The 267,850-nt window shown below is 40.5% G+C and overlaps 4 protein-coding genes across 7 annotated transcripts; 1 reads left to right on the forward strand and 3 right to left on the reverse strand.

The window, feature by feature from the left end:
* Positions 1–41,424: 41,424 nt before the first annotated feature.
* On the forward strand, positions 41,425–70,280 carry ccdc68.S (coiled-coil domain containing 68 S homeolog). 2 transcript variants are annotated; one of them, XM_018244579.2, is made up of 11 exons: positions 41,425–41,628; positions 54,191–54,342; positions 55,458–55,541; positions 60,082–60,225; positions 61,204–61,329; positions 63,331–63,459; positions 63,870–63,952; positions 64,948–65,053; positions 66,641–66,724; positions 68,755–68,828; positions 69,046–70,280. In XM_018244579.2, the coding sequence occupies exons 2-11, from the start codon at positions 54,211–54,213 to the stop codon at positions 69,122–69,124; spliced, it is 1,041 nt and encodes a 346-aa protein (XP_018100068.1). In that variant the 5' UTR covers positions 41,425–41,628; positions 54,191–54,210; the 3' UTR covers positions 69,125–70,280. The 2 variants fall into 2 exon arrangements, with proteins under 2 accessions (XP_018100068.1, XP_018100067.1); XM_018244578.2 differs by having other exon boundaries at positions 54,196–54,342.
* Positions 70,281–78,590: 8,310 nt separating this feature from the next.
* Positions 78,591–205,743, reverse strand: rab27b.S (RAB27B, member RAS oncogene family S homeolog). 3 transcript variants are annotated; one of them, XM_018236384.2, is made up of 8 exons: positions 205,579–205,741; positions 205,382–205,462; positions 150,044–150,120; positions 85,902–86,073; positions 82,290–82,375; positions 80,738–80,841; positions 80,447–80,570; positions 78,591–79,857 (listed from the first exon to the last, which is right to left on the reverse strand). In XM_018236384.2, exons 4-8 carry the CDS (start codon positions 86,052–86,054, stop codon positions 79,668–79,670), a joined length of 657 nt encoding a protein of 218 aa, XP_018091873.1. In that variant the 5' UTR covers positions 86,055–86,073; positions 150,044–150,120; positions 205,382–205,462; positions 205,579–205,741; the 3' UTR covers positions 78,591–79,667.
* Positions 205,744–217,906: 12,163 nt separating this feature from the next.
* On the reverse strand, positions 217,907–239,277 carry XB5953480.S (uncharacterized XB5953480 S homeolog). Its single transcript, NM_001371828.1, has 9 exons — positions 239,031–239,277; positions 237,623–237,844; positions 235,280–235,486; positions 233,534–233,767; positions 231,536–231,689; positions 223,768–223,877; positions 222,631–222,744; positions 221,314–221,460; positions 217,907–218,538 (listed from the first exon to the last, which is right to left on the reverse strand). The coding sequence occupies exons 1-9, from the start codon at positions 239,133–239,135 to the stop codon at positions 218,404–218,406; spliced, it is 1,428 nt and encodes a 475-aa protein (NP_001358757.1). The 5' UTR covers positions 239,136–239,277; the 3' UTR covers positions 217,907–218,403.
* Positions 239,278–250,853: 11,576 nt separating this feature from the next.
* On the reverse strand, positions 250,854–260,915 carry c18orf54.S (chromosome 18 open reading frame 54 S homeolog). Its single transcript, XM_041580625.1, has 7 exons — positions 260,547–260,915; positions 257,813–258,514; positions 256,828–256,975; positions 255,022–255,139; positions 253,075–253,206; positions 251,267–251,340; positions 250,854–251,144 (listed from the first exon to the last, which is right to left on the reverse strand). The coding sequence occupies exons 1-7, from the start codon at positions 260,806–260,808 to the stop codon at positions 251,060–251,062; spliced, it is 1,521 nt and encodes a 506-aa protein (XP_041436559.1). The 5' UTR covers positions 260,809–260,915; the 3' UTR covers positions 250,854–251,059.
* Between the last annotated feature and the right edge of the window lie 6,935 nt (positions 260,916–267,850).

Here is a 267,850-nt window from a genome sequence, read left to right on the forward strand (position 1 = left end):
GGGAGTAGTGATGTGCGGTTTGACCCCCAGTTGGGTGGGTTGGGGTTTGTCAGGGACTTGCGGCTTATAGGAAAATTGAACCCTTAACTAAAAAAAACCTACATGCCCCTACCCTATGTAAACCCCCCTTCCTCCTCCCCCCAGCAAAGCTGCCACCCCTGGGGAAATGCCCCTAACTTTTTACTTACCCCTCGGTGCAGATTCAGGGATCCCAGTTCACGTCAGCCATTTTCCGGGTCTTCGTGTCTTCTACCGCTTCGCTGGTCTCAGTCTCAGATGACGAAACACCCGGAAGATTGATACCGATCCCTTAATCTGCACCGAGGGGAAAGTAAAAATTTAGGGGCATTTCCCCAGATTAGCAGCTCACCTGGGGGGGGGGTCGCCATGAGGTAGGGTTTTTTTTAGTTAAAGGTTGAATTCTCCTTTAAGGTTTGGAGTCGGGGACAAGGAGATTTGACAACAACTAGTCTGATTTGCTATATCTAACGGATTAAGAAAGTCTGTAGTCATATACAGGCAAAAAATCAGGGCAGGCAGTGGTCAGTTATAATTAGGAGACAAAGCAGAAAAGTCAGATCAAATCAAAGAATCAGAATTATATCACACCCAGGAACATTCAGAAGTAGAATCTATACTCAGGCATTGAACCAAAGTCCTCAACACATGTATATTTTGAATTTTCACGCCAGGCATCACTCACTGGTGACCTGCATGAGGGCCATGGGCAGCGCTATATTTGATACGGTGCCAAAGAAGAGAGGAGCGCCATTGGAGGGTTGAAATTTGGCCAATCATTGCAGGTTAGAGTTGAGTGCGGGTCGGACTGGGCAAGTATTCTCCTCCACTGCTCCAGTGTATATTCTACATCTTGGAACCAGAGGCTCACACACACACAGAAGTATTGACAGAGTGAGAAGATGCAGTTATGGTGCAGATCCTACAATGGTAACATTTTTCAGGTTAAGGTTTTGTTGGTTGAGGTCGGAGGCGGGTTGAGTTTTTCCTGACCTGCACATCAGTATAGGGGGAAGACAGACTGATGACCAGTTGGGCTAACATTTGGGGGTAAACTTTTATTTTTCCTGTCTTATTCGTGGAAACCAATTCTGAAATCTGATTATGTTGCTAAACCTTTATAAAGGGCCAACCGAATGTTAGGTCCACAAAGGGGATCAAACCGTTGAACACGGCACAGGGTTGCTCTACTCGTCTACAGTAAAAGGGTCCCCACGCATTCAAAGCCATAACCTGAAACCCTGTATCCTCTAAAATTCTTATTTGGTTTTTATATGCCTCCATCATTGTCCTGTTCAGCCCCCATGTAACTACATACAGCAGAGCCAAAAAGCAAATATGGTGCTCCTTGTTTTCAGTGAATCAGCCATGATAAAAAAGGTATAGAGACATGGATTTAGACTGGCATGGCTGATAGGAATACAATAAGACCTGTGCATTAGGAATGTCAGACCATCACCCCTCCAGCTGTTGATAAACTACAATTCCCAGCATGCCACCAACCCTGTATAATTCCCCAGGCTTTCTGCCTTTACTGGGGTCCCTCTACACTATTTGCCACTTTCTTATATATGAACAATAAATCACTCCTGGTGACTGAAAAAAAAGTGTCTTATATAATCTTGGTAGGAAATGTCATTAGAACGGCAGAAATAAATTAATAAATCTTACAAATGATCACGTCCTCTTATTAAATTGATTGGCCCTTATGATTATGCTGCAGCTGCCGTGCCTTCTGGATATTTGCTCCCTTCTGCCAGAGAGATGTCATTCTGCCATTTGTGACATGCAGTCTTTTTTAGTTTTATATCTGATGTTTTATTTTAAAGAAAATGAAATGCAATTTCAAGACACGGTGCCACGTGTGAAATAACATGTCTCATAGTTAAATGACATTCAGATTTTAGAGGCCCTGGAGAACAGACTAAAAGGCAAGTTACAATTATTCTTAGAGGAGTGAATAGAATATTTAATGGTCTGACTGCACCACAACTATACAAAGCCCATGAGTAATGTACCCTCCCAACCCCAGAGTAAGTACAAGTGATAAACATACAGAATGAGTGAGCTCAGGCATAACCTGCTCAGACAAAGGACAAGGTAAGAGGTTCTCACACAATGACTATCCACAGATGTACAATACCCAGACATAGAGAAAGGTGAGTGCTACATATAGAGTGAGTGAGTTGGAGAGAGAGCAAGGTGAGTGTTACATATAGAGTGAGTGAACTAGAGAGAGGACAAGGTGAGTGCTACATATAGAGTGAGTGAGTTGGAGAGAGGGTAAGGTGAGTGTTACATATAGAGTGAGTGAGCTAGAGAGAGGACAAGGTGAGTGCTACATATAGAGTGAGTGAGTTGGAGAGAGGGTAAGGTGAGTGCTACATATAGAGTGAGTGAGCTGAATAAGTAACCACAGATGCGCCCTACCCAGCAACAAAGAACGGTTGTGGTATATATAGAAGGAGTAGTATTATTATTGTTACCAGAGTAGGACAAGGAGAGTGGTCAATACACACATATATACCTGTATGCAAAGGAAAATGGAGACATTTATGTTTTCCCCTAAAAAAACTGAATATTGTGGGTTAGTCTCCTTATAGAAGTTGGAGTCAGAGATACTAGCTGTAGCAAGCAATGCCAGTCAGCAGCATCAAGGGCAAATAAGGTCTTGAGTTGTATTAAAAGGGGCAGAGAGTCACGGGAGGAGGGGATCATTCTTTCACTGTATAGAGCACTGGTAAGGCCCCATCTAGAATATGCCGTACAGTTTTGGCCTCCATCACTCAAACAGGACATTATTGTATTAGAGAGGGTACAGAGAAGGGCAACTAAGCTGGTAAAGAGAAAATCTTAGCTATGAGGAAAGACTGGCCAAATTGGGGATGTTCACACTGGAGAAGAGGCGCTTAAGGGGTGATATGATAACTATGTATAAATATATAAAGGGATCATATAATAATCTCTCTAATGTTTTATTTACCAGTAGGTCTTTCCAGCTGACACAAGGTCACTCATTCCAATTAGAAGAAAAGAGGTTCCAGCTAAATATTGGGAAGGGGTTTGTTACAGTGAGAGCTGTGAAGATGTGGAATTGTCTCCCTGAATCAGTGGTACAGGCTGATACATTAGATAGGTATAAGAAGGGGTTGGATGGTGTTTAGCAAGTGAGGGAATACAGGGATATGGGAGATAGCTCATAGTACAAGTTGATCCAGGGACTGGTCCCGTTGCATCTTGGAGTCAGGAAGGATTTTTTCCCCCCTCTGAGGCTTCAAAAGGAGTTTTTGCCTTCCTCTGGATTAACTGGCAGTTAGGCAGATTATATATAGATTTAAAAGGTTGAACTTGATGGATTTACTATGTTACTGAGCAGCCCAAAGTGGGTTGACTTCTCCAGACAAGCTGAATGATGAGGTTCCAGTTGGACTCATCTCCTGCAGAAAGCATCTCTTTTGCTCAATTCTAGTATTTCCAGGATTATTAACATCACTGAGCAAAAAGGACCCACAGATTAGGGAGCTCTGGTAAACAATGACTTTAGGAAATGATAAGTGAAATAATTAACAAGTAAGCACTGCTGTTTGACAAATGATACACTCAGGCACGGCTGAATACAAAGCTTCCTTTCATTCTGTAATGTGTTTTAATTGAGCAGTCCTATAGAGAACATATGTATGAGCCTTTATAAACATCTGACACCCTTCACGGAGGATGAGGGATATGCTGCCAAATTTATATGTGTACCAATTCTATCCGCATTCACAAGTAAAGTTTGCCAAGAGTAATAATAAATAACATAGATGATCCGCTGAAATAAAATCTATTGTTGATTTGCATTTTTCTTTCGTATTCTGAAAATTTTGGTGGAGTGAATGTTGGGGAGGGAAAAGTAATGTCTATGTACCTGTTTCTGTTTGAACTGTGGGAGGCTCCTCTGGTGGAGCCTCTGTAGGACCTGCATTAAAGGCCTGCATGGGTCCAATTATTTTAAACCCAGACCTTAAAGTGGTTGTTCGCCTTTAAAAACAATTTGCAATTGGTTTTCATTTTTTCTTATTTGTGGTTTTTGAGCTATTTAGCTTTTTATTCAGCAGCTCTCCGGATTCCAGTTTCAGCAGTCTGGTTACTAGGGTCCAAATTACCCAAAGTAATTCTATTTTCTCTGTGATAATAAAACAGTAGATTGTCCTTGATCCCAACTAAGATATAATTAATCCTTATTGGAAGCAAATCCAGCCTATTGGGTGTTTTAATGCCTACACGATTTTCTAGTAGACTTAAAGGGATACTGTTAAATGTTTTCAAAATGAATCAGTTAATAGTGCTGCTCCAGCAGAATTCTGCACTGAAATCCATTTCTCAAAAGAGCAAACAGATTTTTTTATATTCAATTTTGAAATCTGACATGGGGATAGACATATTGTCAATTTCCCAGCTGCCCCAAGTCATGTGACTTGTGCTCTGATAAGCTTCAATCACTCTTTACTGCTGTACTGCAAGTTGGAGTGATATCACCCCTCCCTTTTCCCCCCAGCAGCCAAACAACAGAACAATGGGAAGGTAACCAGATAACAGCTCCCTAACACAAGATAACAGCTGCCTGGTAGATCTAAGAACAACACTCAATAGTAAAAACCCATGTCCCACTGAGACACATTCAGTTACATTGAGAAGGAAAAACAGCAGCCTGCCAGAAAGCATTTCTCTCCTAAAGTGCAGGCACAAGTCACATGACCAGGGGCAGCTGGGAAATTGACAAAATGTCTAGCCCCATGTCAGATTTCAAAATTGAATATAAAAAAATCTGTTTGCTCTTTTGAGAAATGGATTTCAGTGCAGAATTCTGCTGGAGTAGCACTATTAACTGATGTGTTTTGAAAAACACATGTTTTCCTATGACAGGATCCCTTTAAAGAAATATTGACAGCAGAAATTAAACCATTTTTACATCCATCATAATATTGGCTTTGTTTGCTACTTATAATTTTGCCATAAAGTATTTGCTCAAAGCTTTTGCATTACCTGTCTGACTCCCTGTGTTCACCTATGAGGGGGGGCTGCCATATTTGTGCAGCAGAAGTCCGTTAGCACTAGAAACTCTAACTGACGGGCTGAGATGTGACAGTCAGGTTGGCAAAACTGTCAGGTTTAAGAACTTCAACTAACAATTACTTACAAAAACAAACCTCTCAGCAAAAAACAATCAACATGACCTAAAGGTAACTTTTAGGGGGTTATTTACTAAACTCCGATTGCAAAAATCACGAAAAATTCTTTTTTTTTAAATAAAATCTGACTTTTAAAAAATCACAAATATTTTGGAATTTATTAAACCCCAAGGATGGAAAAGTCCAAATCTGAAAACCCAGCATCTCAGACCTGTCGAGGTTGCATATCAGTCAATGGAAGAAGTCCCAATGATTTTTTGATGTGCGCTGGGTTTCGTGCAATACCCCGTAGTTTTCGGGTGAAAATTCAGAGAAAATCGTGAAAATCGAATGGAAAAATCCAGAAAAAAATCGTGAAAATCTTTTTTTTTCCCAAAAAGCAAATTTTCGGGAAAATGTAATAATAGATAAGCATGAAAAACCGAGCAGATTTGATCAGAGTTTGTAGCAGAAAATATTGAGATGAATTCAGACTTTGATAAATAACCCCCTTAATGTACATTCATATTTTTAAAAGTATTTTTTTAGAGTCAGTATCAGTTTAAGGTATAAAGATAAAAATTACAGAAAGATTCATAATCCGGAAAACCCTAGGTCAAGAGCTTTCTGGATAACAGATCCCATACCTGTAATAAGGCAAATCAACTGGACTTGATTCGAACGATTCGAAGGATTTAAATCCAACGATCGAAGGAATATCCTTCGATCAAAAAAACTTAGGCAAGCCTATGGGGACCTTCCCCATAGGCTAACATTGACTTCGGTAGCTTTTAGCTGCCGAACTAGGGGGTCGAAGTTTTTTTTAAAGAGACAGTACTTCGACTATCGAATGGTCGAATAGTCGAACGATTTTTACTTCGAATCCTTCGATAGTCGTAGTCGAAGGTCGAAGTAGCCCATTCGATGGTCGAAGTAGCCCAAAAAAACTTTGAAATTCGAAGCTTTTTACCTTCGAATCCTTCACTCGAAGTTAATGAATCGGCCCCATAATGATTTTATTTGCACACTTAAAGCACATGTAAACCCTATAAACCCTTACCATGTCTTTAGGTTGGGCACATATTTCCACACAAACTGCTTCAGTATTTTTCCCCTCCATAATATTTTTTTCTATTGATATTATTGCTGCAAAAACATCAATATTTCAAAATGTATTTAATCTTAAAACATCATTGTTTCCCCATCCCTAATGGAGATCCAAATTATAGAAAGACCCCTTATCGAGAAAGGCTTTAAATAGCTAAAACAATACAAAAAGTTGTCAAAATGCCATGGCACCATTTTTGTATTGTTTTAGTTATTTGTTAGTGTTTGTTAACACATTTCTAAACTATCCTTGAGAAATTCTTGAAAAAGAATATGTCAGAATCCCATCAGCCCAGTCCAACCCTGTATATACAGCTTGTATAGCCTTTATCTACCCTAAAACATTAAAGGATAAGTAAACCTTTAAAATAAGTGAATGTAAAATTGATGAGGGTGCTATTCTAAGCACTTTTGCAATGTACATTCAGTATTAAATTTTTTTCAATTCTAAGATATTAAGGGATACATGTGCTGTTAATATGAATTTATTTTGTTCCAACAGCGCCACCTGCTGGTCAGTTTCCCACCAGTCTGACCACCAAGTAGTCAAGGAAGTTGTCAGGAGAAAGAAAGAGGCTGATCTGATGTTCTTCTGCTTAGGAAAGTTTTGAGAAAGGTTTTTAATTTATTCCTAAGCAGAAGAACATCAGAGCAGCCTCTTTCTTTCTCCTGACAACTTCCTTGACTACTTGGTGGTCAGACTGGTGGGAAACTGACCAGCAGGTGGCGCTGTTGGAACAAAATTCATTCATATTAACAGCACATGTATCTCTTAATATCTTGGAATTAAAATAAATAAATAATGGTTGTACATTACAAAAGTTCTTAGAATAGCCCCCTCATCAATTTTACATTTAAAATTTGAGGTTTAATATATAGGCTCCTTAATATTCATTCAGAAAGCCAAGGAACAAATGAAATAATTTAAAATGTACCTTGTACACTTGAAACTGTGAGGCTTAGCACTACCATCCCGTGTAACTCTTGGTTCAGAAAATAAAACATTTCAAAGAGATATTTTCTCTCAGAAGCGCTTGGCGTGATTTTTCTTACAATTTGGTGCTCCGATAAAAACCCATAATGAAGTACGTCCTGTGTTGCCCTCCTTTTTTTTTTTTTTTTTACTCGAGTGGGTGGAACCATCTGTTAGATCAAAAAAACCAATTATGTTTTGTCTGAAATATCAGACATTGTCACACTGCCTCTTCAAGAATCCGCGGTGGGTGGAATTTGGAAGAGAAGTTGAAATGTAACGGCACGTAACACTTTGTCCTTTAGCAACTTTCTTCAGTAACACTGATCTGTGTAACCGGAGCAAAGAGAGAATGATTTAGGGTCAGGGCACACGCTCAGATTCAGGGAAATTATTCGCCTGGCAACAAATCTCCTCTTCTTCCTCTCCTTCACTAATCTCCCCGAACTGCCTCCCGCCCGAAGTTTCCTCGTGAGGCGACTTTGAAAACAAAACGCTCCGAGTACCATCCCACAGGTGATTTACTGTCTAGCCTGAAGAAGAGGAGATTGGTTGCCGGGCAAATAATCTCCCTGAATCTAAGTGTGTGTCTCTGACCCTTAAGGGGAACTCAGTGACAACATGATGTTCTTTATATGATTCCATGGGGAGGGGATGTTCTACAATACCTACCACAGTTGGGTCTATTACATGTTTGGGGTACTGATGTCCCCTCTCCTTTAGACCAATGAGCAAACATTTGACCAAGCTGGGATGATTTGAGCACTAATAATTGAATCTAGGGATGCACCGAATTCACTACTTTGGATTTGCCGAAACCCTGAATCCTTTGCCGAATACCAAACTGAATCCGAATCCTAATTAATATGCAAATTAGGGGTGGGAAGGGGAAAATACTTTTTACTTCCTTGTTTTCTGTCAAAAAGTCAAGTGATTTCCCTCCCCACCCCTAATTCGCAGATGCAAATGAGGATTTTAGAATCCTGCTGAAAAAGGCCGAATCTCTAACCGAATCCTGGATTTGGTGCATCCCTAATTGAATCCAGAGCAGAGTGGTCTACCAGAGACCAGAGCAACAGCCCAATGGGGATGTAAATCAGTTTGATCTTCTCAATGGACATTTTCTGCTAAGAGATCACTTTGAACCCAAACACAAGATGATCAGCTGTCAGTTCAGTCAAGAGAGGTCAGGATGGTACCTACATAGTAAGTTAGGATGAAAAAAGACTCACTTTCATTAAGCTCAACCTTATAACTTTTTTTAACCTGCCAGTTGATCCAGAGGAAGGCAAAAAAAAAACATTTAAAGCCTCTCCAATTTGCCTCAGAGGGGGAAAAAATTCCTTCCTGACTCCAAGATGCAATGGGACCAGTCCCTGGATCAACTTGTACTATGAGCTATCTCCCATATCCCTGTATTCCCTCACTTGCTAAACACCATCCAACCCCTTCTTATACCTATCTAATGTATCAGCCTGTACCACTGATTCAGGGAGACAATTCCACATCTTCACAGCTCTCACTGTAACAAACCCCTTCCCAATATTTAGCTGGAACCTCTTTTCTTCTAATCGGAATGGGTGACCTGGTGGCCTATTTATTATAACTCGGATTTCTCTAGTCAAGTTTTAAAGGGGAAAAAACTTGAATTTTTACAGGAAAAAAAAAACCACTCAAATTTTTTTGAGATTTCTTATACAGGTATGGGATCCGTTATCAGGAAACCCATTAACCATAAAGCTCCAAATTATGGAAAGGCCGTCTCCCATAGACTCCATTTTATCCATATAATCTAATTTTTTTAAATGATTTTCTTTTTCTCTGTAATAATAAAGCTTGTACTTGATCCCAACTAAGATATAATTAACCCTTACTTGAAGTAAAACCAGCCTATTGGGTTTATTTAATGCTTACATAATTTTCTAGTAGACATAAGGTAGGAAGATCCAAATTACGGAAAGATCTGTTATCCAGAAAACCCCAGATCCCGAGCATTCTGCATAACAGGACCCATACCTGTACCCCAATGCTGCTAACAATTAGAATCTGAAAATACTCCAGCTAAAACCTGTCAAAATCATGTCAAAGTCAATGGCAGATGGTCTTTTTAACCTTTGGGACATGTTTTTTACCTTCATGGTTCTCAAAAGTTTCAGGCTTTTAGCACTAGTTTATGGGGTATATTTATCAAAGAGTGAAGTTAATAGTGAAGTTCCGCCACTAGAGTGAAATTCCGCCACTCTCCTTTCATTTCTATGGGATTTTTATAGGCGTATTTATCAAAGGGTGAACTTTCACTTTCACCCATTGATAAATACGCCTTTCAAAATCCCATAGAAATTAATTGAGAGCTGCGGAATTTCACTCTAGTGGCGGAACTTCACTCTTTGATAAATTTACCCCTTTGTTTGATAATCCAAATTATTTGAGTTTTTCGGGTGACAATTCAAATAAGTTGTATTTTTTAAGAATCAAATCGAAAAAGTTGCACTATTTGAACCGATTTTGTCGCAATGTTTTCTTCGAGAAAATGCATTGGTAAATTAAGGTTCAAGTTTGGAAGTTGCATTTTTTTTTTAAATAAAGTGAGAAAAAGTTGAGTTTTAGTAAAAAACTACCTAAGTCTACTAAAAAAAATCATGTAGACATTAAATAAACCCAATAGGCTGGTTTTGCCTCCAATAAGGATTAATTATATCTTAGTTGGGATCAAGTACAAGCTACTGTTTTATTATTACACAGAAAAAGGAAATATATTTTACGATTTTAAAATATTGGATTAAAATGCACTCTATGGGAGACGGCCTTCTCGGAGCTTAAATAAACCCAATTATGAATTTTTGCTTTCAATAAGGATTAATTATATATATATTGGGATCAAGTGCAAGTTACTGTTTTATTATTACAGAGAAAAAGGAAATCATGTTTTAAAATTTTGAATTTTAAAATATGGGAGATGAACATTCCACAATTTGGAGCTTTCTGGATAACAGGTTTCCAGATATCGCATCCCATACCTCTAATGAAGAATAAGAATGAAAACCTAGATTGTCGGTACCACTGGATCTTATTAGTGTAAATAAATATTTCTGATTCCACTGAATAATCGTTCCCATGTGTGTGTGTATATATATATATATATATATATATATATATATATATATATATATATATATATATATATATATATATATATACTGTATATCTGGGACCAGATTGTTCAGAAAATCCACCGACCGTAATTCCATCCTACAAGCAAGTAGCAATCATCCCCCGGCCACGATTAGGGGCATTCCCTATTCACAGTTTCTCCGAGTGATAAGAAATAACAGCTCACGAACCACTGCTATAACCCAGTTAAGAGAAACGTTTGAGAGATTCCTACAGAGAGGATACTCAGAGCAGCTACTATGCCAACAACTCGAAAGAGCACTGAAATTCACACAGGCTGACCTTTTGACGGTAAAAGACCGTAAGGAAGAAAAGAATGCACCACTGGTGTTCTCTACTATGTACTCAAAATCTTCCTCAAACTTGAATACAATTATCAACAACCATTGGCCCATGCTTAACATGGACGACTCACTTACGTTCCACCACAGGCCCAAACCCATGGTGGGTTATAGACGGGATAGGAATCTCAGAGACCTATTAGTACGCACCGATTTTTTTCGTGGTCCCCGCAGTGAACCTAACTGGCTTACTGGTCAAAAGAAACTGGGATGCTTTAAATGCCCTAACTGCATAACATGCCGCAGCCTTCTTACTGGCCCTGATTTTCCCCACCCACACACAGGAAAAAGATACAAGATCTTACACCGCCTGAGCTGTTCATCTTCTTTTGTAGTGTATTTAATAACTTGTCCATGTGGTCTATACTACGTAGGAAAAACCAGCACCACTCTGAAAGAACGGATCGCAAATCATAGATCTGCCATCAGCAAAGCCTTGAAGGAAGGAAAAGCACAGCAACCAGTGGCAAAACATTTCTTAATCAAAGGCCACTCGCTACCGATGCTGAGATGCATGGCCATTGACCAACAACCCACCCTGGACCGAGGTGGTGACAGAGACTTAGCACTACTCAGGATGGAAGCAAGATGGATTTTCAAATTAGATACAGTGGCCCCACGCGGACTGAACGAAACACTTCCTCTTGGTTGTTTTATATAAGCTTCTAGTTCCAATTCTCCCATCTCTGGCTTGAATATGTCTTATTAAAGCACTACTGTTATAGCTCACATCTGGGAGCTTGGACTCTATGGACTGGGGTTTAGGGCCCTGGATGTATAGACCTTCTTCTCTGTATTTTGACTCTGTATTATCTGTACCGTACTACCTACTGTCTCTCTTACACAGTACTCTGTCTGCACACACAGACTTTGCTTTTATCCTTTTCTGTCCTCTCCAGCTTTCCCTGTCCTCCATATCGGCCCCCGTATACCTAGAGGGCAGCAGGAGTACCCTGCATGCCAATTGGGTAGTAAGAGTACCCGGCAGTATGTTGATGTTTCGCTGTGCGACCAAATGACCAACTATATGTGATGCGTGACACCCCTGTTCCGCGATGTGAGCCTCCAGTCTAATGGGTAGTGGGACTATTGGTGCGTTTCTTCCCCCTGGGTTGATTTACGCCCCCATGGCGGAACCATCCTACATCGTCGGTGCTTTGCACTGATGGTGTACGGTTGGTTTGCAGCCTTTAGCTATCCTTCTGCAGTTTACTGCAAGTGCGAGCATTGTTGAGGCATGCCCAGCCCTCAGCGCTTTGCGCAGAGGTGCTGGCACTGACTCCGTGCGCTTCCGATCCGGAGCTGTAAGCAGGTCGGGGAACAGCTGGGGTTGCGTAGCAACCAGGACGCATAACCCACGTGATCAGACCGGCGCTGCTGCGCTGATGACTCACCGCAAAAGGAACGAAGGACGGGTGCGCTCTCACTCTCTGGTCACTTTACCCTCCTACTGTGCTACAAGAGGTGCGCTTTCAGGTAAGGGTGATTGCCGGGGGGACAGGGTCTCTTATTTTCTGCATACTCACCTAACCTCTCACTGTTTCCTGTCACTTGGTTGCTAAGGCCCCTTAGCAACGACTATTTGGCGCCATTTTGTGTGTTTAAAATGGCAGTCTGTGTTTGGCACTCTCACCCTGACGAAGATACCTGTGTGGTATCGAAACGTTGGTCCACTTAAATAAACCTTTATGATCGATACCTACTGACCCAAGTGTGATTACTTCTGGAGTGCCGTCATTTGGAGGGATTCTGCATGTGTTTAAAGACTGGCACCCGGCCCTTACAGCATTTATGGTTGTGCGTTCCTGCTCGTGTTGATATATATATATATATATATATATATATATATATATATATATATATATATATATATGAATTCACCATTTTTCTTCTGGTTTCCAAATGAAATGTAACCATTTATAGACAAATTCGTCAATAGAGGCAACATGGGAAAACAAACGAGATCTCAAATATCCTCACCCCCCATATACGAGCCTGTGTTATCGTTTACCATTCCGGTGTCGTCTCATATTGTGGGGAATTTGCATTTCTTTTTCTTGTTTACTTGGTGTTGTGTTAAAATGACTCTGGGGATTGGCTGCGTTTCTGTGATAGCGCATTCAAAACACCCTTATTTACAGAATAAAGCAATTTATATGTCAAATAATTGCTTCACAAGAACCATAACCACTCTATTACTTTTAATTCCCAGCCTCGGGCAACACTTTTCTCCCACAAAGGCAACGGCAAATTATTTTATTGAGCCGCAATATTATTTCTCTCTTGATTTCAACTTTGGTTTGACAACAGCGACAATCACAAATTCCTGCTGTTCCGCTACAAACTCACCACCTACCGTGTTCCTACTCGGGCTTCACAGCTATGCAAATCACAGGGTTTTTTTGGTTTTTTTGGGGGGGGGGAGTAATTAATATAAAAAGGAAAAACATTTGCATCGCCTACAGACTTGCTGTAACTTGCATTTCATCACGTGTTTTCTTTTTTTTTTTCCCAAAGGTTTTTATTTATGCATTTATAACATACAAAAAAAAAGACAACATTAAACAATACAACATTGGTTCCTTGACTTATTGCATTCTCATTCCCAAAATATCTCAGATACATAGATTTGGTTGAAGATTAGCAGTTAACATGTGACGCCATCAGGGATTTGGAGTACCAGGGGGTAGGTACAGTCTCCCTATTTAATCACAGGGGGAGGGGCAACAAGATGTTGTTAGTTTGTAGCTTCCACCCAATCACCCCAAACCTTATCATATTTTTGCGGGAACCCTCTTGCCATGTAAGTTAACTGTATCAGTGGGAGATGCGCTCTCACTAGATTGAGCCAACTGGTGAGTGTTGGAGAAGAGTGGGACATCCACTGTAGAAGGATGGACTTCCAGGCATAGAAAAGCAAGGTTCTACACAGAGTATGTGCTGCCGAGTCTAAACCAATATCATCTATGATACCAAAAAGGCATGTCTTGGGTGCTAGTATTTTTGGCAGGGATGTTCTGGATGAAGTTCAGAATATTTTCCCAAAAGTGATACATTTGTGGGAATAGCCATATTAGATGGAGGTAGTAGTAGCTTCAGAGGTTTTGCATTTAGGGCAGTGGGAAGAGTCCCGAATCTCCATATGATGTAGTCGTAGAGGGGTCAGGTGGAGTCTATGGATAGACCCATGGCCTCCTCCCAGTCCTTGTTGTCTAACTCTAGCAGGTCCTGGTGCCACATAGTGTAAGCTATGGAAAAGGGGGACTGGAGTGTGAAGAGAAGCATAGAATACAGCGTGGTGACAAACTTTTTGGAAGAGGGGTTTCGGAGAGTTATTTCAATGTTGGTGAATGCAAATTATTATTAATACTAGGTTGTCGCTGGGTAAATTAATGTGCACCATGATGTAAAGAAATATTTTGTAAAATAATTTTTTTGTAAAAAAAATCTTTTTAAAAATATTGTTATTATATTTATTCATGTATAACTATGAGAAAACCATAAATTAATATATCTGTATAGTATAAAAAAGAGAGACTAATTCACACGAGTTTTTTTGGCAAATATGCTGAATTTCTGGTGGTTGCTATGAATTGGAACCACGTGGCAACACATAAGGAGCCATAATGGCCACAAGGAGTTAAAAACAATAGAGATGAGTAACCATGACAACCCAGCAACTAGACATGGCAAGAAGAGAAAGGAAGGAGAAAACACGCCATTGGAATTATCGCCCGGATTTAAGACGCATGCGCTAATTACAATTTGAAGCCCTTTGAGATAGTCAAAGGACGAAACGCGTCAAGGCTATTACGCCATCTCTAAGCGCCTGAGGTCTGCACGGGATGGGAAAAGATGCTGGCGACTTTTCGCACATATACCAACAGCTTGGAGACTCTTGGGAATGCGGAAGCGGTGAATGTGAACGTCTGTGAGTACCCCCCTATACAAATTCTCACGGTACAAGGTTTGAGATAGTGGTTAATAAATCACAAAAATACGCTGGAGTGGATACAAGGGACACTTTATTCATTATATAAGATAATCACAAAAGGTGTGTGAACACATTTGGAGAATACTACACCATATCAACAGTTTTTCCTTCATGGTTTTGAGAGTGGGGTCTAGGTTGTCAGGCATTCAGCTGCTTCTGCACTGTGATGCCTAGATATTTAAATGTGGTAACCCATTGTCGAGGTGTGGGGGTGAATGTGGTTGGATCCATGTTTGAATCTATGGGGAAAATGCTCAACTTGTCCTAGTTGATTCTCAGGTCAGAGAAGTTCCAAATTGCTCAACTATACTCAGGACGGCCTGGAGTAAGGCACCAGGAGAATCTAAGTATAACAACACATCATCCGCGTATAGTGATATGCGTTCTTCTATCTCTCCCAGTTTGAGACCAGTCACTGCTGGAGAGTGTCGAATTAGGATGGCAAGGGGCTCTATGGCCAGAGCAAACAGTAAGGGTGATAGCGGGCAGCCCTGACGAGTGCCTCTGGATAGGGAGAATTCTGGTGATAAATGTCCGTTTACATTAACCCTAGCTGTTCGTGATTAGTATAACATTCTCACCCATTTAATGAATTGTTCACTCAGGCCAAAGTTCTCCAAAAATTTCAGGCGGTAGGGCCATTCAACTGAATCGTAGGCCTTGGCTGCGTCGAGTGAGACTACAACACAAGAGCCTTGATTAGTGTGATTGGCATGAATGTTAGTGAATAGTCTGCGTAGGTTAATATTGGTAGAGCGGCTTGGCATAAAGCCTGTTTGGTCTGGTCCAATCAACTCCTCGATTACTAGCTTCCCCGATATCGCTCCAGTTCGGCCAAGAAGTCCAGGTACACAGAGACCTTCCTGCTGCCCATCTTGATATCTGGATTCTGACAGTCTGCCTGCAGAATTGCATCAAGGTCTCTGAAGTTGAGGAGCCGGATTAGAATAGGTCGAGGAGGGCTGCCCAGAGGAGGCATTTGCCTGGTACTCAACCGCCTGGAATGGTGATAATGAGGCCGCTGGAAAGGTGTCTCGAAGCCAGCAAAGGCCACCGGGTCTGTTCCCTCCACTCTCTCCAGGAGACCCACCAGTCGAATGTTGTTGCGCCTCTGCCTGTTTTCATAGTCATCTAATTTATCCAGACAGGTTTTGAGTTTTGTGTCGAGACGGGTCAATGTGGTGGGTAGGGGGTTGCAAGTATCCTCTAGAGTGGATATTCTGTTCTCAGTTTCCCGTACCCGTTCCTTCATGTTTTGCATTGTCTGCCCTCAGCAAAGAGAGGTCTGTTTTTACCTCTTCTAATTTAGTTGAGAGTGATGTCCGGCAGTCTGTGATTGCATCTAACAGTAGTTGGGATGTGGCCTTGGAGGAGGGGAAGAGTTGTTGGGTTCAGGCTGGGTGCCACTCGAAGTGGCGCCATTCTTAGAAGTGTGTTGTATAAATTGTTCCAGTTTGGAAGCTGCATCTGCCTTTGTTTTCTGTGTTTTAGTGCTGTGCATTTTCTGTTACAGGTATATTATACGCTTAGGTAGGTTGAGAGTAAATTGTTGGAGACTTTAGAGTACTGGGCACGCGGATTTTGTTCCAGTTCAAATATTTAGCATGCCAGCCTTGTCTCAGTACCAGGTGTAGAACTTACTTATGGTAATGTGAAAGTTCAAAGCACAGTGTGTCCACCCTGAATCCTGACCTATAGGCAGCAATCCTGCATGTAGCAGAGGCAAGAGGTGGTATGATCGAGCTTCAGGCTACGCCCTGGGAATAGATCACAGGCTTATAAAGGGTTGGTTGCCCAGCTCAGGTTCTGGAGACTCTGTAAATAAAGCCCTTGTGTTGTTACTGTGGCTGCTTTGTAAGTCCTTCCAAGTGAGGGGTTTAATTTGTGGTCTGTCTTCAAGTGCAGGGCTGTTTTCCCTATGGGCGACTAATCTCCCCGAATCTGCCTGTGTGTCTTGACCCTAAGGGTTAAGGTATCCGTCTAAAATGAATAATACACTCTCATGCCGTCCCCGCTGTTGAGGTGGCAGGTGAATGATTATTCATGAATGAATATGAATTTTTTTCTTTTCTAGCGTCTTTGAATGATTTGCAGCCTTCTTCTGACGCTTTCCAACTTTCAAATGGGGGGTCACTGACCTCGTCTTAAAAACAAATGCTCTGCAAGGCTACACAGTTATTGTTATTGCTGCTTTTTATTACTAAGCTTTTTATTCAGGCCTCTCCTAGCCCCCAATCTCCATTCCATGGTTGCCAAGGTAATTTGGACCCGAGCCTGGTCTAGTCCTGCTCTTTCCTATTTCCCATTTTCCCAATTTATTATTTAAAAAAAACAAAAACATAGTTTTATCTGATTTGTTGTTCCAACCCCTTAAACACTCGTTGGATCGTTAAGAGAAATTCATAAGTCTTAAATGTGAGCGCCATTGCGGAGAAAGGTTTCCATTAACATTAAAAGCGTTACTGTTGACGGGTAGGGGTCCAAATTCAAATTCATCTGGAGATGAATCATGGTCAATTAACAGCAACAATTCTAATTAACTGACATCATGAAAAAAACAAATACAGTTAAACACGATTGTTCAGTACAATGGCTTCAGCTTTTAGAGCCGAGCGGAGCATTAAGGCCCCTTTTGCATAGTCGCAGCGTATATTATTTATACTTGGTCGTCATGGTAACGAAACTGACAATTGTGAACTCGTAAATTGTTTCGCTATACGGCTTCAGAAATTATGCCACTGGAAGTAATTGTAATGTCAGTATAATTTCCTTTTAATTATCAGCTAATGAAAATGATGTTCATTTAGGGGAGGACAAAAAAAACCCAAATATTCCGACTCAACTTTTTCGTCACCTGCTCAAGTCTCCGAGTATTCAACGTCGACGTTCCCTAAAGGCCAGGCTAGTTTATTTCTATATTAATGTTTTGCTCAAACTAAAAAATAAACCTTTTCCTGAATGCGCTCGGCTCGTAATGTTTGTCGACCGCAAACTTTTGTTTTTTTCCGAAGGATAATGACTTAATAAATGCCGCCTTTTCCCTTATCTCTCGATTCGCCGCGCATAAATTATTTCTGTTCCATTTTAAAAAAATGATCATCCATTTCCCCGGGAATTCATTTAGATGTTTAAAAAAAAGATCGGAAGTGCAAATACTCCTAAAGTCGAATTAAAAGACTAATTGCCCTAATTATATTAAGAAATGATAGACAAAACTTCCACGGGGCGAGAAAACCCACGCCATCGAATGTGTAATGGACGGGAAAGCTGAAAGCGCAAATGTATTCAACGAGCGCCGACTTTCACTCCCCTCGGAAAATAATTGTCAAATGTAAGTGATTACATTAATCAGCTGCCGGAATAAAATGTAACCAATTACGTGAAAGCAAAGTAGTCGTTTATTCCCACGGAAAGCTCTGGCCGTGATGTATATCGGAAATCTCCGGCGACTGGATTAAAGCTGTTAATTAGGGTAATGTTTATTTGACTGTGAGCTTCAGTTGTTCTGGAGAGCAATCAGTTTCACAAAACGCACTTGTCACTGTAACATCAGGCATTTGAAACAAAAAAAAGGACTTTTTTTTTTCCAATTTTACATTTGCTTAAAATCTCCATTACGATTTTCAGCCCACAGAGGTGACAGTTTCACTGAACATTTTTAGATGGCACTTTAGGGGGGGTTATTTAATAAACTCCGAATCGAAAAATCATGAAAAATCTGTGAATTTTTTTTTATAAAATCGTTGGAAAAGTCTGAATCTGAAAATCCGGCATCTCAGACCTGTCGAGGTTGCATAGAAGTCAATGGGAGAACAGTCCCAATAATTTTTTGATGTGCGCTGGGTTTCTTGCAATACCCTGAATTTTTCAGGTGCAAATTCGGAAAAATCGAATGAAAAAACCCCAAAAAATCGTGACAATCTGATTTTTTCGGGAAAATTTAATAATAAATAAGCGTTAAAAACCCAGAGTGGATTTCATCTGAGTTTTTAGCAGAAAATATTGAGATAAATTCGGACTTTGATAATTTTGTGTATAGATAGAAGACTCTTTATAAATCATCCAGCACACCATATCCACCCATATATATATATATACAGTTAAACGCACTGGAGGCACTCACGGAGATGGTTATAAGTGAATTTATTCCCCCACATCAACGCATTTATATATAAAACTGGGGACAGACCTCCATTCCACTAAGATCATCCATCCAATTACTTCCTTACCCAGCGAAGCCGTGGTTAAAGGAGAACTAAAGCTTAACTAAAGAAGTAGCTAGAAATGTTGTACATGATGTTTTGTACTTCTGAACCAGCCCAAGGCAACCACAGCCCTTTAGCAGTAAAGATCTGTGTCTCCAAAGATGCCCCAGTAGCTCCCCATCTTCTTTTCTGCTGATTCACTGCACATGCTCTGTGCTGCTGTCACTTACTGAGCTTAGGGACCCACTCACAATATACAGTACACATAGAATAGAAATGTCACAATATAAGGCTGATTAGTAATTAATACAGATAATTACTACATGGCAGCACAGAAACCAGTGCAATTAGCATCAGAATTGAATAATCAGCAAACCTGTAGCATCAGCTTATATTACAGCCAGGGAAGCTCATTTTCTGCTGGATAATTAGTGACGAGCCCTAAGCTTAGCTTCTCAACAGCCAATCAGAGCCCACTGAGCATGTGAGTGTCACAGACACTTTCCAAGATGGTGACCCCCTGTGACAAGTTTGAAGTCCTGGATCATTGCTGCTATTGACAAGCTCAAACTTTAGCCTCGTGCAATAAGTTCAGTGTATAAAATATGCCATTTTTAGCCATAACAATTTTTAAAGTTTAGTTCTCCTTTGAGCAAGATAAGGAACACTGGATCATTATAAGGTCCATTTTTTTGCAGCTTATTGGTCCAGCATATACTGGGGAAATCAGCCAGGTATCAGTTGTGAAGCTTTGAAAATCATGTCTGGCAAAGGCAGCATTGGAGCATTATTGTGATCCACATCCGGGGGGCCTCCATGGGCCCCAGTATATATACTGAACTTTGACCCTAGGCTCAATGATCAGATCAGACTGTTCACTCTGCATGTGGATGACCAAATCAGGACTACAGCGCATTTGGCGAGATAACCAAACAAGCAGATCTGGTATTGTATGGGGCACTGATTCCATGAGCTGAGTTGAGAATCTTATCTTAGGTGGCAGCACCAGCGTTGGACTTGGGGGCCCAGGGCCCAACACAGCTACTATCTCAGGGTCCCCCATACATCCACCAGGCCTCCACTCCATCAATTGAGGTCCTCCACAACCCCCAGTATCTATACTTTTTCCTTTGCAGCAGTGATTGGGAAAGCCCAGGGGGAAGCACCATTAATCTCAGCAGAGGAGCAGGTCTGGGTTGGTGGAACCCTCAAGCAGGGCCACCATCCGGAATCATGGTGCCCCCCGTACAAGTTAAAAAACTTTGATGGCCTGGGCCCCCCATACAAGTTGAAAAAAACATTGGTGTCCAGGGCCCCCTACACATTCAAAAAAACATTGAGGGTCAGGTCCCACGAGTTAAAAAACATTGATGGCCAGGGCCTCTTAGAAGTTAAAAAAAACATTGGTGGCCAGGGCCTCTTAGAAGTTATAAAAAACATTGGTGGCCTGGGCCCCTACTAGTTTAAAAAATACAATGGTGGTCGTTCCCCCCCATGTGAAAAAAAACATTGTGGCCAGGGAATACCTACCGTTATTTGGTGGCCAGGTGGTTAAAAAAAAAAAAGATTTCATGTTTTTCGGATTTCTATTAATGTAGGTCTGTAAACATTCTTTGACATCAAGCCGTTCCCAACTAAAATTGTTGCTGGAAGGAACATTTGGATGAAACTCTGGAAGGATTTTAGGTTTGTTAAGATGAAAGGTGGATACTACTCTGGCATAGTCCTCAAGACAACTAGTCGCTACTATTGATGACTGATTTAATGGTACCTAGAGATTCCATCTTGAAGGCTTGCACCATGTGTTTGTTTAGAGTCTCAGATCTAGGTTAGGACGTCATTGCCCTGGACTCTTTGATTTATCAAAAGTCAATATGATTGAATTTTTTTTTTCTACTCTAATAAATTCGAATGTACTCACAACCCGAATGGGAGGTTATTTAAGAAAAAATTGTAATGTCTAAAATTCGATAGAATGGAAACTACACGAAAACTCAATTTATGATCAAATCAAATACGAATGAAACTCAAATTGAATTCAAATAGAGTTTTCTTCCGAAAAAAACTCGAATGACATCTTCAAATGGGTCAACGGACCTCTGCCAATGAATTGTAAATTAACTCGGCAGGTTTTAGTTGGCAAATATTCGAATTAGAACAGTTTCCAGGATCAAGATGTGATAAATCTCACATTCGAATTTACATTCAAGTTGGTGCTTTTAAATTCAAGTTTATGAGTTTGGTAACCAAAAAGAGTGGAGAATAAAACCCATTTTAAATATCTTGGAACATAAATGTCTCCTTCACTAAAAGCTGCTGGACGTATCACTCCATTGCTTGTTGACCGTCTTTAAAACGAGGGACTGCTGTCTGTATGAAGAAATGTTGATGAGGTTTAGTGAAAAATTCTATTCTGTAGCCTCTGTTGACAACATCCAGAATCCATGAATCTCGTGTTATACCTGCACCGGCCTTCCTGAACTGGGAGAATCTTATTCCCATCTTGGGAGTCTGGACAGGCTTCATCTCATGTTCATTGGGACTTTGGAGATCTGGTTCCTGTATTATTGGCTTTGGAATAAACTTGACTGTCCTGATCTTCAACCTTGGTAATGAAAGGAATCCTTTCCCGTCTAGAAGACCTACTTTCCTCTCTATGTCTGCTTAAATACCTTTTAGATTGTTTCCTTGAAACATTTGCTTTGAGGCAAAAAGGAAGATTTCCCACCCAAGGACTCCCACCCGAGGAGGTAATATCATCCAAAGCCTTACTAAACAATCTGCGACCCTGATATTGTAACTTGCACAAGGTTTTGCAGCCCCTGGAGAGAAAACAGCAGCGAGGTTATGATCAGCCAGGGAGCTCTTCAATGTTTGATGTGAGACATGAGAACCTACTGCTTGGTCCATTTCTTTATCCAGATAGGGAGAGCAGTCTTCTTAGATAGGTTCGCAACTGGGGTATCAACAACCGCGAGGCTTTCCCATTTCTTAGCATCCTCCTCAGAAAAGGGATATAACTTTAATGTGCCCTCAATAGGTGCCTTTTTATTTGTTTTCTGTCAATTTGCCTCAATAATAGTTTTGATCACCTCATGCACTGGGAGACACATGAAGAAGTAGAAGGATCTTTAGTATCATGCAAAGATAAAGTCTGTCTGACAGCCTTAATGAGCGCAAAACAAGCTTATAATCAAAGCCAAAAGATTCTTCATCCTCCGAAGATGAAACAGGCTCAAGTTCATCCTTAACAGAGGAAGCAGAACTATAATCACCTGCATCATTAATAGTGGATGCTCTAGGTCTCTTGGACGTAGAAGCCTGTTTTATACTCTCAGCCACTGCCTCTTTAATCCAAAGTAAAACTTTTTTAAATGAAGAATCACCTCTGATGGAGTCGCCTGTTTTAGATACAACAGAGAGAGCAATTATTGGCTACAGCATCCGGGCAGGGTAAATCAGACTTGAGAAATTGTTTAATGGAGTCTCTGCAAAATATTTTATCTTTAATGATAGGCTCAAAGCGAGTGAGGCAGGTTCATAAGGATTAACACCTCCTACTCATTCAGGCTTTTTCTCTCTTTTATTTACCAACAGTGTGGCACAAAATAGAAGGATCTGGGCTCTTTTATGGTACTGGTCCCTGATAACAACTGTGCCCCAGATCCTAGCCAGCCTTTGGAACCCAAACAAGGGGCTAAAAACTCCAGGGCCAAATGACAGGCTAGGGACTGTGTGCTGAGAAACTCGTTTGGAGGCTGAGCTATTAAGTGGGATTCTGATTGCTGACGGAATGATTAGGTGTCATGTGCCCTTTATCAGGTGGTGCGCAGGACTTCCTTCTCTAATAATCACTGCGGGACGTTTAGACGGGGCAGATTTACTAACCGGCGAAAATTCGCCAGCGGCCACTTCGCACCCAGCGCAACACTTCATCGCTCAGACCAAGGACAATTCACTAACATGCGGAGTTTCATACTGGGTGCCGAACCATGGCGACTTTTCGCTAGAGGTACATTGGTAATGCGAGCATTTCAAAGTGAAGATACGCTAGCGTTCATTTCTGCCTAGCGAAAATTGGCTAGAGATCTTGCACTCAGGTTCATTTGCATATGGCGGAGAAGTTGAATGGACGTCTTTATGTTATATGTTGCAGCAAATAGATCATTGTTTATTACACAAGTCCAGGGAAGCTTAATAAAGACAAGAGAGTTAATATAATGCCCTACACATGAGCCCACTGTATAGTTTATGTTCCATATGTTAGAAAATATATGGGGGAACCCGGTTACCAAAAAACTTTTTCGGCCTATCACTCTGAAAAAAGGAAAAGTCGCCAGCGATTTTTGAACTTTGATGCATTTTCCACTCAGAATATAATGTAAGTGACAGAAGATTGAGGAAGATCTATGCACTTCATTGCACTTCTTCTGGTCTGAGCTGGCAAAGGAAAGTCTGGCGAAAGAGATAACGTTCAGTAAAATCCGAATTTTAGTGAATTTGCGGAGTAACGTCCATTCGCCAGAGTGAATTGTCGCCTGGCGATAAAGTGTGAATAACCGCTAGCGTCTGTCTCTCTTGCTAGCGAATTTGTGGCTGTTAGTAAATTTGTGATGTCCCTGTGGGCGGTAACACTAAGAAATTGTCGCTAGCGTTAGCCACTTCGCCCTTTAGTAAATCTGCCAGGAACACCTGCGTATAAGAGTTTTAATAATTCTAATATCCACTAGATGGCAATATATGAGCACCCAATTCATGGTTTCTCACTCCAGAATTATATTCTGTTTCCTTTATAAACAGAAAATGTTTTTGTTTGAGGGAAACTAATCTTTTAATCCAAAATAATCCCACTGGCATGCTTGTAAAATAAAAAATATAGTTTTGTTAAATCATTTTAAAATATCAAAAACTCCCCACATGGAGCCTAACGCGTTTCATGCTTACCTAGCACTCAGTCATAGGCAATCTCTGAGACTAAGACCTAGATAAGCATGAAACGTGTTAGTCTCCATGTGGGGAATTTTTGATACTGTTATCTTTCAAGCATGCACGTGGGATTATTTTGGAAGTAAAAGATTATACCTGGGTTTGGTCACTAGAGGACCTCAGCATGCCATTGTCGGATTACATAGGTCTATTTCCAAGAAATCTAGCTATTGAGGGAAACTAATGCCTACAATTACATTTGTACAGCTATTACACCTATGGCACCTACATATACTGTGTATATATATATATATATATATATATATATATATATATATATATATATATATATATATATATATATATATATATATATATATATATATATATATATATATTGTTACGGTGCCCATTGCAAGCCAGTAAGAGCACTGCTTTCTCATGCACAACTATCTCACAACTGAAACTGGGGCAAAAAAGACTCCTGTAGATTTATAAGATGGGTGAGCAGCCTTCCGAATGTTGCCCCTCACCCCCCACTGTGCTTACTTTTCTGGTTTCTAATGGGACACAGGAAAGCTGCATAACTTGGGCAGAGAGCTGTCGTTCTACCACCCCTGGTAACCAGTCCTACATTGCTCCCCAAGCAGAGTCGGGCATTGCCCAATAGGTGCACACATGTCAAATAGGACACATTCATTGGCTAGAGCAGTGAGAGGGGACTGGCTAAGGGTTTTAGGCAGAGATGGTACGTGCCTGGTGCCCCCCCCAGCTTTGTTCCCTAGGCCATACCTCCCAACTGTCCCGCTTACTGAAATGTACTGGCTTTCTCTTTGATCTCCTGCACTGAACAGCCAGAAACAGATGCAAAGTTTCTAATTTAATTGGCAGAGAGCCCAGAATAGATACTTAGATACTTTTGTAACAATTTAAGATAAGCAGGTCTCTTGGGAAAACTGTGACTTGCAGCTAAAAGGACAATTCACCTTCATCCAACATCAAAACTACAGAAATGTGTTCAAACTTTCATAACCTGCCAAATTTTGTAAAATGGACCTGGTAATTAAGGGGTGTGGCCGCAAAAAAGGGGCGTGGTATCCCTCTTTCCGTTTCCAGACTGTTGGGAGGTTTGGGTGTAACTAGATATTACTGGGCCCCACAGCAAATTCTTTTTCAGGCCCCTAAAATGTTTAAAGGTTTATCCTGTTTTACCAATATTTATTGAAACTGTATATGAATGAGGGCCTCATGGGGCCCCTATACCTCCTGGCCCCCCCTGCAGCCACAGGATCTGCTTCCTCTCTAGTTACTCCTCTGCCTGCCACAATGAGACTTGTAACATTAGCCTGGTTAGAAGAACAACTAGAAGTATAAACCAGAAGAGTTGGGTAGTCCGCTGTAACTTGCCCACTCCCAATACACAACTGACCCAAACTCAAAACGTCAAAATTGCCGCGTTTTAAACACTATTTGGACGCCAATTGACTTTAACACCAGTGTCAAAATTGACGGAAGCAATTTTTTTGGACTCATGCCCAAAATTGGACGCGGGTGTCAATTTTGATTTTCACATTATTTTCGGAAATCTTTCACCGTTTTGCAAATGTGTTTTCGCAGTGTTGCTGTGTTAGTAAGATGTAGAGAGGGATATTCCGAGACAATTTGCAATTGGTTTTCTTTTTTTATTATTTGTGTTTTTTGAGTTATTTAGCTTTTTATTCAGCGGCTCTCCAGTTTGCAGTTTCAATCCAAATTCCCCTAGCAACCATGCGCTGATTTGAATAAGAGACTGGAATATGAATAGGAGAGGCCTGAAGAGAAAGATGAGTAATTAAAAGTAACAATAACAATACATTTGTAGCCTTACAGAGCATTTGTTTTTAGATGGGGTCAGTGACCCCAATTAGAAAGCTAGAAAGAGTCAGAGAAAGTCAATTCAAAAACGATAAAAAAGAATAAAGACCAATTGAAAACTTGCTTAGAATTGATCATTTTATAACATACTAAAAGTAAACCTAAAGGCGAACCACCCTTTAATATAATTTGCATTTGAAGTACAATGTGGGACTGATGAAGTGGAATAAGAGGGTTGTCTTTGGGTCCCATAAGACCTGATTTATATCTAGTTTTCCCCACACCACCTTCACTCTGATTCTCACCTCGAATCATTTCAATTGTACAGTTGAATAAAGTTTTCTTTACTAATATTTTTGTTTTTTATTACCAAGTGGGAACATCCATAGTCAGTAGGAACTTCATATGATTTTTATTTCTTTCCTAGAGCTAGGATAGGCAATATAGAGGGCACTAAATACAGGTATGGGACCTTTTATCCACAATGCTCCGGACCTGGGGTTTTCCGTATAATGGATCTTTCTGTAATTTGGATCTTTATACCTTAAGTCTACTAGAAAATCATGTAAACATTAACTAAACCCAATAGGCTGTTTTAAATCTTAGTTGGGATCAAGTACAAGCTACGGTTTTATTATTACACAGAAAATCATAATAATTTTGAAATTTTGGATTATTTGGATAAAATAGAGTCATTGGGGCAAATTCACTAAGCACCGTAGCGCCGAACGCTAGCGTTACTTCGCTAGCGTTACTTCGCTAGCGTTACTTCGCTAGCGTTACTTCGCTAGCGTTTGGCATTTTCGTTACTGCGCAAATTCACGATGGCGTAGATTCGCTAGTGTTACTTCGCACCCTTACGCCTGGCGAAGTTTCACTAGCAACGTAACTACGCAAATTCACTAACGCGCGCAGTGTACTGAACGCTACCTTTTACGGTAGACTTCCTTCGCCACCTCAGACCAGGCGAAGCGCAATAGAGTAGATAGGGATTGCTTCAAAAAAAGTCAAAATTTTTTCTAAGTCCCAAAAAACGCTGGCGTGTTTTCTACATTATGGGTGATAGGCTGAAAAAGAGGGATAGGCTCCCCTCCTTCCCCCCTACATTTCCTGACTCATGGCAACTTACCTATACAGTGGGCACATGTGTAGGGCAAAATAAAATTTTTATTTGCTGATTTGAAGGTTTTCTAGCCATTTGTAGTGCTGATACGTGTTCCTCCATTGAAATTTGAATTTGGCGCCGTATGTAAATTAGCCTCCGCTAGCGTAACTTCGCTTTACTTAGCGAATCAACGCTAGCTCAACTTCGCAACCTTACGCTACCCCTGAGCGCAACTTCCGATTTTAGTGAATTTGCGAAGCGCTGGCGAAACTACGCCTGGCGAAGTGTGGCAAAGTGTGGCGAAGTGCGGCGAAGTTACGCCTGGCGCAACTACGAATCTTAGTGAATTTGCCCCTATGGGAGATGGCCTTCCTGTAAGTTGGAGCTTTCTGGATAATGGGTCTCCTGATAACAGATCCCATACCGGTATATATATATATATATACATGCCATATCCTATGTAATAAATAACAAGTCACCCCCTTGCACCTCCCAAGTCACAGCCCAGTCCAACAGACTAAGCAATTCAACTATAAAGCAGCAGGGTGAGCAGAAGATTTTTAGAGGGAATCTCCACTGCTCTATTTACATCTATAGGAGTTTTAGAGCTGCGTGGGGAACTGTCTGTTCACCCTCCGATAGATATGACCCCATATGAGCCATTCATTCTTCATGCAACCTACAGCGAACTGGAAAAAGTCTGTTAGTTGTCTTTATGCATTATTACCACTGGGTGGCGCCAATAGCCAGCTGTAGAATTTACCAACTGTCAGAATATTGTGAGCTCATTTTTATGAGAGTGGGTGCAGGGTGACGGGTTTTCTGGTGGGCCCTATTGCACCCACTACATAAATATACTGTAATGCGTGTCACCCGAAAGCTGGAAAGTTCCATGGCCAGAGCAGCTGATCCCTATGACCCTGATGTGAGACCCAATCATAATGTGATTCGTTCCAGCACAGGAAATGAGACTGTATGATTCATTAAAGGACAAGTAAACCTTAAAAAATAAGTGAATGTAAAATTGATGAGGGGGCTATTCTAAGCGCTTTTGTATTTTACATTCATTATTTATTTTGTTTTTATTCCAAGATATTAAGGGATACTGTACTGTCAATAGTAATGAATTTTGTTACAACAGCGCCACCTGCTGGTCAGTTTCCCACCAGTCTGACCACCAAGTAGTCAAGGAAGTTGTCAGGAGAAAGAAAGAGGCTGCTCTGATGTTCTTCTGCTTAGGAAAGATTTGAGAAAGGTTTCTAATTTTATTCTGCAAAATCTCATTTTACTGAGTCAGGAAGCGTCTCTTGATACCCATCTGATTGGCTCTATCAGGAAATATGATATAGGCAATACATTTAGGGGCCCATTCACTAAGTTCGAGTGAAGGAATAGAAGAAAAAATACTTCGAATTTCGAAGTGGTTTTTTGGCTACTTCAACCATCGAATGGGCTACTTCGACCTTCGACTACGACTTCAAATTGAACGATTCGAACTAAAAATCGACCATTCGATAGTCAAAGTACTGTCTCTTTAAGAAAAAACTTCGACCCCCTAGTTCGCCATCTAAAAGCTACCGAAGTCAATGTTAGCCTATGGGGAAGGTCCCCATAGGTTTGGCTATCTTTTTTTGGTCGAAGGACATTCCTTCGATCGATGGATTAAAATCCTTCGAATCGTTCGATCGAACGATTATTCCTTCGATCGTTCGATCGAACGAATTGCGCAAATTGCAATTGCACTTCGATATTCGAAGTTGAAGGATTTTAATTCGCCAGTCGAATATTGAGGGTTAATTAACCCTCGATATTCGACCCTTAATACATCTGCCCCTAATTGACGGGAATCATCTACATTCCTATGTTTGATATTTAATAAATCTACTCCACTTTCCCCATTGTCACTGTTTTGTTATATTTTTCAATTTGAACGCAACGGCCAGATTTTTGTCAGAGAAACCTCAATTTTACACCCCCGGTTCCCCCCCCCTCATTTTACACCATATTTTGTGTTCCCACCAATATATCATGCACTGGCCAATTCTCAGTAACATTTCAATTGGTCTTTATTTTCTAAGTTGTTAATTTGCCTTTGTCTTCTGACTCTTTCCAGTTTTCAAATAGGGGTCACTGACCCCATCTAAAAAACAAATGCTCTGTAAGGCTACAAATGTATTGTTAATGTTACTTTTTATTACTCATCTTTCAGTTCAGGCCTCTCCTATTCATATTCCTGTCTCTTATTCAAATCAATGCATGGTTGCTAGGGGACTTTTGACCCTAGGAACCAGATGGCTGAAATTACAAACTGGAGAACTGCTGAATAAAAAGCTAAATAACTCAAACACCATAAATAATAAAAAATAAAAACCAATTGCAAATTGTCTCAAAATATCGCTCTCTACATCAAACTAATTTAAAGGCGCACAACCCCTTTAATAGCGCTAACTATTAACCTTCTGTCCGTGCATCAGTGAATTATACAGAAGGTCAGCTTCTTCATGGCAAACAAAAACAGTTGTTTCTATAGAAACAGAACAGAGTCTTTACAGAGGCCACAGCATTTAATTTTCTTTTTAACCTTTTGTCGAGTACAAACTGTACAGAACTGCTTGTTCTTAACTAGGGCTGAGTGTAGTTGCCTTACAATGACTTTCACTTATTCACATGGGGCCAGCTACAAGGGCTACAAAAATGTTTGCATTTGTGCCACATAGGTTTCTCCGGGCCAGAAGTCTGTACAGTGGGCAACCTCCCTTCTACATATCAACTTGTAGTCTTGGTAGACTTTCCTGACTCAGCCTGCAGCCTTGTGCCTTTATATGGTCACAGAACAACCCCTCAGTGACTTCTAATATCCTTATCATTTACAATAGGGGGTACATTATCCCTTATAATACATGAGTGATACTCAGAGTTCCCTGTATAACTCAGCCTGCAGCCTTGTGCCTTTATATGGTCACAGAACAACCCCTCAGTGACTTCTAATATCCTTATCATTTACAGTAGGGGGTACATTATCCCTTATAATACATGAGTGATACTCAGAGTTCCCTGTATAACTCAGCCTGCAGCCTTGTGCCTTTATATGGTCACAGAACCCCTCAGTGACTTCTAATATCCTTATCATTTACAATAGGGGGTACATTATCCCTTATAATACATGAGTGATACTCAGAGTTCCCTGTATAACTCAGCCTGCAGCCTTGTGCCTTTATATGGTCACAGAACAACCCCTCAGTGACTTCTAATATCCTTATCATTTACAGAAGGGGGTACATTATCCCTTATAATACATGAGTGATACTCAGAGTTCCCTGTATAACTCAGCCTGCAGCCTTGTGCCTTTATATGGTCACAGAACAACCCCTCAGTGACTTCTAATATCCTTATCATTTACAGTAGGGGGTACATTATCCCTTATAATACATGAGTGATACTCAGAGTTCCCTGTATAACTCAGCCTGCAGCCTTGTGCCTTTATATGGTCACAGAACAACCCCTCAGTGACTTCTAATATCCTTATCATTTACAGTAGGGGGTACATTATCCCTTATAATACATGAGTGATACTCAGAGTTCCCTGTATAACTCAGCCTGCAGCCTTGTGCCTTTATATGGTCACAGAACAACCCCTCAGTGACTTCTAATATCCTTATCATTTACAGTAGGGGGTACATTATCCCTTATAATACATGAGTGATACTCAGAGTTCCCTGTATAACTCAGCCTGCAGCCTTGTGCCTTTATATGGTCACAGAACAACCCCTCAGTGACTTCTAATATCCTTATCATTTACAGTAGGGGGTACATTATCCCTTATAATACATGAGTGATACTCAGAGTTCCCTGTATAACTCAGCCTGCAGCCTTGTGCCTTTATATGGTCACAGAACATCCCCTCAGTGACTTCTAATATCCTTATCATTTACAGTAGGGGGTACATTATCCCTTATAATACATGAGTGATACTCAGAGTTCCCTGTATAACTCAGCCTGCAGCCTTGTGCCTTTATATGGTCACAGAACAACCCCTCAGTGACTTCTAATATCCTTATCATTTACAGTAGGGGGTACATTATCCCTTATAATACATGAGTGATACTCAGAGTTCCCTGTATAACTCAGCCTGCAGCCTTGTGCCTTTATATGGTCACAGAACACCCCTCAGTGACTTCTAATATCCTTATCATTTACAGTAGGGGGTACATTATCCCTTATAATACATGAGTGATACTCAGAGTTCCCTGTATAACTCAGCCTGCAGCCTTGTGCCTTTATATGGTCACAGAACCCCTCAGTGACTTCTAATATCCTTATCATTTACAGTAGGGGGTACATTATCCCTTATAATACATGAGTGATACTCAGAGTTCCCTGTATAACTCAGCCTGCAGCCTTGTGCCTTTATATGGTCACAAAACATCCCCTCAGTGACTTCTAATATCCTTATCATTTACAGTAGGGGTACATTATCCCTTATAATACATGAGTGATACTCAGAGTTCCCTGTATAACTCAGCCTGCAGCCTTGTGCCTTTATATGGTCACAGAACAACCCCTCAGTGACTTCTAATATCCTTATCATTTACAGTAGGGGGTATTATCCCTTATAATACATGAGTGATACTCAGAGTTCCCTGTATAACTCAGCCTGCAGCCTTGTGCCTTTATATGGTCACAGAACCCCTCAGTGACTTCTAATATCCTTATCATTTACAGTAGGGGGTACATTATCCCTTATAATACATGAGTGATACTCAGAGTTCCCTGTATAACTCAGCCTGCAGCCTTGTGCCTTTATATGGTCACAGAACATCCCCTCAGTGACTTCTAATATCCTTATCATTTACAGTAGGGGGTACATTATCCCTTATAATACATGAGTGATACTCAGAGTTCCCTGTATAACTCAGCCTGCAGCCTTGTGCCTTTATATGGTCACAGAACCCCTCAGTGACTTCTAATATCCTTATCATTTACAGTAGGGGGTACATTATCCCTTATAATACATGAGTGATACTCAGAGTTCCCTGTATAACTCAGCCTGCAGCCTTGTGCCTTTATATGGTCACAGAACATCCCCTCAGTGACTTCTAATATCCTTATCATTTACAGTAGGGGGTACATTATCCCTTATAATACATGAGTGATACTCAGAGTTCCCTGTATAACTCAGCCTGCAGCCTTGTGCCTTTATATGGTCACAGAAACCCTCAGTGACTTCTAATATCCTTATCATTTACAGTAGGGGGTACATTATCCTTATAATACATGAGTGATACTCAGAGTTCCCTGTATAACTCAGCCTGCAGCCTTGTGCCTTTATATGGTCACAGAACCCCTCAGTGACTCTAATATCCTTATCATTTACAGTAGGGGGTACATTATCCCTTATAATACATGAGTGATACTCAGAGTTCCCTGTATAACTCAGCCTGCAGCCTTGTGCCTTATATGGTCACAGAACACCCTCAGTGACTTCTAATATCCTTATCATTTACAGTAGGGGGTACATTATCCCTTTAATACATGATGATACTCAGAGTTCCCTGTATAACTCACCTGCAGCCTTGTGCCTTTATATGGTCACAGAACACCCTCAGTGACTTCTAATATCCTTATCATTTACAGTAGGGGGTACATTATCCTTATAATACATGAGTGATACTCAGAGTTCCCTGTAACTCAGCCTGCAGCCTTGTGCCTTTATATGGTCACAGAACCCCTCAGTGACTTCTAATATCCTTATCATTTACGTAGGGGGTACATTATCCCTTATAATACATGAGTGATACTCAGAGTTCCCTGTATAACTCAGCTGCAGCCTGTGCCTTTATATGGTCACAGAACCCCTCAGTGACTTCTAATATCCTTATCATTTACAGTAGGGTACATTATCCCTTATAATACATGAGTGATACTCAGAGTTCCCTGTATAACTCAGCCTGCAGCCTTGTGCTTTATATGGTCACAGAACACCCTCAGTGACTTTAATATCCTTATCATTTACGTAGGGTACATTATCCCTTATAATACATGAGTGATACTCAGAGTTCCTGTATAACTCAGCTGCAGCCTTGTGCTTTATTGGTCACAGAACCCCTCAGTGACTTCTAATATCCTTATCATTTACGTAGGGGGTACATTATCCTTATAATACATGAGTGATACTCAGAGTTCCCTGTATAACTCAGCCTGCAGCCTTGTGCCTTTATATGGTGACAGAACAACCCCTCAGTGACTTCTAATATCCTTATCATTTACAGTAGGGGGTACATTATCCCTTATAATACATGAGTGATACTCAGAGTTCCCTGTATAACTCAGCCTGCAGCCTTGTGCCTTTATATGGTCACAGAACAACCCCTTGGTGAATTTCAATTATGTATATAATGTATTATAAGGCAGAAACATAAAGCTTCTCTGCATGCAAAATCAGTTCTTTAGCAAAGTGAAAGAAGATGTTATTTTAGCACAATTGCAATATACATTGATTTTTAAAAAGTTCAGGCAGTCCCTGGGTTATGTACGAGATAGAGACTGTAGGTTTGTAGTTGAAACATATTCATTTACTTATTAAATGCAACAACACAGATGTTGGCCTTCAGGTAGTAAGTATTTTTTTATTAGAGATGCACTAAATCCAGGATTCGGTTCAGGATTCGGCCTTTTTCAGCAGGATTTTTATTCGGCCGAAAACCGAATCCTAATTTGCATATGCAAATTAGGGAAGGGGAGGCAAATCGCGTGACTGTCACAAAACGAAGTAAAAAAATGTTTTCCCTTTCCCACCCCTAATTTGCATATGCAATTTAGGATTCGGATTCAGTTCGGTATTCGGCCAAATTTTTCGCGATGGATTCGTGGGTTCGGCCGAATCCAAAATAGTGGATTCGGAGCATCCCTACTTTTTATCTTTCTTTTAGGGTATTTTACAGGCCTAGCTGGACCATTATTACAAATTTACCGGCAATGTAGTTTCTGGTAAATTTGTAATACACTTAAAAAAAAGCCCTTGGCCCGTCCCCAATTCGCTTTTACCTTTTTTTCGGCCTTCTCGCCATCTCGTGACGTGGCTCCCTTTTTGCATCACCGAACGCCCTTTTTGTTCCCGCCCCTCCCACCATCCGGTAAAAACTTTGAGAAAAGGAGGCAACTCTATCCGCAGTAGACAACACACACCAGAGGGGATTGAAATGAAAGCAGTTCAACTCATTTTCTGCTCTCTTGTTCCCAGTCCTAGACAATGTAGCAGAAGCCAGCTGATAGTCATGAGCGACTCTGTCCCGTTTCAATTCGCCAAAAAAAAAAAATCGCAATTGGAAAATTGTGGAAAATGTGTGAAATGCATTGAAGTCAACAGATGACAATTTTTTTTAGGTCCATAAAATCCTTTTTACACGCGTAACCTTTTTTCCTTACAAATGCATTAACATCACATGTTTTTTCTTGTGCGACTTTTTTTAGCTCGCTGACTTTTTCGTCTTGGTGATCTTTTTGCCTTAGCAGATTTTTTTCCCACTGCCACTACCTGATGATTTAAAGGGGGAGTAAAGTGTAAAATAGAATAAGGCTAGAAATGCTGTATTTTGTATACTAAACATAAACATGAACTTACTGCACCACAAGCCTAATCAAACAAATGATTTATGTTTTTAAAGTTGGCCACAGGGGGTCACCATCTTGTAACTTTGTTATACATCTTTGCAAGACTAAGACTGTGCACATGCTCAGTGAGGTCTGGGCTGCTTAGGGAACGTCATAAATTATCAAAACAGCACAAGTCAAATAATATCTGCCAGAAGCCGATACAGCAAGACTGATTAATAATCAGAATATACAGACTGCACTGGGTCCTGTGTTGTCATGTAATCTAATGTGGATTTTATCGTTTTTGGATTGTTTAATACAAACTTTCTCCAACTCTGCAGAACCAGTGGCTGCAGCAAAATAATCCTCCAAATATAATCCCAGTTTATCTGTTTAAATCTGGCTCCATGATCTTTGTCCCTGCAGCTGGAGTTGGATCAGTAAAGGGGATGTAAAGGCAAAAATAAAATCCAATACAAATCTCTACACAGTCGCCGACTGCTCTACAGGGAAACAAACAAAACTGCTTGAGTTCTGCATGGCTGGGAAGTAAGGCGGGGGCTCCCCCTGCTGTTCATAAGTATGATTGTTTCCCTGCAGAGCAGTTAGGGACCGTCTGACAATTCCTATCCACAGCAGTAAATGAAGGGAGAATTTCACTGCATACAGTCAGGTTTCTTATAAAAACGGTACACATTTTTTAATTAAAGTATATTGGAGATAGGTTTCTTTTTCATTAAAGAAAATAAAAATGGGATTTTATTTTTTTGCCTTTACATGCCCTTTAAATGGTATTCTATGATAAAAAGTGGTAACCAGTACATTATACATATAACATTAAATGGACTCTCAGTTTAGGAGACCTTCAGCTGTCTGACTCCACTAGTTCTCCTTATCAGCTTTCAATCTATTATTGTATTTCAAGGGGGATCAGGACAACGACATTCTTTAGTGATTTATATTTCATCATCCACAACACCCTACACTGTATGTTTTGCTCAGATCCATAACAGGATCAAATGTGATAAGCTTAACCCTTTCACTTTTATTCTTACTGACATGTGTAACCCTTTAAAGGGGTTGTTCACCTTTAAATTAACTGTTAGTATGATGTAGAGAGTGATATTCTGAGACAATTTGCTATTGGTTTTAATTTTTTATTATTTGTGGTTTTTGAGTTATTTAGCTTTTTATTCAGCCGCTCTCCAGTTTGCAATTTCAGTAGTCTGGTTGCTTGGGTCCAAATTCCAACCATGCACTAATTCAAATAAGAGACTGGAATATGAATAGGAGAGGCCTGCATAGAAAGGTGATTAATAAAAAGTAGCAATAACAATACATTTGTAGCCTTACAGAGCATGTGTTTTTTAGATGGGGTCAGTGACCCCCATTTGAAAGCTCGAAAAAGAGGAATCAGAGGAAGAAGCCAAATATTTCTAAAACTTTCAAAATTACAAAATTTAAAAGTTGCTTAGAATTGGCTATTCTATAACATACTAAAAGTTAACTTAAAGGAGAAGGAAAGCTACAGAGGCAGATTATTGGCAAAAGATTAGCAACAATAGTGCAAGCTATAACACTATATTTATTCTGCAGAATGCTTTACCATACCTGAGTAACCAGCTCTAGAAGCTCTCTCTGTTTGTTTAGGATAGCAGCTGCCATATTAGCTTGGTGTGACATCACTTCCTGCCTGAGTCTCTCCCTGCTCACTCATAGCTCTGGGCTCAGATTACCAGCAGGTAGGGAGGGGGAGAGAGGAGCAAACTGAGCATGCTCAAGCCCTAGCCCTGGAGGTTTAAGCTGAAAACAGGAAGTCTGATACAGAAGCCCATGAGTACACAATAGAAGGAAAGAAATGTGTTTCTTTTGACAGAGGACTCAGAGCAGCATTACTTTGAGGGATTACTGGTGTATTTATATAGACCTTTCTGATAAAGCTTACTTAGTTTTAACCTTTCCATCTACTTTAAAGGTGAACCACCCCTTTTAAGCATCTCTTCTCCAGCGTAACCAACCTCAGCGTCCTTAGTGGAAAGACAAACACTAATTTAATGAATATATATTTATTTATATTAAATAAACATGGTTTTGAACTTGCCTGAGTATGAAACTCCTCTTTTGCTTCCCATGGAAACTCAATAAGGGCAGATACACACACAGCAATTGGGGGAGATTAGTTGCCAGGCGATAAACCTCCTCTTCTTCAGGGCGACTAATCTCCCGAACTGCCTCCCCTGCCTTCCCGCCGGCTAGAATGAAAATCGCCAGCGGGATGGCACTCAGCGTGCTTCGTTTTCCGAACTTGCCTCACGAGGAAACTTCGGGCGACTTCGGAAAATGAAGCAATCCGTGTGCCATCCTGCCGGCGATTTTCACCACAGAAGGTGTGATGCCATAAAGCTTCGAGGGATGAAACACAATTGAAGTCCGGGTAGGACTGGGCTGGCGGGACACTGGGAGAAAAGCTGGTGGGCCCCGCTGGCCCAGACCCGCTTTTAATGCTGCTCCCTGAACTCCCTTCCGGCCTGTGGTTGCCGCCGCATGCAGGAAAAAGAAGGTAAGGAGGGTTGTGGCACGGGGGGCCTGACGTGTCTTTGTCGCTGGGGTGTGGGGCCCCCCAGTCTGACCCTGTTTGTAGGTATAAAAAATAAGAGGCTATTCCTCAGTGTCTGGGAAAGTCACAGAGACAAAATAGAATGGATGATATCTAATGGGCACCAAGAGACAACATTTTTTAATCAAGAGAGAGGGTAGTTGTGAAGGGATGGGACCCCCAAATCAATAACCTGACTTGCCCCCCATTCAGACAAGCTTTGTGCCCTGCTGCACCTTTATGATGTCATCAATCTCTATGTTCTTCTTTCTGACATCTAATTCTTCCCAAACAAGACATTTATGGAGGAAACACCTTTGATCCTTGTGCCTCCTGTTTATGGCTTCCGTCTGTTTTTAGTGGTGGGTACAATTAATCTCAATGGAACGTTTGACTTCAAACCTTTATGACTGTGATTATGAGACGTGATAGAGCTACAGGCAGGATTTGCCGTGGAGGACTAAATATTGAGTTTCCAGGTCCACGCGTATATCGACTCAATCCTACTTAACTCTGCCTATTCCCCTACACTTTCTCCTGTTGCCACCAAATGATCCGCAGCATTGGAATTCTATGGATTAATGTAACCTCGGCCTATCAATTGTTGCAACCGACTGGTTTCTGTTATATTTGTCACTTAGTCAGTAAAAAGGGAGAAACTTCATCAACTATCACAAAACTAAGGGAATGTCTGGGAACTTAAAGGGGATGTTCACCTTCTATACATTTTTTCAGTTGAGTTGTTTCCAGATTGTTCACCATAAACAATGACTTTTTTTGAATTGGCAATTCTATTACAAACTAAAAGTGAATTTAAAGGTGACCCACTCCTTCAACTCTCCAATAGGGTTACCGGGAAAACACACAAACCCCAATCCGCCCCCTTAAGGCCCATATCCAGTAAAAAAATGACCAGTCTCTTACTCTTCATCCTTCCCAAAGACTCTGTCGGACATCTGGTGATGTCACCACCCCTCGCCATTATCACCCCACCCCTTTACATCATCGCTCCACCTCCTGGTGTGTCACCGCCCCCCACTGGCCGGTAAGATTATTTTAAAAAGTGGCAACCTTACCCTCTAAGGCAGGGGTCCCCAACCTTTTTCACCCGTGAGCAACATTCAGATGTAAAAAGTGTTGGGGAGCAACACAAACATGAAACAAGTTCCTGGGTGATGCCAAAAAAGGGTTGTGATTGGCTATTGATAGCCCATATGTGGACTGGCAGCCTACAGGAGGCTCTGTTTGGCAGTACACCTGGTTCTTGTGCAACCAAAACTTGCCTCCAAGTTTGGAATTCAAAAATAAGCACCTACTTTGAGGCCAACATCAAGGGGTTGGAGAGTAACATGTTGCTCACGAGCTACTGGTTGGGGATCACTGCTCTAAGGAATGCAGAATCCATTTGTGCCAAGTAACTGCATAATCAACAAAGGGTCCTATTTATCATGTGTAGTTATGTGAATAATTCCGGTGGTAAAAAAACAAGATAGACGGTCGCCATTTTCCCCCGAGCTTGGCAGTTTTTACAGGACAATGCCTGGTGATTACATATTGGCATGTCTTTTATTTAATCATCGTTTTTAAAAAGTTTTATAAAAAGGCCCCCTAGTGCACTTGTAAGATTGTATTTATCATCCCCTTTGAGATGCCCCAGAACCAGGAGCTCTGCTGTCATGAAAGGGGTCGAGTAGCAAAAGCCCGTCCTGGTAACTTTAAGAGCCAAATTTCCGGAGGTTGCGGCATAGCAGGAGTCGGCTCGGGCAAGAAGAGGCAAAGTATCGCCCCTGCCCTGACCCTCAATTACCAAACTGAGTGGTTTGTCTCCTTCCCTCTGCCGGCCTTTTGTACAGGAGTAGCAAAGTGGATCTGCTTTCAGTCACTCACTCCTTTTGCTCTAATGACGTGGCGTCGGCCTTTGAGGAGCAAATATTGACAGCAAATTGTGAACTTTCACATTTCTGCCCCAATATCTGCTCTGAGCAGCTCCTTACAGACCAACGCTGAACCTGTGAGAGGAGCTACAGGAGTGAAGGGCTGCAAGAAAACAAATGGCTAACAAGTGGATGCACTTTAATGATCACTATATACACACACATGCATATGTACATATATACACACACGTGAGTATTTGGGAGTATCGGTGTGTTTGTGTATAGTCACAGTTTATGGAAGTGACTGGGAAGCACATAATAAATGTTTCCCTTGTCTCCCTTGGTGCCATAGTGCTCCCCTACTCTATATACACAGCTGAGCAAACTGTAGATCTATATTTATATAACCAGTAGGGAATAGAAATGACAGGTCTGGCAGTTGACGTTAATGTATATTTGGATCACGGCACCCAATCAGACTGGGATGCCAGGGGCCCACCATACAACCTTAGGACGTGGGCCCACTATACAACCTTAGACCATGGGTCCACCAGAAAACAAAAACCTTAGACTGTGGGCCCAGCAGAAAACCTTAGACTGAGGGCCCACCAGAAAACCTTAGACCATAGGTCCACCAGAAAACCTTAGACTATGGGCCCACGAGAAAATGAAAACCCTATACAGTGGGCCCACCAGAAAACCTTAGACCATGGGTCCACCAGAAAATGAAAACCTTAGACCGTGGGTCAACCAGAAAATGTCAGACCATAGGTCCACCAGAAAAACTTAGACTGTGGGTCCACCAGAAAATGAAAACCTTAGACCGTGGGCCCACTAGAAAACCTTAGACCATGGACCCAGCAGAAAATGAAAACCTTATACCGTGGGCCCACCAGAAAACCTTAGACCATGGGACCACTTTTCAAACAAATTCTCCTCCTCTTTCTTCACTCAACCTCCTTCTTCTCCTAGTCTTCCAATCTACTTACTATATTCTTCCATTATTAAGCAAGTTAGAAGCAAGAGGCCCACTGACACCTGGGCCCCCCTGGGAGTTTTCCTGGCATGCCTGTGTGCAGTCTGAAGCATTGTTCAGGTGTAAATCATGTTATCCAGAATGCTTGGGACCTGGGGTTTTCTGGATAACATTTTTTTCCATAAGTTTACTCTAGAGTATCACTTTAACATTAAATAAACCCAATAGGCTGGTTTTGCTTCCAATAAGGATTAATTATATCTTAGTTGGGATCAAGTACAAGTTACTGTTTTATTATTACACAGAAAAAGTAAATAATTTTTTAAAAATGTGGATTATTTGGATAAAATAGAGCCTATGGGGATGGCCTTTCCATAATTTGGAGCTTTCTGGATAACAGGTTTCCAGATAACAGATCCAATATGTTGTACAGGTATAGGATCCCTTATCCGGAAACCCGATATCCAGAAAGCTCCGAATTACGGAATGGCTGACTCCCATAGACTCCATTTAATCCAAATTTTTAAAAATGATTTCCTTTTTCTGTGTAATAATAAAACAGTAGCTTGTACTTGATCCCAACTAAGATGTAATTAATCCTTATTGGAAGCAAAACCAGCCTATTGGGTTTAATTAATGTTTAAGTGAATTTCTAGTAGACTTAAGGCATGAAGACCCAAATTACGGAAAGATCTGTTATCCGAGAAAACCCCAGGTCCCGAGCATTCTGGATAACAGGTCCCATACCTGTTCTGTTATCTGTCCTTATGTCCATCCCATCCCCCCATCAAGGGCCCCATGGCATTTTCCTCTGCCGTTACTCTGGCCCTGGTGAAGCTGTGGAAAATACAATATTCCTGTTCAGGTGACCTTTAATGAACTGTTTATGGATTCTATATGGAAACTGTTCTTTATTCCCATAATATCATTTCAGCAGCCCTTAGAGAGATACAGTATCGCCGGCCCCAGAGATTCCCTGCTGTGCCCAAGGCAGAGCTGAACTTTACCCCTGCGAGAAGAAAGGGTGCGGAGCAGAGGTACATGGGGAGGAGAGCAGCCTGTTTGTTCCTTATCTCTGGGCACTGCCTGCTCATATTCCTCTGCTTCTCCCAGAATAGGCAGAAATATAATAATTTGTTTATAATATGCCTGTTGTACGGCTGCGTAGTAGGGAGTCACCTGCACAAATCCCACTGCTGCTTTTCCATGAGATTTGCAAGTGAGCTGACGATTCTTCCCTCCAGCTCCTGCTTACAATTAGCTGCATGATGTTCACTTACACCCCAGGAATATGCATTGATCATCTTCAGATTTAATGCCATTATTTGGTAGTTATTGTGTAAGAGCTCAGCACCTCCTCCCCTTAGGGCATTTGTTTTTCAGTAGAGACAGGGTTAAACTCACCTGCTGCCCTATGTTTGGATATAGACAAATTAACCCTTTCCTTGAAATAGCCGGCAAAGCATTCAGCCAATGAAACAGGAGGAAGGGTGCACTGCAAAGGTTAATTTGTGATTGTGCGCTGCCTGGTACACACACAGGAGAGGTGTCTGACTCACAGGTAGGTGGGGCGAGGGTTCATTATGCAGAACCAACTGTGCAGCAGTGAAACACACACAGGAGGGCAAGGCTGATGGCTGTTCACTTAATCTCTGCAACACGAGTGTGAGATTCCTGCCAGGACTGGGATAAGGATTACTGAGCACCAGGCAATACAAGCCCCTCCAACAAATGCAATTTATAAGGTCAGTTTTAATTTATAAATTGATTCTGTGATAATAGTTTAATATCTATGTCCATGGTCAGGCATTGCAGACAGTGGGATTTTAGAGATCTACAACTCCCTGAAAGCCTTCAGCTTGCGGGGGTGGAAATCTGTAAATCCGTTACTGAATATCTTATATATATATCTATATATATATATATATATATATATATATATATATATATATATATATATATATATATATATATATATATATATATATATATATATATTGATGCTCTCACTTATTATAACATGTAGGCAGCAATGATCCACCTTGTCTATTCCAATCTGTGGATCCAATAAAGTTCTCTATTAATTAAAGGGTTGGGTCACAGGTTAAAAGGTCTGAGGTCACTTTCACTCTCTGTGTTACTTTACCCCCAGGGCAGAACAGAAACGCTCAGCTGCCCCCCATCTTCTTATTGGAGAAACCACTGCTCCCCGGTATCTCTGATCACTAAATCCTATTACTGACTCGCTCATGTCCCAGATCTCTCTCTGTACAAGAGGAAATGCTGAAAAATGATCTGAGACGGGGGGAAAAAAGGGACATTTTGTTCTAAAATTGGAAAAGGGAACTTGTTTTGCAGGTTATTATGGTGAAAATGTTTTGTCTTATGAATTCCATAACTGTATGGGGGCTAATGTACCTCCCAGAATACTCAGAGTTTTAACTATTCGGGTTGGGGCAGATTCGGGGAGATTTAGTCACCTGGCAACTAATCGACTTTTCTGCAGGGCGACAATCTCCCCGAATTGCCTTCCGCCTGATTGAATGAGGAATCGCCTGCGCTAATGCACTCGCGCCACTTTGATTTCCGAAGTTGCCTCACGAGGAAACTTTGGGCAACTTTGGAAATCGAAGCGCCGCGATTTCCGAAGTCGCCCGAAGTTTCCTAGTGAGACAATTTCGGGCGACTTTTGAATCGATGCGCCGCGAGTGCAGTAGCGCAGTCGATTCTTCATTCAAGCAGGCGGAAGGCAGTTTGTGGAGATTGTCGCCCTGCAGAAGAGGCGATTAGTCGTCAGGCGACTAAATCTCCCCGAATCTGCCCGTCTGTCCCAACCCTGAGGAAAAACCCTGCTGCTGAGGGACAGGGGGCTCAATGGGGCACTGACTGATACGCAGTTTGAAGGGGGTTGTTCACCTTTGATATGTATCAGATGTAGAGACTGATATTCTGAGACAATTTCAATTGGTATTCGTTTATTATTATTTGTGGTTTTTGAGTTATTTAGCTTTTTTTTCAGCAGTAGTGATGGGGGAATTTATTCGGCAGGTGCGAATTTACACGTTTTGCTGACGACGAATAAATTAGCAAAATTGCAGCGAAAATTCACCAGCAAATCTTCGGTGGCGTCAAGTTTTTTTTTTTTTGACGCTTGCGACAATTACGACACCGGCGACAATTAAAGGCGCCCATTGACTTTAATGCATGTCAAATTGTTGGCGCAGTTGGAATTGTCGCCGGCGTCAAAACTTGCATTTCAGAATTGTTTTTTTCGTGGGAAATTTGTAATTTCAGTAATCTAGTTGCTAGGGTCCGAATTACCCTAGCAACCATGTATTGATATGAATAAGAGACTTGGAATATGAATAGGAGAGGCCTGAATAGAAAGATGAATAATAAAAAGTAACAATACATTTGTAGCCTCACAACTCCTGGGAAATGATGGGAGCTATAGTTATACAATAGCTGGGGGCAGTACAGTAGAACCCCCTGCTCAGGGAATCTGAAAAAAAAAATGGTTTGTAATACAGGAAAATGTAGGACCTTCCCCCCCCCCCAAAGGGTAGTCCTAAAACACCATTATATGGGAAAAACCACTCATTCTAGAGAACCGTGATCTCAAGTTGAATGGCTCTTCACTAGGGTTAGGCTTAAGGTCCTCACTAGTGGGTAATTGTCCTTAGAACCCCATACAAGGAAAGCAGATCTAGGAGTCTCTAGTAGAGTGATTAGAATAGAGTGATTATTATTAGAATGAACCCCAATGTGTGGTTTTAACTGTGGTTGCAGAGGAGTCTGGGTTGTTTAGGCAAAGCCCAATGGCCAAAAAATGACACTACTGCCTATAAATCAGATCCATGATAACTTGTATCAGCCTCTGTTAGACTGATTTACCTTGGGAAGGTTCTCACCAGGCCGAGTTCTATTCAGATCCTGACATGCACAACTGTAGCATCCTGTAATTACCTGTATTTGTTATTCTGCTTTTTATTAGCACTGGCGCCTGCATAAATAGGCATCGTATAGGATCCAGTAACAGGCAGGACCCAACCTGTAGCTGAGCATATTATCTGGAGTGGGGGAACCAATTCTCTAGGGATGAGACGCACACCCGCATTCACCAACTGCAAGCCCCTTTGTATGGCCTGGTCCCAGCACAGGGGTCTGCACCGAGTTGTCTTTATGGGATTTAAATAAAAAAGTACCTTGGACCTTCCACTTAGAGGGACACGGCTGAGCTGCAGAGGTAGGTCAGAAGAATAGACATAGTATGTAAGTTATAGCACAGCAATATAGGGCATAGTCTTTAGTAGAGCAAGATGTCGTCATCCTGCCACCCTCCATTTGCAACTGTCAGCACCCATAGACAGCCAGAGCCTGGGAAGTTCCATTAGTACAGAAAGCACCGCCTTTGTGCAACTGTCGATGGATCCAAGAAGCTTGACACTAACACAATACAAAAAACGAACACAATACACTCATTTTCCTCCTGCAGTTTCCCACAATTCCAGCACGGCATTAGCCACAAGCCCTGCTAGGAAGTGAGTGCAACGTGTGCGTCCATTTGTAAATGTTGTGCAAGTCAATAATGATCTTCCGGGAAGGGCATTGGGGTCCCCTCCATGTTATTCAGTTGATGTAGTTTTGCAGGTGGAGAAACAGGGGTGGACTCTATGATTAGATCTGTGCCAGGGATGCAGTAAAGCGCTGAGCTGATGCAGTTGTGCCTGTTCCCATTGGCTCCACTAACGGCAGTTACTACATTTCTCATTATTGTGAAGTTTACACTTCTGGTTTCCCCTGTACAAAGCTCACTTGCAGCAACTGATTGTGAGTGGCGTAAGGACATGAGTGCGGAAACAATGAGCCATCAAATCTTTTCATCTCGGGCTGAAAGGCTGCACCTGTTTATCCAGCAATGTCGCAAAGGCTTCCATTCATTCCGCTAGTGAAACTCTAGGAGCCCTTTCTCCAACGTGTGTGATTGTGTATGTTTCGGCAGACTCGCCTTTTTTTTTTTTTTTTTTTTCTTGTGAAAATTTCTCATACTAAAGATTTTTCTATTTGATTTGCTTAAAGTCAGCGCCTTGGGGTTTGTTTACAAGAACACCATTGAAATATGTAATTTATTTGGCTTTGGCTTGAGGCCAACAAAAAACTGTCGGATATAGATTGCTCGTTTGAGGAGCAAGGCTACATTATGTTCAGGTGGTTGCTGACCCTTATGGGAGGATACAAACAGCTGTGACATCACTTCCGGGGTTTGTTTATTGCCCCATAACCAGGGATATTGATAGAGATTCCATTGGGAACCCAACAAACATGTCTAGGGACTGGTGGCTGCTCCTTGCACCAGTCTGCAATATATACAGGCAATGAAAGTTGAGACCCTTGTAACGAGTTGCCTCATCTCACATCCCCATGAAATGCTCTTTTTAGAGACGTTACAGAAGTGAGACATTTATCAGAGATACAAGAGCTCGGACACAGCACTCATTTTGATATTTTAGGAGACCTCTAGGAAGGGTTTGTGGCCACTACCACCAAACGCTATAGAACGCTGTTGAAGTAGCATAAAGACAACTTATGTGCCGTGAATAAGCAGAACTATATGCAGAGACTAATGAAATTCAGCTCTAGCAAGAAGGTGCTATGGGGGCTGGTACGGCTGGAATATCATATGGTGCCTGCGGAACGGGAAACGGCACAAACACCCTTGAATCTGATTTTTTTTCCAGTTTAAGCTTGAATGAGAGGAGCAAAACAAGTGGGGATTTCTTTTTCTACAAAAAAAACTTGTTTTCACTGATCAGAGCCTTTTAAGTTCATTTAATAATACAAAAAAAAGTTCATTCAGCGCTTAAATTGTGAAATCCTCAACTGATGTAAAGAATCTTGATTGAATCCGCCCTTCACTGCTCCACTCTGCTCGACTCTCCAATGCAAAACAAATCTCTGTAGGGAAGCGCAAGAATGGATACAGTACCCTTAAATATGTATATTAAAGTGCCAAGTGCAACACACTGTGATGTTTTAATTACGTGAAACTTGTTTAAAAAGTGCCATGTGCTGTAGACCCTTCAGGTAAGTTAGGCCAAGGATGGTAAATCAGCCCACCTCTGGTGAAATTGCCTACTTACCAGATTTACGCATCAAGCAAACTGGTGGTGACTCCAAGGTGTCCTCGAGTATTCGCGCAATGTTCATAAAAAATAGAAATAAATGATAGTGCAGAAGTATTTATTTAAAATTGTGCCCCAGCAAATCTTATTCAGAAAAAAAAAAAAAAGCGAAGGAGCCTGGCGCTCCACGTGAAATGCATTATGGATGAGGAGCAGTTTTATTTGTACAACGTTCTCAATTTCATGTTATTTTGTTGCTGGGGAACAATTTTAAATAAATTGTTGGTCTAACTTACCTTAAGGGTCTACAGCACATGGCACTTTTTAAACAAGTTTCACATAAGTAACACAGCATGGTGTGTTGCACTTTAAGTTCATTTTATTGTTTTCTTTTACCTTTTTCTTGGATCCCAAGCACTGAAGTTCATGGGTAAAAAGATGTCCTATTGTTTGTGCCAGAGTGACTGTCCTGTATGTTTCCATATGGCTTAATTTATTTGGAATATAAGGTATAACTTCCATTTTCTGCAGTGCAGCACTTCTCCTCCATAACAAAATAACGTAATTCTTTAGATTAGAATTAACATCTGTTTTTGTAAAGGGGACTTTTTCGAAGCCCATTGCAGTGTGCAAAATGCAAAAGTAGGGTGAAGGCCTGTGTTTTGGAGAGCAGATACTTGTGGCTTCCCCCACAATTGCATTACCAATCTATCGGTGGGGGAGGCACAGACACCCTGCCCCCTAACTTGTGTGGCATTCAGACAATGCCTTTAAATGCAGACACCGGGGCCGGCCAATGGATAAACTGACTCTCGGCCTGCATTTATATGACGCACTAGCCTGATTTCTAGCACAGCAGCTTATAGATAAGAGATATCAGTATCTGGGCCTGTTTTTTTCCATGATATTCTGTGTACTGCGATTATTTTATTCCTGACTAAGAAGGGTATTATTCCAATATTTAATGTACAGTATATCTCCTCTAGCCTTTGAATAATAAAACGCAGCCCTCGAAACCATCATTTCTATTGGCTTTCACAGAATAATTGCAGAAGTATCAGCCAAGGCCACAGCTAGGAAAGGCGAGGGCCACATTCAGAATGGAATAAATGAACTAAGTCTTGTCATTCTAGAATATTTACGTTGTTGTTTTTGAACCAAAAAATATTTGTTGGCTTCTTTGTGGGAAAAGAGAATGGGTTCCTGAGAGTTTTGGTGCATTCCATGTCACAAAGCAAAAAGATGAAGCGAGATATTATGATACGAAGGGTCATTGCAAATGGCAGGGCCCATGTTTTTTTAACCAAAAGCACATATTGATGTCATGGAATAGAGGATTTCCTTGAGACGTTTTGTTGCATTTGGCCTTTTCGTGTCTGAACACACAAAGAACACACACCCAAACAAACTTTCTCTATATGATGATATATTATATGTATATATAAATAATGAGCCTGCTGTTACAACTGTTCACCAGTTATAGCCCACAGCTCCCAATATCCTCAGCCATGAACTTGCTTAATCACAACTGAAGAGCTGTCCAACCGTAATAAAGTAATTTGTTATGTTTTGTGCTTGTGTGGCTGCTGTACTGGCCGGGGCACGTTCCCCTGGTGCAAGTGTGGTTAATGGGAACACAAATGCACTGTAGAGAGGAAAGGAAAAGTTGTGAGATTTGTGCTTCAGGCTGTGTATTGGGCAATGTTTTTAGTGTAGAGAATATTGACACTCAACTGATCAAAAAATGCCAAAATCCTCTCATACGGAGAAATCCCATTTGCCAAAGCAGTAACCAATAGAAAGTTCATTAGGTGGCCACGCACAGATATTGAATGAAACTAAGTTTTGTACAACATCTGCTGCGTGTATGGTGGGAAACAAGCCGACCGAGACTGGCAAAAGACTTGGATATCGGTTGGCTCGTCAATCAGTCAAGATTGAAAATTTTGATTGGGCGCATTTGCAGGCACCATGGGCCGGGGATACTGCCGAATTGTCGGATAGAGGTAGAATTCTATTGTTTATACTTTTGTATCTGATGATACAGCTGGTAACATTTATTATGAAAATGAACCAATGTCGACCAATGGTCACCGGAAAGATCGCAATTGTTATGAGAATGGCCCCTTTACTCTTGCACAGGTACAAGTGCTAAAACACTAAGTTATGCAAAAGTGTGCTCCTTGTTAGTCATATACAAAGCACTTGCTGTGCACTGGGCTGTGGTTGCACCGTTACACAAGTCACAGAGTGATGTTGGGCATACGTCAGCCGTATACTCAGTGTATGTCAATGATGAAACCATTGGAAACTCACGCATATTTTTATGTCCTGTAGAAAAGTCTACTATTTAATTTGCCTGAAGATTGTTATTATATGAACATAAGTAGGATTGAAGCAACAATCCGAAATCTCCTAAGGAGGCCTAGATTCTTAGTCCTTGGCCTGGCACCTTGTGTGGTGAGCTCTGCCAACGAAGTGGAATAGGGACCATCTCGCAATACCCCAATCATATGCATCCAAAGGGTATTCCCAAACCCCCACCCACTGGAATTAAGTTTGTGTAAGTTCCAGATACAACTCTCTATTCTGTTGTGCATCAAGCACACAAAAAGCAACGTTTTGCATCTGCAAAAACACAATGACACTTGATGGCAATAAAACGTAATTCTAAATGCACATCGGTACAAACAGGTGGAATAAAATGGAATCCGGTAGCGGATGTGTTTAGGTGCACTCAAACTTACTTCTCAAATGCACCAAAAAATGGCATGTGTGCAAGAGCCCTAAATGTTGTTAATAGAAATTTATATCAAGTGCTGAAATTTTAAACAACATTGCCTGTTATGTTGTTATTCACTTTAGACCAAGGGATGCAGGTGTAAAGAACAATGGATATTTTTGCTGATTTAAGGTCCACGTACAAGGGCCGATATAAACTGCTGACAGATTGTCGGGGCCACTGATGGGCTTCTATGATCGATATCTGTCCGTAAGCAGCAGATGTTGATCAGGCAAGTTTAAGAGACCTGTTGGATCGAGGGCTGCAATGGTTCGTTGATGCGGTCCTCAACCACCCATATTATCGTCTTCATTGTGATCCAATTGTTTTGCCCTAGGGCCCATGATTAAATCAACCCAATATTAGCCACCTCACCAAAGAAGCAGATCACTGTATTTATGATCAGCTTAAGGGGCCCTCTGGCTGTAATGGATATTAAGGTGGAACTGTTGGGTATAGTTGGGTTGATTGCAATGTAATCTTATTTCTTCTGCTTTCTGTCAGTCCCACCTGATTTTACCAGGAATTTACTAATCTCAATGGAGACTGAGAACAGTTAGTAAAGCTCCCTGTGGGTTGAGGAGCACCATTCATTTCTATCCCTTACAGAGGTGTAAACTGTCCTCTTCATGCTTCTTATTATTGTTCTAGAACCTAGATGTCTTCTACCGCTGCTCAGTAAGGAATAAATACATGGCATGGTAACACATCAAGATAATTACTAAACATAACAATTATATGGGGAAACAAAAGAAATGTGGAGCTTCCAAGAAAAAAAAAAGTTTTGAATAGAGAAGTATAGAAAACGTCAAATAAATCGAGTAGCATTTTGAGACAGTAAAGATTCTAAATAGATCGTAAGCTAATGTATTGGGGATGTTTGTATAGGATGATCTATAAAAGTAAAGATGTCCTGATAATATTCTCTACAGTTGCTGCTTCAGTTGGGAAGAAGGGAAACAGAGCTGGGTGATAGAAGTAATAATGGAGGTTTATAAGGATGGGATTAATAAAAGGCTATAAAGAGTAGAAAGTAATAAGATGTGTAGAAAGATATTTGGATGTGGGCAAGTAAAGATAAGAAAGGGAGAACATGTGGTTAGGTGTCACAGAAGAAGAAGACAGTTGGGCCCATCAAAGGATGCAAAGAGGCAAGTGAAGGAGAAGTCATGGGACTAAACACAAAGATATCACTGCACCTGCTACTTGTACAATTTATAGTTTCTCAGTTTTACTCTTTGAACTGGTGGAGGTAAAAGAGGTGGAGCTTGGGGTTGTGGGACTGGGGAGATATAAGAGAAGTTGCAGAAGATGGATCACCCTAAGATATTGATAAGTCCTCTTATCTTGGGTATAGACTAAGGGTGGTGGCACACGGGGAGATTATTTGCCAAGTGATACATTTTCACGTTGCTTTGGTTTTTACGAAGTTGCCTCACAGGGAAATTTTGAACAATTTTGGGAAACAAAGCTATGCCATCCCACCGGCAATTCACATTCTTGCATGTGGGAAGGCATTTCTGGGAGATTAGTCGTCCGCAGTAGAGAAGATTTATCACTTGGCGACTAATGTCCCTGTGTGCCACCACCCTGACTGGTTTTAGTTTAGTTAAAGGACATCTCAAGATTTTTTTTGCAGGAGTTTCGGTATTTTGTGTCTCGGGGCAGGTTGTTGAGTAATGTGACAGGGCGGAGAATGTGCTAGTGATTATTTAATCCAGACGTGAGGAGATATTGTCAGATACAGACTGCTCAGTGTCAATGAGAACCCAACTGGAAGAAAGGAGTTAATGGGTGGGGAGGAATTGGAGATACGTATAGTAAATATTTCTCTTGAGTCGGATAGCAAACAGGGCACACAACTCGAGAAAAGTGAAGACCAAGCCAAAATCCGATTTTTGTGTCATTTAGTTGTCTTTGACAGATTTTTCCCTAATCACAAGTAGGCACTTTCCAGTAGAAGGCTATTTAAAATTAAAAAAAATAATTTTAATTGATTAAATGCAACAAGATATAATGGTTTTTGCCACCACAGGAGTATGTTTTGTGGAAAAAATGAAATAACAATAATAATGGGAAAAATGGGAACACAACTGTTTTTAAGGAGAAAATTTCGCTGCCAATAAGTTTAAGGCAGTACCACCCATGCTTAATTCTTCTGCACTTGTAACGGGTTGGGGGAGAGGGTAAGTGATGTAGAGCGTTTATAGGAAAAGAACTGGAATTAAACTATAACCAGAGATGGCTTTTTGTCAACCCTCCGTTAAACTGAAACAAGGTTCTTACCTGGTCCCATGGAAAAGTGCCTGACAATATATTTCCACCAGTAGGAAGACGTCCATTTTTAAATGACATTTTAGTGGGTTGTTACTGTTGCTTTGTGGGATGTTTGTCTGGTTATGTCTCCAGTAACAGCAAAGCAATGCCTTCTTGCTTCCTAAGCCATGCCCCCCGGCTACATTTAGGGCGAAGGTACAACTTTTTGACCATGAACCCTCACAATCATTTTGTCATTTTTTGTCAGCCCCTGTACCATGCATGAAGGTTACAGATATAGAAAAACATGGCTGCCGCTGTTCCAAGATAGTAAATATCCATTCAGTCTTCAGTTTGGGGGACATTGTTCCAAGGGAAAATGGTGAAAATTCGTCAAAATGCATCTGCATGCATTAATGGAGTGTATGGGCGTCCTTTTTACGGTGAAAAATTTTGCTCATCGCTATTTCCTGGTGGTAGTTCCCCCTATAGAGCATTTTTGGACTCTAGCGAGTGGCTCCAGGCTATGACAACTGATATACTGTTATTTTAAACGGTTGATTAGTAATTGTAGTTCAGCTACACCTGGCTGACTGAAGGCTGCTATAGACTGTGTTCCTTGCTGAGAGGAATGTTGTGCAAATTTGTGTTGTTATGAAACAAGACCAGGGTGTTGCCTATTACTTACTATGTATTTGTGCCAATATCCTGTAATCTTGTACAAGTATGGGACCTGTAATCTAGAATGTATGTTCTTCATACCTTAACTACTAGAAAATCATGGAAACGTTAAATAAACCCAATAGGCTGGTTTTTCTTCCAATAAGGATTAATTATATCTTAGTTGGGATCAAGTAGAAGATATAGGTATGGGACCTGTTATACAGAATGCTCGAGACCTGGGGTTTTCTGGATAAGGGAACTTTCTGTAATTTAGATCTTCATACCTTAAGTCTACTAGAAAATCATATAAACATTAAATAAACCCAATAGGCTGGTTTTGCCTTCAATAAGGATTAATTATATCTTAGTACAAGCTACTGTTTTATTAATACAGAGATAAAGGAAATCATTTTTAAAAATGTGAATTATTTGGATAAAATGGAGTTTATGAATCATTTGGATTCTCAAGTTCACTACCAAATCCACAAAAAATAGTTTTCCACCCCTTAAATCCCTATAGGGATAGGGTTTCCGGTTCATGGGTTTCACCATACCTCCCAACATTTTGGAAGTAAAAAGAGGGACAAAATTTTTTTTTTCCACACGTAGCGCAGCAATTTTTTGACCACACCCCTTTCTGTGGCCACACCCCCTAATTACCATGTTTGTTTTACAAAATTTGGCAGGTTATGAAAGTTTGAAAATATTTCTCCTTATCTAAACTGTGTTTTTGTGTCTCAAAATTGTTACAAAGTATCTTATTTGCACCTGTTAGCTGTTCTGGGCTCTCTGCTAAAAGCCAATTAAGTGAGAAACTTTGTTTCTTTTTCTGGCTGTTCAGTGCAGAGAAAAGAGGGACTTTCCAGTACAAATGAGGGACTGCGGGTTGAGCTGTCAAAATAGGGACTGTCCCTCCGAAAAAGGGACAGTTGGGAGGTATGGTTTCACTGTTATTTGATCTGAGCGGTTGTCATGTCATTTAATTGCCTAATTATGGTTTTAAGTATCAGTATTGTTTGAGTACATTGGGGACACCCGTGCCTGAGGGTTTTAACAAATGTTATTGCTTAGTAGATACAGCCAAGCATTATACTATGTTTGGTTATTTGGACAATATGGGAACTGCTTCTGGGTGTAACAATAGCAATGTGGTCTGTCCCATGTAAGAAAATGCCTCTTATGACTGCTCCTTAGTAGACGTGGGTATTTCTCGAGCACTGCCAGTGTATTTTGTCTAATACCCTCATGTTTTGGATCCCCTGTCCAAATTTGGGGCCTGCTCCACCTTTCTGGATATACCCCCCCTGGAAGGACATTTAATCATACCTCCCAACTGTTCTGTTTTCTGCGGGACAGTCCTGATTTTAACCGCTCAGTCCACATTCACGGGTTTCACCTGCACAGACGCCAGAAAAAGTTATGTTTCTGAAACTTAATTAAATTTTTTTAGGTTTTTTATGGTAGAGAACCCAGAACACTCAGCACCTGCCCTTTGATCCATTTGTAACAATTTAAGATAAGCAAAGAAACAATTGCAAATGGGTCTCTTGGAGGAACTGAGACTCAAAGGGCAATTTCAGCTTCCTCAGCAAAATTGTTATAACACATAATACATGGCCCTAAAACTCCCAGAAACGTGTTCAAACTTTCATAACCTGCCAAATGTATTAAATGGATATCGTAATCAGGGGATGTGGCCATAAAATGGGTGTGGTTGAAAAATGTTGCCGTACATAGGATTGCTAATGTTTTTGTCCCTCTTTACATTTTTCAAATGTTGTTATTTAACTGCCCAAACTGCAGCTTAACACATGGCTGCAAGATAAGGAGATCCTACTGTGGGAAGCACAACAAACAATTTAATGGAGTTATTTAATTAAAGACACTACGGGGGTTATTTATTAAAGTCCAAATGCTAAAAAAATTTGAGGTGTTTTTTTACTATAAAATCAGAAATTTTCATGAAAAAAACCTTGAATTTTTCAAGATTTCATATACCCAGAGGCTAGAAAAAGTCAGAATCCGAAAATCCGGCATTTCAGACCTACCGAGGTTGTTTATAAGGAAATGGGAGAAGTCCCTGCCCTATTTGGAAATTTCTGTGGTCTGCGCTGGAATTAGCCTGAAAATCAAACTATTTGGGGTTTTTCGGGCAACATTCCGTACAATTTGAGATTTTTTAAATAATAAATAAGGTCAAATCGTGAATTCTAGTTTGGTTGGACTTTATTTTATTAAATCAGAAAAATTTGGATTTGGATAAATTACCCCTTAAGTTTGCCCAGGAGTAGTAACCCATAGCAACCAATCGGGCAACCACTACCTTCCGTCTCTTGTTCCATACATGATTTACTGGCCACAAAGCAAACATCTCATTGGTTGTTATGGGTTGCTGCTCCAGGGCAACCTTAGTGCCTTTTATTACATATGGGGGAGAGATCCCATTGGCTACATTTGTAAGTCATTCATTAACCCTTTCTTCAGCGCAGGTTTTGGGGAGCAGGATGACATCGCTGACGGTAGTAGAACACGCCTTTCCCAGAAAACACAATGAGAGCAAAAGGGGAGATGATGTTTTTTATTTATACGGCTCTACATTTACCCACATCAGTGAAGAAACAGAGTATGTTAGAAAGGTAAGTGGCACCCTGCGTCTTTCTTTTGCATTCTCAATTTGTTGCTCATCAGGAACTCAATTTATACAGGGACCTGAGTGCACCTTAAAAGGGGTTGTTGACCTTTAAATTAACTGTTAGTATGATGTAGAGCAGTGATCCCCAACCAGTAGCTCGTGAGTAACATGTTGCTTTCCAACCCCTTGGATGTTGCTCCCAGTGGCCTCAAAGCAGGAGCTTATTTTAGAATTCCAGGCTTGGAGTCAAATTTTGGTTGCATAAAATACAGGTTTACTACCAAACAGCCTTATTTGGCATCCCAAGAACATTTTCATGCTGGTGTTGCTCCCTAACTCCTTTTTCTTCTGAATGTTGCTCACGGGTGAAAAAGGTTGGGGATCCCTGATGTAGAGAGTGATATTCTGAGACAATTTGCAATTGGTTTTAATTTTTTTTAAAATTTGTGCTATAAGAATACATTTTTTACCTTAAAGGAGAACTAAACCCCATGCAGTGTTAAGTCCCCACTGGCCTGCCTCGCCCTGTACAGTCTTAACCCAGAATTCTGACCCCTCCAGAAATAGTGACCGCACATGCAGAGTGAGCGAAGTGGAGCTCACAGGCGCCACAGAAAATGCGGCTGTACGGATGGGGGCGGGGCCCGGCTGCACGTCACGCACCAGGGCCCGCCCCCCTCTAGTTATGCTACTGTGTGTGGGGCTCTCTGATGGGCTTCCCCGATCGATATCTGGCTGAAAGTCGGCCAGATGTCGATGGTCTCGCTTTCCGACTGCCCGTATTGCCTGCATTATGATCCGATCATTGGGCCCTATTTCAATTTCCATAATCGGATCAGCCTGATATCGCCCACCTCAATGTGGCATATCGGAAAGAGATTCGCTCATTTAGCGAAATTGCCAAACGAGTGGATCGCTACATGTATGGCCACCTTCACAGCGCATTTGTTTGTAGATGGGGATCGATAATCCGTATTGGAAAGGGTGAGAAGAAGAAGGCAAGAGAGACCCTAAATAATAATTTCATCATTGAGCCTTTAAGTTTCATTGTAGAAAGCATGAGGCTGTTGATACTGAGCTATTACTCTATTTCCATAATTGTTTCCCCTTTACTTATAGATACGTGGAACTTTGGAAAAAATTAATGGGCAGTTATTTAAGAATGAGAGAAACACTGATTATGCCAATTCCAATGAAGATGAGGTAAATACAATCGATGCAATTAAAGCCATGAATTGTTGAGTAAAGGAGCAGTTCAACACTTGCCATATATTTGTACGTTGGGCTATAACTGGGTTCCCATAAAGGTTTTTTCCAGTTGCCTCATGGAAATGTTAAGATGTTGCACCAGGAACTCCTTTGTTGGGTGTTTGCATTTCCATTTTGAATACATTCATCTGTTTGCAAATCCCAGAAATGTGTATCCGGTAATTTTATGTTTAAAGTGCATCATTTCATATACAATTTGCCTTTGAAATATCCAGTATATTCATACATACATCTTCATAACTGCATCCCAGAGCTGTCCCCCTCCCCCCATGAATGCATTAGGTTGAGAAGAGGATCCACCAGGAGTCCTGCAGTGCGCCGGGTACTGTGTGCATTGTGGGTAGGACTTTTGTGCGCGGGTTGGTGGGTTTTTTTGGTCGTGGGCCTTTGGTTCACAGCAACAGCATTTGCTGTTTCTTGATGGATGACGGGTTGTGGATCTAGTTGTGGATAAGGCAGATGCGGGTTGGGTCGGGTGTGGTTAAAAATGCTGGATGCGGGTCTGGGATGGGTTTCAAATCACAGTAGTGATGTGAAGGCCGCCCGAAGCCCACGTGACCCATGGGTTTACCCGCGAGTCAGGCAAGTTTGAGCTAACTTCCGAAGTACATCCTCGGGTCACAAGTGGGTTTGGGCTGAACTTTAGTCTCCATTCTCCCCAACCGCAGCTGCCTTCTGCCCCACTTCCACCTCTACTTGCGTCTTTTTATATACTAGCACAGGCCCTGCCCCTTTCGTGACATCACAGTGGGGTGGGTGTGTGTATATAAAGAGGGGAGCATGGCAGGTTAGGGTCAGGTGCGGGCTGGGATGCAGTGGGTTAGGGTCGGATGCGGGCTGGGGTGCATTGGGTATGGGTCGGGTGCAGTCTGGGGTGCAGTGGGTTAGGATTGGGTACAGTCTGGGGTGCAGTGATTTAGGGTCGGGTGAAGTCTGGGGTGCAGTGGGTTAGGGTCGGGTGCGGGCTGGGGTGCAGTGGGTTAGGGTCGGGTAGAGTCTGGGGTGCGGTCAGTGGCGGAACTACTGGGGGAGCAGGGGGTGTGAGTGGGCCAGGGCCGCGCCCCCTCAGGGCCCCCCGGCAGTTCACGCGCTGCTAATTCCCGGCCAGTTCCGGTCGTACGGAGGGGGGCGGGGGGTGCAGTAGGTTAGGGTCGGGTATAGTCTTGGGTGCAGTGGGTCGGGTACGGGCTGGGGTGCAGTGGGTTAGGGTCGGGTGAAGTCTAGGGTGCAGTGGGTTAGGGTCGGGTGCAGTGGGTTAGGGTTGGGTGTGGGTAGAGTTTTTCTTGACCCTCACATCACTAGTGCACAGAACTCTAACGTGGAGTTTCTCCTATGAAAAGTAAATGTTATGATTCAAAAATGCGAGATGTTGTATTTGCTTAATATGGTTACCAGGTTAAACCAAACACAGTGATAAGCTGTTGACTCACTGTGTGTGTTTGTGCTCACAGGGTGTATTTATTTAAACTTCCCTCCTTTCACTCTTCAGCTGATATTCACAAAGTGTCATTTTCAGTCAATATGTGTTGTATTTCTATTTTGTCATATATACAATCATGTATAATATTATATATATATATATATATATATATATATATATATATATATATATATATATATATATCTATATCTATATCTATATCTAATACACAAAAGCCATGAATATCTTGTAAATTATATCCTTATAAACGGTGAGTTCTGATGTCATTTCTGTCACATGACTCACTGAAACGTGTGTATTATATTAAATAAAGTACCCTCAGTTGTAAAATATGAGGATATTAGAAGTTACCTCTGAGTTCCATGACCTTCGGCCTCGTGTTTTTATATGGTCATGAAACTCCTCGGTAACTTATAATATCCTTATATTTTACAAGAGGGGGTACTTTATTCACTATATAGACAGAGAGAGTAAACTAACTGATGGAAGGCACATATATCCCTCCCAGAATGCTCTGAGGCAGAGGTGAGTAACAATGCAGGCTCGGCCAGGTGTCTGGGCGTTTAGCCTCACCAGTAATTAAAGTTAGAAATACCTGATCTCTGAGGAAGAACTTTTCAGAGTAAGGTGAGTAAGCGGCCAGTTGTTTGCTTTGGGTTTGAATAAACAAACATATGTCTTTCCGTTGGTAATGAAAAACTGACCTGTTGTTAATAAATCCCTGGTCTAGTCCTATTGAAGTTTAACTGGAGCACCCATCTCTTACCTGCTGCTACCGCTAGCTAATTTGCATACATTTGCATAATGCTAGTCCGATTTGCATGCCGAGTTCATTCTTTCCCAATAAACACAGACCAGTTTGCCATTTTCTGTGCCTGAACTTGGTAAAGCAGAACTGGATGCCTCCCTGTGGGGATAAAGAGTCCAAGCTTTTTCCTGCCTGTGATGTTTAATGCAGTGATATTTCTGGCACAACTCTCCCTATGTTATACACAACTGAAATGTCCATCACTCATACAGGGTTAAATGAAGTCTAGGGTTGGCCATTTGTTTGTACCAATGAGTTGAGGCCCACTGGGGCATTTCTAGTTGTAGTGACTGCAGGAGAATGTGTCTTAACTACTAAATGAAGCAAAAGTAGCAATTATTTTATTTCATAATGCAGGTATGGGATCCGTTATCCGGAAACCCGTTATCCAGAAAGCTCCAAATTACGGAAAGGCTGTCTCCCATAGACTCCATTTTATCCAAATAATCCAAGTTTTTAAAAATGATTTCCTTTTTCTCTGTAATAATAAAACAGTAACTTGTACTTGATCCCAACTAAGATATAATTATTCCTTATTGGAGGCAAAACCAGCCTATTGGGTTTATTTAGTGTTTATATGATTTTCTAGTAGACTTAAGATATGAAGATCCACATTACGGAAAGATTCATTATCCGGAAAACCCCAGGTCTCGAGCATTCTGGATAACAGGTCCCATATCTGTAATTATATACAAAAATGAAAGCCCAACCCAACAAATGTTTTTTTGCACGCTCCCTTGACGAATATCACCTTACATGGGGTTAAAACACTTTCGGGGAGTGTAATATGTTTCGATGAGCGAAAAACCTGCGCAAAGATGCGGGCGAATGTTAGCGACCATGTTTTTGACTGATTCAAGACCTCAACGACTTCATCGCAAAGTTTGCAAACATTGTTTTTGGGAACGTCCACAGGGGATGTAATAAAATTTTTCATTCGCAAAGCGTTTTTTGCAACAAAACATTTAACGAAATTCAAGAGCAAGTGTTAACGCTAAACCTTTGCTTAGCGAAAACGTGCATGTAATATTCGCCAGCGACTGATTTTACATTGCGGCAGCGCTAAACATTCGCAAAGGCGCCATTTTAAATAACACTTGCATCATTTAATTACATTCCCCCTTTAGGGGTTTCATTTGTGTATATCATTATAATACACAAAAGCCTTACAATATCTTGTAAATTATATACGATGAGTGCTGATGTCATCAGTTATACACGGTGAGTAGTGATGTCATTTCTGTCACATGACTCACTGAAACTTGTGTATTCTAATAAATAAAGTACCCCCTGTTGTAAATTATAAGGATAATAGAAGTAACCTCGGAGATCCATGACCTGTATAAAAGCCTTCGGCCTTGTGTTTTTATATGGTCATGGAACTCCACGGTAACTTATAATATCCTTATAATTTATAAGAGGGGGTACTCTATTCACTATATTGTGAAATAAAATAATTGCTACTTTTTCAATGTTGCCATGCCCTGTTCCCTTCACTTTTTTCTGGTTTGAATATTATGGGGTGTAACCGGTAACCTTCATACAGTGAGCATCCAGGCTTTTACTATTTTTTATTTAGTGTGCCATACTAACATTTAACTGTTATTTAATGTTGAGTAACTATGGGTGCAAGTACCTTTGAAGGGTAAGTATATCTTTAAAATAAGTGAATGTAAAACTGATGAGGGAGCGAAAACTTTTGTAAATTACATTCATTATTTACCGTATACAGTGTTTTTATTCCAAGATATTAAGGGATACATGTACTGTTAATATGAATGAATTTTGTTACAACAGCGCCACCTGCTGGTCAGTTTCCCACCAGTCTGACCACCAAGTAGTCAAGGAAGTTGTCAGGAGAAAGAAAGAGACTGCTCTGATGTTCTTCGGCTTAGGAAAGATGTGAGAAAGGTTTCTAATTGTTTTCCTAAGCAGAAGAACATCAGAGCAGTCTCTGTCTTTCTCCTGGGACTGTCCTCTCACTGCATTTTTAATACCATTGCAACTGCAGTTGTGGTTGAGCCTTCACTGGAATATGAGTGGCACGTTCATAGTATTCCATGTGGCTTCACAATTGATGAGGTTCATGATCAGCGGAACTAGAATAAGGGTTGTCCTACACTGGCACAAGTCCAATATTACCCTGGCCAATAGATTGGTGTTCTGGTGATTTACACTTTTTGGCACTTGTTTTCATTTAAATATTTTTTTCTTTATACTATCAGAATGTAGCAAATCTGCAGCAGAATGGCACCGGGAGATACGAAAACTTGTTTGAGAGCAAATACATCCAGATCGTTGACAAGTTGGAAGAAAAAGAACTACGGTTGGTTGAGACTCATAAAGAAAATGCAGATCTTCAGATAAAGGTACTGGGCCTCCTATTTTATTGTACTATCTACCCCTCCTGTCTGTGCTGTAAGATCCCAAAAAATAATTTTGCCACATGTGAAAAAAAAATTGACGCCCATAGACATTTTGCCGGCAGCTCATTTTTGGCGAAACAAAACAGGACAAATTCGCCCAAGCCTATTAAATATATATTTCTTTATTTTATAGATGTAGCACACCCATGGGTGGGACTGAGATGTGTGGAAACAATTTAGGGATGCACCGAATCCACTATTTAGGATTTGGCCAAATCCCGAATCGTTGTGAAATATTCTGCGAACCCAATCCAAATATGTATATGCAAATTGAGGGGCAGGAAAGGAAAAAGTGGAAAATATTTTTTTCTACTTCCTTTTTTTTGTGTCAAAGTCTCATGATTTCCCTCCCCGCCCCTAATTTATATAGGCAAATAAAGATTTCGGTTCTGTCATGCACAAGGATTCAGCCGAATCCTGCTGAAAAAGGCTAAATCCTGACCGAATCCCAAACCAAATCCTGGATTCGGTGCATCCCTAAAACAATGTAACATGCTGTGGGTGTCTCCTGGTGCTCAGATCAATCAGGCTGACCGCAATAAAGAGCTTTTTTATTGAACAAATGTCAGGTTATGGCTAACATCAGTAAAGGCAGTATAGCTCTTCCAGTATAAACCCTCTTTACATTATCTCAATTAGTTCCCTCTCAGAGGTAGTGCAACCTGTCTTGGTGATCCTATCCCCAGCACAGGTAACTCACAGTGGTATCTTGCTCACTGAGTAAAACATACCTGAACCTCAGGGTCTCTACATAGATCTTCAAGCCCCGCAGTGTGTCTCCGCTAGAATATACAGGATATATATTAGAGTATATAATTACAATCTTGGCAGCTGGATAGATTTATGGATTCTTTACTCACACCTTTCCATCTCGTTGTTGATCAATTTGTTGGGTAATGGTATTTCTCAATATTTCACCAGCTAGAAGCCACCCGGGAGGCCGGAGCAGGCGCCCTAAGGAACGCCACGCGGAAACTGTATGAAAACTACAGCAAGAAATCTGAGGAACGGCGGAAAAGTCACGAGGAGGAGAAGCAAAAGCTCCAGGTACTTGTGAATGGAGCCAGTTCTAACATAAAATATTCATCTAAAACATCAAGTGTTGATTCACACAATGTTCAGGCAGGTGGACGGGGCTGATATTTTAATGGCGTATATACCAAATCATCTACTTTAAAATACTAATCGAGCTCCATTTGCTGTCATGGGAAGCCTGCCGGGAAGCTGACTAGGCCACATTATTGCCTACTGTGACTCGAGCTACTCTACTGTTGAGTGCCCATTGCTGACCCTATTTTATTCAGCTCATATGGGTGTACACTTTGCATGGCATTGATTGGATACTGTCCTGTAACAGGGTGGCCACTCAGGATTTTAAACATAGTGGTACTCGAAAAAAGCTACAGGGTTAAGACCTGAGCTGTCTGAGGGACATCATGATGAAGCCACAACAACAACCCAATATTGGGTTGTTGGGACACATAGGCTTTGTAAGTCCCTATGGCTTTAAATCCCTACACTTTCTTATCTCCCTAGTTGCTGGGCAGATGCCCATGTATTTAGTTATTGGTCTACTGACTGGCCTATGACCACTTCCAGACACACTTTAACATAGTGCCTGGTTAGGGGTAAATCTTGTTCTGTTGTAGAGCAGGCACTTCCCAACAGACATGTAAAAATTCTAAATATTTATTGGGTAGATATGGATGTAGCCTTACGCGTTTTGTGTTTCACTATCACTTAATCTGAGGCTAATCTTAAAGGAGAAGGAAAGTCGTTTAGCACTTGGGGGTGCCAAATGTTAGGCACCCAAAGTGAATGTATTGACTTACTGGAAGAGGATCACTCCGTGGTGCTCACTGGTATAACCCCAGGCCGGTGCAGTTTTCTGCTGATAGGAGCAACGGCCTGGGGTTTCAGGTAAATAAATACATTCACTTGGGGGAGCTTAAGTACCCCCAAGTGGTAAATTACTTTCCTTCTCCTTTAAGGTTACATCACAACATTATCACAGGAAAAAACATAGATGAGCAAACTGATTGCAACTTCCAATCATAAATAAGGAGTTGGAGATTGAGTGCCATGAAGATCAAACATGTGCGTCCTAATTTAGTATCCGCTTCCAAAGGAGAGCAAGGGTGCCATATTTGTACTCCTGATGGTGAGGGCAATACACAACAAAGAAAAGTACAATTAAATGAACAAAGGCACACAAACTGAATAGTAAAGCTGGTGGGAAATGGTGGGTCTTACTCTATGGCCTTTGGTTACTGACCCAGCTGCATCTGTTCAATTGAGTCTGAGATCAACACGGCCCAGTAAAGCTGTTCTGCCCTAGAGGGACCAGTACCTCTAGTGATAAATCGGGGAGTAGGGACCCCATGAATGAGGCCAGCCAGGGACTGGTTAACTCTTTCATATCACTCTATAGGAGAATGAGAGGTTAATTTGAACGAGCAGCCTCTGCTCCAACCAGGATTGCAGTAGGGAGTAGCTCTTCTCTAGGCTCTGAGTTGCCTATAGTGAAGGGACCACAGCTGAAGAGGGAACCAGGCTTAGATGTATTCTCCCTGATGATTCCACCGCATCAGATCTGGACCATGAAGGGGCAGTCCAACCTAGAGGTGCACCTTAAATGTCCCTAGCTGCTTCCACATGGTGTCACTGTGTACAGCTTCTGCTCAACTGCCCTGGCATATTTAACATCTGATTATACCTTTCCTCTGTGGATTTGTTCGTATGACCCTGTGGATCATTTGTCTTGGACAAATAAACTTTGTTCTGTTTCGTTGCTTCAATAACCTCCTGGCATCCTTTATTTTATGTACAGTAGCCTGAGTGCGTTGTAGTTAAACCACCTCTTTCCTTCATACCTTACACTTAGCCTTCTGGTCTAATATAGCCCAAAATAGTATTACAGAGGCAAATAGTCAATTTTAACTCCGGAATAATGAATAGAGGAAACTGTATTCTTATAGAATCCATGATAGGGTATATGCTTTATGACAGTTTCTCTAAAAACCAAGTGGCAATTCTTGTTATTGCTAGGCCTCCGCTGCCGACCATGAAAAGGAATTTAAGCAAAGCATTAAGAAATTGCACACTATTGCGGAGAAAATCCAGGACAAGCACGAGCGAATCACAGAGCTGCAGAATCTCATGCAAAGGATGGAAGAGGTAAGTGATATTTTAGGTAAAGGTTCACAGGGATTGCTAGTTAACCAACTCAAGACTAGATACAAGTGTATTACAGAAAAAAACATGGAGAAAATACGTCTTACCTGAAGGGCTTACAATCTAATTGCAGTGGTTATCAGTGAGGAGCAGGATTAGTGCAGGTTAGCAAGTTTCAAGTGTTACCTTGCAGAACTTTTGGGAAAAAATGGAGACTTGGTTTATTTAGTAAATTGGCAACATCCATCCCTATTGAGTCAGATCAAAGCTTTATTGCTAATTAGTTGCTACGGGTCTCCACACAGGTTTTGCACATGTTACTATATATATAGTGCTAAAGGGATAGGCCTGCATTAGTCACTATATATGAATAGTATTGGGATTAAATTTCCTTTTCATCTCTTTATACCAAGGAAAAGTCCATACTACTTGAGAAGAGACGGTTACTAGAGGAGGAGATTTCTAGAAGGATGTCAGACCCTACTAATATAAATGGGTGAGTTTTTATACAACTAGAGGACGATGGAATGGATATGTCAAATTACTACTAATCATATACTGTATGTACAGTTAGTGGCCACGGAGTGGAGAGTAAAGTAAAGAGATTGTGCTATAAACAGTAAAAGCTTTACAATAGGTACTAATATGAGGGTACAATAGATATTGGTATTTATAGTTAATATATATGTGATGAGTGTGTATATAGGTATGGGATCCGTTATATGGAAACCTGTTATCCAGAAAGATCCAAACTACGGAAAGGCCACCTCCTTGGCCTGACAGAGCATTAAAAAGGAGGAAACCAAGAATCTGCTGATGTCCATGAGTTCAAGACTTCAGGCTATCATTGCCAGCAAAGGGTTTTCAACCAAGTATAACAAATGAACATTTTATTTTTAGTTTTTTTAATTTGTTCAATTGCTTTTGAGCCCCTGAAATGAAGTGATTGTGTTAAAAAAAAAGGCTTTAGTTACTCACATTTTTATGCAATCTTTTTGTTCAACCCACTAAATGTTTATATACAATCCTTAAATGTATTGCCAATATAGTCCTTAAAAGGAGCACTCACAGGTCTTAGGAGAAATCAAAAAAAGGATTTAATGTGGGCACAAAACTGACGTTTAGGCTGGAACACCAGCCTTTCTCAAAGTGGAACAGCATTACAAAAGATCAGTTAATATACAGGTATATATATATATGCACTGAAATTGATGATCGCCATATTACTGTAGGGTAGGGGTTGCATTGTCCCTGGTTACAAAGAAATAGAGACTGTTAATGATGGCTTCCAATAAGTCTGGAATGTGTCCATAGGTTTGTGTGTAGGGTAACTGTACATCAAGGATCCCTGCCTTAAAGCAAACTCTCATGCATGGTCCTTTATCAACATATGTGATAAAACTTGATCTGGAGGGTAACACTAGTGTAACCCCCCAGTTTTATGGACAGGAGAATAATCTCTTTTGTTTCTGCACACAATGGACATTCAAGCTGTAGAGATACACGGACAGAGATATCCACTGTAGAAGAGCAGATCCATCACTTGCAGCAGCTCATGATGTCCCAACACCAGTTCCTTCACGCATTGATACAGGAGGTGAGATATAACTTGTGCCATATAAAACTTTATAAAACAGTAACAGAAGGGTAGGTTGCAACATTGATAGAGTTCTGAGAGAAGAAAGATGGAGGCAGATATTGCTGCAAGTAAAAGACGACTGCAATACAAGAATAAAATGGTTTATGGCTTGAGCTGTGGGATTTGGTTGGGTTGATGGAGACAGTAAAGAGGCACAAGAAGGCCAGAGTGATACAGTGGTTCCCAAACTGTGGGGCTGCCCCCTTTGGGGTGGTGTAACTGAAACTATAGCTGGGTGGTCTTTGCCTGAAGACCAGTTATAATGGAATTTAGGGAAAAGTCCTATTTGAGCTTCTAGATATATTTGGGGTATATATTGTAGGAACTATGGATGAATGGCCTAGTTTCCTACATCTGGAACCTTCTTATGACCTATTGTAAGTGTGGCTCTGGCATTGGTTGGACCTGTAAAGCAGTATCTTTATTTTATAATATTTATGTAGGGACCCTGAGATTTGGGTTAAATTACTCGGGCAGTTCCCCTTTAGTATTTGGAAACCTAAGGGTCCTTTAGTTAACTCAGGCAGCTATGTCCCTTGCTGGGTCCACATTAGTTCACGGAGATTGTCCACTAGATGGCACTGTTTGTCAATATAAAGGGGTTTAGCACCATGCGGTCTGGGTCTGTCCTGGGACTTTGCCTCGCTGAGAGGTACTACAGGTCCAGGTCTGCCGGTGAAGTAAGTTAAGTGTGAGATAGTGAATACAGTAATAGTTACTCTAGGAGTGAGAGTCAGCACAGGGTAGTTAGTGAGCAGATGTGGCTCCAACGAGGAGAAATAGTGGAGTTAAGACCCCGTGGTATTTGAACCACTAGAGCAGGGACTACAGTGGGTGAGTTGAGGACCAGATAGGGTCCCAAGACCCCAGGCTGAATACAGTGGGTGAGGTGAGGACCAAGTCTGGTGCCAAGATACAAGACCCCAGGCTGAGAAACCTTTGCCTTAGTGCTTCACCAGAGGGATAGTGCCCAGTGAGAGTTGTAATTATTCCCCAAGTCTATTGTTGCTGTAACTTTGATAAATATTGAGTATTAGCACGTCTGCTGTACCTTGTACCCCCTGGAGGGAATATTGCTGTTTGAAGCTTTTCTATGATTGCTGTGAACATCAAAGTGCTTGTGAACTACTACTTTGCCACTGTTCTCTGTAAATAAACAAGTTATAGTTTACTGCAAAGAAACTGTCTGGCTGAATATCCTGCTGCATTTATCCACACCAGGTACTGGGAGTTGCAGGGAGTTGCACGGGTAGACTGGGGGTCTGGGCACACTACAAGCAGTTTTAGCCTGGTCACACAACGCCTTAATGCACAGCAAAAGCTTCACCCAAGGGTGCGCTACATTTAGATGGGGATAATTGCACTGAACGTATTTCAAACATTGGGGTTTTCAGCTTACTGGATTCTGCATTATCAGTAAACTTTGGCCCAAAGGTCTTTTTTTGTGTTTAATTTATGGTGAGGAGCCAGTATATTGTAAGAATCAAACACATTCGGTGCTATCTTCATGATTGGTTTTGACCTAATTGTCTATGTAATTCACAGAGCGAAGAATTAAAAAATCGACTTAAAGAGCAAGACCTCACAATCGAGGATCTGAAGGATAAAATCAGTTTTCTGGAACATCAGGTAATGAATATTCTAAGTATAAAGTCTGCTATTTACAGTATGTGGTTGGTCAATTGATACAAAGAAGTGATGGCTTAAATGTTTAGACAATAGAAAAGGATCAAAACACATTTGTAATTAAAAGTTAGAGAAGTCATATTTCACTTATTAGGAGTCTTTTCCTCTTGATGCTTTTCAATATGCATTGACCCTAACCAAACCAGAGACTGACCTGGCCGGCTGTACTGTGCTGATGTTTATATCCACACCAGTCCATCTCTAACATCACTGGAGGGGGGTGGGAGTATATAAGTTTGTGATGTCCGTAGTGGAGCTGGGACAGTGCAGAGAAGAGTGGACTCAAAATATCAGATAAGCATGGGAGGTCTCAAAGATTTCAGACTGTACAATCTGGGATATTTATAGATGTATGTAAAATATTTATATATTTATAAATCTATAAAAAAATGGCTGTATTCGAAAAGCTCCTTGTATCCCATACATATGAATTACCGATATAATCCATTAAAATGAGCTATGTGCCAGTAATCCAGTAAAACGAGCTCTATGCCAGATTAGTGTCTAAAATAATGCCATTGATTAAACACCAATCTATAACTAACCTGTTGGTGTCAGGGGCACAAATTCAGAGAGATCAATAATACCTACCGTAAATACTCGAGTATAAGCCGAGTTTTTCAGCATCCAAAATGTGCTAAAAAAGTCTACCTCGGTTTATACTCTAGTCAGTGGGCAGTAGCTGAGATTGCAGTCACTTTTAATCATTCCTATACCAACAGTTCACTTGGGGAGAGACTGCAATATCCCACAATGCCCTCTGTTGGTTATATGAAAGAATAACAGTGCGTCCTCTGTTGGTTATATGAAAGAATAACAGTGACTGCAATATCACACAGCGCCATCTGTTGGTTATACGAAAGAATAACAGTGCGCCCTCTGTTGGTTATATGAAAGATTAACAGTGACTGCAATATCACACAGCACCCTCTGTTGGTTATACAAAAGATTAACAGTGATGGCAATATCACACAGCACCCTCTGCACATGGTAGTGGGACAGTGGGACAATGCAAACAGTAATCCGTTTGGCAATTCTCTGTTACCATCAACTTTGCAAAGAAGTCCGGTTGATCGCTGGGGGGTCGCTTTGGTGGAATGTGCGCAGCTGGGAGACGGGGCTGTAGTTGTGTCTAGGCTTATATTCGAGTCAATAAGTTTTCCCAGTTTTCGTATGTAAAATTAGGTACCTCGGCTTATACGTCGGCTTATACTCGGGTCGGCTTATACTCGAGTATATACGGTGGCAAAAGATTTATGGAGTTTTCTTTGTATGGGGTAGGAAGAGTGATAGAAAGTATAGGAAAAGTAGGGCAAGATGATGCTCCGAGCAAAGATGGACTTCTCAGCTGTGCCAAATATTACAAATCCTCAGCAAACACAAAGTGACTTTAAAGGACTTTCCCCAACTTTATTACGTTGCATAGTAAGAGATTTGCTATATTCGTTTCCGTTTCCATTCATTTGCTGATTTCCTTTCCATTGAATGTTTGAAGTAGGCAGCCTCCAAACAAATAACGTTTCTGCTTTGCCACTTTGCACCATGGCTCTGGCGCCCTTTGGATTGAGTTTTATTGAATCCGGGAAATAATACCCAGTCCAGATATGGGCAGGCAGGTTCTAAATGACTGTACATCAAGTTAATGAAAATTATCTTAATGATACATGTGATTGGCTCAGTAAGGGTGGTAGCACATCGGGATGGCATCGATTCAGTTTTCCAAAGTCGCCCGAAGTAGCCTCACGGGCAACTTTGGAAAACTAAGCAAAATGTATGCCATTACACCAGTGATTAGCATTCTTTCTGGTGGTACGGGATTTGGGGAGATTAGTCATCCGCAGAAGAGAATATTTGGCGCTAATCTTCCCATGTGCCACCACCCTTAGTGCGCGTGTGTTTTGCACTTTCTCAGCTATGGTATTGTACCAATAATCTGAATGCATGCATCTTTAATAACTTTGTTTTATCTACAGAACAGAGAACTGAAGAACAACATAGATCACTGGTCTCCCGATAAGACAAAGGTGTCAAAAGGAACATTAATAAAGTAAGGAATCCATAATATGTTATTTATCTGTATTAATTAAGCTCTCATTGGAAAACTTGGTGTCCTGGGCTGATGAATGGCTTATACAAGAAGCTGAATGGCTTATACACGAAGCTAAGAACATTCATGCACAGATGTGTCACTATATGCATTTAAATTGGAATGGACACCATTTCTAGTTAAATTCAACAAATGCTAAAGTGCTTTTGTCTTGCAGGGAGTCCATGTTCGACATCACGTCCCCTTACTCCAGGCTTTTAAATTTACGAACCAGATATGTCACAGAAAAGAGCTGATCGGTGCTTAGTGGAACCTTCCAGCAGAAACAAAGGTCCATTCAGGATTTATCACAAGAAGAAGTAGAGTGACATCAAACCTTACCCAACAGTGTTGGATTTGACTCAGTAGTGCCTATTTCTCATTCATTTGCCTGCACAAATTTTTATAAAATGAGTTGGATTTTTCCTTTTCCGAAATCAGTGCACATGATTGGAAAATAAATGATCTTTTAGATGTGCCAGAACAGCAACATATTTGAGATAGTGTTGAGGAACATCAGTGTGGAGGTCAAGACCTATAATTGATCATTACTCTACACCGGACAAATATTGCGCTTATTATTGGGGAGATGCGGAAACAGGGGTAAAGTTTCAATAGCCCATAGCCGCCAATCAGAAGCCTGCTTGATTGATTATAGACATGGCCAAACCACCTTTGTTACCATGTAATCTCCTGATATGAATAGTTTAATACTGAGTGGTGAAATAATTCTGTACTTTCCAAATGTCCCATTTTTTTTGCAGACAGACAGTCCTAATACGCATCATACAGTAGCTTGACGAAAATGGGCCATGGTTTGGCTCATTTGTGAATATTGCTGGGTATTATGGGAAATGCCCTGGGTGAAACAGATACATTGCTAAAGAAATGTCTGAGTTTGGGGATGTAGCATTTTGGAATCAGGAAGGATTTTATTTTTTACCTCTGCCGTTAACTTGATGTAGGAAAGGAAGAATCTGATTGGTCTGTAACTGGGCTGGAGGTACCTTGCCTGTGGTATCTACAAGCGGTTGTATTTGTACTTTCCATTTTATGAATTCCTAATTATTAATTGGTCTAATTTTCGCCTCAACAGTCTGTACCCATAGAACATGATCAAAATTGAGTCCCATAAGAGCAAAGACGCACGGTTCTGTACAAAATGCCAGAAAATACAAAGCATAGTCTCTGCTGAAAAACTCAAATCATTTTTTGATCGATCTCACGATTTGAGTGTTTTAGAGGCAATTTCAGAGACAATTTTATAGGGTATTAAGGTGTTATTGCCCTTATGGGTATAGAACATTACACTGTAACCAGAAAGGTTAGGAACATTTATGACTTGTACGAATGCCATGAACTGTTTGTAATTTAAAATGTAAATATAATTATGGCATAAGACATTTCAGAAAAGTCTATGAATATATTTATATACAGTATAAGCGTTAATATGCACCTAACTTATTACATTATGGAAACACATATAAACAATGGGTCTGCTGTGTTTATTTTTCTATTTGGTGTTTATCCGAGCACAATGTGGCACTGACATAGAGTTAAGCTTAGTATACATGTTACTTCCATTTAAATCCAAATTAAACCAACCGATATCAACGTACTATGGATATTAGCTGTGCAGGTTTGAATATATAGTGAATAAAGTACCCCCTCTTGTAAAATATAAAGATATTATAAGTTACCGAGGAGTTTCATGACCATAAAAAACACGAGGCCGAAGGCCGAGTGTTTTTATTCAGGTCATGGAACTCCGAGGTAACTTCTAATATCCTCATATTTTACAACTGGGGGTACTTTATTTATTATAATACACAAATTTCAGTGAGTCATGTGACAGAAATGACATCAGAACTCACCGTTTATAACTGATGACATCAGAACTCACCGTTTATAAGGATATAATTTACAGGATATTCATGGCTTTTGTGTATTATACCTGTATAATCTACAGGTGCACCTGATTGGCTAGTGTATGGATCAAGGTTCGAGGACAGATTAGGAAATTTAGAAGATCCTCAGCTGTAGTTCTGCTCTTGGCAAATTGCATCAATTCAGACCCTGATGTCCAAGCCTAATACTCCTGTGAATCCTATACATGGAGCTATTATTGGTTTGTATTTGCTAAGGCAGCAACAGTAGCACTAAAGTTCTCATTTCAGCTTATTGGTGCCACCAACAAAAAATAAATAATTCTTCTCCTAGAATGCACGTCCAGGAACTTGGCACAAAACCCCGTTTCTTTCATTGTCACTTCACAATTGGCCTAAATTGCCTAAGTGTTAACAAAGCTGCTCGTTAGGATTCATTTATTCCAACAGCTTGCTTGATATACTTCCTTCCACGTTTCCTTTTTTAGGCAATCTAAAATAATCCTTTGCTTAGCATAGTCTATTCCTTGTAGCAGCTACAAACAAAATAAATGCCACTACAGCAATGTTTGTCTACGGGAAGCCTGGGAAAAACTGCCATAACTAAAGAAGCATTTAATTAGAATTAAAGGATTGATTAATGGCTCCATTTACAGTGAAGAGTGCTATGGTTAGACAAGACCATCCTTTCTACAAGGAAAATACAGGACTTCCAACCTATTTTCTTTCCTATTACTAACATTGGTATAAATATATTGTTTCATTAAAACTATGGCCAGGCGCCAAATTTCATACAGATATTTATTTTTGCCCATGATAGAAGCTGGGGGACCAAGATTGATGGACAACTAGAGGATTTTTGGGCAGGATCCCTAATACTCACATAAATTCAATTTGATGGTTGAACTTTGAACAGTGAAATTGACAATATTCTTTATGAATGTAACAATGGCAGCAACCTTGTTATGAACTAAGGGAGGCCTTTCCCAAATTTGAGTAGCTATAATAGAGGAATGGCAAACTAGTTTGGAGTAAAGGAGTAATTTCTTCCTAATCAAGATAGTATGTTTTATAGTATTATTACTGCTTTGTCTAACAGGCAATAGCAAATGCAACAGTTTCATTGGTGCTGTCTTTGAGTCAAGTGATGGACCCTGGACCGATGGCAAGCAGAGGGGGCAGTCACAGGTCCACTGTGTAGAGCAGCACCAGAACCAAATACAGCCCAGCCTCCAACTATTCTATTAAACTCTTTTGGGCAGGGCCCTATTTACCTCTTGTATTGGCTATTGGTAGTTGTATGTTTAATGTTTACAATAAATTATTGTACAGCCCTGCGGACTATGTCAGCATTTTATACAGTTGTGTTCAGAATAATAGCAGTGTGTTTAAAAAAAATAACTTATCTCCATACATGCAAATTGCATTGCATTGGGAACACCACATTCTATTCCAAATCAAAACATGAAGAACAGTGTATCAAATTTGTGTTATTCCTTTACAGAATGGGAAGAAAGGGGAATATTTGGCTGTTCCAAAAAAAATATCAGTGTCTACATTCTTCTTTACAAACTCATTCACTGTATAAACTGAAACATGTTTCAAGCTGTTGCTTTCCTTTGAATTAGGGATGCACCGAATCCAGGATTCAGTTCGGGATTCGGCCAGGATTCGGATACGGCCGAATCCTTCTACCTGGCCGAACAGAATCCTAATTTGCATATGGGGGTGGGGTGGGAAATCACATGACTTTTTGTCACAAAACTAGGAAGTAAAAAATGTTTTCCCCTTCCCACCCCTAATTTGCATGTGCAAATTAGGAATCGGCTTTGGTTTGGTATGCGGCCAAATCTTTAGTGAAGGATTCGGGGGTTGGGCTGTTTACAAAATAGTGGATTCGGTGCATCCCTACTTTGAATGGCTGAACTAATAGAGTAGTATAATTAGTGTTGGTGAGAACTGCTGCACATCTGTGCTGTGTGGAGTCCCCTAACTTCCAACAACCGGTTACATTTCCACAATTCTAATGCATTTCTTGCTTTTGCCTCAGAAACTGCATTTTTGATGTCAACCCACAAGTTTTCTATTGGATTAAGCTCCATTGTCAGGAGAAATGCACTATAACCAACATGCACAACATTTGCTCCTTTCTTCCTTAAATAAGGGCCGGAATTTCACACAATGAATTAGCTCACTAATTGAACTCTGCTATTATTTTGAACGAGCCAATGGCATAACTATGGGCAAATTATTCTTGGAGCCCCCAAAATTGCAACTATTTATTGAAATTGTATATTAATGAGGGCCTCTATACCTCCTGAGCCCCCCGTATTTGCAGGTTTGCTTCCTCAGTAGTGACGCCCCGGTAACAAGTTATTAGGATGTGGAACACTGCTATTATTTGGAATAAGCCTCAACTAATGATTCAGTGACGCAGAATCAGCAGCATGGCATGTCTGTTGGGTTTATATCACTCTACTACACCTACTAGTAAATTATTTGCCATAGCAATTGTAGGGAATTTGTGCAATCTCCTTGCACTTATTCCTGTAAGAGATCAGGCATAGAGCCTGTGTCCGTGTGCTGTAAGCTGTTATTTGGTAACCAGCTGCTCAGTGATCTCAGTGGTACAGGAAGTGACACAGCAGCTAGTGAGCGGCTGGCAGGAAAAGGAAGTCACGGATACTGGCAAAAGAAGAGAGCCTGGCATAGAGAACCGCATGGTGGACAGAGAAAGAGGCCAAAGAGCTGCTGGTGGGCCCAGAGAGCCGAGAGGCCACACCACAAGTATTCATTTGTATCAGACTGGCACAGGGAAGCCACATACTGTGCCTGGAGAGACAGAGAGTGTGAGAGGAATCCAGACTGGAGGAACAACCAGCAGGAGATTCCTATCTGAGCATCCAAAGGGGCTGGTAATCGCACTGTATGACTGACTGTGCTGGACTCGCCTGAAGAGAGATCTAAAGAGGATTTGTGAGTATCCTGTTTAAAGTGACAGTACCCTAAAGAACACTGAAGATAAACAGACTGTTTATTAAAGGACATTAAAGGACTTTGCCTTTTTAGTTAGATAGACAGCTAGCAAGTTAGTTACTGAGGCCCTATTGCCACCGGTTAGGAGTGCTGCATGTACTAGTTGGCCAGTTATTTTATATAAACGGTTATTCAGTTTAACCAACACTGTGTGTGTGTTAATACTGTATTCCTAGTGGGGCCACCCGTATGTGCATTCCTGCATCCCACTAGGTGGAGGCACTGTGTTAGTAAATACCAGGTACCCAGTCTTTCCCCACACCACTGCGGAGTGGCTCAGGTTTGTCCCGTGCCATCAGGTAAGTGCCTCACGTGGAGTGTAACACCGACAAAGGGGTGTCGAAAGGGTTACACAATATAATTTCTACCAATAATAGTGATTGATCAGGTAAGTGATGTCAGACTGCTATTATTCTGAACAAAACTGTAAATATATGTTAATAATAACAACTAAGCCTCACAAAGAGAAATAAATAAAAGCCATTGAATCCATTAACATTGTATCACACTTTTATCATGACAAAATATTAGAAGTTACACAGTTATTCGAAAAGGTCATACAAGGCGTACATTCCATTTATCATTTTTCAAGTCACCTGCTTGCAACAAACCCATTACTGGCAGCATTAATACAAGTATAAGGTTTTTTTCCAGTGCATCACCAACAAGTCATCCATAGAGAACAAAACATGAAGAATTCCATAGGTCAGAGGACTATTTAACAAGAATATGTTAAATAGTCCTCTGACCTATATATAAAGAATAAAAAAACAATTTCTGGATTGTGCAGTGTATAATGCATGTTGTTGAACTAATCTTGGGCTCCAGGACCATGTCCTTAAGGCACACAAATTGATTTGGGAGATTCTTCCTTTCCAGGTTTTTCCCATATCCAAAGTGGCATCAAAACACTCCAAATCAACCCCTGCCCACGCTGTCTAAGGGAATCAAGTGAAACTCCCACTTATTTGCTGCATGATCATTTGATTCACACAAAGTAGGTAGATCGGAGGAGTTTGAGGATTATATAGTGAATAAAGTACCCCCTCTTGTAAATTATAAGGATATTATAAGTTACCGAGGAGTTTCATGACCATATAAAAACACGAGGCCGAAGGCCGAGTGTTTTTATACAGGTCATGGAACTCTGAGGTAACTTCTAATATCCTCATATTTTACAAATTGGGGTACTTTATTTATTATAATATACAAGTTTCAGGGAGTCATGTGACAGAAATGACATCAGAACTTACCGTTTATAACTGATGACATCAGAACTCACCGTTTATAAGGATATAATTTACAGGATATTCATGACTTTTGTGTATTATATTAAGCCTTCTTTGCAAAACCCTCAAATGCAGTTTGAAAATTAAAACAATATAAGAATGTTGAGACACATATCACCAATATGAAGGCCAGTGGCTTGATGGACCCCTCCATTAAATTATCATGTGCCACAAAGCTCTAGGGCACTGGCTCACAAACTGTGCAAATGGCCTTTAACATTGTTTTGCGTTAAGGGGGTACACAGGTTGGAACTCCAGGCGGCTTGAACTAAAAAATACCAACAACCTTTTCTCAAGGACTTCATAGACTGAATAATAGGTAATGTCTCCACCAATCACTTTAGCACTTATCACTATTTAATATAATGCATTCATGGAAATAGCACTGAAATGGAAAGAAACTGAGTAAAAAGATGCACAATTGATTAAGAGGAAACTAAGGTTATGGGGCTTTGAGAGCCAATGAACAAACATGCCCAATGCTATACCTGCAGCAAATATTTCCAAATTTACTATAAAACTCTCTACTCTAAAGAAGGTATCAAGGAAGATACACCATGGTACAAAACAATGCTACAAGATTCGACACGTGTTTGTTTGTTTCTGGCTTCTAGCATTTAGGCTTATATCTCTTGCTTAGCATTAAAGGGAAAATATACATCCTCCTCATGATTAGAGGATAAAGGGGAGGAATGCAATAAGCAATAGAGATGTACACTCATACTGTACTGTAGAAGGCAAACAATATGGCAACTGACACCTCATGCCATCTCAGATCAAAAAAGAAATGAACATTCTGTGCTCATAGTTAGCAATACTTTCATACTGGATTGTGACTTTTTGATGTTTTTTTTGTGGTCAGGGGGAGTTGCTTTTTGGCTGTTTTTGAGGCTTTTCATTTGTAATTCCCTGCTGTCTTACTTGTGTTGGGAAATAAGAAAGAAACTGGTCTCTACATAGAAAGATAGGGCAGTGGCTACCAAGGCAAGGCTAGGAAAGTGGGGAAAGTAAAAAAGCTGTGATTGTTGTACAGGTGAAAAAAAGTTGCTGGAAAGTAAATAAGATAAAAAGCATTTGCAGAGAATGAGAGAATTTTGGTGGCCAGTGAATCCGATGTTGGGGGATACACAGAGGGAATGTCCAACGCTTGGCACAGTGTAATTTTAGCATATCCCAACTTTTACATCAAGAGTTGTCAGGGGCAGACAGAGAGCAGGAGGATAGAGGAGCCAAGAGGATTTAAGTGAAGGCAGGAAAAGAGGTGGGAAAGGAGAATAAATGGGTGGAGGTATGGCTATGGAATGGCAGAGTAGAAGCAAAGATGGCATTGGAGACCCAGAAACAGCCAATAGGTTTGTATTGTTTAAATGAATGAGGAAGAGGAAATACAAAGAATAAAGAAAGAGAGAGGATAAGGAGAATGAGGATAAAAGTAAAAAAGTAAAAGGGAAAGTATGGGAAAGTGTCCACAGAAACAGTAACTAGTCAGGAGACTAGTGAGGATAGATGATTTAAAGGGCATGTACAGTGTAAAATAGAATAAGGCTAGAAATGCTGTATTTTGTATACTAAAGATAAACGTGAACTTACTACACCTCAAGCCTAATCAAACAAATGATTTATGCTTTCAAAGTTGGCCACAGGGGGTCACCATCTTGTAACTTTGTTATACATCTTTGCAAGACTAAGACTGTGCACATGCTCAGTGTGGTCTGGGCTGCTTAGGGATCGTCATAAACAAAGCTGCTTGAGTTCTGCATGGCTGGGAAATAAGGTGGGGGCTCCCCCTGCTGTACATAAGTATGATTGTTTCCCTGCAGAGCAGTTAGGGGCCGTCTGACAATTCCTATCCACAGCAGTAAATGAAGGGAGAATTTCACTGCATACAGTCAGGTTTCTTATAAAAACGATACACATTTTTTAATTAAAGTATATTGGAAATGTTTTTGCCTTTACATGCCCTTTAATAAAGAGCAGAGGAAGAAGAAGAAAGGAAGGTGTTTTGGTTCTATTCAGGAGGAATGTTATTAACATGTACAGTATTTATAAAGCTCCAACATTTTCCTCAGCGCTGTGGAATAAATGTGTTTTTTGTGAAAGGAGAAGGATGTCAAGATTTTGAAGTTAATAAAATAAATAAAATCTAATGCCGTTAGATGTTCCAACAAAACTCAAATGTAAGAACTCCAAATAACTTTCAAAACACAGAGAAATAAGTTTACTAAGGCAAATAAAGCAACTTTTCAGTTTTATAGACTATTTTTAAGGAGATGCAGATGACAGGTTTAAGATCTATTATCCATAAAAAGACTGGCAGAGGGGGCCTCATTCTGGTCTTTTTATTGGGATAAAATTGAGGTTAGGCAGATGGTAGAGGTCTAGTAGTTGGTGGAGGAAGGTCCACAGTTGGTACTTTCTATGTAGCTTTACCTACTTGACATTTTTGGCAAAGGTTCTTTTTTCTAAGTTAATGTTATTTTTAGGCATGTTATGGTAGAATTGTTAGCATTGTATGGTGAAAGGGCAAAACATTTGGGGGTAGTCTTTACAATAAAAAAACCCCCTGAAATTATGCAAAGCTCCCAAGTAACCTCGCTGCAGCAATCTATCTGTGCCAACTACCAGTGGGTGTTTATAGTTGGTAGCAGATGATGGGACAGTGGTTGTCTTCAAGCCTAAGGAGATGGAGTGGATACCCAGTTGTATCAGGGGGTACTCAGGGTCAGCAGACCCATGTTTGGGAGAAATTGGGTCATAATGCTTGGTTCAATTGGGAAAAGAAATTGTATATTGACGAGGTTAAAATTCCAGAAATCATGGAAGCTGACATATGGGGAAAGGAATGGGCTTAAGACCTTTCTGATTCCAATTATTGTATGTGGCTTAAAATGTTTCCTTTGGCAGAATCTTTAAAGTCTATTGCCTATTTTTTACAGTTGTGTTGGGGAAGAAGTCAAAGGGGGAATTATGTTCCTACAGAGAAAAGATGGCCGTTTCAAACTCTGCAGGGATTCCGAGATACATAAATGTTGAAAGGTTACCAGGTACATTGCTTGATAATGTTTGGTTGTCTTAACAAGGGCAATATTTAAGCACATTAATCATGCTGGGTGTTCATGGTCATCTGGTAATGTGGAAAGCCAGTAGACCTCTGTATCATTTATTATAGTCTGTATGACTGATAATGTGGACACTTGACAAAGGGCTCCGCCCGAAACATGTTGTGTAACTTTACCTCCCAATAAAGAGTATTGCAGTCAACTTGCTGCCTTGGGTTTGTTCCACAACCAACTGCATTATTGATAGAGCAAGGCACCATGTATTGGTTTCACAGACATACTTCCTGTGGCCTAGGAGGAGTAAGAAAAATCTTTGGGGAAAAAATTTGAGAGATCCTTTTCATACGATTTAGTGAAATCAATGGAGGCATTGGGAATGAAATTCTTTGGAGAAATGTAGATCTTTCATGGTCAAAATGTCTTTTCTTGCAGGAAATGTAATTAAGTCTTTTATTTTTTTTTTTTATAATGAGTTTAATCATTCAAAGAAAATACCCACCCATATCAATACAAACATATAGACAGCTCTGTGCACACACAATAAACCATGGCCTGACACTATACATACTACTCAAATGGAAAAATAAATGGACGGTTATGTTTTTATAAACAGGTAATATATTTTTCTTTAATAGTTTTAACAGCGGCCGTTAAATTTTAGACAGAAATTAGAATAGAACTTTCAACCTTTTAAATCCCAATATGTAGACCATTTCCCAAAGATGGAGGAAAAGGAAATTCCATAGCGTCCAGCCGGGTCATGTCTATTCTTCCTGCGTGCGCCGACTCCTTGAATTGAAACATTTAAGCACCCGAGAGAGTTGTGGCTATCATTAAACAGCGTATGGTCAACATTCAGATGAGGCTCACCAAGCCCCTGATTGTAACAGCACTTTTGATAATTGTTTTGCCAATAGCAATAAAGAGATGCCAAGCGCTAACATTGAACAGATACCGTAGAATCAGCCACAAACAGTTGAGCAGGATTTTTCTCCACGTATAAGACAGGACTTATTTTACTTTTTTTCCATGTTAACAGCACAAAGTCCATATAATACATGACTCAGTGGTAATAAAACAGAAGCCGGTATTGCCTAATTCAATCACGTGCTTGCAATACGGGAGGAGGCTTGCAGCGAATGGCACAATGAAAATCTGACCTGTAACAACACCAAAATAGAATATTTTTCGTTGCGTTATACAGTAGTAACAGCTTTTTCCTCTTTATATTTCCTTTCAATGTGCATCTCATGGTTGACAATTCCTTCACAAGTGCATTGCCATATAGCAGTGATGAGTAACTAGTGTGAATAGCAACTCTGAGTATTCCTCAAATACCAAACCAACCCGATCACCACCACTGCTACACAGTACCAAGGGAAATCCCAGGGGGAGAGTCTCTTTTGGAATGTTAGGAATAGATTAATGGCAGAAGAGCACAGGTCAGTGGCCCGGTGGGTTCCTGGGAAAGTGGTTTTGCTCAGCCATTTGCCCATTGGTATATCTGATTCTCCCAGTTTGTAGATTATCTTAGCATGCACACTTCCTTCCTTCTGGCTTGGCTTCATCTAGTTTCCCAGGGGTCCCACCATTAACAGCATCTGGTACTTGGGTCTTGTCCACACACTGTTCCATTCGTTTCATTATCAAGTCCAGAAGAATGTCCACTGACTTCTCCACATCTTGCCCAGAAGCGGCGCTTGTCTCAAAATAGGGAATACTAGCAAGCAAAGAAGTCACCATGTTAGATTTCTGTTTATCTAGGAGACCCAAAAACTCATAAATTATTTAAATTGTTGAAAGTGTAGAGATCCCATGATAAAGCCAAACTTTGCGTCTAGTTTTCTCCTGTCTTATGATTTACATTGTCATAATTTGCAGACACGTGGCTAATGTTTAAAGAAAGATTCAGAACGGCCTGTCCAGAGCACGAATAGGTGGGCTCTGGCCAAGGAAAATTTATATTAGCCTTTTCTCCCTTAGCCTTTCTTCTTCATCATAGGTCTATGTGATACCTACTACATTTAGCAGTGTCAACAGCCCTAAATGTGAGGTTCTCTAGAGGGCCCTAAGAGGCCCATTGCATCAATGTTTAAAGCAGATATTCTGAAACGGTGTGGCTAGCTATGTATTTCTGCAATATAACTGCAGAATTAATATGGCAGTAGAGATGTGGAAGCTCTCCCCCATAATAACTGCCTGATATTCCTCATATCTTTGAATTTTTGAATATTTGAAGCAACGTACATTGTTTTCCCCAGATCAGATCTTTCAATTTCAGTTTAGTGGCGCTTTGATTTGCAACTTACCCGTATTTATCTGCAAGTTCCTTTGCTTGCCTTTCATTTACCTCTCTTTGGTCTGACAAGTCGGCCTTGTTGCCAATCAATACCATGTCGGGATTCTCGCAATAAGCGTTTGCTTGAAGTTGGCCTGAAATTAAAATGTAAAATAAAAATAATACAATTTAGGTTTTATTTGCCTCAATACCATAACCATTTGTCTGCCACAAAAATGTGCAACCCTACAATCTACAGTGTATGGCTGTCTTGTCCTTGGATGGCATGGTTCTGCATCGTCCCTTATACCATAATACTTACTCATCCAGTTTCTGACATTCAAGAAGCTCTGTTGGCTAGTGAGATCAAACATCAACAAGAAGCCCATGGCATCTCTGAAAAACGCTGTGGTAAGGCTTCGGAACCTACAAAGTAGAAATCTTTATTCAGAAAAAAATACCTTTGATATCAGTCAATATGACGTTGAAATGAAGAAAGAAGATTACAGGGGAAGTGATGGGACAATCTAGAATATCTGCTGCTTTCATGTTGGTCTTTGGAATAGACTTGGAATTTATGTCAACCCAGGTTCCATTTTTAAGCTAAGAAATATAAATGAACAATTCTTTGTGCATTCATTTTTTTAGCACAAGAAGAGTCTCCAAGAACCACTGGGGATGATAAATTCTCTACTGAACTGAACATTTTTGCAGTTGGCTTCATGTTTTTGTTGGCTTGTTTTTCACAAGAAGCTCCAGGCCAACTTTTTTCATAAAGCGAATTGTTTATTGTCAAGAATGTTTACCCTAATCTATAAAATAAATAATCAGGAGAGAGATGGCCCGGGAGAATCATCTGGCCAGTATATAGCAGGGTTGCAGATAATATGAGTTCCTGGGGAGTTTATAAAAGCCATAAGCTTGGGGCAGTTTTTCAGGGAGAGGATTCCCTAGAAAGATGAAGCACATGTATAAACTTGTCGGCAGTATTATCAGGAAAGCAATAAGTTAGGAATGTGATATATGGAGCATGATTTCCATTGAGAGAAATATGTGGCAGTCCAAATTTTATAAAGACGGGTGAAAACACACCAAGTACCACTTCTGATTCCAATATTCTGCCATTATGTTCCCCCCAAGTTGTAAACTCAAGATACTGCAGTGCACTGTGCCGTCTGGCCATGTAGGTCCCAGAAATATTTAGTGATTAGTCTCATTTATATTATAATACACATGTTTCAGTGGGTCATGTGACAAATTACATAACTAAGCACCAATTAGAACTGATGACATCACTAAGCACTGTTTAAAAGGATATAACGGACAGGATATTCATGGCTTTTGTGTATTGTATTACATATATATATATATATATGTTATGCAGAGTGCTGTTTGGTTGTTGTCAGAGGAGACAGGCCCAACTGCGCTGCAGTAACATAAAAAAAGACTCGGGATACAGGGCTGGACTGTGCTGGCAGGACACAGGGAAAAAAACCTGTGGGCCCTGCTGACCCAAACCCACCTGAAACCATGTGTGCTTCCCCCTAACGTCCCCTCCTGACTGCAATAAAAATACAAGGTATGTGCAGTGGAGGAAGATGAGAGTTAGTGAAGGACCTCATGACTATGGCTGGGAGGCTGAGGTGGAACTGATGCTGGAGGAATAGCAAATATAGGGAAAGATGGCATCAGCATGGCAGATTGGTGAGTATAGGTTGAGAAGTTGACAGTAGGAAAAGATGGTGGAGATAAAGCAAGATGATGATGACAGTGGTATAATAAGGGTGATACCTACAAGTATAGAGGGAAACAGTGTGTGAAGATAGTGATAGTAGGGCAAAGATGCCAATGGTAGCGTAATATGGCAACATTACCGTTCTTGCCCAGCAGTGTCCCAGAGTTGCAAATGCACCTTGAAAGTTTTGCCATGAGTGTTGCCTGGTCCTGCATTGCTGTATACCTGGCCAGTAATGACACAACACAATCCAACATTATTCCTATTTCACAACAGAAGCTCATCAGGATTTTTCTACTATTGCTTTTCATGTACACAAGGAACTCATACATAGAACCCACTTGTCTTTGCTCTGCTTTTTCCATGGAGGCTGTGGGAGGAGAAAAGGGAACAGAGAGAGAGAAAGATGTGGGAAAAGACAAAAGAGAAAGGACAACAAGTAGGAGATGGGAAAGGTTTAGAAAAAAAAGAAAGGGAAAAAAATGTAGAAGAATTATTTCTCCACACAACTGGGGAAAGAGGAGAAATAAAGAGAACCACGGAGGGGTACAGGAGAAGTAGAAGACATAACAAGAGAACAAAATAAACTAGAAGATAACATGATAACAAATGGAAGTAAGAAGGTCAATGCTGTGGGTTGTGATGGTTCAGACCCTAAGTTTCCTGGTGGCCCAGATGGCTCAAAAGTAAACTGTTTTTAGAACTTACAAAAGGAGTTTTTAATCTTACATTATGGGACCGGTTATCCAGAATACTCAGGACCTGAAGTTTTTTGGATAGGGGGCCTTTCTTTAATTTGGATCTTCATACATTTTTGTAGACTTCAAATTATTTAAACTTAAAAAAAAAACCCAATAGGCTGGTTTTGCCTCCGATAAGGATTAATTATATCTTAGTTGGGATCAAGTACAAGCTACTGTTTTATTATTACACAGAAAAAGGAAATTATTCTTAAAATTCTAAACTATTTCATTAAAATGGAGTCTATGGGAGATGGCCTTTCAGATCATCGGTTTACAATTAATGGATCCCATACCTGTGGGTAATGTATAGGGAGAGCTACAAGGGGACGTGGATGAAAGATAACTGCCTTCAAAAATGAGAAAAGGGAAATCATTCTTAAAAATGTGAATAATTTGATTACTATGGTAGATGGCCTTCCTGTTATTCGGAACTTTCTGGATAAGGGGTTTCTGGATAATGGATCCTATGTCTGCATGTTTCATGCGCAGATTACAGATCGTTGCTAGTGAAGGACGAATGTATTCGCCAGGCATGGATTCGCTGCGAATTTCCAGATTTTGCCGACGGCAAATGTATTTTTCAAACTGCCACGAAAATTAGACGTGAGACAATTTGCTGCGACAAAAAAATGGTTGCACGTCAAAATTATTCTGACGTCCATTGACTATAATGCTTTGCACAAAAGAGTCGCGCTTGTAAAAATTGTCGCACGCGTCAAAATTTTCGTGCGTCAAAATTATTTTGACGCCCATTGACTTCAATGCGTTTTGCAAATTTTTCGCTGTTTCACAAATTTTTTCAGAGTTTCGTGAATTTCGCCCGAATCGAAAAGGGACAGATTCGCCCATCACTAGTCGTTGCAATAATGTATGTAATTAAGACCAGGTCTTGCATATATATTAAAAAGACATTTATGATTATATAGATAATACGACTTAGAAACATTCCAGAGTCTGAAGGCTTTCCCTGTACAGAATTGTATTTCTCACAGCAGCAGAAAGGGAAACAGATGACATTTCTAATGACGCCATGTGGCAATCTGGCCCTGCGGATAAGTGTTAATTGTGTTGTCATTAAATAAATGATGGGACGCCTTAAGGAAATTCCCACGAATACACACGGAGATCCAACAAACTTGAATAGTCATGTCTTTGAAATGTGATTAAATAAATATTACTGGATAAGGAAATGTGACAGCCAAAGGGCACTAGTCCTGTGACCAACTGATGAAACATATAAAGGTTGAACCAAAGTTCTACCAACCATAGGGTTTTGGGGACACATTGTACCAGTGGCGTAACTAGATATTACTGGGCCCCACTGCAAATTATTTTTTAGGCCCCCGATATGTCTAGAGGTTGACTTGTTTTACCAATTTTTATTTGCAAAGTGAAGCCTTCTGAGAAGGGATTTACTTGTCTCATACCATACACACAGCACTGCCCAGATACCAAAATAAGTTTTAATTCTCCCATTAGGCATCATGGTTCGGAGACATGCAAATTACTCCTTTATGTCCCTTTGGCCAACTCTGCATCCAGAACCGCTGGTTTTATAGCACAGATATAGCCCAATGGTTCAGAGCCATATATCCAAACTTGCAGACAGCCTGTTTCCATCTTGTTAGATCTCATCAGTGCAAGATATTGGAATATGGTGTCATGATATCACTCCACTTAGCACATGGATATGTGATTGTTGAATGTAGTTCCGGAACAAGGAAGTAGGAGAGTAAAAGAGACTGAACAGATTTGTGTCTCTGTGTGCTGATTGCAATACACATAAAACCAAAAACATTACATATGGCTTCTGAGAGGTAGGACTTGGTGGGCTTTTTGACTCCTTTTAGCCCTAACCAGGTACAGTTTCCCATACCAAAATTTATTGAAACTGTATATTAATTAGGACCTCATGGGGCCCCCTATACCTCCTGGGCCACCCCCCACCCCCCCGCAGCTGCAGGGTCTGCTTACTCTGTAGTTACGGCCCTTCATTGTACATCTCTGTTCAAAGCCTCACAATTGTCTCAGAATATCACTCTCTACATCATACTAAAAGTTAATTAAAAGATGAACAACCCCTTCAATTTTCTGTAAGGGTCACTATGCCGCCATGTTTTTATTCTCTGCTTATGTTTATCTAATGGAAGATGATAAATAAAATGGTATGTCCCTTATGTCCCGGATCCTTATATCCCATAAGCCATTTTATGAGAATTAATGTAGCAATGACGGCAATAATAATAAGATGCAGAAATGAAACAGATCTAAAGGGGATAATATATTCAGTTTCATTAGGAGATGGGCAAGATTAATGGCATGTCAGGCCGTGTCAAGGACTCATCAGTGTGAGGGTGATCAGGTTCCAGCTCAGAGTCGGTAGAAGGAACAGAAGGGAAACTGTAGGTGCCCTCAGCTCCAGTCATTTCTTATGAACTCCTAAAGTCTTGTTAAAAAGCAAGATGAAGTCCCAAATACAGATATTAATTGCACAGCACCACTGCAGTTATTGGAATCCTATCACCCAAGGTTTAATATCTCATAATACAGAGAGATACGTACGTTTATTAAATACAGTAAGTAGCAGCAAGGGTAACGGGAATGAAATACAGGTATGGGACCAGTTATCCAGAATGCTCTGGACCTGGGGTTTTTTGGATAATAGATCTTTCCGTCATTTGGATCTTCATACCTTAAAGGGATGAGAAAAAATTTTTTTTTCAAAATGAATCAGTTAATAGTGCTGCTCCAGCAGAATTCTGCACTGAAATCCATTTCTCAAAAGAGCAAACGGATTTTTTTATATTCAATTTTGAAATCTGACATGGGGCTAGACATTTTGTCAATTTCCCAGCTGCCCCAAGTCACCCTATGAGCAGGGGGAACTAGGGTTGGATCTTACCCTTGAACTGCACACAAACTCATTTGTAGCATCAGGAAATAAAGAGTTTTCCTATTCTATGTGGCCCCTACAGGACACAACATTACTGTTCCACCAACCAACTCACCACTCTCTTTTCCCGAAAGTCTATTCCCACTGTTGTGATGAATTTAGGATTGAACTTGTTGTCTGTGTATCGGTACAGAAATGTCGTTTTCCCGACTCCGGAATCCCCCAGAGCCAGGAGCTTGATCAGATAGTCATAGTCCCCATCAGTCATAGTGCTTCTCGTGATGGACCTGGTGGAGAAGAGAAGACACATTAGTCATTTACAGGGAAGCATGAAGTACAACCTGGCATCTACATAGGGCATTATATGGCAATAGAGGGTAAAGTTTGGGTGTAGGACACCAGTAGAAACCCCATTTTACATCCCCTGATTTTAAATTGTTGTTTTGTGGTCCCACCTATATATAATACATTTCCCTGATTTTACATTTTCATGGATTTTACATAATTTTTTTCTGGTCCCCTGAAAAACTTAAAATGGGGGTTCTACTGGTTCTACTATAGTATGAATTACTGACTATCCGTGTAACGTGTGACTGATTTCTAAGGGAAAGACGTGGTACATACAATATAGGGTTGCCACCTTTCCCTGCTGGGAGCTCTGGGTGGTGGATGGGGTAATGATGTAACAGGGGCGGGATGATGACATTGTGGGTGGGACAGTGATGTTGCATGGGTGGGTTGGTGGGTGGAGCTATGATGTGGCAGTTGGAAATTGGCCAATCCCCACGACAATGTTAGGGAATCCTGCCCGATTTTCAGGAAAACTGGGCAGGCAGTTTTGACCCGGACAGCCCTCCCAAAATGTGGCAACCCTAGGTACATATACAGTTGTGGTCAGAATAATAGCAGTGTGTTTAAAAAAAGTGAATAAAGCTAAAAATCCTTATAATAGATTTTATTTCCATACACACAAATGCATTGGGAACACTGCACGTTCTATTCCAAATCAAAACTTGAAAAATTTGTGTTATGGGAAGAAAATGGGAATATGTGGCTGTTCCAAAAAAATCTCTTCTTCTTTACAAACTCAAACATTCACTGTATAAACTAAAACATGTTTTAAGATTTTGTTTCCTTTGAGTGACTGAACTAATATTGAGTTGTATAATCTTCTTCTTTCTTGCTTTTGCCTCACAAACACCATTTTTCATGTCACCCCACAAGTTTTCTATTGGATTAAACGAGAGCTAAAGCCTAAAAATGAATGTGGCTAAAATTGGCATATTTTATATACTGAACTTATTGCACGAGGCTAAAGTTTGAGCTTGTCAATAGCAGCAATGATCCAGGACTTCAAACTTGTCACAGGGGGTCACCATCTTGGAAAGTGTCTGTGACACTCACATGCTCAGTGGGCTCTGATTGGCTGTTGAGAAGCTAAGCTTAGGGCTCGTCACTAATTATCCAGCAGAAAATGAGCTTCCCTGGCTGTAATATAAGCTGATGCTACAGGTTTGCTGATTATTAAATTCTGATGCTAATTGCACTGGTTTCTGTGCTGCCATGTAGTAATTATGTGTATTAATTACTAATCAGCCTTATATTGTGACATTTCTATTCTATGTGTACTGTATATTGTGAGTGGGTCCCTAAGCTCAGTAAGTGACAGCAGCACAGAGCATGTGCAGTGAATCAGCAGAAAAGAAGATGGGGAGCTACTGGGGCATCTTTGGAGACACAGATCTTTACTGCTAAAGGGCTGTGGTTGCCTTGGGCTGGTACAGAAGCACAAAACATCATGTACAACATTTCTAGCTACTTCATTAGTTAAGCTTTACTTCTCCTTTAAGGTCCAGGGTTTGGGCAACTCTATAACGTCAATCTTGTTGGTGTGGAACCAAGATATTGCTCATTTACTGGTGTGTTTGGGGTCGCTGTCTTGTTGAAACCCCCATTTCATTTCCTCTTGGGCATAAGACAACGTGACCTCTTCAAGTATTTGGATTGAAACTGATCCATGATCCCTGGTATGTGATAAATAGGCCCAACACCACAGTATGAGAAACATCCCCATACCATGATGCTTGTGGCACCAGCTTCACTCTGTTCTGTGACTTGAATTCAATGTTTGCAGGGTGTATGACAAACCTTGTCAACAATCTTGCTTTTATCAGTCCACAAAATGTTGTGCCATTTCTCTTTATGCCAATCTTTTGCAAATTTTAAGCTCTTCAGCAGGTCTTTACATACCTCCCAACATTTTGGAAGTAAAAAGAGGGACAACATTTTTTTTTCCCGCACGTAGCGCAGCAAAATGTTTGACCACGCCCCTTTCTGTTGCCACACCCCCTAATTACCATGTTCATTTTACAAAAATTGGCAGGTTATGAAAGTTTGAAAATATTTCTCCATATCTAAACTGTTTTTTTGTGTCTCAAAATTGTTACAAAGTATCTTATTTGCACCCGTTAGCTGTTCTGTGCTCTCTGCTAAAAGCCAATTAAGTTAGAAACTTTGTTTATTTTTCTGGCTGTTCAGTGCAGAAAAAATAGGGACTTTCCAGTACAAATGAGGGACTGCGGGTTGAGCTGTCAAAAGAGGGACTGTCCCTGGTCTTTATTTCACTATTGGGACTTTGCGGGGGCTTCTTGCCAATAGCTTGACCTCACATAGGCGACTTCTAGTAGTAACAGTATCACATAATAGTAACAGTATCACATAATAGTAACAGTATCACATAATAGTAACAGTGTCACATAATAGTAACAGTATCACATAATAGTAACAGTGTCACATAATAGTAACAGTATCACAGGCAACTTTACTCCTTCTTCCTGGAGCGGATCATTAGCTCACCCACAATACAGCAAAATGTGAACACTGCTTCCCTACAGAGTGCAATTATTAAAGGAGAACGCATGTACAGTACATATCTATATAGAAGGCCAGACAAGTATTAATACGGGGGGATCATTTGGTGTAACTGTATTTCCACATCAGCATCACGTTCATTTAATCTGCATCCCCAGCTATCCAGTATTGTATGAAAGTGAGAGTTGTATTTGCAGGGCGTTGGCTGTCTCTGAGCGAGCAGAACCGGTTTGACATGAAACTTTTGCATAATGCAGCCCCCCTCCAGCGATCAGCAGCCCTCAGCAAACTGACAGTCTGACAGCAGCCATGTCTACAGCTCAGTGTCAGCACAGGCGGCTGCTTGAAAGCCTACTCTCACCCCTGCATTTCATTAATGCTCCTTTTATTAGCGCTCTATTTACCATAAACATAAAAGTGCAGCTTAATGTGCATCGTGTGTATCAAGGACTTGCTTTGTGTTGCAAATTTCCTAGGGCTTATTTACTAACCGAATGCAAAATATAGACGTATGCCTTGTTCTTACCCATGATGCAACATTTCCCCCCAGAACATCTGCTTAAAGGGGTTGTCCACCTTTACATTATCATTTAGTATGATGTAGAGAGTGATATTCTGAGACAATTTGCAATTTGTTTTCATTTATTATTATTTGTGGTTTTGGAGTTATTTATCTTTTTATTCAGCAGCTCTCCAGTTTGCAATTTCAGCAATGTGGGTGCTAGGGTCCTAATTCCCCTAGCAACCATGCATTGATTTGAATAAGAGACTGGAATATGAATAGGAGAAGCCTGAGCAGAAAGACGAGTAATAAAAAGCAGCAATAACAATACATGTGCAGTCTTACAGAGCATTTGTTTTTTAGATGGGGTCAGTGACCCTCCCATTTGAAAGCTGGAAAGAATCAGAAGAATAAGGCAAATAATTCAAAAACTATAAAAAATAAATAATGAAGACCAACTGAAATGGCCTACAATTGGCAACATACTAAAAGTTAATGTAAAGGTGAACCGCCCTTTAATTCATGCAACTTGGATGCCATGGGCCAATACAGGCGCAAATTAGCGCTCACTTTTTGTGACTCGCGAGTAAGTTACACACACAGGGCTGGAATCACATCAGCAACACCAATGTGCCCAGTGCCTGTATTTCCATTGACATCTTATTGGATACAACCTGCTAAACAGAACCATATTGCCCTCCAACACCCATCATTGCTTCCTGTTCATTACTATAGTAGTGCCTAGGGCAGGAATGCTCAGGAATGTCTACAGCTCCCATCATCCTCAGCAGCAAGCTCCATGCCTATTGGATATATATATATATATATATATATATATATATATATATATATATATATATATATATATATATATATATATATATATATATATATATATATATATATATAGGTGTGACCATTGTTGGGTCACTGTAGAGTCCTGTGAAGAAGAGCTTTCATGCCTTTCCAAGAGAGCCCAAGAGTGGCACGGAGGGTGTTTATTTTGGCTGAACATTTGGTGCTAAGAGGATCATTGTACAAGGAACATGTACAGACAGTTCAGCACAGGCAATAAAACCAGAGCCGAAAGACCAAATGAAGGCCAATCCTGCCCCTCTGGAGTTTCTGCATTGGCTGCTGGGGAATGATTCCCTCCATAGAGTTTAAAGGGATACTGTCATGGGAAAAAAACATTTTTTCAAAATGCATCAGTTAATAGTGCTACTCCAGCAGAATTCTGCACTGAAATCCATTTCTCAAAAGAGCAAACAGATTTTTTTTATTTTCAATTTTGAAATCTGACATGGGGCTAGACATATTGTCAATTTCCCAGCTACCCCAAGTCATGTGACTTGTGCTCTGATAAAGTTCAATCACTCTTTACTGCTGTACTGCAAGTTGGAGTGATATCACCCCTCCCTTTCCCCCCCAGCAGCCAAACAAAAGAACAATGGGAAGGTAACCAGATAACAGCTCCCTAACACAAGATAACAGCTGCCTGGTAGATCTAAGAACAACACTCAATAGTAAAAACCCATGTCTCACTGAGACACATTCAGTTACATTGAGAAGGAAAAACAGCAGCCTGCCAGAAAGCATTTCTCTCCTAAAGTGCAGGCACAAGTCACATGACCAAGGGCAGCTGGGAAATTGACAAAATGTCTAGCCCCATGTCAGATTTCAAAATTGAATATAAAAAAATCTGTTTGCTCTTTTGAGAAATGGATTTCGGTGCAGAATTCTGCTGGAGTAGCACTATTAACTGATGTGTTTTGAAAAAAACATGTTTTCCGATGACAGGATCCCTTTAAGTCTTTTCCTATAATGCTGGTGAGGAAGCGACAGATACCAGCGGTGCAGACTCCATGGGTCAAGTCAAGATCAACTCAATGGGAAATGCACGTTGCCCAGTAAACTTCTGTTCTGAAAAGTACCCATGGCTGGCAGGAAAAGGGTTAATTACTATTGGTTTTTTTAGACTTTTAAACTAGAGGACTATCAGAATAACCCATAAGGACCTGAGAGAAGCCGGACAAGGCTCAGATGTTGGTCACTGGCTCCCCAGTCTAATGGTAGAGGATGCTCTGCCTTTTGGCCTTCTCTGTTGTATCGGTTAGATCAGTACCGGTGATTTAGAGTTAGAGAACCCTTTCTACCAACTTGTTTCCCATATATTCTTTGGCTCCGTGATGCTGCACATGCTCTGTGATGTCTGTAGTTGATTACAGAGCATGTTTGGGGGCTGACTCTGTGAAAGCCTGGAGACATCTCATTACCCAGCTATGGAAGGGGCATCACCATGGATCTTCATTGCCAACTCTTCTCTCTACCTCCAGGCTGAACAGGCAGGCACCTACCTATGGTACTCTAAAAGAGAACTAAACCCTAAAAATGAAGTTTCAGCTTGTCAATAGCAGCAATGATCCAGGACTTCAAACTTGTCACAGGGGGCCATGTAGTAATTATCTGTATTAATTACTAATCAGCCTTATATTGGGACATTTCTATTCTATGTGTACTGTATATTGTGAGTGGGTCCCTAAGCTCAGTAATCAGTAGTCTATAGTGGATAACAGATCAGAGGGAAATATATAGTACTACCATACTACTGGTTTATATTACCTTTATAAAGAAGTTTTACACTTGGCCTTTTTTGGTGATATTTTATTCTTAATTAAAACCTGAAGCAAGAATAATTAATAACGGTCACAGGTACAGAGGAATCCTGGCAAAATTTTCCAACTGTCATATCCCAGTTTAAAATGGAAAAATAAAAATAAAACGCTTGGCAACATCAAGAGCCACATGATTAGTGATGGTCGAATAAATTCACCAGACACACATTTGCAGAGAATTTCCGCGTTTCGCCACAAGCTAATTTTCTCGCAAAATTGGCTGGTGAAAAATCCGCCGCGTCAAAGAAAAAAAATTGACGCGCACATAAAAATTGTCGTGCGTCAAAATTATTCAGACATCTATTGAGTTTACTGCATTTGGACCAAATAGTCGCGTGTATAAAACTTGACGCACGTCAAAATTATTTTGACGCCCCTGGACTTCATTAAGTTTCGCATTTTTCGCCGTTTCGTGAATTTCGCCCATTACTACACATGATCCAAAAGGCACATTATTCACTATTCTTAGCAACATTGTTGGTTTATAAAGGTTGCACTACACTGTCGAACATTGTCCAGATATCAGCCGGACAGGTTTTAAAATGTTGCCGGAGGGAGAGCCACATCCGATTGTTGACAACCTGATTTCCCGTCCTTGTGATCTGATCAACATGATATCGGCCATCTCATAATGGGGAAAGATCTGCTTGTTTGGCGACCTCAGCAAACGGGTGGATGTTCAAGTGTATGGGCAGCTTGAGGTTGGAACATGAGACATACTGCTATTTCTGCAGTGCTAAATATTAAATATACCAAAAAAATAATATTAGTTCTAGGTTCCATATTTGTCTAATGCCTCTTTGGACCCTGAGACATTGACAACCAAACAGCATCCCACTACACAGACTGGCTTTTCTCAGGTGAAATAATATTATTTTTGTCCAGTTCCTGGGTTCTGTAATTGCTCGGTGCTGACTGAGACTCAACAGCCACTGACAGGAGCGAAGCACCGTAACTTTATTCTGATTCAATAGACTTAACATTAAGGGAATGTCTTGGTGACAGTTCCTGTGGCTGGCAGTCAGGGTTGCCAGGTCTAATTTTCAAAACCAGCCCAAAACTAGCCAAGAGACACTTCAAAAGTAGCCCCAAAAAAACACATGTGCAGTGTAAAAGTCTAAAAAATTAATTTATATATGTGAAAATACGCTTTTTTCAATTTTCACTGATTTGCACATTTTTCCGTGAAGCAAAATGGGAAATATTCGCCCCCTTCACCAGGGGGGAGGGGCATGAGGCTCGAATACTTATACAATTTCAATAAATATTGGTGAAACAATTCAACCTCTAGACATTTTGGTGGCCAGCATGTAGGGGGCCCTCCAGCTGTTAACCCCTTACAGGAACAATAGTGAGTCAGAATAATTTTAAATAAAAATATTTCTGGTTTATTTAAAATCACAAAAATTTCAAACAGTCACACTTGCGGTTTTACAGCATTCAAGCAACATTAACTTTCTTGCCATAGCTGGCCTTAGTTTCCACCACAGTTTCCTTAGGGCCTATCCCAGATCTCAGGGAGGGTTAACTCCACCTCTACAAAACTTGAAAGGTAGACGGCACTTCTGAAATGGGGTTTATTGGAGTTCCTGCTGGAAAAACCTAACGCGTTTCGGGAGTTATCCCTTAGTCATTGGTTAACCTATGACTTAGGGATAACTCCCGAAACGCGTTAGGTTTTTCCAGCAGGAACTCCAATAAACCCCATTTCAGAAGTGCCGTCTACCTTTCAAGTTTTGTTACGTTCACAGTGGGGACACTGTCTGACTGAGCACCTGGCTTGAGGGGAGAGCGGCGAGCAGCTGCGGTCTTTTTTGCTCTTTTAACTCCACCTCTGCTTGGTTCGGTAATCCGGTGCACCTTAGCACCCCTTTACCATTCCGCCAAGCCTTCCCGTCTCAGTAATCCGGTGCTCGACCAGCACCCCTTTACTATTCCGACCGGGATCACCAATAGTCCTTCTTCTTGCCCCAGGCCTCCTTAAAGGAGAAGGAAAGCTACGGAGGCATTTTATTGCCAATAGATTAGCTGCAATAGTGCAAGCTAGAATGCTATATTTATTCTGTAGAATGTTTTACCATACCTGAGTAAAAAGCTCTAGAAACTCTCTGTTTGTTTAGAATAGGAGCTGCAGTATTAATGTGGTGTGACATAACTTCCTGCCTGAGTCTCTCCCTGCTCTGGGCTCAGATTACAGTAGAGAAGGGAGGGGGGAGAGGAGCAAACTGAGCATGCTCTTGCCCAGGGCAATGAGGTTTAAGCTGAAGGCAGGAAGTCTGATACAGAAGCCCATGAGTACACAATAGAAGGAAAGAAATGCTGTATTTCTTTTGACAGGGGACTCAGAGCAACATTACTTTGGGGGTTTACTGGTATATTTAGATGGACCTTTCTGATAAGGCTTACTTAGTTTTAACCTTTCCTTCTCCTTTAAAGGGGTTGTTCACCTTCAATGTACAAATCTTATGAAACCACTAACAATGCTCTCAATGTGTTAGAAAAATCATTTTCCATAACAAAAAGTAAAAATGCCATTGTAAAAGCTAATTTCTATACCTATTAACTCAGTCCTTCTCCTGTCTCTCTGACCAGTTTTCTGAAGTGATGGGAGTGGCCTATTTTGAACCTGACACACCAAGAACTTCCTATATGATGACATCATCATGCCCAGGCTTTGCCCTTACTTGTTTCCTATTGGATGTTGATACTGCCCTCCTCCTAGTAATTTATTGGGTGCTTGTGAACTGTAACCAGTCACATAATTTGAATGGTCATTGGTTGATTACTCAGTTGTAATGGCAGAAGTTAACAGACGCAGCATATAAACAAACCTGCCTTGCAACAAACAATAACAAACAAGGGAAAGTTGTGCTCACCACTAGTTTTTAAAAACATTAGGCGGGGGTGCAATGAGGCTGTGACCACAAAATACATATAGACAAATACAAGAGTCCTCTGCACTCAACCCATTATCAATATATTTAAGACAGAGACATTTTGTGCTACTGCTACTGAAAAATGCCTTACCCTTTAAACAAAACAGGGATTGTTTGTCCATATATTGCAATATATTTAAGCTGGCCAACTACGTCAAAGTCATCCCATATCTGGCCAGTCCTATGCTCAATTTTCATCTGATTCATTAAGAATTCTATGGTTTATTATACATTTTATAAAAGGGACGAATACGTTTTACCTGCAACTTACTAGCTGCTTTCAAAGTAAAACTCCCAAACTTGGCTGCCCTTTTATTAGACACCAGTGTATAGTTCTACAAGAGCAGTGACCAGCTCCATGTTGTAGCTCCCACCCCCTCCAACTATAGTCAGGTGATCCCACTGGTGTCTAATAAAAGGGCAGCCAAGTTTGGGAGTTTTACTTTCGAAAGCAGCTAGTAAGTTGCAGGTAAAACGTATTCGTCCCTTTTATAAAATGTATAATAAACCATAGAATTCTTAATGAATCAGATGAAAATTGAGCATAGGACTGGCCAGATATGGGATGACTTTGACGTAGTTGGCCAGCTTAAATATATTGCAATATATGGACAAACAATCCCTGTTTTGTTTAAAGGGTAAGGCATTTTTCAGTAGCAGTATGCACAAAATGTCTCTGTCTTAAATATATTGATAATGGGTTGAGTGCAGAGGAATCTTGTATTTGTCTATTTGCAACAAACAATCACACAGCCGTGCAGACAAATACTGCAGAAAAGGAAGGAGCAACATTGTTTGGCAAACCTTTGGCATTAAGCATAATGTCAGTTATTTACAAAATTGCAACAAAACCAGCAGTGACTTGCTTAGAAACGTATGTAACTTACACATCTAGCAGGGACAGTAGGGTTGCCACCTCACCCTTTTAAAACCAAACACATATAAAATCCACAGGCTGCATGTCTAATTATCAACTCATTTAGATGCTGCAGACTGAACTGATTTCTGTGCAGCCATGTATCATGCATCTAAATGAATTGCTAATTAGCCATGCAGGCTGTGGATTTCATATGTGTTTGGTTTTAAAAGGGTGAGGTGGCAGCCCTAAGTGACAGGCAGAGCAGTGATGAGGGCAGGTACGTTTTTTGAACATTTTGTGCGCTCTCCCGGGGGGGGGGGGGGCATAATTTACCTAGGAAAATGATACCTTTTTTAAGTGTTTAAGTGTTCCACTTCTGGAACAAGATTTAGAGCTCTAAATACCAAAAAATGAAAAAGTTATATTTTTCATGATATAGGGATCTATACCAGAAAAATATTTACCTTTTTTATGAGGTAAATACACAAAATAATACATGGACCCCCCCCCCAAAAAAAATAATATATTTCTGGAAAGTACAAGTGTCATCTCCCATAGTAGCCATTATAATCCAATAATTCAATTTTTTTAAAATGATTTATTTTTCCTGTGTGATAATAAAACAGTAGCTTGTACTTGATCCTAAGTTATACTTGAACTAAGTTATAATTAATCCTTATTGGAAGCAAAACCAGCCTATTGGGTTTCTTTAATGTTTACACTATTTTCTAGTACTAAGATCCAAATTACAGAAAGATCTGCTATCCGGAAGACCCCAGGTCGCAAGCATTCTGTATAACAGATGCCATACCTGTACCTTGTACTTGATCCCAACTAAGATATAATTAATCCTTATTGGAAGCAAAACCAGCCTATTGGGTTTTTTAATGTTTACATGATTTTCTAGTAGACTTAAGGTATGAAGATCCAAATTATGGAAAGATCCATTATCCAGAAAACTCCAGGTCCCAAGCACCTTGATCCCCCCATCTGCACAGTTGAAGTCTCTGCAGCACACAGCCCACACTCCCCCTCCCTCTCACAAACTTGTAACAGTTTCTCTTCAGTACCTGAATGCTGCTCAAATTCCCCAGCACAGGAAGCAGTGGCAGACTGACAGCAGACATAGCCAATAGGAGTTAAGTTAGCTGCCAGTACAATGTGTGATGTCATATAAGGAAGAGGAAGTGAACACTGTAGTGTTTTTGGGGGTCATTGACCCCCTCCCAGCACAGGGTCTGTGTGGAACTGAAGGATTAGTACAGGGACACTTCTGAGGTGAATATCTCTTGAACTGTACTTTTTCTGTTAACTATTTCTATGGAAAAGTTTGTTCTATTCATGTGAACTGTTAGATTTGTCAATTTCTTACAAAGGTGAACAATCCCTTTAAGCCTATCCTGTGTCTTCCCTATATCCTGGATCCCTGACTTGTGGGATGTCCACAGAAAACTAATTTCCACTACACTCCTAGGTGGGGCAAGAAACTACCCGTACTAACTTCCCTATCTCAGACACCTACCCCCGTATGTAATATAAGGCACGAAGTTTGCCCAGGGGCAGTAACCCATGACAACCAATAAGATTTTTGCATTTAAACAGGTGACAAGTAAATGCTATCTGCTGATTGGTTCGCTATGGTTTACTGCCCCTGGACAAACTTAGTGCCTTTTATTACATAACCCCACTAGTGCCTGCTAACTACAAACTGCTATGCTAGGATCATGGGCGTCCACAGAGGGGGGCAAGAGGGGGCAGTGCCCCCCCTGGGACTGTGCGCGGTTTTTCCAAGTCCAAACCCGCCAATGCCTGCACGCCGCCATCCGCAGGATAATTACAAACGATACGTTCTTAAAAGGGGCGGAGCCGGAGACTTGGGATTATCAGACTCAGACTAGAGAGGGCTCAGGGGCAGGCTGGAAGAACACGCAGCGAGCGTCCCTCAGGAGGAGGGCGGCCGCGTGATGTCATGATGCAGGGCGCGCAAAGTGCGGTGCCACTACGCCCGGCACGCCGACGCCTGGGCCTGTCTCTCTGGGTCCTCCTGGCGGGAATTGGTTGGAGACTGGAATTGGACACGACGACGACACAGACATTGCCGCTTTGCGGGACTTGTGAGTAGCTGTCTGCGACTGTGCGTTGTGTTTGTGTCTCTCTTATTTGTATGTAGGGCTGTTGGGCAGTAATGGGATCCTGTCATTGCCCGGTCCCCAATAAAACAATATTCGGTTGGGTGTGTCACAAGAGGACTCAAATGCTCCTTTATGTTGTACAGGGAACAGTAGATTTCTGATTGTAAGCCCACATTCAGTAAGATGTTCTGAAGCTCTTCTGTTGCTCTTCTGGATATATTATGTCTTGACTGGCACAGTTTTTATGAACACACATTTATAAGCGCTCAATGTATTCGCAGTACTGTCAGTACAGTTATGGGACCTGTTATCCAGACTGCTTGGGAGTTTTCCAGATATGGGATCTTTCTCTAATTTGGATCTCCATTCCTTAAGTCTACTAAAAAAATCATTTATTATTTAAACCCATTAGGATTGTTTTGCCTCCAATAAGGATTAATGATATTTAAGTGGAGATTGAGTACGGTTTTATTATTTCACGGAAAAAGAAAATGAAATTTAAAAATATGGATTATTTGGAAAAAAAAAATGGAATCTATAGGAGACAGCCTTTCTGTAATTCAGAGGTTTCTGGATAACGGATCCCATAGCTGTATCCTTTGATGACAAACTTTTTGACGTGTACAGGTTACCTGCCCATTGTTCTGTTGCACATGCGAGTGGCGCTGTGGTTGTGCGCACGTAATTCATTTGGCTACGACCTCCTACTAAGGGGGTTACAGTATTAAAGGGGAATCCAACCCCCTGGCGCTAACACCTCACCTCCCTCCTCCCCCCCACCTACTTCTCACCCCAGGCTATTGCCCCTAAGTTGCTACTTACCCCTCTGTCCCCTCCAGCGACGTTCACAGGGGCCATCTTCTCTTCCAACCGCTTCTTCCTGTCTCTGCTCTGTCGGCGGCGAATGCGCAGTAGGATGCCGGTACTACTGCGCATGCGCACAAAGTTTCCGAAGCTCAATCGCCGAACTTCGTGAACTTTGTACGCATGTGCAGTAGTACCGGCATCCTACTGCGCATGCGCCACCTCGCGCCGCCGGATCCCGAAAGAAGAGGTTTGAAGAGAAGATGGCCCTGTGAACGTCGCTGGAGGGGACTTACACAGAGGGGTAAAACAGGTGAACAGTAAATGTTATCTAATTGGTTGTGTTATTGTTTCTTAGCAAACTTAATGCCTTGTGTTACCCCTTTTATTTACAGTGCCAACCAGGCAGTACCCAAAAGAACCCAATATTATTTGCAGTACCAGTCAGCCATCAGTCTGGGAAAAGTACAGACACTTAATTGATCTGATAACCATATTATTTTACTTTATTTTATTACGATTTTTCAATTTATGAATTGGGCTACTTTTGGGCTACTTTTAAAATGGCTTTTGGCTACTTTTTGGCTAGTTTTTTTATGGTCTTTGGCTGGTTTTGAAATGAAAACCTAGCAACCCTGATTGCAGTCTGCAGCCTTGTACTTGTGAGTTCTGGGGGTATTTATACAATTACTTGCCCCTGTGCCATCTGTTTGTGTGTTCTGCTGGTATTTATGTATGTACTTGCCCCTGTACCATCTGTTTGTGAGTTCTGGGGGTATTTATACATGTACTTGCCCCTGTGCCATCTGTTTGTGAGTTCTGGGGGCATTTATACATGAACTTGCCCCTGTGCCATCTGTTTGTGAGTTCAGGGGGTATTTATACATGTACTTGCCCCTGTGCCATCTGTGAGTTCTGGGGGTATTTATACATGTACTTGCCCCTGTGCCATCTGTTTGTGAGTTCTGGGGGTATTTATACATGTACTTGCCCCTGTGCCATCTGTTTGTGTGTTCTGCTGGTATTTATGTATGTACTTGCCCCTGTACCATCTGTTTGTGAGTTCTGGGGGTATTTATACATGTACTTGCCCCTGTGCCATCTGTGAGTTCTGGGGGTATTTATACATGTACTTGCCCCTGTGCCATCTGTGAGTTCTGGGGGTATTTATACATGTACTTGCCCCTGTGCCATCTGTTTGTGAGTTCTGGGGGCATTTATACATGAACTTGCCCCTGTGCCATCTGTTTGTGAGTTCTGGGGGTATTTATACATGTACTTGCCCCTGTGCCATCTGTTTGTGTGTTCTGGGAGTATTTATACACGTACGTGCCACTGTACCATCTGTTTGTGAGTTCTGGGGGTATTTATACATGTACTTGCCACTTTGCCATCTTTGTGTGAACTAGGGTTGCCACTTGTCAGACAACCGGTATTTTGAAGGGTTGCCCGGGTCAAAACTTCCTGGATGGTTTTTCAAATTAGGGAAACTGTGCAGGATTCCCTTGATTGACCTGGCGATCGGCTGATCACCCTGATGGCAGTGACACACCCACCTATCTCACAGGCCCGCCCACAGATGCCTCCTTGCCCCACCCTGGAAAATTTTCTGCGGACACCCATGGCTAGGATCTACCTTTCTTTCCTTCCTGCTGTAGATCTTCTTCAGGACAGAGCTTCCTTCTCTGATAGCATCCTCCCATTAAAGACAACAACTCTAGGGTGTGGCCTTCTTTTATACCCTCTAGCACTCTGGGCTCCCTCTGCTGGTGGGGGAATACATTACACCTTTTTACCCCTGAGCACTACCTGGTAGCCAATTACCCAAATAACACTCTCAACAATTTTAACACATACTCACACACATTATTCTATCAACTTTCAACCACAAATCAATTACAACATTTGGTTCACCCTCTTACAAGCAGATTTTTGCCCCAAAATTGTCTGAAATTGAGGAAAGCCACTGGAAAATGTGAAAATGCAGAGCCCAAAATCTCTCCCATTTTCTACACAAGTCAGTCCCATTGCCTGCTGGGTATTGTAGTCTTACATTAAACTTGGCAGTCAGCAAAAACGACATTTCCCAACGTGCACGGGGAGACGTAGGCGGGGCACATTAGGGCAAGAAAAAACTTTGGCTGGTTTCCAAAGTAAAAACCAGTCCAAAAAGTAGCCCGAATCCGTACCTTGGCTAGTTTGTACTTTCGAAAACCTGCCTGGACTTTAAATTAGTAGCCCAATTTGGCTGGAAACCAGTCAACCTGGCAACCCTGCTGGCAGTTGCAGAACGAAAGTGCCTGCAGACCAGGATCTTGTAGTAGTCCATTTCCATGCTGTTGCAGGTACCTACCACTAGATGGCAATAGAGATCCCTATACAGTTTCACCCTATAGACTTCTCTGCTGCTCTGAAGCCAGATTCATTCTCTGTTTATACAACATGATGTGTATTTTATTCACCTGCTGTCTCAGGACTGCAATAACCTCCTTCCTCCTATTGCTTTTAGCACACGGCACATAATCTCTAGTAACTGACTATACTTACTGCATTATTTCCCCTCCCTGGTTGTACTTACTATACTGCAAATACAGTGTTGTGTATACAAGCAGCACTATATATACAGTTTACATACATTATGTTATAACAAGAGGTGACCAGCAGGTGGCACTGTACATCCCCTAAAATTTCCCCATTATTGACCTTACACCATATATGTAGCGCTAGGGGAGTTGATGGTTTAAAATGTATCCATGTCCACTCCACATAATAATTATTATTACTATTATTATACCCAAAAGCCTCTGCTAACAGTTTAAACCAATGTAATTATAAAATAATAGCAATTTATTGTAGCAGTTAATAATAGAATCCACTTTACCTCCCCCTATCTAAAATCTGGCTCTGTAGACCCCGGCCTTTGTGGCCTTTCCATTCGTCCAGACTTGAACCCACAGCAACCAATCAGATGCTTGATTGAATTATTGTATAAGGACAATAAATACCAACAGACAATGTGATTGCCAGGTTTGGGGATAGCAATGGGGACAGGGTTTACAGTTATGGGCAGGGTTTTGGGGAGTATGTGGAAGGGGTGTTCCACTTAAATGTGGGGCCAAATTCAGTTTATATTTAGTACATTATAGAATGGTCAATTCTTCACAACTTTTTAATTGGTCTTCACTTTATACTGTTTATATATATTTTATAGTTTTCTAATAATTTACCTTCTTTTCCTGACTTTTTCCAGCTTTCAAAGGGGGGGGGGGGGGTCACTGACCCATGCAGTCAAAGAACAAATAGCTCCTTCAGGCTACAATTTTATTTGTAGTTTTTATTACTTGTCTTTCTATTCAGACTTTTCCAATAGTGATGAGCGAAATTTTTCGATGAGTTTCGCCACAAAAATAAAGTCCATAGACTTCAATGGGTGAAAAAAATTATTGCACAGAAAAAAAATAAAATCGAAGTCTATAGACTTCAATTCATTTTGGTGAATTTTCGCTGTGTCGCTAAATTTTGGCGAAGTAAAACGGGTCAAATTCACCCATCATTATTCTCCTATTTATATTCCAGTCTCTTGTTCAAATCAATGCATGGTTGCTAGGGTCATTTGGACCTTAGCAACTATATCGCTGCTAAAATTGCAAACTGGAAAGCTGCTGGACAAAAAGCTAAACAATTTGAAAACCTTGAATAATGAAGAAATGAAAACCTATTTGAGCAAATTTTCTCAGTTCAGTTCTCTCTAGAACATAATCAAATTTAATTTAAAGGTAAACAGCCACTTTAATTGGCAGGGCCAGCCTCCCACGGAGCCACCAGCAAAGAAATCTGAAGCAGGCACTCAAATAAAGCCAATCTTTCATCAAAAAGTAGAAATCAAGTAGAAAAGATTTATTGTGTCCTCTGCCTTACGCGTTTTGTGTTAGCAACAATTAATCATAGGCTGAGGAGCAAGTACTGGGTGAATGAACGGCATGGAACCCCATGCTTTTTAGTAGTGGCCCTACCTGATCCAAATGAGATATATAATTGGCTTAATAGACACAAAAGAGAAAACAAACAACAGGGTTTCCCCACCCCAGGCAAAATATAGCTATGGGATCTGTTATCCGGAAACCCATTATCCAGAAAGCTCCAAATTACGCAAAGGCCATCTCCCATAGACTCCATTATAATCAAATAATAAATAAATGATAAAATAATAAATAAATGATGTAAAACAACATGGTAGCTCCCACATGGCAAGATAAAAAAATACACATAGATCAGATCATTCATTTGTAATATATAAATAAATCCTAATTGGTGCCAAAGCAGCACACAGTTCTTTGCAGCTCTGGGCTTTGTCCGTGGAACTAGCAGCATTGCCTTACTCTACTGTGCTAAAAGACACCCAAGAATCTGCCATGCATGGTGGTATTGGGGATGGTGATATCTGGGCAGGCCAATTAAAGAAATCCATGTATACATAACTGCAGTCCAAAACACGTGTGATACCCCAAAAAACAGGGCAGATAAATATATTGCAAATTTCATATACCGTATAATACCCCAGAACACACAAAATGTATATTAATAATTATAACTTCCATGTATAAAACCCCAGAACACAGGGCAGATAAATACAGTGCCAATTCCATTTATAATACCCCAGAACACACAGCAGGATAAATACAGTGCTAATTCCATGTATAATACCCCAGAACACACAGCAGGATAAATACAGTGTCAATTCCATGTATAATACCCCAGAACACACAGCAGGATAAATACAGTGTCAATTCCATGTATAATACCCCAGAACACACAGCAGATAAATACAGTGTCAATTCCATGTATAATACCCCAGAACACACAGCAGATAAATACAGTGCCAATTCCATGTATAATACCCCAGAACACACAGCAGGATAAATACAGTGCCAATTCCATGTATAATACCCCAGGACATAGAGCAGATAAATACAGTGCCAATTCCGTGTATAGAAACCCCAGAACACACAGCAGGATAAATACAGTGCCAATTCCATGTATAATACCCCAGAACACAGAGCGAGCAGATAAATACAGTGTCAATTCGATGTATAATACCCCAGAACACACAGCAGGATAAATACAGTGCCAATTCCATGTATAATACCCCAGAACACACAGCAGGATAAATACAGTGCCAATTCCATGTATAATACCCCAGAACACACAGCAGGATAAATACAGTGCTAATTCCATGTATAATACCCCAAGACACAGAGCAGATAAATACAGTGCCAATTCCATGTATAATACCCCAGAACACACAGCAGGATAAATACAGTGCTAATTCCATGTATAATACCCCAAGACACAGAGCAGATAAATACAGTGCCAATTCCATGTATAATACCCAGAACACACAGCAGATAAATACAGTGCTAATTCCATGTATAATACCCCAGAACACACAGCAGGATAAATACAGTGCCAATTCCATGTATAATACCCCAAAACACAGAGCAGATAAATACAGTGCCAATTCCATGTATAATACCCAGAACACACAGCAGATAAATACAGTGCTAATTCCATGTATAATACCCCAGAACACACAGCAGGATAAATACAGTGCTAATTCCATGTATAATACCCCAAAACACAGAGCAGATAAATACAGTGCCAATTCCATGTATAATACCCAGAACACACAGCAGATAAATACAGTGCTAATTCCATGTATAATACCCCAGAACACACAGCAGGATAAATACAGTGCTAATTCCATGTATAATACCCCAAAACACAGAGCAGATAAATACAGTGCCAATTCCATGTATAATACCCAGAACACACAGCAGATAAATACAGTGCCAATTCCATGTATAATACCCCAGAACACACAGCAGGATAAATACAGTGCTAATTCCATGTATAATACCCCAAAACACAGAGCAGTTAAATACAGTGCCAATTCCATGTATAATACCCCAGAACACACGCAGGATAAATACAGTGCTAATTCCATGTATAATACCCCTGAACACACGCAGGATAAATACAGAGCTAATTCCATGTATAATACCCCTGAACACAGATCAGTTAAATATAGTGCCAATTCCATGTATAATACCCCAGAACATAAATCAGGATAAATACAGATCTAACTTCATGTATTTTAATCCAGAACATAAAACAGAATGAATACAGTGCCTGGTCCATGTATAATCCCCTGGAATACATGGAAGGATAAATACAGTGCCAATATAAATATATATATCTGCTTGTATACCGTTCCAAAGTGAGGGTGTGCATGTTGACACCTGGGCTGATTATAGTTCCACCATGCTGTAATTATGTTACAAGGTTGTTCCCATGCAATCGGGTCATTCTTAGGCCACAAGTGCTTTGTTCACCCACTTGGAAGGCCAATCTGATCATTTGTCTACAATCCAACAGAACTCAGGGGAGCTGGCCAATAACGTCCTATACAGATGGTATTTTCTGTCTTTTACCAACAACTGTGATGTGACTATTGCTTCATAATTTAGTCTGACAAATATTCAGTGTAAGTAGAAGAAGGAGAATTGATTAGTGTTGCTTTTCTACCCAATACAGGGACATCATAGGTGTAGCCAGTTGAACATGGTTGTAATTGTATTCTATACAGGACAGGCAATGCCTTAACTCAATGATTGTAGACAGGTAGTTTATATGGTGACACAGTTAGTCTCTTGCCCTTTGTACAGGGGCAGCAAACGAGGACAGCTGTGAATATTAAAGGGCAGATAAAATGAAAGAAAAGGAAAAAGAAAAAGCAGATGAAAAGGCTTATGAAGGAAGGGGCAAATTGAGAAGAACAGCTTGAGAAAGGGAGAACATTATGGAGAACATTAAAGAGCAAGGATGAGGAGGATGAGGAAGACTATGATGGCATGAAAGAAAAAGTGAAAGAAATTTAGGAAAGGGGATGCAATAATATTGCAGATTGGAGATTGCAGAAAAGGTGAATTTAAAGCTAGTTCTCTGCCCTGTCATTAGCTATGGATCCAATAAGAATTAAGAATTAAAAGCAATCCAAAAGCTAGGGATGCATTAAATCCAAGATTCAGTTTCGGTATTCAGCCTTGTGCCTGGCTGAATCCGAATCCTTAAACTCACGTGACTTTTCCTCACACAAACGGGAAGTTAAAAAATGTGCCCACGCGATTTTCTTTCCCCCTTCTTGACTCTAATTTGCATATGGAAATAAGTATTCAGATTTGGTATTCAGTCAAATCTTTCATGAAGGATTCAGCATCACTAATAGAGACAGAGAAAAGATGGGAATAGAGATGAAAAAAAGAACAAAAAAGTGGGTAGCAAGGAACAAAAGTTTGAACAGGGCATGGACTCATTGTGCCTGAATACATTTATGGAAGTAAATAACTTTTTGCTTGTTAAAGAGATACTGTCATGGGAAAACATGTTTTTCACAAAACACATCAGTTAATAGTGCTGCTCCAGCAGAATTCTGCACCGAAATCCATTTCTCAAATGAGCAAACAGATTTTTTTATATTCTGACATGGGGCTAGACATATTGACATGGGGCTAGACTGAATCAGTCTCAGTGGGACATACTATTGCTTTTACTATTAAGTGCTGTTCTTAGATCTTCCAGGGAGCTGTTATCTTGTGTTAGGGAGCTGCTATCTGGTTACCTTCCCATTGTTCTGTTGTTAGGCTGCTGGGGGTGAAGGGAGGGGGATGATATCACTCCAACTTGCAGTGCAGCTGTAAAGAGTGATTGAAGTTTATCAGAGCACAAGCCACATGACTGGGGGTAGCTCGGAAATTGACAATATGTCTAGCCCCATGTCAGATTTCAAAATTGAATATAAAAAAATCTGTTTGCTCTTTTGAAAAATGGATTTCAGTGCAGAATTCTGCTGGAGCAGCAGAAATGCCTACTTTGGCAGCTTTGTATTGCTAGCAGTTAAAGTTAGGTGTGGTGCATTATGGGTGCTTTTCAGTTCTATACAGATACAGCAATTGTCGAGGACTCCTGGCACGGACAGCTCTGTAGGAACGGTATGTATAAACAAGAAAGAGCAAATGGCTTCAGGCTGACAAGTAACTTGCAGAAATATGCAGCCTGTCTCGATCCAGCCGCACATGTATTATTTTAAATGAGTGCCATAGAGACAGCGAAGGGCAATGGGTGTCTGAGAATGATTGGGAGTAGAATTAAAGAAAAAACAAATATTGTTGGCATTATTTTGTCCCCAAGGGTTCCGACATCTCTTTAACAAAGCAGAATTCACTTATTCTACATATTGGCTCAATATTCTGCATTGCTCCTCCCTCCCCCATCTCTAATTGATTGCCTGAGAGAGGCGCCAACAGGATATAATGTCTTCTATTTTGTTCTACTTATAAAACAATTATGTAACAATATTTTTCTCCTGAAAATGTAATGGCTCAATTAAAAAAAAGGAATTCTTCTCTGCCTAAACACGCCCATTTAGAAGAATTATACTGTACCTCTAATTAATGTGCAAGCAAACGGAACAGGGTTGTAATATTTTGGCACAACCTTAGAAACTTGACTGCAGGGAATTACAATGGTCTACCATACATATTAGTTCAAGTTAAAAAGAGACATGCCTATGAGGTTCAACATTTTGACCAAGTATATCCTAATTAATTTCTAGTTGAACCCAGTAGGAGGTAAAACACATTCCAAGCCGTTCCCAGAATGTTCTTTTGTGACTTCAACAAGTTCATCAGATCAGTGACCAGTCCCTGTTTTAGTAACTGAAACCCAAGCATTAGTGGTTTCTGAACTGTGGGTCCTAAAGCAGATGAATGAGGATGGGGACAGTCTGAAGACCCAACTAGGGTGAAATTCAAAGAGCAAGGTCTACTGTCTTGGAACAAAGGTTTGAGGAGAGAGAAAGAATGGATGTTTGACCCAAACAAGGCCTCAGATGTAGATATTATGCACATATTCTGAGTTTCCTTCACATTTCAGTTTTGAATCTGCTGGCATTATACACTGTACTTACTGTACGTTACTATGTAAACCACCTTTTGTACTATGGATATTTATTGGCTGCACAATGTGGGGGGTTGAATGGGATGCAAAACTCTTTAAATCTGTATGTTCTTCCAGAACTGAAGATCTGGAATACAATACCTGAACATCAGTTGTGTGGGGCATTCCATCCAGCATTGCCAGAGAATAAAACACATATTGAGTATAAAGCAGATATTTAAGACTGAAAAGAAGAAATTTTGAGGTGAATGTTTATGTTGGTTCCAGCCTACAGAGACATGAACACAACTGTGTTTTATTGACCTGCTGAAATAATGATTTTCTAGTCAACTGTTTGGCCATTCTGCTCATATCTTGTGTTGCAAGTATTAGTGACAAACTAGATAACTGTGGACAGAAAAAGTGATTGGATGTTGAGGGTAGGTAGGGGACATAAGAGTAGCTCCCAGGACATCATAGGATGTCCCATTGTTAAAGACTACTCTTCTAATTATTACATTTGAATGGTTTATCCCCAAGAGCCTTCATATCTGTTGGGAGAATGGTGTTCCCCTTTAGAAACTTAATGACCACCACCAGAGGCTGAGCAAATAGGGGTGACTACTCAGGATCCTTCACTAGCGGTACCCATAAAATCAGCATTTGTAGATTAGAAGTGTGAAAGATAGAATGTGTACAAGGACAGTCATAGGACACACTGGCACCCATAGGGTAATGTAGCTTCAGTAAGCCTTTATATGGGTGTTGCCCAACAGTGAGCTAAAGACCAGCCCATGGCACACTCCTTTTTGTTTTATTAATGGTGTCTGCACCCCAGAGCCCACTAACTGCACACTTTGTCCGAGCCACTACCCTAAAAACTGTTTCAAATGACATTGACTTAAGTTGCTGGAGGAATAGCAGGAAGATACACTTTTGACTATGATGTCCCTTGGTTTAGGCCGAGATATTTAAAGCATTTGAATATGGTCAGCCGGAAAAAGGACAACTGTTCACCTTTTTCATCTCAGAAGGTCCAAATGTATGATGGGATTCTGATTGAGCTACTAAGCCTCTAATAACCTATGCTGACTAACTATGGAACCGTGCATTGGCCCTATAAAAACTGATCTGAAAAATAAGATTTGATCTAATGGGATCTTTTAAAGGGCATAATCCAGACAGCCATAGACTGGCACCTGTTGTGAGGTGGGTGGGTGGTTGATATGAAAGTTTAAAGTCTATTTTGCAGCCCAGTAGAGCTGTCTGGTCTATGAGCTGGAAATAACTTTCAAATGTTAGATCTATATGTCAGATGGCAGTTCCACATACATAAAATATAAAATACAATTGTTATTCTACAATAAAGATACTTTAAAAAACTTGTATTGATCTCATCGATTCAGCCAGTTGCTGGGGTCAACAAAAGCCGCTTTCATGTTCGTGACTGAACCACTAATGTTCTAATGTTTCACTTAAGCCTAGTCCGTTACGGTTCAACTGTTACAGAGCCCAAAGCAAAACAGACTTTGTAATTACCCATTATTTGTGTAATGATTTGTGTTACTCCCAGTACCCCCAACAGCAGCAGCTACTAAAGGCCTACAGGTTGGGGATCACATTTGAAGCATTACTTTCCCCATCCCACCCACTTTTAGCATCTGTCCCCCACTCATATATTTTGACTTTATTGGTCAGAAAGAACCATGTTCTATCTACACACTTCACATGAGTAAGGCACCGGATTCATATGAATCACACAACCTAGAGCTTAGTGAATGTGCTTGGTCAACATGAGGCACCTTTCCCAAAGTTTTGCTACACTGAAACCCCTGCACATTAAAGTACTTATATTATAAACTTGAGTTCCCACACTGCACAATTCTCTTGTCTGTAGGCCAGAACTGCATATTTGAGCTATCATGGCATAACGACACATTGGTACAATACCTGTGCTCCTTTGTTTAAAAGGGAATTGAAGGCTGACAGGTAGAACAAGAACTGCAAGCCAACAGATCAAAGTCATTGAATTCAAAGGCTATTTTTATGATGAATTGTGGCAAATAAATAAATAGTTGAAATAGAATCTTGATGGGTGTCTTTGAGCTCAGAAGCTGGAAGCATTTAGTAAAAATACAAGTATAATAAGAATAATATAAAAGTATAATAACAAGCGGTGGCTACACAAACAACAGGCCGAACAGATTTGAATGCAAAAATAAACACAACGAATGTTAGGGGCAGATGTATCAAGGGTCGAATATCGAGGGTTAATTAACCCTCGATATTCGACTACCGAATTAAAATCCTTCGACTTCGAATATCAAAGTTGAAGGATTTTGCGCAATTCGTTCGATCGAAGGAATAATCGATTAAGTCTTTCGAAACTAACGATTCGAATGATTTTAATCCATTTTAATACATTTTAATCCATCGATCGAAGGATTATCCTTTGATCATAAAATTGTTAGCAAGCCTATGGGGACCTACCCCATAGGCTAACATTGGCCTCGGTAGGTTTTAGGTGGCGAACTAGGGGGTCAAAGAAATTTTTAAAGAGACAGTACTTCGATTATGTAATAGTCGAATAGCCGAACGATTTTTAGTTCGAATCGTTCGTTTCGAAGGTCGTAGTCGAAGGTCGAAGTAACCAATTCGATGGTCGAAGTAGCCAAAAAAACATTCGAAATTCTAACTATTTTTCCTCTATTCCTTAGTTAATTGGCCCCTTAATGACAATAGAAAGCAAATGGGTAGATTGTTTTGATTTTGTTCCAAGAAAAGGCCAATGGCCTGTAGACTTAATGGCTATTGAGACGCTAAAAGAGGTTGTCGGGATCCTCCATGTACAATCAGGATCATTAGTCCCTGCTAAGGCTGATCCCACGCCTCCTTTTTCTTTCTGTCTATAATCTATACAGTCAGAAAAGCAGCTGCTGAATCACTCTGTTTTATAGGACTTGAATGCCAAAAACTCCTCGCTGCTTGCAAAGCATTTGGCACAAAACCAAATGGTTTATTCTTACTCCCAAAGACAATGGTTTGGTAAAGCTTGGTACATCCCACTAGTGTCTCTGGAAAGGGCAGATCTTAAAACTCAGTACTCAAAAATAAATCTGCCATAAAATGACGAAATTATGTTGCACCCACTATTCTCTCTTTCAGAACAAATGCCAGGCATAAATTTAAAAAAAATGTTGACTTTTACAAGCTGTCAGTTTAACAAACTGTCAATTATTCACTGTATATGAATGAGGTGCCTTTTATTTGACCACAGCCACGCACCCAGGACATTAAGAGACCCAAGAAGAACATTAAATTAATTTACACAGCAGTAAACTTTTTATTGGGCATAATAAAAGCCACCATGCAATTTGCTCTTCTGCACTCCCATTACATGAGGTTGCCCTCCCGTTACTCCAGCGAATGCGGACAATCTACCAAGAGGCTGAAGCAATGCACTAGGGGGTTAAATATGCAGAGGTGCTTAATTCACATGATTGCATGTCATGCACTGGGATGAGATGAAGGGATATTTGTAGATACAAAGTAGAAGAGAAGACATTCAAAACAGGAGAAGAATCTCACAAGGACATGATTATCATGTATATAGAGTGAATAAAGTACCCCCTCTTGTAAAATATAAGGATATTATAAGTTATAGAGGAGTTTCATGACCATGAATACAGGTCATGGAACTCCGAGGTAACTTCTAATATCCTCATATTTTACAACTGGGCGTACTTTATTTATTATAATACACAAATTTCAGTGAGTCATGTGACAGAAATGAAATCAGAACTCACCGTTTATAACTGACGACATCAGAACTCACCGTTTATAACTGATGACATCAGAACTCACTGTTTATAACTGATGACATCAGAACTCACCATTTATATGAATATAATTTACAGGATATTCATGGCTCTTGTGTATTATAGCCGTATAACAGATACCAACTACATATAACAATCCCTATGGCATCCTCACAATTTCACTCGTTCCCCAAACAGTGAGACCGGGCTTCGTCCTGTGTGTGTGGACCCATTGGTGCTTCTGCCATGAGCCAACATGTGACCCTTCCATATAGGAGCATTTAGGAGATGCTACAAGTAACTTTGCATGCAAATCGGTTGGTAGCATTTACTGGTCACTTGTTTGAAAGCAAACATCTCCTTGATTGCTATGAGTCAACAGACCAGGAGCAAACTTTGTTTTACAGTTTCCCAGAGTAACAGATTACAGGAGAAATAAACCCGCCGTCCAGAGGAGATCTCGGCAGGCATCTTCAGCCGCTTTGGTAATCTTCGGAATGAGATCGGCGATTCAGCAATTTTAATGCGTTTCGGGGCATGCACAGTTTGATGCGAAACAAAAAATGTCTCCAACTGCACATGCACCACTGCGTCAGTCTCCTTCCGAAGATTACCAAAGAATTACCTGCAGTCATTTGTGGCGTTTAGCCTTGACCTCAGGCCCTCCCCTGCGGAACTAAATTCCAGTTTCCTATGGAGGATTTTCTTAGGAGTCATTTAAAGGAAAACGATACCCCCCGAACAATGTAGGTCTCTATAAAAAGATATTGCATAAAACAGCTCATATGTAAAACCCTGCTTCATGTAAATAAACCATTTTCATTAGAATATACTTTTCTAGTAGTATGTGCCATTGGGTAATCATAAATAGAAAATTGGCATTTTAAAAAAATAAGGGCCGCCCCCTGGGATCGTAGGATTCACTGTACTCACAAACAAACCAACAAACCATACATGTTAGGTCACATGAGCCAATTAACAGACAGAGTTGTGTCTTTTGCTTCCACACTTCTTCCTGTTACAGTCAGAGCTGCAGTATTTCTGGTCAGGTGATCTCTTCCTGTTACAGTTAGAGCTGCAGTATTTCTGGTCAGCTGATCTCTGAGGCAGTACACAGACCATCACAAAATGGTGGTTCAAGGCAAGAGATGGAAAAGGGCAAGATTTACTTAAATATATATTCCAGGTCAGTAAGATTCTTTAATATGCCACTTAATATGATGTAAACTGTTTTCTGAAGTATTCATTTTGGGGGTATAGTTTTCCTTTAACATACCAGTCTGTGATTGGGGAACCAGAGGAAACCCACGCAAAACACAGGAAGAATATACAGACTGCAAATAGTTCTCCGGGCATAACCACCACATCCTTTAGCAGTAAATTCCATTGCTTTACTTCCTTAACCATAAAGACTTGTGAAATAAGACAAGGAGTGAAGACAATGACACAAAATGTAACATGCCCACACTTTCCTCATTGCTTCACTCTTCCATCACCCTTATTAATATTGCCGCCTCTCTCTGTACATGGTCTGGTCTCTATATATATATATATATATATATATATATATATATATATATATATATATATATATATATATATATATATATATATATATATATATACACACACATTATATATTTTAATAGGTTATTACATAAATTGTATAAAATAATATCAAACATGAAGCGAAGGTGGACATATATATGGACATATATATTAATATACAATGCACAACATTACAGATGTTAACTCCAACCGTGCCTAGATAAACCCATACCATAACTTATATACTACCCAAGTCTCTGGGCTGGAATCCACTAAATCTGAGACTTATGCTGAGCAGAGGAATTCTTTGGGATGCACTACAGGGAAGAATACTGTGATTATCTGGTGAATATATGTTTTGTAGGGATGCACCGAATCCAGGATTCGGTCTTTTTCAGCAGGATTCGGCAGAATCCTTCTGCCTGTCCGAACCGAATCCTAATTTGCATATGCAAATTAGGGGCAGGGAGGGAAATCAAGTAAGTAAAAAATGTTTCCATACATACACAAATTAGGATTCGGATTTGTTCGGTATTCGGGCCAAATCTTTCGTGAAGGATTCGGGCGTTCGGCATAATCTAAAATAGTGGGATTCGGTGCATCCCTAATGTTTTGTTAGAATTATTGTCCAACTATAAAACAGACCTCTCTAAACAGAGAAAACTCAAGCAAACATTATGGAGAGAGAAATAAAAGATATTGATAACAATGAAAATGAGTGAATTCCAAGCAGCGCCAAATTATAGGTGAGCAAAATATTTTGCCACTTTTCGTCCAGAAAAAAAACACCCATTGACTGTAAAGGAATAGTAAAAAAAAAAAAAAAAATTTGCACAGTTTAAAAAATTGCCACTTGGCAATGTTTGGAGCATTTTTTGCATTTTTGCGAATCTTTGTCGAAGCTAAAGATTCGGTCAGATTCGCCCATCATTAGTGCCAATGTGTAAAGGAACAGGATACTTTCAGGGTGGATAATAAAAAAATAATTACCTCTATATAGGGTTGCCCACTTGCTGTAAAAATTATACTTTGCTCCAATATTAATTGGCAAAATAGACAGCACAAAGGCAGCCAGAATAGAAGCAAATACAAAATACAATATGAATCATGGAAAGCGCACACTCAGGGGCAGATTTACATAGGGTCAAATATTGAGGGTTAATTAACCCTCGATATTTGACTGCCTAATGTAAATCCTTCGACTTTGAATATCGAAGTCGAAGAATTTACCGCAAATAGTTTGATCGAACGTTAAAACCTTTTGATCGAACGATTAAATCCTTCGAATCGTTCGATTCAAAGGATTTTAATCCATCGGTCGAACGATTTTTCTCCGACCTAAAAATTGTTACAAAGCCTATGGGGACCTTCCCCATAGGCTAACATTGCTCGGTAGGTTTTAGGTGGCGAAGAAGGGGGTTGAAGTTTTTTTTAAAGAGACAGTACCTCGATTATCGAATGGTCGTATTTTCGAGCGATTTTTAGTTCGAATCGTTCGATTTGAAGTCGTAGTGGAAGGTCGAAGTAGCCAATTCAATGGTCGAAGTAGCCAAAAAAAACATTTGAAATTCAACGTTTTTTTTTCCTCTATTCCGGGCCCCTCAGTATACAGCTCACATCCTGCACAATAAGTCATTCTTCCAAAAATAGATTTTATACATGTCTTAGAACCTCAATTTAAGTTAAAATGAGGGAATTGGCATTAAAGTTTTAAGAAATCCTCTGCCACCAAAGTTGTGGCATAAATGTGCAATTTGCATTTTTCCCATATTTTATAAGTTTTATCCTGTTTGCACATTAAATACACCGCTCTTATTCAGCTTTATAGATATAATCATGATCAGGGCAAATCTGTTCACTGTGCCAATCATTCTGCCCTGTGTTTATAACTGAGCCCCAGTAATTTAGGTTGAAAAAAAAGACGTCCATCAAGTTTAACCTATAGATAACCTGCCTAACTGCCAGTTGATCCAGAAGAAGGCAGAAAAAAAAATGTCAAAAACACTGGCGACTTTTACTTTATTAAAAGGGGATTGCCTTCAAAAGTCCTAACTATTAAAGAATTTTGTGTTAACATTTTTTTCCAGACATTTGAGGGTCATGTCACATTTGTTTTAGGGTGGGCTCATGTCTAGGACATTAGAGGATCTCTTTTGTCTTTATTTTGCTTCCTTGGACATGTGTAATAATAAGTGGCCACTTCAAGCATTTGCACCAACATCTCTAATAAAGACGTATATATGATCCATATGTACCTGCCCTATTCAAATTGACCTAAGCGTAAGAGTACTAGTGAAGTTTTGCTGGGCAGAAACGAACGCTAGTGAAAGTTCACTATGAAACGCTCTCACTGATGATGTAACGCTAGAGAAAAGTCACCAGCATTCGGCAGCAGAGACGCAACTTCTCATTTTTGTGAATTAGCCTAGTGGTAACGAATTTGCGCCTGGCGAAGCGGCACGAAGTGTGGCGAATCGGTTGCTGGCTAAAATTCGCCCTTTAGTGAATTTGCCCCTAAGAGTCAATTGCCACCCTAACCAACAGGAAGAAGCAGCCTGATTACCCTCACCCCATGTCTTTCTCCCCTCTAAGAATGAATGTAAGCTCTTGCGAGCAAGCCCCCCCCCCAGCTGGCTACTAGCAATTTTCAATTGCATGAGTCCGGTGTTGAACAGGTTTTTTAATGGGCTGTCCAGTTCAAAGCCTCCATTCTGATGTTTAAACTTGTAAAAACAGTTCAGCCCCCAATGTCATCGCCCAACCCACTTTGTCCTGCTTTCTTACCTTAGGTTCCCTACTGACCTGGGGTGGGCATTATCTGCAAGGGGCGAGTATGTTTTCCCCATATCTGCATATACTGGGGGTTGTGGTAGCGCATCAAGGCTACATAAAATACACACATCCAAAAACATACAGGCAGGTTAGTAGTCTGACAAAACGGACCATAATGCATGCGATGACTGTAAGCTCCACTGGGGCAGCGACTGAATATGAATGGTGACTAATCTTTAGTCTATATAGTCTATGCAAACATGCTGGCACTGTATAAATAAAGTCCTAGAAATAAAATAATATCATAGGTCTTGTTCAGCCTACAGTGAGAGTCATTGTACTCATATATCAGGACTAGGAAGACACCCTATTGTAGATATATCTATCTATCTATCTATCTATATATATATATATATATATATATATATATATATATATATATATATATGAACATACACATACTGTATACAGACACACACAGGGCCGCCATCAGGGGGGGACAGGGGGTACAAGTGTCCTGGGCATAAGGGGGACCCGGCAGTGCTGCAGTTTTGAAAAGAGTCGGGCCCTCCTTGAGAGGGCCGAAGCCTGCGGCCAGCCAAACAGCCGAAGTGCTGAGAACAGCTGAACTCACAAAGCGGCGAAAAGACCCGAGGTCACGAAAACAGCCGAAGCCGAACTCCCGAAGCAACGAAAAGACCCGAAGTCACAAAAACAGCCGAACTCCCAAAGCAGCGAAAAGACCTGAAGTCATGAAAACAGCCGAAGCCGAACTCCCAAAGCAGCGAAAAGACCCGTAATCACGAAAATAGCCGAAGCCGAAGTCCTGAAGCTGCAAAAAGATCCAAAGTCACGAAAGGAGACGAAGTTGAAGTCCTGAAGCCACGAGTACAATTCTACTGAACACCAATGTGGGTTTTTTTTTTAATCCCCTGGCCACCAATGTATTTTAACATTTTATAGGCCCCTGCCACCAATGTTTTTTTTTTTTTTTTTAATATTTTTTGGGGCCCCATTTTTTTTTTAACTTGTAAGGGGGGCCCTGGCACCAATGTTTTTTTTAAAAAATATTTTTTGGGGCCCCAATTTTTTTTTAACTTGTAAGGGGGGTCCTGGCACCAATGTTTTTTTTTTTAAAAAAAATATTTTTTTCATTGGATTGGGCAATAAACATTTACGGATATCGAATGCCCCTTTTACCCAAATGGATTTTGTCCTAGGCAGGTGCCTCTGACACCTTCATTGTTGTGTTATTATGTCAAGGATAAAGGTCCTTGTTCTATTTTCTAGATTGTAGAAGAAAGATGCTGCTCAGGTAAGTAATATTGTCTCATTTGGAGCTTCATGAATCTAGATGAAAAGGGGAACAACCGCAAAAATGAAAATGTAATATAAGCTTCATCATACTGAAATAAGAAGCTGTGGAAATACAATCAATTAAAAATGATGTAATGTTTCTGAAATAATCAAGTTTATCTTCACTATTCCTCTCTCAGCATCTGTTTCTTTTCATCCTCTTTTCATGCAGCAGTTGGGTGTCAGATATTCACTGACAGTTAGATCCAATATATCTTATAAGGGGGCTCCGTTTTCCTACATGCATTAGAACAAATCTCCCCGAATCTTAGCATTTGCCCTTACCCTTAGAGTTTACTCTAATAAAATCACCAGACATCATGTCTCTCTACATGCAGAATGTCATCGAAAGGCAGTTAATTTGTTAGATTTTGTTTGTACTGCAATCAGTAATTTGAGTGAGCTCTAATTTATCTGCTATGCAGATCATGGTGTCCCACCTAAACAGTATGGGGTCCCAACCCATAAGTTGATGATTTTGGCAGATAAGAAGACCTACACTTAGCAGCTGTATCCTTTATCAAGGCGGTTATACTGTATACTGGATTGCCCCTGAAATCTGTACCCAATAAATGATGGGTACCATTCCCAATTTAATAGGATCAACTTGCTTAGTCTTGGGTCAAACCTTGCTACATCTCCATTAGCAGATCTACTGTGGGTTCCAGAGTGAATGACTAAAGTGGAGAAATCCTATGACTGAGGGTCCCGGGTGTTACATCACAATAGTTAATGTGGCGTAAAGAGTGTCACAATACTATAGGAAATATAGAGTTCTTTTATGAGAATCTTATTGGCATTTACACAGCAGAATTTAAGAGATTTTGTTATGATTTTTATGGTGTCGTTTTTATTTCTAATCCCTGTTTAAACTGCAACTAATTCGCTTTACCATTTACAATTTCATTCCTATCCCAACAAGTGTATTTTTTAGTTGTAATATTGGTGTAGGTGCATCTCAGGTCATTTTGCCTGGTCAGAAAGAGCCAGCACTTTAGGATGGAAATGCTTTCTGGCAGGCTGTTGTTTCTCCTACTCAATGTAACTGAATGTGTCTCAATGGGACCTGGATTTTATAGATTATAGATGAGCAAAATATTTTGCCACTTTTCGTCCAGAAAAAAAACACCCATTGACTGTAAAGGAATAGTAAAAAAAAAAAAAAAATTTGCACGGTTTAAAAAATTGCCACTTGGCAATGTTTGGAGCATTTTTGCGAATCTTTGTCGAAGCTAAAGAGGTCAGATTCGCCCATCATTAGTGCCAATGTGTAAAGGAACAGGATACTTTCAGGGTGGATAATAAAAAATAATTACCTCTATATAGGGTTGCCCACTTGCTGTAAAAATTATACTTTGCTCCAATATTAATTGGCAAAATAGACAGCACAAAGGCAGCCAGAATAGAAGCAAATACAAAATACAATATGAATCATGGAAAGCGCACACTCAGGGGCAGATTTACATAGGGTCAAATTTTGAGGGTTAATTAACCCTCGATATTTGACTGCCAAATGTAAATCCTTCGACTTTGAATATCGAAGTCGAAGGATTTACCGCAAATAGTTTGATCGAACGTTAAAACCTTTTGATCGAACGATTAAATCCTTCGAATCGTTCGATTCAAAGGATTTTAATCCATCGGTCGAACGATTTTTCTCCGACCTAAAAAGCCTATGGGGACCTTCCCCATAGGCTAACATTGCTCGGTAGGTTTTAGGTGGCGAAGAAGGGGGTTGAAGTTTTTTTTAAAGAGACAGTACCTCGATTATCAAATGGTCGTATTTTCGAGCGATTTTTAGTTCGAATCGTTCGATTTGAAGTCGTAGTGGAAGGTCGAAGTAGCCAATTCAATGGTCGAAGTAGCCAAAAAAAACATTTGAAATTCAACGTTTTTTTTTTCCTCTATTCCGGGCCCCTCAGTATACAGCTCACATCCTGCACAATAAGTCATTCTTCCAAAAATAGATTTTATACATGTCTTAGAACCTCAATTTAAGTTAAAATGAGGGAATTGGCATTAAAGTTTTAAGAAATCCTCTGCCACCAAAGTTGTGGCATAAATGTGCAATTTGCATTTTTCCCATATTTAAAAAGTTTTATCCTGTTTGCACATTAAATACAGCGCTCTTATTCAGCTTTATAGATATAATCATGATCAGGGCAAATCTGTTCACTGTGCCAATCATTCTGCCCTGTGTTTATAACTGAGCCCCAGTAATTTAGGTTGAAAAAAAAGACGTCCATCAAGTTTAACCTATAGATAACCTGCCTAACTGCCAGTTGATCCAGAAGAAGGCAGAAAAAAAAATGTCAAAAACACTGGCGACTTTTACTTTATTAAAACAGGATTGCCAATCAAAAGTCCTAACTATTAAAGAATTTTGTGTTAACATTTTTTTCCAGACATTTGAGGGTCATGTCACATTTGTTTTAGGGTGGGCTCATGTCTAGGGCATTAGAGGATCTCTTTTGTCTTTATTTTGCTTCCTTGGACATGTGTAATAATAAGTGGCCACTTCAAGCATTTGCACCAACATCTCTAATAAAGACGTATATATGATCCATATGTACCTGCCCTATTCAAATTGACCTAAGCGTAAGGGTACTAGTGAAGTTTTGCTGGGCAGAAACGAACGCTAGTGAAAGTTCACTATGAAACGCTCTCACTGATGATGTAACGCTAGAGAAAAGTCGCCAGCATTCGGCAGCAGAGACGCAACTTCTCATTTTTGTGAATTAGCCTAGTTGTAACGAATTTGCGCCTGGCGAAGCGGCACGAAGTGTGGCGAATCGGTTGCTGGCTAAAATTCGCCCTTTAGTGAATTTGCCCCTAAGAGTCAATTGCCACCCTAACCAACAGGAAGAAGCAGCCTGATTACCCTCACCCCATGTCTTTCTCCCCTCTAAGAATGAATGTAAGCTCTTGCGAGCAAGCCCCCCCCCCCCCAGCTGGCTACTAGCAATTTTCAATTGCATGAGTCCGGTGTTGAACAGGTTTTTTAATGGGCTGTCCAGTTCAAAGCCTCCATTCTGATGTTTAAACTTGTAAAAACAGTTCAGCCCCCAATGTCATCGCCCAACCCACTTTGTCCTGCTTTCTTACCTTAGGTTCCCAACTGACCTGGGATGGGCATTATCTGCAAGGGGCGAGTATGTTTTCCCCATATCTGCATATACTGGGGGTTGTGGTAGCGCATCAAGGCTACATAAAATACACACATCCAAAAACATACAGGCAGGTTAGTAGTCTGACAAAACGGACCATAATGCATGCGATGACTGTAAGCTCCACTGGGGCAGCGACTGAATATGAATGGTGACTAATCTTTAGTCTATATAGTCTATGCAAACATGCTGGCACTGTATAAATAAAGTCCTAGAAATAAAATAATATCATAGGTCTTGTTCAGCCTACAGTGAGAGTCATTGTACTCATATATCAGGACTAGGAAGACACCCTATTGTAGATATATATATATATATAGATATATATATATATATGAACATACACATACTGTATACAGACACACACAGGGCCGCCATCAGGGGGGGGACAGGGGGTACAAGTGTCCTGGGCATAAGGGGGACCCGGCAGTGCTGCAGTTTTGAAAAGTCGGGCCCTCCTTGAGAGGGCCGAAGCCTGCGGCCAGCCAAACAGCCGAAGTGCTGAGAACAGCTGAACTCACAAAGCGGCGAAAAGACCCGAGGTCACGAAAACAGCCGAAGCCGAACTCCCGAAGCAGCGAAAAGACCTGAAGTCATGAAAACAGCTGAAGCCGAACTCCCAAAGCAGCGAAAAGACCCGTAATCACGAAAACAGCCGAAGCCGAAGTCCTGAAGCTGCAAAAAGATCCAAAGTCACGAAAGGAGACGAAGTTGAAGTCCTGAAGCCACGAGTACAATTCTACTGAACACCAATGTGGGTTTTTTTTTTAATCCCCTGGCCACCAATGTATTTTAATATTTTATAGGCCCCTGCCACCAATGTTTTTGTTTTTTTTTTAATATTTTTTGGGGCCCCATTTTTTTTTAACTTGTAAGGGGGGGCCCTGGCACCAATGTTTTTTTTAAAAATATTTTTTGGGCCCCAATTTTTTTTTAACTTGTAAGGGGGGCCCTGGCACCAATGTTTTTTTTTAAAAAAAATATTTTTTTCATTGGATTGGGCAATAAACATTTACGGATATGGAATGCCCCTTTTACCCAAATGGATTTTGTCCTAGGCAGGTGCCTCTGACACCTTCATTGTTGTGTTATTATGTCAAGGATAAAGGTCCTTGTTCTATTTTCTAGATTGTAGAAGAAAGATGCTGCTCATGTAAGTAATATTGTCTCATTTGGAGCTTCATGAATCTAGATGAAAAGGGGAACAACCGCAAAAATGAAAATGTAATATAAGCTTCATCATACTGAAATAAGAAGCTGTGGAAATACAATCAATTAAAAATGATGTAATGTTTCTGAAATAATCAAGTTTATCTTCACTATTCCTCTCTCAGCATCTGTTTCTCTTCATCCTCTTTTCATGCAGCAGTTGGGTGTCAGATATTCCTTGACAGTTAGATCCAATATATCTTATAAGGGGGCTCCGTTTTCCTACATGCATTAGAACAAATCTCCCCGAATCTTAGCATTTGCCCTTACCCTTAGAGTTTACTCTAATAAAATCACCAGACATCATGTCTCTCTACATGCAGAATGTAATCGAAAGGCAGTTAATTTGTTAGATTTTGTTTGTACTGCAATCAGTAATTTGAGTGAGCTCTAATTTATCTGCTATGGAGATCATGGTGTCCCACCTAAACAGTATGGGGTCCCAACCCATAAATTGATGATTTTGGCAGATAAGAAGACCTACACTTAGCAGCTGTATCCTTTATCAAGGCGGTTATACTGTATACTGGATTGCCCCTGAAATCTGTACCCAATAAATGATGGGTACCATTCCCAATTTAATAGGATCAACTTGCTTAGTCTTGGGTCAAACCTTGCTACATCTCCATTAGCAGATCTACTGTGGGTTCCAGAGTGAATGACTAAAGTGGAGAAATCCTATGACTGAGGGTCCCGGGTGTTACATCACAATAGTTAATGTGGCGTAAAGAGTGTCACAATACTATAGGAAATATAGAGTTCTTTTATGAGAATCTTATTGGCATTTACACAGCAGAATTTAAGAGATTTTGTTATGATTTTTATGGTGTCGTTTTTATTTCTAAACCCTGTTTAAACTGCAACTAATTCGCTTTACCATTTACAATTTCATTCCTATCCCAACAAGTGTATTTTTTAGTTGTAATATTGGTGTAGGTGCATCTCAGGTCATTTTGCCTGGTCAGAAAGAGCCAGCACTTTAGGATGGAAATGCTTTCTGGCAGGCTGTTGTTTCTCCTACTCAATGTAACTGAATGTGTCTCAATGGGACCTGGATTTTACTATTGAGTGCTGTTCTTAGATCTACCAGGCAGCCGTTATTTGCATACATTCTCTTTGTTCTGCTGATGGGCTCCTGGGGGGAGGATAGGGAGGGGTGTGATAACACACCAACTTGCAGCACAGCAGTAAAGAGTGACTGAAGTTTATCAGAGCACAAATCACATGACTGGGGGCACCTGGGAAACTGACAATATGTCTAGCCCCATGTCAGATTTCAAAATTAAATATAAAGAAATCGGTTTGCTCTTTTGAAAAATGGATTTCAGTGCAGAATTCTGCTGGAGCAGCACTATTAACTGATGCGTTTTGGAAAAAAAAACATTTTCCCATGACAGTATCCCTTTAAGCAAACATTGATGAGGAATTGCTTTTAGCCGACTGTGTGACTGGAACTCGGCAGGATTTGACATTGACGCTCATAATTTCGGCAAGTATACACTCCCTGCCCTGTAGCCAGACAGACAATTAAGACATGTGAACAAGTGGAGAATTAGGACATTACCTCTTATTTCAAGTGATTAGGCACATGGATAGGTGCCAGGCAGTTTCAAACTTCTAGAAAGGAATTTGTGGCATCCTAGTGTGCCAGCTATAGCCAGTAATATGAGGATGGAAGAGAATTCATCACCGGTATCAGGATGGTTTCACTAAATATCTGCTATGACCATGGTATTAGCAATTTATAGGCTTATTTTTGTAAGAGATTCTGCTGCTCATGTAAAGACCTGGGCACAGATACAAAGATGCAGCATTGTGGCCCTCCAGCTGCCCTTGAAGTACAAACCCAGAGATTGGCAATATCCCTACGACTACGGAGCAAGATGGCAGGGACACAGCTGGAGGGATGCAGCACAGATATCACAGCCTTGGAATGTACTCGAGATCCTTATACGAGTGTAATATAGACACATATTGAAGGGATCTCCAACACATACATGTATATATATATATATATATATATATATATATATATATATATATATATATATATATATATATATATATATATATATATATACACTAGTTCTTGTGGACGCACACCTTCAGCCAGATCAGAACCCGGGTGCTAGTCGAGGTAGGTTAAATGTAGGTAAGCAAATAGACAGCACTCCAAGGAATATTCACCAGGGTAATATATGCGAAAGAAGTTTTATTGAATCCGACGTTTCAGCTCTATTGCAGAGCTTTCATCAGGGAAGGGAAAACAGAGAATGGTGTCCAGTGAGGGATTTAAAAACGCTATTTTGGCGCCAATGAACGTTGCTAGGCAACCAAAACAACATAGGACTGTGCGGAAAGTGTCAGTGCCAAACAAGCTTATACATGGTGACCTACTCCTCTATAGCGCAATCTCCAGTCTCCCGGCTAAGTGTCAGCTGAATATTGTGGCCATAAAGCGACAGCTGCTAAAGTGGGTGTACTGTGGGCGTGGTTACCGCCCCGTCCATGGTGCTGTATTGGTGGGCGGTGTCTATGACACAGAGGTTCGGTGGGCGGAGCGGCTATCGAGGTGCAAGCGGTCACACCCCCCCATCTCCACGCGCCTCTCACTCGACACCATTCTCTGTTTTCCCTTCCCTGATGAAAGCTCTGCAATAGAGCTGAAACGTCGGATTCAATAAAACTTCTTTCGCATATATTACCCTGGTGAATATTCCTTGGAGTGCTGTCTATTTGCTTACCTATATATATATATATATATATATATATATATATATATATATATATATATATATATATATATATATATATATATATACATACATATACACACACACATTAAATAGGGAAGGATAGTAACCACATCCCTACATAATCATATAAATATAATTATATATTTTTGATACACAAGTGCGATTAATACCCAATAAAATATTTAGCGTTATTATATGGTGGATATTTATGACATGACTCATTCACTCCTAATAAACAAGGGAAAGTTGTGCTCACCGCTAGTTTTTAAAATCATTAGGCGGGGGTGCAATGAGGGTGTGACCACAAAATACATATAGACAAATACAAGATTCCTCTGCACTCAACCCATTATCAATATATTTAAGACAGAGACATTTTGTGCATACTGCTACTGAAAAATGCCTTACCCTTTAAACAAAACTTAGTTGGCCAGCTTAAATATATTGCAATATATGGACAAACAATCACTGTGTTGTTTAAAGGGTAAGGCATTTTTCAGTAGCAGTATGCACAAAATGTCTCTGTCTTAAATATATTGATAATGGGTTGAGTGCAGAGGAATCTTGTATTTGTCATTCACTCCTAATGTCCTGATGTACAATAATAGGATATTAGAAGCCACATTTTTTGATTCATGACCTATATAATTAAGCCTGCAGCCTTGTGCCTTTATATGGTCACAGAACAACCCCTCAGTGACTTCTAATATCCTTATCCTTTACAGTAGGGGGTATATTATCCCTTATAATACATGAGTGATACTCAGAGTTCCCTGTATAACTCAGCCTGCAGCCTTGTGCCTTTATATGGTCACAGAACAACCCCTCAGTGACTTCTAATATCCTTATCATTTACAGTAGGGGGTACATTATCCCTTATAATACATGAGTGATACTCAGAGTTCCCTGTATAACTCAGCCTGCAGCCTTGTGCCTTTATATGGTCACAGAACAACCCCTCAGTGACTTCTAATATCCTTATCATTTACAGTAGGGGGTACATTATCCCTTATAATACATGAGTGATACTCAGAGTTCCCTGTATAACTCAGCCTGCAGCCTTGTGCCTTTATATGGTCACAGAACAACCCCTCGGTGACTTCTAATATCCTTATCATTTACAGTAGGGGGTACATTATCCCTTATAATACATGAGTAATACTCAGAGTTCGCTGTATAACTCAGCCTGCAGCCTTGTGCCTTTATATGGTCACAGAACAACCCCTCAGTGACTTCTAATATCCTTATCATTTACAGTAGGGGGTACATTATCCCTTATAATACATGAGTGATACTCAGAGTTCCCTGTATAACTCAGCCTGCAACCTTGTGCCTTTATATGGTCACAGAACAACTATTTGCCAGGAAGACAATTTGCAGGAACATGGCCAATTTACTACCAGGCGTAGAGGACAATTCGCTAACGAAACCCTTTCACCATGCGAATTTTTGCTTAGGAGAATGATTGTTACTGCACAAATTCATGAAAAAGTGTGAACTTTCTACTACGTTATACTTTTCGGCGAAGTCTGTTTCACCAGGTTATACCTGGCGAACTGATAAGATTAAGCCACATCCTCCTCAATCTTATCCTGTATGCCGAAGTCAGAAAAAAAGACTTTAAAGTGGGATTGTATTTAAAAGTTGTAACTGTAAAATATTTTGGGGTTAAATTTTTTTTAAAACATTTGAGTGCCATGCCACATTTGTTTTAGGGTGGGCTCATGTCTAGGACATTAGAGGATCTTTTGTCTTTATTTTGCTTCCTTGGACATGTATAATAATAAGTGGCCACTTCAAGTATTTGCACCAACATCTCTAATAAAGACAATTATATGACCTATATGTACCCGCCCTATTCAAATTGACCTAAGCGTAAGTGTATTAACGAAGTTTCACTAGGCAGAAATAAACGTTCGCGAAAGTTTGCGTTAAACTAATTTTCGCTGGCGAAGTTTGTCTGCCGAAAGGTAAGGTAACCGCATTTTGATGAATAAGCGTATGCGCTGCGGATTAACGTCATGATGAAGTTGAGCGATGTGTGGCAGAGCTTTCCAAAGCGAAAATTCGCACCTAAGTAAATCTGCCCCAAAGCCTCACTAGCAGCACTACAGTAATTGTGACTTTTAATCAGGTTGCAGTAACAATTAGCAACATTTCTGCCTTGCTTTTCTGCAGGAATTATAGTTGTAAAGTTCCAGATAGTGATGGGTGAATATATTCACCTGACGCATATACGCAGCGAACTTTCGCGTTTTGGCGCCGGCTAATAAATTAGCGACTCTACCGCAGAAATTTGCCGCCATCAAAAAATTTTGGCCACGCATCCGAAAAGTTGCTTGTATCAAACTCGCAGCGCGTCAACACTATTCGGACTCCCATTGACTTTAACCCCAGAGTCAAAATTAGGGATTCACCGAATCCACTGTTTTGGATTCGCCCGAACCCCCGATTCCTTCGGATTCGGTTCGGCCAGGGAGAAGGATTCGGCCGAATCCTGCTGAAAAAGGCCGAATCCCGAACCGAATCCTGGATTCAGTGGATCCCTAGTCAAAATTGACGCAAGCGACTTTTTGGACGCGTGGCCAAAATTGGACGCAGGTGTAAATTTCCGCGGGTTTCGCAATTTTTTCCCAAATTTTTCGCCATTTTGCAAATATCACGGTAAAGCGAAATGGGACAAATTCGCCCATCACTAGTCCCAGACAATCCACAAGTAAGGGAAAGCAAATCCTCCCCCCGCCCATAACACTACAATATCCCATATTCCAGCCCCTACTAGAGGCATATTTTGCTGCAGCACAAAACACACAATATTCCTTCTCTGCTACAAATGCTGCTGGTGAATGGATCACTTTATCTCAAGAGAAAAGAAACCTTGGCACAAATAAGCAAAAGCCGTGCAAATATAAATCATGGAAAAGAAGAATATAAAAGTCAGAGTATTAAAATCCAAGGCTCAGACACAGTCGAACGCAGATATGAAATGCCCAGTTAATTAATAAGACAAACATCTGCTCGTTTCCTAACGCACTTCGCTCCCCCTGTGCAAACACGTCTTCCTTATCATGTGGGCAGTGCCAACTCCTCAGCAGCTGTTCCGAGACCTACTGCCGACTTACAGCGTCACTCACTTTAGATTGCAAGCTCTTTAACCCCTGTGTCGGTCAGTAATTGCATGTTTGATGGATGTATTGTACAGCGCTGCGGAATATGTTGGCACTGTAGAATACACAGTAGAAGCTGCCATTTGTAAAGGAGATAGACTGGAGCCTATTCAAGCAGTGGTGTAAGTTGATATTACTGGGCCCCCTAAAATGTCTAGAGATTTACCAATATTTATAGAAATTGTATATGAAGGACCTCCTGGGCCCCCCTGCAGCCGCAGGGTCTGCTTCCTCTGTAGTTACGCCCCTGTGTTCAAGAGAGCAGCAGTTCTTTTCTTTCTTTTCACATTGAGTGTGAAACACACCGACACTCTCACATGTTTAAATGCTCATAACGTGGGAGCGGAGCAACAAAGTCACATGACGGCTCACCTACACGCCATTCCAACAAGAAAAACAGAAAAGTCTCTTTTTGTTCCTAAATCCTAAGAAGAATAAGAGAATTAGAGAAACTTACAGTTTTCAGCACTTGGAATTTGGAATCTCCCTGCAGCACTTGGCTGACCAGTTTGAAGAAGTGTGTGTGTGTGTGTGTGTGTGTGGGGTTGGGCACCACCCCTATGGCTAAACACACACAGAGTACGACTGGGACTTCTCTCTGAAGGTTTGCATGGGGAGGCGTGCCCGACTATCACTAACAAGGATATGAGAGACTCACCTCAGGCAAATCATTCTTGTGACTCAATCACATTTACAACAAAATACACAATTCTGCTCTGACTCAGGCATTGTGCACTCTGCCCACTGTGTCCAACAAGCTACAGCACACTGAGGGCTTCATACGTGTTATGGGTATGGTCTGCAACCCCAGTAAGTTATAAAGGATAATGCACCCCCTACTATAACTGATAAGGATATTAGAAGTCACTGAGGGGTTGTTCTGTGACCATATAAAGACACAAAGCTGCAGGCTGAGTTATACAGGGAACTCTGAGTAACACTCATGTATTATAAGGGATAATGTACCCCCTACTGTAAATGATAAGGATATTAGAAGTCACTGAGGGGTTGTTCTGTGACCATATAAAGGCACAAGGCTGCAGGCTGAGTTATACAGGGAATTCTGAGTATCACTCATGTATTATAAGGGATAATGTACCCCCTACTGTAAATGATAAGGATATTAGAAGTCACTGAGGGGTTGTTCTGTGACCATATAAAGACACAAGGCTGCAGACTGAGTTATACAGGGAACTCTGAGTATCACTCATGTATTATAACGGATAATGTACCCCCTACTGTAAATGATAAGGATATTAGAAGTCACTGAGGGGTTGTTCTGTGACCATATAAAGGCACAAGGCTGCAGGCTGAGTTATACAGGGAACTCTGAGTATCACTCATGTATTATAAGGGATAATGTATCCCCTACTGTAAATGATAAGGATATTAGAAGTCACTGAGGGGTTGTTCTGTGACCATATAAAGGCACAAGGCTGCAGGCTGAGTTATACAGGGAACTCTGAGTATCACTCATGTATTATAAGGGATAATGTACCCCCTACTGTAAATGATAAGGATATTAGAAGTCACTGAGGGGTTGTTATGTGACCATATAAAGGCACAAGGCTGCAGGCTGAGTTGTACAGGGAACTCCAAGGTGATGTCTGATGTCTTTAGATTTTTCATTGTGTAACATTTTTAATAAATGATGTGACACCACAAAGCACTGTTTGTAAAGATTTACGTAACAATGGCACATCTATTATAAGGAACAATGCGCCCCCTGCTATATTTTATTAATACATCAACAATCACAGATAAGTTGTGTTTCTTGAGATATTCTAGGACCCTGGAACCTCAAAAAAAGACTTTAGTTAGCCGGAGAACAGTTCCATCTTTGGTTGATTACAGGGAGAAGAATGAATAAATGCCCATAATCTAATGGCTTGGGGAATGGGGCTAAGTGCATATTTTAATTTACTAAATTGATTGGGTAACTACCGACAGTGACCAGCAGGAGGGTGAAATGGCTCAGAGATCAGGTTGAGTGGTAATGGAGACATTGGGAGAGAGAGAGCACGGAGATGAAAGAAAGAGACAGCGACTACCGACACTTGGAGTGGAGGTGGCACAGAGAGGACACAGAGTGCAGAGATAAGGCAAGTTGACTCAACACAATGTTATTGGGGAGTGATGTGGCCTAGGCATCATCAATTCCATTCTACAAAACTAGTAGAAAGATATACAAGATCGACTGCATAAAAAGACATACTGTATCTGTACTCTATAGATATATACGTTATATAAAACCAAGTGTATAAAATGTGTTTATGTTCCTGTATTGCATTGCTTGCCGTCTGTGCTATTAAAGGAAAACTATACCCCCCAAACAATGTAGGTCTCTATTAAAAAATACTGAGTAAAACAGCTCATGTGTAAAACCCTGCTTCATGTAAATGAACCATTATCATAATAATATACTTTTTTAGTAGTATGTGCCATTGGGTAATCATAAATAGAAAATTGCCATTTTAAAAAATAAGGGCCGCCCCCTGAGATCGTAAGATTCACTGCGCACACATACAAACCACATGTAAGGTCAAATGAGCCAATTAACAGACAGAGTTCTGCCTTTTGCTTCCTCACTTCTTCCTGTTACAGTTAGTGTTGTAGTATTTCTGGTCAGGTGATCTCTGAGGCAGCACAGATAGAGTCACGAAATGGTGGTTCAAGGCAAGAGATGTAAAAGGGCAATATTTATGTAAATATATATTCCAGTTGGGTAAGATTCGTTAATATGTCATTCAATTTGATATAAACTATCTGTTGCTTAAGTATTCATTTTGGGGGTATAGTTTTCCTTTAATGTATTGACTGAGGTACAGCGCTGCGTATCCAAGTGGCACTCTACAAATATAGATATACTCGCGTTTATACAATGATGTACTCGTCTTATGTAAGGTATTTATGGCTTTCTGTTAATGGATCATCTTAAAAAAACAACATAAATGAAACAACCTAAATTAAATATCTGATTGATTAAATCACATATATTATAATTTATTTACACACATATATATATATATATATATATATATATAATATACAACAGCTATGAATATCCTGTAAATTATATCCTTATAAATGGTGAGTTCTGATGTCATTTCTGTCACATGACATTTCTGTCACTGAAATTTGTGTATTATAATAAATAAAGTACCCCCAGTTGCAAAATATGAGGATATTAGAAGTTACCTCGGAGTTCCATGACCTGTATAAAAAGACCTGGCTCCTCTGTAACTTTTAATATCCTTATAATTTACAAGAGGGGGTACTTTATTCACTATATATATATATATATATATATATATATATATATATATATATATATATATATACACACACACACACACATACATTCATTAACATATCTATATGTGTGTATATACAGTATATAATATATTGTACCAAATGTTACCAAACAGGTCAGTTAGGAACTCACATGGAAGGGTGTGGAACATGTTCAATTAGTTTGCAAACATCCTCACAATGCCATTAACAGAAGGGAGAAACCAATTTCACATGAAGTTTCCCTATTATTATTACACCATAAAACATAAGCACTAGAGCAGAACAGAAGGCAAAGATTTGTTAACGATCACATATGCAATGGGAATAAATAGACACCTAGACGCTGGTAAAAAAAATAAAAAAAATACTTGCGCCCATACATGCCTCTAGTAGCTTTTTCTATCACTTGTAAGATACTGTGAATGCAGCTGTGGGACCCTGAGATTTGGGTATTTTACTCAGTACCCAGTTGGGATGTTCCCCCTATGTAGTTGGGAGACCTAGGTGGTCCTTTAGTATACCCAAACAACTATATCTACAGTACCTTCCTGGGTCCACTGGGAATAATTCTAGGTTATGGGTTGCCCACTAGGTGGCAGTGTTTGAAAATATAAAAGGTTATAGCATAATGTGCTCAGGGTCTTTACTGGGACCTCACCTCTCTGGAAGGTGTTACAGGCCCAGGGCTGTAGTTTGGTGAAAATTAGATAGAGTTATCTAGCGCTAGTAAGTTTTATCATAGTTGCTTTAGGAGCAAAAACTAGGCTTGGGGAAGTTAGCGAGCAGCTTCCGCTCCAACGAGGAGAAACAGTGCGGTGAGGACCCGATGTTATGTGAACCACTAGCTCAGGGATATCAGTGGGTGAGTTGAGGACCAGGTAGGGTACCGAGACACAAGACCCCAGGCTGACGATCCCTATGAGCAGCACTTTAATCTCAGGGAGGAATTGCCCAGGAAGGTGGTCATTCGCATGCCCTGAGAATGATTGTAATTTCTACATTTGACTTTCCCTCGCCTGAAGCAACTGTAAATGTTTCTACTACTTTGTTTGTGTCAATAAACCAGTTATTTGCTGCAAGAAAATCTCTCTGAGACTGGATCATTTGCTACTCAGAAGAACACAAGGTACGGGGAGTTGCCCTGTACAGGTGGGTCATTGGCACAACACAACCAGCATAGTTCTGTATACACACACACAAGGGAGAGCTACACCGCCTAGAGAGTAGCCACGCTGGAATTCTAGGGCAAGAAATTGGCACTGTAAATGAAAAACAATTTGGGTTCAATTTGCACAATTCATTGGGGTATATTTATCAAAGAGTGAAGTTAGAGATCACCAGAGTCCACAAGTGTGAAATTCCGCCACTCTCCATTCATTTCTATGGGATTTTGAAAAATGTATTTATCAAAGGATGAACGTTCACTTTCACCCATTGATAAATACTCTTTTAAAAATCCCATAGAAATGAATGGAAAGTGGTGGAATTTCACTCTAGCGGACTGTGGTGATCTCTAACGTCACTCTTTGATAAATATACCTCATTGTGTTCAAACAGATCTCTAGTTCAATCCATATTGGAATTCAGCCAATAAATCTTTGCCTGCTCTAGCCATCCACCCATTTAGTCAAATCAAGCCACGTACCTGGGTCAACCAGTGTTGGACTGGGGTGTTAGGGGCCCATCGGCGCTGCCACCCAAAGGGCTCCCAGTCACACACCTGTTCCTTACACTTCCAACAATTTGCGTTGTTTCTCCATTCACCCCCATTCACTTTGCATTACTTTTTAATTGCGGCACAAGTTCAAGGCAGGGAGGGATCTGGGCCAGTGGGGCCCATAAGGGCCAGGGCCTACCAGGTGTTTTCCTGGGGTCCCACCAGCCAAGACTGTGGGGAAAACAATAAAATTTTATTGGGTGCCTGTGAAATGCAGCAGAACATGACTAGAGCCCATTAGTGATGTGTGGGTTGACCCATGGATTGCCCACTGGTTGGTTGGGTGGGTTTGGGTTGATATTTGGCCAACCATTGGGTTGGGTGAGGGTCAAAATGGGGAAGTAAACTCCTCCTCTGCTCGAAGATTTGGTGCCCTGGAACCTGAAGCTCACATAGAACTAGAGCACAGAGCAAGAACATGTGAGTATGGGTTGGGCATGGGTTCTATAACAGAAACAATTTGCCGCTTAATGTTGGGTGCAGGTTAAGGGGTTGTTAGTATGATGTAGGGAGTGATATTCTGAGATAATTTGTTAATGTTTTTCATTTTTTTATTATTTGTGGTTTTAGCTTTTTATTCAGCAGCTCTCCAGTTTGCAATTTCAGCAGTCTGGTCCTTCATGAATACAGAGTACTGATCGTAGGTAGTGCTGCATTCATTAGGGGAACACGGGTCTCTACCCTCATTTTAGATCACAAAGACCTGCAGAAATACATGCAAAGCAGGCTGCAAAGCGCAAAAAATATTGCATATTTCACCCCTTATCTCACTCTTCAGTGGTTGCAGCAAATTAACCATCTTATGCTCAGAGATACACTCAGCAAATAGACCTAGTCTTTCTCTGACCAATCTTTGCTCATGAGGGCTTCCATCCAAACTTTCTCTCTGACCATGCTTGGGATTGAGGGTGGATATATATGTGGCGTAAAATGAAAGAATGTGCCAGTTGAAACAGCACTGAGGGTTGCAGGAGAGCTGCCTTCTGCTACATTGTTTTAAAAGTCAGAACCAACAGTGCATTATACGGACAGAGATCCGGTTTTCAACTTCATTCTCATAAACAAATAACATTAAAAAGCCTCTGGATAATGATGAGCGACTGTTCCTTTTTGCTTCGCCGAAGAATTCACAAAAATGTGAAGATTTTTATGAAACGGCGAAAGATTCGCGAAACGGATTGAAGTCAATAGGCATCAGAATTTTTTACGCACGACTATTTTTCTCTCTCCTAATGCATTAAAATTCAATGGGTGACATTTTTCAAGGAGGATTTTTTCAGCAGTTTCGCGGAAAAAAATTTGCAGAGTAAACAATTTCCATTTGGTTTTCTGTCCCTGTTTAGTGGGACACTGCCCTTTCACGTGTTACTCTGACTCGTCAACTGCTGAATTATGTTTCTGCCCGATCCAAACGCAATAAATCTCACATGAATCAATGCCATGTCGTCCCAAGCTATTATTTACTTCCCATTTAGAAGGATTAAATAAATGACTTGCAGAGACTGAGAACAGACCGACCAGAGAAACAGAAAGACAGCAACACTGTGGGCCTTATTTATCAAACTCTGCCATTTTTCTGATTAGTTTAATGAAAATAGACCGACCAAGCTAGAATCCACGATTGGAGAGTATTTATTATTAAAAAAAAAAAAAAAAAATCACAATTTAAATGGATCAGGGACAAACACTAAAAAAAAAAATTTTCACAATTTTTTTTAGATTTTTGCCCTAAAAGTCTGAAACAATCCTATTTTGCAGGCTAGCTCCAGTGCAGACCACATAAACTTCCAAATAGGGTAGGGACCTCTCCCAATGACTTAGCTACAACCTCGCAGGTCTGAGATGCCAGATTTTCAGATTCAGACTTTAACCATCCTCTGGTTATAATAAATCTTGAAAAATGTGAGTTTTTATTTCCACTAAAAATTTAGATTTTATAGTTAAAAAAAAAAAAATTTGAATTTTTTTTGTTGAGTTTTTTTGGATTTGGACTTTAATGAATAACCCCATGTCTCTTGGATAAACAGATAATAGAAATATCAAACACGAATGTGTATTCACCTACATGTAGTTCTATCGGTGCCGCTTTAGAAAAAACTAATTTGCCGCAGTTCCTATTGGCACCATAACCCTCAGTCACTGGTCTATACTCTCAGGGATGAGGCTAATGCTTTCCCTAGATCTGATGGTTTTGTCACATCAATTTGCTGGGACCTATAAGCAGTTGACTGCGAGGGAGTCTTACAAACACTGGCCCAGTCTCTGGAATGATTGGCTGAAATCAAATGTGACATTTCATTATCCATCAAGGAACAACGATGGAACTTCATTCATCCCCAAATGTTTTTTCTTAAGTTTACCAAGGAGTCATATAAAATGTACAGACGTGGACTGGCGGGTTCATCGTGTTACACACTTCTTAGCTATAGACTGGCCAAGTTGGGGTTCTTGCTGGAAAAGAGGTGCTTAAAGGGAAACTAAAGTATAAAATAGAATAAGGCTAGAAATGCTATATTTTGTATACTAAATATAAACATGAACTTACTGCACCACAAGCCTAATCAAACAAATGATTTATGCTTTCAAAGTTGGCCACAGGGGGTCACCATCTTGTAACTTTGTGCAAGAGGCAGATTTATCAAGGGTCGAATTTCAGGTTTCTTAAAGGGACAGTACATGATACATTTCAAAATTCAAATCAAATTTGGACTATTCGCTAGTCGAATTACACAAAAATAAACACAAAATTCGAATTTAAAAATCTAAATTTTCAATTCAACCCTTGATAAATCTGACCCCGAGACTGATCAATAATCAGAATATACAGACTGCACTGGGTCCTGTGTTGTCATGTAATCTAATGTGGATTTTATAGTTTTTGTATTGTTTATTACAAACTTTCTCCAACTCTGCAGAACCAGTGGCTGCAGCAAAATAATCCTCCAAATAGAATCCCAGTTTATCTGTTTAAATCTGGCTCCAAGATCTTTGTCCCTGCAGCTGGAGTTGGAAACAGTAAAGGGGATGTAAAGGCAAAAATAAAATCCAATACAATTCTCTACACAGTCGCCAACTGCTCTACAGGGAAACAAACAAAGCTGCTTGAGTTCTGCATGGCTGGGAAGTAAGGCGGGGGCTCCCCCTGCTGTTCATAAGTATGATTGTTTCCCTGCTCAGCAGTTAGGGACCGTCTGACAATTCCTATCCACAGCAGTAAATGAAGAAAGAATTTCACTGCATAGTCAGGTTTCTTTAAAAAAAACTTTAATTTAAGTATATTGGATATAGGTCACCCATTCCGATTAGAAGAAAAGAGGTTCCGCCTAAATATTGGGAAGGGGTTTGTTACAGTGAAAGCTGTGAAGATGTGGAATTGTCTCCCTGAATCAGTGGTACAGGCTGATACATTAGATAGGTAAAAGGAAGGGTTGGATGCTTGATTCACCAGTAGCTCCTCCCAGCAGACAGGAGGGAGCCAATGAGATTAGAGGAGGGAAAGGGGTGTTACAGGGAGAGCTGGGAAGTGAATCAGTGGTACAGGCTGATGCATTAGATAGGTATAAGAAGGGGTTGGATGGTGTTTAGCAAGTGAGGGAATACAGGGATATGGGAGAGAGCTCATAGTACAAGTTGATCCAGGGACTGGTCCCATTGCCATTTTGGAGTCAGGAAGGAATTTCTCCCCCTCTGAGGCAAATTGGAGAGGCTTCAAATGGTTTTTTTGCCTTCCTCTGGATCCACTGGCAGTTAGGCAGGTTATACAGTATATAGAAGTTTGAACTTTATGGGTGTGTTTTTTTTAACCTCACTTATGTTTCAAAGATATACATCAATACATTGATTATCCAAATATGCATAAAATACACAAAGAGAAATAAAAAGTGAAACAGACAAAGAAAAAGGTGGTTTGCCTCCTCTCCCCTTGTTTTATTGTAGGTTACGCATTTACAATATGAAAGGAGGCGACTTCACATGGTACCGTTATCTGGAAAGCTCCGATTATGGCATGCCCATTTCCCATAGACTTCATTTATTGATATAGTTCAGAGTTTTAAAAAATAATTCCTTTTTTCTCTGTAATAATAAAACAGTAGCTTGTACTTGATCCCAACTAAGATATAATTAATCCTTATTGGAGGCAAAACCAGCCTATTGGCTTTATTTAATGTTTACTTGATTTTCTAGTAGACTTAAGGGCCTTAGTTACGCCACTGAGACAGAACATAATCAAATCAAATTGTTCCCCACCCCCATTCATTATTGACTTTCCGACCATTGCAGAAGTGTCATCCCTGAACCCTTTAACCTGCTGATTGCAATTTGTGTAATTGAGATTGCTACAGCAGCCTAAAAAATACAGACCCAATTCATAACTAGTGATGAGCAAACCCGAACCGCAACCGAGATATTTACCCACTTTGATCCGCTACCTGACCTTGACCTGCAACTGCCTTATCCACAACCCGACCCGCAACCACCATCAAACAGGAAGTGGTGTTGCTGCAAACCGGAAGTGACAAGTGGGCGGGGCAGAAACAAGTTTTGTAAAACTTTGAAAGGAGTAAAATATAGACAATAGTACATAACATTTAGATGAGACCCGCAACCTGACCCACAGACTCGGATCTATACCCGCACCTGAAATTTCTCCCCTCATTCCACAGGGTGCCCATTTTTTTTGCGGGTAACCCGACCCGCTGCAGGACTCTAGCCTGCGGTTTGCCGAATTGAAGAGGGATCCCAAAGCCGCCATGTTGAATGGCTGCCGGTGGTCAGCTGGGGTTTAATATCTCATTTTGCAATTTAAAGGGAGAATTGGAGCAATTGCTGGACACTTAGCAACTCCTCCAGTCGCGGAGAGAAGAGGCAGCTGGAGTTAAGAGTGATCACAGAACTAGGATTTATCTGATTGCCATCCTTTTCTAACAAATTGGGTTTTTGCACTTATTCTGTAGATCAACTACGAGCACGCCAATCAAATTGTTGAGTTTAAAACAAGTAGAAGGAGGGCCACATCCAAGAAAGCCAAACTGTGGATCTCTGTATCGTATGTTTTGTGTGTTGGAAGCTTCAACAACCCTTTAATTGATTAGTGCATAATAGAAGCCAAGCTAAAACACTTCCCCTTTAACGTCCCGTTTACAAGAAGCATTTTTAATATGAATAATTGTATTTTTTTATACAAATGGAGGCAGCCATGATAGCTCTGATAGACTGATGAAACAGTGACCCCAGGTGACCATCAGTAAAAATGGTGCAATGCATGTTTTATTTAATCAAGTTCTAACTGCTGAATATAAATATCTGTGTTTAACATCTCCTGTTTTCTACCCATCTTGGGTTAGTACTGTATAATGTCTCAAATATCTGCCATAGTCACTGTTTTATGTCAAGATAAGAGGTCGTCCTTCAGAATTCTGCCCTTCCACTCTCCATTGTGCTCTAGGTCCCACCATAACAATAATGCTTTCCTTTCATTTCATTATTTCTCCGAGGCTTTTATCTTGTCTCTGTATTCTTTCTGACAGCTCAAACCGCCCCACTTCTATTTTTCCTAATTCCATTTCTTTTAAATCAGAGTAAGTGTGCTCGGCATGAAAGAAGTAGGATTGGGCCTCACCATAAATTGCAGGCAGAAGAAAAGAAAGTGGAGAGCTTATATGTCCTGGGTAAATGAAAAGGGTTATATAGATCCACCAATAACAATAGTTCATGTTTATTTATGCTTTATAGCATGTGCACATAGGCTGTATGTTATAAGGTTAAGATAAAGGTTCTGTTAACCTTTAAAATGTTAAAACACATGAATTTTGAATTGTTAAAGCTTTGGCCCATGCAGACCCAGTCCCCCCTCAATTACATGTGTGTCCTCATATTGATTGGAAACCAATACTGAGCTCACAGTGCAGATTTTGGCTAAAAAATGGTCAAGTGTGGCTTTCCTAGCTAAAATCCACCCCCATTTGTTGCCGGACATGCGGATTCCATCAGAGCCAAGACGAGTAACAATTACTTGGCCTGGTCTCTCGTTTCCCCCTCTGACCCCTGATGGTTGCTCTCTCCTTCACTTCCCCTGGATCTGCTTTTTTATGCAGGTGGTAGTGATGAGCGAATTTATGGCAGTCATGGGTCCATGGCAAATTTCAGAATCTCGCCATTTGCAAATTTTTTTATGAAACTGCAGGGAAAATTTGCTGTGAAAAAACGCCCATTGACTTTAATGCGTTTAAAGAAAAAAGTCGCCATAACAAAAAACACCCATTGAGTTTCATGTATTAGGTGAAAAAAGTCGCCATAAGAAAAAGCACCCATTGACTTTAATGCATTTGGGGAAAAAAAGTCGCCATAAGAAAAAGCACCCATTGACTTTAATGCATTTGGGGAAAAAAAGTCACCATAAGAAAAAACACCCATTGAGTTTAATGTATTAGGTGAAAAAAGTTGCCATGAGAAAACACACCCATTGACTTTAATGCATTTGGGGCAAGAAGAATTGTTGCACGAATAAAAACGCCCATTGACTTCAATGCATTTTGTGACATTTCATCGTTTAGCGAATTGTTTTGCAATTTTTTCGGCGAAGTGAACCGGGACTGATTCGTCACTAGCAGGCGGCGAAAAAACTCAATGGGTGTCTTGATCTCTGGGTCAAGACCTAAAACCGGGTCCTTGTGCACTGTAGGAACTAATTGCCCTGTATTAAAGATCCACTATGCAACGAAACCACTATTTTGGATTCGGAAAAACCCTTGAATCTTTTGTGAAAGAATACTGGAATCTGAATCCTAATTTGCATATGCAAATTAGGGGTGAAAGGGGAAAAGTTTTTTTTACGTCCTTGTTTTGTGACAAAAAGTCACGCAATTTCCCTCCCGCCCCTAATTTGTATATGCAGATTAGGATTCGGATTTGATTCGGCCAAATCCTGCTGAAAAAGGCCGAATCCCGAACCGAATCCTGAATTCGGTGCATCCCTAATTATAGAGAATCACACAGGGATACCCTCAACACAAGATTCATTAAAATAATCCCATTACTAATTAAAAGGACAGTTTACTTTTTTAAAATTGATACATTTCAATTAATGTACACCAAATAATGGCTTTTCCTGCTTTTTATTTTTCATTTCACTTTAATCAGTCTGTAAAGCTGGCTCCCAAATCTGAGCTGGGTGTATTAAGGGTACAGTTATGGAACCTTGCTACAAAGAGTTAAATGTAGTTTTGATCCCGACCATCCCTTGTCTCAGCAGGCTCCCATCACTGGTAAAAAGAATTGTCGGGTTTGGCCAACAAAAGATGTTTTGCGTTGAGTTGCAAACCTAAATTCTCTCATCCATGATATGGGAAGTTAGAAGAGTTCAGATAATGGATCGTGGGAACCCCAGTCCCCAAAGGTATAGCAGAAGCAAGTGGGTATGGATATCCCTTCTACTGTAGAGCCAGGGAATATAGTCACTTTACATGGTCCTCATCTTCAAGTTAGATTTAAATAAGGTCATTGAAGGACACTACTCAAACATTCCCATCTCTCACCTGATCTGCTCAATACCCTCGGCATTTCCTGGAAAGCACAAAATCTTTTTGGAGGTCCTCTATCAGAAAATCAGGACAACTGGGAAATCTGGACTAGTGGGTGGGTCCACGAAACTAATGAAGGGTGTGTGAATGGTGGACTTGCTAGTGATGGGCAAATCTGACCCGTTTCGCTTGCCGAAAAATTAGCCAAATGCATTGTAATCTACATCCGTCTTTTTTGCGGCGAAACCTGGCGAAAAATATCGCTCATCACTACATGTTACATAATTTGCAAAGGAATGTACGCTATAAGATAAATCATCCTGTAAACCAGTATGTAGACATGCACTGGACCCCTCCAAGACATGGCCAAATGTCTCCTACAGGATAAATTAATTTTCTGATCCATGTGGCGGTGCCATAGCAAATATATCAATGCAGGAATTAAATTCTCCGAACATGAATAATGAAACTGATGGGCTTTGTTCAGCTGTAGGCAGTGAATGAGCTTTTTGTTTTGCACTAAACATGCAATGGATAGGTTTTATGGTAGACCATTGTTATGGTCCAAAATAACATAAGCAGTCAAAATACTGGTCAAAAAACAATGTCCACGTTAGATTCTGATCAATGGTAACAAATGAAGCCAGTAAAATTATTAGGGATGCACCGAATCCAGGATTCGGTTCGGGATTCGGCCAGGATTCAGCCTTTTTCAGCAGGATTTGGAATTGGCTGAATCCTTCTGTCAGGCCGAAACGAATCCGATTCCTAATTTGCATATGCAAATTAGTGGCAGGAGGGAAATCGTGTGACTTTTTGTCACAAAACAAGGAAGTCAAAAATGTGTTCCCCTTCTCACCCCTAATTTGTATATACAAATTAGGATTCGGTTCAGTATTTGGCCGATTCGGGGGTTCAGCTGAATCCAAAATAGTGGATTCGGTGCATCCCTAAAAATTATATACATCATCATGGGATATCCGTGTGCAATAAACAACCTGTTTACTATCTACATATGTGCAGAAACCAATGCTGACTTAAGGCCCCCATACAGACCAAGTCGGCAGTTTATTGGCCCGTGTGTGGGGCCCTCTGATGGGCTTCCCCGATCGATATCTGGCGGAAAGCCGGACAGGTTCCGACCGGGCAGGGTTACAAATCCCGTCGGATTGCGGGCATATGTTTGTTGATGCGGCCCCTCGTATTTCCTCCATTCTGATCCAATCGTTGGGCCCTAGGACCCACGATCGGATCAGCTCGATATTGCCCATCTCAATATGGGCATATCGGGGAGAGATCCTCTCATTTGGCGATGTATGGCCACCTTAAGGCTACAAAGGATGCACAGAATTCCAAGTACAATATCTCCTAGTGTCCCCATAACATTCATAATCACTTAAGAAGAACCTTCCCACCAGTCCAGGATGAAATGCTATTCAGCAGCCAAAGAGGCACCATATGAATTCATATGGGAATAATTCACATGATTGACCACAGCAGCAATGTTTTTGACAATACAAGTCTAACAGGTCATTTTGGTTCTACAGATATGTTTGGTATTTCCAGCCCCAAGCCTTGAATACCCCTCATTACAGATGCAGAACGGATGATACAGGTGCAGCAGAACCTGGGATGGAATAAAGGAATGTATAGAGACAACGGATTACCACCTATCAGCATTGACCAAATTCTTCCATGTGGAGGTTTACTTATTTTGTCCACCAAATACTTATGCTCTCTTTAAAGGGTATTTGCAGATTTGGTAACACCCCCCAACAAAGGCTCTTCATTAAGTATCCAATCATTTAGCTACACAGGAAAGCATGAGCCTATTACATCTCTTGCTACCGAGCCCCCAAAACCTTCCCTAGAGATTTTTATAAGTAACCCAATAATTTAAGATTTTGTATCCCCTATAAATTACATTTTTGGCTAACTAACTATATTGGAAACATTTTTCATTTTGCACAGCCTGTCTATTTACCCAGTTTTTATTTTTACACTAACATGTTCATTCAAATAGTCTTGTGTTACATGTTGTGGGCACGCACAATAAAAGCTTACGTGCACAGTGTGCCGTTCGGTATCTCTCAAGAACATTCCAACAGACCATTTATAGGTAATTTCTTGGAGATTGACAAAATATAACCTGCCTGCCATGGAATTTACATTGGGTGGGGTAACATTCCCTTTCATGTTACACTTCAGCCTCAAACCAAGTAATATTTTTTTCCAGACCTGCCTATCCTCTCATCTAAATATTACTAGATCCCCTGTGTCTACAATAGTAAAAGAACCACTGCTTTTATTGCGTCTTGTTTTAGCAATACGGGGTTTAGCCATGTTGATCCAACCGTGTTATCTGCTTGCTGTGTATAATCTGCTCCATGCCCTTATTTATCCAGCCCTCCCTGGGTCTACAGAGATTTCACACAGTCAGGGAACAGAATTAATTCAGCCAAGATGCAAATGCCTTTACTTTCCTATACAACAATAAAAGGAACAATGGGAAAAGGTCAAGTGGTTGCAGTATTTAATAAAAAGGCAAAACAGCTGCGTTTGCAGTATTGTAACCAGAATTCCAATGATTCAATTTGAACAGGTACAACTTTTGCTCCAAGTCTAGTAACTCCAGATCAGAAGAAGATCTAATTGGCATTTTAAAACCACAACTGCCAGGTATAAGCTATGACACCTTCCACGAACTTTGAGTATCTGGAAACCCATTATCCAGAAAGCTCTGAATTACGGAAAGGCCGTCTCCCGTAGACTCCAAATAATCCATATTTTTAAAAATGATTTCCTTTTACTCTGTATTCATAAAACAATTCCTTGTACTTAATCTAAACTTAAATATAATTAATCCTTATTGAAAGTATAACCAGCCTATTGGGTTTATTTAATGTTTAAATTATTTTCTGGTAGACTTAAGGTATGAAGATCCAAATGATGCCTGTTATCCAGAAATCCCCAGATCACAAACATTCTGGATAACAGATCCCATACCTGTATTATATTTCCTCCATAAATATACATTACCATCTAGAAGCAAACTCTGTATACTCCTTATCTCCATGGCTGCACATACAGTGGAGACCCATTTGGTCTCCTAGATAGAGTACATCTGAATGCGCAAAGGTCACATTTTCCTATATTGAAACCTTGTTATGAGCCAAGAGTGGCCCCAACCACAGACTGGACCTCTAAGGGTGCTCTGAACCATAAAAGCACCATGACCAAACAGTTTTCTTTCATGACACTATTGCCTTGTGCAGAATCCCAAAGTATGGGAGCGCACTTCCAGGGTCACAGATTGGTCGCTTCAACTTTTCAGTAAAAAATTACTTTTATTTAAACATTGGTTAAAAAAGAATTACATCAGTTTATGGTCTGACGCGTTTCGTATAGACATACTTCATCGGAGACCTATTGCCTTGTGCTATTAAAAAACACAAAGAAGGCTGGCAATAAAGCATTAGCTAGAAGAAGAGAATTTGTAGCAAGGGATGAGAGGGAGTACAGAAGGGATATTCACACAAAATAAAAATTCATTATCCCAAGGAGGATTGACATTAATGTCTTAGTTTGGGTCAAGAGCAGCAGCTTTCTCTTCTACTGATACATACCGATATACCATGAACCCACCAACATTGTGCATCAGAAGATGGAAATTTCAGACTGGACAAATTATCTACTATTCAACAGGGTGGTCCGTCAAAACCGACCCCTAACCTGCCACAAATTCCCAGCGTAAGCCTTGGTATGTAAAAATGTCCATGGCTCTTCTGAGTAGCACCACATTTAGCATTACTGCCTTGCACAATATAGAGGAAAGAGGTTAACCGGCATGCAAGGTAGGTGCAAGCCCTTATACTTGCACAATATGGACGATATCTTTGATACTGACACGGGTACTTTCTGCATGAAGTTTAAAGGAAAACTAAACTCCCCTAGGAAGGGGAGTTCCCAGGCACCTTCTTCTGTCCATTCGGATACTCTTCAGGTCTCTTTGGTGACATGGACCCTGCAGGCACATGCAAAGTTGAAGCGGATTCCTGACAAGCCTCAGTTGGGCATATGCCTGCAGGGTCCATGTTGGCTGAGACATGTTGGCTGAGTATCCAAATGGACAGAAGATGGAGTCTGGCGCTGCTCTGTATTTTTAGCTCAGGTTTCCAAACAGGGCACTTTTTTTGCATAATAGAGAAGGGAGAGATGAGAGGAGCCAGCTAAATGGTAGAGGGTAGCTAAATGGTTTTTTGTACCTAAGGGGGTTTTAGTTCTCCTTTAAGGGAGTTAATCCAATTTTTTCTGGTTGGACTCTTAAAAAAGAAAACACCATTTTTTCATGGACTCAAAACCAAATTTTCGTGATTTAATAAACCCTGATGGTGTTAAAAGTCAGAATAAAAAAGTACTCCATCTCAGACCTGCCGAGTTCATTTAGTAGCCAATGGCAGATTGATATCCCGACTGCGTTGGGTTTCATTCGATAATCCGAAGATTTTGTAGTTTTCATTCGATAATCCAAAAAAAACTGTTTTGAGTGTCAAATATGAAAATGTTTCAGTTTAAATTCGTTTTCCAGATTTTCGAGTCGAGTCTTTTGCTGCACAAGAAATTTTTGTGAAAGTTTATTAATAAATAGGGGAGGAAAGTCTGTGCGGATTTGGTCAGAGTGGTTTTCAGAAAACAGTGAGAAAATTTGGGATTTTGATAAATAACCCCCGAAAATTATGGTAATGTTAATGGCACATGTAAATCAAGGGTAAGGAACAGATGCTCTAGAAGTAAAGGATTAAGTGGTTTCTTGTGCTTATTTATGTAGTTTATGTATGAACCTCAACTCACTGCCTATGAATCAAGTCAAGGTAACTGTTGGATTATAAAGGTGAGTTTACTTAGTTCACGAAAGCTATGATTAAATAGATAGGAATGCTGGCTAACAAAGGGAACATATTTACAAGACAAGCCTTGGGCAAACCAGTAGTTCAAGTGGCAGAAACGTGAATTCTCTTAAAAAAATGAAGGCAGTCCAGCAAATAAATATCTCAGGCATCAGCTTTCCTACCACAAGACTCCCTTCTTAATGATTCACCTATACATCACTTTTCCAACAGCACAGCAGCATTATCTCTTATGCGCCTGGGCATGTGTAAGAAGGGAATAGGAAAACTAATTCTCAATAGGCTTTAAGATACACAAATAGACAGGCTATTTAGTTAACTCCTACCTATCAGCATGATCTATTTAGGGGAAAAGGCTCAGAACAACGAAGGCAGTTAGGGAATCATGGTCATCCTTAATTGGGCTTCATTGAGCCTAGTCTAAATGTGGCCATACATGTACAGACTGCTGGTTTGGAGAGGTCTCCAAACCAGCAGATCTTCCATGGATATGCCCACCTGTAGTGGGCAATATCAGGTTGATCTGATTGTTGAAATGCAGGCAGTCGGTGTAAAGCCTGCGTCAACAAACTCATGCGGTCCAAAGATACAACAGGATTTTTAAACCTGCCCGATCGACATCTGGAAGCCCATCGGAGGACCCCATACACTGGCCAATAAGCAGCCAACTTAGCATATTGGCAGCTTTTATCAGCCCATGTTTGGCCACCTTAAGTGTCCATTATCCAAGATACCACTTGACTCGCTTACTAGCGCTAAGGATACACACCCTTACCCAGAACCTGTAGTAGACATTCACAAGTTGATGTGCTACAGAGCACAAACCTTCTAATGAAAGTCAAATGGTAAACTTTCAGGCTTAATTTGTTGGCTATAAAAGATAGCTGTGTTTATACTTTTAAAATGGGATCTACTGCAGAATGCTGTTGGGTTGGTAGTCCAAGGGCTTGCTCAGACTCAGGAGAACTTACAGCTGTACTGAGGGACGGCAGTTTGCACAGCAGTAAATTTGCCTATAATGTACATAGTGGCATCTTAATGTGAATGTTATCTCCATTTCTAAATAAGCGTTGGCCATACAGCCCAGAGAAAGAGAGAGCTGCTGAGCTTTTAGTCCCATTTATCAGTAGCATATTATCAATATGTTTTAAAATGCTTTAAAGACAAACTGCCAAAGTGCCTAGATATCTTTTTGACTTTATATCCATTTTAAAGTTTTGGGGAGAAACATTTCTGTCCATTTTACTGCCTTACCGATGTTATAAATCTACTTTATCTTGGATTTATTTCTCATATCCACACAGAACAGCTGGTGATTTATGCAATTTATCACAAAGACAATTTTTCCCGAATGCACAGACTGAAGAGCAGAATTGTTTCCTTGGATACCATGACTGGTTTCTATGGACACTTTTTAGTATCATGAAGCTACCAGGGAGGTAGAAATGTGGCACAATAATAGGTTCTGATGGAAATAATCCCATAATTGAGGTACATTTGAGTGCAAAGACTCAGGAGACACTGTGGTTGACCAACCAGATCGATGCTTTAATTTTATAACTTGCAGTAGACTGATTCAAATTTACTAGTTGATATGGGTTGGGTAAGGAAGGCCTAGGGAAACTATCCTTGGTGTCATACAGGGGGAGGTGGGGCCCACAGGAAAACCCAAGCTAAGTACCCAACACCTGCCCGCTAGACAGAACCGAATAACTCATCCACCAAAATAAGAACCCACCACTCCGGCACACCGCCCCCCCCATCATGATTACCTCTGCCATAAGCACTACTGATTAACTTGACCAATGATTACCACCCTATTCAGTTGTCCACCCCCTTCCCATATACCCTGGACTGTTACAAGGCTGGGACCCTACAAAACGGGGCCCACCAGGGTTTTTCCTTGTGCCCTGGTGAGTCAGTCCGACCCTTGGCCTCTTAGCTAAACTATCATTACAACCATACATGTGGGAAGCCATAACATTCCTTACATTAAACTGTTGCCCAAAGGAATAGCAAAGCAGTCCTCGGCCGAGTAATAGAAAAAAAATGTTTTTGTGGCCTTTAAAGGGCATACAAGTACAACATACAATTATAATGTCTATAATGAAATCAGGGAGAAATATATAAAATGAATATACGTCTGTTTATGTGAGAGCTAACGCCCTGGCCGTGAAAATTATCCTATTCAAAAGGCTGTTGGCTGCCAATCATACAGCGCCCTCTATTGGTAAATGATTTGCAGGGACACCCATTAATGAAACAAGCCTGATTCCTCAATATTATTTCATAATACGGACTTCTCAGCATCTGCATGTCACTAATGTTGACTCATTTGAAGTGTAAATAGCATGAAATTAGTTGCCGACAAATATCAAAACATCCAAGTGAATCCCAGTCCAGTTCTTGCCTGCCATGAGAAACATTTATATCAAAATATAATCCCAGAAGTGGATTTTTTATATTTAGAATGATCTGATTAAGTTTAAAGTTTAGTAAATTGGGGGTTAGTTAAGGGTTAAATAATGCTGCTGCCTAGGACACAGAATGGATTAAAGTCATGGCAGATCTAATGGCTTTTCAACTGGTCAAGCAGTTGAACCTTTTTGCTCTTATGACAAACTGTCCTTTGGTTTGCCCGGCTTTGTTGCAAAAGATCAGCAATAATGTTATATCCCTGTTCCCCATTCCCTGAGAATAAAGCTGATGGGTTCAGGCCCAGGGAGGTTGAAGTGACGGAGCATGGCTTAGACAATTAAGTGTAAATGTTTGCCTAATTGGAAGATGGTGTGCACTATCCTGTGTGTGTGTACTAAATCACTGAGATGGTTTCAGAACTCATACTTGGGTTCCATCAAGAACCATTACAGGGGTCCTCTCCAGCAGCCTACCAAGGAACACCTCTAGCTTTATGTTGGCCATTCCCAAGATGATAACACAACACCAGGCAGCATATTGTCATATGTGTAGGGTCAAAATGACAGCCTATACGACCAAAATTAGTTGCAGATATCTACTGGGCAGGATTAAAAATCATTCTAGACAAGGACTGCTATGGGTCCTTGATATGGTCCTCTCCCACTGGGTCTCCATTGGCCCCTGGTAAGATCCAGTCTTTGGATAGGGTGTCAGATGATTGGATCCACCTACCCAAATGAGTAGCTCTTTTAGAGCTTTAGTCTATGTACTTGGGTTGCATAGATGATAGATTACTCCCTGAGGAACTACCCCAAATCATACTGCTCAGTGGAGCCACAAATAGCTGACTAAATGCATCAAGCCCTTAATACTGTGTGCTTCTAAAGTGCATGTAGGATCTAACCTTCTTCTAGCTGATTGTCTTTTAAAAAGGCACAATTTCACGATTTTGGTTCCTTCTGAAACCTTTGACCAGTGACTCCTTTGTTAGGTTTATGGACTACACCATCCCTACTCTATGGAGAAGAAAGGTCATCCCAATCTTTAACACCTAAAACTAGTGGGGTCATTCTAGAACATCCATTTATCGATCTCAAGGAAACAAGATCTCTGTATTTAAAGTTCTCTCTGCTATGGAGAGTCAACAGAGGGAGCATATCCAGCTTTGTTTTTACTTATGAAGTGATATCTCTTCATCCCTAGGCCAAAATTTCTCAGAACAAAATCACTGTAAGGGTTTGGAATGCAAATTATAATATTTTAGCTACTTAGGATCCATAATCGCATTTGAGCAGACGCAATATTTCTTCCAAAACAGACGAGTTTTATTTTGTGAAGATTATTTGATTAGACATATCAGTTTTTAACTTCACTTTAAATAAAAACAAATAATAAGGCTCGTTTCCCAGTGTAACACAAGTGAATAGCTCAGCAGTTGCTTGTTCAGTTAATAGAACTGCATGTCGGAGCTCAGAATGGAGAGATTTTATGTTCGGGCAGAGTCCAGTCTCACATACAAATCAAAAGTTTTAGATCAGAGGGGAGAAATTCTATTAACTGGTTATATTCTTTTATTTCATTGCACTCCCTTTGGCAAGTTCACAGGACTTTCATGAATGAAATCCCATGGGCACAGGAACCTGTACATTTTACTGAACTTGTCAGGGGGGCATTGAACCCTTCTTTTGTCCTTTATGACATTTTTGTAATATGCCTAGGTAGGTTGGTTAAAAAAAAAAAAAGAGAGGAGAGAGAGAGAGAGACAGAGAGACAGAGACAGAGAGAGAATTACTTCTTGGCTAAATGAAATGAAGGAAATAAAGTGTAATCATGTCCCCTCGAAAGAGTCTTTTTTCTAGAGAAAACAACCCCAACCTTGACAGTCTCTCCTCATAATTTAAGTCCTTCCTCCTCTAACCAGTTTAGTTGCACTTAGTCTCTGCACTCTCTCCAGCTCATTTATATCCCTCTTAAGGACTGGAGTCCAAAACTGCCCCCATACTCCAGATGAGGCCTCACCAGGGACCTATAAAGAGACATAATTATGTTTTCATCCCTTGAGTTAATGCCCTTTTTTTATACAAGACAGAACTTTATTTGCTTTAGTAGCCACAGAATGACACTGCCCAGAATTAGACAACGTGTTATCTACAAAGACCCCAAGATCCTTCTCATTTAAGGAAACTCCCAACACACTGCCATTTAGTGTATAACTTGCATTTATATTATTTTTGCCAAAGTGCATAACCTGCATTTATCAACATTGAACCTCATTTTCCAGTTTGCTGCCCAGTTTTCCAGTTTAGACAAATCACTGTGCAAAGTGGCAGCATCCTGCATGGAACCTATAGTTCTGCACAATTTAGTCTCATCTGCACAAATAGAAACAGTACTTTCAATGCCCACCTCCAGGCCATTGATGACATTATAGAGCTCAGTATTGGATAGTAACATTGTGTTAAATAAATCCAGAATTCTTACATTCTTTATCAGATAAAAGAAAGTCCTCCTGCCTAGCCTGCCTGTTTCTCTCTATGTCATGATACAGAAGGTGTATGTGTAGGGTATTCATCGGAAGCCAAATATCAATTTTCATTGAAAGCAGTAGAGCAAATAGATGTAACTGGGCACCACAGCATAGAGGCTGTCCTGTTTTACCAATATATATTGAAACTGCTCATTAATGAGGCTTCATGGGCCCCTTGTACCTCCTGGGCCCCCCTGTAGCTGCTGGGTCTTCCTCTGTAGTTACTGAAAGCAGAATACACTCACCCCCAAATGGAATATTGTGTACAGTCATCTTCATTTAAGTTTGAGTCTTTGTATTTCTCTTACCCCTCCTTTGGTAATTTTATGGCCAACTCTTCCTCATGCCGTGTACAGCTGTTTGTTTACACCCCGGCCTCCTCTGCCTAGAAAAAGAGATAAAAACACCCAATTTTGTTAAATATTTTAAGGTAGACATCGTGAATGAACTCAAACATCAGGACAGCGTCCCTTTTCACTGCATATTTTGAAAACGTTTCATGAACATTTAGATGTATTCATGTGATTTACACACATTTTTCCTACAAAAACCAAAAATAAAATTCACAAAATAACAAAATAACCAAGAAGCAATGCCTTATGTTTCTATGAATACATTATCACTGCCTATGGACTGAACAGAAAAGGTGCAAAAATGGAAGCAGATGGGTTTGGTCACTGGAAGAAAAAGTGAAAACAAAGTGTTTCATATTATAGAAAAATGAATTAATAAACCGTGTGGAAATGGATTCCAGAGGGGGGAGGGTGGAATGCTGTAAAGATTAAAGATGGATGAAGGGAGATAAAATTAGCTGAAATTATAAAAGTTAAATAAGGGGAAACTGGGAATATACATGTAAGCTTATAGTAAAATAAGTGGCACTGTTGCTCCAACTTGTAGCCTTACTCCAATACGTGTCCTGGATGAGACCTTAATTCTCAGGGAGTAAGCCCTAATTCTCAGGTATAACCCACTGTAACGGTAAAAGAACGGGCACTGGTAGTTCTTGCGACAATAACTAAAATCGTTTATTAACAGAGATCCACATAGGAGAACAGCAATAGATACAGAACAGATATATATATTTTATATGGTCAACACATAATCACAATCCAGCCTAATTGCAGAGTCGTCCCTCTAATAGTGCTTGAGGGGAGAATACCTGCATACACAGAGTTTCTCCTGTTTCCTCTGGGGACACTTCTTATGGGATACACGGGGAGGGGGAACTCTCTCAGTCCCTATCGTCCTGTCTCTAGTTCCCTAACTCAACAACAATGTCCTTGGGATCTAGTACCTCTTATCACTCCTTGGTGGAGCGAAAAGCTGCTCAATATAGGTAGCCCTAATCTGCCTTTCTCTCCTAGAGAGACTATTACAGGATCCAGCTAGCCCTTACTAGTCCTGACTAATGACGGCTCCATGGGAGGCTCAAATCCACTTAGGAGAGGTTCAGATAACAGCCCTGACCAAAGCCCCTCTCAGAATTCCCCTGAAGCCACATGGCTCAGATATTATATATTTTAGCACACTGAAGGGATAATAAATGATTAGATACATAAATACATTGCAAAATACAACACTATGGGGGTTATTTTCTAAACTCCGAATGCAAAAATCACAAAAAAAATCTTGATTTTTTTTAATAAAATCTGTCTTTTAAAAAATCGCGAATTTTTCGGAATTTATTAAACCCAGAGGATGGGAAATCTGAAAATCTGTCTAGGTTGCATATAAGTCAATTGGAGAAGTCCCAATGATTTTTTGATGTGCACTAAATTTTCGGGAAAATGTACTTATAAATAAGTGTAAAAAACCCAAGCGGATTTGATCGGAGTTTGTAGCAGATAATATTGAGATAGATTCGGACTTTGATAAATAACCCCATGAGTTTCAGCATTATTTTGAGAGTTATAGATCTTGCAAGACTAATCCAATTGCTTCATATGAAATGGTGCGCAGAATCCTAGAATCAGGAGTATCAGTGGATGTGATTTTGCTAAAGCATTTGAAACACGTACCATTTAAAAGTTTACTGTTTGGTTAAATTAGGGAATATAGGCTTGGATCATATATTTGTACTTGGATGAAAACTTGGTGAAGGACAGGTTAGAGTTATACACTTAATGGTAATATGATGAGGACATCCTTAATTGAAAAATGATTTGGGAATTTTTATGAATAACAATCTGTGTAATGGTCAACTTAAGCAGAAAAGGGCTGTCTCACATAAAAAAGGGTATTAACTCGAGGAATGAAACCATAATTTGGCCTTTTTATAGGTCCCTGTTAAGGTGTCATCTTGAGTATTCAGTGCAGATTTGGGCTTCAGTCCTTAGGAAGGTTATCAATGAGATGATATTAATAAGAGTGAACATAACTGTGACTAGAATCTTTAAAAAAGTGAGACTGTCAAGGGTGTTGTTGTTATCTTTGTAAAAGAGGAATTTGCAGGAGGGGACTTGATTACTCTTTACAAGTACATTAGACAGACAGATAGGGGGAATTTCTTTCTCCATAGACGATATCAAGAAAATAGACATCACACCTCGAGGAACTGAGCTTTCATTTGAAGCAACAAAAATGGCTTGGAGAATGATGTGATGGCAGATTCAATTAATACCTATAAGTGACACTTAGATGATCTCTTGAACAAGAATAATATTCAAGCTATTGTGGTCTCAAGATCTACAGTTAGTATTGGTGCATGTAGGTATAGTTTATATACGAGTACCATATATAGATAGCAGGTCTGTATAGTTATATGTACTGGGATTTGCTTGGAAGGGTTGAACTTGATGAACTCTGGGTTCTTTGCTAGCGAAATAAACAAACTATTCAACAAGCCTTTATAAAACAAAGATGTATTCGTAACACAGCCTACAGTATTCAATTGCTTGAATACATTCAATAATATTATATCACACATTTTGGATAAATATAGGGGTCCAACAGTGTAAGCTATTACCCAGCAGTGAAGTATATATATATATATATTTTATGTGTAATGTGGTGCCATTATGCTAAATGAGAGTACAATTACATTAGGACCATACATTTTCCTTTACAGTTCAGAGGTGTAGGTGGACAATGAGTAATTGTTAAAGGTGAACACTAATGCTAAGATATTGATTTAATTCAGAGGCACTTCAGTAGCTACTTCACATATAATAGGTTTTCCTTCTCTGTGTTCACCCCCACAATCTACCAATACTCTTCCCTTCCACTCTTAATAATTCTTCTTCTTCTTCTTCTTCAAAAAAAATCTTTAGTTCTTAAAGGATAAATAAAAAGAATGTAAAACTGATGAGGGGGCTATTCTAAGAACTTTTGTAATTTACAATCATTATTTATTTTCTTTTTATTCCAAGATATTAAGGGATACATGTACTGTTAATATGAATTTATTTTATTACAACAGCGCCACCTGCTGGTCAGTTTCCCACCAGTCTGACCACCAAGTAGTCAAGGAAGTTGTCAGGAGAAAGAAAGAGGCTGCTCTGATGTTCTTCTGCTTAGGAATAAAATTAAAAACCTATCTCAAATCTTTCTTAACTTGGAGTCGTTAGTAGAGCAGCCCAAGGCTCCCAGAAGAAAACCCCAAGGGTGAGTACCCCATGATGTCATCTGCTGGCATCGGAACTCAAGTGGTTAGGCTCAAAGATTCCTGGTGTAAGCATCACTGTGAGACTTTATCTAGCACAGGAGACATGTTTAAGTAAGTACTACTTCTGGTTGTAACTAATAGAAGAAAGGAGAATCCATCTAAATATTCAGAAGGGTTATTTACAGTGAGAGCTTTGAAGGTGTGGAATTCTCTCCCTGAATCAGTGGTACAGGCTGATACATTAGATAGGTATAAGAAGGGGTTGGATGGTGTTTAGCAAGTGAGGGAATACAGGGATATGGGAGATAGCTCATAGTACAAGTTGATCCAGGGACTGGTCCCATTGCATCTTGGGGTCAGGAAGGAATTTTTCCGCCTCTGAGGTAAATTGGAGAGGCTTCAAATGGGTTTTTCTGCCTTCCTCTGGATCAACTGGCAGTTAGGCAGGTTATATATAGACTTAAAAGGTTGAACTTGATGGACGTGTCTTCTTTCAACTTAACTTACCATATATGTATGTAATTCTATACAGCACAGATTAGACCGCACTTAAGTTTTTCTGCCCACTTTAGTAGTTGGTGCACGTCTTGTAGCCTGTTCACAAGGGCCACATCAGAGTATACAAATTTTCATCCAATAGACAGCACTCCTATTGGTTTAAAACTGTCTTTATTGCTTTTAGAACAGCAGCATCATGCAACATTTCGAGTGGCACTCTTTGTGGCTTGACAAAGAGTGGAGTGCCACTTGAAATGTTGCATGATGCTGCTGTTCTAAAAGCAATAAAGACAGTTTTAAACCAATAGGAGTGCTGTCTATTGGATGAAAAATTGTATGTAATTTTATGCCTCTACCCAATACTAGTGATGGGCGAATTTATTCGCCAGGCGTGAATTTGCAGCGATTCCCGCGATTCACCGCCGGCGAATAAATTCTTGGATGGTGGCGCATTTTTGCCAGTGAATTTGCGAGACCACATCGCCATTTCGCAAATTTTTGCCCCATATTCCCCCATCACTACCCAATACCATCCATGGAAGTAATTATTTGAAGTGCTTGTGAAGTTACCAAGTATTGTGCTCTCTGCAGTAGCAGAGCCAAAATTCCAAATTTAAAAATCAGCATTTCAGCTCCTAAAGTTACCAGGAGCGGCTTTTTTGCAACCCCCTAGCTTGCAGCAGCAGCTCCCATGATAATACAAAAAGGTAACCAACAACTGGATAACTTAAACTACGAATTTCATTTCACACCATCTAATTAGCAGAAGTCAAATGGATTCACTGGCTGCACAGACTCCAGGAAAAAAAATCTATTTTAATTATTTGAAACATGACATCTTCCTAGATCCCTATGCAACGACTGGCTAGGTCGAGAGTGCACTAGGTAGGGATATTAGCTGGAAGAGGAGGATGAAGACAAAAGGGCACCAGGTCTGAGGTTCTAGATAAAGTCTAACTAAACACGGTTGGGTACTTTCTAGGCTTTGTATATACTAACAACTTGGATTCTGTTTGGCAAGAAAAACTGTCAGGCATAAATAAAATAGAAGTTACCCTTGAATCCTACCATAGTTAGAGGAGTATGATGGTAGAAGTCATGGCCAGAACTAGGGGTAGGCAGAAGAGGCATGTGTCTAAAGCGCAAAGGTGAGAGGGTGCCAGGCAAATACCTCTTATGTCTGGCTTCCCTTGGCATAGCCCTTCCTGGAGAATATTTTGGCACAACTAGTTCCCCAGCGTGTGTCCCTCCCTTCCCAACTCGCATTACTCCTCCCTGCCTGCTGCTTATCACTGTGGGAATGTGCAATCAATTTGCCTTGGGCACAATGGAGACTTGGCCTGGCCCTGGTAGAGATACAATAAAACTATGGCAGCATAGGTATTCCCTGTACTAAGCACAATTCAGCAGGAACAGTCCCCTTAGTTTGCTCATAGTCTGTACAGAGAGATACCATAAAACTATGGCAGCATAGGTATTCCCCTGTACTAAGCACAATTCAGCAGGAATATTCCTTTAATAAGAAATGTTTCTGGAGAAAAATCAAACATGCCGGTAGGATGAAAGCCTTTATGTTATAATTCTTGTGATCCTCCAGGGATGAATAGCAGCACATACTTAATGCAAATTGTAAACACACAAATGCAGAATGGGGAGGAGGCTTTTCTAAAGTATTAACCAATTTGTGCCAATTTGTACTCGGTTCTCTGAACTACAGAGTTTCCCTTTTATTAATCCCGGGGAGAGGAAGCTCTGGGGGTTGCAAAGCTTCATACATTGTACAAAACTGGCTAATTAAGGCAAGTATAGCCAGCGGCCTTATGTTCTTTACCAACACATCAGCTTCACTGCCTGTTCTGCTCAAAGGTATTCGCTTGAATATGGACTGTACAAGAAACGCTTCATTGGGATACACTCCTTTTCCCTACATTTACTGTAATTAACGTGCATTTCTTACACGGCTCATGCATAATCAGCCACAGCCCTGGCAAAGAACGTTGGCATGTAATCCTGGCATAAACACAGAACGGGCAAGTTATTACAGAACTGCAGCTTCAATCCCCCTTTGCACACAAACAGGCCCTCAATATTTGGGTACAATGTAATTCTCCTACCGCACACCTGTAGTTCACCACTCCTGCAAGCTGGTGGTGCGTTCCTTCCGTTGACCCGGCCGGGTCCCTTAGCAACCAATGTGTAAAAGAAAACGGATCCGCACACACACCGATTAGTGCAGTCGGGGATTATCCCCTTTTATTCAGCCACCAAACATCAACGTTGATGTTTGGTGGCTGAATAAAAGGGGATAATCCCCGACTGCACTAATCGGTGTGTGTGCGGATCCGTTTTCTTTTACACCTCAATATTTGGGGCCATAACAGGACCACTATGAGATCACAAGGAATTGGGGTCTATGCCGTGATTAAAGGGGTAGTTCACCTTTAAGTTAACATTTAGTATATTATACAAATTTCTAATTCAATGCAACTTTTCAATTGGTCTTCGTTATTTATTTTCCCACATATTTTGTAATTATTTGCCTTTTTCTTCTGACTCTTTCCAGCTCTCCAATGGGGGGTCACTGATCCCATCTAAAGACAAACTCTCTTTAAGCTAAAAAATTATTATTATTATTATTGCTACTTTTTATTACTCATCTTTCTATTCAGGCCTCTCCTAATATACCTCAGTGTCTTATTCAAATCAATGCATGGTTGCTAAGGGAATTTGGACCGTAGTAACTAAAATAAAATCTCGCCCCTTTTTCTTCCCACCCCCCACCAGCCAGGAACTAAATTACAAAAAGGTGGCAACCCTACCCACACCCGACCCGCTAATGACATCACAAAAGGGGTGGGGTGAGCAGGCGCGCATCTATAAATAAGGAAGGCAGCACTGAAACTAACGGGCGGAGAGAGCAGGAAGAAGAACCACCCGCAAATGGGGAAACGAGGTCGGCCTGAACATCACTAAGGGGCACCATCTTCTGTACCTTCAGATCCTCTTCTTCTCTCTATTTATGGAGCATTCCAGCGCATGTGCAGTGGATGCGAATAACAAACAGCTCCAACTGTGCATGTGTGAAAGCGGCGGTACCTTTAGCGAAGATATCCGAAGACAGCGAAGATGGCGCTTGTGAACTCCACTACTCTGCATGGAGAGGTCTGTGCCATTTTCTGTGACACTTTTTAAAATAGTGGACTACGCAGGGAGGGGTGAATGGGGGGCTATTAGATGGGGACTCTCTTTAGGAGGGGGTTTAGTTCTCCTTTAATTAAGTTACAGAATGGACAATTCTTAGCCACATTTCAATTGGTTTTCAGTTTATAATTTTTAAATTATTTGCCTTCTTCTGCTGACTCTTTCCAGCTTTCAAATAGGGGTCACTGACCCCGGTAGCCCATAAACTGTTGCATCAAGTAGGTAAATTGCAGGTCAAGGTTGCATGTTATGGATATTGGAACCAATTCACAGTAAACTGTCCCACGTATTGATAATTGCCACTAGGGGGTGCTTTACCATGTCATTAACCCCCCTAACACCTCTATTTAAAGGGATACTGTGATGGGAAAAAAATTTTTTCAAAATGAATCAGTTAATAGTGCTGCTCCAGCAGAATTCTGCACTGAATTCATTTCTCAAAAGAGCAAACAGATTTTTTTGTATTTAATTTTGAAATCTGACATGGGGCTAGACATATTGTCAATTTCCCAGCTGTCCAAAGTCATGTGACTTGTGCTCTGATAAACTTCAGTCACTCTTTACTGCTGTACTGCAAGTTGGAGTGATATCACCCCCCTCCATTTCCCCCAGCAGCCAAACAAAAGAACAATAGGAAGGTAACCAGATAACAGCTCCCTAATACAAGATAACAGCTGCCTGGTAGATCTAAGAACAACACTCAATAGTAAAAATCCATGTCCCACTGAGACACATTCAGTTACATTGAGAAGGAAAAACAGCAGCCTGCCAGAAAGCATTTCTCTTCTAAAGTGCAAACACAAGTCACATGACCAGGGGCAGCTGGGAAATTGACAAAATGTCTAGCCCCATGTCAGATTTCAAAATTGAATATAAAAAAATCTGTTTGCTCTTTTGAGAAATGGATTTCAGTGCAGAATTCTGCTGGAGCAGCACTATTAACTGATGTGTTTTGAAAAAAACATGTTTTCCGATGACAGGATCCCTTTAAGCCTTTTCTTGCCATTACGTCACCAGTGGGAGGTCTTTCCTATTAGAAGCCTCCTGCTCAGTCTATCAGAGAAATAACAATCAAAGGAATAACAATAATGGCAAGGCTTTCCTTCCCCTTTAATCTATGGAGGTGTCACCTGCCTGCGAATGACAATCCTATTGTTCAGTGTTAATGGCAAGGACTGACAGTTCATTTACTATATATATATAGGCACATTATGAACAGGCATTACACATCCCATTAATCTACATGCGCATTTGCCACTGCTTTCCCGACTACAATAGCCTCTGACCCACGTCACACGGGAATTCATTCACATACAGAGATGAACTAGGATTTACATTGACGGCTAATGAGGCAACTTACACAACAGGATGCATTTAAAAAGGCTTATAATCATCTGCGTAATGGCTCTGTAGTGTATTTCTGCAAGGCTGTGATCAGTAATGGGTTCCAGTCTGTGCCATAACTTGGCTAAAGTCATAGGAGCACTTTTTAAAAGAATAGCAGAATTTCTGGCCCTTTTCTGCTCTCTGATCCTCCATGTAGTGTGTGCTCTCTGTTATACAATGCAGTGTGTGCTCTCTGTTATACAATGCAGTGTGTGCTCTCTGTTATACAATGCAGTGTGTGCTCTCTGTTATACAATGCAGTGTGTGCTCTCTGTTATACAATGCAGTGTGTGCTCTCTGTTATACAATGCAGTGTGTGCTCTCTGTTATACAATGCAGTGTGTGCTCTCTGTTATACAATGCAGTGTGTGCTCTCTGTTATACAATGCAGTGTGTGCTCTCTGTTATACAATGCAGCAGGGGCGTAACTATAGAGGAAGCAGACCCTGTGGTTGCAGGGGGGCCCAGGAGTGCAGGGGGCCCAGTGAGACCCTAATTAATTAGCAATTTTAATATATCTTGGTAAAATAGGCCAACTTATAAATATTTTGGGGCCCTAAATTGAATTTGCTATGGTGCCCAGTAACAACTAGTTACGCCACTGCAATGCAGCAAGGGGTGGGACTTCCTCTATGATATGCGGTTAGTTGTAAGTGGCAGGTGCAATCCTCTACCTGATTGTACATAACTCCCTGACACAATACACATAAGCTTGCCACCTGGCCGGTAATAAAGTGATGGCTGATCTTAAAGGGATACTGTCATGGGAAAACATGTTTTTTTCAAAACGCATCAGTTAATAGTGCTACTCCAGCAGAATTCTGCACTGAAATCCATTTCTCAAAAGAACAAACAGATTTTTTTATATTCAATTTTGAAATCTGAAATGGGGCTAGACATATTGTCAGTTTCCCAGCTGCCCCTGGTCATGTGACTTGTGCCTGCACTTTAGGAGAGAAATGCTTTATGGCAGGCTGCTGTTTTTCCTTCTCAATGTAACTGAAGGAGCCTCAGTGGGACATGGGTTTTTACTATTGAGTGCTGTTCTTAGATCTACCAGGCAGCCGTTATATTGTGTTAGGGAGCTGCTATCTGGTTACCTTCCCATTGTTCTTTTGTTTGGCTGCTGGGGGGGGAAAGAGAGAGGGGTGATATCACTCCAACTTGCAGTACAGCAGTAAAGAGTGATTGTCAGAGCACAAGTCACATGACTTGGGGCAGCTGGAAAACTGACAATATGTCTAGCCCCATGTCAGATTTCAAAATTAAATATAAAAAAATCTGTTTGCTCTTTTGAGAAATGGATTTCAGTGCAGAATTCTGCTGGAGCAGCGCTATTAACTGATTCATTTTGAAAAAATGCTCACTGTCAGGGCACATTACACTAAACCAGTGATCCCCAACAAGTGCCTCGCGAGCAACATGTTACTCACCAACCCCCTTTATGTTGCTCCCAGTGGCCTTAAAATAGGTGCTTATTTTTCAGTTCCAGGCTTGGAGGCATAAAAATGAGATGTATTACCAAGCAGAGCCTCTTGTAGGCTGCCAGTCCACATAGGGGCTACCAAACAGCCAATCACCGCCCTTATTTGGCACCCCAGGGACTTTATTCGTGCTTATGTTGCTCCCCAACTCTTTTTACATTTGAATGTGGCTCAAGGGTAAAAAAGGTTGGGGACCCCTGCACAGGGCCGGATTTGTCGCACCCCCTTCCCGGTCCTCATCCCCCTCCCTGTCCGAGTCTACCTCCGTGCATCCCCTACCAGGTCCACCTCCCCTTCCTGTTTTTGCATGGATACGCGGATATGCGAATGTGCGCAGTTGCGTCCGGGGCAGCACTGAAACTGGCGTCTCTATCACTCAAATTAAATCCAAATGCGGCTGGGCGGTTTGGACGGTAAAAATGATGGTTGATCCCAATGTTATTAATAGGAAAAAAAGATAAATATATAGGAAGGCCGTTATTTTTTTCCCCCCAGAAAACGTGGCAACCCTATATGTCACCCCTGAAATTCTGCCACCCTAGGCCAGGGCCTTTGTGGCCTTGTCACAAATCCGGGCCTGCCCCTGCATTAAACAATTCTCTCCATTGTTTTCTGCTGGACCCCAGGGGATAACAAAAGGGGTCATTTATGACCACAGGTACAGAAACAATTGCAATTTCCCCAGAATTTCAGCATTTCTGCGCCTGGCAGGGGTAGTTGCGCCTGTATCTGGATTGTAACACGTGTGCCATTGATTGTCAAAGAGATGCCCGAGCAGCATTTTTTGGCCCAGTCTACCCTGTACTCATTGATACAGGGTGAAGAGGAAACCCTGCAGGTACCACCTGGTTCAAAGGTGACAGTAGCCCCAGGGTTCCCCCGGCTGATAAGATGCAGCAGCGCCCGTTTCGGCACAGGAGTCAAGCAGCAGCACAAAGTGCAAATTTACGGACCTCAAGGTGATAATTAAAGTACCTTTAATGAATAGGACTGTACACACAACTCCCAGCAAGGCCCCAAAACTGCCCCGTGTGCCATTAATCTAAATGTTGGCATCATCTCAATAGGTAGAGTAACACATTAATTCTCACCCCATAAACCTTCCAAATTCAGGGGTCCCCATGTAGTCACTTATCTTAGCAAGATCAAAGGGAGCCCATTGAGAACTCAGTAAGACTAAGGATTGCGTGTGAAAGAAATGAAGAATGTGAGGTTGCCCTTTATCACCATTATTGGAATTTCTGAGAAATTGTCTGAAAAGCCTTGATTTTGTGCCTCAGCACTGCGTCTATTGCTGTGAGTCATTACTTTGCCTGCGGGTGGAATAAAACGGTTTCACAAACACCCCCCTGTTTAGAGCATAATGAATTTCAATGCTGAGCCACCAACACAATCTGTGCAATGTGACGGCTAAGCTGGGGGGTGGAATTTTCTAGAAGAAATCGGAGAAGGAACCAGGTCTCTAGAAAGAACTACACTCCGCCTTGTCTCATTTACCAACTGCAAAACTCTGGACAGTTTTGCAATTTTACTTACCCACAATGCCGTGTTTCTCCCCCCAAGAGTCCACAATGTTTTCACCCGAGTCGCCTTTACCATGTGCCAAAGTGATTCCAGTAGCCATTGCCCAAACATGCAAAAAATCTCATATACTCACTCATAATATCCTCCCAACACCCCAAGGTTTATCCCAGAATGAGGCAGAGTTGCCAGGTCTAATTTTCAAAACCAGCCAAAGTCGGCAACAAAACCAGCCCAATACTAGCCAAGAGGCACTTCAAAAGTAGCCCAAAAAATAGTACAATGTGTCCAGTGCTCATTTAAGCACAGGATACACAGTAGATAACAGATAAGTACTACTATAGTTTATATAAACAAGCTGCTGTGTAGCCATGGGGGCAGCCATTCAAGCACAGGATACACAGTAGATAACAGAAAAGTACTACTGTAGTTTATATAAACAATCTGCTGTGTAGCCATGGGGGCAGCCATTCAAGTACAGGATACACAGTAGATAACAGATAAGTACTACTATAGTTTATATAAACAAGCTGCTGTGTAGCCATGGGGGCAGCCATTCAAGCACAGGATACACAGTAGATAACAGATAAGTACTACTATAGTTTATATAAACAAACTGCTGTGTAGCCAGAAGGATTCACCCAAATCCAAATCCTGCTGAAAAAGGCTGAATCGTGGCCGAATCCCGGATTTGGTGCATCCCTATAGCTAACTATATATAGGTTCAACAAATTATCTACCCCATATAAAAGGATGAAACCAACCTGTGATGGTCCCCCAACAAGCAGCACCTATTGTGAACTCTATAAGACTGTAGAGTTTTGGCTCTTTATTTACAAGCCAGTTAGACGTATCATCTCTGTAGAGACTTATAGGATTGTGGTCAATTGTCTCTGTACAATAAATCTCATCTGTTATTTCACCAAAAGAACCTCCTGGCGTCCAATCAATCAATTTTTATGTGCAGTAGCATGTGTGATGTAGTTACACTACACCTTAAAGGGATAGCTTCCAGTTAGCGAAGGCCCTGATCCTGTGAGTCCAATGTAACCAATGCTCGTACGAAAAGCTGGACACATTAACTCCTTGTGGTCTGGATTAGCGTTACATCATTATTTATAGAAATCAAAGATCAAATTGACGCCCTTGCGCCATAACATTTCATTTCTCACAGCTGAACAAAAAGGCAATTGCACACAATGACATTGTCTCTCAAGATCATAAACATCTGTACGTGCTTCTGAGCTCCGACAAGGAGAGGATTTTCTATATTACTGGAAGCTATACAATAGGTTTTTCTACCTCTATAAAACCCGGCAGAAAGTGGAACGTCAAAGACGTGGGAGACGTTGAAAAGTCATAAAAACATGAAACTCAACTCTATAGGTCAGACAGTTGTTACAATGGGATTTCCAACTACCCCCCCCCCGCACCTTGGAAAGACTTTATTGAATGTGGGGGGTGGTTTTCTAGCTCAGTAAGACTTATTATTACATCTCTGTAGAAATAAGTCAAATCAGCTGGACTTGCTGTGGTTTTTCTTGAAGACGTTTCATCAGTCATCCAACTGGCTTTCTTAATTTAGAATAAATGCCAAGTCTGGATGAATGAGAATCTTCCGAAACAGCTATTATTACAGGTATGGGAGCCTATTGGGTTAATTTCATGTTTCATGATTTTCTAGTAGACTTAAGGTATGAAGATACAAATTACGGATAGATCAGGAGAACCACAGGTCCCAAGCATTCTGGATAACAGGTCCCATACCTGTACATGCTCTGCTCATAGACAAGCAGATATAGTCTTATGTCCGACACTGATTGTGCAGTGCGATCTTCTGACCTACAACTAAGCAATTGTACGAAGCTTATGTCTGATAAATACTAGAGACAGACAGTCACCCATTGATATCGTCAGATAGGCAATACATGCATTGAAATTATCGTTATTGGACAAAAACGTTCTAACCTGTTGGATCAACTAAATGAGTGATTGCCATGGCACAAAAGATGTCAAATATATATTGCCACCTCCTCCCCACGCACGTTTTTTTCTGCATGGCAGCATGACCGTCGTCAAGGAAGGGAGGTAAAGAGAGGGAGTGCAGGAGCGGGTCTGGGCAGGCAGGGCCCAAAATAGTGAGGGCCCACCAATAGTAATTTTATTCCCCAGGCGCGAATTCCCGCGATTCGCTGCAGACGAATAAATTTGCGAAACCGCTGCGAAAATTCGTCTGCGTCTAAAAAAAAATGGACGCCGGCGTCAAAAACTACACACCGGCGCCGTTTTGCAAATTTTTTGCCATTTCACGAATTCCGTGGGAAATTCGCTAATTTTTCGGCAAAGCGAAATGCCCCAAATTCGCCCATCACTACCCACCAGGACTTTCCCCAGTGTCCCACCGGCCCAGTCCGAACTACTACAGGACATAAACTGCAATAATGTACAACTTCTCCATAAATGCACCTGAAACCGCTTGTCCCTTTAAAGCAATAACATTCAGCATAATTGTGTTATTCACCAGTTCCTGAGCTTCAATCACATTATAAAATGTAATAACTTATTAATGAGCCTTTTGTACGGCAGCAGCGCATTAATGAGATTGCAAATCGGCTATTAAGAGTCTGTCTGGCATTTTAAAGCAAAGGCTCATTTACCCAGAATGCAGCGTAACCTCCAGGATACCGGCAAATCTAAATTATTCTTATGACACTAAAGCACTAAATCCATTTATCAAAAGAGCAAAACTGTTTTTTTTATATTTAATTTTGAATTTGAGCATGGGGCTAGACATATTGTCAGTTTCCCAGCTGCCCCCAGTCATGTGACTTGTGCTCTGATAAACTTCAGTCACTCATTACTGCTGTACTGCAAGTTGGAGTGATATCACCCCCCCCAGCAGCCCATCAGCAGAACAATGTGAAGATAACCAGATAACAGCTCCCTGGTAGATATAAGAACAGCACTCAATAGTAAAATCCAGGTCCCACTGCGACACATTAAGTTACATTGAGTAGGAGAAACAACAGCCTGCCAGAAAGCAGTTCCATCCTAAAGTGCTGACTCTTTCTGAAAGCACATGACCAGGCAAAATGCCCTGAGATGCACCTGCAGTGTAAACAGTGTAATTTAGAAATAAAAACGATATCATGTAAATAACAGAATCACTTTTTAAGTGTACCGAGATTGCACTTGTAGCTGCATTTCTGCAGTTCTTCGGGCAGATTATTCTTACTGGGAAGAAAATACATTTGTAAATATAATTTCTATTGAAAGCAGTACCAGTCAGGCTTTTTTTTATTCTCTACAGTGCTGGTTCTGACTCCTGAAACCATATACCAGAAGTCAACTGACAAACAGACCTGGAAGAGAGCGGACGTTTCAAAGGTCAGACCCAGGGGATAAACAAGACACTGTTTTCAATTGAAACTCCATTAACACAAAACTGTTGGAAAAAAATGTATTTGCAATTTATTTGTATTTGCAATACACTTGAATTAAGTTGCAGACTGCGAGCATGTGGTTAAAAACCTTTAAGGCTCTTACACATGGACATTTTTCCTGCATTTTTTTTATACATTAGAAGCGTGTTAAAACACCGGCTTGAGTGTGAAAAAACGCATTCGCGAAATGATTGCATTATAGTCTGTCAGGCTGTACTCAGGAGCGTTCTGCGTTGCATTTTTCTCCGTTTGCTGCATTTTCTTTTAAACCGCACATCCTTTATTAAGAAATAACTTACCGAAACTCCGCTTGCGCTCCTCTTCAGAAAAGGTGATCCAGAGATCCATCGTGCGACGCTCGATTTCTCCTCCCTGCCTTCCTTATAGGAGATAGCCAAGGGGGAGAAGTCGAGCGCCGCATAAAGGATCGTCGCAGTGTCGCCTTTTCTGAAGAGGAGCGCAAGCGGAGTTTCGTTAAGTTATTTCTTAATAAAGGCTGTGCGATTTTAAAGTTTAATGTGTCTTGGTGTTTTTTTTTGTGGTACACGAACAATTTTTTTAAAAAAATTATTCAACGTTACTGGTCCTTTAAGGGATGATGAGGGGAGACCTGGCTAATGGAGTTGTGTGGAAGAACTGCCTTCTACCTCTGAACCACTAGGGGAGCTGCACTAGGAAATGCATTTGTTCTAGGAGGAGACAATTGCCTCTAATTAATATAATTGTTTTTACTGGTGCTTGCCTTTCATACTGGGCACACCAATTTGCATTGGAATCATCTTAAAATATCCATATACTGTTAGGATATATAAGAACCAGCAGCAGAATAATACATGGAATCTTAGAATAAATCCTTACATCATACAATATATCCCTATAGAACTTGCTGCAAAGCAGAGAAGCATAAAAGGGGCATAAGGGGGAGGTGGATGTATTTGCACTCGACCTATTGGAGGAACATTCGCTGCTTTAAGGGTTGTTCACCTTTAAATGAACATTTACTATGATGTAAAGAGTGATATTCTGAGACAATTTGAAATTGGCTTTCATTTTTTTATGGTTTTTAAGATTTTAATATTTAGCAGCTCTCCAGTTTGCAATTTTAGCAAACTGGTTACTAGGGTCCACATTACCCTACCAACCACACACGGATTAAAATAAGAGACTGGGATATGAATAGTAGAGGGACTGGATAGAAAGAGGAGCAATAAAAAGTAGCAATAACAAAAAAAAGTGTAGCCTTACAGAGCATTTGTTTTTAGACGGGGTCAGTGACCCCCATTTGAAAGCTGGAAAGAGTCAGAATAAGAAGGCAAATAATTAAAAAAAAAAGATTTAAAAAGGAATAAAAATGAAGACCAATTGAAACATTGCTTAGAATTGGCCATTCTATAGGTTACATTAAAGGTGAACCAACCCTTTAAAGGGATACTGTCATGTTAAAAAAAATTTTTTCAAAATGAATCAGTTAATAGTGCTGCTCCAGCAAATGCCAGGACCCTCTCTAGAGTGAACACGAGACAAGGGCTTTGTTGTGTCAAAATACATCAGTTAATAGTGCTGCCCAGCAGAATTCTGCACTGAAATCCATTTCTCAAAAGAGCAAACAGATTTTTTTATATTCAATTTTGAAATCTGACATGGGGCTAGACATATTGTCAATTTCCCAGCTGCCCCAAGTCATGTGACTTGTGCTCTGATAAACTTCAATCACTCTTTACTGCAAGTTGGACTGATATAACCCCCTCCCTTCCCCCCCCCCAGCAGCCAAACAACAGAACAATTGGAAGGTAACCAGATAACAGCTCCCTAACACAAGATAACAGCTGCCTGGTAGATCTAAGAACAACACTCAATAGTAAAAACCCATGTCCCACTGAGACACATTCAGTTACATTGAGAAGGAAAAACAGCAGCCTGCCAGAAAGCATTTCTCTCCTAAAGTGCAGGCACAAGTCACATGACCAGGGGCAGCTGGGAAATTTACAAAATGTCTAGCCCCATGCCAGATTTCAAAATTGAATATAAAAAAATCTGTTTGCTCTTTTGAGAAATGGATTTCAGTGCAGAATTCTGCTGGAGTAGCACTATTAACTGGTGCGTTTTGAAAAAAACATGTTTTCCCATAACAGGATCCCTTTAAGGTCAATAAAGTTATCAGCAGTCTGTATAGTAGCTGGGAGGAGCCCAATGATATGTATACATATACTAAACATATATACTACAGCTATATAGATATAGTGTATATACTACATAGATATACTACAGCAGGGTGCTCACTATAGGGCTACCGCCAGTATAAACCTCATGAAATAATTGAGTAAAACTTTTATATATAAATATTTATTTCATAGCAGCACCAATACATTACTGGGTCTTAGTCAGAGGCTCTTGTATAATATCTGCTATATCTCATGCAGGTGCCCCTGACCACTTAAGACTAGTGATGGGCGAATAAATTCGCCAGGCGCAAATTCATGGCGAATTACAGCGGTCGCGAAAAAACACTATTCAGATGCCCATTGACTTTAACACCGGCATCAAAATTGATGCGAGCGTCACAAATTTTTTGCTGCGAAATTCGCAAATTTTTCTGCAAAGCAAACGTGAGAAATTCGCCCATCACTACTTAAGAGCCCTATAATCATTATTAAATAAATGTTATTCTAAAGATATTGAGTGTCCGGTTATATATATATTTTAACTAGAGATCTGTATATGTATCATTGGCACAAGCTGGTCGTTAGCGATCGATTGCATGGATTGAAATGTCTGTTAGAAGATTAACCACCAGAGAGAGACTTGATGTGGAATGAATTAATTGAATTAATACAGGAGACCTCTGTAGTCATGTGATAAGTCTTTAGTGATCGTTGCATTTCATGGATAAGACGGGGGGGGGCAGGGTAACAATGAGGGGTCCTGTGCTCCCACATCAGAGGCTTTCCCTCGGGGGCATGTGCCGAGTCACAAGTTTAATCACATCATTAATGGCCAGAAATAGCGAATACAACAACTGTTATCTGGGTTATTATCCACACGGGCATCGCTGATAAGCAAAAATAAACCCTGTATTATATGCAAATGTATAAAGGACGAGCTGACAGTTTTACAAGGGATCTACCCTGTCTTGGGGGTTTTTACAATGAAATCTGCATTTTAAGGGGTAGTTCACCTTTACAGTAACTTTAAGTATGTTATAGAATGGCTAATTCTAAGGGCTCCCCCCACTGTCTGACACTAGTTATCACCCAGTTGGCAGAGAAATACCCCCTGCCACATGGTGATACTTTCCATTATGAATAATCCATAACGCTTGTCCTAACTGGTGATAAGGCAGACCCATGGAAAAAAAATCCGAAATTTGCTCACTATTTTCTGAAAACCACTCCAACCAAATCCACATAGACTTCCCCCCATATTTATCAATACATTTTCAAGAAAATATCTTGTGCGGGAAAATAAAAATCAGAATCATACCATTTTTTCAGATTTGTCTTCAAAAACTGTAACTTTTTCGGCTTTTCCCTTTAAAAATCCAACCAGAAAAACAAACAAAAAAACGGACTTTAAAGGGTAAACCTTTAAAATAAGTGAATGTAAAATTGATGAGGGGGCTATTCTAAGCACTTTTGTAATTTACATTCATTATTTATTTTGTTTTTATTCCAAGATATTAAGGGATACATGTGCTGAAGAGGAGCGCAAGCAAAGAATCGGTAAGTAATTTCTTAATAAAAGCTTTGCGAATTAAAAGTGAAAACTGTCTTGGTGTTATTTTTTTCATTAAAAAGAAACACATTTTTAAAAAAAATTTTTTTATGTTACTGGTCCTTTAAGTCTACTAAAAAAATATGAACTGAAACCAAATAGGATTGCTCTGTCTCCAATAAGGATTAATTATTTCTTAATTTGGATCAAGTACAAGCTACTGTTTTATTATTACAGAGAAAAAGGAAATCACTTTTACAAATGCGAGTTATTTGATAAAAATGAATTCTATGGGAGATGGCCTTCCTGTAAGTTGGAGCTTTCTGGATAACTAGTTTCCAGATAACGGATCTCATACCAGTTCTAGCTAAATTCTTCATTGGGAGGTGGATAGACTTCCTGTCTGTGCTTTGGGTAGAGTTGTCTTTAAAAGCAAAATCAAACAATTTTTTAAAAACAATTTGTTTGTGTACTACAAAAAAAAACCCACCAACACATATTAAGCTTTAAAATCGCAAAGTCTTTATTTAGAAATAACTTCCCGAATCTCCGCTTGCGCTCCTCGTCAGAAAAGGCAATTGGTTGATCCATCGTGCGGCACTTGATTTCTCCTCCCTATCTGCATTATAGGAGATAGCCAGGGAGGAGAAGTTGAGCGCAGCACGATGGATCGTTGCCCTTTCTGAAGAGGAGCGCAAGCGGAGATTCGGGAAGTTATTTTTTATTTTTTTGATGCTATGGTCCTTTAATTAAATGACAGATACAGCTTTGTATCTGACTGATCAATCAGAATATTGACATTTGCTGCTTAGATGTAGGAAACACATGGCCGGCAGATGTGTCAGCATTTGTATCAGCCTGGAAAAAAGAAAACCTTGACAAAAATCTTATAAGCATCACAATATCTTGTCTAAAGCATTTTGCACCTACTACAGTGTAATGTGGAAGTTGGAGCTTTCCGTAACAGTGAAAAATACTCCATTATAGTGATGTGCAGGCCGACCCAATACCTGCAGGACCAGTGCTCCCTGCGGGTGGCGCATCCGACTTCCGGGTCCCTGTTTTATACTCTCACGTCTGCTCGCCCCGCCCCCTTTTGTGACGTCATCGGCGGGACGGGGCGGGTCTATAAAAGGACCCCCGGAAGCGGGTGCGGGTCGGTGCAGGGCGGGTTAGGGTCGGGTCACTGCTCCATTAAGAATACAGGGAGTGGTCAGGTTACGTACAAGATAGGGTCTGTAGGTTTGTGCTTAAGTTGGATTTGTATGTAAGTAAAAACATATATATTTACTTAAATGAAGAAAGACAAATTTTTGTCTAAACAAATTATTTTTACCTTTCTGTGCTCTGCGTGTAGACAACACAAACCAGAGGGGATTGGGGCAGGTGGTTTATTAAAGCTAAATGCTAATAAAGGCCAAGCAAACCACAGTATGTTACTGTAATAACATACTGTGTAACTCAAAGACTCCCTGTATTACCCAACAGCCCTCCAGTTATTAATGAACTATATTCCCCACCAGCATTCCAGGAGATGAACTTCATCATCAGCAATAGTTTTAGGGGGTTATTTACTAAACTCTGAATGCAAAAATCACGAAAAAATTTTTTTTTTTTAATATAAAATCAGACTTTTAAGAAATCACAAATTTTTCGGAATTTATTATACCCAGAGGATGGAAAATTCCGAATGTGAAAATCTGGCATCTCAGACCTGTCAAGGTTGTATATAAAAGTCAATGGGAGAAATCCCAATGATTTTATGATGTGCGCTGAGTTTCGGGCAATACCCCGAAGTTTTCGGGTGAAAATTACGAAAAAAATCGAGATGAAAAAGTCCAAGAAATTCGTGAAAATCAGATTTTTCCCCGCAAAGCAAATTTTCAGGAAAATGTAATAATAAATAAGCGTAAAAAATCAAAGTGGATTTGATCAGAGTTTGTAGCAGAAAATATTGAGATAAATTCGGACTTTGATAAATAACCCCTTATTGTTGGAAAGTTGTGATGTGTTACTGAAATGGAATGAGGGTTGACTTCATGGCTGTTGGGCCACCTAGACATGGAAGAATATTTCTTAAGCTGCTTTCATTAAAGTTGACAAAACTATTAGCTGTTCATCTTTCTTTTAATAAGAACTATACGTGCTACACTTTTGCTGAGTGATGTTACAATCCGCTTCTAGTACAGAGCATTAACTCTTTATAGTCAGTCACTTATACCAGAACACCAAGTATGCCATGTTACCATTCACCCTGAAACAGTTACAGGGGTATCCAGTTGAAGAAAGCATTAAAATAGAAACAACAATTAAAGGGGGATTGTGGTGGATCGGGGGCTTGACCCGACATATTAAAGGGAAAACATGCTTTTTTTCAAAATGAATCAGTTAATAGTGCTGCTCCAGCACAATTCTGTACTGAAATCCAGTCATGTGACTTGTGCTCTGATAAACTTCAGTCACTCTTTACTGCTGTACTGCAAGTTGGAGTAATATCATCCCCTCCCTTTCACCCCAGCAGCCTAACAACAGAACAATGGGAAGGTAACCAGATAGCAGCTCCCTAACTCAAGATAACAGCTGCCTGGTAGATCTAAGAACAACACTCAATAGTAAAATCCAGGTCCCACTGGGACACATTTAGTTACAATAAGTAGGAGAAACAACAGCCTGCCAGAAAGCAGTTCCATCCTAAAGTGCTGGCTCTTTCTGAAAGCACATGACCAGGCAAAATGACCTCAGATGGTGCCTACATACCAATATTATAATTTCTATAAAAAAAATGATATATTATATATTATTTGCAGTGTAAACAGTTTAATTTAGAAAGAACAACTACACCATAAAAATCATGACAGAATCCCACAGTAATGGTGGCTGTATAAATTTACTAGCATGAATATTGCTTCTGGCCCTAAAACACTATGCCCCATATGTAATAAAAGGCACAAAGTTTGCCAAGGAGCAGTAACCAAGAGCAACCAACAAGATGCTTCCTTTTAAACAGGTGAATGCTACCTGCTGATTGGTTGCTATGGGAGATAAGAAGTGAAGCAAACTCTGCTCCTGATATTACATAACCCAATTTTATCTATAGAGCTCAGCCTAAATCTCATCCTTTTGACTCTTGGTTTCTATGTCGGACTGGCCCACCTGGATACCAGGAAAACATCCGTTGGGCCCAGGTGTCAGTGGGCCATTTTGCTTCTAACCATTTAGCCTATTTCATGGTCATTCCCTATTTCTTTATGGGGGAAAAAAGAGGCTTAATAATGGAAGAATAGGGTATAGTAAGTAGATATACTACTAGGAGAATAAAAGAGTTAATTTAGGAGAGGAGGAATAATAGTTTGGAAAGTGGCACAAGCCCCCTTTCAAAGGATGTACCCCTGGCATCCCAAATCTGACACTGGTTGGTTTAGACACCAAAGAAAGTGTTGGACTGCAAAGAAGACTTCAAAAGATAAAGCACTAAAGCACCCTAACCAAAAGGCCCCCCAAAGGGATTACCCCAAAAATGCAACACCAGACCACTAAAGGCTACAGCAATCATTAAAACGCTACAGCTATTGATCCTGAATATTTCAGAAAAAATTATTTTTAATAATGTGAAGAGCAGACTGGACCCCATAGTTTTACAAGAGCACATGTTCTTTCTGCAGTTTATTATAAGTCAAGGCTGGAACTAGGGGTGTCAACTGCCCTGAGTGCCGTGAAGTAAGGGTGCTATTAGACTGGAGCACAAATTCCCCTCTGTTCCTGAAAATCAGAACCACATGGTGGTAAATCCCTTTTTGTGCAGCTACAGGGTCTCCTAGGGTCTTGGGAGGGGCTGAGCCTTGTCCCTGTGCAGCATGCTAGCAGATACTGAAGGGTGTCACAAGGTGTTGCTGCTGCACCACTTTTCTATAAATAGGAGATGCCATGTGCTCATGTGTGGATTTGCGATTTTACTTCAGAGTGGGAGTAAGAATCTGGCTGCCAAGATGTAGAGGCAGGAGGCCTCTGAGGCTGGGGTGCAACAGCCCCAAGCCTGGGAGCTAGACCAGGAGGGTCTGAAGCTCCTGATTTCTAAATCTGGATTTCTATTGTGCTCGCGCTATGGACAGTGCTGGGAGCTGTAGTTCTGCAGAGGAGGGTTTCTCGTGCTCGCAAAATGGACAATGCTGGGAGCAATATCCTGAAGTTTAAAAGCAAGTTGTGTGCTCAGCTAGGAGAGCCTGGACCTTCTAAAGACTTCATTGCTGTGGATGCCTGTTCCAGCTCTGGAGGAGCCTGCCCATCTGAGAGAATACCTTGGGTGAGTTGTGCCTGAGGGAGGGTAGAAAAATAATAAAAATCCAGCGTATCTCCTGTTTGTGAAACAGGCTTTGCTCATGTGCCTGCCACGTGGGAGCCAATATCTTGTCCAGTGGGAAAGGTATTTGGGGCAGGTATAGCTACCTGGGGACAAGTGTACTTGTTGGGGAAAAGGGACTGAGACTCTGTCTGCCATAGAAGTTACGTGACTTTGCCTGGTATGGAGGGCCAGGATTTGGACTGCATACATTCCCAGGGTAGTGGGTCAATTAATATGTAAATGTATTTTACTTTGTCTTTCTCTTACATAAAGTTATTGTTACACAGTACTTTGTGTGTTGAATGTTTTCCTAATGCAGGTGTATTCCCAGATCCCATTAGGTGGAGGCACTGCCATGAGAGGTAATTCCCAGTACCCTTTCTCTTAGCAAAGGGGACTCAGGGCCTGCATTGGTAAGAAAAATGTGATGTATAACCTTTGGCACAGGGGGGTGGCCAAAAAGGGGTTACGCCTTCATATAGCTAAACTACTGACATATTTGCCAGCCAAGCCAACTGATCAGCAGGGAATTGAACCTTGCTTCTGTTCCGTAAGTAAGCAGTGTAAAAGATAAGTCTTTTTGCTGTTGAGATCTTGCAGTGTGCTCTTTCCACCCATAGACCAAGGTCCAACAGGTGTAGGAAGGTATAGATCTCTTCTTATGCTGTGTGCATGCTTTTTATGGAGATTGAATTGAATGTACCATTTGCCAATGGCTATTAAAGTGATGAGCTGGGTACTACATGAGCGCAGAACATAATCAAATCCCTCTGAACCCTTTAAATGTCTGTATATGAATAATTCCATTGCATGACTATGACGCACTAGAGCTGATTGAGTTATTTCTGCTATAAAAACCTAATGTCAGGTCATCCTTTTCAAGGCCCTGGCTCCTAGACTTTGAACACTCTAATGATGTGAATGGGTTACAGGGTTGTTTTAGTTACAGACACTTCAAATAAATAGAGCAAGTAGCCATTCGGCATATAAGCATGCTTCCAATTCAAATGTCAACAGCAATAAAATGTCATGAAAGTGCCTCTAAATGTAAGAGAACCATAATTATTGTGGGTGGGCACAGAATATGTATATACGCCTAAAAGCTTCAAGAGTGCAAGCTTCCATGTCATCTTCAGCATTCTCCTCAGGCATCAACAGGACTGCACTTGTACTGGTAATAATAACCAATGCTTATTTAGCTCAGTCTATTGAGAATTCCTGATATGGATCATAGCCAGAAAAGGAATGTTCTGCACACAGAATGAAGTACACACTAATATATTACCAAGAAAACTATTTTCTTGTCATTGTGTTACCGTTTATTTTGCCAAAACTCACTCACACCATCATTACAGTCACTCCCAGTCCAGCCCACTACAGAAGTCACCGTCCGCCCACCGGCAGCTGGTGTTTATTCCCCTAGATGCCTCGTCGCTTCTAGTTCTGGCAGTGGAGGAGATTCCGGCAGAGTTCCAGAGACATCGTCACCATACATACATGTATATATATATATATATATATATATATATAAATGAAAGAAAATATTCTATGAAAGCAAAAATACGGTTGATTTAATATAGGAAGAGAACAAACACACTTACTAAGGCACCGCCAGCTGTATGTATGCTATATACGCTGCATGGTAGCTGCTTATCAAAGTTCTCTCCATCTACATAGTTTGTGTCAAGCCTTAGGCCAGTGGCATACATAATGATTTTGAGTTCTGCCCTGTCTGAAACATGGAATTCAAACACCCCAAAAAATGCCTCCTGTAACTGGTCATTGCTGAAGTCTATATAGATAAAGACCTAAATTGCCGTGTTTATAGAAAGAAAGGACATTTTCTAGGGAAGCCCATCCATACCCAAGAAAAAGACAGGTTAGAGCATGGGAGCTCAACTGCAAAGGCTGCTTTCTGTAAGTGTCCAAATTCAGAAGACACAATCAAATGCAGACTACTAGTAACTAATAGTTTAACCACGTTCCAAGCTCTCACTGGAGAACCATGTCCCAAAATCCCAATGCAATTCATTGTAAGAGGATACATATAAACATAGACTCATGTAGCAAGTTGAAACACCTTTTATACATTGGTTCCATACCCTCTTGCATCTTAAATTAGATTCAAACCTCTTCATCTTAACATAGTGCCCTCAACAACCCAGATCTTCTCTAATTCAGTCACCACCTCTGGACACATTCTTCCACATGGGGATGATCTTCTTCCAACCTTCCCTTTCCCTTCTTACAAGAACTTGCCATTCTGAGATGAATGATGGCACCTCTTACTGTCTAAAATGCCATGGCTTCCCCCATGATCTGCCTTTCCACAGAGCTTTATCTGGCATACTTTAGGGCTGTAAAAAATCCAGGGTCTCTCCACTCCTTCAAGTTCCAGAAGGTCCCTTTTATTTCCCAGTTTTCAATTTAGTAACCCTTGTTTATTAATCAGCTGCCTGATCCATAATAAATAATGGGCCAGATTCAATTCAGTTAAAAAAAATCACGGATGGATATTGTATTTGAGATGCAATTCAATTCAGAAAACTTATATCATGGTTTATCATGAGAAAACTCTAGGGAAGTCTATGGGGAAAAACTGGAACTGAATTTGGAGAAGAGTTTTCCTCCTTGAATTGAATCTCATCCATGAGTTTTCAAGTGATAAATCACGAGATAACTTTTTCTCACTGAAATGAATGTGGCCCAATGCATCCTATGTAATACATATATTAAAATGTTTAAAGTTTAAAAAATCATATGCAAGTCTAGAAGATGATTGTTTATCAACATAGATAAAAGATCTCCATGGTGCTACCTTGTACAGGTATTGGACTTGTTATCCAGAATGCTTGGGATCTGGGGTTTTCCAGATAATGGATCTTTCTGTATCTTTAGTCTACTAAAAGATCATGTAGATCTTAAATAAACCCAATAGGCTGGTTTTGCTTCCAATAAGGATTAATTATATCTTAGTTGGGATCAAGTACAAGCTACTGTTTTATTATTACACAGAAAAAGGCAATCATTTTTAAAAATTTGGATTATATGGATAAAATGGAGTCTATGGGAGACGGCCTTTCCCTAATTCGGATGCTTTCTGGATAACGGGTTTCTGGATAATGGATCCCATACATGTATTTCAAATGTATTTTTTTTTTATCCCTGAATTTAATAGTAGGGGGTATTTTATTTCTTACTAATGTTTGAGGATAATTCCTAAATTGCATTCTTTCTCATGGGGAATGTTTTGTCCATTTTAAGGTGATTTGTCCCTTTTATATGCAACGGTAAAACATCTGTGCCTTCGTTATTACCCACTATAACGCCACTCATAAACGACTACCATTTTTGGGCCTTTACATCCTGAATTATAGCAGCAAATTGGACTTTATACCCACAAGAAATGAACATTTTAGTTCAACTGCTTATAAAAATACATCTGTTTCAGAACTGCAACACTAATTTACCAGTTGCCGGGCAACATTATATTCCTGGTCTGCCGTTAAGTGCCCAGAAATGCATTCCCTGGTCTATAATATTTACAATGAAGCATATTGAATCAGTGACTATAGAAATCTTCAGTGCATCTGCCACACTCTTGGCCAATTAAATCTACTGCTGCCTCTATCAGTAATAAAAGCTGAAGCAATAATGGATGGAGTGTGCTATGCTGTACCAGAACAACCTCACAACATCGGAATATCTGTAGTAATAAGTCAAATCAACTAGACTTGCTGTATTTCTTGAAGACGTTTCCACCAGTCATCCAACTGGCTTTCTCCATTCAGAATGACTTGTAAATAGGATCTTCCAGAATGTTGCGCCAATCAGCATAATCTGGTTATCATAATGTCATCATTTATCATGATGTCATAAAGGTAGGTGTTGATTGTATTAGAAAGCTTGGAGCTTTGATGTGTTATTAGGTGCCAAAATAAGTCATTCTGAATTAAGAAAGCCAGTTGGATGACTGGTGAAACTTCTCGAGTGCCATCAATAGGCATCAGTTGTACCCAATTTTACCAAATCACCTCTAGATTATTTAAAAAAAAACAAAGAAATACAGCAAGTCCCTTGTGTTGTGAATTCCAGCCTCTCTCTTTAGAGGACCTTTAATTAGTCTGTGATTAGTCTGTAAAGGCTTTTCACTTGCACAATCAATCTATGTAGAGCCGATCAATTCCCTGGACTCAGCGGAAGGTCCATCAGCAACCAGTCAGGTGCATTATCCTTCTAGGTTCAAAATCTTTTGTTTATTTACCTTTATACATTCAAGTCTCATTCTTTGCCCTTGGTTACCAAAGTGGAAAGGACACAAAGCTGGGGACTCATTTGTTAACATTAGTCATAAGTGCAGTGACCCATAGCAACCAAGCAGATATTTGTTTTCATTATTCTACCTGAGTGATCAGTGCTAATTGCTGGTCGGTTGCTATGAGTTACTGCACAAAGGCAAATTTGGACAGCGTTAGTAAAGGATCCGGTGAACAATTACAGCCCCTTTCATGGAAATCCAGCTATTGGCAGCCTGTGGAACCTCTCTTCTATTCTACCCATGAGAGGCTAGAGTGGTTATGAAATACAGGTATAGTATCTGTTATCCAGATTGCTCAGGACTTTAAAGGCCCCCATACATGGGCCGATAAAAGCTGCCGACCGACCGAGTCAGCAGCTTATAGGCCAGTGTGTGGGGCCATCCGACGGGCTTCCCCGATCAATATTTGGCTGAATGTCGGCCAGATCTCGATCGGGCAGGTTAAAAAAATCCCATCAGATCGCGACCGCGTCTGTGCTTTATGTGGTCCCGCGATCCGACCACCCGTTTCGGAAGCATTATGATCCAATCATGGGGCCCTAGGGCTCACGATCGGATCAGCCCAATATTGCCGTATTCAATGTGGGCATATCGGGGAGAAATCCGCTCGTTTGGAGATATTGCCAAACAATCTTTATGTCTATAGCCACCTTAAGTCTACTAAGGAATCACCCAATATAATTGTTTTTCTTCCAATAAGGATTAATTATATCTTAGTTGGGATCAAGTACAAGCTCCTGTTTTATTATTACACAGAAAAAGGAAATCATTTTGTAAAATTAGAATTATTTGATTAAAATGTAGTCTATGGGTGATGACTATGCTCTAATTCCAAACTTAATGGGTCTCCGGACTATGGATTCCTTATTTTAAATATGGGAGTACAGGTACGGGATCCGTTATTTGGAAACCCATTATCCAGAAAGCTCTGAATTACGGAAAGGCCATTTCCCAAAGACTCCATTTTATCCAAATAATCCAAATTGTTAATGAAATGATTTCCTTTTTCTGTGTAATAATAAAACAGTAGCTTGTACTTGATCCCAACTAAGATATAATTAATCCTTATTGGAAGCAAAACCAGCCTATTGGGTTTATTTAATGTTTACATGATATTCTAGTAGACTTTAGGTATGAAGATCCAGAAAACACCAGATCCTGAGAGTTCTGGATAACAGGTCCCATACCTGTATAATTTCAGGAGTGGGGACGCGGTCATAAAATGGAAACCAAGTATCACCGAGTTTAAACGGGAATGCCCAATAATATGGCACAATACATCCTTGGCTGTCAAACCAAGTCATCTGCTGGCTTCTTCCAGGAGAAGATAAGGCAAGTTGTGATCAGACAGCTGGGGAACAATGGAGTCGTGTGAAAGACTGAAACTGCCAGCAGTTTTTAGGTAAATAAAATGAAGGGAAAGACAATAATAAAGATCAACTTGGTATTTCTAATTAAACAAAGACACAGGCCATTCCCCACAGGGGCCTTTTTCATTATGATTTGTTTATTTAAGTTTCCAACCACCCTGGAATCCTTCATTTGCAGAGGCCCTACCTATAGAATGCATATTTACATTGCCTGAATGAAGTGATTTTTCTCCAGCATGATGAAATGCCTTGCCATTTTCTTTCAATTACTTGCGATTACAGGCAGGATGTCACGTGAAATATCTTGGGGATTGGGTGACATTTCTTGTGGATAAGCAGCAATTTAATTATTTAAGACCTGCTGTTTAGCCGGATCTCATTCGTCCTGTGAGTTAATTACGCAGCAAATTGATGGTATATTTGAACATAAGACTCTGTAATGGCCTTTTGAACTGGGACATGTTGGAAAACATTGTAAAAAGGAAGGAGTAGATTGCAAAGCAATTATGGCCTTCATTAGAACAATACACAAAGAAGGTAAACAATGAAGGTTATGGGTGAATAGTAAGTGTATTCAATAGAAAGAGGCATTATAATAACAAGCCCCACCCCCACCATGCTAGTGAATGTTTAGAGAGAGTCTACAGTACCAGTACAAAAAGACCATAGAGCTCACATGACCATTTATTAGCCCAACCCACTGCTGGAGTCTCTGACTTTAATTATATGATTATAATAAGGTTTGTCCTAAATTAATATATATTTCTATTGATTTGTATCTTACAGACATTGCTTGACATGTGTGTGTATTGGTGCTGGGTGCCGTTTGAACTTGATGGACTTTGGTCTTCTTTCAACCCAACTTAACTATAAAACTATGTATATATGGTATTTTTCAAGCAGTTATCCAGAATGCTCCTAAATACGGGATGGTCATTTCCCATAGACTCCGTTTTAATCCAATAATTTAAAGGAGAAGGAAAGGCTAAAAGTAAGTAAGCTTTATCAGAAAGGTCTATATAAATACACCAGTAATCCCTCAAAGTAATCTCTGTCCTCTGTCAAAAGAAACACCACATTTCTTTCCTTCTATTGTGTACTCATGGGCTTCTGTATCAGACTTCCTGTTTTCATCTTAAACCTCCAGGGCCAGGGCTTGAGCATGCTCAGTTTGCTCCTCTCTCCTCCCCTCCCTGCTGTAATCTGAGCCCAGAGCTATGACTGAGCAGGGAGAGACTCAGGCAGGAAGTGATGTCACGCTAAGCGAATACTACAGCTGCTAAAGCGGTTTACTCAGGTATGGTAAAACAATCTACAGAATAAATAAATAAATATAGCATTCTAGCTTGCACTATCGCACCTTCCCCATAGGCTAACATTGAGTTCGGTAGCTTTTAGATGGCGAACAAGGGGTCGAAGTTTTTTTTAAAGAGACAGTACTTAGACTATTGAATGGTCAAATAGTCTAACGATTTTTAGTTCGAATCCTTTGATTCGAAGTTGTAGTCGAAGGTCGAAGTAGCCCGAAAAACACTTCGAAATTCGACGTTTTTTTACTTCGAATCCTTCACTCGAAGTTAGTGAATCGGCCCCTATGTGTCCAGTCTAATGTTTCACTAAATATTCACGTCTTTACACTATAGTGTTACTATTTTAAGTTTGTAGCAATATGTTGATTGTTTTTCACTATTCTATGTATATCTACAGTCTACACACGTCATAGTGACGTCACTACTTGCTACTTTCCCACCACAGGGGGTTTAAAAGGTTGGTGCTTGTTTGTATTTGCACTTTGAGAAAGGCTACAGTGATACCCGAAACCTTGGTTATTCTTTTTCTAAAAAATCTTTTATCCCCAAGAGTGTCATGGAAAAAAAAAATTCACCTCTAAATACCTACTGACCTTCTGCTAGGGATAATAATCAGACTGCAATTGCCTGCATTTCTTCTATCTCTGTCTCTCCTCTATCTGCATTGTAGGCACAGCGGAAGGATTGCTCTCATACACAGAAGGCCGGAATGCTAATTAACATTGCAACTCACTGCACAGAAGAGAAAAAAAGAAAAAGGGAATTTCAATAATTTCCCTCTTAGAGTAACCTGACGATATAAGGGTATCGGCCATATATTTATAATTAAAATGCAAAATAAAACAGTAAGAACCACAGTCAGAATCACTCTACTGGCAGTTTGACACTCTGGTTACAGAACTGGTTTTACATAAATATTCAAATTTTAAGAGGGTGGGAAATGAAGTGCTTGTGGCTTCCTACCCAGCTCTGCAATTTGAGACAAGATCTAGAAGATCTAACAATAAACAACTTGATCTATTTTATTTCTCACGGCAAGTGAGAAACTGATATACAGAGTAAAGAATGGAGTCATTATTGCAGAATTCTGCACTGAAATCTGTTTCTCAAAAGAGCAAACAGATTTTTTTTTATATTTAATTTTTAAATCTGACATGGGGCTGGACATATTGTCAGTTTCCCAGGTACCCCCAGTCATGTGACTTGTGCTCTGATAAACTTCATTCACCGTTTACTGCTGTACTGCAAGTTGTAGTGATATCACACCCCCTCTAATCTACCCTTCCTCTAATCTGTTTTTGGAGATTTTTTTTTCCTATCAAAAAAGGGATCACCGTACCAGAGACCCCCCCCCCCTTCAGACTAGAAGAAAAGGAATTTCATTTGAAGCAACGTAGGGGGTTCTTCACAGTCAGGTCAGTGAGGTTGTGGAATGCACTGCCGGGTGATGTTGTGATGCTGATTCTGTTAATGACTATAAGGAGGTTATTTATCAAAGTCTAAATTTATCTCAATATTTTCTGAAAAAAACTCAGACCAAATCCGCACGGGTTTTTTGGGCTTATTTATTAATACACTTTCCCAAATAAATTTTTTGTGGGAAAAAATCTGATTTTCATGATTTTTTCTGATTTTCACGTTTTTTTCCGGATTTTTCACCCGAAAATGCCGAATTTTTTCTGAAAACTTTGGGGTATTGATAAAAACCCAGCGCACATCAAAAAATCATTGGGACTTCTCCCATTAACTTATAAGCAACCTCGACAGGTCTGAGATGCCAGATTTTATGAAAAAAAAAAAAAAATCAAATTTTTTGTGATTTTTGTATTCGGAGTTTAGTAAATAACCCCCCCCCCCAACAATGGCTTGGATGATTTCTTGGACAGACGTAATATCAAAGGCTATAGTGATACTAAAATCTACAATTAGTATATATATATATATATATATATATATATATATATATATATATATATAGTTTATATGAGTGTATGGAGGACTCAGTGTGAGTCTATGCTGCCTGCCCTGTTATAGCCCATTTTGTAATTACTAATGATTATCTTTCTGCCTGCTTTGTGTTGAAATGAATTTATGAGAACGTTTGGCTTTTTAATGAATTTGAAAATTGATCATTGTTGGCAATTAATTCATATATTAATTATATATATATATATATATATATATATATATATATATATATAAAACTTAATACATTTTCATAAATCAATTGTTTGTACTATTCAGTGGATGGAGTCTCATTCTGTTTAATCAAGTCAGTTTTCGATTTTGTTAGAATTTTATGATATACTGTCGTATATCTGCCATAAAATGCCTCCGAGTGGGCAGCTCAGGACCAGACTGGCAAGCTCTGGGTTCTGGCAAATGCCAGAGGGGCTGCTGTAAGTTGCCATAGACAGTCACTATTTATTGGGCTGGTGGGGGGCTGCTTGGGCCTCTGTGTACTTGGAATGCCAGGACCTATTGTGAATCCCAGTCCAGACCTAAGGCGGCTGAATACAAAATAAATAAATGGCTTTCATTTGCTGTATTTATGAATCCAAAAAGGGAAAATATTTGTGCATTCAGGCTGGTCCCCGTCTCTGATGCACATTACATATAACTCACAGTCTGTTTATTTACAGGGTTTGAAAACAAGAATAAAACTTTGTTATAGAAGAACAAACAGTACTGAGAATTTTACATTTCGCCCATAGAGGCTGCATAATTTACAGCTGAATTTAGGAATAGGAAATGAGCACTTTTCCAAGTTGCCACTAAAATATTTAAAATGTACATTTAAAGCCTGTTTTTTTAATTCGATTCATTGTTATCACGATTTTAATGAGATCTTCTTGAGGGGAAACCTATGCTAATAAGGTTTTGTACTAAGGGGCCCTGGCAATGCAGATGAAACTAGATGAAAATGTTATTGGGGGACGGACCAATTAAGTCTTTAGTAACCAAAACCGACGATTGCTTCCAGTAGAGTCATGCGATAAACCAATTTTTGAAACCCGCACCCTACCCAGACCTGCAACCGCACCCTGCATTAAAAAAAAAAGTTTTAAAAACGTGTAAAGGAGTAAAACTCGCTATTGATAAGACCTGCAACCCAACCTGCAGACCCAGGGGCGATCTTACCCAATTTGCCGCCCTAGGCAGCCTTCGTTTTTGCCACCCCCACCTCTCACCTTCAGTGCCAGAGGGGGGTCGGCGAGGGGTCCACGTCGCTAGTGCAGAGAGCGCCAGGGCCAGAACTAGGGGTAGGCAGAGTAGGCACGTGCCTAGGGCGCAAAGCTGGGGGGGCACCAGGCACGTACCTGCTCTGTCGCCTACCCCGTGTCCGGTCCCGTCTCTCCCAGACTGCCTAGTGTAACTTTGCGCCTCTGCGCATGCGCAAACACTATTTCGCGCATACGCACTGGAGCATAATTTTGCACATGCGCGCAGGAGCGTAATTTCGCGCATGCGCAGTTTCGCGCACAATGAGCCGGCGCCGTGCCCGCAGGTTGCCTAGGGCGCCTGGCCAGGTTGGCCCGGCTCTGGAGAGCGCAATTGCGCTCTCTGCACTAGAAGAGCCGAATTTCCGGGTTTAAAACCGGAAATTCTGCTCTTAGTTACCAGGAGCGGCATTTTTGCCGCCCCTGGCAACCAGGGGGGCGCTGCCACCTGAGACGAGTGCCTCAACCAACCAGCATCTATACCCACAAATGAAAGTTCTACCCGTAGGTAACCCATGGGTATGCACCTTGGGCAGGACTCTAGCTTCCAGTACTTTGGCTGCATTAAAACAATAGGTCAATAAGGAGTGTCCAAACTGTGCACTTTGATAGGGTGCTAAGACAAGGCTTAAACATTCAAGAAAGAAACCTTTGGAGCATCAGGAATGTACTTTAGTTTTATGGTTATTGAAGTTTGTGGCACAACATTGGTTTACTATTGTTGCCATTGTATACTTTTGCCACTATTTGCCAAAGTTTTAGGGGGTACTAACTTTAATGTGACCTGTAGATCAGGATTTTCCAGTAGACTTAAGGTATGAATCAAAATTACGGAAAGATCAAATTATTCAGAAACCCCCAGGTCCTGCGCTATTTGGATATTAGGTCTCATTCCTGTACTCCACAAAGCTGCAGTCACTAGTGATGGGCAAATAAATTCGGCAGGCGCAAGTTGATGGGGAATTTCCGCGTTTCGCTGCCGGCAAATAAATTCGCGAAACTGGCGGGAAAATTCATCGGCATCCAAAAATTGGGATGAGAGTCGGAAAAGTCGTTCGAGTCAAAACAGTCGCGCATCAACATTAATCGGACGCCCATTGACTTTAACGCCGGCATCAAAATTGAAGCGAGCGTCAGAATTGACATGGTTGTCAATACTGTATGTGTTTCGCAAATTTCGCGGGAAATTCACGAGTTTTTTAACGAAGCGAAATGGGACACTAACAGTCACAGAGTTACCAGGAAAGTCCTGAATGCCATGATGCCAGGGTTCCTTAAAAGGGCCATATATTCCCTAACGTTCAGTTGACAGTTTATTGTTCCATGTATTGTTCCAAAATGACAGGCTGTTTAACCAATATCTGATTCAGAACATTTAGAGATGGTAATACATATACCAATGAGTTTTATATGATAATTGGTAAGTGTATGGTGGTCATCTAATGCTAGTGATGGGTGAATCTGACCCATTTCTCTTTGCTTAAAATTTGCAAAACAGCGAAAATGCATTGAAGTATATGGTGGAGGTGGTGTTTTTTGACGCACAACCATTTTTTTCACTATGGGAGTCATTTTTGCGGCAAAACCTGGCAAAAGATTTTGCTCATCACTAATCCTGACCAATATCCATGTACTATGGATGTTTGTCAGTTCAGGGATTAGGCAAGTTCATCTGAGCCACTGTATGTTGCAAACAGTTATCCGGAAACCTGTTATCCAGAAAGCTCTCTCCCATAGACTCCATTTTATCCAAATAATCCACATTTTTAAAAATGATTTCCTTTTTCTGTGTAATAATAAAACAGTAGCTTGTACTTGATCCCAACTAAGATTTAATTAATCCGTATTGGAGGCAAAACAATCCTATTGGGGTTAATTCATGTTTTTTTAGCAGACTTAAAGGAGAAGGAAAGGTTAAAACTAAGTAAGCCTTATCAGAAAGGTCCATCTAAATATACCAGTAAACCCCCAAAGTGGTGCTGCTCTGAGTCCTCTGTCAAAAGAAACACAGCATTTCTTTCCTTCTATTGTGTACTCATGGGCTTCTGTATCAGACTTCCTGCCTTCAGCTTAAACCTCATTGCCCTGGGCAAGAGCATGCTCAGTTTGCTCCTCTTCCCCCTCCCCCTCCCTTCTCTACTGTAATCTGAGCCCAGAGCAGGGAGAGACTCAGGCAGGAAGTGATGTCACACCATGTTAATACTGCAGCTCCTATTCTAAACAAACAGAGTTTCTAGAGCTTTTTACTCAGGTATGGTAAAACATTATACAGAATAAATATAGCATTCTAGCTTGCACTATTGCAGCTAATCTATTGGCAATAAAATGCCTCTGTAGCTTTCCTTCTCCTTTAAAGGGATACTGTCATGGGAAAACATTTTTTTTTTCAAAACAACTCAGTTAATAGTGCTGCTCCAGCAGAATTCTGCACTGAAATCCATTTCACAAAAGAGCAAACAGATTTTTTTATATTCAATTTTGAAATCTGACATGGGGCTAGACATTTTGTCAATTTCCCAGCTGCCCCTGGTCATGTGACTAGTGCCTGAACTTTAGGAGAGAAATGCTTTCTGGCAGGCTGCTGTTTTTCCTTCTCAATGTAACTGAATGTGTCTCAGTGGGATTTTACGATTGAGTGTTGTTCTTAGATCTACCAGGCAGCTGTTATCTTGTGTTAGGGAGCTGTTATCTGGTTACCTTCCCATTGTTATTTTGTTTGGCTGCTGGGGGGGGGAAGGGAGGGGGGTGATATCAGTCCAACTTGCAGTACAGCAGTAAAGAGTGATTGAAGTTTATCAGAGCACAAGTCACATGACTTGGGGCATCTGGGAAATTGACAATATGTCTAGCCCCATGTCAGATTTCAAAATTGAATATAAAAAAAATCTGTTTGCTCTTTTGCAGAATTCTGCTGGAGCAGCACTATTAACTGATTCATTTTGAGAAAAAAAAAGTATACCCATGACAGTATCCCTTTAAAGTATGGAGATCCAAATTCTGGAAAGATCCCTTATCCAAAAATCCAGATAGGAACCTGGGGTTAACAGGTCCCATACCTGTATATGTCTTTAGGGAAAAGGCGGCGGCACCAAGGTGGTCCGTAAAAAAAGTTTTATTTGAAACATTTTTAAAAGCAACGCCACACAACTAGGCCTGCTGCCTGGCGCGTTTCACACGCATATGCCCTTAATCATAGGCTGGGTGTCAGAAACATATACAGTATATAGAATACATTTATGTTTTCCTCTTCTGGTCCAAAGAGTTGCATCATTACTAACCACGGAAAGGCATATCCATTTTTTGAATGTGTAATGCAGAATCCCCTGTGTAGGAAAGAATGTTTTTTTTTCTGGAATAAAACCACATAAACAGTGGAAGAAGGCCGTGTGTCTGGCCCAAAGGTATATAGAAAGAATCCTGCTGCCCAGACCAATCATTTTAAAACAATATAAAATACAGTAAATTTGGTAAAAGGTCAATTGCGTTATCCGGAGACATGGAACGGGGTTCAGTAAAGGGCAAAGGCACAGTACATAGGTCAACAACAGTCATTAGGTGCTGGTTTTTTTGGATGAAGAAAGGGATTGTCATAGAGACTAGCAACAAAGGTACCTGCTCCGACCCCAATAACCTGCAACAAATTAAAAAGTAATTATTTAGAGGAGGATACGGTTACGTGGCCTCTGTCCTCGTGAATTCACTGCTTTTCCACGGAGCAGGTGTTTATTGGAAACATAATAAGCAATCAGGGCGCAAGGTATTGATCCATACAGCTTAGTGGTCAATCTCTAATCCCTTTTAGTTCCGTCTGTGTGTGTGTGCGTAAAATTACAGTTTTAAGGTCTGTGGCTTTATCTAAGTGACCACCTGCTACACAATGAAAGAGATGCAACAGATATTATTTGAGAGCACTGCCAAAAAGTGCAAGATCATCCTCGATTTGTTTAGCACCAACATATACCCCAGTGCTTTACAAACATTCTGGGGCCCATTTAATTCGCTCAAGTGAAGGAATAGAGGAAAAATAGTTTGAATTTCGAATGTTTTTTTTTGGCTACTTCGTCCATCGAATGGGCTACTTCGACCTTCGACTACGACTTCGAATCGAACGATTCGAACTAAAAATCGTTCGACTATTCGATAGTCGAAGTACTGTCTCTTTAAAAAACTAAAACCTACAGAGGCCAATGTTAGCCTATGGGGAAGGTCCCCATAGGCTTCCTAACAATTTTCTGTTCAAAGGAATATCCTTCGATCGATGGATTAATTAAAATCCTTCCAATCGTTCGATTCAAAGGATTTAATCGTTCGATCGAACTATTATTCCTTCGATCGTAGGAATATCGGTAAATCCTTCGACTATCAAAGTAAAACACTTTGAAATATCGAATATCGAGGGTTAATTAACCCTCAATATTCGACCCTAGATAAATGTGCCCCAAGGGGTATGTCACCTTTACATTAGCTTTTAGTAGGTTATAGACTGGCCAATTCTAAGCAACTTTTCAATTGGTCTTCATTATTTTATTTTATTTTTTATAGGTTTTTAATTGTTTCACTTCTTCTTCAGACTCTTCCCGACTTTGGGGTTCACTGACCCCATCTAGAAAAAAACAAATGCTCAGTTATTGTTACTTTTTATTACTCCTCTTTTTATTCGGGTCAATTCATGTTCCAGGCTCTTATCCAAATGACTGCATGGTTGCTAGTAACCCGATTGCTGAAATTGCAAACTGAGGAGCTGCTGAATAAAAAGCTAAATAAAAACCAATTGCAGAATATCACTCTCTATCATACTAAAAGTTAATTTAACAACTCCTCTAAAAGGATGGTTCACCTTTAAGTAAACCTTTAGTATGCTATAGAATGGCTAATTCTAAGTAACTTTTCCATTGGCCTTCATTTTTTTTTAATAGTTTTTGAATTATTTGCCTTCTTCTTCTTCTGACACTTTTCAGTTTTCAAATGGGGGTCATTGACCCCATCTAAAAAACAAAAGCTCTATAAGGCTACCAATTTATTGTTATACTTTTTATTACTCATCTTTCTATTCCAGGCCTCTCCTATTCATATTCCAGTCTCTTATTCATATTAATGCATGGTTGCTAGGGGAATTTGGACCCTAGCAACCAGATGGCTGAAGGAGCTGCTGAATAAAAAGCCTAAAAAAAAGCTAAATGAAAATTTTCTTCATATAGCATTTTTTTTTACAGTTTCAGAGATGTTAAGGGACAATGAGTTAAAAAAAAAAATCATCAGCCTTAAAACAAAAGATGGCCCTTGACTTTAGAGAACTCTGCTGTGGGCAGGAAAAGGTGATTCATTTCAGTGCTGCCAACCCCAATCCTAAAGCCAACAACAAATAATTTGAGAGAGGCCCCATATAACCCAATGCACATGGGCCGATGCTGTGACAGCTGGTCAGGTCATCAGCACTTTAGCGTTTTAAAGTCAATCAGTTGTTCCTAGCAGCAAGCAAATGTAATATTGTATTTTGTAAAGAGATGCAGTCAGTCCTTGTAAAAGGGAAGGAGGATAGAGAACGATTCATCTTGTGGATTTTGCAGAAGAGCTAGCACTTAATCCCCTTGCTACACCCCTATGTAATCACTCCATACTACTGCCCAGGCCCACCATACTTACCAATTCACTGGCTCCTCCAATATCTAGTGCATGCTGGTAATAAACATACAGAGGCTTTATTGCTAAAAAGCTCTCAACTCTGTGAAGAAAGACGTTCTTCAGAAATGTCCTTATATCTATATATATATATATATATATATATATATATATATATATATATACACATACATACATACATACATACATACATACATACATATATATATATATATATATATATATACACACACACACACACATATATATATATATCTGCCTCCCACCTTGCACAGTGAGCTTGTAATGCCCCTTCGGATAAAATTAGCCACAAGAGCAGGGAAGGCACAAAACTAGAATATGAGACATTAGGATAACTGCGAATTACATATTTATTGCACAACGGGGCAGATTTACATAGGGTCGAATATCGAGGGTTAATCAACTCTCGATATCCGACTGCCGAATGTAAATCCTTCGACGTCAAAGGATTTACCGCAAATAGTTCGATCAAACGAAAAATCGTTCGATCGAATGATTAAATCATTCGAATCGTTCAATTCGAAGGATTTTAATCCATCGATCGAACGATTTTTCTTCGACCTAAAAAACATTAGGAAGCCTATGGGGACCTTCCCCATAGACTAACATTGCACTTCGGTAAGTTTTAGGGGGCAAAGTTTTTTTTTTAAAGAGACAGTACTTCGACTATCAAATGGTCGAATAGTCAAACAATTTTTAGTTCGAAACGTTCGATTAGAAGTTGAAGTAGCCAATTCGATGGTCGAAGTAGCCAAAAAAATCATTCGAAATTCAACGTTTTTTCACTCGAGCTAAGTAAATGGGCCCCAACATGTTTCGGGCGGCAAGGGCCCTTTTAGAAATGTGACACACTAGAAAAAAGGGCCCTTGCTGCCCAAAACATGTTGTGTAATAAATATGTAATTCGCAGTTATCCTGCTCTCAGCCTGTGAGTCTCATATTATAGTTTGGGACTAACAATAGCGGTTGCCAGTGACGGAGCGCCATTGTGAATTACGGCTACTCAATAACGCTTTTGCTATTGTGCGTTACCCTGAGTATGACAAAGGCACAAAACACAGAACATACAGATACATGGGCACCTTATAATTAACACCGGACTAGAAGTAACTCCCAGGTTTCCCAAGACACCCATTTTTTTTCAAACGCCTATTTTGTTAGTTTTCATGCCTAAAACATGTGCTTTCTTCAACCAATCCCATAAGAGATTCTCTACACCTACAAGTGTTCACTTGAAACCACAGCTAAACGCTCTAAAACCAACAATGTCATGAAACCTATTAAAAAATCCAAATGAAAAAAAATTACCAGCAAAAAAAAATAATCTGAAAACCGAAGTCTAAATTGATTTTAAATGGTCCAACGGGATCAGGATCTCCTATTGATTTCTACAGGCCCTCGAAAACATTTACTCATTTTTTTTATTAGAGGTTTTCCTGGTTTTTGTACTTAATAAATCTCAAATTTTAGAACTTTTAAGAAGTAAAGAATAAAAACACTATTTTTTAGAGATTAGTGGAAAAAAATAAGTAAATTTGTTAGTAAAGCGGCCCGAGTGTTAGGCCAAGTAACTTGAGCCCCTGCGACCACCCTTTTATACAACCGGTGTGTGCCGATGTAGAAACGCACCCAAACCAGGGTTAGTACTAGGGGAAGGCAGAAGAAGAACATGCCTAGGGCACAAAGCTTGGGAGGATTCCAGGCATGTTCCTTCCCTGCTGCCACCCCCAGTCCAGCTGAGCGAGTGCTGAGCGTGTTCCGCTCTCCAAAGCAGCCAGCTGGGTTGCCTGGGGCACCTGGCCCTAACCCAAACCCACCCCAACCTGGACCCTAGCATGCTTTCATCTCTCTACTGGGGGCAGGGCAGGTGCAGATTTGAGATTGACTCTTGGGTTGAATTGGGGGAGTTTGGGACGGAGGGGCATCCTGGTGGTCCAGTCCAACACTGTGTTCACCTGCTGTGGAGTAAACTATTACAGCAACCACAACTAGCTATGTTTACAGGATTTTATTTAAAATTAAAAAAGTTGCTGCATTTCACTAAAATTTCTTCTGCATTATTTTTTTATGACAAATGTTGGGTTTTACCAGGGGCGAACCTGACCCCTCCACCGCCTGAGGCAGCAGCAGTTTCTGCCGCCCCCTCCCCCGTGCGCCTACCTTTTTGCGCCTGAGGGGGTCTAGGGGGGTCCACGAGGGCGGCAGAGAGGGCTATTACGATAGCACAGTGAGCCTAACTGCACTCTCTCTGTTTGAAGAGCTGGAAATCCGGCTCTTAAAGTAACAGGAGTGGCATTTTTGCTGCCTGAACTGGCCTCATTGGCGAAGCGCCCCTGGCTATTACAAAAAGGACACTTGGTGCCAACATAGGAAACACATTTTTAGTTTTTATTTTAGCAACTATAAAACAAAAAAGGACTTTGCAGTAGAAGGCTTTGCATTATACATGATTTAGCGTCATGCCTGATGTTATGTAGGTCATAAAAAGAACTAATTAAATATTTTAGTATGTAATTAAAGGTTATTGTAAATCAGGAATGTTTTATGCTTGGTGGGTGGGCTTTATGCCCCACTGCAATCTGAACAGAAACTGCTGCTAAAGGTGGCCATACACGATAACATCCGATTGTTTGACAAGGTCGCCAAACAAACGGATCTTTCCAAGATATGCCCACCAAAGGCAGGGCGGTATCGGATTCTAATGAAGGAAATAGGCTCCGACGGGTCGAGGACCAAATCAACTAACCATTACGGTCCTCGATCACATAGAAAAAATTTATTTCCCTGATCGATTTCTGGCCAATTTTTGGCGAGATATATAAGGACCGAGATCGGCAGCTTTACCCCTACCACATATATATATATATATATATATATATATATATATATATATATATATATATATATATATATATATATATATATATACATATACATATACATACACACACACACACACACACACACACACACTTTCCTCTCCATTTCTCAAACCACGTCTTTTAATGCAGGTTTCTTCATCATCCGTTTCTATCTAGATGCCCCAGAGCTACATTCAAGTGAACTTGCCTAAGACAGATATTTTCCTGCTCCAACACCTATAACATCCCAGTAATACTGTATCTATTACATTTAATGACTCCACCATCTCCACATCTCCTGTTGCCTTTGGGTTATCTTCTATTGTGCCCTCTCCTTCACTTAATCTTCTTTTACTCAATCAACTACTAAATTAGATGTATTCCTAAAATGAAAGCATTCATCACACAAGACCCCAACAAAATTCTAGCCCATACTCTCATATAAAAGCTTGACATCCTCAACCGTCTCTCGATTGTCTTTCCCCTCCAGATTTTAAAGGAAAACTAAAGCCTAAAATTCATATAGCTAGCTATAGCCTCGTTGAGCCTTTGAAGTTGCCAAAGCAGCATCTTATCTTCAGTGCCAGCGGCACTGCACATGCTCAGTGTCATCTGTGCTTGTTGGAAATCTAAACACAGACGTCATCAGAGAAGCTGATACTACAGGGATAATTAGCAATTCTGAGGCAGAAAACAGTGATTTCTATGCCATCATATAATCTGATTAAATGACTAATTACCCATATGTAGTAGACACCACCATCCAAAGATTTACTTAAAAAGCCTTTATTTGCTTCTGATGGCTTAATGATCTGGCCAGTTAGTTGGTGAGTGCTGGCTAATTGTTTACCTATAAATGACTAATTAGCCTTGCATGGCTCCGTTTATATGGTATAGAACTCTGCTCCACTCCAGATTTTGAACATATCCCCAGTAATGATGAAACCGCTGAGTCCCGCACTCATTTACTCTTTGCTAGGGATGCACCAAATCCACAATTTTGGATCCAGCCAAACCACCAAATCCTTTGCGAACCGAACCCTAATTTGCATATATAAATTAGGATTCGGATTTGGTTCGGCTGGGCAGAAGTATTCAGCCGAATCCGAATCCTGCTAAAAAAAAAAAAAGGCCAAATCCCAAATTTGGTGCATCCCTACTCTTTGCATACAGAAATCCATGAATCCCCCTTCCCTGAAATTCCTTCCCATGTTCCATCAGACTTTCTCATCATCTTTTACCATTTAAAGACTCAAAGGGCAATATTCAATGTCATAGCGCTTCACTGATCTTGAGTAACACCATGTGCCTCAAACCCCTTCTCCTTTTAGTTTGAAAGCTCTAATGGTCAGGGCCCTCTCAACCTCTTGTGTTGGTTATAATTTCTATGTAATACGTATGCTGGACATGTTCCCCTCTTCTTATTGGACAGCTATGCTGAATATGCACGTTACACAAATTCCATAGTTTTCCCTTTCCTTGTTCTATAATGCGGGTCTACTTTCCAAACATGATAATTCTTTCATTTTGCCCACCCCATACTCTACCAACGATAGACCCACCAGGCACAATTAGAATTCTCACTCTGATGCGGCAAGAACAAAATGACATGAGTTATGGTGGCAGTTACTGAACTCCGCTGTGTGCTGTTTAAGCAGAATGAATTCCGTAAATATTATTGTATTGATTTTCTTCCAGCAAGATATGAATTTAATAAGTTCTGAATACTGCAAGCAATCTAAAAATAAAGACCCATGCTCAGCTTCAGTAATGAGACTGAGTTGCTTCCAAACACGTCCAGCGAAGAAAAGGCCTTCATTCATCATCTGCAGAGGCTGCATTTCCCAAACTCCGTTACAATCCCTTAGAGACTCAATGGATCATGTCTAGGAGTAAGTAAAACCCTGTAAGATTAGATGCTGTTTTATGTTGCAGCCCATGAATCTGCCGACTGTGCACTCACGGTACTGTCGTTTGCCAATGAATAAGGTTACCCGAATTCTTCATTGTTGTGTGAACTCTAAGGCACGTGTAATTACCGGAAGCTAATTTAAATCCAGACAAGCATGAATAAACAGAAAAGTGACTGGTATTATTGTAGAACAAATGGAATTTGAACATTGAGTTTCAATATATTGTATATATGTATATTATTCAAAGACTTTCTGCAAAATTTGAAAATGTAGCCAAACAAAATCTGGACTTTGAATGTCCTAAAAAACTAACACAGAAGACAACAGGTCAACAAGTGTATTTGTTTTAGTAATATCGGTGTGTAGGTGCATCGCAGGTCATTTTGCCTGGTCATGTGATTTCAGAAAGAGCCAGCACTTTAGGATGGAACTGCTTTCTGGCAGCTGTTGTTTCTCCTACTCAATGTAACTGAATGTGTCTCAGTGGGACCTGGATTTTACTATTGAGTGTTGTTCTTAGATCTACCAGGCAACCGTTATCTTGTGTTAGGGAGCTGCTATCTGGTTACCTTCCCATTGTTGGGCTGTTGGGGAGGGAAGCTGCAGCAGAGTGACTGAAGTTTATCAGCACAAGTCACATGACTGGGGGCGCCTGGGAAACTGACAATATGTTTAGCCCCATGTTAGATTACAAAATTAAATATGAAAAAATCAGTTTGAAAAACAGATTCCAGTGCAGAATTCTGCTGGAGCAGCACTATTAACAGATGCATTTTGAAATGTTTTTTTCCTATGACAGTATCCCCTTAACTAAACAAATATAGAGGAGGCAGTATGTGTCCCTATAACATATTGATTTGGTGTTTTACAAATGTCTGCTGAAGAGTTTCAAACTAAGGAAACGTTGTGCTAATTAATTAACATTCATTCCTGGGCTACACTTACCGACGTTAAAAAGATCTGCTGGAGCAGATCTTCCTAAAATTTGGGCCAGTTAGGATTATAAAGCTACAGATCCCTTTCAAGAAGAATGCTGAACTATAAGATAGAAAGTAGAAAACCTAGTGGTATAGCCTAGACTTTTACAATCATTGCCCTGGCCCTGATTTTTTTCACCAACCAACTTTTTTAATTTACCCATACCTCGCAACTGTCCCGTTTTCAGTGGGACAGTCCTGCTTTTGACAGCTCAACCCGCAGTTTGTATTGGAAATTCCCGATTTTCTCTGCACTGAACAGCTAAAAAAAGAAACAATGTTTCTAACTTAATTGGCTTTTGGCAGAGAGCCCAGAACAGATTCAGATAAGATACCTTTGTAACAGTTTTGAGATAAGCAATAAGTAATTGTAACAATTTAGATAACAGGTCCCTTGGGAGAAGTTACACTCGCAGCTTAAAGGGCAATTCCCCTTCATTAGCAAAACTGTAATAACTGAAAAAAGCCACAGAAAAATGTTCCAACTTTCATAACCTGCCAAATTTTGCAAAGTGAACATGGTAATTAGGGGGTGTGGCCACATAAATGGGCATGGTCAAAAAAAAATTGCCGTGCTATGATCAGCAAATTTTTTCTCCCTCTTTTTATTTCCAAAATGTTGGGAGGTATAGTACACTATAATATAATGTTAGACACATAGCTCAGTTTATTGTCAAATGGCTTTACAGTTGGGTGGCATGATAACAGTATGTGAGGCTTTGCCTCCACCACTCAATCTACCTCCAGAAACTCCACCACTCAATCTACCTCCAGAAACTCCACCACTCAATCTACCTCCAGAAACTCCACCACTCAATCTAACTTCAGAAACTCCACCACTCAATCTACCTCCAGAAACTCCACCAGTCAATCTACCTCCAGAAAATCCACCACTCAATCTACCTCCAGAAACTCCACCACTCAATCTACCTCCAGAAACTCCACTACTCAATCTAACTCAAGAAACTCCACCACTCAATCTACCTTCAGAAACTCCACCACTCAATCTACCTCCAGAAACTCCACCACTCAATCTACCTCCAGAAAATCCACCACTCAATCTACCGCCAGAAACTCCACCACTCAATCTACCTCCAGAAACTCCACCACTCAATCTAACTTCAGAAACTCCACCACTCAATCTACCTCCAGAAACTCCACCAGTCAATCTACCTCCAGAAAATCCACCACTCAATCTACCTCCAGAAACTCCACCACTCAATCTACCTCCAGAAACTCCACCACGCAATCTACCTCCAGAAACTCCACCACGCAATCTACCTCCAGAAACTCCACCACTCAATCTAACTCCAGAAACATAATGCAGAAGATTTAGAGAAACTTTTTTCATGAATATTAAGAACTAAAAGGGAAAAAAAAATCAGCAGGGATAAGGACCATTGTAAAAAGTATAAAAAGCAAGGAACATGAACAGAAACCTAGAGAAGAAGCATAATGAAATCCCTGCTTGGAATGTATAGACCAAATCAGCCAAAGTGCCATCATGCTGGTTCAAAATCCTCAGCGGTAAAAATGAAGCTCTTGAAAAAGCCACTTGATGCAGAATTTACTGCAGGAAAAGAAATGAAGAAAGGGGATTAGGAAGACATCGGAATTGTGAGGGACTGAGCCTTTCAAACACTGTTTCAAATGCATTAAAAAAAAAAAATTCGTCTTGAGTAATTCTTGATTAAATTACTGTTCTTGGTGAAAGATGAAGAGAAAGCGCGAGGAACACAATGAAATAATTTTATATTTTTTATATATTATTAAGAAGTAGAAGGGAATTACACATTATAGAAAACTTTTGAGGTTTCTGAGTTTTTAGAATAAGAAGAAAAAGGAAGAAGCAAGGCCGGTTTTCCAACATGTACAGTGCCAGTCTCATAAAATATTGGCTACAGGGCCATGTGTAATCCAAGGGTGTTTCTAAGCAGTGGTGTGAACCGGAAAATGTAAAAATCATTTAGGTGTAAAAAAAAAAAAAAAAAAAAAAGGAGATCACTATGTATAAAAATACAAGGCGACCATATGATAAACTCTTTGATGCGTTATACACCAGTAGGTGAATTAGAAGAAAGGAGGTTTCATCTAAGGGCAGAGACACATGCTTAGATTCGGGGAGATTTAGTTGCCCCCCGACAATAAATCGCCTCTTCCTTGGGGCGACTAATCTCCCTGAACTGACACCCGCGGGCAAATTCAGGAGAGGGTTGGATGCAATGTTCCCTCTAAGATGTGCGCTCCTGCACAAAAAATTTTTTTTTTTCGCACATAGCCGAGAAGGAATTAGGGGGAACATTAGTAGTATGAACATAGAAGGTTGTTTATATTACCTCTTAATACAAATTTAATGCAGAGACTAGTTCTGTTGGAAGTTAGGAAGGAATGGAGACCAATTAAAGATGGAACCTTTGGCATATGGATGTTCTACATAGAGAAATACAGAAGTCCAATGGCACCAAGCATATTTGTGCCAAACTTTTCTCCATACCTACATAACCAAATGGCTCTCCTGGCAATCCCATGCACTTGCTTAGCAGTCCAAGTAACTATGAGCGAATGCTCCTAAGAGAAAAGTACTCTAAAAATCTTTCCACTATCCCATTGTCACCACACCAAGCCAGGCCCGGACTGGCAATATGCGAGTTCTGGCAAATGCCAGAGGAGCTACTATCAGATGCCATAGACAGTCACTATTTATTGGGCCTCTGTGTACTTGAAATGCCAGGGCCTATTTTCACTCCCAGTCCAGACCTGTTCCAAGCTAGCAAGTTCATGAGATGATACAACAAAAACATGACTTCCTTGGCTTTAAAAACACTTCTAATTGGCTTCTGCTGCCAAAAATGAAATACTCTACACGCTGAGTATTAAATATCGTGGATCAATTACCGACATGAGCTTCCACTTCAGCTAAAACTTCACAGTACCTCAGTATAACATAAGTCAACCCACTGCACTTGGCCGCAGCCATAATGTCTGAAACCAAGAGACTGACGAAGAAGAGACAAATCTAATTTTTGAACTGGAGTTTGGATTAAGAGAACTGGCAGGGCATTACAGAAAAGCCGATCATGCATTTTAAAAAGGGGTAGATTAAGTGAGAGCAGCGGGATAACACAAAAAAAAAAAAAAAGTTAGGTAATAACAGATATGGAATGCAACTTTCCAGTAATAATAAAGTAAGGGTAAGGGAAAACAACTACTATTAATAAATTCAAGGCAACTTCCCTTCAAATTTTATTTGGGATTATTTGGGATACATTTGCCTACAATGGTTATTCCCTTCTCATAAATTGGATCAACATAACCTAATCTACAGATGCAGCAGATCATGTTCCGTGTCCAACAAATGGTCTAGTGGTCAATGGCCACCTAAAAATGTTTGGCCTCTGAAAAATGTGCAAATTTACCCTCAAAGACCAATTTTATTGTGGATTACTGGGACTGGAAATGGAGAACTGAAAATGTATACTATTCTATATTCCTGATTTACACAGGGGGGGGGGAGAAGTTAAAGCCAAGACGATCTCAACTCTACCCTCGGGGATCAAAACTCCATCCACCTCTTAGTTGGGAAGCAATTTTTCACCCAAATCAGAACTGCCCTACTTAATATAGGCAGCTGAGATGTAAACAGTGGGGTAGCTTCTCACCAATAAAATGTTAAGATCTGGGGCATGTTTAAATGTAACCAGATTTTTACAAATGTAAAATAATTGGAGATGCATACAAGTAAGTGAATTTACATTATGGGCAGAAGACTTATTGTTACATAGTAAGTTAGGATGAAAAAAAGACACATGTCCATCAAGTTCAACCTTCCATCAACTCAATGCCCACTAGAGGGCAGGACTGTTGAAGGTCCAAAGTGTCGGACTTGGACACCAGGGGCCCACCCAAAAATACTATTATTCTTCCTGTCCTAACTCAACTGCTATTCTCCTAGTCTCTATTCTTTACATACTATAATATATCATTCCATCTATTTATGCTCTTTGTTCTCATAGAAATAGGGAATAACCATGAAATAGGCCAAATGTTTAGCAGCATGAGGGGCCACTGACACCTGGGCCCACCGTGAGTTTTCCTGGTATCCCTGTGGGCCAGTCCGACACTGGGTCCAAACAGGTCCTAACCGATAAGCAGTTTCTATACGTTTTTGTGAAACTGCCTTATTTAGGGTGGTGGCTATTAAAACGAGTTTGCCTAGTAACTTCTTATTGCGGCATGTAGCCTTCAAGATGTAGATCAATACAACAGCCCGGAGAGCTGCAGATTGTATTTTAACTAATGAGGTTTTCTCAATATATTTTCCCTAGGCTTTACCACTGTTAAAAAAATGCCAAAACCCCTCCACAAATCCAATGATGTTACATTTCCCTTTTCCCCAAAACAAATTATGCATTCTTAATTGCAACGAATTGAAAAGGTAGAAGGACATTAATCTGTCTTTCATGAACCTGCACTCAACAATAATAAGCCTCTGCTGACTGACATATTGCCTCGATTTAATGGCAATTGCAAAGCTTTCCCAGTTAAGCACATCTGACAGCTCACACCAGGCGAAGGGTGTGCCAATGTGTTACTTAATTACTCAATCAGAAAATAATTTTGTTTTCCTTATTATTTGCAAGTACATAACTCTGAGACCCCATCAATAAATACAAAACTTAGCACCTCATCTATTGCTTTTTAGCATTCTGTTCAAGGGTCCTGCTCTCCTATCTTCTTTTTGGTTAGGTTGAAAAAGACACCCGTCCGTCAAGTTCAACCTTAAGTTTGTATATAACCTGCCTAACTGCCAGTTGATCCAGAGGAAATGAAAAAAAAACATCTGAAGCCTCTCCAATTTGCCTCAGAGGGGAAAAAAAGACTCCAGACTCCAAAGTGCAAATGGGACCAGTCCCTGGATCAACTTGTTCTATAAGCTATCTTCCATAACCCTTTATTCCCTGTATTATGCATCGAAGTATTATTTAGGTCCTTTGGATTCCTAAATGAAACCATGATATTGTGAGGAATTCTCTTGAAGTTCCACCGAGGCAATCTTACTCATTTTGAAGACCTAGGCTTCTTTGAAGAGCCTAAATCTTAAAGGGATACGGTCATGGGAAAAAAAATTTTTTTTCAAAACGCATCAGTTAATAGTGCTGCTCCAGCAGAATTCTGCACTGAAATCCATTTCTCAAAAGAGCAAACAGATTTATATATATTCAATTTTGAAATCTGACATGGTGCGAGACATATTGTCAATTTTCCAGCTGCCCCAAGTCATGTGACTTGTGCTCTGATAAACTTCAATCACTCTTTACTGCTGTACTGCAAGTTGGAGTGATATCACCCCCTCCCTTTCCCCCCCAGCAGCCAAACAAAAGAACAATGGGAAGGTAACCAGATAACAGCTCCGTAACACAAGATAACAGCTGCCTGGTAGATCTAAGAACAACACTCAATAGTAAAAACCCATGTCTCACTGAGACACATTGTTACATTGAGAAGGAAAAACAGCAGCCTGCCAGAAAGCATTTCTCTCCTAAAGTGCAGGCACAAGTCAAATGACCAGGGGCAGCTGGGAAACTGACAAAATGTCTAGCCCCATGTCAGATTTCAAAATTGAATATAAAAAAATCTGTTTGCTCTTTTGAGAAATGGATTTCAGTGCAGAATTCTGCTGGAGTAGCACTATTAACTGATGTGTTTTGAAAAAAAAACATGTTTTCCGATGACAGGATCCCTTTAAGAAGAACTGCAAACCTACCAACACTCCCAATGACATGACTTGTTTTTAGATGCAACGCATTGACATTTGGGAAAAGACCATAATTTTAGAAAGTAGTAGCTTTGTAGTGATAGTCCATAGAACAAGTCCCACCACCATCATGCAAACCCTCTGGCACACAAGGATGAGTAGAGTCTCCAACTCTCCAGATTCAATGGTCAACAGGAAGGCGGACTTGGGGTATGGTGAGCTATACTTAAAGGTGGCCATACATGGGCCTATATAAGCTGCCAATAGCTTATTGGACAGTGTATGGAGCCCTCCAATGGGCTTCCCTGATCAACTCTCGGCCAGATGTCGATCAGATGGGTTTAAAAAAAAACCTACCGGATTGAGGACCGCATCTGTTCGTTGATGCAGTTCCTGATCCGACCGCCCGTATACTTTTCGTTGTGATCCAATATTGGGGATAAATCCGCTTGTTTGGCGACGTTTTCAAACGTGCGGATCTCCCAGTGTAGGGCCACCTTTAGTCATACACTTTCTAATGAAGATGAAGGCAGACGTCTGTATGGGCTTATTGTTTAGAGCGGAGGTTAATTGGTTTTCTCTAATGGCAAATTATTTTCTAGGATGAAAATACAAGGGACATAACGCTATAACCTGGCTGAGGAGACTTGTGATGTTAAACTATTTCAATTGTACACAAGGGATGTTTATCGTTGCCAATCTTACTATATGATTGTATATGTGACTGTATGTAAAACAATAATTAAATAAAAAGCAGCCAACACCAGAAAGAGACAGGCATGCTAATCCAATAGAGTACTCTATACTGATTATATTCCTGCAGTGGAGAAACAGCCACAAATAATGATGTCACTGACTATATTTCATGTTTGTCTCATTCATCACAGTATCAAATCTTTCCTAAACAGCTGTCACTTCCTAGGAGAATTTCCAAATAAATACGCTGAAATGAATCAGACTGATTGATGCCTATCAAACCGTTACATTCTACAGGGAATACTGAATTGTAAGTTGTAAAATATAAAGATATTAGAAGTGAAATGACCATATAAAGGCACAAGGCTGCAGGCTGAGTTATACAGGGAACTCTGAGTATCACTCATGTATTATAAGGGATAATGTACCCCCTACTGTAAATGATAAGGATATTAGAAGTCACTGAGGGGTTGTTCTGTGACCATATAAAGGCACAAGGCTACAGGCTGAGTTATACAGGGAACTCTGAGTATCACTCATGTATTATAAGGGATAATGTACCCCCTACTGTAAATGATAAGGATATTAGAAGTCACTGAGGGGTTGTTCTGTGACCATATAAAGGCACAAGGCTACAGGCTGAGTTATACAGGGAACTCTGAGTATCACTCATGTATTATAAGGGATAATGTACCCCCTACTGTAAATGATAAGGATATTAGAAGTCACTGAGGGGTTGTTCTATGACCATATAAAGGCACAAGGCTACAGGCTGAGTTATACAGGGAACTCTGAGTATCACTCATGTATTATAAGGGATAATGTACCCCCTACTGTAAATGATAAGGATATTAGAAGTCACTGAGGGGTTGTTCTGTGACCATATAAAGGCACAAGGCTGCAGGCTGAGTTATACAGGGAACTCTGAGTATCTCTCATGTACTATAAGGGATAATGTACCCCCTACTGTAAATGATAAGGATATTAGAAGTCACTGAGGGGTTGTTCTGTGACCATATAAAGGCACAAGGCTGCAGGCTGAGTTATACAGGGAACTCTGAGTATCACTCATGTATTATAAGGGATAATGTACCCCCTACTGTAAATGATAAGGATATTAGAAGTCACTGAGGGGTTGTTCTATGACCATATAAAGGCACAAGGCTACAGGCTGAGTTATACAGGGAACTCTGAGTATCACTCATGTATTATAAGGGATAATGTACCCCCTACTGTAAATGATAAGGATATTAGAAGTCACTGAGGGGTTGTTCTGTGACCATATAAAGGCACAAGGCTGCAGGCTGAGTTATACAGGGAACTCTGAGTATCTCTCATGTACTATAAGGGATAATGTACCCCCTACTGTAAATGATAAGGATATTAGAAGTCACTGAGGGGTTGTTCTGTGACCATATAAAGGCACAAGGCTGCAGGCTGAGTTATACAGGGAACTCTGAGTATCACTCATGTATTATAAGGGATAATGTACCCCCTACTGTAAATGATAAGGATATTAGAAGTCACTGAGGGGTTGTTCTGTGACCATATAAAGGCACAAGGCTGCAGGCTTATACAGGGGACTCTGAGTATCTCATGTATTATAAAGGATAATGTACCCCCTACTGTAAATGATAAGGAGACAATCACAAGAGTTACTATATAAAGGCATTCTTTGAGCATCTCTTAGGCTGGAAAGGGAAATCCTGAATACCTGCCATAAAGCAGGACAGTACTAAGATTTTACTGCCAGAGCGAAGTACATAATAAACCTTTTATAAACCATACACAGGAAAGGAGCTTAAAAAAAATAGTATTTTCACTTGTGCTTCTCTAAATAACACACAATTATTTGCTTTTCCCATTGAGATTGTTTAATCCACAGACTCCCACGCAGAGAGTTCCTTTCGTGTGAGAAAACTGCATTGAAGAATAATCCATTAGTCCCCGTTTCCATGAAAGCCGTCGTTACATTATGGTTTATTGACACAGCCCGGTTCCCCTTCCTCCGCACCCAATAATCAGACTTGAGTTTTGCAGACGTTATCACAAAATTAAACATTTCCTGTTCTGTATGGAGAGAAGAGAAGTCACTGGGCTCCACGTTGCACTGAGCCACTAATGTCTGCGGAGTCTGTAATTGGGTCCAACCTGGAGCAACTGACCCACAGATTAAGGGTTAGGCCAGACGAGGAGATTCGGGGAGGTTTTGTCGCCTGGAGACTAATCGCCACGTCTTTTGCGCGACTATCTCCCTGAATTGCCTCAGCGTTTTTCCCCACAGGCTACAGCGCAAAGTCGCCTGCACAAGCGGCGATGCGTTTTCAATAGTCGCCCAAAGTTGCCTACTGAGGCAACTTTGGGTGACTATTGAAAACGCATCGCCGCGTAGGCGATTTTGCGCTGTAGCCTATGGGGAAAAACGCTGAGGCAATTTAGGGAAATGGTCGCGTAAAATACGTGGCGATTAGTCGCCAGGCGACTAAACCTCCCCGAATCTCCTCGTCTGGCCTAACCCTAACAGTTATAGGCAGGGGGAGTGTGTGTGTGCAAACTAAGTCTCATAGCTGTCAGGGGCTGCTGGGAGTTGTAGTATAGCAGACACTGGGTTGACTTTGTTGCATTATATAACAAATAAATAAAAAAAAATCACCCGGCCAATAATACTTATATTACATTGCACAGACCAAGTTCATGCGGAGCCAGACTTATTAACCCTTCCGTATAGCTCATGATAACATACGGCTCAGCTGTAAGACGACTGCGTTGCCCCACTCCCTGCAGCCCACAACTCCGAGCCAATGCGACCAGCGTGGGAACCGACCGTCAGGTTGTGAAATTCCAAAAATAGCCCACAAAGACACATCGGAAAGCAGCATTATCACATAGCATGTTAACCTTGATCTATAACAGGGAGTGACTTCATTTTCTCTTTCATTTGTTGGCTGCTAGGGTCACTTCCCATAGCAACCAGGCAATGGGGTTAGAACGGCAAGATCGTAAACGCCTATTTCCTAGACACAAGGTAAAGTAATAATAAAAAGTATTTTTTATCAACCAGTCAGTTTAGTGCTTTTGTGAAGCTTTTACTCTCAACGAGATTGCAGTTTAGAATTCTGAATAAAGGGGAACTAATCAGCTTGGATTTGGGCAAGTTTTCTATCCAGGAAAGACTGTAGCCCCTCCACCGAAGGGACAAGAGCTGTACAACCCCCAAATCCCTATAGAACACACACAGTATATTCAGGTATAGGACCTGTTATCCAGAATGCTCGGGACCTGGGGTTTTCCAGAGATGGGATCTGTCTGTAATTTAGATCTTTATACCTTAAGTCTACCAGAAAATCATATAAACACTAAATAAACCCCAATAGGCTGGTTTTGCTTCCAATAAGGATTAATTATATCTTAGTTGGGATCAAGTACAAGCTACTGTTTTATTATTACACAGAAAAAAGAAATAGTTTTTAAATATTTGAATTATTAGATTATAATGGAGTCTATGGGAGACGGCCTTTCAGTAATTCAGAGCTTTCTGCGTAAAGGGTCTCCAAATAACGGATCCCATACCTGAACCACCTATTCTATATACAGATTCTGGAAATATAAGCCCCAAAAATACTGAAGCTACTGTTTTATTATTACAGAGAAAAAGGAAATCGTTTTTTTTTAAATATTTGAATTATTATATTATAATGGAGTCTATGGGAGATGGCCTTTTCGTAATTCAGAGCTTTCTGGATAACGGGTCTCCGGTCATATCTGTACCAGCTATTCTATATACCGATTCTGGAAATACAAGCCCCAAAAATACTGAATTAAAAGAAAAATGGAACACAAATAAATAATATGCAACTTTCTAGTTGTTTTTCATACACACCTGCCCTGGTGGTTCCCACTTCAGAAACAATGTAGCATAACCGGCGCATGAACACAATTAAGAAGGAAGAGGCTGACTCCTGCAACCCCCGAGACAGAACCGGCAGTGCAGAAACGCCGCTGACAAAAGCTACCAATAACTTTAACGCCGTTAAATGAATGTGTATGGGAAAGTTGCTTAGAACGGCATTTTATTTTTCAGGGGGTTCAGATCCCCTTTAAGTTTGAAAGTGGTGTAAGTTGAAGGCCTGACGTAAGCATATGCATCCATTTTATAGTCACGTTTAGCTGCTACACAATGAATGGGAGAGGGCAGGGTGGAAAGAGAAGCAGGGTAAGCACAGGGTTATTATCAGCAAATACAGACATATATATATATATATATATATACACATATACACACACATATATATATATATACACACACACACACATATATATATACAGTATATATATATACTCACACATATATACACACACACACACACACAGTACCTCCGCCCTGGGCTTGCAGTATCAGATGCTGGTCAGACAGATGGAGCAGATCATCTCCTTACAGCACTGTTGCTCCCATCACTGAAATGAAACACAAGGTGGGAGAGTGGCCTTTAAATGGCACAGCCCATAAGAGAGGGGTGACAGATCAAGTGCATGACACCCAGCTCAGGGGTGAGAGATGGGCAGATACCTACCCGGCTGCCTCAGACCCCCCTGCTTCCCTCAGATGCAGCTTTCCTCTCTTTAGCAGGAATCTCTCTGAGCTCAATGCCTGTGACTCTTCACTTGCAGCCAAAGGATTCCTCTGGGTCCTACTGCCACCTGCTGTGGCTCGACGCTCACTTCTGGGCTGCTGCACATAGGCAAAAAAAACTAGGGATGCACCGAATCCACTATTTTCTATCCTTCACGAAAGATTCAGCCGAATACCCAACCGAATCCTAATTTGCATATGCAAATTAGGGGTGGGAAGGGGAAAACATTTTTTACTTCCTTGTTTTGTGACAAAAAGTCACGTGATTTCCCTCCACAAATTAGGATTCGGTTCGGCCAGGAAGAAGGATTCGGCCGAATCCTGCTGAAAAAGGCTGAATCCAGAACCGAATCGTTGATTCAGTGCATCCCTAAAAAAAACAGTTCAACGTCAGCTCCATCCAGTGACGTAACTAGATGTTACTGGGCCCTACATCAAATTCAATTTAGGGTCCCAAAATATTGATAACCTGGCCAATTCTACCAAGATATATTAAAATTGCTCATTAATTAGGGTCTCACTGGGCCCCCTACAACCGCAGGGTCTGCTCCCTCTGTAGTTACGCCCTCGGCTCCATCCTATTATCTCCCCCATGGCAAAAGCAATTAACAAGTAGGATTAACCCCTTCCATGGCCCCCTGTAACAAAGGATGAGTCAGTGCAGAAGCCAATCATGACTAATTAGTGTAGGGGATGAGGAATGTCAGCAGTGGTGTTTGCAGAAGGAGATGGGATGTTATTCTATATCTACAGGAGTATTACAGTATCAGTGTGTGTTAATTACCTTTTAATCATTTACATTGCAACAAAAACATAGAGGCTTTCTGCTCACATTTAAAAGGGTGGTTCACCTTTAAGTTAACTTTTAGGGCTCTTACACACGGGCGGTTTTTCCTGCGCTTTCTTCCATTCAGCCGCAGGGGAGCGCAGGAGTAGACGCAGTCAATTATTGTGAAGGGGGCTGTACTCACACAGACGCATGTAAGCGCCAAACGCAGGTGGGACGCAGCATGTTGCATTTCACTTGCACTCAGCGCATACATGCATCTGTGTGAGTACAGCCCCCGTCACAATAATTGAGTGTGTCTACTTCTGCGCTCCCCTGCGGCTGAACGGAAGAAAGCGTGACGCAGGGGAGCGCAAGAAAAAACATCCGTGTGTAAGAGCCCTTAGTATGTTATAGAATAGCCAATATTAAGCAACTTTTCAATTTAATTTTAAATAGTTTTTTTTAATTATTTGCCTTCTCCTTTTGTCTCTTTGTTGAATGGGGGGTCTCTGACCCCATCTAAAAACAAATGCTCTGTTAAGGTCCCCATACATGGATAGATCCGCTCGTTTGGCGATGTCGCCAAACGAGCGGATCTCCCTCCGATATGCCCACCTTGAGGTGGGCAATATCGGGCAGATCCGATCGTGGGCCCTAGGGCCCAACGATCGGATCCTAGCATTCTCAAACGGGCTGTCGGATCGCGGGACCGCATCAACGAACAGATGCGGCCGCGATCCGACGGGATTTTTAAACCCATCCGATCGAGATCTGGCCGACTTTCGGCCAGATCTCGATCGGGGAAGCCCGTCGGGGGCCCCCATACACGGGCCAATAAGCTGCCGACACAGTCTGTCGGCAGCTTTTATCGGCCCGTGTATGGCCACCATAAGGCTATTGCTACTTTTTATTACTCAGCTTTCTATCCAGGCCCTCTCCAGACTCTTATTCAAATGAATGCACGGTTGCTAGGGTAATTTGGACCCTAGCAATCAGATTAGCAAAACGGCAAACTAGAGAGCTGCTGAATAAAATTCGAAATAAGTCAAAAACCGCACATATTAAAAAATGAAAACCAAATGCAAATTGTCTCAGAATATCTCTGCCTTGTACCTGACCATGACCGATTGATGCCTGCCCTTGTAGCTCCTGCCTGAATCTTGACCACGCTCCTTCTTTACCCTTTGGCTACCACCAATTGGACTTAGTGCTTCCTCTTTGGTCCAGACTTCTCTGCTAATTGGGCCATAAGGGCCCTGAAAGATTCCTATGGCAACATGGCTACGGTTGCTGGCAAGTCAGAGGATGGCTTGCTATAATTGATGGCTAGGGATACAAAATCACATACCATAATCTGATCTTGTTGGTTGCGTGTTAATAACCACTTGAATGTGTCAGACTGGCCCACCTGGATACCAGGAAAACTCCCGTTGGGCCAAGGTATCAGTGGGCCTTCATTCTGCTAAACATTTGGCCTATTTCATGGTCATTCCCTATTTCGAAGAGGCTAAATAGATGGAATAATAGATTATAGTGTGTAGGGAAAAGAGACTAGGAGAATAGAGGTTGAGTGAGGAGAGGAAGAATAATAGTACTGAGAGTGGGCCCCTGGTCTATGGTTTTTGGGTGGGCTCCCCGGTGTCCCAGTCCGACACTGAGATGCATATTTATCAAGGGTCGAGTTTCAAATTCATGTTTTTAAAACTCCCATAAACTTGAAATTCGACCAATCCAAATGTATTAATAAATTAGAATTTTCTCAGTTCGGACGAATTGAATTCGTTTTGAATTCAAAAAATGAGATTTGAATTTAAAAAACTTGATTCGAGTTTTTTTCTCCTCTAATGTCAGGTAGGCTGCAAACATCATCAAATGAATCCCTGGACCTCTCCCATTGACTGATACGGTAATGCGTCATGTTTTAGGTGGGGAATAGTCGAATTCGAGGGTCAGAGTATGATCAATCTCAAAACTCAAATTCAAATTTGAAATAAAACTCGAATTGAGTTTGGATAATTCACAATTCAACTGAGAGTTTTGACCAAATCAAAAATTCAAAAATTCGAATTTTCACTTCGACCCTTAATAAATCTACCCCTGAGTGTGTATACAGATAGAGGAAACCACAAAACGCTTGAGAAAAAGGATTAGTAACCTGTAAAAGTATCATTAGAACCACAAACGGACTCTCCGGTATGAGTTAATCAACTCATATTCAGTGGTATTGATAGACCGGGGACACCAGATAAGGGGGAGTCCAATTATACTTCTCTTTGACCAAAAGCTGAATTAAGCTGGCCATAGACGCAAAGATTTACTTCAATATCGGACGAACAATCGTACGTCCTCATCTCCCGACCTGTCACTAACCATTCAGACCAAATAAAGCAGTAACAGAACAGATCAGCCGATGTTCTCACCCTACAGCAATCGTACGAAAGTTTATGTCCGACCAAGCTGGTGACAGTCTCCCACTGATATCGTCAGATCGGTGATACACGCAGAGATATGATCGGCAGCCGACAAAAAAGTTCTATCCTGTCCGATTGACTGAACGAGCGATCGGCACGGCAAAAAAAATATCGGGACTCTCCACACACGATCCGAAAATCGTACGAATTGAGGATTCATACGATCTAATCTGAGCGTCTATGGAAAGCTTAACTCGTGCTTCTTATAGTGTCACCTCATGTTCCTGCTTGTTCTGTAGGAGATGGATGGACAATATTACCCAGAGAAGATTGCATGGCCACTAGTGTCCCAGATTAGACATTAAAGTAATGAATAGCTGAGGTTATTAATAATGGAAGCACCCATTAACCTCATCCATAGAAGATTCTCCTAGACTAAACGTGTATCTTGATTGATATTTTATATCTTTGTCCCTCGGGAGAAATCCAATCTCGATTTGGAAAAGGGAAGACGCTATATAAAGAAAGGAAGAATTTCATGGATTTCTTTATGATGATGGAAATAGTATAATTTGATCTAATCTCTGTATACAGAAGATGTTGCACAGATGTACAGTACATCGTGGATCCATCGGGGATTTGCTGACCACACATTAACACTCTCATGTTTTTAATCTTATGGCCTTACAGTTGCCTCGATTGGGCACATACATTACATGAAATATTAAACATTGTCTTTTAAAGACAGCACAGCTTTAGGTTTAAATACGGCTGCATTTACTCAGCTGGATGAACAGAAACACTTATGGGTTAAATGCTGACAGTGACAATACCGAAAATGTTTCCTCTAGTCATGTCCGGGCTCACCTGAAGCTCACGGACCCACGGGTTGGACCGTATTCCGCACAACATTGCAACCTTCTACTGCGCCACTTCAGTCCTTCGTGTGTGCCTTCAATGATGTCTCAGCGAGGCAGGTCATATATATATATATATATATATATATATATATATATATATATATATATATATATATATATATATATATATAGGGATTTTTATTAAAATAAAACACTTCCAATAAATAAACAAAAACATAGTATACTCCTTTAACTAACAAATAAAAAAAAAACTAACAGTAAGCAAAATTAGCTTTGGAGCAGTTCATTTTTCATGCATATCACTAGAGTCATGCAGCGGGTCAGGTACCCTGTGGGTTGCAGGTAAAAGTTTTGGGAGCGGATCGGGTATAGACGCGGGTCGACGGTTCTCTGGGTTTGCGGGTCGCAGGTCTTGTCAATAGCGAGTTTTACTCCTTTTTTTCTGATCACGCCTACTTCTAATGATGTCACTTCCGGATTACAATGACAGCACTTCCTGTTTTACTCCTTTTTTTCTGATCACGCCTACTTTTAATGATGCCACTTCCGGATTACAATGACAGCACTTCCTGTTTTACTCCTTTTTTTCTGATCACGCCTACTTCTAATGATGTCACTTCCGGATTACAATGACAGCACTTCCTGTTTTACTCCTTTTTTTCTGATCACGCCTACTTCTAATGATGCCACTTCTGGATTACAATGACAGCACTTCCTGTTTAACTCCTTTTTTTCTGATCACGCCTACTTCTAATGATGTCATTTCCGGTTTACAGTGACAGCACTTCCTGTTTCATGATGGTCAGCGGGTCGCGGATCGGGTTGGGGATAAGGTACTTGCGGGTCGGGTAGCGAATCCAAGCGGGTAAGTATGCTGGTTGCAGGTCCGGGTCGCAGGTCAGGTTCGGGTTTAACAAATAGGTTCCGCACAGGACTAACACTATCACTCCCCATTCCCCCATACAAGGACAGCCAACTATCAAAGTCTATCCCTTTATCCATATTGACGGCCTCCCCTCCCCACACCCTCAGTAATCCCATCAACACCCAACGATAGCAGGTTTCAAAGTCTTGTCTCTGTCCAAATTGGCTTCCCCCTCCACCAAACCAAAATATTCACAGCCCACCCCCTCCATAATGCAGAGGTGTAACAGGAGCGAGCGGATATACCATAGCTCTCCTATTGTACATATAGTAAAGCCCTCAGGAGTCACATCTGAACCAAAAATATAGCAACATCGCCCGTGCCATAGATGGTACTTATATACTGTTATCACCAGGTACAGGTATGGGACCTGTTATCCAGAATGCTCGGCACCTGGGGTTTTACGAAAAAAAGATATTTCCATAATTTGGATCTTTATACCTACTAGGTCTACTAGAAAATCATATAAACATTACATAAACCCAATAGGCTGGTTTTGCTTCCAATAAGGATTAATTATATCTAAATTGGGATCAGTTTAAACAATTTGGATTATTTGGATAAAATGGAGTCTATGGGAGACGGCCTTTCCGTAATTTGGAGCTTTCTGGATAACGGGTTTCTGGATAACGAATCCCATACCTGTACAATGTCTCGTGGCCGTATCTGTGCTGTCTGGCTGAATCCCCCATAGGCAAGTTGAGCATGGTCTAATGTGTCTAGGAGTGGTGGGTATATATATATATATATATATATATATATATATATATATATATATATATATATATATATATATATATATATATATAGGAGATCGCACTGGGTTAGGCTCGGGTGAAGGTTCTCAAGGGTCGGGTGACTGTAGTGAGTGGAGGTTTCTGAAAGTAGAGGCATGATGTTTATAGAATATTAAATGATTTAAAAGAACAGTTGCTTTGGAGCTAATAGTAAGTTAAAAAATTCGAAATTCGAAGTAATTTTTTGAATACTTCGACCATCGAATAGGATATAACGACTTCGATTCGAAGTAAAAATCGTTCGACTATTCGACCATTCGATAATCGAAGTGGTGTCTCTTTAAAAAAACTTCGACTTCAATACTTCGCCAACTTAAACCTGCCGAAGTGCTATGTATTAATATTTTTATATTCGAAGGAAAATCGTACGATCGTGCGATAAAATCGATCGGAATACGATCATACGATGAATAAAATCCTCCGACTTCGAATGTCGGAGGATTCTATTCAATGGTCGAATTTTGAATTATTTTCCACTTCGAAATTCGACCCTTGATAAATCTGCCCCTAAGAGTCCAGATATTGGGCTTAGTTTCATTTTAAGCTTTAGAGACAAAAACTTTTCCAAGGATAACCATACCTTGAAAACTTTTGGACAGTCCCATAAGTCCTACAATAGTATTCATGTATGTAAAATAAAACATTTAAAATGAGAAAATTTACCTCTGAGGAACCATTAATCATAACTAAAAGGAGAATTTACTCAGGCCCCATTGCCACTGCTAATGTAGACATACTTCTGGAAAATGTGTTCATATAGTGTTTTATAAATAAAGTTACATACCTCCCAACATTTTGGAAGTAAAAAGAGGGACAAAAATTTTTTTCCCACACGTAGCGCAGCAATTTTTTGACCACACCCCTTTCTGTGGCCACACCCCCTAATTACCATGTTTGTTTTACAAAATTTGGCAGGTTATGAAAGTTTGAAAATATTTCTCCTTATCTAAACTGTGTTTTTGTGTCTCAGTATCTTATTTGCACCGGTTAGCTATTCTGTGGTCTCTGCTAAAAACCAATTAAGTGAGAAACTTTGTTTCTTTTTCTGGCTGTTCAGTGCAGAGAAAAGAGGGACTTTCCAGTACAAATGAGGGACTGCGGGTTGAGCTGTCAAAAGAGGGACTGTCCCTCCGAAAAAGGGACAGTTGGGAGGTATGAAGTTATAACTATGTATATATATTGCACACTAACATACTGCCAGCAGGTAAATTACACAACTGCCTATTGGGCGCCATCAAGTGGTAAGAATCAATTATAACAACAAATTAAATTTTTTTCAGTTTGCTGGTAATCACATGATGACTGTATGGCTGGTAATGTATAAAAGGGTAAACAGACCACCAGACAGCAAAACCACTATATAATCAAACAAAACTGCAGAGCTCCCCTTTTGCAAGCTGTTAACCTTTTTATTAAAGGGATACTGTCATGATTTTTTGGTGTGGTTTTTATTTCTAAATTACATTGTTTACAGTGCAAATAATTCACTCTACAATATAATATGGTATTCCTGAAACAACAAGTATATCTTTTTTTATGGTCATGTGCTTTCAGAAAGAGTCAGCACTTTAGGATGGAACTGCTTTCTGGCAGGCTGTTGTTTCTCCTACTCAATGTAACTGAATGTGTCTCAGTGGGACCTGAATTTTACTATTGAGTGTTGTTCTTAGATCTACCAGGCAGCTGTTATCTTGTGTTAGGGAGCTGTTATCTGGTTACCTTCCCATTGTTCTTTTGTTTGGCTGCTGGGGGGAAAAAGGGAGGGGTGATATCACTCCAACTTGCAGTACAGCAGTAAAGAGTGATTGAAGTTTATCAGAGCACAAGTCACATGACTGGGGGCAGCTGGGAAACTAACAATATGTCTAGCCCCATGTCAGATTTCAAAATTAAATATAAAAAAATCAGTTTGCTCTTTTGAGAAATGGATTTCAGTGCAGAATTCTGCTGGAGCAGCACTATTAACTGATGTGTTTTGAAAAAAACATGTTTTCCCCTGACAGAATCCCTTTCTTTAAGGCCATTATGAGTGATTTATTTTCAATAATAGTCTTTTTGTAGCCTCCACATCTTGTGAATCTGGACACTTCATCTAAAACATGAAAGCTTAGCTGTGCTGCAGTGATCCTTTTCCTTGAGGTGTCGAGCTACTGGGGGATTTGTTTGTTGAGATGTCAGATGTTGAGATGTTTAGCTTTAAATGATTTATAGGAGACATTGGATAGGGAGATCCAAATTACAGAAACATCCCTTATTCAGAAAGCCCCAGGTCCCAAGCATTCTAAATAACAGTTCCCTTACCTGTTCCAAAGCAGGTAACCATTAGAGGGGGGATTGTTTAACAGTTATGATGTGTATGCAGCGTTCATCTTTGATAATACACAGGTATGGGATCTGTTATCCAGAAACCAGTTATCCAAAAAGCTCTGAATTATGAAAAGACCGTCTCCCACAGACTCCATTTTATCCAAATAATCCAAATTTGTAAAACTGAGTTCCTTTTTCTGTGTAATAATAAAACAGTAGCTTGTACTTGATCCCAACTAAGATATAATTAATCCTTATTGGAAGCAAAACCAACCTATTGGGTTTATTTAATGTTTTTCTAGTAGACTTAAGGTATAAAGATCCAAATTATCAAAAGATAATGGAAAACCCCAGGTCCCGAGCATTCTGGATAACAGGTCCCATACCTGTGCTTTGATTATATTTGGTTGGGGAAACAAATGTTTGTTTGGAAGTTCTTTCATAAGTGACTGCATGGGCCATTAGTCATACAAGTGTCATCTCAGAAATGGCTGCTAATATGGCACCTTCCTATGCCAAAATCTTTATGACTACATGAGACAGAATTCTATATGTTCTAATAATACCCACCATATAACCAAATAATCAATATGGGGGGATTTTACATTCATGATTGTTTCACATTCTGAGGCTTGACCATCAAATTGCCCTTTGTTGAGAAAACATTTTTTGCATATAAAAATGTTAGAAATATCCTTGTCCATCGACTCCATGCAGCCAACATATGCCATTATTTTTTTTTTGTGTGTGCTCAAATTAGGAAAAAGAACAAATACTGGCTCGTCATGCCTTTGGACTTAAAATGTTGATATGTGTATAATATATCAGTGTGATTGAAAGGTACCGAAGAGAAATTGTATTCGAACACCTTAATCAAATATGCCAGGCAATAAAATTTATTATGGAGATAAAACCCTAAAATGTTAATTATTTGGATGTCGAGATTAGCTGATGTCTAGAGAAAAGTTTATTACAGGTTTATTTACTGTGGAAATTAGAAAGAACAACTGCCTTTTAAAAACAAATCTTCCACTAGGGGTCACCAGGGAATTAGCTAATAGTCTGCTCAATTGAGCACAAAAGAGAATTTCAGATGAGATGTTATGAAAAGCAGATATTGTTGTAAAGAAATTTGGTGACACAGATTATGATAGAAGAGAATAAGAAGAAATTGTAGCGGAGATCAGTGTAGCAAAAAATGAATAACTAATATTTTTTAAATATTGCAGTATATATATATATATATCTATATCTATATATATCTATATATATATACTGCAATATTGCACACCAGGTATTTAAATTATTTGTTAAAATCCCTTTTTATAAAAAGTTTTTTGCCTTAGATATGCATACTAGATATTTAGACTCTCTGGATATTTGTGGATTCCACAGGTTAATTTGGTATAGTACCAATGGGTTAATGGCTCACCTAATGGGTATGTTACATAAGATAATGCCCTTTTTTATCTATATAATGAAAATTTGATATTTTCCTAGCACCTGGTCCACTACACCTGTATCTTAGTATAAACAGTTTGCATTTTACTGATCATTATAGAGGGGTTCCTAAGACAGACCTTTGATCTTGACTCAATTGTAGGTATTTGTAACATAAGTAACCATTTGTGCTGTGTATGTCGGAGAGTTACAATGAAGACGAATTACTGTTACAGAATACATTATTTTAATCTTAATTTTGTGTATGTAATTTAACTATTTGAAGCTTAGTGATGATGATAATGATGACGTTAGCCAATTAAGTCCTTTTTCCCGCCATCATAGGTATATAATGCATTTTTTGATTGCCTATTGTCACTTTGAGAAAGGCCTCGGAGAGGCCGAAACGTTAGTCGTTTAGTTAAAAAAAACATTTTTATTTCAATTTAAGTCTTGAGAGTGCGGACCTTCTTTGTGGGATGTATATATATATATCTATATCTATATATATATACCGTATATACTCGAGTATAAGACAAGTTTTTCAGCATCCAAAATGTGCTGAAAAAGTGTACCTCGGCTTATACTCGAGTCAATGTGCACAATCACAATCAATGCGCTCATGCAATGTCCTCCTGTGACCCGCACGGCAGGCGTTTTCCCTGCACTATAGTGTTTGTTCTGTAAATGGGCATACGCCGATACTTGACCTTTCCCTTGAGTTTCCAAAGTACTGGTGCCGATGTGTAATTGCCCGCAGCTAGGGCTCGATTAAACAGTAAAACCGGCTTCAGGGGTGCATCTCTCTTTCTCTCACATTCTCCATGTAGCAGCGGCATACAGCTTCCCATGCGCGCTTCTCCCAGCTCCTCCCACACAGCGCACCAATTGTTAGTCTCGCCTTAGCTCGCCAGATTATTGACTCAAGGTGTCTGTCTTCCGGGTCACCGTAGGGCCTGCTGCCTGCTAAGTTGTACGGCGCTTGGTTAGGGGACTTGATCCGGTGTTACAGAGGGGATCATCGGACAGGATTTCACAGGGTAATTGCTCCCGCCCCTGCCCCCATCTCTTCGCCATTACTGGAACCTGCTAGGGAAACTACACAGAGGACAGCAGTATGAGGACAGCAGTATGAGGAGCAGTTGTATCGCAATAGAGGAGCAGTTGTATCGCAATACTGGAACCCATGTGAGTAAATGCTACAGGCCTTACTGGGGGGGGGCAGTAACCGCAGGGCAACAAGTGGCCTGTAATTAGCCCTACCTGTGGCCTGTAATTAGCCCTACCTGTGGCCTTGCTGCATGGCTCAGCCAGATAACTATAAACTGCATTTCCCAGCAGCCTTTTCCAGTCTGAGTCACACAAGGATTTTGGGAGTTGTAGTTGCAATAGCTGCTGAGTTTCAGGTTTACATTGTCCTCCTAGTGACTTATACCCCTGTCTGGTCATTGTTCAACAGCATATACTCCCAATAAGAGTATGGAATGTCAAGTGCTTTTGTTTCAGCTAAGAATTTCTCTCTCTCTCTCTCTCTCTCTCTCTCTCTCTCTCTCTCTCTCGCATTGCATCTCGTGTATATGTACAGACATCACAACACAGGGTGTACTGGAATGCACCCTAGGCTTATACTCGAGTCAATAAGGTTTTCCAGTTTTTGTAGGTAAAATAAGGTACCTCGGCTTATACTCGGGTCGGCTTATACTCGAGTATATACGTTGTATAAATATATATATATATATATATATATATATATATATATATATATATATATATATATATATATATATATATATAATATCAAAACAGGGGGGTTGTGGGAGCACTCTAAAGGCTTTAAAGTATATATAAGTATAATAAATGCTTTTGTATATGTACCCAAAACAGGGGTTATTTTGTTACAAAGTTATGATCATAAAATTGATAAGCCACCATACCACGTCAAGGTAAACCCGAATGGCGGTCCCTAACTTGTGAAAAAACAGCGTTCAACGGACATTGATTACAGGTAATGCTAAAATGCACATAAAATATAAAACAAGTTAGGGACCGCCATTCGGGGTTTACCTTGACGTGGTATGGTGGCTTATCAATTTTATGATCATAACTTTGTAACAAAATAACCCCTGTTTTGGGTACATATGCAATAGCATTTATTATACTTATATATATATACTTTAAAGCCTTTAGAGTGCTCCCACAACCCCCCTGTTTTGATATTGTATATATATATATATATATATAAGTCCATCCAGTGTATGCACTCTTACCAGATATTCCAAACAATTTAGGGTGCGTGGGTCAATATTGTTCAGATAAGATAATCAAAGGACTCGCACTCCAATTCCTTTTCCGTGAATAAACGTGTTAATTTATTTTTAGTTGCATTTTTCCAACGTTTCGGCCCACATTATCCTTGATAAAGGCCCTAATGTGGGCTGAAATGTTGGAAAAATGCAACTAAAAATAAATTAACACGTTTATTCACGAAAAAGGAATTGGAGTGCGAGTCCTTTGATTATCTTATATATATATATATATATATATATATAAAAACAGGTATGGGACCTGTTATCCAGAATGCTTGGGACCTGGGGTTTTCCAAATAACGGATCTTTCCGTAATTTGAATCTTCATACCTTAAGTCTACTAGAAAATCATGTAAAAATCAGTTTCTAAAAAATCACATGAAGAAAATTGAATTTACCCTGCCTCCTGTTAGTATGTATCACAGAAAACAGATTTTGGCCAGGTCAGTATAATAAACTCAGATACGTTTCTCCAAAAAGTCACCCCACTGATGCTCTTGGAAAGAAGTCTGATGATGCCCCAGCAGCTGGGAGTGAGAGAAGATCAACTCAGTTCTGATGAGTCTTCATAGACCCTAATCTGATCCCATTAAAGGCCAAACAATTGCCAAACAGTATTTGCTTGATTGTTGGTCTCTTCCAAAAGCAGATCTTGATCTTGATGTTATTATGATAGTCAACGACATTTACAAAACTACAATGCCCATGACTAGAATCTTGAAATTTTAATCCATAAAGTAGACTGATCTTATGAAGAGTCCAGAAACCTTCTACCTTGTGCATAAATTGGAGTCTTCCTGCATTTATGAAAATGTCCTGTCTCTTTAACCAAGTTGAAGTCCTGGATATAGCTAGAGATAGACATAAGAGCGGCATGCTAAGTTATATAGCAAAGGCAACATGAAGGTGAATGATACGCCTAAACTTGAATTAAGGAATGTTCACTGCCTGGTCCTCTGTAAAAACTGGGATCTTCTTGAATTCTTTTTGTTTCTTTAGAAAAAGCTGAGCGAGGATGTGATCAGAGGTAGCATGGAAATAATCATCCATATCAAGGGTTTTTAGCTGGGGAACAGAAAAAAAACATACATTTAGGGGCAGATTTATCAAGGGTCGAATTCTGAATTTGAAAAACTTCGAAATTAGAATTCAAAAAGACCAACTGAAATGAAATCGAAGGTTTTTTTTTGGCAGAATAGGTCCTTTTTTGATCGGTAATAGTGCATTCGAAACAAATGATTCGAAGTACTTCCCAAAACAAAAACCTTTGATTTTCCACCGATTGACTCCAATTAGGTTCTAGGAGGTCCCCCATAGGCTAAAACAGCAATTTGGCAGGTGAATGGTCCAAGTTGAAGTTTTGAAGAGACAGTACATGATAAATTCTGAAATCCGGATTTTGAAATTTTTTTCAATTTCAATTATTCCCTAGTTGAAGTACACAAAAATTAGCTCAAATTTGAATTTTTGCTTCGACCTTTGATAAATCTGCCCCTATATGATCCAATATACTCATTAAGGCTCAGATTTATCATGGGTTGAATTTTGAATATAAAAAAACTTCGAAATTCAAAGTAAAAAAGACCAACCAAAATGTATTTTTGCAGGTGAATAGTCCGTATTCGTTCTAATCCGTCCAAATTCAAATTGTATGAATCGAAGTAATAGCCCATTCTATCGAATTCGAATTGCAGTTTATAGGTTCTAGGAGGTCCCCCATAGGCCAGCAGTTTGGCAGGTTTTAGATAGCAAATAGTTGAAGTCGAATTTTTGAAGAGACAGTACATGATAAATTTTTAAATTTGAATTTTCACATTGCACAAAAAATTAGCTCGAAATTCAAATTTTTTTCATTTGAATTTTCACTTCGACTTTTGAGAAATCTGGCCCTTAGTAAAGGTAATGGGCCAGATTCAATTCAGTGAGAAAAAGGAGAAAACTCAAGGATGAGATTCAATTTGAAATGCAATTCAGTTCAGAAAAACTTATCTCACTTTTTCTCACGTGAGATTTCTGTTCAAGTCTATGCTAAACAATGATTTTGTCCTTTGCACCAGTTTACACAAGGGATGCTACTAGGGTTGCAGCAAATCCAGGATTCAGTTTGGGATTCGGCCTTTGTCAGCAGGATTCAGATTTGGCCAAATACTTGTGCCTGGCCGAACCAAATCCGAATGCTAATTTGCGTATGATCTGGAAGGGAAATCACAGGACTTTTTGACACAAAACAAGGAAGTTAATTTTTTGTTACAGTTTTTCCTTTTCCACCCTTAATTTGCATATGCTAATTAGGATTCCCATTTGGTTTTCAGACAAATCTTTCCTGAAGGAATCGGGGATTTGACTGAATCCAAAATAATGGATTCGGTGCATCCCTAGATGCTACGCTTGAATTGCACTGGGTGTACTAGAAGCCTGTACAGATAGAAGAGGCTTTATTCTGCTCTGTATATTCTTAAAGATCTGGCCTATCATGAAACATAATGTCCCCTTTTCAATGTTCGGTAAACATTGACTTTTACAACCTTTATTGCCTCAGCCAATGCCAAGCTGCATCTCTCTGGATCCAGCAAGGTATGAAAGTTGCCTATCCACTTCTTCAACATCTGGAGTTTGGATGGCTGCCCATTCTGTCCTCTAACATGTAAAATGTGGATGGATGGCAACTGATTCTCCAAATCCAGATTGTAAAAGTTCAGCTATCACACTCTACAGCATATATGGAGTGGAAAGTTGGAATTGGTGGAAAGACAAACTGAAAGTTTTCGTAGAATATAACTGTAAACACCGCAAGCTCTTAAGGTGGCCATAGACGTAACAATTACGATCTTTCTTGGAAAAGATCTTTCCAAGAAAGATCGTTCGTTTGGATACACAGGTATAGAGCTGAATCGTCAGATATACAGGTAGATATACAGACAGAAACAATAGAATTCTACCTGTATCTGACGATTCAGCACTAACAATGGCCGATGTTTGGGTCCCTTCAAAGGCAACCGATCAAAATTTTCCGTCCAGTCCGATCGAGCAGCCTACCAATATCCAAGTCTTCTGCCTATATCGGTTGGCTCTTTTCCCACCATACACGTAAAATTTGTTTTGTACGATATTATCTGTGCGTCTATGGCCACCTTTACACTTTCTCTTGGCCAATCGATGGAGCCTTTGTGCAAGTGGGATAGTTGGCACAGGGTCCGGAGCACATGGGAACCCTGTATTTAGTTCTTGTCATAGTAAGTACAGGGCTGCCCAGCACATGCCGCCACTAGTGCTCTGTGGGGCTCATTTATAAACACTGGCAAATTTGCACATGGGCAGTAACCCATGGCAACCAATCAGATGATTGGTTTCATTGTTTAACCTGCAGCTGGCTGAAAAAAAACGAATCACTGATTGGTCGCTATGGGTCACTGCCCAGGTGCATATTTGCCCACTGTTTATAAATGAACCCTTCTATCTTGCAATGGTTGAATGATGGCAAGACCCTTTCGCACTGCCCAACTACCTCCTCCTCTAGCATGTAAGAAGTGGAACATGCAAAGAATTGACCTTTGCGCCCTTTTTTGCACTTTTACTCAGGTTTTACAAACTAGGCCATACAAGTTAACGTAAGCATAAACTACCTCTATAATGCTCAGCAGGTATTTGCTGCACAACTGCAATTAATACTGAGAGATTTGCATCCAACGCAAAATGTAATGCAAGATTCAGGGAAAGGAATACCCAGTTACTCCATACACACATGGGAATTACTCAACTTGTTACATACATTACTAGCACTTTAGCCAAACACAGACCTCAGGCCATTTACTCACAATTAAATATAGATCTATAACACACCTGGTTTCCAGTGCTGAAGGCCAAAATCATCAATAAATCTTCCAGGCACGAGCTCTTGATGTAATGCTGTGTCCCAATTGGAAAGAAAAACACATCACCGATGCCCACTGAAAACTCAGGGACAGGCTCATCCCCTACAATTCCAATCTATGAACAGAATTGCTCGGTTAGTTCTTCATTTCTGGTTCATCAAAGGCACAGTATAAATTATGCACAGCCATTCTGTCCATTGTATTTGGCCTTGGGAAATACCTCCTTCTTGCACTAGTCGTTTTAAATTTTTGGTGGTCCCTCACTCCATGTGTTTCAGGGTATCTCCAACAGAGTAGCAGCCCCGTGAAGCCACAAAACTGCCAAATCAGCTTAAAAGTAAACTCTGGAGAACCACAGCAATTTCAGTGAAATTGCTGTGGTTCTCCAGAGTTTACTTTTAAGCTCCTTCTTGCACTGGGTAGTATTACAATAAGATAAGGAAATGTCAAATATTCTCAAGACTCTTCTTGGATACTTCTTGATACTCCATTAAATTATGTTCTGTTGGTGAAATGTAATGAAAGGTGCAAAGTTTGCTAATGGTCTATAATCTCCAATAACAGCCAACCAGCACGAAACATTTTATTGGTTGATTTGGGTTACTGAACCAACATAGTGCCCTTTTTTTACATATGGGGGATACATTTGATAATGAGTAAAATATTGGTTCATATCCATGTTTGGTTCATTGCTTGTGGTTCATGTAATTAATTAAAAATCCACTGCAAAATGACGTTAATCTAAAACTAGATCAGGTCACATAAATTCCCTTGTGGGCCAGACTATAATAACTATGCTTAGCCAGCTAGCTCATAAAATGTTCTCTACTTCTCAGTAATTCTGCATAGCCAGCTACCTAATGAAAGGTTCTCGGCTCCTACAATGGCAGTTAGATAGTGGAAGTTATTCATATTCAGGGAATTTATATTTCTGAATGAATTTGAAGGCAAATGACTCGCACTTCATAGACCTTCTGTGATTCAAATTCAACAAAATTCCAAAGCTTTCAAGATTTCAACAGCATCAGAAAGCCTGTGAAGTGCGCGTCCACAGAGCGTTATTTCGCTGGACTCTCTCCCCTTTCTACTTGTTTGGGGGGCAGCACCCAGAATGCTGTTGGAGAGAGACGAATGACCCAAATTTGAAGCCGTGTGTGGGGTGTAACAAGTTGTGCATGGACACCCGAACCACAAGATATATTTGGTGAGCGTATGGGAAACTGAAATTATGGAAATATTTGGTTATGGAAATCACCATAAATGAATAAGCCTGTAAGGGAATTACCTGACCACATCCACTGATGACATATCCCATCTCATGAGCGTTGAAGTGAAAATGCGGTTGCCTTAGGCCATTTGAGTATATCCGTAGTGTCCCGAGGGTGAGTGTGTCGGCATTCTAGACAGAACAAAGGAAACTGGGTTACAGAATTCTCCCGGCGTTTACTTGAGGGCCCTCAGCCCTCTCAGATTTTTTCTCCTATTTGGGTCTAATTCAGCTGTCCTAAGGTTGGATCAAACTGTAGGCAAGTTCAAATTCTTGAGCCCAACTGAAGGAGCTAAAGGCCAATAAGATCCACTTGTCGTCTATATAGTTATGGGTAAATGACCTTGGTTTATCAACCTATACATTCCATTATGCAACTTAAAGGAGAATTCAACCCTAAAGTTAAAAAAACCCCTACCCTACATAGACGCTCCCCTCCCTCCTCCCCCCAGCCTAAGTGTTATCCCGGGCAAATGCCCCTAACGTTTTACTAACCCCTCATGTACATTCAGGCATCTGAGTTCACGGGCGCCAGCTTCTTCTCTTCGGAAATCTTCAGAATGAGACCGGCGTGGCGCCACAAGCGCAGTTGGAGCAATTTTCTGTTTTGCAACAACTGCGCATGCGCCGAAACTCATGGAAATTGTCGAAGCACCGGTCTCATTCCGAAGATTACCAAATCAGCTGAAGATGGCGACCGTGAAGGGGTAAGTAAAATGTTAGGGGCATTTGCCCGGGGTAAAACTTCAGAAAAGGCGACAGGGCGGCGATCCATCGTTCCGCGCTCGATTTCTCCTCCCTGCCTTCTATAGGAGATAGCCAAGGAGGAGAAATCGAGCACCGCACCATAGATCGTCGCCTTTTCTGATGAGGAGCGCAAGCGGAGTAAATAAAGACTTTACGACTTTAAAGTTAAATATGTCTTGGTGTTTTTTTTTCGTTACATATAAACAAATTTTTTTTAAATTTTTTTTGATGTTACTGGTCCTTTAATGGGAAGCATATTGTAGGAAAATAGCTTCAAAAAATTAATTAACTAGGGGTTGACTAGTGATGATAAAAAATAGGAGAGTGTAACTCCAATGATCTATTATTTCACTCAAACACATTAATAGACATATTAATAAAAAAATACAAACCTGTGATCACGTTTACCTGATTTAAAGATTCACTGTAGATTCGTTCATTCTCATTTAAGCCAACTCCATTTTTGCGATATCGTGCCCACTGAATGATGCCCCCTGGGAAGACAAATTCTCTGGAGCCTACAAGAAAATAAGTAGAAATAAGTAGAAATAAGTATAACTGAAATTGCTCACATCGGTTACAGTGAACCAGAAATCTACACTGTTTAATGTTTTAAAAATCTGTTTTTCTATTTATAAACTGTTTTTGTGGTCAACAAAGATATATCAAGGGACAGATTTACTAAGGTTCGAATGATAAATTCGAATTTTCGTTTTTTTTGTGGTCAAAACTAAGAAATTCGAATTTAAAACCACCAACTCGAATTTGAATTTGATTTTGAGATTGATCACATCTCGACCCTGGAAACAGTTCTAAATTTTCTAAATCTAAATCTATTCTCCACCTAAAACCTGCCGAGTTCATGTAGAAGTCAATGGCAGAGGTGCCTTGAACTATTTGAAGATGTCAAAAGTAGTGATGAGACAAATTTTTGCCAAGTTTCATTTGAAAATGACGCCAATGAGGGGAAAAAAATGTTGCGCTTCAAAAAAAAAAAAAATGAATGCGCTAAAGTCGAGTATTTTTTTGGAGGAAAATTGAATTCAAATAGGGTTCAATGTTTTTTAAAAATAACACACCCTTCGAATTGTGAATAAAATGAAATTTATTAGAGTTAAAAAAATTACATAACTCTAATATTCGACCTTTGATAAATAACCCCCTTAATATGTATTAACATGAAAACTTTCAGTATGTTGCAGGCCTTGATACTGTAATGAAATAGATTAATGGAAAATTGCTCATATTGCTCTTCTGAGTACTTCTGCGATTATCATTTTTATTTGAGATTTTTATTGAATTATTTTGTTATTTTCATTTGTGTTTTATTATCTAATTTTATTTTGTTTTTCCAAGATATTAGCAGTTTTTACACTTATTACATTAACATTGAAAATAGAGCACCACCTACAGTTTTTCTTAAAAAAAATTTAGTTAGTGAGCCAAGAAATTTTGTGGCCTACCTTCTACAAGCTAAGCCTAGAAGAAAAATAATAATAATAATAATAATAATAAAGTCACATGTTTACATTTCTATTTGACAGAAATAAAATGAGACAATTGGTGTAAGGACGACTGAGGTATAACCAGCAGGGAATCAAACTCAAAGGAAGTGGTAATTCAGTTACAAGTAACATTCTATTTGCTTTCAAACCACACATTTCCCAATGTGTGTTTCAACATACACGTTTCTAGACATCCAATATCCTCATTAAGGGGCAGATTTATCAAGGGTCGAATTTCGAATTTAAAAAACTTTGAAATTTGAATTAAAAAAGACCAAACAACATTTTTTTTTTAAAGTTTTTTTGCAGGTGAGTAGTCCGTATTCATTTGAATTCATCCGAATTCGAATCGTACAAATTGAAGTAATAGTGCATTCGATCAAATTCAAATTAAATGTTTTACCAAAAAAAACTTCAAATAGGTTCTAGGAGGTCCCCCATAGGCTAAAACAGCAATTCGTCAGGTTTTAGATGGCGAATGGTCGAATTTTTAAAGAGACATTGAGGGGCACATTTACTAAGCTCAAGTGAAGGATTCGATTTAAAAAAACTTCGAATTTCTACGTTTTTTTTTGGCTACTTCGACCATCGAATTGGCTACTTCGACCTTCGACTACGACTTCGAATCAAACGATTCGAACTAAAAATCGTTAGACTATTCGACTATTCGATAGTCGAAGTACTGTCTCTTTAAAAAAAACTTTGACTACCTACTTCGCCAACTAAAACCTACCGAGCACCAATGTTAGCCTATGGGGACCTTCCCCATAAGCTTTCTGAGCAATTTCTGATCGAAGGAAAATCGTTCGATCGATGGATTAAAATCATTCGAATTGTTGAATTCGAAGGATTTAATCGAACGATTTTTCCTTCGATCGTCCGATCGAACTAAATGCGGTAAATCCTTCGACTTCGATATTCAAATTTTCATTTTTTTTAAAATTCTAATCGAATTTGGACTGTTCCCTAGTCGAAGTACACTAAAATTAACTCAGAAATTAGATTTTTTTTTTTTTATTTCAATCTTTTTATTATTTTAAATCACAAATAACAGGACAAGACACAATACTGTAGATTACAGAATAGTATTAATCTTACAACACAAACAACGAAAAAAAAAAAAAAAAAAAAAGGGGGAGGGAACGGAAAAAGTGAAATACCCAGTTAACGTGACGTTACCGTATTCCCCTAACTAATGACGTTATATGGGGCCTAAACAATTATTATAGGTATCATAGCAAGTGTACCACAACTTAAGAGGGTCATATATAACTGACCCATATCAATATTAAATGTGAGGAGAGAATAAAAGGTGAGAGTGAAAAAGGAGAAAAAAAAAAAAAAAAAAAAAAAATTTTGTGCTTAGATTCAAACTCGTGCCCAAGTAGAGGCCCGAAAAGGGCACATATTACTAACTCCCGTGTCTCTAGGGTTTCTATGACCTTTCTATTAAACTCTCGTTAATCATGGTGATCGAATCTCTATTAGTGCCTAAAGAGGAAAAAAAAAAAAAAAAAAAAAAAAAACCCCCAATACAGTACAGTCCAAAACTATACATTTCACCTCAACTGCTTACATTTACACATGAACAAGTATTTTTATACTATTATAATGATAAAAGATTGTCTGGCATTCCCGATCCATACCTATATTCAATCCAAGGATTCCATACTACTAGAAATTTCGAGTGAGTATCCTGGAGGATGCTCATCATTTTCTCTTGGGACATAATCCAATCTATTCTGGATTTAACTGGCTCTATTGGAATTTGTTTTTGCTTCCATGCACCAGCTATCGTTCTTTTGGCTGACAGTAAGATAAATCCAAGTAGGCTAAACTGGGTATTAGTGAGGGCATCCGGTTTTTTACCCAGGAGAGCCACCAGTGGATCTTTTGGGATGGAAACCTCGAAGACTGAGTAGATCATGTTGAAGATCCTTATCCAGAATCTCCTAACCTGGGGACATGTCCACCAAGTGTGGATCATTGTACCTGACTCCCCACAACCTCTAAAGCAATTAGGGTCTGCTGTATTAACAAATTTAGCTATACGAGTGGGGACTAAGTACCAACGAAATAAAACTTTATAGTTTGTTTCTAGTAAGGATACATTATTAGATGACCTTTTAATTGAACTCCAAATCTGGTCCCAGTCTTCCAAGGCTATTTCCCTTGATATATCCTCTTGCCAAGCTGACATATAGGGCAACATTGAAGATGGAGAAGACCCAAAAAACTTGTTATATAGCATAGAAACCACTTTTTGTATTCTAGGGGATCGGGCGCACCAGTTTTCAAAAAATGTCTCCCTATTATCCACATCTTGTACCTGCCAATATGTAGAGACAAAATGATACAGTTGCTGTGCCCTAAATCTTTCTGTTAAAGGGACCGAAAACTTATCTATCAATTTCTGTAAAGACAGAGGTCCTGAGGAGTTACATAATTGCCCCACTGTTCTAATATCCCTATCCAACCACCACTTAAATCGGAATGTTTGTAACCCCGGTGGAAACTGTGGGTTCTGGAACAAGGGCGCCAATAGGCTTCCAGGAGTTTTCAGCTGAATATGTTTACCAACAGCACCCCAGAGTTTCAAGGTATGCTGTAAGCATTTGCTTGTCTGTTTAAATTTCCCATCTGTTCGATTCCAAATAAGTGCAAGAGGGGAGCAGGATCCTGTAAATGCACCTTCCAGTGCCACCCAATGAGGACTATCCTCCCGGGTATGTAGGGTAAGAATCTGTGCTAGTTGGGCAGCCTGATAATAATAGGATAGCTTGGGGAGACCCAGCCCCCCTCTATCTTTAGGTTGGAATAAAGTATTTTTATTGACTCTTGGTATTTTACTTGCCCACACAAACTTTAATACCTTGGATTCAAACTTCTTAAGATGTCCTGATGGAATTGGGATCGGTAAAGTCCTAAATAAGTATAACAATTTCGGCAGAAGTGTCATTTTTACAGAATTTATACGGCCTATCCATGAGATATGGTGGGAGCTCCATTTCTCCAGAAGAGAGGATAGGACCTTAAACAGTGGGGGATAATTAAATTTAAATAAGTGATCATATGATCTGGTCAATTTAATACCTAATAGCGAAATATAATTAGGATGCCAATGGAAGTCGAAGTTTAGTTTAAGTAACTTTTCCATATCATGGGGGAGATTAATATTTAAGACTTCAGTTTTGCTATGGTTAATTTGTAACCCTGAAATTTTACCAAATCTATCTAATAATCCATATAAATTTGGAAGTGACGTAAGGGGTTTAGAAATGGTAAGGGACAAATCGTCTGCGAAAAGACTAAGTTTGTGTTGGTGACCCATTACCTCAATACCAGCAATATTTGGGTTAGAACGGACCGCTATAGCTAGTGGTTCAATTGCCAGGTTAAATAAAATCGGAGATAGGGGACACCCCTGGCGCGTCCCCCTGAAGATCTGAAATGGATTAGAGACAAAGCCTGCTATATTGACCACAGCTGAGGGCCTATCATATAACGCAGTCACCCACGACAGTAAATTTGATCCAAACCCCCATTTTCTGAGAACGTAATAAAGATAGTCCCACGATAAAGAATCGAAGGCCTTACATATGTCCAATTTAAGGATCATAGATTTAATCCCTTTAGTGACAGCGTATTGTGTTAGCAGGATTAAACGTCTAATAGCGTCTGAGGCCTGACGCCCCGGAACAAAGCCCACTTGGTCCTTATTTATTATAGACGGGAAAAAAGTATTAATCCGTGTTGCTATAATTTTCCCTAAGATCTTAATGTCTGTATTTAAGACCGAAATCGGTCTATAGTTTTTACAGTCATATAAATCAGAATCCGGCTTAGGTATGGCCGAGATTTTAGCTTGCACAGATTCCGGTCGAAATCGTTGTCCCCCTCTCAGGCCATTAAACATGTCAGTTAGATATGGAGTTAATTCAACTGAAAATTTTTTATAGTACATATTGGTAAGGCCGTCGATGCCTGGAGCTGTATTGGAGTTGAGCTGCTTAATCGCCAATGCTACTTCTTCCACCGTTATACTTTCCTCTATCAAAGAGGATTGCTCAGGGGAGAGTTGAGGTAGCTCAAAATCTCTAAAGAATTTGGGTATTGCCTCAGGTCCAGACGGGCCCGGGCAGGTATATAACTTCTGATAGAACTGCTCAAATGTCTCAGCTATCTTCCGTGGGTTCCCTGATATAGGGCCTTGTGCAGTCTTAATTCTATGTATCGGGGATGGATTATCCCTCTCGTTTAATTTCCGAGCTAGCATCCTACCTGGCTTATCAAGGGAGCTATATAATTTATGTTTAGCCCATCTCAAGGTTTTCTCTGCCCTAGATGTTAAGAGAAGATCTAGATTCCTTTGGCCTTGTTGCACCTGGGATAAAAGGGCCTCTGTAGGTTTACTCGTATACAGTTCTGATATCCTATCAAGTTCTTTAACCAACACATTAACCGCTTTGTCCCTTGTTTTTTTCCTTTGGGAACCTATCTTGATAAATACCCCCCTAATTACTGGTTTGTGGGCTTCCCATAATGTTGTTTCAGTTGCCACAGAGGAAGCATTTTCAAGAAAATACCTTTCTAGATTCTCCCCTATTTCTGCCACGACCTCGGGATAGCTCAAGAGAGACTCATTGAGTCGCCATTGCCGGCCCGGAGCGGTGGCAGAAGCAAGGGACAGACCTATCGATACCGGGCAGTGATCAGACCACCCAATATTAATCATTTTAGCTGATTGGAGTGATGTAACTATAGGAGAGGTAATAAAAATATGATCTATTCTAGTAGAGACCTTATGAGGGGCAGAGTAATGGGAGGATTTTTTTTTTTTAATTAAAATTTTCAATTCGACCTTTGATAAATCTGCCCTTAATGTATTATAAAGGGGATGTACTTTTACATATTTGTATGTATATTTTTATTTGTAAAGCGCTCCTCAAGGGCAAAGCACTGTACAACAAAACAATAAATTAGTAGTAACAAACAAGGGGTCATTGGAATAAAAAGTAACAATAAGTACATTATTAGAAATACAATTCACATAAATATAAAAAATATAATTACAATACAGATTAAGTGCTCAGTGACAAGGAAAAGGCCAGAGGACCCTACCCCATAGGGCTTAAAATGTGCTCCTGCCTTGAGCTGGTGTTAAGTACAGGACTCCAGAGCCTTCCACCAAGCAACAGCTCCTTCCCTCAAACATGTGCTACATACAGAGGTAGGTGCAACTCCTTGGGATCTTGGGATGTACAACTTGTCCCCTCCATAATTATAGGACTTCTATTATCTGCATAAACCTTTATATTGCTCCTGAACATCTCATACTTTTAGTGAAAGTGGGTGGTGTACATGTGAGTTATAATCTATCAGTTGCAACATCACAACAGCAAATAATTATTTGTAGGGAGCCATAGGAACATGGCCCCTATGGCTTCATTCCCTACCAGTGCCTCCTTTCCTTGTTGCTGGGTTAAAACCAATGTAAATTTCTACTTATTTTGCATACCCAGTTCATTGGCCCATAGGTTGATGACCATTTCCTGCCTCACTGTAACATAGTGCTTGGTAAGGGGAGGTCCTTCCTGTTTGGCCTGCATCTGGGTGGACTGGAATCAACAAGGCCCCAGAAGTGTTAGGCCTTGAATGGAAAACCCCTTTAGAGAAGTTGGGGAGCAGGTACCCAGTGAATGAGGTTAGCTAGTGTGCAGGATAGTCACTGTTATAGCACTCTCTAGGAGGAGTAAGTCCATGAGAATTAGTTGTAAGAGCAGCTTTGAGCTCCACCAAGGAGGATAGAAGGGAGTAGCTCTCCTTCAGGCCCTGCTGCCTGTAGTGAAGGGACCGCAGTATTGACAAAGGAATCAGGTAATTGTTCTACATCTACTGTAGGGGATCTGGACCATATGAGGTACTGACAACCTGGAAGCTCTATACTTCAACTCCCCCTGCTATTCCTTCAGTGGTGCCCTTCTGTGTCTGTATCTGCTGCACCTGTGATTGTACTTGCCATTTGTTACTACCACTACTCATGTGCCGTGAGTATTCTTCACCCTCTGGCGCTTTATATTGAATAAAGCCTGTTGTTTGAAAATAACCCCTCACATCTTTTTTCTGTAGTTTAACACTTTTTGGCAGCTCAGAGGTGTAGTTCAACAACACCCTCATATGCTCTTTCCATTAAGCGGAAGCCAGTCCTACTGAAAGAGGGTCCAGTGTAGCCCATGCTCTACCATTAGTGATTGGCAGGTGCAAATTAGCTGGCGAAAAATCGGGCGCATCGGAAAAATTTGGGCGCACGTCAGGATAGTCGCGGCCATAAAAATATTGTGCGTCAAAATTATTTGGACGCCCATTGATTTTAATGCATTTGGACAAAATAGATAGAATTTTTTCGTGGGCACCAAAATTGACACATGTGAAAATAATTTTGACGCCAATTGACACGCGTTTCGCATATTTTGCGTCATTTTGCGAATTTCGCAGGAAATACGCAATTTTTTTGGCAAAGCAAAACGGGACAAATTCACCCATCACTATCTACCATGCTCACTAGTTGGTATTTGTCTTTCTCAGCCAAATCTGGGTTACAGATTAATACAGTTAAAATATGATAACAACTGTTTCCCATGCCCATAGTTATCTAGTAATAACATAAATACCTTTCAGATCATAGAAATACTTCCAGACAGAAGCGTTGGCCGACTGATCATAGCTCGCGTTATTAATCAGCTCTTTTAGGTTGGCAGGGAGGTTTATTGCTTGATCTTCTATTGGCTTCCGAAACGTCCTGATAAACTGCACTCCTCCTTCAGGCTGAAACGAGACAATAACACAATTTTTATAGGGGGAAAGCAATGAAAATTGGTAACAGAATAAATACACACAGTTGCCTTTGCAAATTTAATATGGATTCTCTAACGCTTCTAAAACATTATGGGGCAGATTTAGCAACGATCGAGGTGAATTTTCGAATTTAGAGCTATTTTTTGTGTACTTCGACTAAGGAATAGTCCAAATTCAATTTGAATATGAAAAAAATTCGAAAATTCGCATATTGAAATTGATCATGTACTTTGACCTTTCACCATCTAAAACCTGCCAAATTGCTGTTTTAGCCTATGGGGAACCTCCTAGAACCTATCTGGAGTCAATTGGTGGACTTTCAAAAATCTAAGTTTTTTTTGGCGAAAAACTTAGATTCAGATTGGATCGATTGTGCTATTACTTCAATTCATACGATTCTAATTTGGCCGAATACGGATCTATTCGATCAAAAACAGTCCTATTTGTCCAAAAAAAACTTCAACTTAATTTCGGTTGGTCTTTTTGAATTCGAATTTCGAAGTTTTTCAAATTCAAAATTCGACCCTTGATAAATATGCCTCAAAGTGATAATAGAATTGTGCTCTTAATAGTATGTGCCAGTGTGTGGAGTTTCCTGGTTGACTTAAAGGAGAACTAAACCCCCCCCTACCAAAAGCCCCCTAAACTTCCTGGCGCATTTAAAAGGGTGGTTCATCTTTCAGTTAACTTTTAGTATGTTATACAATGGTCAATTCTAAGCAACTTTTCAGGTGGTCTTCATTATTTATTTATTTTTATAATTTTTTAATACTTTTTCTTCTGACTCTTTCCAGCTTACCAACATGACCCCATGTAAAAAAAACAACTGTTTTGTAAAGATACACATTTAGGGGCAGATTTATCAAAGGGCGAAGTGAAAATTTGAATTAAAAATTCTAATTTCCAGTTAATTTTTGTGTACTTCGATTAGGGAATAGTCCAAATTCGATTCGAATTTGAAAATAATTCAAAAATTTGAATTTTGAAATTTATCATGTATTGTCTCTTTGAAAATTTGACTTCGACCATTCGCCATCTAAAACCTGCCGAATTGCTGTTTTAGCCTATGGGGGACCTCCTAGAACCTATTAGGAGTCAATTGGTGGACTTTGAAAAATCTAAGGTTTTTTTGGGGAAAAACTTTGAATCGTACCATTTGAATTCGATTGAAAACTGACCTAATCGGTCAAAAAAAACTTTGATTTAATTTCAGTTGGTCTTTTTGAACTAGAATTTTGAAGTTTTTCAAATTCGAAATTCGACCCTTGATAAATCTGCCCCTTAATGTTCAGGCCCTCCCCTATTCATATTCTAGTCTGTTATTCAAATCAATGCATGGTTGCTGGGGTAATTTGGACCCTAGCAACCAGATGGCTGAAATTGCAAACTGGAGAGCTGCTGAATAAAAAGCTAAATAACTCGAAAACCACAAATAATAAAAAATGAAAACCAATTGAAAATTGTCTCAGAATATTCCTCTCTACATCACAAAGGTGAACAACCCCTTTAAGGGTCAGATTTTTTTAAAGGGTTTTCTTTTACTAATGCTCATTGGGGGGAGAGGAAGTTTAGGGGGCTTATGGTAAGGGGGGTTTAGTTCTCCTTTAATTTGATCAAAATGCTGTTCTTTTGAAGACATTTTTAGGGTATAAGTAGCCCTGACTGATATTGCTTTGTAGAGATTTCTAAAGGTATGGAGGACATCAAGGGAAGATAGGTTAATGGTTTCCTCAGTGGTCAGGTTGATGATACATGAGACAACTCAGATGTTCTTCATCGCTCATGACCAATGTGTCCCTATATGTCGTACCCACCTTTAATGATCTTGAAGCAATATCTTCTGGTGTACCAAAAAAAGCATCATCTACATCAAGGGTTTTTAGTTCATCATGAGTAGTGAAGAAGAGCACAAAAAGACAGTCTTCGGTGCTCACGCTCTTCACCCAGTGCAGAGTGTTTTTCGGAAAAAAAACGACCTGGCCGGCAGTAACATTGTACGTGGTGACTGTACTCCCCCCTTCATCTACAACCCCAATCCATGCTTTACCCTAAAGAAACAGAGCAAAGAAAAATTTAAATCAAGAGGTTTCTTCTGGTATAACCAAAACTAAATTCATTGCTAAAAAATCAGATCTCTCAACATTTTTTTATGAAGGTCGGATTTACATAGCCGTTGGGTCTAGGCCTGCTGCTGTTCATTATCAGGTCTGGAGCACTGGGGATTGGCACACAGGAAATTTTTCTATTGTATTTTTTCACTCATTCCCAGTGTTTCTGAACCAATGTGAACGTGGTTGGAAAGAATGCCGTCCCCCTAAAATCCTGTGGCCTAGGCCCGGGCCTTGGTGGCCTTTCGACAAATCTGGGCCTGATGAAGGTGTTGAGATCATCTGAAAAGTAGAGAATTTCTTATACAATATGGGGCAGATTTATCAAAGGTCGCAGTGAATTTTCGTATGAAAAAAAAATCGAATTTTGAGCTATTTTTTGTGTACTTCGACTAGAAGTACACAAATATCGAAATTTATCATGTACTGTCTCTTTAAAAATTCAGCTTCAAGCATTTGCCATCTAAAACCTGCCGAATTGCTGTTTTAGCCTATGGGGGACCTCCTAGAACCCATTTGGAGTCAATTGGTGGACTTTGAAAAATCTAAGTTTTTTGGGGGGAAAAACTTTGAATCGAATTCCATCGAATGTGCTATTACTTCGATTTGAGCGATTAGAATTCGGCCGAATACAGACCGATTAGATTGAAAATGAACACATTCGACCAAAAAAAAACTTCGACTTAATTTTGGTTGGTCTTTTTGAATTCGAATTTCGCAGTTTTTTCAATTTGAAATTCGACCCTTGATAAATATGCAGAAGGACATCCAGCATTTAGATTCACAAGCTTAGTTTTCAGGTGTGCACGCCAATTGATGTGTTCACCTTCACATCCTTGTAAATATGCCCCTAAATGTTAATATGTAAGTTTCTTAACAGTTGCACAGTCACAAAACTAGTAACACTTGTAGGACAATGAGATCCTTAAAGGAGAAGGAAAACTACTGAAGCAGTTTATTGCCAATAGATTTGCCTCAACAGTGCAACCTATAACACTATATTTATTCTGCAGAATGCTTTACCATACCTGAGTAAACAGCTCTAGAAACTCTCTCTCTGTTTGTTTAGGATATTAGCTGCCATATTAGCTTGGTGTGACATCACTTCCTGCCTGAGTCTCTCCCTGTTCACTTATAGCTCTGGGCTCAGATTACAGCAGAGAGGGGAGGAGGGAGAGAGAGGAGCAAACTGAGCATGCTCAAGCCCTAGCCCTGGAGGTTTAAGCTGAAAACAGAAAGTCTGATACAGAAGCCCATGAGTACACAATAGAAGGAAAGAAATGTGGTGTTTCTTTTGACAGAGGACTCAGAGCAGCATTACTTTGAGGGTTTACTGGTTTATTTATATAGACCTTTCTGATGAAGTTTACTGAATTGTAGCCTTTCCTTCTCCTATAACTGCTATAAAGATACCTGTAGTCACATACAGAAAATAAAACAAGACTCACATACCTGGAGCAGGTACCCGTGTTCATTTGCATTAAAATGCCAGTGTGGGACTCTCAGTCCTTGGCTTACGATCCGTAAGGTGCCCAAAGTCGTTTTGGATTGATGTTTGTTGATACTAGCTCCAAACCTCATTTCTGCTGCAGTAGAGTAATCCTTGGGGTTGTTCCTAAATCGTGCCCACTGGATGGCACCCCCTTCAAATGTAAAAACCTTGAATATAAATGAAATAATGGAAAATGGAGTTTACCAGTGACTTTTATTTAACTTGTTCATTAATGACTTAGGGGAGGTTATTGTAAGTAATGTATCAGTGTTTGCAGATGACACAAAATTATCAGCCCAATTAATTCCATCCAGGATGTGGCACTTGCAACAGGATCTTGACTAACTGTCAATCTGGGCAGCTAAGTGGCAAATGAGATTCAATGTTGATAAATGTAAAGTCCTGCACCTGGGATGTAAAAATATCCACTTATACCCTTAATGAGACTGCACTAGGCAAATCCATTATGGAAAAGGCCCTTGGAGTCCTTGTAGATAATAAACTTGTCTGTAGCAAGCAATGCCAGTCAGCAGCATCAAGGGCAAATAAGGTCTTGAGCTGTATTAAATGGGGCAGAGATTCACGGGAGGAGGGGGTCCCACTGTATAGAGCACTGGTAAGGCCCCATCTAGAATATGCCGTACAGTTTTGGTCTCCATCACTCAAACAGGACATGATTGTATTAGAGAGGGTACAGAGAAGGGCAACTAAGCTGGTAAAAGGTATGGGAAATCTTAGCTATGAGGAAAGACTGGCCAAATTGGGGATGTTCCTGCTGGAGAAGAGGCGCTTAAGGGGAGATATGATAACTATGTATAAATATATAAGGGGATCATATAATAATCTCTCTAATGCTTTATTTACCAGTAGGTCTTTCCAGCTGACACAAGGTCACCCATTCCGATTAGAAGAAAAGAGTTTCCAGCTAAATATTGGGAAGGGGTTTGTTACAGTGAGAGCTGTGAAGATGTGGAATTGTCTCCCTGAATCATTGGTACAGGCTGATACATTAGATAGGTATAAGAAGGGGTTGGATGGTGTTTAGTAAGTGAGGGAATACAGGGATATGGGAGATAGCACATAGTACAAGTTGATCCAGGGACTGGTCCCATTGCCATTTTGGAGTCAGGAAGGCATTTTTCCCCCTCTGAGGCAAATTGGAGAGGCTTCAGATGGGTTTTTTGCCTTCCTCTGGATCAACTGGCAGTTAGGCAGCTACAAAAACCAAAAAACTAAAAGGTTGATCCTAATGGACATGTGTCTTTTTTCAACCTAATATGATACTAAGTTAATGGATATTCAACGTATATGGAACATTGCACCATAAAAATGTACAAAGGGTTTGTCGTTATGTTGGAAAGACTTAACCAGTCCTAGGCTGACACTTCAGGCTAGGGCCTTTGCTAAGTGGAAGATTTCAGTGAAGCGTGTAGAAGAACTACAACTCTCAGGCTACTGTGCAGTCAAATAAGAATAACGATGGACACCAGGAGGTTCTTATGGTGAAACAAAAGAATGATCGTTTATTTGTACGAGACAACTATCCTCAGGTTTACTTACAGTCAATAAGAGGTATAGGCAGATGTAAAATCATAGGTTAGAACAGGTGGATGACACAGCTGAGGAATGTGACTCCCATTAGGCATTGTAGTCAAGCAGCAATAGGAATCCCCGGTAGATATACTTTGAAGTGGTCCGGATCCCAACCAGTAGAGTGGTCAGGAGGAAGGAGTCTAAGCCTGATGCCCTATCCACTGTGGTCCCTGCACTAAAGGAAATCTAGGAGCCTTGGGAAGCTACTCCCTGCTACAGATCCTTGATGGAGCACAAAGCTGCTCTTACTATCTGTACTCTCTATCTCACTCTCCTAGAGAGTCTATAACAGATATAACCTGTATCTAGCTAAAACTCGTTCACAGGGTTCCCTGGTCCCCGACGCAGACACTAAAGGTGCTGTCCCTTTAGGGCAATGGCTTTACTGGGCCTTGGTGTACCCAGACTCAATGGGAACATCTACATGGTAAGGGCACCAGAAGCCAAAGTGTAAGATCCACCCCTTTCCACACACTATATGGAACTGTGGTAGGAAGTGGACATTACACCTCTTGACCAATAACACTGGATATGTAAATATTACTAGATACATGTTCTTTTGCACAGCAACTAGGGAAAAGGAGGAAGGGTAGGGATTTAAAGCCATAGGGGCATATTGAACCTATGGGTCCCTACACTTATATTATAAAGAAGAGAATACAATGCAATGTTATAATTCAATTAGCTTCCATATTGAAATGAACTCCTACCTTGGATGTACTGAGATGATTCATAAAACTGAATCGACTCTCCGCTTTATTCTGTGAAGGCTTTTCCTCCACCGTGGAATCCATTTTATCTTGGCCAGTTTTGGGACCAATTTGTGCCACATAAACCAAAGATAATATCAACACTCCAATCGCCGTGGTTATCAGACACGCCAAAAAGCAGACCAGAAAGATCTTCATCAGGGAGCAAGAGGATTTTTTATTCTGAAAAATAAGTGGGAAAATGTGTGTTTCATTCAGAGACCAGTCTAGTTTATTATGCCATGAAGCTAAATTATCCAAGAAGAGTGTTACACAGCCATTTCATGCTTTTTTAGGAAAAATGCAAATCTTTCATATTTATGAAATTCGTTCTCATTTTCCCTGAGTTCAGCTCAACTCCCTGCTGCCCTCCATTGGTGTAACTAGATGTTACTGGCCCCACAACAAATTAATTTTATGTACCTCAGCATATCCAAAGGTTGTCCTGTTTCACCAATATACAAGGAAATTGCTCATTAATTAGGGCCTTACATACCTCCTGGGCCTCCTGCAGCCACAGGGTCTGCTTCCTCTGTAGTTACCCCCCTGCTGCCCCCTCTAGAATGTGTGTTCCTTCTTCTAGGTCTTAGCTCCAACCCTGATCATTTCTTGGCTGTGAAGCAATACCCCTGTGCTCTCCAATGCACTCCACTTGTGCCCAATTTCTACTACTTCCCTGTTGATTCTAAATATCTTTTGCCTCATCTAGGTTTGCTCCTGGCACCCATCTGAAAGAGAAAGACACTCGCATAGAGGTAGCCCAGTCCCTAGTTAAATGGAAATTAAACAGGAGTTAATGACCCTTCCCATATAGACATACAAATGCATTCAGGTCTCCTTGTTAGGGATTATGGGTCGTGTAATTAATTCAACAAACTTTCACCAGCTCTAGTAACCCACAGCAACCAATCAGCAGGCAGGATTTACTAGTTACATGTTTGAAAGAAAAAGATCTGATTGAATTGTGAGCATTAATAGAAAATAATAAAAAGTTGTGACTTTTATTATGAGTCCATTGTGATGCTTCAAGGGAAAAAATGGTTTAGTAATAATGGTCTTGATCATCTAGGCTTCAAAAAAGGAAATGCTGAACTGGTGTTTTGTTGCAATTCACTGGTTTTGAGGTTTGGAATGCTTAATCTTTCTGCAGCCCTACAGTTTGGAGAATAAACTGACATCTCAGGTTGCTGAGGTCCAACTGGAAACACTATGGCCACCCCTGCAGAAGGTTTACAATCCTTGGTTTAGATATGCAGGGATATGGTGCAGGAACATAATATATCACATGTAACTCAAGTAAGTTAGATAAAAGAATATAACCAGTGACTACAAAGCAAAATGCAGCATTGGCTGTGAAGCAAATACATACCTGTTCAAAGGAATAAGGATATGGACAAACGTTCTTCTGTGGAATTTTAGAAGGTGCCATACTTGAGTGACCATCTTCTTGCAGCTCAAAGCCTGGGTTATCCATAGTCAACTGACTAGTAGGACCTTGCAGGGATGCAGCTTGTGGAAGTTAGAAGTAGTTTGACTCTTTTTATAGTTGACAGAAGGAAATAAGTGGCCTGTGTTTATTGTGTGTGGTATGAGCAAGATTGCATCAATCAGAATCAATAACGAAATCACTCTGCCCAACCCTCCATCGTTGCAGTTCCTGCATAAATGGGCTGAGTCACAAATGATGTAACAAACTGGTGCTGCAGGGATATTGTCTGAGTAATGGTTATTTCCCAACTCATGAATACATTGGGCCACATTAAACACGTATGCATAGCTGCGGTGCAAGTTCATATAGTCGGTATAAAAGAAGTGAAGGGTGGGTGGGTGCCTTGAGCAATATTATTACAAGGGCTTGTTTGTTAATATGAGGGTCAAAAATGCTTTCGCTGTATTTTTAGGAACAATTTTTTCCCAAATAACAGACACCTGCAAAATAGTCCTTTAAGCTGCTGTAGGTACTAATTACCATGTGGGCAGATTTACTAAAGGGCGAAGAGGCTAATACTAGTGACAATTCGCCAGCGTTATCGCCTGCAGGGACATCGCCAATTTACTAACAGGCGCAGACGCCAATTCGCTTCGAAAGAGACAGGCGCTAGCGCTCATTCGCACTCTATCGCCAGGCGACAGTTGGCTCTGGCGAATGGACGTTACTCCGCAAATTCCCTAAAATGCGGATTTTACTGAAAGTTACCTCTTTTGCCAGAGTTGCCTTCTCCAGCTCAGACCAGGCACAGTACAATAGATCTTCCTCAATCTTCTATTACTTAAATCATATTCTTTAGTGGAAAAAGCATCAAGTTCAAAAAATGCTGGCGTCTTTTCCTTTTTTCAGAGTGATTACCTGTAAAAGTCCTAAAAATTTTTTTTGGGTAACTGGTTTCCCCCATACATTTATTAACATATGGAACATAAACTATACAGTGGGCTCATGTGTAGGGCATTATAACAACTCTATTGTCTTTATTAAGGTTCCCTGGACTTGTGTAATTAACAGTGGAAATGTAATGTATTTGCTGCAACATATAACATAAAGACGTCCATTCGACTTTAAATTTCCCGCCATATGCAAATTAACCTGAGTGCAAGACCTCTAACGAATTTGCGCTAGGCAGAATTGAAAGCAAATCTTTGCTTTGAATTGCTCGCATTGCCAAAGTAACGATATCGAAAATTCGCCAGTGTCCGTCACCCAGGACAAAACTTTGCATCTTAGTAAATTAGCGTTGTCCCAGCGGAATATCGCCTGGTGAAGTGTTGAGATGGGTGCGAAGCCGTCGCTGGTGAATTTTCACTGCTTAGTAAATTTACCCCCATGTTGGTAAAGTTACAGTTTTTACTTAGTCAATGTGGGTATGAATCAGAGGTGTAAGTTGAAGGAGACATCCATCTCGGTTGATCTTTGGGGGACCCGGCCCACCTGCAGGTGACCCCTCCACCAAACTGATTGCAGCAAGTGGTAAAGTTTAAAAGTGACCATACAGGCACCAATATTTAGTATATGTATGGTGAAGTTGTCACCTATAAACATTATCTTGACTATTATTTATTTATCCAAAAATATTTCTTGAACTTCTTTGCACCTCTATGTATAACTTTGGACAGTCTAACTTTATTCACATCGACTTCTGTGATTGGCTGTCCTAAGCCTGCATTTGATTGGTTCAATTTCATTTAAATATCATTGTGTGCTCAGAAGATGTCCAGCCTACGATTAAGTGCCCACAATATAATATAAATAAAATATACTTTTAATCGCATCAAGCATTGTAGTGAAGTCTGGTTTGTGCCAGTCCTCAATGTGGGGTACAGCACATAGAAGATACCCTGTAACACCTTTTTAGCAAGTGAGGGAATACAGGGATATGGGAGATAGCTCATAGTACATGTTGATCCAGGGACTGGTCCCATTGCATCTTGGAGTCACAAAGTAAATTTTTCCCCCTCTGAGGCAAATTGGAGAGGCTTTAGATGGGTTATTTGCCTTCCTCTGGATCAACTGGCAGTTAGGCAGGTTAATTGAAGTTAAAAATGTCACCTCTTTAAGGCAACTAATTCCATTGAGCCCTTGTGTGTGTGTGTAGCCTGCAATAAAGGTTAATTTACAACACTAGGACAAGCATGTAAAATGCAAAAAAACTGTATCCAAACCACAGAGCCGAATTTTTTTAATTTAATTTATGTTTTTTTTTTAAACCCTCCCCACCCTCCACCATGCATTTCCATAGGAAATCCGGTGACAGAGCTAGGGTGGTGAGGGGTAGGGGACCAAGGAAGAATGCGGAAGTGACGTCACGTGCTGAATACACTGAATACGTTGCTTGATGTCAACCCGCACGATGCGTGACTTCGACATGCAGAACAGGTGATGTCAGCGTGCCGGCCTGTGACGTCAGCGCGCACAACGTAGGGGCGTGTTTAGGTCAGATGCCTAGGGTCGGCATAAAATACAGCCCTGACTAATGAACCTGAAAAAAAAGAAGTGCAAAGACCTGCACCACTCCAATGAATACAGCACTAACACAATATCAAATCCCAAAAAATCTCCGAGGAAAAACACAGGCCCAATGCTACATGCACATTAACCTCATGATATCATCACCTAACTACCAGTGACCTCATGATATCCTCACCTAACTACCAGTGACCTCATGATATCCTCACCTAACTACCAGTGACCTCATGATATCCTCACCTAACTACCAGTGACCTCATGATATCCTCACCTAACTACCAGTGACCTCATGATATCCTCACCTAACTACCAGTGACCTCATGATATCCTCACCTAACTACCAGTGACCTCATGATATCCTCACCTAACTACCAGTGACCTCATGATATCCTCACCTAACTACCAGTGACCTCATGATATCCTCGCCTAACTACCAGTGACTGGAGTAATTATTAGTGTTATTGATACATAGGGCAGATTTTATGTATGTAGTTTACTGAAGGCCCATTGGTTTCAATTAGAGGGCTCATAATTAACAGTTACGCCTAGGTAAGACATTATTATTATTTTATTATTATCATGTATTTTTTAAAAAACACCAACATATTCCGCAGCCTTGTACAATGAATGGTGTATACATTAACCATGCAGATGAAAAACAAAAACCATTATTAACAAATACAAGGGGTAAAGAGGGCCCTGCCCAAAAGAGCTGAAATGGGTCTGAAACTGAAAAAGCCTACGTGCCACAATCCTAAACTACTTGCCATCCTGCTTCTGTAAATGATAACATTTTATCAGTGTCGGCATTTTTTGCTTCTTATATGTAGAGAACTGCAAGGATCTTGTGTTCCTTGACCCCATACACTCTCTTTCTCTTTACAAAAACCCATAAACATTCACACTAGACTTCCAACTCTGGCTAAAGTAGCCAAGTGCAAGAATGAGATTTTAAGTGAAATGTGTGCACTGTTGAACCAGAGGCTAGCCATCTAATCTCACCATCAATAGATTCTATTAAAAGGCTGTAAGAATTTATGAAAAACCTTATGATACAACCCAAAAGAAATGAGGAAGTGGCAGTTGACCACAGTCGGTTAACCCTGCGGTTTCAACATATACTGAATCTGTCAAACATTATTTGGAAAGAAAGCCTTCATTTTTTATGTCAGGGTTATCAGCTCTCACTTGCACTAACGTATTCCCTAATCTCCAAAGCTGCACAAGCTCATACTGTTGGGGTGACTTTGACACTTACGGGGTTACCCCTGTACTCTCTCCACTTATCAATTCTTCAGGGCTTGCTCAGCCTCCTGGTTTTACTCTCAATAATTTAGTCACTCCCTCTGCTCCTGACAGCGGAGGCCCTAGTCCTATTGGGAGTTCCTTCCACAGGCAGATAGACTTCCATCTGTGTGTCCTGCTCAGAGCCCATTGTGTCCTTAGGACACAAATCAAGTAAGGAGGTTGGAGAGGTTTCATTTTTACTGTAGTTCTCAATAAAAACATTTTTTTACCTTACTTTTTGTGACCCTTGTGGATCCTTGGAGAGCCTACAAGCCTTTGTTGATTACGGATGTCCTGCTCAGAGAAACCATTGTAACATTCTAATTCCAATTCCTTTCCAGAGGACAACCTATCTATGGAAATTTTATCCAATATGTGAACTCCACAGTTTCCATAGATAGGCACAGCTGTCCCTCATTTACTTTAGGTATAGCTGAAGCACCAGCGTCTTTGGAGGCCTCAGCACATTAACAATACCTATCTAAATGATTGGTGTGGCCGAAACATGGCTGAATGAGTCACATGACTGGGCAGTTAATATCAGTGGCTATACTTTGTTTCAGAGGGACAGAGGCAATAGAAAAGAAGGAGGAGGGGTATGTCCGTATGTTAGGCAGGATTTAAAAGCTTATATAAAGGAGGAGGTTATGTTAGAAAATGAGGGGACAGAAGTCTTATGGGTGGAGTTCTTCACCAATTGTAAAGAGTCCAGCAAATTAATTGTAGGCGTGGCTATAGACCCCCTAATGTAAGTGACGAGGAGGAGGCGAAGCTCCTGATGCAAATAGAAAAGGCTGCTAGTTTGGGTAAAGTAATGATAATGGGGGATTTTAATTATCCAGATATTGACTGGAGCAACGGTACTGCCAGATCAGTTAATGGGAACAAGTTTATAAACTGTTACATGACAATTTTATGGCAAAGGTTGTTGAGGAGCCAACCAGGAATAATGTTATTTTGGATTTAGTGATCTCAAATGACCCAGAACTTATAGCAAATGTGCAAGTCATTGAACCCCTGGGTAATAGTGACCATAATGTTATATCATTTAATGTCTGGTGCAAAAAACATATATATATATATTGTGACAGCAGGTCAGTAAAAGTTTGTGGATTTGTGCAGGATGATGTGTATGTCTGTCCAAGGTTTGAGCAGTTTGCTCTCAGTTTCTGGTAATGCAGCTCACAGACCAGTTAACGAGCTCAGCAGAATCGAATCTGCTGATCCAGGTTGCTTTAAGAATTCCCAGCCTGCTTAGGGTTTGGCTCCACCCTGGAACCAGTTCTGACGTGAGATATCAGGCTGGGGAGTTCTGTGAAAGACTTATTTCTTTTGGGGTTTTGGGTGAAATTCAAACCTTTCTTTTGTGTGTGGTAAAGACTGCTGTTGCTAACGTAGAGACCAGAGCAACGCAAGGTTGTTTCCGGTCTGATAGGGAAGCCTGAATGTATAGTTAGCTGCCAAGCTGGCAAGGGTTTATTTTGCTGTTTTGTTTTATTTTTAACCCTTTTTCGTTTTGTACAGCTCTAAATGGTGTAAATAGGGCTGTTTAAATAAAAATCCACATGTGTGTTTCACTCAAACCCATTGTTCTACTGTGCCTGATTTAATCGGTGTACTCATCCAGGGAGTCACCGTTATCCCGTTGCTGGGCTAATCCCTACAATATATACTGGGGCAACAAAAACCATGAATTTTGGAAAAGCTAATTTTAGTGCCTTGAGGGCTGCCCTACAGAGCATTGATTGGGGCATTAGGTTTCCAGCTAAAAACACAGAACAGAAATGCTCATATAGCTCATAGTACAAGTTGAACCAGGGACTAGTCCGATTGCCATTTTGGAGTCAGGAAGGAATTTTTTCCCCCTCTGAGGAAAATTGGAGAGGCTTCAGATGGGTTATTTGCCTTCCTCTGGATCAACTGGCAGTCAGGCAGATTATTAAAAAAAAAAAAAGGTTGAACTTGAGTTTCAACCTTACTTACTATGTTACTATGTAACAGACATACTCTCAACCATGAACTCATTCTCACCATGTGCCAGTGAGAGTAGTAACACCAAGGCCGTCACCATCAGTTTGTAAGATGTAGGTAACTAGTTCTGGTCACAAGGGTTCTTTCTGTTGACTCCTTGACCTGGTGCTTTAAGCCCTCTGCCACAACTGGCAATGTTTTAGCGACCAAATGTAGTTTCCTGGGATGAATTTCCTGGCGGCATTTAGTAGCCATAACATTTCGCTGTCACTTGATGCTCAAGAATTCCAAGTCACAGAAGCAAACGCCAAGTTCTCTCGTCTGTAAAATGGCCCAGGCATGTGCACGAGGCTGTATGTCAAGGATAGTAGAGGCTATGTTTTATTTCCAGCAGTTAAATAAGTGTAAATACAACACTCTCCATTGGAAACTCTTCCTAGTACTGTACAGTCCCTTCTTTCAGCAACTGACCCATCCAGCAAAGCACTGCTGCTTCTGTTTTCCATCTATTTACCCATTGCTTTACCTAGAAGTCTGTTTATCATCTCCACATAGAGAAACCCATCTGAAGTGAACAACTTGCTGATCAGTCCATGCAAAATGCTAAACGTATCTTTGTGATTCCTAGATACCACCAATTGTTTAATTCCAACCCATTGTATATGCCATGAGCCTATTCGGTCTGGCTGTGTCCCGGATGTCTCTTTATGGAATCTGAAAACCACTATACTTAACAGGTAGCCCTCCCCTCACCTTACTTCCCAGAACTTGAGCAGTTTTTTTTTAAAATGCATTAAATATGGGTGAAACACAAGGGTGAAATGAGCGAAGGAGCAAGGGGCAAATATGTATATGTTGCCGAGAACTTCCCACACCAGTCAGTTGAACTGAAGAAGCTGCTCGGATGAGTAGTGAAACGTCTTCATTGATTACTCAGCAAGTCCAGTTGTTTTTAGATTGACCTATACTAGATATACCATGACCTGGATGAATGAAAATCTTCATAGTCATACAGCTTATGGGACCCTTTATCCAGAATGCTTGAGACCTGGGGCCTGATCATGGATCTTTCCGTAATTTGGATCATCGTACCTTAAAGGGCATATAAAGGCAAAAAAATAAAATCCCATTTTTACTTTCTTTAATGAAAAAGAAACCTTTTTCCAATATACTTTAATAAAAAAATATGTACAGTTTTTATAAGAAACCTGACTGTATGCAGTGAAATTCTCCCTTCATTTAGTGCTGTGGATAGGAATTGTCAGACGGTCCCTAACTGCTCTGCAGGGAAACAATCATACTTATGAACAGCAGGGGGAGCCCCTCCTTACTTCCCAGCCATGCAGAACTCAAGCAGCTTTGTTTATGACGATCCCTAAGCAGCCCAGACCACACTGAGCATGTGCACAGTCTTAGTCTTGCAAAGATGTATAACAAAGTTACAAGATGGTGACCCCCTGTGGCCAACTTTGAAAGCATAAATCATTTGTTTGATTAGGCTTGTGGTGCAGTAAGTTCATGTTTATGTTTAGTATTCAAAATACAGCATTTCTAGCCTTATTTATACTTTACATGCCCTTTAAGTCTACTAGAAAACCATGTAAACAATAAATAAACCCAATAGGCTGGTTTTGCTTCCAATAAGGATTAATTATATCTTTATCAATTACAAAAATAGACCCCAAAAAGACTGTACATTTAATATGTTAATCTTTATTTAACATAAAATTAAAATAATAGGCATACAGACCAATTGGCGTCTTGGGTTGGGATCAAGTACAAGCTACTGTTTTATTATTACAGAGAAAAAGGAAATCATTTTTAAATATTTGGATTATTTGCATAAAATCGAGTCTAAGGGAGCTTTCTGGATAACTGTTTTTGGATAATGGATCCGATGACTTAAAATGGTCTTACACGTGCCAGATAATATTTAGTTTTGATGGTTAATGCTATATTAGTTGCTTTTGTATTTTCAGGCAGCCTTGATGTCATATGCGTTTCATGTCCCATCATCACCACTTTGATGTTATGATGGTTTGGCAAATCTACGTTGACCTTACCTGATTTAAGGAATCTGTGTAAGAAACTTGAGGCATAAAGGCTTAACTGTGTTTGCTAAAAATGCCATATTTTATATAGTGAACTTATTGCACGAGGCTAAAGTTTCAGCTTGTCAATAGCAGCAATGATCCAGGACTTCAAACTTGTCACAGGGGGTCACCATCTTGGAAAGTGTCTGTGACACTCACATGCTCAGTGGGCTCTGATTGGCTGTTGAGAAGCTAAGCTTAGGGCTCGTCACTAATTATCCAGCAGAAAATGAGCTTCCCTGGCTGTAATATAAGCTGATGCAACAGGTTTGCTGATTATTAAATTCTGATGCTAATTGCACTGGTTTCTGTGCTGCCATTTAGTAATTATCTGTATTAATCACTAATCAGCCTTATATTGTGACATTTCTATTCTATGTGTACTTTATATTGTGAGTGGCTCCCTAAGCTCAGTAAGTGACAGCAGCACAGAGCATGTGCAGTGAATCAGCAGGCCTGGGCTGAGATAAATAATACAATCTGGTAAATCAATAAGGAGTGCCAGTCTATAGCAGTTTACAGCAGCCTCCTTTGCAATTGCCAGTACTGGCTAAAATTTAATTCCAGTCTTAATGCCACTGATCCTGATTTTCATGTTGAAACCTATAACTATTCTGTCCCACGATTGACTCCCATGTCCCCTTACAACTACTAGACAGTGAGTCGCCCTCACCCCTTGCTGAACCCTCAGACCTGATTCTTTGACGGAAATTCTGTCCAAAAATGTTCTCCACTGTATATTTTTCCAGGTGATCCTCAGCTCTAAGTAAGGCTACTATAGGTAGCTCATAAATGATAAATTCAAACCATATTCAAAGCCATTCAATGTCCTACATCATCACATCACATCCCACCTCTGAACTATCTACACAATCCTTGGGAATTTTTGGAAGATTCCAACAAATCACCATTCCTCTTGCTGTGCTTAACTTTTCTTAAGTTAAATCCTTCCAATGTTTGTGGCCACCTGCCTGTCCAACATCTAATTCCCCAATTAAGTAATTAATATGCAGCTGGACCTCCATTTGCTGCTACAAAGGCCTCTACTATTCTAGGAAGCTTAGATGTTGGAACTTTTTCAGTAGCATTTGATTTCATTCCACCACAAGACTTTTAGTGAGGTTGGGAATTGATTTTGGTTGTCAGGTTAAGGATCCCACAAGAGTTCATTTGGGTTGAGGTCAGGGCTCTGTGCCGGCCAAGTTCTTCCACTCCCATCTCTGAAACCCCATTCTGTATGTCCCCTACTTTGTGCATTAGGGTATTACTGTGCTGAAACAGGAAAGGGAATTCAACAAACTGTTGCCATAGAGTAGAATAAACGAAATTTGTTGCCAATGTCATGGTTTGGTGTAGACACTGTAGAGGCACCGGTGTTGGCAACGATGGCTGTGGCTTAAATAACCAACTCCGTTAATTAGAAGGAGAGTATCTGATTCAGTCTGAGGTTTTATAAGCAAGTACCTCAACTAGTGAGAATAGCAGCCTCCAAACATAAAAGCAATGGGCGTCGCTGACCCCTTATAAAAAGCGAATGCTCTGTAAGGCTACAAATGTATTGTTATTGCTACTTGGTATTCCTCACCTTTCTATTCAGTCCTCCTCCAATTCATATTCCAGTCTCTTATTTAAATCATGGTTGCTAGGGAAATTTGCACCCTAGCAAACAGATTGCTTAAAATGCAAATTGAAGAGCTGCTGAATAAAAAGCTAAATAACTCAAAAACCTTAAATAATAAAAAATTAAAACCAATTGCAAATTGTCTCAGAATATCCCTCTCTGCATCATACGGAAAGTTATCTCAAAGGTGAACAACCCCTTTAAGGGTCGAATTTTGGTGTCGAAATTCACACGTTAGAATTTGAATCCCTCATTTCGAATGTAGATTTAAATGTGAGATTTCGACCGTGGAAACAGTTCTAAATCGAATATTCGCCACCTTAAACCTGCCGCGTTCTTTTACAAGTCAATGGCAGAACCATTTGAAGATGTTAATTGGCTCTTTCGGAAGGAAAAACTTGATCGAATTTTTGGGTCTGGACTATTTGATCGCATCTTAGACGTTTACATTTTTTTCTAACATAACCTCCCATTCGAGTTGTGAGTATATTTGAATTTATTCAAGTAAAAAAAATACACAGCAATTCGAAATTCGACCTTTGATAAATCAAAGGGTTAGAACTGGTGTCCTGCCCTACCATCAATGTTATCCACTCTGAATTTTCTTACCTACAACAACCCTTATTATCTTTAATTCTTTTAACCCTACTCCTCCCTCCGACCATGCATGCAGGTTTTCAATTGGTCACATCGAGCCACAGTTCAAGGAAGGCAAACTCATGGCTGCTCAGTAGTGTAGAGAGAACTCTGAGTGATACAGGTTTCAATAAATCTTTGAGAGAGAAGTCACCTTACTCCATGTTTGGAGAACCATAAATAGATCACTTTGAGACAAGGGTCCAACCACTGCTTCAGTGGTTCTTCATTGGTAAAGGGTTATCTGTGCTCCTCTTAGGTTTGTGAGCCCTGATGTAGCAGCAACGCCTGTCTACGCTGTAGTTTCAACAGGCATTTCATTGGATGTTGAGTAATTAGTTAGTGTGCATTTATAACTGCAGAAAAACTGTAATCCAGGAACTTCTGAAGAACCAAGGTTGAGTAACCACTACTTGAACGATTGACACATCTCACTGTGGATTGTGATTGCAGACAAATAATTAGAACCAGAGTATTTGAAGTCAGTATAATCATTGCTTGAAATCTCACTGTGCAATTATGTTTTATTTTATTGTGGGGATTTTTTTTTTTTTTTACATTTTCAGTTCCACATTGATTGCTCATTTGTACCCATAAAATTTCACTAAACAGTGAAACAATCGGAACTGGGATTTTGTCAACCAATTTCATTGCACTTTTGTTTGGATTAGTTTTATTGGATTTTTATGTGATGTTATTGTATTCTGCATTCTTCTTGATCACTTGCTTTTGCCTGGAAAATGGTTTCCATTGTTTCATTATGACAACCGTACAGTCTTAAATTTGTAAGAATAAGGTACATTATGGTCATACATGTCATCTGCTAATGGACGAAGTGGGCGTTGCTAGCGAAAATTTACCAGAAATCCCATCCACAGTCTCTGGTTTAGAAATAAAGCCTAGCCTACACAGACACACAATCTTCCTTGTGCAGAATTCTCCCTTTAAAGGAGAACTAAACTAAAGAAGTAGCTAGAAATGTTGTACATGATGTTTTGTGCTTCTGTACCAGCCCAAGGCAACCACAGCCCTTTAGCAGTAAAGATCTGTGTCTCCAAAGATGCCCCAGTAGCTCCCCATCTTCTTTTCTGCTGATTCACTGCACATGCTCTGTGCTGCTGTCACTTACTGAGCTTAGGGACCCACTCACAATATACAGTACACATAGAATAGAAATGTCACAATATAAGGCTGATTAGTAATTAATACAAATAATTACTACATGGCAGCACAGAAACCAGTGCAATTAGCATCAGAATTTAATAATCAGCAAACCTGTAGCATCAGCTTATATTACAGGGGAAGCTCATTTTCTGCTGGATAATTAGTGACGAGCCCTAAGCTTAGCTTCTCAACAGCCAATCAGAGCCCACTGAGCATGTGAGTGTCACAGACACTTTCCAAGATGGTGACCCCCTGTGACAAGTTTGAAGTCCTGGATCATTGCTGCTATTGACAAGCTGAAACTTTAGCCTCATGCAATAAGTTTACTATATAAAATATGGCATTTTTAGCCATATTAAATTTTAGGGTTTAGTTCTCCTTTAAGTAAACATACTATTTAGGAACAGTAAACGGGGAAGGCTGTTGTCTGTAATACATAGTCAATATGAGGCAAATTTTCTAAAATTCACTTTAATAAGACACACCAAAAACTCAAATACCGGGCAAAACATCAAATTCAACACCATAATGTAAATATAGAAATGTTTTTACATTTTTTGTGATTAATATATGTAAACATTTGTGTATCAAAATATATATATATATAACAAATATAGTGCCTCTTATTAGTTAGCTTTAACAAAGGTTGTATTTAAATGTAAAAACCGTCATGATTCTTCTTTCTTTTCCTTATACTGTTTCATGCTGGAATCTCCCACGAGTTCCTTCAGTCTTGATAAATGGTGCAACGCTCTGCAGGAACACAAAACAAAATGCCAGTCCATATGATGGCAGTTATTCTTCTGGAACTGGGAAATAATGGGCCTAAAACGATTGTGAAACGATACAAATTGGTTAATTAAATGAACACCTACTTCTGTAGAGACTTATTGACCGGGAACATTTCTTGATCGAGGGGCCGTAAATCTTCATCGGCTTCTTTGGAAACCTTTATTAGGATAAACATGAAAAAGGGTTAGTTTGGATGCTGATGTGTGGTTTTATATAACTAGTTCAAGCTAGAGTCCTGCGCGGGTCCATTTTTTGGAACCCATACCCGCAACCTGCAACCCAGACCCGCAAACCGCATTCGTATCTGCTTGGACCCTCTACCCGACCTGCAAGTACCTTATCCGCAACCTGGACCCGCTGACCATCAAGAATCAGGTGCCATCATCGGAAGTAGGCGGGATAAAAAAAAGGCGTAAAACAGGAAGTGCAGTCATTGTAAACCGGAAGTGACATCATCGGAAGTAGGCGTGATCAGAAAAACGGAGTAAAAATCTCTATTGAGAAGACCAGCCGACCCGCGTCTATACCCGCACCCGGAACTTCTACTTTAACCCTCGTGTAACGGACCCGCTACAGGACTCTAGTTCAAGCTGTGAAGTCTTAGAGCAAAGATTCCGCAGAGCTAAACTTATTGCTACATTGTTTCTGTTGTGCCATCTAAAGGATGTGCATTTATTTTAGGGATGCACCAAATCCAGATGTCGGTTTGGGATTCGGCCTTTTTCCTTCTGCATATGCAAATTAGGGGCGGAGAGGGAAATCGTGTGACTTTTTTTTTACAAAACAAAGAAGTAAAAAATGTTTTCCCCTCCCTTAATACTATACTTTTAATATGAATGAATTTAGTTACAACAGCGCCACCTGCTGGTCAGTTTCCCACCAGTCTGACCACCAAGTAGTCAAGGAAGTTGTCAGGAGAAAGAAAGAGGCTGCTCTGATGTTTTTTTTTTCTTCTTGTTTTCTAATTTTTTTCATCAATTTTACATTCACTTGTTTTAAAAGTTTACTTATCCTTTAAGGGGATTATTTATCAAAATCCAATTTTTTCTGATTTTTTTAAAGGAGAAGGAAATGCTTTGTGCACTTGGGGGTGCCAAATGTTAGGCATGAGTGAATGTATTGACTTACCTGAAACCCCGGGCTGGTGCTCCTATCAGCAGAAAATAGCACCGGCCCGGGGTTATACCAGTGAGCACCACGGAGCCATCCTCTTCCGGCTTCCTCTTTCTTCAAATTACCGGGGCCAGACGCATGAGCAGTAGAACTAAATAGCAGACTTTTTAGTTAAAGTTCGGCTTTTCGTTCTACTGCGCATGCACAGCCGTGAGAAGAAAGAAGAAGCCAGAAGAGGATCTCTCCATGGTGCTCACTGGTATAACCCTGGGCCGGTGCAGTTTTCTGCTGATAGGAGCACCAGCCCGGGGGAAGTCAATACAATCACTTGGGGTGCCTAATATTTGGCACCCCAAGTGCACAAAGCCTTTCCTTCAACCTTTAAGTAAAAAAAAGTCCGACCAAACTAGATTGTATCACTGAAAAACTTGATAAAACTGGTGTGGGAAAAAAAGTTTGTGTTTTTGAAAAAAAAAAAAAAAAAAGAAAAAGAATATTTCCGGTTTTTATATACTCGCGCATCTGCGTGCCCCGCCCCCTTCTGTGACATCGGGGTAGGGTCAGGTGTGGGTTCTCGGCGATTAGGTGTGGGCTGAGTTTTTCTCGACATCACTACTGCCCAAGTAAATATTGGCAACATAAATCTACTGAATATTGAGCCTAAAATAGTTGTCAACTTCATGTCATTAATGTTTGCCAAGTCTTTTGTAGAAATCTATAAACTGTACAAAATGCAATTCTACGCTGAAGAAAAGTTCATTGTCCCCCAAGTACTTACTTTATGAATTTCCTCTATTTGTTCTGTGGTTTTTCCCTGGGTGAAACTGTGTTGGAACGTCTGGAGATTGAACAGCATGTGTTTCAGCGCTTCAACCGGACCATGGTGATTTCCCCCTGAAAAAGTGCTCACCTAGGGACATTAAACAATTACAGACAACACCATCACTTGTACATTACATTAACTGTATTATAAGGGATGATGTACCCCCTACTGTAAATGATAAGGATATTAGAAGTCACTGAGGGGTTGTTCTGTGACCATATAAAGGCACAAGGCTGCAGGCTGAGTTATACAGGGAACTCTGAGTATCACTCATGTATTATAAGGGATAATGTACCCCCTACTGTAAATGATAAGGATATTAGAAGTCACTGAGGGTTTGTTCTGTGACCATATAAAGGCACAAGGCTGCAGGCTGAGTTATACAGGGAACTCTGAGTATCACTCATGTATTATAAGGGATAATGTACCCCCTACTGTAAATGATAAGGATATTAGAAGTCACTGAGGGGTTGTTCTGTGACCATATAAAGGCACAAGGCTGCAGGCTGAGTTATACAGGGAACTCTGAGTATCACTCATGTATTATAAGGGTTAATGTACCCCCTACTATAAATAAGGATATTAGAAGTCACTGAGGGGTTGTTCTGTGACCATATAAAGGCACAAGGCTGCAGGCTGAGTTATACAGGGAACTCTGAGTATCACTCATGTATTATAAGGGATAATGTACCCCCTACTGTAAATGATAAGGATATTAGAAGTCACTGAGGGGTTGTTCTGTGACCATATAAAGACACAAGGCTGCAGGCTGAGTTATACTATGCTGAGTGGAAGGCAAGACAACCCATCTCATCATAGGACACAGAGGTGTATTTTTTACTTAGTAATTGTGTGGCTTTTGCAGGGTGTGGCGTGCAGTCAGTTTTTGCAGGTATCACTCGTATTGACTATCACCTCCCCTCATTTAATTAAAGGGGTGGTTCACCTTTAAAGAGATACTGACACCTGAAATTAAACTTTTTTTTACATCTATTATAATATTGGCTTTGCAAGCTACTTCTAACTTTGCCATAAAGTATTTGCACAATGCTTTTACATTACCAGTCTGATCCCCCATGTTCCTGTATGAGGGGGCTGCCATATTTGTGCAGCAGGAGTCCGTTAGCATTAGAAACTGTAACTAACAGGCTGAGATGGGACAGTCAGGTTGGCAAAGTCAGAGTGTCAGAGAGTCAGGCTTAGGAACTTCAGCTAACAATTATATACAAAAACAAACCTCTCAGCAAAAAATGATCACCATGACCTATAGGTAACATTTAATGTACATTCATATGCTAAAATTCATTTTTTAGTGTCAGTATCACTTTAAGGTAACTTTTATTATGTTATAGAACGATCAATTCTAAGCAACTTTTCAATCGGTTTTCATTATTTATTTTATACAGTTATTTGCCTTTTTCTTCTGACTCTTTCCAGCTTTCAAATGGGTGTCGCTGACCCCTTCTAAAAAACAGATGCTCTGTAAGGCTACAAATGTATTGTTATTGCTACTTTTTATTACTCGTGTTTCTATTCAGGCCTCTCCAATTCATATCCCAGTCTCTTATTCAAATAAACACATGGTTGCTAGGGTAATTTGGGCCCTAGTTACCAGATTGCTTAAGATGCAAATTGAAGAGCTGCTGACTAAAAAGCTAAATAACTCAAAAAACTTCAATAATAAAAAATGAAAACAAATTACAAATTGTCTCAGAATATCACCCTCTACATCCTACTAAAAGTTATCTCAAAGGTGAACAACCCCTCTAATACTGTTAATACGATCCCAAACTGAGCCAGAGGATCCCACTGGACTGTAAATGCCTCTGGTTGCCTTTGCTTCACTATGGAGCAGGGCAATGCCTTAAAGAGCGGTTTATCAGCATTACAGGTTGACCTTACCGAAGTCCTACAGGCCGTGTGGTCTTTCGTCAGGAAACCATCAGTATCTTCGACAGATTTGGATTGTGAGTAGATTCCCAAGTCACTGTCTTTGCTTATCACTTGCACTGGAGATTTCCTACAGCAAATACATATAAAGGGGGCACGTAAAAGAGTGCCCTGCATTGTATAGTATATTGGCCAATAGAGTCCGTGTATTATGCCACACTTTAATTTACTTCAATTGAATTGTTTCCCTCCACCACTTGGCTACATCCTTCTTTATTACCTTCCAATGCCTTTATACTGTGTTACAATCTCCGCAATCTCTACCAGAGAGTCTTGGGGAGGAATAGCAGACAGATAGACAACCATTGGGCATGACCACAGCAAGCTGAAAAGAGCTACATAGTAGCAGATGAGTTGTTCACATTACACCTATGACCATGCCACCTGATGAGTTTCTAATTAAAGCATAAGTAAACCTTGAAAATAAGTGAATGTAAAACTGATGAGGGGGCTATTCTAAGCACTTTTGTCATTTACATTCATTATTTATTTTGTTTTAATTCCAAGATATTAAGGGATCCATGTACTGTTAATATGAATGAATTTTGTTACAACAGCGCCACCTGCTGGTCAGTTTTGGATCATTCTGACCACCAAGTAGTCAAGGAAGTTGTCAGGAGAAAGAAAGAGGCTGCTCTGATGTTCTTCTGCTTAGGAATAAAATTAGAAACTTTTCTCAAATCTTTCCTAAGCAGAAGAACATCAGAGCAGCCTCTTTCTTTCTCCTGACAACTTCCTTGACTACTTGGTGGTCAGACTGGTCAGAAACTGACCAGCAGGTGGCGCTGTTGGAACAAAATTCATTCATATTAACAGCACCTGTATCCCTTAATATCTTGGAATAATAGCAAAATAAATAATGAATGTAAATGACAAAAATGCTTAGAATAGCACTCTCATCAATTTTACTTATTTTAAAGGTTTACTCATCCTAAGTTTTGGTCAGTCTAGATATAGGTCTAACCCCAGCTGGCAGACAAAAAAAGCTAATCACTGATTGGTTGCTGTGGTTTACTGCCCAAGAGCAAATAACCTGCAGTAAGTTGTCTGTTTCATGTGGTTCACCTTCAAGTTAAAGGGATACTGTCATGGGAAAACATGTATTTTCAAAATGCCTCAGTTAATAGTGCTGCTCCAGCAAAATTCTGCACTGAAATCCAATTCTCAAAAGAGCAAACAGATTTTTTTATATTCAATTTTGAAATCTAACATAGGGCTAGACATATTGTCAGTTTCCCAGCTGCCCCCAGTCATGTGACTTGTGCCTGCACTCTTTAGGATGGAACTACTTTCTGGCAGGCTGTTTCTGCTACTCAATGTAACTGAATGTGCCTCAGTGGGACTTGGATTTTACTATTGAGTGCTGTTCTTAGATCTACCAGGCAGCTGTTATCTTGTGTTAGGCAGCTGTTATCTGGTTACCTTCAAATCGAACTTGCAGTACAGCAGTAAAGAGTGACTGAAGTTTATCAGAAAACCAATTTCGAATTGTCTCTGAATATCCCTCTCTACATCATACTAACAGTTTAAAAGGTAAACAACCCCTTTAAACAACCTATTTGAGCGATCCTTTGACTTTGGAGTGCGCCACAACGACTTGGATGTGACTAGTTGAAAACAACCCCTTTAATACATTACAAATCTAAAGGAGACTACGGTGCATTCATATGATCTAGTATGATAAAAGTGAGTTTCAAATCAGTTTCACTCTCAAATACAGATTCTTATCTATAGATTCTGCAAATGGAGTTCCCTTACACTGGATATGGAATATTTTCCCATGACCTTTCAGCCTCCATGAAATCTTCTGTCTGAGGGCTCCGTTCATAATGCAAAGGGCTCGAAATCTCTGCCTTGAAATTGTCACCATCTTCTGGTTTCTGTAGTAGCAAATCGAAATTTTCACCTACGAGGTTGACAATGTGAAAATAGTTGTTTAGCGATGTTTAAGCTGAAAACATTTTAACATCGTTAAGTGCATTCAAAGTTTCTACAGGGAAGAAAACAGTTTAGAGACAAAAGGACAGTACAGGTAAGGGACTTATTATCCAGAATTCTCGAGACCTGGGCTTTCTGGATAAGGGATCTTTCCATAATAATGAGATCTGTCTGCTAAAAAATCATTTAAACATTACATAAACCTTAGCTGAGATCAAGTGCAAGGTACTGCTTTATTATTACAGAGAAAACAGAAATCATTTGTAAAAATTAGAATTATTTGATTAAAATTGAGTCTATGGGAGATAACTTTTACTGTAATTTGGAGCTTTCTGGTTTCTGAATAACGGATCCTATATTGGCTTACAATTAGGGATGCATAGAATCCAGGTTTGGGATTCAGCCTTTTTCAGCAGGATTCGGATTCGCCTGAATCCTTCTGCCCGACCGAATCTGAATTTCCATATGCAAATTAAGGGTGGGGAGGGAAATGTGTGACTTTTTGTCACAAAACAAGGAAGTAAAAAATGTTTCCCCTTCCCACCCCTGTAATCCAGGGATTTGTCTTTTTTCAGCAGGATTCGACTGAATCCTAATTTGCATGTGCAAATTAGGGGTGGGAAGGGAAATCGTGTCACAAACAAGGAAGTAAAAAATGTTTTCCCCTTCCCACCCCTAATTTGCATATGCAAATTAGGATTTGGTTCGGTATTCAGCCCAATCTTTTGCAAAGGATTCAGGGGGTTCGGCCGAATCCAAAATAGCGGATTCGGTGCATCCCTACTTATAATAAGCACACACTTACTTTTCAGAGGTGTTTTCGGGTGACCAATTGCATGTTTGCTTTCTTTAAGTTTGTAAAATCCTTCATCATCACTGTACGAAACACGAGTTGGGTTGTACGAGCAAGTCCCTGCTCTATGTAATCTTTGATTAATTTCCGAAAATAAAACATCTTGATTGGACTTGAATCTATCAAGGCTTAGTTCGCTGTCTGAATTAGAAAGGAGGCCGTGGTTCTTTAGCCACACTGGATATTTTGCTTCAGGAACGCTCGTTATCCCAGAAACACTCAGCTCAGACTTATGGCTCGTTAGCCACCTTGGATAATCTTTTGTAGGCAACAAAGTTTTTTGTCTTAAACCAGGAGGCGTTAATACCATGGTTTTGTTCCCTCTGGCAGCAACATGTCTACTATATTCACCATTATGTCTTTCTTTGTGGGAACCATACGCAATATCATTGTAGGTCTCACGGTCCATCAGATGAAGGTGCCGCTTGCTATAGGCAGGGGGTGTCTGCGAAGACTTTTGCTTTCTGAAAGAAGGTCCGTATATTGTTTTGCGGGTTCCGCTGTGCTTGTGCTCAGACTGATAAGGCCGATACAAAGGCAAGGATCCATCAGAAGGGAAAGAGATCAAATCATCCGTGGTGAGGCTCAGGAGATCTGCGTCTCTTGTGAGAGGTTTTCTTCTTCTGCTTGACACGGACGGCTGGTGCTGCAACTCTGTATTCAAAGAAATTGGAAATAAATAAAGAATTAAAAAGAAAAACATAAAATATCAACCACACAGATTTCACTGAAATGGTCATCATGATAACCAGCACTCATCCCTGTTAATTGGTTTAAAGAAAAACTATACCCCCCAAACAATGTAGGTCTCTATTAAAAGATACTGAGTAAAACAGCTCATGTGTAAAACCCTGCTTCATGTAAATGAACCATTATCATAATAATATACTTTTTTAGTAGTATGTGCCATTGGGTAATCATAAATAGAAAATTGCCATTTTAAAAAATAAGGGCCGCCCCCTGAGATCGTAAGATTCACTGTGCACACATACAAACCACATGTAAGGTCACATGAGCCAATTAACAGACAGAGTTCTGCCTTTTGCTTCCTCACTTCTTCCTGTTACAGTTAGTGTTGTAGTATTTCTGGTCAGGTGATCTCTGAGGCAGCACAGATAGAGTCACGAAATGGTGGTTCAAGGCAAGAGATGTAAAAGGGCAATATTTATGTAAATATATATTCCAGTTTGGTAAGATTCTTTAATATGTCATTCAATTTGATATAAACTATCTGTTGCTTAAGTATTCATTTTGGGGGTATAGTTTTCCTTTAAAGGAGAAGGAAAGGCTAAAATGAAGTGAGCTTTACCAGAAAGGTCTATATAAATACACCAGTAATCCATCAAAGTAATGCTGCTCTGAGTCCTCTGTCAAAAGAAACAGCACATTTCTTTCCTTCTATTGTGTACTCATGGGCTTCTGTATTAGACTTCCTGTTTTCATCTTAAACCTCCAGGGCTAAGGCTTGAGCATGCTCAGTTTGCTCCTCTGCCCTTCCCTCCTCCCCTCCCTGCTGTAATCTGAGCTCAGAGCTATGAGTGAGCAGGGAGAGACTCAGGCAGGAAGTGATGTCACACCAAGCTAATATGGCAGCTGCTATCCTAAACAAACAGAGAGAGTTTCTAGAGCTGTTTACTCAGGTATGGTAAAGCATTCTGCAGAATAAATATAATCTTATAGTTTGCACTATTGTGGCTAATCCATTGGCAATAAACTGCTTTGCAAGCTTTCCTTCTCCTTTAAATTATTTAATCTCAAATCAGAGCTATGGTCATATCTAAGAGCTTAAAAGAATGCCATCTGATGAAATAAGAAAATATGTGTGTGACTTCTCATTAAATTAATACATTGATTCTTTGAGATTCATCGTTATTTCCCCTTTATATAAGCATTATTTCAAGGTTTGATGATGCAGATGAATGAATGACGCCAAAGCATTTCTGGGGAATAATCGTGTCTGCTTTTGTGCTCGTGGGGAATTTGCAATTTGCTTTATAGAAAGAAAACTGAGTATTATAGGTGTGATCCAAACTTAGGACACAGAGCCCTGTCAACATTCAGGTTTCCATTAGGGATGCACAGAATACACACTTTTGGATTCGGCCGAACCACCGAATCCTTCGTGAAAGATTTGGCCGAATACCGAACCAAATCCAAATTTGCATAAGCAAATTAGGGGTGGGAAGGGGAAAACCTTTTTTACTTTCTTGTTTTGTGTCAAAAAGTCCCACGATTTCCCTCCCCGCCCCTATTTTGCATATGCACATTAAAAATTCAGTTCGGCCGGGCAGAAGGATTCGACCGAATCCGAATCCTGCTGAAAAAGGCAGAATCCTGGCCGAATCCTGAACCGAATCTTGGATTCGGTGCATCCCTAGTTTCGATATCCAATGATTTAAACAAGATCTTATTTCAGTGTCTTGTGTAGGGTGGTTTGGTTATTATTTTGCATTTTGCCCCAATCCATGAGAGTCTTTCAAACATCAGCATTTATGCAGAATTTAGGTTTGGCCAAGTCCTTGGTGGTCAACCGAACCGATCAGGCCTACAGATTAGTCTGGAGAGAAACAGCACTGGTCAAAACACTCTTGTACATCTCTCATCACTTGCAATGTTTTCTGATAGAAGCCATTGGCTGACAGACGCCCCATTTTCCTTTAGCCTTAAAGCCATAGGACTTACGTACCCCTTTTTTTAATAGGTTGGTTTAAGCGAGCACGACTGCTGATCTTTCCAGCTTTGGTTTCTGTAGACAGGAGACCTTCCTCATAGTCCTGGATATAGTCCTCCAGAGCTTTGCTGGCAGAATCATACAACCGGTCCTTGTACGTCACAGAAGTATGTGAGCGAGAGGAAGGGCCTGTGCTGTTAAGGCTACAGCTGGCCAGGAGTGAGGAAATGGATGCCGTGGAATCCGGAGAAACAGATCCCGCCATGTTTAACATCATAACTGCTGCTCGCCAAACCGTGTTTCTAGCTGCAAAGAAGAGTCAAAAGATGAGAAAGGTTTTCAGCAGAATTTGGGAATTACAAGGAATCTTTATTATGTTGTTCCTGCTGCCCTGTCTGCAAAATTAACCTTTACAACAGCGGTGTAACTAGATGTTACTGGGCCACACGGAAAATTAATTTTAAGGCCCCCAACATATCACGAGGTTGTCCTTTTTACAAACATATGTTAAAATTGCTCATTAATTAGGGCCTCATGGGGCCCCTTATTCCTCCTGGGCCCCCTGCAGCCGCAGGGTCTGCCCTGTCTCTTAACCTTGGGTGCGCAGATGTTGCTGAGGGACCCAAGGAAAAGAAGCAGGGCTCTAGAGAATTAGCTATGATTAATATCATGAGAATGATATGGTAATAGTTTATATATTGTGCTGGAAATTCCCTTATGGTTGAGGCACGAGAAAGAGTAATACAATAGAGGAGATTGGTCTAAATGGTCGGCAGGAATCGCTAAAGGAGGGGAGGGCATCAAGTACTTAACTGAGGATATCCAGGAGGAGGAGATCCCCAACTGTCCCAGGTTTTGGACGAAACGAATCCACAACGTTGTGACCTCAACACCGCGGACTTGGATAATCATATGTCCAGATCTCTTGATCTGGCGGATCAGCTAGAGCGAGTCGAGGAAAAGGATACATAACGGGTTCTAACTAATTGGGTCTCTGGCAAAGTCCAGGACGGCAAATACACTTATAAATAGTTATTGGGATACGACCATCAAGAGGAAGGTAAGACTAAAACTGGGGCACAGGAATGGAAGGAGACTCGGGTTAGGATTGCCAGAGAACGAAGTCGTTGAAAATGTACGAGTTAAGGTCTATCCATAACTAAAAACAGGATTTACGAAAGGGGACGGGAGTATTTGCTAGGTTGAAGCGAGGAAATATTGAGGGGGAAGCTGGCCAGAGCTTGGCCCTGTGCAAACAGAGTTGGACAAGTGGGATACATTTCACTGGGGGCCCACGGGATGAAAAATTGTAAGCCTGGCCGGGAAGATATCTTGTGAGGGATGAAAGAAAGTCGGGGTATGATGGGTTAGCGGATCATAGCTCAGAGGCTTCTCTAGGACCGATACACGGATAATGTGAAGCGGATTGGGGTTGGGATTAGCACTATGAAATAGTACTTGTCAATGCAAAATAAAACACTTTGGGCGGTCTATGGGGACCTATAGGACTCCACAGCTTAATAGGGCATGTCACCTTCATTATCAAAACTGGATCATAATCAAGGCAGTAAGAAACCAACAGAATGGGTGGGTTATGAAATTGGAAAGAACCTGCGCCAGGATTGTGCAAAAATGGGACACATGTAGTAGGACGTGGCCACGAGTGGCGGTGTCAAAAAAGAAAAATCACGATGGGTTTTCCGCGCCGGCAAATCCTTTCGTTGCTCGGGCCTCGCTTTCTTATTCCTGAAGCAATGTGTGGGAGAGGGCTATGGAAGGTGCGCAGGACCTTACCTAACGAAAAAATCTGCCGCGGGATCCCGTCAACGCGTCGCCGCCCATCACGCCACCCATGTGGTCCCGGGCTCGACCAATTCACACGCCCCTTCTGGGGGGTCCGATACCTTGGGCCGTAAGAGAGAGGCTGGGTGGAGGGTGCTTTTCGTTATTAGCTATAGAGAATGCGTAAGGAGCCCAATAGGTCCTTAACGCTAACGCAGGCTGTATTGCGACCATAGGCTTCCCTTATAGTAGTCGCAGCTATGCACAAGGCATGACTGGCTTAGTACATCATAGACTGTAACAGTGAACGGTGGGAAATGGAAAAATACAAGAATAGAAAGTACAGGCAGGGTATAGGCATAACCCATAAGAAGAAGGCTTTTGGGGAGGTTAGATCAGAGGGATTGGTTGATGGAAGGACAAAGAACCTAGAGAGAGGGGATTTGCTAGGCATTAATAAGAACACCAAAGCATAAATGATAGAGGCAGAGAGTTGGCTCTAGGAGCTAAGAACCCTAGAGCAGGGATTGCTGCAGTGTGAAAAGACCCACTAGGAGCAGGAAAATTGGCCGGAAGGAGAGAAAAAAAAAGAAAAGAAAAGAAAAAAAAGAAAAAAAAAAAAAAAAGGAGGGAAACCAGAGATAGCTCGATCAGGGATATGAGGCTCGAAGAAAGCACTGGAGAGGAGTTAGGATGCAGGAGAAACCCATGAGAGGCAGTGTGATCTGGCAGAGGAGGAAACGTAGAGGCAGTATTGGGCTGGCAGGGAGAGGAAAGACCCATAGGAACAGGGATGGGGACGGAGGAGAGAAAGACAGGGCTAGAGAGGGGGATTGGCCTGCAGAGGGAGAAGACGCCAGGACCAGGGGAGATTGGGCTGCCAGGAAGGTCGGTACTCGTCGCGGCCCAACTGAAGAACTTCGAGGGAGGATCTGAATCCCCCTAGCAGAGGGTGGCGGGGTGTATAATTTATGATAGCCATCCGTGCATTCTCCATCCAGAGCGAGTAGACGGTCCAGAAAAACAGCACAAGCATCCTCGCTTTCTCACAGTCGCCGACGAATGCCGTAATTATTGAGGCCGCGGAACCGCCCACATCTTGTCCTTCAGACCGAGAGGCGGGCCAGTGATCGTATGAGGCACTCTTAGCAAGAAGGCGCCGCTGATCCCAACTAGGGTGCACGACTAGAGGGGGAGCCACTGGTCACCCGTGACAACGCGGGAGAGCCGGCATTCTTTCCGCGGGGCAAAAGTAGTCCGGGGTGATGTGTGAGGGAAGAGTGGCGGGGCGGGCCAGGGGGGGAAGGGAGACTGGTAAGAACTTGTGCGCCACCCGGCGGTAGGGTAAAAAGGGTGAGGGGACCGGCGGGTGAGAGTTTGAGGGCATTCAAGGTCAGTTTCAAGGCAGAACGAGTTATAAGGACAGGGAGCAATTAGGGGAAGGAGGGGCAGGTTTGGGTAGTAGGGAAAAAGGGAAGAAGTCGGAGACTGGTAGACGCGCTGACATTGGTAGTAGTGTAAGGGACAGGGTGGGGGGGCTGGGCATATTCCAGGGTTGTGCACGTCTAAAAACCAGCTACAAAACTACCAAGAGTCAGCGTCAAGGTACACGCCAAAAATAGCACAATATGTGCGAGGAGAGAAAAAAAGTGCTGGAAATGAATATATGTGAAAACCGCCTTTGTCTCGAATTTCACCTCATAAATTTTTCCATACCTCCCAACGTCCACCTTTTTCGGAGGACAGGTCCCTCTGTTGGGAACAGCTTCAACAGCGGGGCAGGTCCACTCATTTGTACTAGAGGGAATCCCGTCTTTTCTCTACAACTGGAACAGTAGCCAAGTAGAAAAGAAAAGACAAGTTTCTCAGTATTATTGGAGGTTTTAAGGCAGAGAGCCCAAAACAGCATAGAGAGGTGCAGAATGAAGATACTTTTATAACATGTTGGAACACAAAGAGGCGTGTGTTAAGTTATAAAAATATATGTGCAAACTTTTCATAACCTGCCAAAGTTTTGTAAAATCAACATGGGGTAAATTGTAGGGGGGGGTGTGGACGCACCGAAAGGGGCGTGGGGTAAAAACAAGTCGCTGATGGGTAAGCGTGGCAAAAAAAAGTTTTGGTGCCTCATTGTTTACTTCCAAAATGTGTGAGCTATGATGATTGTTTAGCCGCCGCATGGAAGCAGAAGACGGATTTGGCCCGCGTCACCGGGAGGAGAGACGGGAATAGGGAAGGGGCCCAAGAGGTTAGGGGCCTAATACAAGGCTCTAATAATAGATAGATAAGATATGATTTTTCTGCGGGCAGCCGCCAACTCGGATCCAGGTTTTGTGATTGTAGGGGTGCTGTTCAAATATTATGTACAAGACTCAGAAATTTCAGCATCAGGAGCCGGGCACAACAAGGACAATTATCTTTTCACTGTACATAGAAAAAGCAAAGTGATTATATGTGATGTTGGGCATAGGATTTGTTTTCACAACGTTTCGGTCGGCCGAGGCGCAGGGCCTTTATGTAAATGACATGGAATTCTTAATGAATCAGATGAAAAGACGGAGAGGGTAGGACTGGGGGCCAAATGTATAGGGATGACGTTAGGACGGGTATGAGTGTTTCAAGACATAGATATAGTTGGCCCAATAGTACTGGAGACAACAATCACCTGGGTGTTGTTTTTAAAGGGGTAAAGGGCAGTGAGATATTTAGTAGGAGTAGCACAAACCTGGTCGCTGGGGTCTATAAATATATATGGCATGAAATGGGTTTGAGTGAGAGGGAACCGTTGGAAGTTGAATAGAATATATTAATATGATAGTAGGAGTAAGTAATGATATATAAGTAGTAGTATAGAGATAAGAAGATAAGTAAGTATAATATAGATAAAATTCGAATGATTATACCCAGTAGACAGGGGTCTATACAAATGTCAGTGGGCAGATTTCCGACCAAATATTGGCTGAAATTAAGGAAAATGTGGAGAGGTGCTTTAAGGGACGGAAGACGTAGGTAAGCAAAGGGGGAGCCACAATGCTGGGGTAATTTGGCAATGTGCACTGGGGAGATAGGTAGGTTAGTTAATCAGCCACTACAAGTGGGGAGAACTCTAGTTAAACAAAAACCTACAGTTAACCACATGCACAGTTGGGGAGGAGTCTAGCGTGGAGAGTATTTAAGGCGGCAAGAATTAAACTTTGGGGCATGGGTTTGTACCAGCCAAAGGGTCCCCAGACGAGAGTAGGCCAGATCCATGTCCTAGTTTTGGGTGACTTTCAAACCCACCAGGGTTCGGGGCTTCAAGCCCGGATTGCATCTGTGGTTCTGCAAATGCAGCAAGGGAGGGGAGGCTGGCTGATAGGAGGTGGTCCAATAAGGACAGAGCAAATATTGTTACAGTGGGGCTGACTGGGCCTCTGTGGTACCTGAAATTCGGGGCTAATTGATAATTATGACATCGGACGGCCTGGGACTTTGAATTGGGTAGCCCAATTTTGCTTGAAAAACAGCCGAGCCTGTGCAACAGCCTGCCGAGAGATAGGCTGGTGTGTATGTGTCTTATATCATTTGAGGTAATATTGTAAAGCGGGTGGCAAAGCCTTCTGACGCAGTAGGGAGGGAGAAGATCACGAACATGAGGAACCGTTCTAGATATGAAACAATTCTACAGATTAGTGTGACCCAACATGAGGCCGACCGACTGGGTCAGAGTTATCTGGCAGAGATCTGGACCCCAGTATCAAACGGGAAGGTTGGAGGAGAAAAGGGAGGAGAGACACACAAGAAGCGAAGATGTTTTCTGGGAGACAATGTAGGGATTACCAGTAGTTAATGGGAGAACCTGAAAAATTAGGATCAAGTCCGAATTCGGGAGCAAATCCGAGAAACCCGCGGAATTGGTAGGCATATGCGAATTAGATATGGGAAAGGAGAAGCATGATCTTTACTATCCTTGTTTTGGTACAGAAAAGTCATGAAATATTCCCTCCAGCCGCACTAATTTGCATATGCACAAATCAGGGGATTTGTGGGTCAGTTCGGCGGGAAAGGCAGAAGGATTCAGGGCCAGAAATCCGGGAATAGATTGAAAGAAATCCGAACCGAGAATCCCATGGATTCAGTGCATCCTATTAAAAATCCTTGGAACTCGCTTTCAGTTCGTTAGGGAGGTAAGTTTTCCGAGAGAGTGCTGATGACTCTGGCTCGTTGTGGACACGGGTGTAATTTAACATTAGAATCGCGAGAAGGCGCTAAAGTCTCGCCCATGCTACGGTGGGCCACGGAATGACCCGAGGCTTTTGCCTATGTCAAAGGCTATTCCGGTAAAAGTTGGGGAGAATGAGGCGCGTTTTGGCAGTGGGGAGTTTCGTTTAATATCCTCTGACCACCATGGGGAACCGTCGGGGCGTCTACGTGTGATCTAGGGTGGTCCGAGGAAGTAAGGATTACTTCTAAACATGGGCTGAGGGCAGCCAAAGTCCACAAGGATCTCCACGACAGTCGGGATTAGCCTTAGGGGTGATCCAGTGGTAGACAGGTACACGTTATGGCTGAACCAGAACCAAGAGGTAGTGGATGATTGGCATAAAATCAAGCACACCAGCATGTTTATAACAGAAATCTTATCTTTGCAAGATGTGTAAGGAAATGTTACACAGGGACGTTATAGGCATAGCGTTGGAGTGAGATGCATAAACACACAGGGTAAAGAAGGTGGTCCTCAAGCAGTCCATATATTAGTAGGTGAACATTAGGGTGAATGGGAAAGAGATTACATGTTAAGAGAACTTCTAGAAATCTAACTGCGGAAGGGGTGTTATGGCCGAAGTAGAATAGAAAGGCTACGGAGCCATAGGACGTGGCAGATTTTTTAGTCTCATGTATGAGCGAACGATGAGAATGAAGGAAGGGCAGAGATCTCGGCCGAGGCGCGAACTAGTTGAACTAGTTCAGGATTGAAGAAAAGGTCAGTGGTAAGAAAATAAGAGACAAATATCGAGGAGGCGAAGCAAATGATTTATGGGGCCAATTAAAATGACAGGACCAAGAAATACAAAGCAAACTTTATCAATCCAACAAAGAGGGAGTCCCAATCGGCCACGTGATACTGGGATCAGATGAGGCATCAGAAGTGCAAGGTATTAAGCTGTAGGCGAGAGGAAAAGACGTTCGTAACCTAGATCTGGGATCGCTAACGGGAGATCGTTGGCCATGGGTAACGAGAATGGGTAGGGCCGGATCACACGGTCCCAAAAAATTGGGTGAGTGACCTTCGCATTGAGTAATGACTTTGAGCTGGAGGGCGTCTATGGCCACCGAAGTTAACATGGGGAAAGAGGCTGTGATTTTCTCCCCACAAATAGGTTTCAGCCAATCTGGGCCGGTAAAAAGATGCGCTGAAATCCCAAATCGGGTTGAGATTCAATCAGGGGGTAAAAAGATAAATATAAGAAGGGAGTGCCAGTGTTTTTGTTTACCAGAAGAGGGGTAGGTGGGCACAACTCTACCGCACAAAATACTTGACAGGCGTGGGACTAAGA

The sequence above is a fragment of the Xenopus laevis genome, chromosome 1S (assembly GCF_017654675.1).
Source record: "Xenopus laevis strain J_2021 chromosome 1S, Xenopus_laevis_v10.1, whole genome shotgun sequence".
NCBI lineage: Eukaryota > Metazoa > Chordata > Amphibia > Anura > Pipidae > Xenopus > Xenopus laevis.

Bases quoted from the DNA above. Each gene is read 5' to 3' on its own strand.
- ccdc68.S (XM_018244579.2), top strand. From the start codon at position 54,211: ATGACATCGCTGACGGTAGTAGAACACGCCTTTCCCAGAAAACACAAT. The intron at 63,460-63,869 runs GTAAGTGATATT...CTTTATACCAAG, and splicing joins TCATGCAAAGGATGGAAGAG to GAAAAGTCCATACTACTTGA. The intron at 66,725-68,754 runs GTAATGAATATT...TTTTATCTACAG, and splicing joins TCAGTTTTCTGGAACATCAG to AACAGAGAACTGAAGAACAA.
- rab27b.S (XM_041575007.1), bottom strand. From the start codon at position 86,054: ATGACTGATGGGGACTATGACTATCTGATCAAGCTCCTGGCTCTGGGG. The intron at 80,571-80,737 runs GTAAGTATTATG...TTTTAATTTCAG, and splicing joins GAATGTCAGAAACTGGATGA to GCCAACTTCAAGCAAACGCT. The intron at 79,858-80,446 runs GTAAGTTGCAAA...TTTGCTTGCTAG, and splicing joins GAACTTGCAGATAAATACGG to TATTCCCTATTTTGAGACAA.
- XB5953480.S (NM_001371828.1), bottom strand. From the start codon at position 239,135: ATGGATAACCCAGGCTTTGAGCTGCAAGAAGATGGTCACTCAAGTATG. The intron at 237,845-239,030 runs GTATGTATTTGC...CTTATTTTTCAG, and splicing joins ATCCTTATTCCTTTGAACAG to AATAAAAAATCCTCTTGCTC. The intron at 223,878-231,535 runs GTATTTATGTTA...ATTTTCTTGTAG, and splicing joins GTATTTCTATGATCTGAAAG to GCTCCAGAGAATTTGTCTTC.
- c18orf54.S (XM_041580625.1), bottom strand. From the start codon at position 260,808: ATGATGTTAAACATGGCGGGATCTGTTTCTCCGGATTCCACGGCATCC. The intron at 256,976-257,812 runs GTAAGTGTGTGC...TCAACCTCGTAG, and splicing joins CCCGAAAACACCTCTGAAAA to GTGAAAATTTCGATTTGCTA. The intron at 255,140-256,827 runs GTAAGGGAACTC...TATTTGCTGTAG, and splicing joins GAAAATATTCCATATCCAGT to GAAATCTCCAGTGCAAGTGA.